This window comes from Vipera berus (assembly GCF_964194415.1).
Source record: "Vipera berus genome assembly, chromosome: 1".
Lineage (NCBI taxonomy): Eukaryota > Metazoa > Chordata > Lepidosauria > Squamata > Viperidae > Vipera > Vipera berus.
Window position 1 is genome coordinate 339,421,931 of NC_138202.1, and position 288,358 is coordinate 339,710,288.

The 288,358-nt window shown below is 42.0% G+C and overlaps 3 protein-coding genes across 4 annotated transcripts in view; 1 reads left to right on the forward strand and 2 right to left on the reverse strand.

Moving 5' to 3' along the window:
• The window catches only part of SEPTIN4 (septin 4), a 24,899-nt gene extending 7,595 nt beyond the window's left edge, over positions 1-17,304 (forward strand). The window contains exons 5-11 of the mRNA XM_081314694.1: positions 443-577; positions 1,760-1,877; positions 3,047-3,148; positions 5,385-5,481; positions 7,116-7,278; positions 11,200-11,299; positions 12,787-17,304. Of these exons, the coding sequence (XP_081170820.1) occupies positions 443-577; positions 1,760-1,877; positions 3,047-3,148; positions 5,385-5,481; positions 7,116-7,278; positions 11,200-11,299; positions 12,787-12,843 (772 nt within the window). The 3' untranslated portion in view covers positions 12,844-17,304. The remainder of the gene's footprint in view (positions 1-442; positions 578-1,759; positions 1,878-3,046; positions 3,149-5,384; positions 5,482-7,115; positions 7,279-11,199; positions 11,300-12,786) is intronic.
• Positions 17,305-23,532: 6,228 nt separating this feature from the next.
• On the reverse strand, positions 23,533-78,721 carry LIMK1 (LIM domain kinase 1; the record flags this gene model as incomplete). 2 transcript variants are annotated; one of them, XM_081312492.1, is made up of 16 exons in its annotated part: positions 23,533-24,367; positions 25,123-25,280; positions 28,145-28,200; positions 28,539-28,686; positions 32,130-32,195; positions 38,098-38,157; positions 38,972-39,103; positions 39,544-39,630; positions 41,447-41,630; positions 44,316-44,482; positions 44,605-44,710; positions 45,578-45,769; positions 46,729-46,838; positions 53,313-53,451; positions 76,753-76,849; positions 78,664-78,721. In XM_081312492.1, 16 exons carry the CDS (start codon positions 78,719-78,721, stop codon positions 24,205-24,207), a joined length of 1,923 nt encoding a protein of 640 aa, XP_081168618.1. In that variant the 3' UTR covers positions 23,533-24,204. The 2 variants fall into 2 exon arrangements, with proteins under 2 accessions (XP_081168618.1, XP_081168619.1); XM_081312493.1 differs by lacking the exons at positions 76,753-76,849; positions 78,664-78,721 and adding an exon at positions 71,026-71,190.
• A 6,541-nt stretch (positions 78,722-85,262) lies between these two features.
• ELN (elastin) lies at positions 85,263-171,973 on the reverse strand. Its single transcript, XM_081313768.1, has 32 exons — positions 171,833-171,973; positions 133,053-133,100; positions 131,687-131,728; positions 128,746-128,778; positions 126,583-126,654; positions 124,848-125,069; positions 122,398-122,433; positions 118,100-118,147; positions 117,689-117,760; positions 116,728-116,760; positions 116,476-116,550; positions 115,962-116,006; positions 114,518-114,580; positions 113,920-113,964; positions 113,208-113,306; positions 112,084-112,149; positions 105,722-105,874; positions 102,405-102,455; positions 100,127-100,306; positions 99,961-100,023; positions 99,724-99,876; positions 97,968-98,021; positions 96,394-96,621; positions 94,835-94,876; positions 93,582-93,740; positions 92,610-92,657; positions 91,711-91,749; positions 90,465-90,533; positions 87,753-87,791; positions 87,062-87,085; positions 86,865-86,912; positions 85,263-86,064 (listed from the first exon to the last, which is right to left on the reverse strand). The coding sequence occupies exons 1-32, from the start codon at positions 171,912-171,914 to the stop codon at positions 86,039-86,041; spliced, it is 2,457 nt and encodes an 818-aa protein (XP_081169894.1). The 5' UTR covers positions 171,915-171,973; the 3' UTR covers positions 85,263-86,038.
• Positions 171,974-288,358: the final 116,385 nt, after the last annotated feature.

A 288,358-nucleotide genomic window follows, 5' to 3' on the forward strand; every position in this document is an offset into this window, starting at 1 on the left:
ACTGAACTACTCTAAGCAGCCCCTCCTTCCCCCTACATGCTGGCATGAATGTGCTGCTTATGGATGATCTGTGGGCAAGTGTGTGACTCACTCAAGAACTTACATTGAGACTGGCAGAGGTGGGATTCAAATGAAAAAAAGAATGTAACCTACCATATTAGTTAATTGTGGATTGCCAGAAAATAGATCTGCATATAGATCCTTGGATGATTTGCAAAAAATTGTCAGGGATTTCCTAATTGTCAGTAATAATACCTGTCCCAGCTCTGTACTATATTTCTGGTATGAAAAACCGTTTAGGATAACCAGTTCTGCAATCCCAAATTCCTTGACTCAGCATTTTTAAAATTCTGTGTGATATTTACAGTTTTGATTGTGCAAACATGATGGCTGCCTTCCTTTCAACCCACCAATTCTAAACTATGTTCTCTTTCTTTCCCAGTTGGAAGCCTGTGGCTGATTACATAGATCAGCAGTTTGAGCAGTATTTCCGGGATGAAAGTGGCCTTAACCGGAAAAATATCCAAGACAACCGTGTCCATTGCTGCCTCTACTTCATTTCTCCTTTTGGTCACGGGTATGAACTAAACCAACCTACTCATGATCCTGGAACATGCTTTTTCTTTTCTTTTTTTTAAAAAAAAGTTGACTAAAGACTTGGTGACTGCCTTGCTTCCTAAAAAAACTCGTAGCAGTTTTTTTTTCTGGCCTAGCCCTTTTAACCTCATGGTCTCCAATATGCAATCCCTGGTTTTCCAGCCTGGAAGTTATATATGGTTAGACTGCTCCACAACCAGTAAAGGCTATGTGCAATTAATATCGTATCTATTCACATAGAAGCCAATTCACAGATAAGCCAATCCTTGATTCTTTTAACCAAAATACCATGAAAAACACACCACCTGTGGATAAGTTCGCCTTTATTTTTCATAATATTTTGGTTACAAATTTGAGGGTCTACATGTCTGCAGATGGGCTTATCTTTGGATAGATATATGGGAAATATGGGTACTTTTTAAAAGTACAGCATTATTGTATATACTTGAAGATAAGCCCATCCATGGATAAACAGAAACTGATTTTTAGATGGATTTTAGCACTTAAAATTCTCAGCTTATCCAGGACAAAATGGTATATTTGATTTTACATCATGAGATCATGATATGGCTTTCCTCACAGGATGCTGGTCATTGAGGGTTAAAAGAGAAGAATTCTCTGATAGGGTCTTTGCTCCATAGAGTTCAAATTCTTGAAGTCCTTTAGATTGATAAACCCAATTAGGATCTAGAATAAAGGGTTAAAGTAATTGGAAAAGACTCCCCGAAGTTGTTAGAAAACAGCAAAAGCCTTCAATATAAGTAACTCTAAAATGTGTGATCCAAATGGTATAATGCTTAAACAATTTGAATGGAAGGCCATACTTCTTTTAATGTTGCCTCCTCCTGGAAGTTGGAGTATCATTTGTTCTGCAGATGTTACTACATGAAATAAGGATGTCACATCTTTGCCAAAAACATAGATTTTTCAGTCAGGATGTGCTACATAACCCAGTTCTGCCTATCTCTTTAATGTTTCCTTATATAATTAATTGAAATACCGTAGTTATTTTTGTGGAGTATCATTGATTGCCGCCAAATAATTGGTACAGATTCTAGCATAAGTTAGACACCCCACTTTTTTGCTTATTGGCCAAAAAAGAAGCAACCTCTTCCCACAGTTCCCAGGTATTCTATAGTGAACTCTTGTCTGCTCTTGGCAGTTTGCGACCTCTGGATGTTGAATTCATGAAAGCTCTCCATCAGCGGGTGAACATTGTCCCTGTCTTAGCCAAGGCTGACACTCTCATGCCCTCCGAGGTGGAACGAATGAAGTGCAAGGTAAAAAAGGAGATTGGGGCAAATGTGGGGACACTCACTTCCATGAACAATGTACAAACACATCAGAATGCATTGAGATAGATAGAGTAGTAACCTAAGCAAGACTAATTGAAAAAGGAAAACAAAAAAGTAAAGGAAATGTGGAACAACCTGCCTCCAGAAGCTATGGGTGCTCCAACACTGGAAGTTTTTAAGAAGAGACTGGACAGCCATTGTCTGAAATGGTATAGGGTTTCCTGCCTGAGCAAGAGGTTAGACTAGATGACCTCCAAGGTCCCTTCCAACATCATCATCATCATCATCATCATCATCATCTTCATCATCATCATTATTATTAATTCCAACATTTTGAAATTGTTTCTTAAGTATAAAGATATTAAGTACAGGTAGTCCTCATTTTATGACCACAAAAGAGACCAAGGAAATTCATTGCTAAGCAGTGCGGTTGTCAAGTGACCCATCATGTGACCTCAACTGGCAGTCTTCCTTTCTGGCTTCCCCATTGACTTTCCTTGTCAGAAGCTGGCTGGGAAGATTTCATGATTGTAGGATACTGTGACAGTCATACATGCACAATGGTTGCCAAGCGCCTGAATCATGATCATGACTGTGGGGACACTGGTTGTGTGAGTGCCATCATAACTTTAAATGGGTGATTGTAACTCCAGAGCTACCTGTATATATTTACACAAATATATAAATATAAATTCAGATTTTAAATGCTGAGTTAAATGTAGGCCATAAAGAATCATAACATCAAGTGCTTCAATTTGAGATTCTTCTGTTACACCCCCTCTTCCTCACATTGACTTTGTCGTGTGTTCCAGCTCAATCCTCCCTCCCTCTCCCAATTCCCCATTCCCCAAAATCCAGTGACATTGTGAAATCTGTATTCTTTTTCAAATTAACATACAGATGACTTTCAGTCTCTCCCTCCAAGTGACCACATGTATTTTATGAGAAACTCAGGATAAAGAATTGGGGGTATGGTACTGATTAAATGCTGAGTTCTTCATTCCACTGTTTGATTTCTGGAACGCCCTGATTGGCTCATGAAGAATTCTGGGAGTGGCAGTGGGTGCCCACATTCATGCATTTGGTCTATAGAATATAAGGAATCAAACCTATGATTGAACTTCATCGGCTGCTGGCATGTTCCTCTGTTCTAGATTCGTGACGAAATTGATCGTTTTGGGATCCGGATCTACCAGTTTCCTGATTGTGATTCAGATGAAGATGAGGAATTCAAACTGCAGGATGAAGCACTCAAAGTGAGGGATTACCAAGAGTGGACATTGGGATCCATTGATTCTGCTAGATGTACCTGATTGTGTTAGAACAAATTCAGAAGAAAGCCTAGTTTTCCCCACTCATATTCCACATATCCTGATGCTTTGACTGTAAAGGAGCTTTTCCTAATATTTGAAAACAGTATGTTTCATATTTGCTTGCCTTTTTAAAATTAAGGCATGTGTTCCAAGCCAGGCATGTATCTCTAATTCTAGTTAAGACATATTAAAGAGAGGCAGCTAGGCTTGGATTAAACTCTTAGCCTAAGGGCACTATCTAACAAAATGAAATTCAATGGTGAAAAAAGTAAGGTTCTACATTTAGGCAAGAAAAACCAAATGAACAGGTATAGTATAGGTCAGGGGTAGGCAACCTCTTTTATTACTCGTGGACTTCAACTCCCAGAATTCCTAAGCCAGCCATGCTGAGGGGAAAAGGAGAGGTTTCCAAGGTGAGCCATAGTGGCTCAGGAATTCTGGGAGTTGAAGTCCATGAGTAATAAAAGAGCCAAGGTTGCCTACCCCTGGTATAGGTGGTATCTTGCTCAATAGTAGTAACTGTGAGAGGGATCTTCCAGTCCTAGTTGACAATCACTTAAATATGAACCAGCAGTGTGCTGCAGTTGCCAAAAAAGCCAACACAGTGCTAGGCTGCATTAACAGAGAGATAGAATCAAGATCACGTGAAGTGTTAATACCACTTTACAATGCCTTGGTAAGGCCATACTTGGAATACTGCATCCAGTTTTGGTCACCACAATGTAAAAATGATTTTGAGACTCTAGAAAGAGTACAGAGAAGAGCAACAAAGATGATTAAGAGACTGGAGGCTAAAACATATAAGGAATGGTTGCTGATATTGGGTATGTCTAGTTTAATGAAGAGAAGGGTGAGGGTTGACATCGGTTGACTATCGGGTAGGAGATAATAGGAGTATAGCCAGCCGCACCAACAGGCTGAAAAACACCTTTTATCCGTGGGCTGTTAGGCTTTTGAAAGAGAAATAACTTTTGTGAATTTTATGCAGAATTGACTTGGGAGGCTGGTGTGTGGTGTAGTTGGTTCACATGGTGTAGTAAGATGGAGGGTTTGTTGTCACTGTGTGTTGGGGGGTGGGAGCACAAAGGGAGGCTCAGCTAATCTCAATGTATACATAGTTGTACTTTGACAATAAAGATTCATTCGATAGCAGTGTTCCAATATCTCAAGGGTTGCCACAAAGAAGAGGGAGTCAAGCTATTCTCCAAAGCACCTGAAGGCAAGACAAGAAACAATGAATGGAAACTAGTCAAGGAGAGAAGCAACCTGGAACTAAGGAGAAACTTCCTGACAGAACAATTAATCAGTGTAACAACCTGCTTCTAGAAGCTGTGAATGTCCCAACACTGAAAGTTTTTAAGAAGAGACTGGACAGCCATTTGTCTGAAATGGTATAGGGCAGGGGTAGGCAGCCTTGGTTCTTTTATGAGCCAAGGTTGCCTATCCCTGGTATAGGGTTTCCTGCCTGAGCAGCGGGCTGGACTAGATGACCTCGAAAGTCTTGTCCAACTATTATTATTATTATTATTTAAAAATCAGCCTTCTCTCATCCCAGATAGTGATGCTCATGATTTAATGTAGCTTTCCCCAGCCTGGTGTCCTCCAGATGTGTTTGGACTGCAGAATATCAGCCAGGATGCATCTAGAGACAGAGAGCAGGCTGGGTGACAAGCTCGTTTAAAACTGCTACAGTCCTTACAAATAGGTCCACAGTTTGGAAACCATGAGCCATTTTTTTAAATCACTTTTTTCTATTATATTGTTGTAGGCCACCCAGAGTAGTGAGATGGGCAGCAATAATAAATTTAACAAATAAAATTTAACAAATATTAAATTGTACTTTTTTTTGATGCCTGGCCTGAATCACTTAAAAAAGAAGAATCCCTTAATTTAAACAAATAAATGAAAGAGAATTGGTGGGTTGCAAAGCACTCATGCATCATATGTATTTACTGCACAACAGGGATCAGCTCTTTTCCAAGCCACCTCCTTTTTTTTGAAGCCCTCAGACTCTGCTCCCTCTTATGCTGACAAATTTGGTGGTGCAGTTGATGACGAGGCAGTTTCCTTGTATCTTTTTGAGGAATGCTGTCTCTCGTCACTAAATATATGTGAAGTAGTGAAGATTGGGGAAGGTCCCTGCCATCCTGTCTGACTCCTAATTGTCACTGTTCTGCAGGACAGCATCCCCTTCGCTGTGATTGGCAGTAACACCATTGTGGAGACGAAAGGCAAGCGGATCCGGGGGAGGCTGTACCCTTGGGGAATTGTTGAAGGTAACCTATAGCTCCATGTGGCAGTGTGGCTCAATAAACTGGGGACTACAGCTAATGGGCTGACATTGGTTCAATACAGAATTCGGCAAAAATGTTCCATGCTCCCCTAGTTTGAATTGACATCCAATTACTGATGCTCTTGTGGGATGGAAATACAAAATATTGACTTTGGCAGCATAATGTCTTAGCTTTGGCAGTAGAAATCAATAAAAGCTTCCTGTCCCCAAGCATTAAATTAGTCATTTTGTGGGAAGCGTGGCTTGAGCATGGTATTTTTGCACCACGTGCCCCCATATCTTGTTGGAAAAATCAGGAGGTGGGGATAAGGGAGAATATTGACAAGATGCCACCTCTTGGTAATCCCAGTTTTTTATTACAGGGGCATTCCCATAGATTGTCAAAAGAGTCAGGATGGTGGGCACAACTACCCAATCAAAGCCAGATGCCTTTTTAAAAATGCATTTCATGCACTTGACAACACAGTGGGGCTTCAGTTGTGTAGTTGTGCCCTTCTTGGCCCTTCTTATCACTGCTGCAGATGTCCTCAGTGTAGATGTGGGAGGCAAAGAACAAGATGGCGTCTCTCCTATCGCATCCAAAACCCAAATGGACTGGTTGTTGAATTGTTCTTCTGTGTTACAAATAAGATTGCCTCCTTTACAGACAAAGCAGGCTGTGCAGCAAACATCCTTTCCTTCCTGCTGTGCCCTGGCACCTGCTGTCTGAGGTGGCTGCTTCAGTCTGTTCCAGGGTAGAGCCAAACCTGGTCCCATCCCATCCTTTTATCCCTGTTGGTCTTGAAACATCCAGTTTTAAAGCTTGGATTTGAAGTACACTGAATTTCAAGATTTGTTGTATGCCTGAAAAATAAATTGGTGTCAAACATAGCTTGAGAGAGCCAATAGGTAGGTGAGTAGGGAATGAGAGGGAGAGAGATTGAGAAAATATATAATCTTTCTTGATATTAATACTATAGATGAGACCACTCAAAAAAGCTAAACTGCCTAAAATGCTGATGAATCAAGGTGCTGAATCTAACAACTGCTTTAAAATGTTCTCCAGTTTATTACAGAGGAGGGCCTGTCCACAAACCCTACTGGCAGCATAGAGAGAGGACCTTTGGCAAATCAGCTTTAGGAAAACTAAAACAATAATTGCAATGTTTGTTATAAGGAGGTACTTTTTTGTATTTTTGTAATAAGGAAAAAGGGGAGAGGTGGCATTAACAAATCCCAGCAAAATCACTTGAAGCTGATCATTGCGTATACACATATGAAAATATTTCCTCCAAATGTGTGGCTGGGAGTTGCGTACTCTTCAGGCTCACTTTGTAAGTCTTATCTTGAACTGGCCTGGTCTCTCTGGAGTGCAGACTCCTGGGAACGTAAGAGGAACCAAAAGGCTACAAGCAAAATAGGAAACAAAAAGCTTTCTTTCGTGTTTTGCCTGCCTGCCTGCCTGGACATTCAGCCATTCCCCAGACAGGCTCCATTTCACTTTAGTTGCTAAAAGCCATCGATAGGCTTTTCATCTTCCATGGATTTGTTTCCAGTTTTGAGATTGTTGAGCTAGAGACCGTCACTGCACTACGCGGTCTCAAATTACACTCACTCAACTCTGCATTCTTTTGTCAGTGGAGAACCCTATGCACTGTGACTTTATCAAGCTACGCACCATGCTGGTAAGGACCCATATGCAGGATCTGAAGGATGTGACTCGGGAGACTCACTATGAAAACTACCGGGCTCAGTGCATTCAGAGCATGACTCGCATGGTGGTGAAAGAGCGGAATCGCAAGTAAGTTAGGGGGTGCTGTGAAGAAGGAGGTGGAACTGGGGAGGAGGGAAGCTGTGCAAATGGCTGGGAAGAATGAAGGAGATACGAAAGGTGGGACCCCACTTTCAGTAACCTTGTCGTAACCTCCTCTCCAACAGGTATGAGGAGGAAAGACAGGCAAAGCGGCCTTAAAAATTCTCAGGTGGAAAGAATCTGATGGAGGCAGTTCATCAAGGAAAATTAATGCTGGCTTAAATTCACAGATTTTCTTTTAATGATGATTTGGGCAGATATTTATTATAACAACAGATGGATAGCGCTCTATTGCAAGCAGAATAAATTGTGTACATTGAAATCCATTTTCCTGGTTTGTGCAATTTTGTGCTAGGACAGGTATCTGTAGAAAAGTGATGCAGTATAAATATGAATGCAAGCAATATCTTATGTTTTCCGTTTTAAACTCAGAAAGTGGCTGATGGGTTGCATGACCAAGGTGGCATCAGATAGAAAACTCACCAAAGTGAATGCAGAGAAATTTTATTCCTTTTTTTCAGTGAATTGTCCTATTAGCAGAAACACATGTACATAAGTCTGGTTGCTTAACTTTTCCCATTTTCCCCCAAATCTGTTAACTTTCAGAAATGTGGTTCTCATTTTTCCCAGTTTCCCAGTTGACACAATCATTGGATATGGTGGGTGTAAAAAATGGGAGGTGTTCTACAGTATGGCTAGGAAAACCAAAATCTTAAGATAAAGTACAATACCTTGTAGCCTCTTGATTTTCTTGTAAGCCTTCTTCAGCTCACCATCTTGGTGATCTATCAAGGAAAGTCTTCGATAAACCTTTCCTGAGACTCTGTTTCTCTTAACTTATCTTTTCTGTTGTTCAGTTTCCCCCAGATCTTGCATGTTTTCTCATACTTTCTTGAAATCTGCCCTGCTAACTCATTGACTCTGTTCTTCTACAAAGCTTGACTGTTAGGTCTTATTGTGTCTCTTACTCCTTTTGCCACTATACCTCTCTGTCCAGCTGTGGCCAGCTAGAAAAGATATTTCATTTTACTGATAAAAGCTTGTTTTAGTTTGAGCCGCCAGAATGTTTCCCAATGTGCCAGGTGCAGAATTAAGAAATAAGCGTGGGGCATTGTTTTACCTTACAAAATAATTGAGCAATAATAATCCCTGGATATTCTGCTGTATTCATTGGAGGAGAGGTGGGTTAGTCCAATGTTTTCAACCTTGGTAACTTTTAAGATGAAATACTGGTTTAGTCTCTATTGGCAAAACTTCAGAAGAAAATCTGTTAGTCCCTTTTCTGGCTAATATGTGTTATTAGAAGGTATAAGCTTTTGTGACTTTTCATCTAATTTCATCAGATGCAAAGAGTGGCTTGGAAGATGGAGGATTTAAATTGGGATTAAAGTTGAGGAAGGAGGGTAAGACAGGTTGATTGTGCAGATTATATGTGAGACAGATTACAAGTACCTTTAAATCCTACATTTTATGAAATGTGCTAATCTGCTTGGGGGGTCCTTGAGTAGTACTAAGTATCTTGGAGCTTAACCAGTTGAATGCACTAACCTGATGATCCTCTGTAACTCTTCCATTGCTGCAGTTTGCAATCTGCATGCTAGAAGGGACTTAGTAAGAAAGCAAAGGGCAATAAGCTTGGGTGGGAAGGAATACAGGTAGAAAAAGAAGAAAAAAGAAATCTTAGTAAGGATATTGCTAAGCTTGTAAGCCGCCCTGAGTCTTCGGAGAAGGGCGGGATATAAATGGAATTAAAATAAATAAAATAAATAAATATTGAGGAGGTAGCATATTCAAGAAATTATTATGTATTGCTACTGTTTTGCATTGGTTTGTGTGAAACTGCAGGGTAGGCCATTCTATGTGTGGTAAGTACTGGCAGTGGTTAGACTTATCAAACTATTTGGGGGCAGCTCTGTGTATTATATATGAAGGATGAAATCTATACATCCATGTCTGTTAGATATGAATTATTATTTCAGCAGCTCTGACTGAAAGTTACCGTTTTCTGAAGAAAGCAAATTAGACAATATGTGACTGAGGGAGAAACAGTGTATAATAGAGCAGTGTTTCTCAACCCCAGCAACTCGTATGGACTTCAACTTCCAAAATTCTCTGGGAGCCTTGGCTGAGGAACTCTGACAGTTGAAGCACACACATATTAAAATTGCTGAGATTGAGAAACACTGGTACAGAGAACTTTGAAGAAACTGTCCTCCTTTTTATTGTATCCTGGATCCTTATTCAGCATTTTGCCCATATTTACCACGATTTTTGTCCTCTATAAATGGAGAGTAGCCTATATTTATATTGCATATTTGAGGAATTCATTATGTGCCACCAAGTTGTTTTCAACTCCTAGTTACCACATAAATGTTCACCACTAGGCAGTCTTTTTTTTTGCACATTTCAACTCTCTAACAATAACCCTCTGAAACACATACTTTCACATCCCCTTTTCCTCTCTACCTGAGAGAGAGGATTATTTTCTAGGCAACCCCTAGGCAACCAAGAATCTGTGGTTTCAGAGGCTTTGCTTCCATCTCTCTGGCTTTTCAGTTGTGGTTCCACCACTGGCAGATTTGGTCCATGATGCCTGAACTAGGGCACAGATCAACCATCTAAGCCAGGGATGTCAAACTTTCAACGTCACGTGACGTGTTGTGACGTATCGCGCCTTTTTTTCCATTGCCGGCAATGCAGTTTTGCCATGACGCTTCTGGCCCATGGGGCAGCAGTTTGACACCCCTGTTTTAAGCCAAGGGAAAATCTGGAAAGGGAGGGGTGAGTCTTGGAGGAAAGCTTCTTCCCTGCCCTGCCTTCCCATGGTCAATTTAAGCTGGGGGTATCCAGTCCCCTCTTCTGCTTGCCATTCTGTTTAGAGGGAAAAGAGATGTCCCCCTCTTTGAGATTCTGCTGCAGCAACTGTTTCTTGGGGTGAACAACTGAACCCCCCTTTCCAGTTCTGCTGTTGGACTGCAGTAAGCTTGTAATTGCTGAGGACTTGTATAGCCAGGCTGGAATTAATGCCTGACACTTTCCTCCAGAGCTGCATCTATCTGGCTTTCATGTATTTCCTATAAAAGTTCTATAAAATTTTGATGGGTGCTTGGAAGTCAGAACACCGTCTGTATGCATGTAAGATGCTTAACCTTATTGCTGGATTTACGCAATCTACTAACCTTTACCAGAGTTACTAGTAAGCACTGTTACTGGTAAAAAAAACCCTGTGTGAACACAAACACCAGGCTTTTATTTGACCTGGTTAAGTATATCATATGAAGATGAAGATTTGGGGCAAAGATTGTTAATTGGGAAAGGCTTAAACTTCAGATTTGAATCCACATTCTTGGTTCAGTATGATCATTAGGTTTTTTTCCAATTTGCAGTCTGTAATCTACTTTCCATAATGATCTCCTGATTTGTGAAATGACAACAGGGAAGATGAGTTAGGAAGCATCTTGATTCATGACTTGCCAACCCAAGTCCTTCCCCCCCCCACCAAAAAAGTCAACTAGACTTTCTTTGTTTTTGCTTGAAGATGTTTCATTTCTCATCCAAGAAGCTTTTTCAGTTCTGTCTTCCACTTCCTCTTTTGATAATTGGTTCCACCATCAACCATTCTTGCCATCAGGAAGTTTTCCTCAAAATGAATGTGAAACAATTGTCTTTGCAAGATAACCTCGAAACATCTGGGGGAAGCCAGACTGGAATTAAATCATGGAATAAATAACAAAAGGAGTTTGAGGGAAACCAAATACAGCACTTTGATGGGAGGCAAATGGGATATTTTGTGGGCTTGCACACCCAAGCATTTTTTGTCACCTGTTCTCTGAGAATGCTTTAATGTATTTCCTCCACTTTTACTTCTTCCCTGGTTTTGTTTTTTGAAAAAAAAAACACCACAAACAGCAAGTTAACGCGAGAAAGTGGGACTGATTTCCCCATCCCAACTACACCCACGGTGCCAGATTCAGAGACAGAAAAACTGATCCGAGAGAAGGATGAGGAGGTAAATAATGGGGTACTGTTTTGGGGGAGATTGCTGGTGCTTGAAAGTTGTATTGTATAACATCAGGGTTTTGCCCAGTACAAGCCAGATTCACACATCAAGATGACCAGTTTCTTTAACAGCAGGCTCACATAATGTGTCTATGGAGATTCTCAGTCATCCAGGTCATGATTGTCCCAAAGGTGCTTTTTCAAGAGGCACCTGGACTTTCTTGTTTTTCTTTGAAGATGTTTCCCTTCTCATCCAAGAAGCTTCTTCGGCTCTGACTGGATGGTGGGGAATGGAAGGATTTATATTCCTAGCAGACAGCTGGTCATTTGCATTCTTCTAGTGAGTCGTTGAGACCACTTGGAGGTTTGTTTGTGTCCTCAAGGTCACCTGAGTAGTACATCTGCACATTGGTATATCATACCCATTCACACGTTTCTTCTGCTTCCTCAATACATTCAGGTGTTATGTATGCAGGCACCTGCATAGCAACAGCCACCAGGGGGAGTTGGTCTGAACGGTTTCGGCAGGAAACCCAGTTTCGGCGGGAAACCTAGGGCCAACCCCATTGGCTGTCCGTTTACCTGGCCGGGTACTTAAGGAGGCCAGGTAACCCTCACTCCCCAGTTCACTACCCCCTCCAATAAAGAGCTGAACTCACACTCTGGCTGGTGGTGGTTCTGACCACTTGCATAATAATTACATTAAAAAAGCTAGTTTACCTTGTTTAATGTAGGTGCTGGGTAATTTTGCAAATTGAAGTCCACCCAACTTAAAGTTGCTGAGACTGAAGAACCCTGCTCTAAGAAATATCTGGTATCCCATGAGTCTTTTTATCAGGAGAGTATGAGCAAGCCCTTGTGACATCATTGGTCCTTTTCTAGGGGTTAAGATTATGACTATCATTATCAATTACATTTATATGCTTCCGACTTTCAGGAACTCTGTGTAGTTAATCAATTGAGGGTTGGACTGGAAGACTTCCAAGGTCCCTTCCAACTCTGCTATTCTTTTGTCCTTCTGATTTAATCAGTGTTTTGAGTTTGCATAACACATTATTCTGTAACTGAATGATATGGGTTCTTATTATATGCTAAGCCAGGGTGGGGGTGGAGACTAACCGTAGTCATTGGATATGAATCTGTGGTAGCAACTGTCAACTTGGACCTCAGCTCCCAGAATTCTGAGAGCAGAATTGGCACCTCTTAAAGTTGCTTGAGAAAGATGGATTTATGGCAAAGAGGACACAGCCCATTGCTTAACTCTCAGCAGTGAAACCTTCTAAGCTGCATTTGACCTTTAGAAGACATGTTTAAGTATCTCTCTTTTAGACAGGACTTTATAAATCAGAATATTGGTTTATGTTGTAAAGTATATGTTTTGGTACTTTCAATTTTGTATTTTTAGGGGGAAGTATTTATTTTGTAAGGTGCTTTGGGCTTTCAGTTTGCACAGAAAAATTAAGCAGATAAATTCTTGGCTTATTTTTCCCCTTTCAGTTACGAAGACTGCAGGAAAGATTGCAGAAAATCCAACAGCAGATGGAAAATTCATAGTAATCATAAATTGCCCCACCCCAGCACATATTTTTTGTCCCTGCTGGCTGGCATCCTTCCAAAGCAGAAAATGTTTACATCCCTCTGAATTTCATCCCATCTCCAGTACTTGGTCCTTGACAAACATATATTGCTGCAATGATCGCCTTAAAACCAAAGTTCTACAATTACTTACTCATCTAAGAAATGAGAAACTGAGAAAGGCTTCAAGATGCTACTGCAATCTAACACATGGGAATTGTTCCTTTTTCCATCCAGTCTGGCTACTGATCATCATTGTAGTGATGTTTCTGTAGAGACCAGAGATGAACTATTCTGCAGTCACAGCACTGAAAGGAAACTTAACTCTCATCTGACAGCAGACTATGATAATTTGTACCAACAACTGTGCTTGACAAGATTCTGTCCAGATTCCTTTCTAACCCAGTCATAAAAAAGATGCAAGTGTGAAAAAGCAGGCATACACAAACACTAGTAAGATATTCTCTCCAAGTCCGTCTTAAAATTATTGGCAAAAGTATATGTACACAAGAGATGAAATGACAAAATGCTGATCTGTAAGATGGTAAAATGGAGAGCTTTCAGACTCACATCAGATGTTGGGAATGCTTTAAAAAAATTCTTCTGGAAAATCTGAAGGGCATCAGCAGTAGCCAGCAATTAAATTTCCTAATTATAAGTCCCCTTGAAATGAATGGGAACTGCCAGAATCTTGCACTGAGGAAATTTTGACTGGATTAAATACAAGAGCACTCCCTTTGCAAAAAAACTCTGTTTTGTTCTTTTTTATATTTATCTCCTCATAAGTGAGAGTCAAAACATGGAGTTAATATAGTTTTTGCAAGCTAATATTATTAATTTTATTTAAGTTCTTCAAGCTATTTATCAAATTAAGATAAAAAGAAATTTACTGTCCTGTGCACAGCCATGCATACCCAGCTGCTGGTGGATGTGGAAAGCAACCACGCTTCTTGCAAGGAATATTCAGTTTCATTAGAAATTGTTCCTTCCCATGTGTCTTAAAGTGACTGTGTCTCTTTTGTGAATATGTATCAGCTCATACTCTCAATCAAGAATACCTAAATTAGGACTATTCAGCAAGTGGCTCTTTTAATGTGTGGCTTATTCCAAATGGAAATTTTCCTAAAAGTCTGGGGGGAAAAATGCCTGGCGTTCTCCCCTCTCTGGAGGGTCAAGTCCTTAAAATCTGCATGCTGCTGCTTTTGTGGGAGCCAATCTTCTGAATCTGCTAAAATTCCCATCTCTGCTGATCATGCACGCTGCAGTTACGCTTTGAAAGAAGATCCCAGAGAACAAAGCTACACATCTTTCTCAAACCAGCTGATTGGTTGCTCACAGAAAAGGTTAGTGAAGTTCAAAAGAAGAGAAACAGCCAACCCATTCACTCTTCTAGGTCTCCCCTCACTTCAAGGCTGTTCAGAAGGACCAACAGAAACCCAAGATTATGGCAGCAAGGCATTTTCCTCTTTTAAGGGATGGTGCCCTTGTTGGAAAGTGCCCTGAGAAAACCACGGTGATCTCACTGGAGATATGGGTGCAACCCCATGAAAGCCACCTGCTCTTCCAGTTTGAAGCTGAAGTATGGTTGGCTTCTCATTAAACAGGCCTTTTCTCCCTGTAGGCTCCACAATGGAAGAGAAGCAAAGGATTGGCAGAGGATGGAGTTCAAAGTGCATGTGGGTAGCACAGGACATGAACCTTTTGGAGCAAAAAGATGATGCTTCTGAATAAAGCTAACAGTCTTTCATTTGTAGCCCAGTGCAGCATGTCAGCATGCTGGATCAGACCGAGGCTCTCATGTTAGTAGCAATGGTGATTAGTGGTATATTTCCTCTAGCCATGGAGACTCTATAGGAGTCAACTCTTGATAGATACCTGTTACTACTCACCCTTCTGTCTCATTCTCTTTTCTGACCAGCTGCCTGTCATAATAGCTGTCACAATGTCAATGAATCCAGATCCAAGCAGACTTGTAAGCTGGGCCAAGAAAAGCAGAATGTGGGTTATTTTCTCTAGAAGTTTCAGAACCCACTGGGTATCATAGAACCATCTCTGTAGCAACTATTATAATATCACCTGCAGAAACCTCTGAATAAAGAAAGGCCCCAAAATTGCAGGTGTGGAAATAAGAAATCCTTACACTTTAGCCAGTCCTTTCCATCTAGCTCTAAATGAAATAGGATTGCCAACTGACCAGAGTGGGGGGAAAAGCCTAGCCTTAGCCTAGCATAACCTGGCCTGCTTCTGTGCTTTAAAGATACCTTGATATATATAAACATGTTTTTCATTGCATGGAAGAAACACTACTTGCTAGTATCGGTAGAGCAAACTGCTATTACAGAGGCTGACCCCATATTCTCGGCTTCAATATTTATAGAGGTGCTTCCAAATAAGGCTTTTCTTGTGCAATTAACCTGGTTTGTTCATGCAATATTACTGGGGGGCTGAGAATGTCATTTTCACTAGTAAACACCCTGTATTCTTCCATTTTTCCCCTTTAATGTGAAGAAAAAATCTGAACGGGGAAGCTTTTGATTGGTACTGTTAAACAGTCCTCTATCTGAAACTGTAATTGTTTTCTTCCTATCGTAATATTGTGATGCTGTCATTTGATATGCTTATTCTTAATTACTGATTTACTTTTTATTATTAATTTATCCTCTAGGACACATAGGGGGCATTTGCACTTCTAAATTGTTTACACAGATGAAGGCAAATACCTACTCTAAAATACCACTATTTATAACCTTATTTAAGCATCATTTAGTTATTTCCTATAGAGCAGGGGTGTCAAACTCGCAATGTCACGTGACATGTCGCGACATATCGTGACTTTTTTTCCATTGCCGGCAATGGGGTGAGCGCAGTTTTGGCATGACGCATTGGGCCCATGGGCCGGCCGTTTGACACCGCTGCTATAGAGCAGGGCTTTTCAACCTTTTCACCCATTGTACCACTTTTAGGATATGGCAACATCCGAGTACCACCAGTCGCCTAGCAAGGTGTCAAAAACTTATAACCAAAAAAAAAAGGAAAAAAGTGATGAAGTACAGGTATTCCTCGACTTACAATAGTTCGCTTAGTGACTGTTCGAATTTACAATAGCACTGAAAAAAGTGCCCCCCCCAAGCCACAGCCGAGCAAAACACCTGTCTGCCCGCCCAGAGACGCTCTTCCTCCTGTCCGAGGTTTTCATTGTTATGAGCATTTCGGTTGAGGATTGGCAGCGGGGGTGGGGGGTGGGTGTTTGGTTTTTAGTCCCCCCCTCTGCTGGGTGGTTGCAGCAGGTTTTGGTCCCTTCACATGACCCTGGGACACTGTGACCGTCATAAATATGAATCAGTTGCCAAGCATCTGAATGTAAATCACAAGACCCTGGGGATGCTGCAACATTCCAGCTGATCGGCGCTTCTTCTGGGCTCAGCAGAAGCACCGGGATCAGCGCTGAGCTCCAGCTGGAGACTGGCGCTGAGCATGGTGCTTCCGCTGAGCCCTGACAGCCCTGCAGCTCCAGTTGTCTCTCGCTCAGGCTTGTGTGGTGCTGCCACCGGTTCAGCTTATTCCCCTCCCCCACTACCACTTTTCTAGGATGGTCGTGTACCACCTGCCAGGTGCCAATGTACCACAGGTGGTACCCGTACCACTGGTTGAAAATCCCTGCTATAGAGGCATAGTGAAAGCTGAAGTAGCAGTCCACAAAGATTCCCATTAGCACATTCAGACAAGTGATTCCCCCCTTTGCTTCAGTCCAACTTCCTTGTTGCATACAAGGAGGGCTGTTCTTGTGCCATAACTGAATGTGCAAAAAACTAAAAGAAGTAGCCCCAAATTATCTTTTATTTTTTTTAAAAAAAAGTTTCTAACCTTCATGAGATGAAGATAGGCACTGTGGTTAGATGCTAAGCATAAAACGTGGCTATTAAACGTAGTGCTGGGATTCTGGAATGCATACAGTGGTATGGGAGAAGGTTTTAATACATTAATATATTCCGGAGGGTGTTTGCAACTACCGTATATGTTGAAAATCCTGCCACCTTTTAAGTGGATTGCATCACAACATGTGTAAAAAAAGGGACAGGGCTTTGAACACACAATTGTGGAGTTCATTTTTTAACTCTTTTCCCTCTTCTCTCCCATCCTGTGGATGCTTCTGAATGCATAGTATTGTGTGCTCTTAACAATGCTTCCAAAACATTGTGTTCCTTTATTCTCACTGCCTTAATTGCTGGGTTAGTCCCAGGAGTAATAAAAGATGAGTATGTGTGAGAGAGTTGTAGGATGTTTAGGAACCCCCAAACAGTATTTCTGCTTTTATTCATTCATTTTTCAAATCTTGATATTTTCCTAAAAAAAGAGAGAAAAATTCTGTCTGTTGTCTGGGGCTGGGAAATATTTATTGAAAGTAGTTTATTTTTTAATCCCACCAATAAAAGTAGCTAATTTCAATGAGCCTGAGATGAGTTTTTAAAAAAATATTGAGCCAACACAATGGTTTTTCCCAAGTGTGATGTATGAAAGTCTTCTTTGATTTAATGGTGGGTCCCCCCTTCCCTCCCTCTCCCTCTCCCTCTCCCTCTCCCTCTCCCTCCCCCCCCTCTCTCTCTCTCTCTCTCACACACACACACACACACACACACACACACTACTGCTGGTGATAATATGTCATAGTGCATTGCATCAAAACAGTGAGATCTCCCATTCATGAAAGAGACCCACATCTCTACAGAATGTATGTTGTGGGTTGGAAAATACTTTTCCTACAGTGGGGAAATGAAAGAATAGAATTGGCCCTCTACAGCAGAGGTCCCCAACCTTTTGGGCACCAGGGACCGGTTCTGTGGAGAGAGATTTTTCTGCGGACTGGAAGGTGCATGATATTGTGTGCTGCCTGCATCCTATGGATGGGGCTTTGCTCGTTTGTGCGGACCAGTTTCTGGCATGCCACGGTGTGGTACCGGTCCACAGACTGGGGTTTAGGGGACCCTGCTCTACAGTATTTGGTAGAGAAGATGCTTTTGGAACAGTCACCAGCCAAGTCAATGAAACAGCATGTTCACCAACAAGGGTTTATGTTGCCAGGGAAATTCATTGCTCAAGTCAGTGCACAGAAAGACATTCCAATACAAAGATGCTTATTCCTAGACTTAAGGCAATCCCATTTGTACAGAAAGATCTAAGCCAACTCTGAGTGAAAACTCCACCTCATCAGTGGTGCCATTACAGACTTATGTTGCATCTCTGCTCTAGGCTGGGCTGGACTAGACTGGGCTGGAGGTGGCATCATGAGAACATGCCCCTTTCAACATGCCCTGGCATGCTACACAGAATGATTGGGAGTGGCTATTCCCGCTGATATTTGATGCTATGTGGTAGGGAAAAGGAAGCTGAGGAATCCAAAGATTGCTACTCTGCACCAAAGGAGTGCTTCACTTCCCTGTCTTATTATTGAAGAGAAGTAAAACATGGAGTACAAATTATTCTGATGGTCTTCTTTCCCAGCTCAAGAACAGGAGGAGCTCATGTTAATGCAGCTGTGAGAATGTGCCCCTGCTACCTGGTTGAAGGCAAACAGGGATGGAGTTTCCAAAGCAATGGTTCTCAATCTTAGCAACTATGTGGGCTTCAATACCCAGAATTATCCAGCCAGTCCACACGTTTTAAAGTTGACAAGGTTGAGAAAGTTTGTTCTAAGAATAGAGCAAGGAAGACCAATAGGCCTTCCAAGGGATATACAAAAGGATGTCCAAGGGATAATATCCAAAGAAAATTAAGGAAAATACTTGTTGACACTGAACTCCCAATCCTAAATTGTCAATTTATGTCACGGGTGTGAAACCCGCCGCATCACGTGATGTGTCGCGATGTATCACGACTTATTTCACATTGCCGGAGCTGGGGTGGGCACGGCTTTTGCATGATGCAACCGGCCTGTGGGCCGGCAGTTTGACATCCCTGATTTATGTTATTCTATGGTAATACACTAATAATCACGTTGCATTTTGCCTGCTCATATCACTGCTTGTAGATTAACCAGAACTTTATGAATAGGCTTGAGGAAACCAATAACCTTGTAACCAGTCAGGATGGAGAAACTTGGGTTTGATTCTGGCTTGGCCTCTACTGTAACCTACTTTTTAAGAATGCTGAGAAGAGGATGTGCACTCTTTAGTTGCCCAAAAAAAAAACAACACATTTGGATTTCAATTAATATATTTTATACAAAGCATCCTTAGTATCCTGCAGTATATAGCAAAATACAGTAGGTTCTAGGATGTTGGAAATTCAGATTTGAAGGGAAACACAAACTGAAATGAGGCCCAGCATAAAAGCTTTGAGGTAAAGGTATATAAGTTTCCAGACCATTTGAGGCAATTCCAATATTTCATCTGCATTATTACCTTGCAAACCAACTGATACTATTATTGTTGACGTAAGCCAGGAAATGGCTTGTTAATAGAATATCAATAGAATATTAGGAATGAGGCGAGAGTTGACAAGGGACCTTGGCAAGTCCTTCATTCCACATCTATTATTTTGACTTTGGCTTCCTGGACAAAGACAGTACAGGGGTCATGTTTAAGATTTGTCCAGTTCTTAAGGATGGAAGGATGAAGTTGTGATCCAAATCAATAAGCGTAGCTCTGTGTAGCTGTCCTTCTGAATGCCAGCAAAGGGATCTCAAAAACTTTCAAACACCCTCCACAAAAATGTCATCAAGAAAATCATAGATGGCTAGAACAAGGGAGTGGAAAGACTTTTATTACTTCCATGTAAATTAATTTTACATCACGGTTTGTGAATTCTGATCATTGTCATCAGAGAGGGCATCACATTTTATTTTCAGGTCAAAGTGCGTATAAATGTTTCACAGTCTTTTGTCTAATTCATGTTCCTTTCCTTACACTTCTAAAGACAACTGAGGCAGACTGATAATATGATAAACTCCCCAAATCACCAAATTTGACTGAGTGAACAAATAATACAAACTCTTTTCTTCAGCTATGTTATAGAGCAATGGTCCTGAGTGCAGGAGTGACAGGGAGTACATAACCCCAAGTGTGCCAGAGTCATGTGAAAAAGCTGCCTGTCTCAGGAAAACTGCTCACATGCTGGCTGCAACCTGCAGCACCTGAAGAGTTTAAAAGAAGTAGTGGAACAGAATGGGAAACCCATGGAGGATGGAAATCAGACTCCCTAAAAGGGAGCAGGAAAAGGAAATGAGCGAGTTGACTGTCTATGACATGATAGTGTCAAGCATGGTCTAAAACCAAGATTGCAGGCATGAATTCAGAAGTCAAAACTTCTAAATGGCTTTTAGGCATGCCCAAATCCTCTTCTCCCTCTTGGGCCTGGGGGAAACAGATTCCTCTTTCACCCTCTACTGCAGACCTCCAGCCTCACTTGCTTCTGTGTAGAACCACCAGGTCTTCTGTGTGAGAAAAGTGTCTCTTACACAAAGCCATAGTTGGGAGAGACCACATCAGACTCAGGAGTGCCATGGTCCTCACAGAAGTAGAAATGCAACATCCACACTCTGGGGCACAGTTTCAAGTGGCTGTCAAAATTCTTCAAGGAAAAACAATTTCTGTAGTGGTACATAGAAGTGCCAATGGAGCAGAGATATTTTGCCTACATTTCCCTCTGAAGATCATTCATAAAATGCACAAGGTCTGTCATCTTTTGCATTGAACACAAAATGCATTTTCACAAAAATATGAGCATTAGCCTTTTCTAACAGATGTTCATAAAATGTTGATGAATCAGTCCAGAAGCTTCAAAGATACGCAAAATCAAAATATAAAAAACGTTTTTCTCCAAATCACACAGAGGTGAGATACACTACTCTTAAAAAGGGAGTCTTCATTTAGTCTCAACTCTTTAAAGAATGAACTTAGATACAGGGCAGACTTTATCAATAAAAGCCAGAAAGATTTAAAATTTCACAAATCTGAGCTTTGTGCTGTTTCCCCAAAATCTTAAAATCATACAGTGAAGTTATACATACTTTCAGTTTGCGACAGGGAAGCAAGAAGAGAATAAATATGGAACTACATGGACCTTTTCCCCCAAATTCATTTTAGATTTTAGACCATATATGTGATTCATATAATAATCCAGAGGCACCCCACCCTACTGTAACAACTGCTTCCAATTCCACATATTTCAGAACTTAGAAGCTGCATAGTTACACATGCACCATGGATTAAGAACTGCTTCCTACTATAACCTTCTGAATTTGCAGAACTTCAGACCACCATTGTTAGTTTCCTTATTTCTAAGCAAGAACATCCAGGAAATTCACCCTTTTTTTTAGCCAAGATGTCTGTATGCAAGTTTGGCACATAGGACTCAACAAAGCTGGATCACAAGTCTATGGAGGGAATTCATTTTGAGATTGCAAAGAACTGTTTTCTTTCTCCATATTTCCCTTCTTCTAAAAAAACCCAGCTATAACTATAACATGGCCTTCAATTAAAATAAAAAAGATGCTGGTGTTCCCTTGAAAAGAACAGGAGCCCACTGGTAAGAGTGTAAGAAGATCCGTGTTGTCTCCCTCAGCAGCTAACCAGATAACCAGAAGCCCAGAAACTGCTGCTTAGTCCTGACCTTTCTTACCAGCACTAACAATTAGAGGTAGGTTGTCCCCAGGGATTTCCTAGCTGGCATGGCTAAACTCCTTCAAGTCTTCCTGCCTGACCCTCTTGTACTTTGGTTACACAACCAATGTTTGTCCTGGGTGCTAGAATGCCAGGAGGAGAGAGAATTGTCTATTTTTTCCCAATGGCCACAGATACTGTTAGTATTGAAACCCAGGAAGTTTTTCATGGTTCAGGCTCTTACAAATGCACTCAGAGGAATTGAAAAGGCTCCATTTTTTTCCTTCTAAAGACTGTTAAGCCAGTCTCCTCGTGTTGCACTGAATGATACAGGAATGTGCCTTTTTCCACGTAACAGGTCTGAGGGGCTGCTTCATGTCCACAAAAAGCTTGTGAGGTAAGGAAAAAGCAGGGTCTTCTCTCTTCGCCTATGACACAGGTCTGCAACCCGCGGCTCCGGAGCCGCATGCGGCTCTTTCAGCCATCTCCTGTGGCTCCCAGTCCTCTGCCATGTGCAGTCCAAAAAAAAAAAGTGGGACTAAAAAAGTTCAACCAATCAATTCAAATATGCAGGGTAGGTGCATATCTCGCCTTGGCTCCACTCTTCAGTCAAACCCTGTTCTGCGCATGCGTGCATGTACGCGCATGTGCACACATTTTTTGCGGCTCCCAGGTTTTCCTTTTGTGAGGGAACCGGTTCCGAGTGGCTCTTTCACTGTTTCAGGTTGCTGACCCCTGGCCTATGACATACAAAGTTTTAATACGCAGGGGTGGTGTTTTTTTGGCACAAGAGGTCATTTAGTCATGTAGCCCCACAACCCACAAGGGCAGGGGTAGGCAACCTCGGCTCTTTTATGACTCATGGACTTCAACTCCCAGAATTCCTGAGTCAGCATAGCTGACTCAGCATAGCTGACTCAGGAATTCTGGGAGTTGAAGTCCATGAGTTATAAAAGAGCCGAGGTTGCACAAGGGGAAGTCAAAAATATGCCTCTAGGTTGTGAGGATCCTTGGATAAGATGAATTCAGCTGGTCTCCCTTGTGAAGGCTCCTTTCTACTATGCTGATCACCCAGGTGGAAAACACCTGCTGCCCATTTCCTGATAAGGGTCCAATAATGCTTATTCTTATTCCTGACCTGGTGCATAGATTAGCTCATCCTTCTCCAGTCTAAAACTTTCCAGATGGGTTGGAACTGCAATTCCCAGAATTCCCTTGTTCGCATGGCCTCTAGATCACTGGCTAAGAATTCTGGGAGTTGTACAGTGCTGAAGGCCATGTTGCCTAAGGAGTACTGAGAATTGTAGTGAAAATAAATCTGCAGGGCAGCAGTCCGAGGAAGGCTGGGGTGAGTGTACATCGTATCCTGAACCTGGAAAGAGTGGGCTGGATTTTCAAGCTAGGCACAAAGATCTCCCTTTAAAAGGGTGACTTAGATGTTTCCTCCTCTTTCTCTCCTTCTAGAAATCCAGACTGCCTTTTTGAGGGCCTAACAGCACATGGGTGTATGCATGTGCACACATACATTATATCCTGTTACAAAAATCTTAATACACATTTGGATCTCCAGAGTGGGCAAGCAGTTTAAAGGGGGTGGTAATTTGGAGCAGAGAAGGGTTAAGAGGAGACGGTTACAACTCTATCTTACAGCTTCTCTCTGGGGCAAACTGCCTGCTTAGGAAATTCACCCAAAAAAGCAGCCTTGGCCTTTATGTATTTCTGCCAAACATGGTCGGAACCGAAGGAAGGAAGGAAGGAAGGAAGGAAGGAAGGAAGGAAGGAAGGAAGGAAGGAGCTATGGTGTGCACACAGTGAAACATGCACACAGCACACATATGAGTACTGACAGAGCTACATTCACATAACACATTTCACCTAGTTACCAAATTGAGCTTTTTGTGTGTGTGTGTGTGTGGATATGCACAATATATCAACTTCAAATGAATCAAATAGGCTGGGTTTGCATAACATGCTAAGCTATATAAAAAGTAAAATACTAACCAAGGTTAAGAGTAACAATAAGCTCAGTATGTTGTGCAAATACAACCACTAAATCTTCAACTGACTGGGCAAAATGTGTTGTGTGAATGTCATCAGACGCGGGCTCCAGGGAGCACGCAGACCAAACATCTGCACAGATCTCTCAGTCTCGCAATTTCCAAGGAAAGGCTAAGCACAAGCTAAGCACACGCATAGACCCCCATGGCCTCTTCGCAGAACAACAAAGTGGGGCTCGAGCATCCAAGTATGCAAGTCCACCTAAACCCAAGGCACCACTTTATAGGACAAAAGTTTTAGACAGGATCCGTAGAGGTGTATTGGGGGACAGGATAGCAGCCCCCATCCCAATGCCAGCTTGTGAGCAACTGCCAGCTGATGACAGAAGCTTATGTGCTCAGCGGGGCGTGCAAAGCTTTTTGCAACCACAGAGCGTACAAGGAGAAAGTCAAGGATCCCTCACTTCCCCTCCACTTTGCGGGATGCACATGAGGAGAAGGACGTATTCACAAGTAGTATTTACAAGAACCCGGGCTGCCCAGACCATCTCTGTGCAAGCCAGGCACAGAACTCATCCCCCAAGGAAGGAAGCAGGGAGAACCAGCTCCCAGTGGTTTTCCCAAAACCAGCTCTAGCTGATGAGCTGCGTGCAGCTGGTGGCAGGACTCAGCAGGAGAAGCTTTTCTTCAGCCCAGCTCATACAGAGACATGCAGGCTTGGGGCTGCTTGCCTGCCCCTGCTGTACTCATTCAGACACTTCAGCATGTGCACACAGTCCACTCTCAGCTCGCCGGTGTGTCTCCCAGAAGACCCGGTCCAATTGCTCCAGCTGTGGACTCAGGGGAAGTTGCATAGCCAGATGCATGCGGAGAGCTTCTAGCCACTGCTCCAACCGACTGAAGGAAGGCCTGGAGAGAAAGAGCAGAAGAACGTGAGGAGTTTTGCTCGATCAGGCTAAAAGTCCCAAACAGCCTAAAGCAGCACACACCCCCCAAACTTTTGGGCACCAGAGACCGGTTCCATGGAGAGCGTTTTTTTCTGCGGAGCGGGGGAGATGTGGTTTTGCTTGCTGCCTGGATCCTGCATATGTGCGGATGGGGCTTCACTCGCTTGTGCGGCCTGGTGTGCTGAGAACTGGTGCCAGTCTGTGGCCTGAGGATTGGAGACCCCTGGATTAGAGGGCCCTACGCAGAGCCTGAAGTCGGTACTCCACTACCACACTATTTTTTAACCTTGGCAGGTTGAAGATGTATGGACTTCCCAGAATTCCCAGTGTGTGTGTTTGTGTGTATTTTCCCTCCACTGAATATACTGAAAGAGGACAAGAATCACGATCACCAGGATTCAAAAACAACTTGATAGCACATAATTCCTCAAAAATACGAGCATAGGCTACTCTCCATTTAAAGAGTACAAGAATCATGGTAAATATAGGGGTGATGATAAATATGGATCAGGATCTAATAAGGAGGAGAAGAGTTTCATCCAAGTTCTCTATCCTAGTTTTTTCTCAACCTCAGTGAGGTTGAGTGAGAAGCACTGGCTTAATTTGTCCTTCCAGGCTCTACTATCTGCCCTACTATCTCTTTCTCCAAGCCACATATCCTCTCATCCCCATATCTAGGGGCTTCTCTGACTCTCTCATCTGTTTCCTCTTGCTCACCGTTTCTCGGGATCTAAATCACAGCAACAAACAGCAATAGGAAAGAAGCTGGGAGGACAACTGGGAGGACAGTAGCGGTCCAGGAAGCCTCGCACATTGAGGCCAAAATCGAAGGTTCGAGGCAGGTAGTCAGGGTCAGCACTGACTCTTCCAATGATCTGTGCAAAATAAAAAAGGAGTTGTTAGAAGTTTATCTCGACTGATCTAGGATTGGTTAGCAATCTAGAACAATGGCTCCCAACCTTTTGGGCACCAGGGACTGGTTCTGTGGAGAAAGGTTTTCCTGCGGACTGGAAGAAGTGTGGTTTTGCGTGCTGCCTGCATCCCGCGGATGGGGCTTTGCTTGTTTGTACGGATTGACTGCTGGCATGCTGTGGACCTGTCGGTCCATGGTCCACGGTTGAGGACCCCGATCTATTTTATTTTTATTTATTTATTTAATTAGTTTTCTATACTGCCCTATTCCCGAAGGACTCAGGGCGGTTTACAGGGCAGCGTATAAAAGACAATATAAAAAGATAATATAAAATTAAAATGAATTAAATTATTATTATTATTATTATTATTATTATTATTATTATTAATTAATTAATTAATTAAATTTTTATACCGCCCTTCTCCCGAAGGTGGTGTACAGGGCAATAAATATCAAAATATAAATACAAAAGTTAAAAAGAAGTTAAAAAGGATTAAATAATTATGCCCAATATAATACAATAATAAAACTGTGTTAAAACTAGATCCAACCCCAAACCCATCAGACCAGGCCAACAATTAATTAAAGCCCAACAATTAAAACAATATTAAAAAGCTAAAACCCCTTCAGTCCAGTCTAGAACAAGTCTCCAAAGATGGTCCTTTGGAGATAAACTGAGTCACATAGAAGAGCCAAGTAGAATACTGGCTGGCCTATGCCAGATGCCTCAAGGGTTTTCAAAAGTCCGTGTACAGCATTTGTATGTTTCATTTCAGTATCTCTGATAGAAATATGCAGAAATATGCCTGTGTATTCTTTACAATAATGCTAACTTTATGAGGCTAGTATTATCATTCTCACTTTACATGTAGGAAGCTAAGGTGGGGGTATAAGGGGTGGTCTTCAACTTACAACAGTTCACTTAGTGACCATTCAAAGTTACGACAACACTAAAAAAGTGACTTATGGTCATTTTTCACACTTATGACTGTTGCCACATCCCCATGGTCATGTGATCAAAATTCAGACGCTTGGTAACTGACTCATATTTATGACAGTTGTAGTGTTCCAGGGTTGTGTGATCACCTTTTGTGAGTTTCTTATAAGCAAAGTCAATGGGGAAACCAGATTGACTTAACAACTGTGTTATTAACTTAACAACTGAAGTGATTCACTTAACAATTGTGGCAAGAAAATGGGACAAATTCATTTAACAAATGTTTCACTTAGCAATAGAAATGTTGGGCTCAATTATGGTCATAAGTCAAGGACTACCTGTATATGCCTGAAATAGCTTAGTGAGAAATCCCAAGCAGGTGAAAATCTCCCTTAAGCTGAGGGTGAGGTTGAGCCAAAAGATAGCAACTGCTTCAAAATAACCAAGTGAGCTTTCACTACTGACAGTGAACCTGTAGCTGAATTTCCCCAGTCCTAGTCCGATACTAAGTTTAGCACTTACTAAAGCAGGCCAAACACCCAGATGACCCTTAGGTGGCAGTTTTAAAATGTTCTTAAATGATCAGCATCTCTCTGCTGCCATCTAGTAGTGATTGTCTAAATCAGTGTTTCTCCAACTCAGCCACTTTAAAATGTGTGGATTTCAACTCCCAGGGGAATTTTGAGAATTGGTCCACAGATCTTGAAGGATGAGAAACACTGGTGTGGTAGCCCTGATCTACATACCACATCAGGTATTGATCATAACCAAAGGCTCTCCTATTTTTTTTCAACCGAGAACGATATCAATTTTGATGTAATTTACCAGAGTTGCATGTAGATGCATTTAAAACTCAAAACAAGAGAAACAGAATCATCCCTTTTCCTTCTTTTTTTTGCCATTCCATTTTTTGCTCTTGCTTCTCAAGAGCAACAGCCCTTCCTTTAAAAGATGCAAGAACAAGGATAGAGAATGCTGGCTTCAGGTGTCTGCCAGAACCGCTCTCTGGAAATGTTCCTCTAGATCAGGGCTTTTCAACTTTTTCACAGGTTGTACCACTTTTAGGACATGACAATATTCAAGTACCACCAGTGCTTAGCAAGGTGTCAAAACCTTGATGACTAAAAAAAAAGGGAGGGGGATTTTGGGCTTTACTGGTTAGATTTATTTGTTGTTATAGAAATGGTTAGTTTATAATATTATGGAAAAGTAAAAAGTTGAGATTCAATGTTAATGCTTCATTCTACTGCAACAGAGGAGGTCAGAAGTCAATGGCTTTTCTTTTCCTCCTCTCCCCCTCTCTTTTCCCTTTTTCTCTCATCCTTTGTTCACAAAAGCCCCTTAGTCACTCACTCACTCGCTCTTTGCTTGCAAAAGCCCCTCGCTCGCTCTTTCACTCTTTGCTCGCAAAAGCCCCTTGCTCTCACTCACTTTGCTCACAAAAGCCCCTTGCTCTCGCTCTCTTCGCTCGCAAAGGCTGCTCTCTCTCTCCTCACAGCTTCTCTAACAAAAGCCTCTTCTCTTTCTTTCTCTTTTTTTTCTCCCTGTCTCGCCAAAATCTCCTTTTATAGCTTCTCTTCTCTCTGCCCCCCTCCTCCTTTTCTCTTCCAGGTGCGCCAGAAGCTCCAACCAGCATGTAGCCACGTGTGCAGGTCCTGGGGCTTCCGCCGAGCCCTGCAGCTCCAGCTGATCTCCTCCAAGCCTGTGTGGCACTGCTTTAGCTTGTTCCCCGCTACACTTGGCTAGGGGTCACGTACCACCTGAAAGGTGCTAAAGTACTACTGGTGGTATGTGTACCACTGGTTGAAAAGCCCTGCTCTAGATTTCTCAACTGCACCATCTAGCGACCCTTCCTTCTTCACTGAATGCTTTATGTTCCTGGGACCTACCTCACAAAGGATGATGCCGAAAGAGAACACATCCACTTTCTCATCATAACTTCTCCCTGCAAAAAGATGACAAAAGACAAAAGAACATATTTAGCCATCAGTCCCAGACGTCCTAGCCAGGGGTGAACTATTGTTCGGAGTTGGTGAGTTCATTTAGAATTTGTAAAGCAGCTCATTGGCCCTCTCACAAAATGGCTTCCTTAAGGGCCGATGAGCTCTCATGATAATCTGTCCCAAAGTAGCTGTAAAGTGAAATTGCCCCTTTCTCTTGCTGCCCATTTTATCTTAGTTTCAATGTGCCCAGAAAAAATCCTCTTGTTCCTCAGGGTTATTCCTTCAGCTCATTACACAAAGATGACTTCCCGGACAGCTTCCCAAACCCTGCCCCACTCACCATTGATCATCTCAGGAGCCATCCAGTAAGGATTGCCCACCACGGTGTACCGTTTCCTTCGGTCAGGCTTCTTCAGGTTTGCTAGCTGGTTCTTCTCGTCCACCATCAGCCGAGCAAGGCCAAAATCAGCCACCACCACATTTTTGTTCTGTGTAAAGGACAGAAATAATCTTTCCTCCCCTTTCTTTTAATTATTCAGTGGATTTAACACTTTCAGTTTACAATGCTTTAATGTTGTTGGCCAACAAGACAGTATTTAAGAAAAGAGGAAATACCATTTTTGTTGCTCTCAGTGTCAGCTTCAAAAGATGTGGCTTGTTTTTGAAGCAAAACAAATATCAGCCGAACCTGATTATTTTAAATATTATGTTATCGAATGTTATTTTGAAATGAACTTATTTCATACTCAGTTTATCTACTATTACATTACATTATTTACATTCATGTATTATTATTTCAATGTATGGCAGTGAAAGTTGGACCATAAGAAAGGCCGAGCGCCAAAGAATTGAGGCCTTTGAACTATGGTGCTGGAGAAGACTCCTGCGAGTCCCTTGGACTGCAAGGCGATCAAACCGGTCAGTCCTAGAGGAGATCAACCCTGACTGCTCTTTAGAAGGCCAGATCCTGAAGCTAAAACTCAAATACTTTGGCCACCTAATGAGAAGGAAGGACTCACTGGAGAAGAGCCTAATGCTGGGAAAGATTGAGGGCAATAGAAGAAGGGGACGACAGAGAATGAGGTGCTGGATGGAGTCACTGAAGCAGTAGGCGTGAGCTTAAATGGACTCCAGAAGATGGTACAAGACAGGAAGGCCTGGAGGAACATTGTCCATAGGGTCGCGATGGGTCGGACACGACTTCGCAGCTAACAACAAAAATTATTATTTCAGTAAAAGTGTCACTATAGTTTTAAAATTAGCTTTGTTTTCTTTCATGGATGGTAGGGTTAATTCAACTGAAAAAGACAAAATTCTTATTATCTGCAGTATGTTGACAACTAACGTCTACTGATCATGTGACAAACTATTATCAGAAATTGGAGAGTTCCAGGGTTTGGCTTGGCATTTTTTATAAATATTTGTCTCTAGCATCTCCACTGGTGAAGTAGGTGGTAGTATACCTACAGTTTTTGGAACAGCTAAAGAAGTGTCCATGTTGGTGAACGTCAGCATTTTTAATCTATTTGAAATTTCCATCCTTTCAAAACAGAAAATGATTTTGTGGGATAATAGTTGTAACGCTAAAAATGTCCACTGAGTATAGATAAAAGTCAAGAAAGTATTATCACTGATATATCTGATACTTTTATAAGTATTTTTTAAATACATACCAATCACACTATTCCCTTTTGGAGTAAGTAAAATTGGGCAAATAGTATGCCAAAGGAATTTCAAAAATGAGATGAGAAAAAGAGAGGGAAATAAGTCTAATTTACACTTTCTGAGAACTTCATAAATCTCTCCAACCACAATTCGGTCTTTCTGATCCTTTTGACTCCTCCACTTATTCTCTGCTGTTTTTGTTTTGACATTCAGTCCTCCTTCATTCTCTCCATATGGCTAACCGCCCTCAACAAATTCCTTTCCCACTGAAATTCACTGTTGCATTCAGTCCATATGCAATCAGGACCCCCCCCCTTTTTTTTTACTGGTTCTCTATTTTTACTGTTTTCAACTTTCTCCTTACATAGCCAGTTCTCCTTTCCATGTAACAAAGTGAAAAGAAGTGCAGTGACTTATTTTTACTTCTTTTTTTTCAAACATTCATTTCTTGAAACGGGCCTCTGTTTCTGTCATTACTTTCTAGTTTGTAGGGGGCTCTCTTTCTATCAGCATTGAACATTTCTCCATCCATTGTTTGTTAACAGAAAAGACTGAATTCAGGTTATTATTTATCAGAAACACTAGTCCCTGAGAATCTGAAGCCAAATAAAATAAAATGACACCTGGGAATGTCATGCATTAGATAATAATGTAATTATTAAAATACATGACAAGTATTTTGTCCAATCCCTATCCCAATGAATTTTTTAGTTTTACTTATGAGATAGGAGTTGCACAATTATTCTTTTGGGAGGCTGAAAAATTTGTAAAATTTGAGAATCCTGATATGAAGTGTTAAGCACTGGGAAAATCAGGAGATTCAGGCAGTTCAAATTAGTATAAAGATTTATTGCAAGTTTAAGCTCTCTACAAAAATCTGAACTACTAACAGTCAAGGGAAATGAGGGGGAATAAGAAGGCATTCAAGATGGGCTGGACTTAGATCTCTTGTGGGCATGCAGGGACTCATGACTTATGACACATTTGACCCCTCCCTCGGGCTCAGCCTGGTCATCTCCTACAACAAGGGTAAGCAATATCCTAAATGGGTACCTGGATTATCCCCAAAGCTGATTATTAAATTACTGTAATACACTTTTCTAAATTTGTGGAATACAATTGAAGCATAAACTAACCAACCCAGCTGAATTTATAGAATATATTAAGCCTCCAGACTACAACAACAAAGCTCACCACAATAACATTTCATCAAGTTTAGCATGTGATGCACATACAGCCACTAAAATTTTAAATGATTTAGCAGTATGTGCACATCTTATACATATCCAACCATTTTATTTAGCCTTGAGAAAAGCCAAATCAAGGGAAATGTAATGATACTGAATGGATATCACACTGAAAGTAAAGAGTTATTCATAATCATTCCAGAGTACAGAAAATGGGATGATGGGGCAAATTCTCATTTAAATGTTACAAAAAGTTTTTTTTAATATTAAGAGAAGTTTGATAGTGGATGCAATTAATGAAAAGAGCAGTAGATTTTTTTTTACTGAATGCGTTCAAGCAAGATTGGACAGCCATCTTTCTGAAATACTTTAATATGGATTCTAGCAGTGGGCATGGATTTAGGCTGAATAGGGTTGAATAGCCTAAATTGGTTAGGCTATTGGGATTTCTCAACCTTGGTTCTTTGGTACTGGCTGGAGAACTCCGGGAGTTGAAATCCATATACCTTAAAGTTGCCAAAGTTGAAAAACAATAGCTTAAAATGGCTTTTTCCAACTCTATGATACTGTAATTTTATATATAATTCACTCTTTCAGTTTTCAGGAAAATAAACAACAAATCAATCTTGGATTAACTTCTGCCTACCCCTGAGAAAACTACCTGTTAATTTGTTAAAAGTGTAGGAGACAATAGAGGGAAACAAACCTGAACTTGGCTACTAGTTCCAAGTTCTCACTTTCTATTCACACAGTAATCTGAAACAAAGCAGAGATTTGGAACAAAGTACAATCTGAAAACAGAGGCAGGTTTCTACGATCCTGCATCTTAAAATGTTATATATTTTCACAAATCAGAGATTGTTACATTCAAGACCTATAATAATCCTTTCCTTCATTTGTTGTTTTTAAGATGTTCTTAAAAATTAAGAATACTCTTCATAACTTACCTTCTCAAAACGCAATATTTTCTCCTTGCTTTTAAAATTATTATTTTTAAATAAAAAGACTTAGCAAAGCACATAATATAAATAAACCTTAAATGAATGAATGAATTAAAAATTTGATCAGTGCTAGCTTACTTCTCGCACAAGGCAGTTATGTGTATTGAGGTCCCTGTGAATGATATTCATAGAATGGAGATAAGCCTATAAAAAGAAATGAGAACAGAAGAGTTAGAATTTTTGTTATTCTTCCATAACTCTTTCCTTTTTAAAAAGGATATGGTTAAATATGAGCCAGCAGTGTGCTGCAGCTGCCAAAAAAGCCAACACAGTGCTAGGCTGCATTAACAGAGGGATAGAATCAAGATCAAGTGAAGTACTAATACCACTTTACAATGCTTTGGTAAGGCCACACCTGGAATACTGCATCCAGTTTTGGTCACCACGATGTAAAAAAGATGTCGAGACTCTAGAAAGGGTACAGAGAAGAGCAACAAAGATGATTGGGGGACTGGAGGCTAAAACATATAGGGAACGGTTGCTGGAATTGGGTATGTGTAGTTTAATGAAGAGAAGGGTGAGGGGTGACATGATAGCAGTGTTCCAATATCTCAGGGGCTGCCACAAAGAAGAGGGAGTCAAGCTATTCTCAAAAGCACCTGAAAGCAGGACAAGAAGCAATGGATGGAAACTAGTCAAGGAGAGAAGCAACCTGGAACTAAGGAGAAACTTCCTGACAGTTAGAACAATTAACCAGTGGAACAACCTGCCTCCAGAAGTGGTGAATGCTCCAACACTGGAAGCTTTTAAGAAGAGACTGGACAGCCATTTGCCTGAAATGGTATAGGGTTTCCTGCCTGAGCAGGGGGTTGGACTAGATGACCTCCAAGGTCCCTTCCAACAACAACAACAACTTCTTCTTCTTCTTCTTCTTCTTCTTCTTCTTCTTCTTCTTCTTCTTCTTCTTCTTCTTCTTCTTCTTCTTCTTCTTCTTCTTATTATTATTATTATTATTATTATTATTATTATTATTATTATTATTATTATTATTATTATTATTATTTTATTGAAAAGTTTTAAAATACAGTTTTCCTTTAAGAATCCCCCCTTCCCCCTCCCTCCTCCCCCCTCCCTACCTCCCCCCCTCCCCCCCTCCCCCCCCCGACTTCCCAGAGCTAAATACAAGGTATATATATAAAAAGCAATCATAAATAATCATATACTAACAATTATAAACTCTAAAATCCATCACTCTCTAGCTTATATAAGATAAAACAAATAATAATAATATTGAATATATATAAAAAAAACTAAGATAATAAAGAAAAAAAAAAGAACGAAAGAAGACTTATTCAAATGTTACATAAAACTTCTTAACCCTATACTTGTTCTGGATAAAATCAATCCATTTTCTCCATTCCATAATATAGCGTTCTTGCGAATGATCTTTCAAATAGGCCGAAATCTTCGCCATCTCTGCCAGGTCGGAAACCTTTAAAGTCCACTCCTCTATGGTCGGCAATTCCTCTTTCTTCCAATATTGGCCTATCAAAAGTCTTGCCGCCGTAATTAAATTCAACATCAACTTGGTGTCCACAACTGTGGCATCTGTAATTATTCCCAACAAAAAAAATTGCGGACAAAACTTTATCCTCTGTTTAAAAATCTTCTGCATGTTCCACCAGACTTTTATCCAAAAAGCCTTAACCTTTTTACAAGTCCACCATATGTGAAAATATGTTGCATCTTCATCACCGCACCTCCAACATTTAGGCTGATAATTCGGATACATACTTGCAAGCTTTTTGGGATCTAAATGCCATCTATAAAACATTTTGTAAAAATTCTCTCTTAAATTTTGAGCTTGTGTAAATTTTACGTTCCTCACCCAAATCTTTTCCCACGTGTCCATTGTGATAACTTCCTGGATATTTTGGGCCCATTTTATCATACAATCCTTAACAAGCTCTGTTTCTGAGTCAATCTCTATCAATGCAAGATATATCCGTTTGATATGTGCTGGTCCCTGATTCCTGATTTGCTTTATCAAATTTTCATCAGTCATTGTAAATCCATTTTTCTGGTCTTCTTTCCACCTGGCCCGTAACTGAGTATATTGAAACCAATTTTGAACAACCTTCTCTTCTCGCAAGAGGCTATATGATTTCAAACACCAAACATTTCTTTCCAAACTGAGAATCTCCTTGTACGTAGTCAAATCATGTTTGAAGCCAGCATGTATATTTTCTATTGCGTGTTTTGGAATTGCCCACAATGGTATCTTGCAACTTAACTTATGTCTGTACTTCTTCCAAACTCTCAGCAGTGCCTGTCTTAAAATATGCACCCTAAACACGTTGTCTACCTTCTTATCATACAACAAATATGCATGCCAGCCAAACAACAAATCGTGGCCCTCAAGATTTAATAACCTCCCTTGCGTCAAATTAATCCAGTCACTTATTCCTACTAATGCAGCAGCTTCATAATATAATTTAAAATTAGGCAATTTAAGGCCACCTCTCTCACGAATATCCTGCATAATCTTAAGTTTAACTCGTGGTTTTTTCCCTGCCCACACAAATTTATTGATACCTCGCTGCCATTCCTCCAGATTAGAATCTTTCTTAAGAATCGGTATCATTTGAAATAAAAATAAAAATTTAGGCAGGACATTCATTTTTACTGCTGCAATCCGTCCCAACAAAGACAATTGCAATTTTTTCCAACTCTCCAATTCTTTTTGAATTTTCCCCCATAATTTTTCATAATTATTTTTATAGAGCTTTGTATTAGAGGGCGACAAAATCACCCCCAAATATTTAACCCTTTTAACACTCTCAAATCCAGTTAATCCTTCTAAAAGGGCCTTTTGCGATGTTGTCATATTTTTGGCCATAATTTTTGTTTTTTGTACATTAACCTTAAATCCAGAAACCTTCCCATATTGTGTTATTATCTCCATCAGGTCCACAACAGAGTTCTCTGGCTGGGTCACTGTAACAACCAGATCGTCTGCGAATGCTCTCAATCTGTAGTCCTGATCTCCAATTTGAATCCCCTTAATTTTTTCCAAATTCCGAATTTTAACCAATAATATCTCTAATGTTAACACAAATAACAAGGGCGATAACGGACACCCTTGCCTTGTGCCCTTCTCAATATTACATGCTTCTGTCAAGCTATTATTAACTATAATTCGGGCAGTTTGTTTTTGATATAATGCCCTGATCGGTTGTAAAAAATTTTCCCCAAAATCCATTTTATCTAAAACTTTCAACAAAAATTTCCAATTCAGTTGATCAAAAGCTTTTTCAGCATCTAAAAAAATTAGCACCGCAGCAATCTGGTTGTTCCTTTCCAAAAACTCTAACACATCAACTATATGCCTCACATTATTTTTCATTTGCCTACCACTAATAAACCCTGTTTGATCCCCATGAATCACCTGTTGCAGAACCCTCATCAGTCTATTAGCCAAAACCTTAGCAAATATCTTGTAATCTGTGTTTAAAAGCGATATCGGTCTATAATTTTTAACTTGAGTAACATCTTGGTCTTCCTTCGGAATCAAAGAGATAAAAGCTGTTCTCCAAGACGGTGGCACCTTTCCCCCCCTCTGGATTGTCTGGAACAGTTATTATTATTATTATTATTATTATTATTATTATTATTATTATTATTATTATTATTATTATTATTATTATTATTATTATTATTATTATTATTATTATTATTATTATCATCATCATCATCATCCAGCACTGCTAGATGCTCCTACCCTTAATGAACATAATAAGACTGTTCCCATTTCATAGGAGGTTGATATTTGAAATGAAACTTGATCTATCATGTAGCATACAGGCAGTCCTTGAGTTATGGCCGGTCACTTAGCAGCAGTTCAAAGTTACAACAAATTCAATTTACTTTGGGGGTACTTATGACCCAGATTTAAAATTCCAGTGATCATATGATCAAACATCAGATACTTGGCAACATGACCACATTTACATCCGTTTGTAGCACATGATTACATTTTATAAAAGTTTTGCTGAAAATTGGCACTTCCAGTTTTTGGCAAAACTGCTCCCATAGTGAACCATTGGTTTGCTTAATGATGTTAATCGGCATTCATTCAACAGCCTCAGATTCACATAACAACCGATGCAAAAAAGTTTGTAAAATTAGATTGGTCAAGTGAACGACCTCTTTTATAACAGTCATGACTTATGACCATGACAGAATAGAATAACAGACTTGGAAGGGACCTTGGAGGTCTTCTAGCTCTACCCCCTGTTCAGGCAGGAAACCCTATACCATTTCAGACAAATGGTTATCCAATCTCTTTTTTAAAACTTCCAGTGTCAGAGCATCCACAACTTCTGGAAGCAAGTTGCTCCACTGATTAATTGTTCTGTCAGGAAATTTCTCCTTAGTTCTAGGTTGCTTCTCTCTAATTATTTTCCATCCGTTGCTTCTCCTGCCTTCAGGTGCTTTGGAGGATAGCTTGACTCCCTCTTCTTTCTGGCAACCCCTGAGACATTGGAACACTGCTATCAGGTCACCCCTAGTCCTTCTTTTCATTAACTAGACATACCCAATTCCATCAACTGTTCCTTATATGTTTTAGCCTCTGGTCCCCTGATAATCTTTCTTACTCTTTTCTGCACTCTTTCTAGAGTCTCAACATCTTTTTTACATTGTGGTGACCAAAACTGGATGCAGTATTCCAAGTGTGGCCTTATGAAGGCATTGTAAAGGGGTGTTAACACTTCACGTGATCTTGATTCTATGCTGGGTGATATTTAAGTGATTGTCCACTAGGACTCCAAGATCCTTCTCACAGTTACTACTACTGAGCCAGGTACAACCTATACCAGACATGTCAAACTCGCAATGTCACGTGACGTCGTGCAACGTATCGGAGCTTTTCCCTCATTGCCGGAAATGGGGTGGGTGCAGTTTTCTCATGACGCGTCCAGCCCATAGGCCGGCAGTTTGACACCCCTGACCTATACTGTATCTGTGCATTTGATTTTTCTTGCCTACATATAGAACTTTACTTTTTTCACTACTGGATTTTATTTTGTTAGATAGAGCCCAATGTTCAAGTCTGTCTAGATCAGTGGTGGGATTCAGTCGGTTCGCACCAATTCGGCAGCTAATTTTTTTTGCCCAGGCCCAGAATGAACTTCCAGAAGCAGCATCCACATAGAGAACCGATTGTTCACATATTTGAATCCCACCACTGGTCAAGATCCTTCTGTATCTTAAGCCTATCTTCTGGAGTGTTAGCTATTCCTGCCAGCTTGGTGCCATCTTCAAATCTGATGAATTCCCCATCTATCCCCCCATCCAAATCATTGATGAAGATGTTGAAAAGTACTGGGCCTAAAACAGAGCCTTGTGGTACCCCACTGCATACTTCCCTCCATGTAGATGAGTCCCATTGAAGACTACACGTTGAATGTGGTTGGTCGGACAGTTATGAATCCATCTGGTCATGATGCTGCATAACCCACATTTTTCTATCTTATCAAGTAGTAGGTTATGGTCTACTTTATCAAATGTCTTACTGAAAGCATTTGGGCAAGTTCCATTATAGTTGTAAGACAAGGGTTGCCTGCACATGAAACCCCCTGCCTCAATTTGCAGAGATTGTTTCTGGACATTTATGGTTAAAGGGGGGTGGATCTTCACATTCTCTTTTTAAATGTTGCTGTGGAAATTTTAAACTAGGAGCAAAGCACAGGAAACAGATTGTGAGCATATTTTTTATTTTAACCAAATCTGTGTCACCCACCCTTGTTCATAAGCGAGTAAGAATGAACCCAACTGAATCAGATTCAAAAAATCCACACAATCTAGCATTGTGCTTACAAGACTGGCCAGTAAGTTATTCTGGAAAGCTCACAAGTAACATGATTTGTTGCCTCAAGTTATGGAGGCTTCATTTGGTGAACACCCTTCATGAATTGAACACATACTTTTTAAAGGGTAGTGAATAAGAAAGAAAGGAAATTTTAATATGATTCCTGCAAGATCTTTTCTTAATGCCCCACAGAAATGCTAGCTTAATCCACTGCAAATTCATGCTCACACTCACCATCCCTGAAGCGATATCTTTTGCAAAACTGACCCGCTGGCTCCAAGGATACTGACTATCCTGGAAGAAAAATGTTGGTGAGTGAAACATCTGGAAAAGTTGGGGTGAAACCCATCTGGGCAAAAGACCTGGAGCATCTCACTTCTATCAGGATATGGAGAGAGTTGCAGGAAAGAAACTTCACCTCCTTTTCATGACTAAAATCATAAAACATACTGTAGCTGGTTACTACATGTTTCTACAATACTTTGAATCAAAACCCTAAAAGAGTATTGTTAACCAAACAGAGTATTATTAACTAAGCTTAGTAGATTGTTCACATGCAATTGTGAGATCTTCGCTGTTAATTAAGAACATTCAGTTCAGTTCAGTTTAGACCTGGGGAATAGTATTGTGAGAATATTGGTCACACTTGATTATGACCATCCCTATTGTACCTGATTCCTTGGTGGAAAAGTAGTTCTCTTCCTTTTTATATGGATGGGTCTAGTTGGTCTTGACAGTGGAGAAGGAACAGGCTTTGTCTTAAACCTGAACACATACTTGAGTGGTGTGGATATTTGGATCTCCTGATTGTGGAGTGATTCACAATCTTTGATCCTGCATAGGAATGCATTTCTCTTTGGGTTTGGTGGGCAACTTGATACTCTCTAGAATTCAGTTTGTGCTCTAGCAGCAGTGTTTTAACATGTAGTGTCAATTACGCCATGATGTTAAGTCACAATACAGTTACTTGGACACAACATCTATTGTGTTTTATTAATCCTGGCTTACTGTGGTGTGTGAACCCAGCCAGACTGTCTCTTCAGCTCTCCCTCCTGCTCAGATGCTCAATATTCTCACATTAGATCTGATGTAGGTTCTATGCCCTCACCATGCTTTTAATGAGCCCACGAAGTGTGCCTCCCTTGATGTACTCTGTGATGAAGTTCAGCCTCTTGTCTTTGTAGAGGACTCCAATGAACCTCAGCACATTGGGGTGTTCCAGGCAGCGCATTACCTTCACCTAAGGAACAAAAACACAAGACAGTTAATCCTGCATTTCTCAAAATCTCTTGGTGTTGACAGGAAACCAGAGGGCATACAACATCAGGAAAAGTTTGGCAATTTTATAGCATATTGGGCTACTACCTGTTTGTCCGTAAGCCCTGTAGCAACTACTTAAACTTCGGGGACATCACAGAATGAAAGATTGTGGCAAATATTATGAAGGAAAAGCTTGTCCTAGAACAGCATATGCTCTAAATGAGACATAAAGAAATCAGAAATCCTTGCTTGCTGTCTCAAAACACTAGGGATTACCATACAGATTAAAGAAGAGATACACAGATTTAAATTAAGCAACATTTCATGTGGGGAGTAAAGAACAAAAATGTAAATGATACTAGTAGAAAATCAACAGAAAGGAAAGTTCTATAGACACTGGACTAAGCTGGGGTAACTAACCTCTTTAAGAAACGTCCTTTGGGTCTCCTCATCAAAACGGATAAGTTCCTTCATGACCATCACTTCTCCAGTCTCCCGGTGTGTCACCTGATAAAGAAAGCAGATGGCATTTAGGAAACATTTGGAATCATACAGTTACAAGGGATCCTAGGGGTCACTATAATGTACTCTAAAAATAATCTTGAGAGACAGGAAGAAGAGCTGCAGTGGTCTGATAGATGAAATACAAGTCCAATGGAGGAATGGAATGTGAAGAAGTGTCACAGAATTGACCTGCCCTAGTTGTCTCTAAGATAAAGGCAGAGAGGAGAGGCACAGTGAGGATTACCTTAGAAGACACTAGCATTTTGTTTATGCATAGATCAAATTTCATTTTCAATTTTCTAGGAGAAGCTAAAAGGTAAAGGTAAAGGTTTCCCCGCACATGTGTGCTAGTCGTTTCCAACCCTGGGGGGCGGTGCTCAACTCCGTTTCAAAGCCAAAGAGCCAGTGCTTGTCCGAGGATGTCTCTGTGGTCATGTGGCTGGCATGACTAGACGCCAAAGGCGCATGGAACGCTGTTACCTTCCCACTGTAGTGGTCCCTATTTTTCTACTTGCATTTTTACGTGCTTTCGAACTTCTAGGTTGGCAGAAGCTGGGACGAGTAACAGGCGCTCACTCTGTTATGCGGCACTCAGGATTCGACCCGCCAAACTGCCAACCTTCTGATCGACAAGCTCAGCGTCCTAACCCACTGAGCCACTGCGTCCCGAGGAGAAGCTAAAATAATGCAATAGGGTAGGCCATGCCCACCCTGGCCATACCCACCCGGCCCCCTGTGGCCCTCAATGAAATTGAGTTTGACACCCCTGTGCTAGTCCAATGTCCTCCTCAGTCAGATGTTTAGAGTCTTAGCCACTGAACAATGAATGTGCAACATAGAACGTCCATCAGCAGGCTGGCTGGGTCAAGCCATAATCTAGATCCAGCTGATAGAAAGGGGCACAAGGTATCATAACAATTTTAACACTTACAATTCTATACAGGTAGTCTTCAACTTACAACCAATCATTTAATGACCATTAAAAATTACAACAGCACTGAAAAAAGTTATTTATGACCTGTCCTCACACTTACAACTGTTGCAGCATCTCACATAAATCGAGGACTACCCACATATAGTTATCAATGTACTGTATGCAATTATTAAGGAAATCAATCCTGACTGTTCTTTGGGAGGACACATGCTGAAGCTAAAGCCCAAATACTCATTGGAAAAGACCCTGATGCTTGGTAAGACTGAAGGCCAAAGGAGAAGGGGTCAGCAGAGGATGAGATGGTTAGATAGTGTCATTGACGCAATGAACATGAATTTGGGCAAACTCCGGGAGACAGTGGAGAACAGGGGAGCCTGGAGTGCTGTGGTCCACGGGGTCATGAAGAGTTGGACATGACTTAATGAACAACAATGCAATTATTATTCAAAAATATATACATTTCTAATATGTATCTATAACTATATATTTAAACTTGTTGTATTTAGTTTAAATGAGTTTCATATTTTATTATATTTGTCCATTTGTAGGCAATCCGCTCTTAGGTGGCAAGTGTAATCTGTCCTCAATCCATTGAGTAAATGGAACTATATGTTTCTCTTTCCAGTGTCCAAATATCAGTCTTTTGGCCATAGTAAGGACACAGGGAATCCATTTACATTGTCCACTTGCCATATTCCAAGTACTTGGCATGCGCTGTAATTCAAAAGAATATAATTGTCTGAACATTTTATCTTTTGTCACACAATCATATTTACAGTATAAAGTCTACTACTTTCCCCCAAAACTTTGTAAGTAAAGGGCCTTGTACAAAATGTAGCCTTATTACATTCCCAATAAAATGCTGTTCTGATACCATGCTTGTACCTTAATGGCCTGCCCGAAGCAGCCCTTGCCCAACACCTCGCCATGAATGAGATCCGAGGGGCGGAAGATGCGATGAAGACGGGAGACAACACGCAGTGATTCTGAGCGACCAATATCTTTCCTCTGGGAGGAGGGGGAGCCCAGAGAGCTAGAACAAGGTGATTTATCAATGCTACAGCTCCTCCTGTATGGAAGAAGAGAAATGTTCTTCTCAAGTACACATCAGGCATGCTCTTTTCACAAAAGAACAATATAGCAGTGTTCCAAAATCTAAGGGGCTGCCACAAAGAAGAGGGAGTCAAGCTATTCTCCAAAGCGCCCGAAGGCAGGACAAGAAGCAATGGATGGAAACTAATCAAGGAGAGAAGCAACCTAGAATTAAGGAGAAACTTCCTGACAGTTAGAATAATTCATCAGTGGGACAACTTGCTTCCAGAACTTGTGAATGCTCCAACACTGGAAGTTTTAAAGAAGAGATTGGACAACCATTTGTCTGAAATGTTATAGAGCTTTCCGCCTGAGCAGGGGTTTGGACTAGAAGACCTCCAAGGACCCATCCAACTCTGTTATTCTGTTACTTTCTCTAGGTTCAGGAGGAAACTGAAACTTTCTTCTTGAACAACTTCCTGTTTGCCCTTAATTCCAGTTTAATTAGGATAACACAGCTTGCAATGTACCCTCATCTTTTTTGGATTAGTAAAAGATTACAAAATGGCCATTTTCATAGGAGTAGAATCTGTGTCTCTATTAAGGATGCTCTGCTCTTGTTGTTCAGGAACCTTATTCCTGATGTTCTGTTACTCAAGAGGTCTTGACAAGGCACACACCTCTTGGACTCACAGGTTCCCTCATTTCTTCCAGCATGGAATCAGATTTACCTTATGTAAAGAAACCAGTTTGTTGCATGGTCCAAACCATAATAAACTGCAGGATCCAATCTGGTTCGATCACTGGGACCAGAGGTTTAGTCTTCCGAGCTTTTGGACTCATGCTGGAGCCCATCGTCAAGGAACTTCTCGATCCAGATTGGATCCTGCAACATTATCCTGGGACATGTATATTTCCCTTCATTCGCATAATAAACTGGTTACCATCCAGAAGAATTGGTTGCCACCAACAATAGAAGCCAGTTGACTTCTTTCCAATTACCAGAATTAAATTTAGATCAATTTATTAAATTTAGCTAGAATTATTTCAAGATAAACACTTCTACCACAAGTGTTTAACAGACGCTCAAGGGAGCCTCTTGGATCCAACAGTCGGTTGGGAGGCAGAGGCAGAATGGCAACGCTTCTGTGCCAGACACGGGGCAGTGTTATGGAATATGTTGCAATGAAAATAAAAAAGAAATTGCAACTTAGAAAAAAAAGACTCCAGTCTTTTGACAGTTACAAATGTTCCTCTCCTTGCCTTGAGGAGAACACTGGTTACAACTGCACACCAACACATAGTGGCCACTTAAAGCGACAGTCTAGTCCAGGGGTAGGCAACCTTGGTTCTTTTACGACTCGTGGACTAAGTCAGGAATTCTGGGAGTTGAAGTCCACGAGTCATAAAAGAGCCAAGGTTGCCTAAAACTGGTTTAGTCCAACCCCCTGCTCAGGCAGGAAACCCTAAACCCTATATTCTCTTGTACTCTTGAGATCTGTTGACCTCTGCTAAGATATAACTATAACTATATAACAAATGTAAAATATCTTTACTAAAGTTTCTCTTTGCTCAAAATATCTTTACTCAAAATATATTCAAGGATCCTAGAAAATGCATGCATGCAAAGGAGCTTACAAGGAGGAACCTGACATACGTTGGAAAAACACATTTCCTAGAGTGTGTTTCTCACAAACAGATGGAATTGTAAATTATTAAGCAGAGGCGGACAGTGCATGAATAATACACTTATCCAGTTCTCTAAGCAGTTGTATCAGAAATACACTAAATTCAGTTAATCTTGGTAGGGCTTTTTATGGCATAAAGTGTTATACACCCCAAGTCCATTTAATTCCTTTCAGTCTGGTGTATTGTATTAGCCCAGGAAATAACTTAATTCAGTAAGTATATAAAGGGCAATGTGTAAATAAAACCAGCATGAGGCTGGAAAAATAGAAATGGAAGTTGGCCAAGAAGGCACCATCTTTGGGTTTGCCAGAGATTCTGTTTATAGTGGCTCCTTTTCTACTTGCCTCTACATTTACAATTGCATGGTGGCCTTTCTCAACCTGATACCTTGTAGGCGGCCAATTGCCAACCTGGCTGGGAACTTTGTGAACTCTAAGCCAGGGCTTTTCAACCTTTTCACCCATTGTACCACTTTTAGGATATGGCAACATCCGAGTACCACCAGTCTCCAAGCAACTTGATGACAAAAAAAAGGAAAAAAGTGATGAAGTACAGGTAGTCCTCAACTTACAACAGTTTGCTTAGTGACTGAAAAAAGTGCCCCCCAAGCCACAGCCGAGCAAGACACCTGCCTTCTGGGCTCAGAAGTGCCAGGATCAGTGCCAAGCTTCAACTGGAGCCTGGCGCTGATCCTGGCGCTTCCGCTGAGCCCTGACAGCCCTGCAGCTCCAGCCGTCTCTCCGTCTTCTGTGGTACTGCCAATGGTTCAGCTCATTCCCCTCCCCCACTACCAATTTTCTAGGATGGTCGCGTACCACTTGCCAGGTGTCAATGTACCACAGGTGGTACCTGTACCACTGGTTGAAAAGCTCTGCTCTAAGCCCCTTCCCAACACAATCTTCAGGGCACTAGACTAGGGGAAGAGCACACCAGCTCTTTTCTAGTTGCATTTCTATAGCATGAGAGCAAAAACTCTTCTCTGGAGGAGGGGGGGGAATCAACTTCAGAGAGCCATCTTCTACTCAATCCTTACATGACAGAGCGTTGGCGAATGGCTGAAGGGTCTGGGCAAGGTGTGTGGCTGGGCGAATGGAGGGGACTGCGCAGCTCTGAAAGAGGGCTGCTTTCGATTATCTCATGAGGGTCGTGTTCAATGGTGAGCTGCAGCAGGCGACTGGTCTCTTGGATCAGAAGATCGATCTGTAGAGATAGAGAAGGCAGGCTGAGAAGAGACGCGCTACATCCTGACAGGCACGGGGCCACATTGTGGAAACAAAAAATGAGAAGAGGATGATTGATTCACTACTGACAAAAAATATCACCTCATCCAGTGGGACATGACGGATCGGTGTGCCATTAATTTCCAGAATGCGGTCACCAACATGGATGGAATTCTTCATATCGGGGCTTATGCAGCCTGGGTCTAATCTAAGGATACAGAAGAGGGCAGCAAAGGAGTCTTAAGTTACTCTGTCCTGGCATAAATCTCCCAAACTAAGCCTCAGGAAAGCAATAGCATGCTAGAGCTTTCTCTGAAAACTAGAGGAGAGGGATCAAAGCACTTGGATTCCATCACCCTCCTCTTACAATCAATCAACATGGTGTAGACCCACATTCTTCAGCCAGATGTCTTCCAGATGTGTTGGGCTGCAACTCCTAAGCCATTCAATTTGAGACTTCTAGGCATTGCAGTCAACACATATGGAAAAGGATTTGTGAAATGAACAGAACTTATTAAACAGTTTCTCCAACTCCACAGTTTTTTACTGTGTCAGTTGCCCTTCCTTTCTGAATTCCACACTCATATTCTCATGATATTCCGCAGATAGTTTGATTACATCAAATATCACCACATATTCCCTGAAAACATACAATTATCCTATATTAATAGTAGAAAATTGCATTTGACAAATAATTCAATGATTCCTTATTTCTCAGTTATTTCCATCTAACATACTTTTCATGGTATTGGATAGACACCTTGCAAACGTATGACTTGTATTATAGACTGATTGGTAACATACAATGGTAACTGATATTTGATATCTGATAGTTTAGGACAATTCTTATTTAAAGCCTCTCCCAACTAAAAATATGATAATAAGACTCAGAATAGGTAGATGTAAAAAAGAAATGCCTGTCAAATTTCAGATGTCAAAATATTAAAAATCTAGATTTACAATGCCAAACTGTTGTAAATATTCTCTATCATTGAGAACATTCCAGAAGCCTGATATGGAAGGCTACAATTTCTGAAGGAACAACATTTCCTAATGGCTGGCAGTCTGTACTCACTCACGAACGCGCACAGTATGTGGGTGCTCAGAACTTCCATGCTTGTCAATGGAGACAGAAAACCCCCGCTTGCTTTCGGAACATGCTGGAATAGACACCAGGGTGACAGTGTGTGGAATCCGGGTGCCAGGAGATTCTGGAAGCAGCTGATCCATCACGGGGGTCACCACCATCTGGTAATAACAGTGCCCACTGCAGCAGGGAAGAAAAGGTACCACATAGGACATCCATGGCAAATCTAGACAGCACACTAAAAAGCAGAGACATCACCCTGTCAACAAAAGTGCGTATAGTCAAGGCTATGGTCTTCCCAGTTGCAATGTATGGCACTGAAAGTTGGACCATAAGAAAGGCTGAGCACCAAAGGATTGAGGCCTTTGAACTATGGTGCTGGAGAAGACTCCTGCGAGTCCCTTGGACTGCAAGGCGATCAAACCGGTCAGTCCTAGAGGAGATCAATCCCGACTGCTCTTTAGAAGGCCAGATCCTGAAGCTAAAACTCAAATACTTTGGCCACCTAATGAGAAGGAAGGACTCACTGGAGAAGAGCCTAAGGTTGGGGGCAATAGAAGAAGGGGACGACAGAGAATGAGGTGGCTGGATGGAGTTGCTGAAGCAGTAGGTGTGAGCTTAAATGGACTCCAGAAGATGGTAGACGACAGGAAGGCCTGGAGGAATGTTGTCCATTGGGTCGCGATGGGTCGGACACGACTTCGCAGCTAACAACAACAACAAAGGACATCCATTTCCAAAACCCAAGGCTACCACTGGAAACTGACTGAAGAATGTTTTAAAAGCTTGCTGGGAAGCACCAATATGTCTCCTCTGAAGGAGGCAACCCTCCCCCCAAAAAAAGAAAGAAAGAAAAGAAAGCAAAAATGAATAAGAATAATTATTTTTCTCTTTTTCTTTCTTTTCTCTTTTTCTGTATACTGTTTATTCTTTTTTTTTCTTTACTACCCCTTCTTTCTGTGTTTAGTTTCTTTATAATTATTGTTATTAGAACTTTCAAAGTGAGCAAACTGAGGCCTCTCTCTCTCTCCCTCTCCCTCCCCCTCCCCATGTGTGTCCAATCTAATTTAAGGGCCTTTGTTGTGAATTTAAAATTAGGGAAGATCCCAGTGACCTGGTTCAGCCAAATTCTCACTCACCAATAAAGCTTGGATCGCTCCACCAGTGCGTAAGTATCTCCATCGCCAATGAACACCTGACAGTTCAGGCAGCTGAAGCATTCAGGGTGATATTTTTGTTCCCCAGCCACCTGGAACAGGAACAGATAGACATGAGCTCTTGTCTCTCTCCCAGTACACACTTCTCAATCACCATTTTTCAGGTGGTCCTTCCCACTATCCAGCAGTGTCATAGAGCTCCTGTTCAAAGGAAGAGTGAGTGGAAAGATGCCTAAGATTATTCAGTCCCGAAACTCAACATAACCAGGCTCAGGCAATGAAATGCAGATCCAGGCACTTCACACTGCCAGAGAAAGAAATTTCTGGAAATCATTGAGAGGATGATGAAAGGATCATATCTCAAAGAAAGACACGCAGTTCGGACTTCAGGCCCATGTAAGAGCAGAAGAGACTGGAGAGAAGAGGCAGACTGACAATCATCCCTGAATCAAAAAAAATATTTGGGTAATCCATTAATTAGCGAAACATTCGGTTGGCACAAACGAAACAAACTTGCCCGAACTTGGCCAGTGGGTTGGACTAGAAGACCTCCAAGGTCCCTTCCAGCTCTAGGATTTTATGAACAGATTCAACCAGGTTACTGATTAATCCTTTTTGAGTTCACACAGCGCATGGATTTATTCATTAACTATTTTAATACAACACAAGACCTCTAGAGACTCCTGGTGGTTTATAGAATAAAAATACAAAAAAATCAAATAAAATCTGCCTTGTGCCACCAAATTCCAGCATTCTCCTCCTCCTCCTTCAAACTTTTTAAAGTGTTCAGCCTTTTGGAAAATGGTCGGGGAAAATACCAAACAAACCTCGGGAGGAAAAGTGTTGTGAAGCATATGCTAAGCAGCAGTGAGTTCTTCCTCCTTTCTTTCCTCTTGCTTCTTTTTGGGAGTGAGAGTTTTAGCAACCCTTTTTAGGCTGAATGAATCAGAGGAGTCAGTTCTGTTTGGTGTTTGTGGTGCTTCAGATACTCTGGTGCCAAACCATGAAGATGTTTTAGCTTACAATCAGCAGTTTGAATTGTTGTTGGAAGCCAATGCAGAATTCCCAGTACCATTGGGCTCTGGTAAAAGCTCTGATGCTGGGAAAGGTAGAAGGAAAGAGAAGAAGAGGGCAACCAGCCGCACGGTGGCTAGACCCAGTTATGGCACTGACAGTGCACCATTGGAAGATCTGAAGGGCTACATTAGGGACAGATTGTTATGGAGAAAATCTATGTGGTCGCTAAGAGTCAACACCAACTTAATGGCACATAAGCAATCAATAAGCCAAATTAATGTGATGATGGCGTCAGCCATCACTCCTGATGTACCAGTTCTAAGTCAAGATTATCCATACTCCAGGTTCCTTCCTCAACGCTCAGAGCTTTTGTTTGATTAGAATTCTACCTGAAGTCACCTTCTCTGCAAGAGTCCCTTGCACTTGCATAATTGTCCATTTACTGCCTCATGCTATCAGCAGCTGTTTCACTCCTGGGTAAGTCACTGCATCTCCAAGCTTTCTTGGGTAATAGCTCTGCACTCCATGATGGAGCAACAGCTCCGCTATCTTCCAGACTGCCCTTTTCTTCTCTAATTTTTCTTTATAGAAGTCTCAAGACATCCATAAGACCAAGCTCTTAAACTGCATTGGACTTATTGCCTCCTTCCTCTCCAACTTGGGCTTCTCTGATTCTAGCTTCCCAACTCATAGATCTTCAGATACAATAGTGAGGCATTTGGGGAAGGTAGCACTATTTCAGCATTGCTGAGTTGAATCGAAGAATATCTCTCTCTCTCTCTCTCTCTCTCTCTCTCTCTCTCTCTCTCTCTCTCTCTCTCTCTCTCTCTCTCTCTCTCTCTCTCTCTCTCTCTCTGTGTGTGTGTGTGTGTGTGTGTGTGTGTGTGTGTGTGTGTGTGAATTGAATAGCTGCTATACATTGAATCCAACTAACAGCATTACAGACACGTGTAATTTTTAACCTTTTCAGCTTTTGGCAACCCAGACAGCTGTGCCTGGTGAAAACTAAGTAGGCTCTTTAGGTATCTCCAGATAAGAATAAGATGGAATAAGATCCATACTGTATTTAAAATTACTATTGTACTTTCCATATTGAATTTCCTCAGAATTTACTTCTCATTCCCTCATTATCCACAGACAAAATTACTACCATGCCGTAATTCATTCTCCCATGTTTAAATCTATATCCATATGCTCCAAATGCTAAATGCCACGGTTGGGTTCACAATTAATGTCAACTTGTTGATTTCCTTCTCTGCCTTTTCTAAAAGGCTTTCTGTCAGTTTCTCCATATTTTCCATTAGTTCATTCCACAGCTGCTGTTTTCTGTGTTACTCAAAAACATTCAATCTCTTCCTCATTTCTGCAGACACCTCTGACCATAGGACACTCACATAATATGCTCATTCTGGGGTTGACCAATAGTGAAGTTTCCCTTTTAGGTTGCTGGTTTCCCAGAAGTCTCATGATGATCTCTTTAAACATTTAAAGATAAGTGCTTCCTTTTACCACAGAAACACTTCTTTATTGTACAACCCTCTTTAGGTTCTATCTAAATTTCTTAAATTTCTGTTATATTCTCATAACCTTATAGCAGACCTCTGAAGGATAGAGTGGATGCTCACATTGAACAAAAAAGCTCTGGCACCAATTTAAGGGGTTTTGTTTGTTTTCTTGTCAAGTAGTTACTTCCCTTTTGGGGATTCCTTTGAAACATAAATCAACAATTATGTCAAGCACTGGCCACAATTATATGATTTTTGCATGGCCAGAAATGCTAAAAATAAATATACACACATATTTTTTAAATGGCCAAATTCTCATCTCTTGCCAATTTGACCTTCTGCTGGGATTTCAGCCATTTAAATTTATTATTTTAAAATGTTATCCTAATAACTACCACTACTATTCTTATTTGTATTATGGCCATTTTTAATTAGATGCCCTTTAAAAATATGTGTGTGTATTTTTTCGTAGACCTACACACACACACACACACATATACAGTACACACACTATCTATCTATCTATCTATCTATCTATCTATCTATCTATCTATCTATCTATCTATCTATCTATCTATCTATCTATCTCAAAAAAAATAAAGGGAACACAAGATAAGACATCCTACTCTTAAATACAGTACATTGTGTTGTTTAAGTGTTCCCTTTATTTTTTGATATATATATATATAAAGTGTTTGTTAAGTATTTAGAATACCTTGCTAGGCCCCAAACACAGGACAAATCTTATTTCCTGTTTCAGCCTAACCCAAGGCCATCCACAGGCAGTAGTCACAGCACTGACAGCTCATATTTATCTCAGAAGGGTATGGCTGACTGATGAGAACAAATAAGTTTGAAATGATCATATCAGTTTCCCTTTAATTCTTTGTTAGCAATCCAAAAAAAATTATATATATATAATATATATATATATAATTATATATATATAATATCTGTCCAGTGCGCTCCCACAGAGAGGGCCTCCTCAGGGTGCCTCCGATCAAAGAATGCCGATTGGTGGCCCCCAGGGGGAGAGCGTTCTCTGTGGGCGCGCCAGACCTATGGAACCGCTTGCCGGTTGAGCTCCGGATGGCCCCCGACCTTCGCTCCTTCCGGCGCGATCTAAAAACGTATCTATTTGAGCAATCTGACCTGGTCTGATGGGTTAGGGTTGGGGTTTTAATACATCTTAATTATTGTTTTAACCTTGGGCATTTATTTAATCGCTTTTAACTTTTGTATCCTGTTTTGTATTTATTGCCCTGTGCACCGCCCTGAGTCCTTCAGGAGAAGGGCGGTATAAAAATATAATAAATAAATAAATAAATAAAATACACACACACACACATATACATACATACATACATACATACATACATACATATATATATATATATATATATATAATTTAAATTCCATTTATATCCCGCCCTTCTCCGAAGACTCAGGGCGGCTTACAAGCTTAGCAGTAGCCTTCATTCTATGTATATGCCTGCTTATTAGGGCTTTCACACACCCCCAAGCGGCATTATTACAAAGTCAGCTTAATTGCCCCCAACAATCTGGGTCCTCATTTTACCTACCTCGGAAGGATGGAAGGCTGAGTCAACCTTGAGCCTGGTGGGATGCGAACCTGCACTAATTGCAGGCAGCTGGTGTTACTTAAGGAGGCATTAGCCCACTGCTCCACCAAGGCTCTTTTCTTTATATATATATAAAATTTCTGACCATGCAAAAATCACATGATTATGGCCACTGCTTGATTATGCTATTTATGATCACCATCATTATTTTAGAGCTCAGCCAGTTGTTATGATGCTTATGTGTGCTAGCAAGATCCAATTTAAACTGTTCAGTTAAGATTTCAATTTTCTGCTTTTTCTGTATTACAGGTATGAGCTAGAATGTTGCTTTAACTTAGAAAAAAAAGCTATGTGTATATTTGTGCATTTTGCTGAAAAATTAGGTCACTGGAGTACATATTTATTTATTTATTTGATTTATTTTATTACGTTATAAATAACTCGGCAGTGAAGATACCTACTATTTCTTTCCCTTCCTATTTTCTTCACAACGATAAACATGTAAAGTGAGTTGGGCCCGAGAGAGTGATTAGCCCAAAGTCACTTAGCCAATTTTTCCTGCCTAAGGCAGGACTCAAACTCATCATCCCCTGGTTTCTAGGCCACCACACAAACTAGCTCTTCCCAGAAAAAGACAGTCGAGTGGACTTTGCATTTATAATAGCTGGGTTTGGACTCTGGTGCTGCCTTTCCTATATTACTCTTATAAAAATGAATATTTTCCAAAGCAACTGTTGTTTCCTTTGGATATGCCAACCTGTCCATGAAGGTAATGCTTTGTGAGCTGGTTTGGCAATTAAACTTGAGTGTAATTAGCAATACAAATACCATTTTGTAGTAAGAGTTAAGTAATAAATGCACAATAAGAAATGAAAGACAACCAAGAAACTATAGTGAAAATATGTGGAAAGAGTGCCTTGATCTTATTAAAAACAATGAGAATAAAGCTTGATTAAAAGCAGCAATGCTAGCTGGTGCTGCAACTTGCTGTTGGGGAACAGGGCTTAATGCTCTCCTCTGTGCCATTTTCCAAGATTCTCACCTGCAAAGATGCTATAGGCTCTGAAGAGGGGGGAAAAGGGCATATCTTGTTCACCATCATCTTCCACCTACATGACTTAGATGGCTATGATGTTGGTGCCAAGGATAGTCTACTTTCCCTTCCAATTCATGTCTCTTTTTTCCACTGCTGTATTTAAGTAACCAAATACCAAATAAAAGGATTTAAGGAGATTGTGGCTCAGTGGGTTAGGACGCTGAGTTTGTCAATCAGATGGTCAGCAGTTTGGCGGGTCAAATCCCGAGTGCCGCATAACAGAGTGAGCGCCTGTTACTCGTCCCAGCTTCTGCCAACCTAGCAGTTTGAAAGCACGTAATAATGCAAGTAGAAAAATAGGGACCACTACGGTGGGAAGGTAACAGAGTTCCGTGCACCTTTGGCGTCTAGTCATGCCGGCCACATGATCACGGAGACATCCTCGGACAAGCGCTGGCTCTTCGGCTTTCAAACGGAGATGAGCACCGGCCCCTAGAGTCGGAAACAACTAGCATGCATATGCGGGGGAACCTTTACCTTTACCTTTATGCTCAGGCGGTAGCCTACCATACATTTTTTTTGACTTACTCTTGATTCAAGCTGAGGTTGACACCCCCCCTCTGAAAATACTGGTTGCTCCACATCTGTTCTTCTTCCTCCTCCTCCTCCTCCTCCTCCTCCTCCTCCTCCTCCTCCTCCTCCTCCTCCGTTAAGTCCTCTTCACTCTTTTTTCCCATTTCCCAAAAGAAGAGCTGAAAACCAGTGGAAGGACCTTTAGATTGAAGGCGGACCTGTCCCTACCCCCTTTGCAATGGCCCCACAGTATTTCTGAAGTAGCAGCATCCAGCCCCCCCCAAAAAAAGTTTATGATTTGGTTACATGCAGTTCTGAATCCAGTTCCAAAGGAGCATTTCTTGCCCACTATTTCCACATCAGCCAGAGGAAAAATACGCCTAACAGCCCTAGAAATCGGAGATGCACAATCACTTCATCACAATGTACAATCTCTTAACAATCCATAGCCCTTTAAAGATGACCTCTGAATTGTCTGACAAAAGGACATTATTAAATACAGGAAACAATAACCACTGGAATTGTATTTCATGAAATCAGTGTTACATTTTCCATTTAAATTAAATAATTTAAACTAGGGCCATGGCCCTAGCTCAGGGGTAGGCAACCTCGGCTCTTTTATGACTCATAGACTTCAACTCCCAGAATTTCTGAGTCAGTTGACTCAGAAATTCTGGGAGTTGAAGTCCATGAGTCATAAAAGAGCCGAGGTTGCGCTGCTTCTTTTTTCTGTCCCACTTGCTTTTTGGATTGTGATCACTTGCACTGTTGCCCCCTGCCCCCCAAAAAACTTATGTATGGTAAACCAAGTTACGTCATCCAGTAATGCTCTCCGTGGATGTCCTCTCTTACCATGACAAGCCCTTTGGTGATCTGCTCCGAACAGCCATGGCATAGTTCCCCAAAGTGGGTCCAGTAATCCTTTTTGCAGTAAAGGCGACCATCCTTCTCGTAGTACTGATGGGAAAGCAAAGCCCCACATTCGCAGCACCTGCAGGGACAATAAGAAAATAGGTCTTCAGCCTCAGGACTTTTAATGGAGACCTACTGTATGCAAAGCTTCCAAAACCAGAGCTTGAAGGAGGCATAACGCGACAGGTTCAGATGGGTTGTGTTTGCCCAGCATGCTTATTTTAGACTGCTACTAATTTAGTCAGACCAAATTATTCTTAGATTTGGCAGCACATGCTTGTTAGGATAAGAGCCACCAATTTGGAAAAAAGAGAAACCTTGTTTAGTTCCTCTGGCACTGCCTTGTTCCTGTGCAACCCAGCATCTGAAGTCCTTGTGTTGTCTTACTTCAGTGGCCATTTCTATATTGCTTATACAGGGATCAATGAGTGCATCTTGGATTATTTAGCCAATTATTGCTTAGGAGGGTTGTTCTACGGCTGCCAAGCCTTAGCACTAAGATTTTTTAAAAAACTGGAATATCCTTTTTCCCCACCACTATCTATTTCTACAATACTGTGCTTCCTTGGAAGACCAGTGGGCAGTGCAGGAAGACTAGTCTAGAAGTGTGACCCCAGAAATGCGTGATATATCGTGTGCGATATATTGTGTGAACCCAGATATCTATTTCTGGGTTCACACAATATATCCTGACTAGGGGAAGCTGCTTTGGCTAAGGATTTTTTCCAGAATACATTGGAACAAGAATGGTCTCCCAGATCTTAACAGTTTTGGGGTTCAACCAACAAGCTGGTCTTGAAATGACCCAGTAAATGACATTTACTTTGTCAATGTAGTCCCAAATGCAATATTTTATGTCATATCATAATATCCTCTGCAGGCTAAGGGGGACCAAATTTAAATGGCTAAACCATTTGACCATACTTCCCTGGGTGAGGGGCAGTGTGAATTTAGCCATTATGAGATGATTAAGCCCAATCTTTCCTTTTGTGAATTGCTATAGTTCTGTTTTCTTGGACTTTTTAATAATCCAGCTGGGACACCCTGAGGACTGCATACTGATACAATCCTGATCAAATTAAGAAGTATGGTAACTCTACACATAGGAGGCCCTGGTACAATGAAGGTATTTATCTAGGATGGAGATATTTTCTTGGTTGACTTTTCCTTTCAGCTCAGTGAAGGTATCCATGCCAAAAAAGAAAGAAGGAACTTTATTCTTCTCTGAATCCTTTTCTGAAAATGACCTCTCAGTGCCCCCATGAAGCAGAGGATATGACGGCAGAGTTGAGACTGACAATAGAAAATATTTCTTCACTCATTACTATAATTAATTCATGGCCACAAATTACAGGGAGGGACTCTAGATGTCTTAATATGGGATTTGGAGAAGTTAATGGAGATCAACCCAACATAAGTTCTTGTGGACTAAAGGAACCTCAATTTCTACAAAATAAATATATAAAGACTGGGAGTGTTCAGAAGTAACCTCTATTTCCATTCTTTTGCTGAGTATTTTATATGGTAGGGCCCAGACAGGCATAGCTGCTGGGAATTTCCCCTGAAGAGAAGAGAAATGACACAGAAGATTCACTTCCTATTTAGATCTGGCAGGTTGCAAAATCACTATTTTTTTCTTTTCATATCATGTGATGCACTGTAAGAATCCCAATAAGACCAAAGCAGTTGTGGGCAATTCCATTTCTGCCACACTTCTCTGTGCATTAATGATTCACCTGTGGAGATGGTTACAAGCATCAAATTCCTGGGTGTGCAGTTAACAAGAAGGCTGGCTTGGTCGCTCAACAGTGAGACACTGGTGAAGCGGGCACATAACACTTGCATTTTCTGCGTCGCATGAGAAAAGCACATTTTCCTTCCCCTGTCCTGACCACTTTCTACAGAGGGACGATTGAGAGCATCCTGTCATACAGCATCACAGTCTGGTTTAGAAGCATCACTACTTCAGACAGGAAGGCAGTGCAGTGTGTGGTGAGGATGGCTGAAAAGATCATTGGCAGTGCCCTCCCTTCCATCCAGGACATAGCACAGAAGCATTGCTTGAGCAGGGTCCGCAAGATTGTCTGGGTCACTACACATACTCTTCACAACCTGTTTTCCTTGTTACCTTCTGGGAGGAGGCTCCGTGGTATCCAAAGCAGAACATCCAGATTCAGTCACAGCTTTGTTCAATACAGTATTAACCTTGTGAACTCTAAAGCTTCCTCCTTCCGTTATGTATTCAAGATGGACAGTGATTAATATTTATATGTTACTTATATGTAAGGGTGTAGGTCTATACATATGTTGTATATAGTATGTTTAAATATGTGTTATGTATGTGTACACTTTGAGACGAAGCAACTAAATTTCATTTTTAATGTGTGCCATTGTGCCCACAGGAAAAAATGACAATAAAGTTAATCTAATCTAATCTAATCTAATCTAATCTAATCTAATCTAATCTAATCTAATCTAATCTAATCTAATCTAATCTAAGATGCTCTGTATACTGAGGTAAGATTAAGGTTACAACCAGAAACTCTTCCAAAAATGCAAAAGAGACCATCTTCTCCATCCGTTGAACCACTGCACCCATTTATAAAACTCCCAGGAATATTTGGGCCCGAAAATGGCAAAGTGGTTCATGGGCACCAAACTACCCAGGGAATATATGCTGGTCTATGACCATAATATTGTTTTGTTTTGCTTTACCTGAGATAACCTGGGACGTATTGCAGTCTTTAGACTCCCCCTCCATTATTTTTTGTAAACCATCTGAAATCCCAAGGTGGTTTTTCAAAAGGCAACTGGACTTTCTTCATTTTTCTTTGAAGACCTTTCGCTTCTCATCTAAGAAGCCTCTTCAGTTCGGACTGAAGAAACTTCTTCAATGGGAAGTGAAATGTCTGAAACCAGCTGGAATCTTGTAGGACTACTAAAACTTGAAGAGGTTCAGTGTACTTGTGTGATATATTACATTTCAACCAAAAATCCAAAATATTTCAATATTCTCTCATAGGACTGTTGAAGTTCTCAGAGATTTATGATCTAGCTTTTGGCAATACACAAATACAGAACCTATGACACAAAAAGACATATACATGCATATGTGCACATGAATGAATCTATTACTAAGGTGTAAAACCATATGAGTTCTGGGAAATCCACTTTGCCAAATTTTATAGAAGCCATGTAGCTTTCTGAAGATTATTAGTACCACAGTATCTGAGGGATTGTCAGTCATTTCTCCAAAACTGCTGTTCTTGATTAAAATAGAAGAGAATGTAGAAAATCCCAACCCTGGTTAAGTAGCTTGGATTCCTGCTGAATCATAGCAATAGCAATAGCGTTTAGATTTATATACCAATTCATACTGCTTTACAGCAAGCAGTCAGAAGAATAGCAATAGTACTTAGACTTATATACAGCTTCACAGTGCTTTACAGCCCTCTCTAAGCAGTTTACAGAGTGAGCATATTGCCCCCAACAATCTGGGTCCTCATTTTACCGACCTCAGAAGGATGGAAGGCTAAGTCAACCTTGACTCATTTGGGGAACAATCCCCAAGGATGCTGATTCTTGTGTAGGAGTTAGCAGTACTGCTCTCAATAGACATTCCTTGAACAGTAGCACAACCTCAAGATAAGGACAGTTATCATAGTGACCAAATAGCATTTTGACATCTTGGTTGAGAAGCAAGCTAGGATTTGTCAGTGTCGGCTGCCTTGTGACTTGCTACCCTTTCCAGCAATGAGGGACGCGTTAGTTGTGAGGTAGCTCTTGCCATGTGCACATTCCCTTGCAGTCTTATCTTAGCTTCTGTGGTCGTTTTGTGTATTTTTGTGTGTTTTTTCTTCATCAGTACGTGTAAAGTGAAGCTTTTTATTTTATTTAACCTAGGTATTTATTAATTTTTAGGTTTATTTCTCATGTAAAGTTATGACATACAATCCTATTTTTTTACACCTTGCCTTAAAAATGTGCATTGTCTTTGGTTTGGAAATGCATTAAATTTATTTACATTATTCCTTATGGCCAAACTGTTTGGTACTCATGGGTTTTGATACACTTTATGCCTCTCGGAACCAATTAACGACGATTATCCAGGTACCACTGTACTTGCTTCTGAATTTCCAGTGAAAAATTCTCTGCTCATTTGAAGGCATCCCCCCTACCCCCCTTGGCTTTATTTTTTCCCCCAGCCCTTGACTTTATGCTTAATTTGGAAATGAAACTGGAAATAAGAGGAAACGTCTCAAATATCTTTCATATTGCTGTTCTCAGCTCTGTCTCCTTTGTCCTTGAATTCTCTGTTTAAGCTCTGGAATCAAATGACAAACTCGAATCTCTCTCTTCTCCCCCACCCACAATATTTCCTGCTTCCAGCAGTTCCCAAAAAACCAAGAGAATAGATCTGGGGCCTCATCAGTCTGCTTAATGTGGTTTGTTTCATTTTGGCTCAGCATGCTGTAGGAATCCAGTGACTGTGGCTTGCAAAGAGGCACACATCTTTTTTATCTTTGAAAGCCTGTCTTTTATTAAAAATAATTTTAAACCTTAACAGAAGTCACAGTAGTAGCCAATGGTGACATTTCCGGAAGGGGTGGCAATGGTATTTCATTCTGCCCCCAACCCCCCGCAAAAAAGTTTGAGAGGTGAATAAAATAGGTACATTATGGCTTCAATTTGATTTAGCCTCCCCTGAAAAGTATGCAGTTGCATTATGATTTACTCACTGAATTTTGATGACAGTGCCTAGGAGTTTCTATGTGTGGATTCACCCAACTTATTTATTGACTCATTTAGAGTAAACTGAAGCCTAAATGAACCAAATGCCTGGATTTGTCCAACACAATAAGCTACAAAAAGAATTTAAAAGGTTAACATTAACCAAGCCAAACCATCTTGTATGAATGCATCTGCTGGGATTACATTTGAATTGGTTAAGTGTATTATATGGATCCTGCCAATTGGGGTGGCGCTGGTGAAGTGATTAAGGTACTGGACTTGGAATGGGGAAATCCAGCTCCTGGGCCACCCTCAGCCACAGAAGCTCACACTCTGAACTTGGGCCAATCACTCTCTGCCCAACCCACCTCACAGGGTTGCTGTTACTACTACTACTACTACTACTACTACTACTACTAATAATAATAATAATAATAATAATAATAATAATAGAGTTGGAAGGGCTCTTGGAGGTCTTATAGCCCAACTCCCTGCTCAAGCAGGAAAGCCTATACCTATACTATTTCAGACAAATGGTTGTTCAGTCCCTTCTTAAAAACTTTGTTCTGGGGCAAAATAGGAAGGAAAAATAGGAAGGAAAAATGTGCTGCTTTGAGTTCCTGAATGAAAAAGCTAAGTCAGAGTGTGGAGCACCTGGTGTGGTCAGGTGTGGTGGGGGCGGGTGTCTGGGGTTAAGGGTGGGGGTTACCTGGGAGACTTACCTTGTTGAGAGCAGCATGCTGGAGAGGGGGAAGGCGGACTAACGCACACAGAGATGCAAAAGAAACTGAAGGGGAGGGGAACCGCTTATGTAGCTGTATGGGCGGATGTTGGTTTGTGGTGTGGGGGTGGAGCTTTTGTGTCTGCTGGCTATTTATATGTGTTGGGAGCAATGTGCTGCCAACGCTGACTTTGTTTCCCTTTGGAGCTGAATAAAACGACCTTTGGTTTGTCCCCCGTTCTTGCTGGCTGTTGTGTGCTTCTACCCGCGTATGTGGTCTTGACAGTATGTTTATGACGAGAAAAAGGCTTTCGTCTTTCATGATCTGGTTTTGCATGTTAGCCTAAAAATCACACAAGAAGATTTGGCCTTGGAAGTACAGAAAGCTCACTCCTGGTTTATGGATTCACACAACATAATGACTAAGTCACTGTGGCTTATTCAATAAAACAAAATAACATTTGTAAGTGATAAACTCTCCCAAGGTCAAGGGGCTACTCATCTGAAGAACATTTTTCTTCCTTTCAGCAGAAGGTTTGCAGCAGTGGTGGGAGTGGGGTGTTGATATTCTCTTTTAATGCACATTACAATGCAGCTTAAAAAGGGGTGAGGTTTCAATCACAGTCATCAACTTTTCTAACACTACCCACCCCTCATGTATCTAACAGTTTAGCTTTGAGGCCAAATGGGATTACTTTATAAACAGGTTTTCCTTAGCTAGGCAAACCACCCATGAATGTGGTTATAGGAACAGCTACACAATTTCCCCAAAGGTGTGCCCAACACAAGGCATCCATCCTCAAGACTGGGTTCAAGAAGCAGTGTTCCAATATTTAAGGGGCTGCCACAAAGAAGAAGGCAGAACAAAAAGTGATGGATGGAAACTAATTAAGGAGAGAATCAACCTAGAAATAAGGAGAAATTTCCTGACAGCGAGAACAATTAATCAGCAGAACGGCTTGCCTTCAGAAGTTGTGGGTGCTCCATTACTGGAGGTTTTTAAGAAGTGATTGGACAACCACTTGTCTGAAATTTCTTTGGCCCAGCATTTCAGATCAAATATTTCCCATGCAATCCCTATTTAAATAGGAGCTGTTGCCATCTGGACTTGTAGTCTTAATGGTGGAGACTCCCCTTCATTAGACAAAGGGACCTTCTAGGAATCTACGATGTTTCAAAGGATTAAACCTGTTTCCCTCTAAGTTGGCCCTTTAAGAAGATGTTTAGAGGCTGATGCCAGAAAGATTGGCTTTTATTTTATTGTTATATTAGCATTATACAGTTCAAAGCTACAACGGCACTGAAAAAGTGACCTATGACTGTTTATCATACTTATGACCACTGTAGCATCACATGATCAAAATTTGGACACTTGGCAACTGACTCATATTTATTACAGTCGCAGTGTTTCAAGGTCATGTGAACCTTGCAACCTTCCAACAAAGTTGCAACCTTCTTGCAACCTTCCAACAAAGTCAATGGGGGAAATAAGATTCATTTAACAATCGTGTTACTAACTTAACAACTGCAGTGATTCACTTAACGACTTTTGCAAGAAATGTCATAAAAGGGGGCAAAACGCACATAAGAGATTTCTCACTTAGCAACATAAAATTGGGGCTCAATTGTGGCTGTAAGGAGGATTACCTGTATATTGGGTTTTTATGTTTTACATTTGTATATCATTTTTACCATTTGGCATTGTACACATTTGTATACCACCTCTTGGAATTGAAGTAGTTGATAAATCTTAGAAGTAAATAAATAAAAAAGAAAGTCTCACGTACTTGTTATGCACATTCCCTTTATCTACTAATAGTAATTTTTGTTTCAGTAAATATGTTGATAAAGGTTTCTCTTCTGACCAGGTTTCTAGCCTGGTGCCTTAACTACTAGACCAAACCAGCTCACATATTTCTCTAGACGTTTGTGGAACATAGAAGAATGTAAGTGTGGGGATGAAAAAAATAGGCCTTCCATTGGCTTCCCACTTCCATTTTCATTTTTATTTTTAGAAAAAAATGGGGCCAACATTCAATCTTTCAAAGATCCTAGAGCACCGAGGAACTACCAGAGGACTGGAAAAGAGCTGATGTAGTTCCTATCTTCAAAAAGGGGAACAAAAAAGACTATTTGCAACAGAGAGATACTACGGAGCAAATATGGGACTAAAAAGTATTATTTTGTATTTGAATAATTATTGATATGATATATATACGTTTGGAGTTTATCTATATGAGTTAAAGTGTGATAGTTTAAATAGTTTAGGATTGTTTGCATAAGTTAGATTATGATTGTTTGTATTTTTATACCCTGTACTCAGCTCTGGGAAGTGGGGGGGGGGAGGGGAAAGGGAGGGAGGGGTTGGGGAGGGTTGGGGAGTGGGAAGAGGGTGGGAGGGGAGGGGGTTGGGAGGGGTTTTGTTTTGCTAAAGATAAAATGTATTGTAAAACTTTTCAATAAAAAAGGGGGGGAAATAGGAAACTACAGACCTATCAGCCTCAATACCTGGGAAGATTCTGGAAAAGGTAATCAAGCAACAAATCAGTGAACACCTAGAGGCAAACAAAGTCATAACCAAAACCCAACATGGGTTTGTCAAAAACAGTTCATGCCAGACAAATCTTATTGCATTCTTTGACCAAGTGACAAAATTAGTGCACCAGAGGAATGCTGTGGATATAATTTATTTGGACTTCAGTAAGGAATTTGCCACCTAATGAGAAGGAAGGACTCACTGGAGAAGAGCCTCATGCTGGGAAAGATTGAGGGCAATAGAAGAAGGGGACGACAGAGAATGAGGTGGCTGGATGGAGTCACTGAAGCAGTAGGCGTGAGCTTAAATGGACTTCAGAAGATGGTAGAGGACAGGAAGGCCTGGAGGAACATTGTCCATAGGGTCGCGATGGGTCGGACACGACTTCGCAACTAACAACAACAACAACAAAGGAATTTGATAAAATGGACCACAACCTACTACTTGATAAGACAGAAAAATGTGGCTTAGACAGCATCATCACTAGATGGATTCGTAACTGCACTCAACCTGTAGTCCTCAATGGAATTGCATCTACATGGAGGGAAGTATGCAGTGGGGTACCCCAAGGCTCTGTTTTAGGCCCAGTACTCTTCAACATCTTCATCAATGATTTGGCTGAAGTGTGCTGCAGCTGCCAAAAAAGCCAACACAGTTCTAGGCTGCATTAACAGAGGGATAGAACCAAGATCATGTGAAGTGTTGATACCACTTTATAATGCTTTGGTAAGCCCACACTTGGAATACTGCATCCAGTTTTGCTCGCCATGCTGTAAAAAAAAGATGTTGAGACTCTAGAAAGAATATAGAGAAGGGCAACAAAGATGATTAGGGGACTGGAGGCGAAAACAATCAGTGGAACAAACTAGCTCCAAAAGTTGTGAATGCTCCAACACAGGAAGTTTTTAAGAAGAGATTGGACAGCCATTTGTCTGAAATAGTATAAGGTTTCCTGCTTGAGCAGGGGGTTGGACTAGATGACCTCCAAGGTACCTTCCAACTCTGTTACTCTATTCTATTCTAACCATTTTTGTTCACAAAAACCTGAGGTCTTGGGGGATGGGGTGTGGTGAACGTAGCTCTGAACCACTTACTCCTTTTTTTATATGATCCTATCATGGATCAGAATCTTGTCTGGAGAAGAGATGAGTGCAATTCACAGCAGCTAACTTTTATAGTCTTGCCCTTACTTTGTTTAGATCAGGGCACCAGGGACTGGTTCCATGGAGAGAGGCTTTTTCCGTGGACCGGAGGGTCCATGGTTTTGTGTGCTGCCTGCATCTCATGGATCTTTGCTAGTTTGTGTGGACTGGTTGCTGGCATGCCGTGGCCCGGTACTGGTCCATGGACCAGGGGCTGGGGACCTCTGGTATAGATGAATTAACATATGAGAGCAAAAAATTTACAATCTTCTATCTAATGGAAATATATAAAGCTCCTTTCTCTTTGTTTCAATTTTTAATTCTTCTACAGGTCTATTCACCTGGCCTTCTGTTTTCTAACAACTGGGCTTATCTCATTCTGGAATGCAAATTCCATAGGATTAAACCAGAAATTCAGCAGGCTTTCAAGGGCTTTCAAAGGCTTGACCTCACTGACTCTTTCTAACTTGTCAGTATGTCATGAGAAAAAGGAGGTGAGAAGTGTAAAATGTATTATCCAACCCCATCGGTATTTCATGAGAAAAAGGAGGTAAGAAATGTAAAATATGTTGGGCCAGTCTGAGGTTGATCGTGCATAATAATATCATTTCCCTTTAACCGATCTCCCACAAAAGGCAGCAAAGTGATCCACCTTCACTAGAAAGATTTAGCAATATTTACAACAACAACAACACGCCCATTAACAGAGGTCACAGGAGAGTTTGCCACAGATACTTCAAAATCTTCTGGCAGTGATGTCCACCCTTTCTATGAAACATGCAGCATGTGGAACTAAGGAAATTGATTTCCTTGATAACACTTGTAAAGAACTTTACATACTCAAATGGGTATTTAATTGCCAAGGGTTTCAATGTAATGTTTAATTCTTATTTTTTTTGGTACTCCTTGACTTACGAATGGTCATTTATGACCGTTCAAAGTTACAATCTATCTCCCAAAAGGCAGAATAGAATAGAATAGAATAGAATAGAATAGAATAGAATAGAATAGAATAGAATAATAGAATAGAATAGAATAGAATAGAATAGAATAGAATAGAATAGAATAGAATAGAATAGAATAGAATAGAATAGAATAGAATAGAATAGAAATGGCTGTCCAGTCTCTTCTTAAAAACTACCATTATTGGAGCATTCACAACCTCTGGAGGCAGGTTGTTCCACTGATTAATTGTTCTAACTGTCAGAAAATTTCTCCTTAGTTCTAGATTGTTTCTCTCTGGTTAGTTTCCATCTGTTGCTTCTTGTCCTGCCTTCAGGTGCTTTGGAGAATAGCTTGACTCCCTCTTCTTTATTTATTTATTTTTATTTATTTTAATCCCACTTATATCCCGCCCTTCTCCGAAGACTCAGGGCGGCTTACAATCTAAAGCACAAATCAATGTGCTTAGCAATAGCCTTCATTCTATGTATATGCCTGCTTATTAGGGCTTTCGCCCCCCCCCAAGCGGCATTATTACAAAGTCAGCTTAATTGCCCCCAACAATCTGGGTCCTCATTTTACCTACCTCGGAAGGATGGAAGGCTGAGTCAACCTTGAGCCTGGTGGGATGCGAACCTGCACTAATTGCAGGCAGCTGGTGTTACTTAAGGAGGCATTAGCCCACTGCTCCACCAAGGCTCTTTGTGGCAGCCCCTGAGATATTGGAACACTGCTATCAGGTCACCCCTTGTCCTTCTCTTCATTAAACTAGACATACCCAATTCCAGCAACTGTTCCTTATATGTTTTAGTTTTAGGTACTTATGACCCAGATTCAAAGTACTGATGACCAAGCTCCTCCATGGTCACATGACTGCATTTTGGGTGCTCAGCAACTGGCCTGCATTTAGGGCTGTTTGCAATGTCCCACAGTCATCTGACTGTGATTTACACTGTTTTTACAAGAAGCTGACATTTGCTTCCAGTTTCCGGCAAAGAATGTTGGTTGCAGACAATGGATTTAGTTAACGACTGCAGTGTTGGGTTAACGACCACAATGTTTGCTTTACCATCACTGAAAAAAAAAGTCATGAAATCTGGCATGGTCGTGTGATGACACACTTATGGACTGGCACGACTTATGATCGCAACCCCGAGCTCAATTATGGTCATAAATTGAGAATTACCGTAGTCATTTCCAGTGTTGTGTATCACTTGGTGCCATGTTATTATCTTCCTCAAAGCCATCCATAAAAGGTCAAAAAAATCAAGGTGGTGATTGTGAATTGCAATCAAAGCTCTGCCCCTTTCTACGTATTTATGCATGTGTTCAGTTGCACAGTCATCCGTTTTGGTTTTTAAAAAAAACAACAACCCTTCCCTCATCCCCCAATGCCCCTATTGTTTTTTCAAATATTTTAGGATTTAGCATCTCAATCTTCTAAAGAAGTTTAATGCTTTCACTGGAATAACCACTTTTATTTTCTTGCACTGATTGCCATTGGATTTCAGTTTTGAATTTAGGATGTTAGCATGTTCATTTCACGCTTTTTATATAATATGCTCAAGTAACTTTTTTTTCCAGGCAGAGTCAAAATTTAGACCTGTGCCCTGAAAAGGATCTTTCTTTCATTTAGTGGTCCCCAACCTTTCTGGCTTTGCAGCCCAGCCGGGGGAGGGGGGACAGAGGAGATGGTTCCGTGCACAAATGGAGCTGCCTGTGCGCACTCACCCGCTGCTTCTCTGGCCCAGTTCCGAATGGGCCACAGTCTGGTACTGGGTCATGGCCAAGGTGGTATTGGGAATCCCTGCTTTAGATGTTTCACAAAACATGTTTCTGGTGCTGCTGCTCTGAATGTGGCAGAACTGCACCACATCAGGAGAGATGCACTGCTGTTTCTAAAGGTCTTCGGTGCACGCATTTCTTTTGAAGCAAAAGTTTACCTTCATGTTTTGTTCGGCAATATTGAGGCCTAATGCCTTGATTTTCTACTTCTTTGCAGTGTTTCTCAACCTCAGAAACTATAATATATGTGGACTGCAAGTACCAGAGTTCCCCATCCAGCAAGATAGGTGCTCTAATGGTTTAAATCATAATTGTTCTGCAAAAATGCCACTTTGAATGATCTTATTAAACATGTAACAACTAAAAGAAGTATATCTTGAAAACCTTGCTTGTAAGCAAGCTCTGGTTTTCAGTGGGGTTCCTTTTCCAATAAAGGAATGCATCATTATGAAATCTTAAACCATCATCCACTGAACACAGGAAAAAAGTCCTTCTGCAAGCTTAAATGCAGGATTCAATGAAAATGAAAATGTGCCAGACAAACACTAGATGCCCCCAATCCATGGTTGGCAAATCCCAAGGTTTAAACTGAAAGTTTCCTAGAAATCTCTAGAGGAAGAAGGGAATCCTTCAAATTAGCCCCAGCATTGGCTTCCAGTTGTCTTCCGGGTGAGATTCAAGGTGCTGGTGATGACCTATAAAGCCCTAAATGGCATGGGCCTGGATTATTTATGGGAATACCTTTTGCCGGCGTTAACTTCCCATCGTCCTGTGTGCTCCCATAGAGAGGGCCTCCTCAGGGTGCCGTTGGTCAGGGAATGTCAACTGGCAGCCCCCAGGGGGAGAGCATTCTCTGTGGGCGCGCCTGCCCTCTGGAACCAGCTTCCTGTTGAGCTCCGGATGGCTCCCGACCTTTGCTCTTTTCGCCGCGACCTGAAGACTTGGCTATTTGAACTTGCCGGCCTGGACTGAGGGATTGGCGTTTTAGATTTTAAATTCCATTTTTTAAATTTTAGAATGTGTTTTATTGCTTAGGGTTACTTGGTTTAATTTATTTTAATTTTTGTATATTATGTGCTGTATATTGTGTTTTAATTGCCCTGTACACCGCCCCGAGTCCTTCGGGAGAGGGGCGGTATATAAATCCAATAAATAATAATAATAATAATAATCTGAAGGAGCAGCTGGCTGGGTCTTCTAACTCCCTCTATTGCCTTGTTTTTCCATTTCTGGGCACATCACCTGGAGCAGCCAGGATCCCCCTTGTCTCAGTCTGCCTCCCACATTTGCCTGCTGGCCGATCAAAACAAAACCCTGGGAAAACAGCTTGCATGCTGCTGTGCAAAGGTACCCGCTCCTCTGCATTGAGTTGAAAGCCTCCATTCTTTCTGCTGCAACAGACTTGCATAGCTTCTAACAAATTGCTCCTCCCCTTCCTTCCTGCGCACTCCAGGTAGCCAACTGCAATGATAGTCTCAAGGGACAAGGATTATCTTGTGCCACAACGCTTGTGATGACGGACAGTTGCAGGAATTGGGTATGGCCTTTCTAGAGAAAAGGACTAGGGGTGACATGATACTGTAGCAGTATTCCAGTATTTGAGAGTCTGCCACAAAGAAGAGGGGGGTCAACTTATTTTCCAAAGCAATAGAAAGCAAGACAAGAAACAATGGATGGAAACTAATCAAAGAGAGAAGCAACCAGGAATTAAGGAGAAACTTCCTAACAGTGAAGACAATTAACTAGTGGAACAGCTTGCTTTCAGAAGGTGTAGGTGCTTCATTGCTGGAGGTTTTTAAGAAAAGAGTGGGCAGCTATCTCTCTGAAATGGTATAAGGTCTCCTGCTTGAGTTGGGGGTTGGACTAGAAGACCTCCAAGGTCCTTTTACACTCTATACAGATTGACTCTGGTTTTAACTGCAAACCCAAATGCAGAACATGGGAGAGAGTCATCTAACAGGCACCCAGGGAGTTGTGATTTGTCTAGATCTCTTGCCCAGGGACTACTGGGCATTTTCTCAGCTAAGCTGGTCTCAGAAGCAGTCTGCATTGTGTGAATATGTATATTCCAACCGGTTAAGAATACAGTCCTAAAATCTTGCTATTCAGGCATTCCATTATTTTCGTATAGTCCAAAACTTGTTTTGTGGCAAGTTCAAGCTGGAAGCATTCAAAGAGAGATGAGATAATGAAAGGATTAGTAGATTCACAAGAAATGGAACTGACTGATGAGGGCAAAAGAATATGAAGCTTAGCTGGTACAGGTAACTGCTGCTCCTTGTGATCTCAACTCCATAAAGAAGGATACTAGGGTGTTTCGTACAAGTGAAGCACTCTAGGATCTATATGGATCAGCTTGCATCCTGGCTTGGATAAATACCAAAAAGTTTTAGGATTTAAGTAGCTGTAGGTAGAGTGATTATAGCATAGCCTTTACAGTAGCCTGGAAATCTGGATTAGACAGGATCGTTCAGAGGGTCTGAAGTAACATGCAGACTAAATGGTGGTGCGCAAGAACCCTGCCATGGCAATGTGTAAGTAAGCCTATCACAACCATAATGCTACTTTCTTTATGAGGCTTTCTTGAGCAGCAGCAAAATGTCCCCCTATAGCTCTGCGTCAGCAATAGAAAAAACAACACAAGACTGGAGTCTTGTGTTGGACCTCCCACTAAATTATTAAACATTTTAGCACAGCCTAAAGCTTTCTAAAGATACTCAACTGTAGCGTGCTTTCATTTGTTACTCACTCCCCTCCTCTTTTTTTGCCCACCCACCTTTCTCGAATCAGGCGGAGAATGTCAAGTAGCAATGACATCACTCGGGGGCCACCCCATTACATCACCCTTGCAGAACTTCCCAAACTCTAGAGAGAAGACGACTAACCAATCCAGAAGCTCGCTGGTTTAACCCTTGCACAGCTGCTATCCTCTCAAGCATGCTGCTTCCCAATCTTCTCAGCTTCCCAATCTTCTCAGCTCCCCTTAGTATTTGGCAGGACCACATTCTTTGTAGGCAAGGACAGCACAGTGGAGCAATTAAGGCCCTGGGAGGGATTTGAAGAGAGAGAACTTACAGAGAAGATCTATCCTGTATGTTGGATGTGTTTCCACAACACCCTTAAACAGTCAAATGAAGACTAAAAAGGTGCATTTGCATAACACACGAGCTTTTTCAAAAGGCAACTTGACTGGTTTTTTTTCCCTTGAGGAAGAAGAAGACGATATTTCACTTCTCATCCAAGAAGCTTCATCGGTTCTGGGAGAATGGTGGGGGCTGTGGAGGGATTTGTTCTGATGGGAAGGGGGGGCTTGGAAGAGCTTCAATGGAAATTTTTTCCCATTGAAATTTTTCCATTAACATACAATGGAGAAAAAAAGGTTGAAATGGCTTCAAGAGCTCTCAGGGGGAGCTCTATATTTTACAGGTTTACTGTATATTTTAATTATTACCATGGGGGGAGCCTTAGAATACTGCATAAGCCCCCTTTATCTGTTTATGTTTTTGTTGTTTATGTTTCTTATTGTGAGAACCTCTGAATATTAAGTTGTTGAATGACCTTGTTAAAGTGTGCTGGGTGAACATAGCAATGGGATAGATTACTGATTACACAGTCAGTCAATTTTTGTTTCCTAACAGCCACAACCAAGCCCAGATGCAAGAACTACACAATCCTGACTAGTTCACATGAGCACAGAAGGAAATTGCAAGACCACAAGGAAACAACAACAGAACCACATCCGTTCAATGCTTTAGCCCAGCATTCTGTTTCTAATGAAAGAAAGCCAAATATCTGTGGACAATTGTGCTAATCTCTTGAACCAAGACATCTTTCCACCCAACAGCCCCAGAAAAGCCCACAAGTAGAACTCAGGCAACAGCCCTCCTCAGCTCCTCCCAGTAAAAAATATATATTAATCTTTGAAGTTGCATTTTTTTTCCTAATCATCATGGCTATAACAGCAGTTCTACTGAATAATCCTGATCCTGCTTCCCAAATCTGAAGTGTAGGGAAGGAAGGCAAGACACGCTCCCTGCATTGCTCCTCAGCTAACGAATAATGTCACACAACTATCTCTGGAGCCCAGCTGCTGACTCTGCCCTCTCCCACACTCATGTACCCTGCTTCTCTGGGTGGTAGCCTCCCCACCCCATCCTGGGAAAGAAAATCCAAGGCCAGATCAAGAATAATATGCCAGCTCAAGGTGGACTCAGCCTTCCGGGTGATCTGAGGACTCAGTCTCAGATCATTGAGGGCCATATGCTGACTCTGTAAACCACTTAGAGAGGGCTATAAAGCACTACAAAGCAGTTTATAAATCTAAGTGCTATTGCTATTGCTATAATTATTGCAGCTTTAACTAGAATTAAGACAGAGAGCAGTATTTAGATTTTTTTTTAATCCTGTATTTTTATAAAAAAACTCAAGGTAACGAACAAACCTAATACTCCTTCCTCCTTCTATTTTCCCCATAACAACCCTGTGAGGCAGACTGGGTTGACAGAATGACTGACCCAAAGTCACCCAGCTGGCTTTCATGACTTATTTTTATTTATTTATTTATTTTAATTCCATTTATATCCCGCCCTTCTCCGAAGACTCAGGGCGGCTTACAAGCTTAGCAGTAGCCTTCATTCTATGTATATGCCTGCTTATTAGGGCTTTCACACACACACACCCCAAGCGGCATTATTACAAAGTCAGCTTAATTGCCCCCAACAATCTGGGTCCTCATTTTACCTACCTCGGAAGGATGGGAGGCTGAGTCAACCTTGAGCCTGGTGGGACTTGAACCTGCACTAATTGCAGGCAGCTGGTGTTACTTAAGGAGGCATTAGCCCACTGCTCCACCAAGACTTAGGCAGGACTAGAACTCACGGTCTCCTGTTTCTAGTCTGATGCCTCCACCATAAGGTTAAAAGGATTCCACCAAGAGGATCTAATTAGATCCTGACTGCTAAGCAGAAAGTTTGTGTCACTGCTTGCGGAAACACACAAGGCATCCCAATTGATCTTTACGCACCATTTTTTTTGTAATAACAACTTCTTCCCTCTTAAAAAAATATATAAATGATACCAGAAACCATGGCTGAGTCACAAGCAAGTCATGCATTTTGTGAGAGATATGGAGATATGGAGAATGTTGTTTTTGCAAGTGTTTTTTCGCTCCTATTTCAAATAAAGACTTGGTTCCTATAAAGCTCTCTTCTTCGGTCTTTTATTCTTGGCTGTATCTAAAGTTAAAATTAAGTACAGGTCATTGCAGTCATTTGCTGTGGCCACCCTTTCATCTTTTCGACTCTCCCATTTTGCTCACTGTTGAATGTAATTTGTAAGATCCTTGGGGCAGAAACCTGTAGATTTGATTAATGAGCTTCTTGAGCAAAAAATTATGCACAACACAAAGCACATAATACAAAGCAGCATTGACACAAGGGATCTAGCCCTCCCTTCATTGTGGGGGTAATAAAATATGGCCTTCCCTTGCACACGGATGTGAACTTTTGCTGTCCTTCAGCTGCGGGCTGGAAACTTCATCATCAACTGCAAAACCGCTTTGATCCGCCAAGCATCTAACAGAGCACTGGGAGCATCAGAGCAAATGATCAGAACAGAACTGAAAGTCATTGCACACCCCAACTCTTCGCTGACATGCTTTATCCTACTTTAATTTTTAAAAAACCTGCTGAAACTGGTTTATTCACTCTGATTTCCGAACCTTATAAAACCTTTTTGCTTATACAACTCAGCCACTCAGAGATTTATCAGAAAGTACAAATGCCAAATGAAACTTACTTGGCTCTCGCCATCCGGAGGCGATTGCGTTTCAGCACAGTAGCCAGCATGGCTGGTAGAGTTTCCTTCTTGTCACTTGTCCACTGATGGCACTTAAAGGGCGACCAGAGGCATGTTGGTCCTTGCCTTCAGAGGGTCTCTGGAGTCTGCCCAGACTCTGCAGTATCCTTTGTACTCTGCCAATTGTCCACTCACTCCAAAGAGGCAGGGGAGTGACCAACAGGGGCACTGTCCCCTTGATCGGCACCCACTGCTGTGACTCAGGCGTCTGTTCTGCTATCTAACTACCAGTAGTGAGGAAGCTGTCTTGTAATCACCCAGTGGGACAGAACTTCCTTTGCGTGCATGCCTTCTCTGTACAACTTTTCCTCTGAACGCCAGCCCTCCAATGCAGTGGAGCAGTCCCGGTCTGGCTGCTGGAACCTCATTGACAGATGCACAGCTGAATCCATGTGACTTCCATGGAACTCTGCCCAAGCAGCCCAAGATGCTTGTCTATCGATCAACAACTCTACTATTTTGGCATCCTTGGTGCCTTATCAACCATCAAACCAGCAGTCTGGAATAGGGGAATATCACCAGCACATCGACACATAATGTTATTCATCCACAGCACTTGCTCAGCTTCTCCACCCCCACCCTCGTCCTCCCTTGAGCTGTGTTCTCCTGAGTGGGGGTGTGAGAGAGTGGTTGTTTTATTTCCGGCCGGATGACAGAAAGGAGACAGGCCTCAGGCAGATTAGCTTGGGACTCTGGGACTCAGCTTAGTGCTGAACAACCAAAGAATGGCAAGCCAGAGGACACAGGAGGTCTTCCAGCTAATGCATAGCAGGCAAGCCAACTCTTTGTGTTAACCAGCTGCTGCTATTGCTATTAGTAGTTGCTCAGCCCCAGCCATGTGAAAGAGGAAGGAGTGATTGGGTGGGGGATGCAAAACCAAGAACAGAGAGCAGGAATCAAGAAACAGAAGAAGAGTACAGGTCTCTACATCCTAGTCTCCTCCCCCCACCCCACCCCCCAACAAGGAAACACAATTACTTATTTTAAATATTTATAGCCCAGATCTTATGGCAGGTTATAATCCATTTAAAGGCAAGATTAAAATAAATAAGAACTTCATTTACAACACACAGTAACCTTCCTAATGATATCACTAAGTTATATTCAGAAAACATCCTTATCTAACTGAACCTGTTCAAGATCTAATGCCTTGCTTAGTTTTTACCACGGGCTAATACATTATAGCAGGGGTGTCAAACTCAATTTCATTGAGGGCCGCATCAGCATTGCAGTTGCCCTCAGGGGGCTGGGTGGGTATGGTCTGGGTGAGCGTGGCCTGCTGGATGGGCGTGGCTAGAGTGCGTATGGCCTACTGGGTGGGCGTGGCCAGCTCTCCATCGTTTGCATCAAGGGTACCTATGGGGGCCTGGGCACATCTGAGGGTCTCTGGCAGAAGGAGGGTCTCTGGGCCAGACACATCTGAGGGTCTCTGGCAGAAGGAGGGTCTCTGGGCCAGGGCCAAGGCAGTGGGGGCCGTTCCAGGATGGCTTCGCGGGCCGCATAAAACCACTTCGTGGGCCGGATCTGGCCCCCGGGCCTTGTGTTTGACATGTCTGCATTATAGTAACCCAAGCTATGAGACTTTATGAGTCAGTGAACTGCACGCACCCTCGAAATGAGTGACTTGAGTAAGCAGGCCGAGATATCATGTGAATGAAGCCATAGGGAGCACTTAAGGGACAAAAGGCAAAGTTAAACTGTAGATGTTAGACTCTGAACAGGACAGTCAAAAGGCAGAAGCTCCTTTCATGCTGGAAAGTTGAGAAAGACAGCCCTGGTGTGGCCTGCAAAGGTAGCCAGAGCAATCCAAGGCCATCTCCTGCATCCCAACGTGCCTCTCCCAACCTTGGAGCACTGAGGGGAGCCCCTCTGTAGATTTCAGGGTTGGTAGGCTTTCCTGGAGAGGTGCTCTCTCTCAACTGCTGAGCTCCTAAAGCATGAAAGCTCTTCTCCAAAGCTTGGAGTTTGCCAACTGCATACAGCAGCCAGCACAATTCTTTTATACAGGCAGCAGAATATAGAAAGGAACCTCTCCTTCTTCGGTGGTGGTTCTTCTATCTGTTCATCTCCACTACCTGTGATACAGTTTACTTGTATTTGGAGTCTACTGATTCGAATGAACTTCACACATCAGCCTTTTGGGGGCAAAAAACTTCTCCTCTTGTTCGATATTATTCAAAATCTCATCCCATTTTGAAAGGCTGGTTAAAGGGAGACGTAATGGAAGGGTTCAGAATTTTAAAAGGGACTATCCCTTAGTTGCGATGGAGAATATCTTTCCCCTAAATCATTTTACATGCCGCAGGAAGCAAAAGTGTTCCTGGTTCAGATCTCCACAATTGAAAACATAGTTCCTGCTTTAAAACTAACCAGTTCCTCCGATTAATCTACAGACACTTCAGTTCATAGTTTAAACAGAGGGTATCTGCAAATCAATTCCATTGAAACCTAAGGTATACTTCTGAGTAAAAGGGATTCTGTTATGTGACTCAGTGATGCATTCACACTACACATTTAACCTGGTCAATTTCCTGCAGGGGGCATTCACACAAGTCATTGACCGTGAACAAACAGGCTGGGTTTGCACAATATACACTGGAGGTCCAACACTGGAGGTTTTTAAGAAGAGACTGGACAGCCATTTGCCTGAAATGGTATAGGGTTTCCTGCCTGAGCAGGGGGTTGGACTAGATGACCTCCAAGGTCCCTTCCAACTACTTCTTCTTCTTCTTCTTCTTCTTCTTCTTCTTCTTCTTCTTCTTCTTCTTCTTCTTCTTCTTCTTCTTCTTCTATTATTATTATTATTATTATTATTATTATTATTATTATTATTATTATTATTATTATTATTATTATTATTATTATTATTTGACCAGGGAAAAAAACCCCGATTCTGTATGCATAAAAGAGCAGATTGAGCCTGCTACTGCTTCTGCTTGCAGGAAAGTGATCTACCTCAGGGCTTTTCAACCAGTGGTACGGGTACCACCTGTGGTACATTGGCACCTGGCAGGTGGTACATGACCATCCTAGAGAAGTGGTAGCAGGGGAGGGGAATGAGCTGAACCAGTGGCAGCACCACACAAGCCTGAGGGAGAGATGAATGGAGTTGCAGGGCTGTCAGGCCTCAGCAGAAGTGTCAAGATCAGCGCTTCTTCAGGGCTGTCAGGGCTCAGTGGAAGTGCCAGGATCAGCGACAGGCTCCAGCTGGAGCTCGGCGCTGATGCTGGAGCTTCTGCTGAGCCCAGAAGAAGCGGCGATCAGCTGGAATGTGATTTACATTCAGATGCTTGGCAACTGATTCATATTTATGATGGTCACAGTGTCCCAGGTTCATGTGAAGTGACCAAAACCTGTTGCAACCACCCAGCAGATGGGGGGAATAAAAACCAAACAACCCCCAGCCCACCCCTGCTGCCAATCCTCAACAGAAATGATCTCAACAATGAAAACCTTGGACAGGAGAAAGAGCACCACCGGGCGGGCAGGCAGGTGTCTTGCTCGGCTGTGGCTTGGGGGGCACTTTTTTCAGTGCCATTGTAACTTCGAACCAGTAACTAAGCGAAGTGTTGTAAGTCGAGGACTACCTGTACTTCACCACTTTTTTCCTTTTTTTTGGTCATCAAGTTTTTGACTGGTGGTACTCGGATGTTGCCATATCCTAAAAATGGTACAATGGGTGAAAAGATTACAAAGGCCTGATCTACCTGATGATCCAATGGCAGATGATGAATGAAAACAGCAACTTCTTCAATGCAAGAGGAAGCAGCCATCTTGGCTGGCATCCCAGGCTCCTGAGCATCTGTAACTCTCTTTTTTAGCTACATCTTTTTTAGCTACAAAAAAAAATCCCAGAGTGATAAATCAGGGCTGAAGCCAGCAGGGGATGGCAAACTTTGCCCTTAGGAGGAAAAAGAAAGGAAACTTGAAAAAAATAGCCCAGTTTCCTGACTGCTTTTCAATTTCTATGTCCCAAGGTCAAAAGGGAGATTCAGCTTAGGGCTATCAGAACAGGGATGCAAACGCAAAGATGACCACTGTGGAAGGCAACAAACAAATAAGACTGTCTTGACTGTCATCTAGTGGTCAATCAGATTTTGTCGCTCTATTTAATTCTCTGTTCTTCATTTGCACAACAGGAATCTGATTCAAGGTAAGGTTTATATGAAGGTATTTATTTTGGGCTTGATTCTGATCCAGAAATATTTGCACAACACTCTAAAATAACCAGTTAAACATGTCATGCAGATGTCACCAGTCATTCACAAAAGTGGGAGCACTCTGACCTCCTTGTTCAGATGGAGCCATGGTGCATGGAAGTTACTTTTTTGTAAGAGTAGGATGAAGGCTACTTTCTAATTCAAATCTATTGGCACCCTTCCAGAAGCTGGCCCTATGGGGTGTCTGCTACTGCAGCGAGCAATGCAAAAGCCTGCCAGCATAGCTGGCAAAGTTGCACAACGCAAACCCAAATACTATCTGCTTGTTATTTCTTGTCTCTTCTTCCTAACTTAAGTTTAATATTATAAAATAATTCGAGGTGCCTTTTGCAATAAGTCACATCCAACAAAGGAACATCCAGGGCATACCAGTAAGGGTTAAATACCATTGCATTTTTTTCAGATTTTGAACATAGGGTATAACTGGACAGTCTCTTTAACATGCAGGCTTTAAAATTCAGCGTTTAACATGACAAAAGCATCTTTCTCCCAGGCAAAAGGCCTGAAGTAGCAGCTGTGCTTGTTTGAAATGCAGTTCAGTTTGGGCAAAGCATTGATTGGCTGATACCTAGGATGTCATGAATATACTTTCCCTTCTTATTTCCCAGAAAAAGGCAGAATTGCACTTTTTCTGCTAAAATATATCAAGGCTAATATTTCATCCAGGATTGGATTAAACATTGTTGGGACTGTAATTCTAACTGAGCAATCATGAACACAACTCAGATCACGAGTACTGATCACTAGAAACTGCTACAAGAAATGATGGTGATCATTGATTTAGAATGGCTTTAACAGATATTAGGCTCATTTATAGAGACTATACCAGTTAACATACTAAGGACAATTGCTTGCTTGCTTGTAGTTTAGCACAAGCAGCCTATTTGGCTCACTGGTGTTATAATAGTAGTAGTTTGACTAAGACCTGGGGAATCAGATTCATCTTTGATCAGTTGCTTCACTGGATGGATCTGGCCCAGCTGCTATCTGTCAGCGCAACCTTATTTCAAATGAAATAAAATGAGAGATCCCCCTCTTCCCTGTAAATCAGTTGGAGCTCTTAGAGCTGACAAATAAAGGAGAACTTCTATTACTCAGGACCCATGCAATCTATCAATCTGTGTGCTTTTGCTCACTTTACACAATCACATTGTGGATGACATAGAATGATCCAGGTGGGCAATTCTGACCTTAGTATGGATCTCTACGTGCCCCGTTCCTTTGTTCTCACAGACAAGGAGGTGAGCCTCTGTAGCAAAAACTTCCCTCTAGACCAGGCATGTCAAACTCGCGATGTCATGTGACATCGTGCGACGTATCGGAACTTTTTCCCATTGCCGAAAATGGGATGGGTGCGGTTTCTCCGTGATGCTCCGGCCCGCGGGCCGGCAGTTTGACACCCCTGCTCTAGACCCTGCAAGCCACAGCCATCCCAAAGACCCCCTACCTGAAACAGCTGGCATGCCAATCGGCGTTCAGGGCTTGCAAGTACTGACCATCGTAGATGCTGTGGCTGCAACTGGCACATATTGGCAGGTCACTTCCTGGGGAACACAAAAGAAGTAATAGAGGTAACTGCTGCAGCCTACAGAGACAACTCAACTGGAGTGGTAAAACTCTGGATTCTGGCAACAGACTTAGCTATTAAGATTTAAAAAGTGCAAGTTTTGGTCCTTTCAACTTCCCAGGCTCCTGGGTTATCCCTAAGATTCAATTCTTTTGAGACAGTCCTTGCCAAAATATAGAATGGAAATCTAATGCAAAGCAGTGTCTCTGAGAACATGCAAAATGTTTTATCTCTCAAAAAACTTGAGCTGAGTATGCAGCTTCAAGCTTCTTAGTGTATTTTCCTCCAAAGCAGAGCCATGATTATCCTCCCCCTCCCTTTAAGAAGAAAAGTGCAGAAAGGAGAAGTTGTTATAACTTGTTGTAAGCCACCCAGAATCTCTTGTTCTGTAAAATGAGATGATGGATGGATGGATGGATAGATAGATAGTCCTTGTTTCTTTACTGATGAAACGAGAGCAGTTGCCTGCCAGAGGGGAGAGTTAATTTTGCCAGTCCCAAAGGGTTTCACAGCCACAACCTTGTGCAGAAGGTGCTTTTTTGACTTTTGGATCAATGTCTGGTGGAAAAGGATTGATTTTCCATTTCTGTAATTACAGCATTATCCCCTACGTTACCCTCTGGCACGGGAAGGTGAAGGACAGCTGCCAAGAAACAAAGGGGCCTCTATGAATATTTGTCTCTTCCAGTCACATAAATGGGAAATAAAACTTCCAAAAGTGCACCTGGTGGTGGATCTAATCATCTACCTCAAGAGGTAAAGTATCTTGAAGCATGGACAGAGTTACTTCTCCTTGCTTCACTTCATATAAATGGCATTCATTCCCGCCCCAAATTCTCTATTTTAGCATGGAGTCACTAGGATGGGAGGAATGAAGAAGGACCGAAGGGAAAAAACCAGCCCTGCTGTAGATCTGCATCTTATTCAAGGTATCATTTTAAACCAGCTCTTATGTTACAGGATAAGTTACAGTACACAGTACTAGGAAAAATGTCTGAAAGGGGAGAATTATTTCCAAAGTTATAATACCAGTTAAAGCATGCAATAAAAGATTAGGGGTGAGAATTGATCCCATAATCCAGGTCGTTCAAGGATTCCCCCCCCCCCCCGGCCCTTGTTTAACTAGGGGTCATTTGTTCTTGGTAGGGAAATGGCATCCGGAGATTAAGATCAGGCAGCACCCTGGACAGCAGCCACGCGATGATGGGGAATTTGAAATAGATTTTTTTTTATTTTGTCACCTTTGTCCTCATATATTGCCTTTTTTTTGAGTTGGAAAGTATCCGAAGTAGGAATTCCGTGGCTGAACGAGAGAAGAAAACGCATTCTATACGTGCTCGCAGGGACCCCTACATTTTTTTTTTTAGTTTTGTCACTAAAAGTAGTTTCGAGACGGCGAACCGGGGTACAAATTAAATTGAGAGATGAGTGTGGGGAGGCGGTAGGGGAAGAAACGGAGGTGGTGAGGGGGATTGCGTCAAGGTCCCCTTTCGACGTGCCAAGGGCATCTCTCCGTCATGGGCCTGCCAAGTCCCCATTTCCCCTCCCCCCCAACCCGCAAGGCACAGCGGGAGTGGGGGGGAAAAAGCGCATCGAGATCGCTAGTGGTTTCACGTGCGAATGCCTGCTGGCGCGCGTCTTGCGTGTAATGCAGCAAGGGTCAGGCAGCCCAGCTCCCGGCGGGACTCAAGGTCACCTGCGGAGGATGCAGTGGTCAAGAGATCGCTCCCCCACCCCGAGGAAGCAGGCCGGTGGTTGAGGTAGGAGGCGCAGGGGAATCTCCCGACCCACCTTCGTCCTCTCCCATGGGCTCGTCCCTCCAAGTGCAGCACAGCAGCATCAACCTCATGCAACCGCCCCCGCCTGGCCCGGACAGGCAGTAGCAGTAGCAGCACGGCTGCGGCGGCAGCGGGCAGCGGGCAGCGTCTCCACCTCCGGCCCGGCGGCGCAACGGAGGGGGCAGGGCGGGCGACCGGGCTGACTACGCCGGCTGCAGACTCACCCGGGCCGACTACGAGGCAGCGCTGGGAAAAATGGGGTGGGGGGAGGGAGGCGGGTCTAAATCGGAGAGCGAGCAAGCCAGCAGACAGCCCCCCTTCCCTTCCAGCCAATGCAGAGCGCCAGGCGAGCCAATGCCTGGAGGCCTGGCCCCTCCCCGCTCGCCGGCTGCGGGAGCTCGTGGCTGGGGGAGGGGAGTGATGTCCCGGGCTTGCGGCCAGTCGGCGGTCGGAGCCACGCGCCGCGCTCGGCCTTGGCGGAGGAACAAGGTACGAGGATCCGGGGATCAGTCCGCCGAGTAGGGCTGCGGAGCGCCTAGACTAGAGGCACGTCTATCTAGATCAGGGGTCTTCAAACTTGGCTCTTTTATGACTCGTGGACTTCAACTCCCAGAATTCCTCAGCCAGGCACGCTGGCTGAGGAATTCTGGGAGTTGAAGTCCACAAGTCATGAAAGGGCCAAGTTTGAAGACCCCTGATCTAGATTCTAGAACAGGGGTCTTCAAACTTGGCCCTTTTATGACTTGTGGACTTCAACTCCCAGAATTCCTCAGCCAGCTTTGCAAAGCTGGCTGAGGAATTCTGGGAGTTGAAGTCCACAAGTCATAAAAGGGCCAAGTTTGAAGACCCCTGTAATCTAGAAGATAGAAAAACTCGTTGGGATGGAAGGGGGTGGGGAAAATCGATTTCCTCCGAGCTACAAAAGCAAGTTAGCGCTACTTTCACGGGGGAAGCCCGGATCGCCCAGGGCTAATCCCCGAAGGCCTGCTTGGCTTCGCTGAATCCAGGAGAACTCCTGGGTTGCGTGGAACAAAAGCTCTGCGGACGGTTTCAGGGTAAGGGGTGTGTGCATTTGGGGAAAGGTTTTCGTTTTCCCCTCTAGCAGTTGTCAGTTCCACTCTCACCCCCCCCCATATAGGTAGTCCTCGATTTACAATAGTTCATTTAGTTGACCGTTCAAAGTTACAACAACACTGAAAAAGTGACTTATGAGTGTTTTTCACACTTTACGACCATTGCAGCATCCCCATGGTCAAGTGATCAAAATTGGGATGCTTGGCAACTGGTTCATATTTATGATGGTTGCGGTATCCAGGGTCGTGTGATCAGTTTTTGCAACTGATTTCAAGGCTCTGGTTCAGCTCCCAAATCTTAACAACCGCGTTACTAACTTAATAACTACAGTGATTCACTTAACAATTGTGGCAAGAAAGGTCATAAAATGGGGCAAAATTCACTTAAAAAATGTTTCACTTAAGGTAAAGGTAAAGGTGCTAGTCGTTTCCAACTCTAGGGGCCGGTGCTCATCTCCGTTTCAAAGCCGAAGAGCCAGCGCTTGTCCGAGGACGTCTCCGTGGTCATGTGGCCGGCATGACTAGACGCCAAAGGCGCACGGAACGCTGTTACCTTCCCACCGTAGTGGTCCCTATTTTTCTACTTGCATTTTTACGTGCTTTCGAACTGCTAGGTTGGCAGAAGCTGGGACGAGTAACAGGCGCTCACTCTGTTACACGGCACTCGGGATTTGACCCGCCAAACTGCCGACCTTCTGGTTGATAAGCTCAGCGTCCTAACCCACTGAGCCACCGCGTTTCACTTAGCAATAGAAATTTTGGGCTCAGTTGTGGTTGTAAGTAGAGAACTACCTGTAATCTGTACTAATAGGGTGTTCCCCTTTTGCACCTTCACAACAATCCTTCCAGGTAGGTTAAACTAAAAGAAATACATGACATTCAACTTCACACAGCATGCTTATTTGTAATACGGGTAGTCCTCTACTTACAACCATTTGTTTAGTAATGGTTTGAAGTTACAACAACACTGACAAAAATGACTTAGGACCATTTTTCACACGACCATTGTAGCATCCCTACCATCGCATGATCCAAATTTGGATCCTTGGTAACTGGCATGTATTACGTGACAGCTGCACTGCCCTAAGGTCATGTGATCACCATTTGTAACCTTCCCAGCTGGCTTCTGACATGCAAGTCAGATTTCCTTAATGACCACATGGTTCATTAAAATAACTGCAGTACATTGATTAACAACTATGGCAAGAAAGGTCAAATGTCAAAGCTCACTTAACAACTGCCTTGCTTAGCAATGGAAACTGTGGTCGTAAGTCAAGGACTACCTGTATATAATTTGACTTAGCTAGGCTGAATTTATTATTTAGAGTTAACTGCAGTTAAATTTCCTGCGTAGTTCCTGGTGTAGTGAGTGGCTATGGAAAGTAAGTACAGTAAGTCCCAGGTACACCCTCAGAACTGGGGATGGTCCCAGAATTACGAAGAAGCAGGACCATCAAAGATTTAAGCCACATGTAGGCTGAGCTCACAAAGTTCATTTACAGTGTCAAGTAAAGGCTTAGTAACTTTACTTACATAATATGAAAACTTTGATAGGTTTTTTTGTAGGTTTTTTTGTGGTTATTTCAGTTAATTACATACATCCATAAAAAGTCTGAATTCAAGAATCTGATCTACTGTGCTCTGTGTCACTGTTGTAAAATGCTTACATTTCTACTCTAGTGTAGAACCCAAAACTTTTCAAATTACACATATTCAGAAAGCCATATTAGCAATTCACAGTTCCTTTATCTGGGAATGGAAAATCGTGCTTTTCTGTACACAATGTGGCATGGATTCATCTTTCTTGTGCACAGGTAGTCCTCAGCTTATGGCTACAATTAGGACCAGAATTTCTGTTGTTAAGCAAGGTGCTTGTTTAATGAGTGGCACCCAATTTTGTGACCTTTTTTTGTCATGGTTGTTAAGTGTATCACTGCAGTTTTAAAGTGAATTATACCGTCATTAAGTGAGTCTGGCTTCCCCCATTGACTTTGCTTTTCAGAAGCTGGCTGGGAAGGTTTCAAATGGCAATCATATAATCCTGGGATTCTACAGCTGTTGAAAATACATGCCAGTTACCAAACACCTAAATTTTGATCATGGGACAGTGAGGATACTGCACTGGTCCTAAGCGCAAGAACCATTTGTAAGTCACTTTTTTCAGGGCCAATATAACTTTGAATAGTTGCTAAACGAATAGTAGTTGTAAGCTGAAAATATGCTGGTATCTCAGTTGTGCAATGTGGTTTGGGGTGATTTGTGTAATAATTGCTGACATCAAAAAGACACAGATAGGTGATGTGAGCTGCAACTTATGAAACTATACTGTATGCCTTTTAATATATTTTGTTACTTAGAAAAGGAAATTACCCAGAAATTACCAGACTCCTAGTACATTCAAGTTCAACTTTCCTCTTTACAGTTTCTGCAGAGAAGTCTTTTTCTCTTTTTCATGATATAAACTGTAGATTGCTCCATCATCTATTATATATTAACTCTTTCTTAACTATGAGTGGATGCCTTTTACCAGCAATGTCTTCTGTTGTCTGTGCTATTCCCAGTTGCTCTAAAATTTAAATATTCTGCTAGTCTGAAGTTTTATTTCAAAAGATTTTTTAGCACATTTTATATACTGCCTTTTCATATAAAGGATCCAACTGATAGCATGATACATTTTTACCGTGTTCTTATCTAATCCAGAATTCTACTTCCAATCATGACCAACCAGAAACTTCAGGAAAATCCATAAGATAAAAAATGTTTATCAGTTCCCAGCATCAAATATTCAGATATGTTGCCTTAAAACGTGTGATTCCAATTACTTATAATGCCTATTAGTCACTATAAATGCTCCGCTTCACATGTACATTTGTTTTTAAAAAAATCTTTTTTAAAAGATAAGAAATTCATGAGCCATGGCTAGATTTGCATTAAAAGACCAATTTACTGAACACGTAACATTCATTGGAGAAATTTATATCCCCTCCCCTTGAATACTGCAATTCTGGGTGGTATACAATAAACAAGATACAAAAATGAAATAATATGGGTTAAGATCAATGAACAACCAGTGATTGGTGATTAAGGAATGACATTTATTATGATCCTGCAGGCACGAACTCATTCTGGCCCCAACACCTGAGCCAAAAATAGAATAGAATAGAATAACAGAGTTGAAAGGGACCTTGGAGGTCTTCCAGTCCAACCCCTTGTTAAGGCAGGAAACTCTATACCATTTCAGCAAATGGTTGTCCAATCTCTTCTTAAAAACTTCCAGTGTTGGAGCATTTATAACTGCTGGAGGCAAGTTGTTCCACTGATTAATTGTTCTAACTGTCAGGAAATTTCTCCTTAGTACTAGGTTGCTTCTCTCCTTGATTAATTTCCATCCATTGCTTCTTGTCCTGCCTTCAGGTGCTTTGAAGAATAGCTTGACTCCCTCTTCTTTGTGGCAGCCCCTGAGATATTGGAACACTGCTATCATGTCACCCCTCACCCTTCTCTTCGTTAAACTACATATACCCAATTCCAGCAACCGTTCCCTATATGTTTTAGCCTCCAGTCCCCCAATCATCTTTGTTGCTCTTCTCTGTACCCTTTCTAGAGTCTCAACATCTTTTTTACATCGTGGTGACCAAAACTGGATGCAGTATTCCAGGTGTGGTCTTACCAAAGCATTGTAAAGTGGTATTAGTACTTCACTTGATCTTGATCATTTCAGCAAATGGTTGTCCAATCTCTTCTTAAAAACTTCCAGTGTTGGAGCATTTATAACTGCTGGAGGCAAGTTGTTCCACTGATTAATTGTTGTAACTGTCAGGAAATTTCTCCTTAGTACTAGGTTGCTTCTCTCCTTGATTAATTTCCATCCATTGCTTCTTGTCCTGCCTTCAGGTGCTTTGAAGAATAGCTTGACCCCCTCTTCTTTGTGGCAACCCCTGAGATACTGGAAGCCTCCAGCAATCATCTTTGTTGCTCTTTCCTGCACTCTTTATAGAGTCCCAATATCTTTTTTAGATGGTGATGACCAAAACTCAATGCAGTATTCCAAGTGTGGCCTTACCAAGGCATTATAAAGTGGTATTAATGCTTCATGTGATCTTGATTCTATCCCTCTGTTAATGCAGCCTAGAACTGTGTTGGCTTTTTTGGCAGCTGCAGCACACTACTGGCTCATATTTAAGTGATTGTCCACTAGGACTCCATGATCCCTGTCACAGTTACTACTATTAAGCAAGGTACCACCTATGCTATATCTGTTAGATAGCGCCCAATGTTCAAGCCTGTCAAGATCCTCCTTTATCTTAAGCATGTCTTCTGGAGTGTTGGCTATTCCTGCCAAGTTGGTGTCATCTGCAGATCTGATGAGTTTACCATCTATCCCCTCATCCAAATCGTTGATGAAGATGTTGAAGGGCACTGGGCCTAGAACAGAGCCCTGGGGCAGCCCACTACACACTTCCCTCCATGTAGATGCAGTTCCATTGAGGACCACATGCTGAGTACGGCCGGTCAGCCAGTTACGAATCCATCTGGTGGTGATGCTGTCTAACCCACATTTTTCTATCTTATCAAGTAGTAGGTTGTGATCTACTTTATCAAATGCCTTACTGAAGTCCAAGTAAATTATATCCACAGCATTCCTATGGTCCAGTAATTTTGTCACTTGGTCAAAGAATGCAATAAGAAGTATATGCTGTGTATATCCTGCCTGTTTGTTTAGGTTTTGGCCCAGTATATTCTGCTAACCCAGAAAATGCATTGTTTGATAATCAGGCTAAACATGTTCTAACACATTTAGAGTAATTTATTCTAATAAGAAGGGCTCAGATATTAATAAAATTAAAATCTTAATTCTATTAAGATATTAATTAATTCTGTTAATTAACTGAAGTATAAGGTGAAACCTGGAATTGATATTTCCAATAGAAGCTGTAATCTTGAATATAATTTATAAAGTCAACAATAACAGATAAATATATTCACATTAGGTGGGTGGTTTTTGCTTTGTTTAAGACCAAGGACAACACATAGCCTCAGAGTTGCTGGAGCTAAGCAACTATATTCTGCTATCAAGGCTATTGGGAAATTAAGTCCAGATCTGATCAGGTAAGTCAATACAGATAGTCCTCAACTTACGACTGAAACTAAAATTTCCATTGCTAAGCAAGGTGGTTGTTGTGCCTGATTTTACTACCTTTTTTCTCACAGTTGTTAAGTGAATCATCTGGTTGTTAAATGAATGTGACTACCCCCATTGACTTTGCTTGTTGGAAGCTGGGTAGAGAAATTGCAAATAGCAACCATATGATGTGTTGGATGTTGCAACCATTGTAAATACATCCAGGTTGCCAAGCACCCACATTTTGATCACATGACCCTGGGGATGCTACTATGGTTGCAAGGATGAGGACTGAGTGTAAGTAACTTTTTTGAATGTTGTTTGAACAGTCACTAAACATATGGATGTAAGTCAAGGACGACTATCTTTTCTGAAAATAACAAGTGAAATAAAGAGAGAGAGAGAGATTACCTTTAAAACATTATTTATTAGTCAGGTTTTATTTATTTTATTTTTTGGAAAGCAGTTACTGTTCTTCTTTATAAAAAGTGTCCCATCCCAGTTACATCAAAGTGATTAAACATGAAGATGTGGAGCAGGTTGGCTGGTCATGTACAGGGGTCCCTGGCCAGCCCGTTCATTGGGAGCTGGACGATGTCATGCCGGCGCCCACATTAGGTATGGTATGGATGCTGTGGCCTGGCCGTGCTAATCCACCCAGGCCTGGCAGCCAGCAGAAGCTCCAGGATTAAGGCTAATCCCATTGGCACTGACAGCTTGGCCTGAGCTGCTCCCCTCCAAACGGGGGCAGTGTGTTCAGGGGGAAGGGAAGAATGGCCTGGCAAGGGGCTCACGGCAAAACTAGGGGCGTCCCCCCCACACACTTAGATCCAAAGAGGAGCCAGCAGAGAGAGACCAGGAAAGAAGCAGGCCAGCTGGCCGATGGCTCCTGTCCCCCCACTTGTGGGCGTGGAGCTCAGGAGTGGGTTAAAGTGCTCAGGCTGCCCCCTCTGAAAGCAGCCCTCCTAGGCTGCAGCACCAAAAGGCCCCAGGGAGCAGAAGGCAGGGACGCTCCCTGTGGGATGGTTGTAGCACCAGTGAGAGGGAGGGGGGCCAGCCGGGGGTGGCAAGGCATGGGGCTGTGTTGGCAGCGGCGGTGGTGGAATCTCTGCTTTTCTCAGGGGGGTGGGGGGGTACATTCGAGACCAGGCAGTAGCACCAAAGTTCATGAGGTGAATGGTAGGCTGTCTGCGCTACTTCCTCTTCCGGCCGACTCCTCCTGAAATCAGAAGAGAGAGACAGAATGACCAAGCAATCCAGCAGGTGGCTGACAGGGGCCAACCCAGAAATGGGCCTGGGGATTCTGACCTTGGCTGGGTGGATGCAATGTTCTTAACTGGTTCGTTGAAGACTTAGTTGTTTTATTTGGACATGTTCAACTTCCAGCAGAAGAAAAATATGTGCAGCTCAAGGCTGAACTGTGGCCTTCTTGGTGCTCTCTGAATTTGGTTATTTGTTTGCAGGTATTTCCTTACTAAGTAGCTTCATCAGTGCCATAACCAAGCAACCAACCAAGCTAAGAGCACCAAGAACTCCATGCATTCAGCTTGAATAACCTTAATGTTCTTTGTTGTGTTTGTGGGTTAGTGTGATTTATTTAACTGATGATTCTGGAATTTAAATAGCAAAACCGTTAGGCACAAATAAGAAGTTTGGATTTTGGTATTGAAACCTATAGTAGACAGCTTTTATGGCATGCAATAGTACCTAGTAGAATCTATTCTGGACTTGGAAACTAAGCAGGGTCAAACTCCCACCAGCTACTCCTAGATCTCTCCTGAGGATCCCTAACAACTGCCTTCACTGGTTCAGAAGACGATTACTGATGAACAGGGTGTCAGAGGTGCTCAGGCATTCTCCAGCTAACTGGAGCACCAAGTCCACCCTGCTAGAATCAGATCAGCCAATCAGTTGCCCTGTCATCTTATTTCTGACTATCTCTGAGCATGGCGGTTTTGGAAATAAAAAGAAATAGCAGCTCTCAAACAAGTTATCGGTCCAAGCTGTGGTGCCACTTACTTTTGTAGCCAAGTGCCCCCAGGACTCCATAAGGCTTGGGAGGTTTACCTACAGGGAGAGAGAGAGAGAGAGAGAGAGAGAGAGAGAGAGAGAGAGAGAGAGGGAGAGAGAAGGGGGAGGGGTCATTCAAGGCTAGTTAACCAGTTAATTTCTGGACTATCCTTTGCACTTTCCTCCCCCTAAAGTACTGCCCTTACCTCCATAGCCAGGTGCAACTCCACCTGTGAATCCCAAATGAGAGAGAAAACCTTGTTAGCATTGCTGTTACCCCTTTTTAGTTACACCCCCCTTCCCACTATGCCAAGAATCCCTCAGAAAAATAAGCTCATCTAAAGCACTTCTTTGTCAGTGGCTGGATTCATGCATTGCAGTAAGCCATCCTTACTGCCATCCTGCAGTAAGCCATGATGTAAACACAAATGGCTGGTTCCATACAACATGCAAAGCTAAAATCGGAGAAACTGCAACATATACTCAATGAAAATGAAGTAGTTTCTGGCTCTGTGAATTGTGGGAATGCAGCCAACGTGGGTTGAACTAGCCATGGGTTTGAGAGCACATGATATGAATACGGCAATTGTCTCATTAACTCAGGTTTAATAGATTATGAGAAACCTGGCCATTATGCTTTGAGTGTTGTATCAACTGGGCCAGTCTATTTTCTTTATTAATAACTCCTGCAAAGGGTTTTGAATGGGCATTGCTTTGTTAATAAAAAAAAAATTAATGTTACTGAGGTAGTATGGTCACTGGGTGAAAAGCACCATTTGCTAATCATTGCCCTCAGGTCACAGGTTGGCTACTCTGGCCTGTCAGGGATTAGTCAGCCCAAAGCCCCTTCCTGCATTTGGGTCTGCCAGGACCTGAGTCCTTCCCTTGACAACGTACCTGGGTAAATAGGAGATAATCCAAAGCCAGGGCCAGTTGCTGCAATAGAGGGGAACAGGTGGGAGAAAGCATTTTGAAGGGACAAGCATAGAGGACACTTGATTCACATAGTTAAATGAAGTATTGGAGAACTGAGGCAGCCAAAGATTTTGCACACTTGTAAAGAGGACTCTTGCAGTTAGAGTACCAAAAGCAGTGTTTCAAACAACGTACTGAAAGCTAGCCAACTGCGTTTCAGCATTGTATGCTGGTTGTATCCTTCCATGTGGTCAGGTTATGCTACAGTTGTTTAGTGTGATTCCAAAAGCTTGGATTAGCTGAATAGATTGTGGTTAAGCTAAGCTATAGACAAGCACATGCAAACTCAGCTGGTGTGCCTCCTGACATCATTGTGGAGTTTTTCAGCCCACTCAGCATCACACAAGTGCAGCTGTGGGCCTGTGAAAGCTTCAGATCCCACTATCTAACTAACATGTTATCTTTTGGTAGAACATTGACTCTTGAATTCCATTCCAATTTACAGCTCTCTGGCATATTATTTTACATAAACTTGGATATTTTTTTCTCCCTCTAGTTAAAAGGAAGAAAGAGAAATGCAGGAATTTGTTTGTCCTTACACAAGATAATCCACTATGTTGGAACAAATGTGGGAAGATGGGAAGAATCTGTAGAGTCTCTGAACGTGCTCAATCTTTCTATCACCATGGCTGAGAGTCAGAAGAAAGGTAAGATGTTGTTCAATCATAGGAAAGAATGGTACTTTTCTCCACTGACTCAACAGCAATTAGAACACCAGCACTGGAACCCGCAGAAACAATAAAATAGCTCTTTAGAAGGGCAATCTCATTGCCCTTATATCATTGATATAACTTAAATCAAAGTTTCTCAACCTTGACAACTTTTAAGATGGGTGGACTTCCACTTCTATAATCCACCAGCTAGCAATCTTTAAGATGGGTGGGCTTCAGCTGCCAGAATTTCCCAGCCCCCATGCTTTAAGATGAGCGGACTTCAGCTCTCAGAATTCGTTCCTGGCTGGGAGAACTGAAGTCCACACAGCTTAAAGCATGTGGCTAGGAAATCCTGGGAGTTGAAAGCCATCCATCTGAAAATGGCTAAGGTTGAGAAATATTGGCTTAAATAAGTACGTTTCCAACTACCCATGCATGGTAGAATGATTTATCCAGTTATAAAAGTGTGGACTGAGGATAAATAGGAATGAGATATTCTTGCAAAATCTCACATCTTTTGTGAACTTTGAACATGGTCAACTTCTTCTATGAGAAAAAAGTCCTTTGTGAGGATCTTTCATTTCCCATTCTTGGAGATTTGGGTGTTACTTGAACTCTGAGCCTCCTTTCCCATCTGCCATCTATGCTTCCTCCCCTGTTGGTAGAAATCCTATTTTCTTAATATCTGGTTTGGGACTTCACCATCCTCTGGATACTGCAGTCTTGTGCAAAAGAATGAGAGTTGCAGGAATTGGGTATGTCTAGTAATTTAATGAAAAGAAGGATGAGGGGGGACATGATAGCAGTGTTCCAATATCTCAGGGGTTGCCACAAAGACGAGGGAGTCAAGCTATCCTCCAAAGCACCTGAGGGCAGGACAAGAAGCAATGGATGGAAACTAATCAGAGAGAGAATGACCTAGAAATAAGGAGAAATTTCCTGACAGAACAATTATTCAGTGGAATGGCTTGCCTTCAGAAGTTGTGGGTGCTGCATCACTGGAAGCTTTCAAGAGACTGGACAGACAGAGTTCTGCTTGAGCAGGGGGTTGGACTAGAAGACCTCCAAGATCCCTTCCAACTCTGTTATTCTGATATTTAGTTTTATCATGTTTGTATTTGTTTTATTCTATCCCAGATGTTTGTAGTCTGAATGAGTTCTATTTAAGCCTCCGAGAGCCTTTTAGGATTGCAGTGTCATAGAAATATGTTAAATAAATAAAGATATTGTCACTTGAGGCTGGAGGCAGAGGTGAGCTCTACCTATGAGTGTAATAAGGTTAAAAGGTGATAGGGAGAAATTGGTTGTAAACCAATTCTGATTTGACTGATCTTGGAAGCTGGTTAGTATGTGGATGGCAATTACTTGTTAATACCAAAGCTAGTCACTAGACTGGAATTATTTTTTTTTTAAAAAGCAGCCGTAGAGAAGGCTGGCAAAACCATTTTACTATACTGCTAAGAAAACTGCATGGATATAATCAGTAAGAACTGGACTTTTTTTTTTAAAAAAAGAAAACTTTGAATTGGTTTATAGGTGCATTAAGGTTAAAGGGGAAAAATTTATAGCCTATTGTGGTCACTCGGGTTTCCTTCCTACATCATGAATGAATATTCTTCTATTTTGCATTGCGAGAAGCAAAGTTTGACATTGCTCAAGGATAAATCTAAGCTTACAATGACTAAAATAGATAGCAGTATTTAAAATATAGGGCATGCTAGCTGGGGAAGTCCACACATTTTAAAATGATCAAGGTTGAGAAACACTGATCTCTAGAGTATTTCTACAAATCCCTATTTATTTTTTTAAAAAATGGTGCATTCTCACATTTAACAGGTGCATTCTCACATTTCCAGTTTTGAAAAGATTTCAAAAGATTTCACTGAGTTTCAGGATGACACAGATGTGGCTATAATTCCCACCCTGAATTGCCCTCCCCCTGCATCCCATCAGAAGCATCTTTGCCCACTGGGGATCAGACCTCCAGCTCCGGCACCACCTCCGTAACCGGTTCCTCCCAGTCCAGGGACTCCGAATCCTCCTCCAACGCCTGTTTTTTTTTCCAAAAAAAAAAATCTCCATCAGAAACAAACCATATATCTAGTTGAAATGCAGTAGGGAATATTTGTGTTTTGGACTGATTGCACTTGAATCTACCAGGAAGGATCTTGGAAGAGAAGTAATGCTAATTTTTTTATGTGTAAAAAAGGATAGTGAATTTAAATTACATTAAGAATTGCCAAACACTTGGTTTAAATCTTGGTGAATTAATCCAGACCTGAACATACTCTGTTTAGTATTAATATGAGTTGAAGAAGCCCACTAGAGGCTACGGTCCTAGTAATATAAAAGGCAGAAATTTTCCTGACCCTTTAGATGATTTGGATTTAAATTCCCATGTATCCCTTCCAGCAGAGCCAATAGCAAGGACATGTGAATGTTGTAGTCCAAAATATCAAAGAGTTCTGGGCTAGGGCCTTCTGTGGTCAGCATAATATTAGAAGCTAATGGTGTGAAATGATAATTATCAAAGCCCTATAGAAATCCTGAACGTGCCCTACCCAATAGTTGCTAGTTCTGAACATCCTAAAATTCAGTTGCCGTTCAAGCACATCTAACAGAGGCCTCTTTTGGCCTTGGTTAATCCTAATTTAGATAGCAGAGTACTGGGCCAACTGTTCTAAAAGGACCTATGGGATCCACTTGGTGATCCATTCTAGGAGAACTGAGAAGAGTTACGGGTTAGTCTAAGAAAGAACGGGTAACTAATGGTATGAACAGAAATGTTGGCAATCACAATAGGAGAAGATGAAGTCAAAGTCAGGGAGGTGATCAACATTCATGGTGGCCATTTGAGAACCAAAGCAGGACATTTGGCACTGCCTCTATTCTGGGAATCTGATCCTCCAATTAAAGAACAGACTTCCGGGACAGTTTGATGTGGCCTGGGGAATAACATTGGGCCTTGCAGGTCAGCTGGCTGACAGCTCAGCCGGGCTAGAGAACATTCTTCAAGTTTATAAGCAACAGAATCTGTGTGACAGAGCCTAACTGCTTTCATTCATCACACCCTGCCAAACATATTGTGTTGCATCCTTTTCTCGTATTAAGACAACTCTGCATATTCTGGAGTCAGGAAGAATCCAGGCTCAGCCCCTATAGCTAAAGACAGAGCCATAATACCTAAGCCAGTTCCAGCAGTTCCATACTCTGGACAACCATCTTACCTGCCACGCCAGTTCCACCCAATCCAGTACCTGGGATACCTGTCAAAGACGGGGAGAAAGTCTCAGTGGTGAATCCATAGCAATTCTTTTTTCTCCTGAAGGCTGGAGGCTTCCCAGATGGCAGCTACATCCACTTTTCCATTTTTTTCACCCAAGAGATGTTTTGTCTAGAGCTTGCTTTTCCTAATGCAGTTTTTCTTAACTGTGGCAACTTTAAGCTGTGTGGACTTCAACTCCCAGAGTTCTCTGGGAGCCCTGGCTAGGGAATTCTGGGAGTTGGAAGTCCATACAGGTTAAAGTTGCCAAGATGAGAAACTCTGTCCTAATGGTTGTTCTGAGCTAGTACAAGAAATCAGAGAGCAACCATTTGGGAAGACAAAGTTTTTGGCCTTTTGGAGTTGTCTCCAGATACATAAGGGAAAAAAAGCTGTGCAAGAACAGAAGGGATCCCTGTTAATGGCATCCATTTGTTTTGGTAGGGCCTGAGCAGGACAGCTTCCTGCTAGAATGTATCCAGATGAATATGTCGGTGGCTAAGAAGTGCCATTTGGGATCAGTCCTACACAGTTAATGTATGCAGAAATTGCATAAACCAAAAGTGACTTTATTCTAATCTAGTTCTGAGTAACAGCAAAAAAACCCATTTATTTTGCATCATCCTCTCACCCATTATGCTCCTTGGCCTTCTCAAAGCTAATGTGCTACTCACTGCCAAAAGGTTGTTTCTCCTGTTCTCAGCTGATTTTTTTTTCTTTTGTCCTCCTTCCCTCCCTCCCTCTCATTCTCTCTCTTTTTCTCTCTTTCACTTTCTCTTCCTTTCATAGACATATTGGTCTGTACCTATTTCGAGGAGTTAACATGATGAATTACAAGCATTTTTTTTCATTCTGCAGAGATACCGTATTTAGGTGGTTTGACTCCTGTTTGTCCTCCAATTATGGGAATGCCTGTGAGATAAGAAGAAATAATTCCCATCAGAACCCTTTGCCAGAGATAATTTTTGCCTGTCAAAATGGGAAATTGTGAGCTAGGCTGATTCTCTAGGAAATTTCTCCTGCCTCAGGAAAATCTGCATATTACTGGTAGTCCTTGATTTACGACCATTTTTTAACAACGATTCAAAATTGCAATGGTCTAGAACAGGGGTGTCAAACTGCTGGCCTGCGGGCCGGATGCGTCATCCAGAAGCCGCGCCCACCCCATTGCCGGCAATGGCAAAACTGTCCCGATACGATGCGTGACATCACGTGACGTCACGAGTTTGACTTGTCTGGTCTAGGAAAAAGTGACTTACAACCGATTCTCAAAGATATGATTTTCCCACTATTCCTGCATTCATATAATTATAACTTGGGTATATGGCAACTGACTCAAATTTCCAAAGGTTTCAGCTTCTTGTGATCACGTCATCCTGCTGTGAACTTTTCAAAGAGCTTCTGACAAGCAAAGTCAATTGGGGAAGCCACATTTGCTTAATGACCTTGTCGTTCACTTAATGACTTTGTCGTTCGCTTAAGAACTGTGATAAAAATGGTCATAAACTTGGGTTTGGTCACATGATGACATTTCATAACTGCATCACTTAGCCACTGAAATTCCAATCCCAATTGTGGTCAGAGCCATGGTGGCACAGTGGTTAGAATGCAGTATTGCAGGATGACTCTGCCGACTGCTAGGAGTTCGATTCTGACTAGCTCAAGGTGGACTCCATCCTTCCAATGTCATAAAATGAAGACCCAGATTGCTGGGGGCCATATGCTGACTTCATAAATTGCTTAGAGAGGGCTGTAAAGCCGCACTGTGAAGCAGTATATAAGTCTAAGTGCTATTGCTATAAGTTAAGGACAACTTGTACTCAGTGAAACACAGACCTGCACCAGGAAGTCTGCCCCCAGGTACGCCACCACCTCCAGGTACGCCACCACCTCCAGGTACGCCGCCACCTCCAGGAAGGACGCCACCTCCCGGAAGGACGCCACCTCCCGGAAGGACACCACCTCCAGGAAGGACACCACCACCTGGCACGACACCTGTTGTACCATGTATAATGAGTTTGATTTTTTGTTTTAATTGAGGTACAGACAGTATTAAATAAGAGGAAAAGAAAAAAGACAAGATCAAATGTTTCCCATTCTGGCCTTTCATCTCCACTGTTAGGTTTAGATGGCTTCACATAGGTCAGGCATGTTAAACTCCTGGCCCGTGGGCCGGATGCGTCACGCCGAAACTGTGCCCACGCCATTGCCGGCAATGGGGGAAAAAGTCCCAATATGTCGCACGACATCACATGATGTCACAAGTTTGACATGCCTGACATAGTGTTCTACTCCTGTTATATTCCAGCTTAATAAGGAGTGTTTTTAAGAATCCTAAAATGGCAGCATATCCCCTTTGCTCTTGCTTTTAATTTCTTTGTGCTTTATACTTCCGTGTAACTGATTCATTCATGAATACTGATTCTGTGTTAAAAAGCTGTACTTTTTATGCAGTCATATATCTGAAAGTTTTCTTTGTGTTGCCTCATCTCCTTCTGACCCAGACAGGCTGTCACTTGACACTGTCATTATCAGTTGGTTTGGTGCTTGTGTAAGCCAAGTTTTCTCACCTCATTCCCCGCCAATGAAATAATGACCAACAAGAACCTTTCTGACTGATGTGACAGAGCTATCCCAATCCTAAGATACTCAAGGGCAAAATGTACAAAGGAGTGACTCCATGCAAAAATTAAATTAAATTTATATTTAATTTCAATAAGATAACATAAATTGATTGCCATCACAATTAATAATGTTCCCTGCCAGTCACTTCCAAAAGTGATAATTCAGTTGCAAATTTTAGATGGTTCTGGGAACCCCATTCAAAGCTTTCAGAAGCCACATGCAGCCCTAATAGCCTTAAGGTGTGCACTTTCCCTATATATGGTATCAAAATAAATTCCTAATTTCTGCCCTTGGCCCAACTCAGAAATGGCATTGTGGAATAGAGGAACTCATAATTGATCTTGTCAATTTGGCATTTATTCTGAAAAGGTGCAGAGCCTTTTGTTAAATGGGTTACAAAGAGAGAAAATTATATTTCCCAAGAAAAGCTAGCTTAAGTAAGGATGGGTGCAGACGAAACTCACCATATTTGGCTGCTTTGGCGGCTGCTTTCGCTGCTGCTGCAGCTATTCAAGTTATTAGGAGAAAGAAGAACAGAAGAATTAAGCAGTCAGAATGCGAGCAAAGTTCAAGTCTCTAATATCTCATTAAAGCACTGCTTCTCAACCTTGGCAACTTTATGATGTGTGGACTTCAACTCCCAGAATTCCCCAGACAGCAGCCAGGTGGATGGACTTACAGTCTATGGAGATTCTCAGTCATTCAGGTCATGGTTGTCCCAAAGGTGCTTTTTCAAGAGGCAACTGGACTTTCTTGTTTTTCTTTGAAGATGTTTCGCTTCTCATCCAAGAAGCTTCTTCAGCTCTGACTGGATGGTGGGGAATGGAAGGATTTATATTCGTTGCAGACAGCTGGTCATTTGCATTCTTTTAGAGAGCCGTTGAGGCCACTTGGAGGTTATCTGTATCCTCAAGGTCACCTGTAGTGCAAATGGGTGTGGAGACTTCTTGGAACTGCTGAAAGGACTGTTGTAGACTGGAGATAGATGATGTCGTATCCCACCCCCTCTTTGAGAGAAGGTGTTCAGTTTTGACATAGATGGCCTCTTTGACTCCTCTTTCAAACGAGAGGCCCTCTCTGTCCAAAATGTGGACTTTGATGTATTCGAAAGAGTGGCCTTTGTCTTTTAAATGCAGATGGACTCTGAATCTTGTCCTGATGGGTTTGTTCTCCTTTGTTGTGCACATGTCCATTGTCTTGTCTTTTGTTTTGTCTTGGCTTGATTTGGTAAGGTTTGATTTTTGCTTTGTTTTGCTTTGGATTTCATTTGGTTTGGTTTTGATTTGGTTTGATTTTGATTTTGTCAGGCAGATCTACCAATCTTTTGAAACACCACTGAGCATGTGTTTAATAACAACAATGAAAAGGCTAAAACAGTATACAAACCATATTTCTTTGTCACGGTTTTCACTGGTGGATCCCTGATTTTGTTCTATAAACCAGTGTTTCTAATCTCAACAACTCTAAGAGATGCAAACTTCAAACTGGATTTCTGGCTGGGAATGTCTGGAAGTTGAAGCCCATGTATTTTAAAATTGCTGAGATTGCGGCTATAAACAATCCCGCCTTTTCCTGGATTTCCTGCAAGAGTATTTGAAAATCAAAAACTCAAAGGTAATACAGAATAACACTGCTTTGACTTGCAATACAGCTTGTCAAATACCTGAATAGAATTTGCATTTCAGCATTTCTAAATAGGAAAATAGAAACAATCTTGGAGGTGCCTTAGTTATGGAAATCTTCGCTCTTAAAGGCTTCCTTGATCCTCTCCTACTAGGTCTGAGGAGGGTAGGGAAATGTTTGCTATTGCCAGAAGTATTTATGCTGCTGGGGAACTTGTTGTTTTGTTCCTTACCATTGTTAATTAAATTTGTAAGGGCATTTCAATGATTTAGCTTAGTTGCCTTGTATTATGAACTGATCAGAAATTCTGCTATGTTCCCAAACAAATACTAATTAATGTGTCTGGGAATAATAAAATGAATATAGCTGGCAATAAGTGTTGGCATATAGAATTACTTACCTCCAGCTCCTGGGATTCCTCCAATGCCAGGCACAAGTCCACCACCAGCACCAGGAACCAGGCCGCCAACTCCACCAGCACCAGGATACAGGCCTCCAACACCACCAGCACCAGGATACAGGCCTCCAACACCACCAGCACCAGGAACCAGGCCGCCAACACCACCAGCACCAGGAACTAGGCCGCCAGCCCCTCTTCCAGGCACAAGTCCTCTTGTCCCACCAGCTCCTGCTAAGGCAAAGCAAACACTGTTAAGAAAGAGACAGTTTTCTGTTCCATTGTCTAAGACTAGTTTTAAAGTTCTCCAAGGACGATATTTAGTTCAAAACATGAAGCCTGTGTGCTTTGTACTTTCTCCTACACCACCATCTTTTTTTCAGCATGCTTGCAGGCGGCTACTTGTATTCTTATTATAGTGGTTTTTTCTTTGCAAAATTAGGCTGCTCAATGATGCAGCACTTTTCTGCAATTGTTTGTGCCCCCCCCCCGAATTGTACTGCTAAATGATGCAGTGATATTCTCATGGGGAATTGCAGATTTTTGTATTGGACTAGGATTTTACCCTTCTGCTATCATACCATCTTATGCAATTTCTCCAGCTCCAAAGAAATGCCAGATCAAAGGTTGGGCATCTCAGCTACTCCCCACACAATGCTTATGAGCCTCACATTTATAAATCTATTATCTGTCACTTAGATCAGTTGTACTGTATTCCTGAAAATTCTAGAGTGTAGGCATAAAGCTTTTCATTTATAGCAGAAGTAAGCAAGTGTAGTGATGAAGGTTTTGGGCTAGGACTGGGGAGATTCAGGTTCAATTCCACGAACAGCCATGGGTGATATTGCTCTAGTGACTCAGACTAACCCTCTTCAGCAGCTGTTATTACAGCAATAAAATAAAGGGAGATTCTCATGTAAGCATCCTTGAGCATTTGGAGGAAAGTGGGATAAGCTTACTGGTTCTACAAGTAATAATAACAAGCATCAACATATTTGCTGGTTTCATCATCCTGCTTTTTTCTCATGGTAAATACGTAACCTTTGAGAATGGTCTGGTGAATGTAGCTTGTATGGCTGTATTGACACACGGGCATATTTTATTTTTAAAGTCCGTGGTTCTGCATGATATGTTGAGCCACCAATGATCAATTATTAAACGATGAATAAAGAGAACCAAGGCCATGGATGGTGAGAGACAAAAAAATCTGAAGCACCTTTTCTGACTCACACAGTTTATTAGCAGGTACAAGCTTTTGTGAGCTGCATCACAGGCTCTGTGCCTCTGATAAAGTGCATTGCAGTTTATTAACAGCCTATGCCTGTTAATAAACGTATTCAGAAGAGGTGCTACCATATTCATCCTGATTTTTTTCACATAAACTAACATTCATACAATGTGTATAACAGGAGATAAGAGAGGGATCTAGGACAGAGTCCTCTTCAGATGCTATGTTCTCTCCAAAGGACACGGTCTCCTTGGAGCACAGCGCTGAGTGGTCCCTTTGTCCCAGTACTTCTAACTCAGTGAACAGATTTTCCTAAATTGTTGCCTGTGCTGGGCTGAAGTGACCTTACCATATTTTGCTGCCTTGGCAGCTGCTTTTAGAGCAGCTGCAGAACTTCCCGGAACTGCAAATACAAGAAAAAAAAAGATGAGGTCTTCATCAGCACCTATTCTGCATAGTTCCCCAGTTCATCGCAGGTTTGGGAATTACCCCAATGGAAGCCTAACTTCAGCTGAATAACCATGAAACCATGATTGCAAACTGTATATGAGTCAGCAGAGTGTTGTGGTTTCCAAAAAGGCAAACACAATTTTAGGCTTCATTAGTAAACATAGTGTCCAATCTATGGGAATATTCAGCTGAAGTATTGTACCAACTGTAGGCACCAAATGTTAAGGAATCAGAGGATTCAGAATAGTTTCAGAAAAGGTCAACAAAGATAATAACCTGAAACAAACAGAGATTGTTGTTAGACACGTTTAAGCTTTGAGAAAAAGAGTCTGGAGAGAAATATGGTAGCATGCTTCAAATATTTAAAAAGCAACCACATAGAAGAAAATCAGTATCATTACAGAATGCAGGGACATGGAATAATGGATTTAAGTTAAAGGAAGGCCATTTCCAATTGAATGTTGGAAAAACTTCCCAAGGGTAAGAACAAGTGAAGTGTGAAATGCTGGTAGTCTTCTCTTCCCTGGATATGTTCATCCAGAAACTGGATGCCACCTTTTAAGAGATGCTTTAACTTGGATTCTTGCAGTGAGCAAGGACTTATTTATTTAATTCATTTATGGAACAAACTTACATAGCTGCTCATTTGCCAGAAGCAATTCTGGGTGGCAAACAGGTTACAATACAATTCCAACTCACCTCCAACTTGACCTAAATGTTGATATGATCTAACAGGTTAGAACAACGGCTTATGACCCTCTTTTACTGGTCTAACTGTACAGAGCGTCCTCTCGTATGGTATTGTGGTTTGGTATGCTGGTCTGACAGCCACGGACAGGAAAGTATTACAGAGGGTAGTGAGCACAGCACAAGACATTGTGGGCTGTCCCCTGACACCACTGGATGACATCGCCAGGGCTCGTTGCCTTGGAAGAGTAAGGAAGATTCTCAGGGATGACTCACAACCTAGACGGTATCTCTTTACTCTCTTACCATCCGGTAGGAGATATAGGAGTATAGCCAGCAGTACCAACAGGCTGAAAAATAGCTTTTATCCATGGGCTGTTAGGCTTTTGAATGGGATATAATCTCTGTGAACTTATGCAGAATTGACTTGGGAGGCCGGTGTGTGGTGTAGTTGGTTCACATGGTGTGGTAGGATGGAGGGTTTGTTGTCACTGTGTGTTGGGGGAAGGGAGCACGGGGGGAGGCTCAGCTAATCTCAATGTACGCATGTGGTACTTTGACAATAAAGGTTTATTATTATTTATTATTATTACTTGCATCCAGAAATCCACCACCCTAGTTCCATCAGATCGGAGCTCCAAAGCCTAGGGGAAAAGCCAGGTCTTCACTGCTTTCCTGAAGACCAACAAAGTCTGTACTGTACAGGCATCGTGACAGAGAAGGCTTACTTCCAAATTCCCCCCAAGTGACACTATTTCAGTCCAGAGCTGGACTGAATGACCTAAATATACAGAAATTTCCCCCTGTTGAATTAAACTGCTAACCACTCATTCTAGAGTTGACACAAAATGGTTGGTTGTGCTTGGTTGTATGCCACCTAGAATTGACTCTTAGCAAGGTGGGTAGCATAAAAATAACATTGGAAGTAAGGCTGTGCTTTTATATTTCCTATATGCATAACAACTTACCTAGTCCCACTCCACCAGGTCCCACTCCGCCAGGCCCAACTCCTCCAGGCACAACCCCGCCAGGTACAACTCCACCAGGTACGACCCCGCCAGGCACGATCCCGCCAGGCCCAACTCCGCCAGGCACGACCCCGCCAGGCCTAACCCCAATTCCTGAGAAAAAAATATTGAAAAAATAGTCTGATTATATGGACCAATTTGTGTTGCAATGAGAAAAGAAACATGTTGTCTATTTACCATATGCTGCTGCTTTTGCTGCTGCCTTAGCTGCTGCCGCTGCTGCTCCTGCTGTTCCAGCTCCTAATGTGCATAGAAACACAGTTAGGTTACAGGACAGAATCCATACAGGCATGGAGCTCCCCTGCATCGGGGACTGCTGGCACCCCAAGAACTCCACCAATACCTGGGATGCCAATGCCACCAGGGATGACACCACCAGGGCCAACGCCACCAGGGATGATGCCACCAGGGCCAACGCCACCAGGGCCGACGCCACCAGGGCCGACGCCACCAGGGATGACGCCACCAGGGCCAACGCCACCGGGGATGATGCCACCAGGGCCAACGCCACCTGGAACCCGTCCTAGGGAAAGAAATTATGAAATTGGAGTGGAAACCCAGCAGAAACTCAATTGGAGTGGAACTTGGTGGGAACTCAAAGAAGATTCACCAAAGTACTTGCCTGCCAGCCATACGTATTCAGAAAACCCATGCAACACCAATGCTGCTAATCATCAGGGCAGACTCAGGAGAGAATTGCCTGCATGCTACTATCTAACGATCATATTAGAGCAAAACGAGTCTATATCAGATTGTGGTTCCCAAAGCACTAATCTCTCCATGCTCATTCTGTAATCCCACCACATACAGGATTCTATTCATGTATATGTTTCCTCATGCAGGCAGTGACACAAAGTTTGAGGGAGATTTCACAGGCTGTTTGTTGGCTCATCACTCTGGTCCCTCAGATTTGTGGGATGCACAGGCACAGTGCCTCTGTTTGGGGAACAGGGATTGGTGGGATGCACAGGCTTATCCTTTTTATGGATGACCTTCTATATGAGGAATTCTCTTCTGTGACAATTCTGCTCAGTGTCTTTTTTGGGGGGGATTTCACTGATTCAAAAGATGTGTTTTATTCCTCAATATTTTCATTAATCTCATTGCTACCCTTCCAGTGGTGGGATTCAGCCAGTTCACACCACTTCGGCAGAACCGGTAGCTAATTTTTTGTTGCCCAGGCCCAGAATGGACTTCCGGAAGTGGCATCCACACAGAGAACCAGTTGTTCACCTATTTGAATCCCACTACTGTGCCCTTCCATATATTGTATGTGTCAGTTTAATGTATGGGTCTGTTTGATATAGTGGTTTAAGGCACCAGGCTAGAAATCAGGATACCATGACTTCTAATCCCATCGTAAGCACACAGTTAACTGGGACTCCTTGAACCAATCACGCTCTCTCTCTCTGTCCTGGAGAGGTGATTGTGGAGGTTCCTAGATAAAAATCCACATAATGCCCCTCCCCTCCTCCCCAGATCACAGAAGTATCACTGCATATAGCCACTACTTCCTGTATAAGTAGACACAGGATATATCTGGGCATTCAAGCAATCTACGTTCTGCCTGGAAAGCCTGAATCTTGCAACTTGCACACGTTAAGAAAATCAATTTGATTTTCTAAATTTTTATTTTGCATAATTTATGGTTAGAGGGGGAAAATTCAAAGTATAATTTCTAGTTTTGTTTTGGCTAGATAACTAGGGAAAGTGTTAAGAAATATGTAATCAATTGAAACCTTTCCTGATTTCAAACATACTCTAGGGCAACAGGCATGCTGCATTAAATCTTACTGCTGTCAGAAAGCAGAAACTCAAAATCTCCTAGTTTTCCCCACAAAAATATTTCTCTGTTCTCCACTGCGCTGCACAGATTGACGTTTCTCAACCTTGCAATCTAAAAGAGCCTTGGTGGAGCAGTGGGCTAATGCCTCCTTAAGTAACACCAGCTGCCTGCAATTAGTGCAGGTTCGAGTCCCACCAGGCTCAAGGTTGACTCAGCCTTCCATCCTTCCGAGGTAGGTAAAAATTTTTTTTTATTTTAATTCCATTTATATCCTGCCCTTCTCCGAAGACTCAGGGCGGCTTACAAGCTTAGCAGTGAGGACCCAGATTGTTGGGGGCAATAAGCTGACTTTGTAATAATGCCGCTTGGGGGAGGGCGAAAGCCCTAATAAGCAGGCATATACATAGAATGAAGGCTATTGCTAAGCACATTGATTTGTGCTTCTTAGATTGTAAGCTGCCCTGAGTCTTCAGAGAAGGGTGGGATATAAATGGGATTTTTTAAAAAAAAGATGCATGGACTTCAACTGTCTATTTGACAACATTGCAGCATCTTGTTTGCAGTAGTAGTTGTAACTTCATGCTGGATTTACCTACTTGCCCTCTAGTTTGTGAGATGTCACTAAGGTGGCACACTTACTAAGTGCAAGTTTGCCCATCTCAGGAACTACTTTAATGGTGAGAGAAAGAGAGGGGGGGGAGGGAGAGAGGGAGAGGGAGAGCAGAATGGAGGGCCCAATCCTACAATGTGCACTGCGGTGATATCTGCCTGCCTTGAGTTTGCTACAGCGACCCTCCCCCTCAATAAAGAGATCTGAAATGATTGCGAGACATACCGTATTTTGCTGCTTTAGCGGCAGCAGCTGCTGCTGCTGCTGGACTCACTCCTTGCAGATTCAAGCAAGAGAAAAAACAGGAGGTATAGCTTAATAATAGAAACGTAATGCATTTCAAATATAGTCTTCCACCTTGCTGTGATAATAATGCAAAACTGACATTACCCTCATTTTAATCTTGCGCTAATTTTAAGAAATACTGTATTGGAAATGTACCTTAGGGGCCAAAGGGAAGGAGATGAAACAATTTATTCGAAATTTTTGCTGGCATCAGCAAAAGCTTAGCTGGTGCTGGGCAGTTAAACCAGCCTGGCTTGGTTAAAACTGGAAACGGTCCAGTTGTGTAAGGGAGATGAGACCTTCCCAGCCACCACTTCTGCTTTTGTCAAACTTTACTTCGTGTCCAGAAGCTCCCTTTAACAGACACCCAGGTAGGGAGTGAAGAGAAGGGGGTGGCAGTAGAGGAAGATGAGTTCCCTTGCTCATTTTGGCTCTGGCCACTCGTAACCTGAGCACTGGAGAGGAAAAGTCCCAGACGCACTTTAATTAAAATACAGGATTGTAGTAAGGTGAGCTTTTTACTGGTATCCTATTATTCTCTTTATTGGCCATGGAATACAAGTAGTCCTAAACTTACAAGAGTTCATTTAGTGACCGAAGTTACAATGTCACTGAAAAAAGTGACTTATGGCCATTTTTCACACTTATGACTATTGTAACATCACCATGGTCATGTGATCAAAATTTGGATGCTTGGCAACTGACTCATATTTATGACGGCTGCAGTGTCCTGGGTCATGTGATCCCCTTTTGCGACCTTCTGACAAGCAAAGTCAATGGGGAAGCCAGATTCACTTCATAACTGTGTGACTTAATTTAACAACTGCAGTGATTCACTTAACAACTGTGGCAAGGAAGGTCATAAAATGGGGCAAAACTCACTTAACAAATGTCTCACTTAGCAAAAGAAATTTTGGGCTCAGTTGTGGTTGTAAGTCGAGGACTATCGGTATATAAATTCTCAAAACGTAGTTATTTTATTCATGTGCGATTGCATTCTTTCCTAGGAAATCACTGCTTCATGCATGCATTCTTTACACTGTGGTATTCAACGAACGTGATCGTTCCAAAACGTGGTTTTTCATTTCCTCCTTTCCCCTGATTCATTTGCTGTTACCTTGCATGGGGACTTAGGTAAAGGTATCTTTCGTGTCCTTGTGTGTGAGTGTATACGCTTATAACAAAGGACAGACACCAGCAGGAAGCGAATCAGACACTAATCTTAAAATGTGGGGTGCTGCTGGTGCTGTACTGCATTGCAAGGAAATGGAGTAATACAGAAAGCGGGTGGGATGTAATTTTAACATTAAAAGAACCTACAGGGACAGAAGGCCTTCCCGTTCAATTCATCATCTCAAAACGTTTTTAATTCCAGTCAACCTCATTTTCTGCCACCCCAGAACTGGATTCAGAGGAAGCTCTTCTCACGCTGTCTGCTTGTGTTTGCATGCTGAGCCAATTAATTTCACACTCAGCCGCAGCACACTTCAAAGCATTAGATCTAACTAGACTTTTGTTTTGCAGCCCATTTTTAAAGTACGAGTGGCAGGTTGTCCGATTGGTGAAACTCTTCGTCTCACCTTGCCTTCCCATTCAGGAGCTAGAGTCAATATAGCTTTCTATTTGCAGGTTGTGTTTTTTTTTTAAGTAGCTACATTTCAGGTCCCTCTGATACTGTAGTTCTTCAACTGGGCACATCCTGCGGTTTATGGAGCAATTTGCTTGTTTCTAAGTTAAAGACTCAGTTTGGGAAACTACTGCCTACATGTTTGCATAAAATATAGTCTCTGTTTTTTTGGGAGCGGGGGCGATGACACTATTTGAGACTGGGAAAAACTGGTAATTGGGTCAAACAGCTTAAGAACACTGCTCTTGTATCTACTGCTCAAGTATTTTTGCATAAAGTCGGGCAAAGACACACAATCTCTGATGATCCTATTGTCAAATACAGCCTGAACTGATTGCGTTGTTCCAATTAGAGGTGGGCAGTATTTGTATAGTATCTACAGCAGAAAATGTGTGATGATACTTTGTACCATTACTGTATTAGTTAAAGTAGTATTTCTTAAATTATTTTCATATAATTAACGTTCAGGAGTCAATAAACAATCTGAAATTTCACAAAGGGGTCAATGAGCTGAAGAATTTGGGGAACCCCCCCCCCAGATTACACAGTGGCTGCATTTGAGTGAAGGAGTTGAGGATGTCTTGATTTTTCAGCTTTGGATTGAAAGACTGCACACCACTACCTCTCATTGCTTTCAATTCTTACCTGCCTTATAACAATTCAGGAAAAGGAAGTAAACATGATTAAGAGTTTGACTGTTTTGCTTTGTTTTCTGTTCCACTCAGTGGGTTCCTGGGCAAGACAGAGTCTAATAATTGTTTCTTTTTCCCTTTTTCAAGGCATGGGGATGTGGGAAGGGACTTTTATAACTCCAGCATCTGTGGCATTGTGAAGCCGAACAATGTTCTTTGCACTCTCTTACTCAGTACCTGGAGAGAGTACCCAGATGGCTCATAAGCTTTTCTGCTCCTTCTCAGCTTTTTAAGATCAGCTGATAGACAACAATCCCAAACTGCTTTTGAAAAGATGAGGAGCATGGACTGAAGCAGCATGAAAGTGTCTTTGGTGTCAGGATGGAGGAAGAATAAATAAGGGGTGGGTAGGTTCAGCTCTGCTTCTTGTGTGGATGTTAAAATTAGGTTTCTGCTTCAGTTACTAGGATCAGAATGACTGTGATTACTGGTGTTGTTTGAGATTGATACTGCTATTTGAGCAGGTATCCCCTGCCCTCTGTTCACATATGCAACACAGTATGTGTGTGTCTGGAAGTATTCTAGGTTTTGTGGTGGTGCAATGGTTAGAATGCAGTATTGCAGGCTAACTGAGCTCACTGCCAGGAGTTCGATCCTGACCAGCTCAAGGTTGACTCAGTTTTCCATTCTTCCGAGGTCAGTAAAATGAGGACCCAGATTGTTGGGGGCAATATGCTGACTCTTTAAATTGCTTAGATAGGGCTGTAAAGCACTATGAAGCCGTGTATAAGTCTAAGTGCTATTGCTACTGCACTTCTGCCCATTGGACCCCTACTTGGTGATATAACCTAAAAGCAGTGAATAGATAATATGTTTGAAGCCAGTGAACAAGTTTATAAATGAGAGCTGTTGGACTAAATGGGATTGACTATTTGGGATATAGAAGCAAACTCCGGTTTCATCTCTTCCTCCTCTTTCTCTTCCCCTAAACAACTTACCTCCCACACCAACTCCTCCTGGGCCTACTCCAACTCCAGGAAGTCCACCAACTCCAGGAAGGCCAACACCACCACCACCAACTCCAGTTCCAGGGACTCCTGGAAGACCAATGCCGGTACCACCCACTCCAGTTCCAGGGACAGGTCTGCCACCTGCAAAGAGAAAGAAAGCCATAAAGGGTACAAGCAAAACAGGCTGGAATTGGGAGAAGGGAGTCATGAATCTCTTGAATGTTGACCAATATTGGTTAGTTAGTGACCAATAATTAGCATTAATTTATTAGAACAGCAGAGGAGAAAAGAAAACGTTAACTGCAGAAAAATGCTTTTTTCAGAAACTTCCATTGATGGACAATAAAGAAATAAGTACACACAAACATACACAATCAGCCATTAAAGGCTGTTGGGTGAAATGATAGTAAAGGTAAAGGTTCCCCCACACATGCGTGCTAGTCGTTTCCGACTCTAGGGGCCGGTGCTCATCTCCGTTTCAAAGCCAAAGAGCCAACGCTTGTCCGAGGATGTCTCTGTGGTCATGTGGCCGGCATGACTAGACGCCAAAGGCGCACGGAACGCTGTTACCTTCCCACCGTAGTGGTCCCTATTTTTCTACTTGCATTTTTACGTGCTTTAGAACTGCTAGGTGGGCAGAAGCTGGGACGAGTAACAGTTGCTCACTCTGTTATGTGGCACTCGGGGTTCGACCCGCCAAACTGCCGACCTTCTGATCGACAAGCTCAGTGTCCTAACCCACTGAGCCACCGTGTCCCTGAAATGGTAGTATGGTAATGGTAATCTCCATGGGTATTTTACTAGCTTTGCAATCCTCAAACCACAAAGAAATGGAAGGATTTGCGGGTGGAAGGCTAGAATAGCACAATGGTTAGGATAGTAACCTGTGATTTGGGAAATTTCCAGATCACTTAAATCCAGAACTTTAGCCACTTGTTTATTAGGTCAGTCTTCCTGAGGATGACACCGTAATATACGTACGTATAACTTTTAGAAAGAGTATAATTCCATTCATCCATAGCTGACATGCTTACTATTAGCTGGGTTAATAGGAATTATACTCCAGCATAGTTGGACTGCATCAAGTTAACAAAGGCTAAGCAAAAAGGAAAAAGAGTTTTACAGATAGTCCTTCACTTATAACCACAACTGGGACTAAAATTTCCACTGCTAAGCAAGGCAGTTGTTAAATGAGTCACGGTGCCCAATTTTAGGACTTTTGCCATGGTTGTTATGTGAATCACTGCAGTTGTTCAGTGAATTGTGTGTCATCAAGCAGATCTGGTTTACGCAGTGGACTTTGCTTGTGGGAGGCCCCTGGGAAAGTCAGAAATGATGATCACATATCCCTTGGATGCTGCAACCAGTGTAAATGGTTGCCAGTTGTCAAGCTCTCAGATTTTGATCACATGACCCTGGGGATGCTGCAATGTTGTAAGTGTGATGACCAATAGCAAGTCACTTTTTTCAATAGCACTGTAATTTCAAATGGTTGTAAGTCAAGGAGTATCTCCAGTATAGTAATTTGTAGTATATTGCATTTAATAAAACTATATGGTACTTCCCAATGTTACACATTTAATGCATTTTACAGTCAGTAATAAAAATACCAGTACTAACCATAACTAAGTTTATAATAATATTTAATTTTGAAGTATGGGAAAGAACAAAAATGACATCAAAACTTTTCTTACAGCAGCCATTTAAAGGAGCTCCAAGGGAGGAACTAAGAATCTAACAGGGACATCCTACTGTAGGAATTATGTCTCTCTCTCCCCCCCACCCTGTGCATTATTTTGTTTATGTGCCATTAAATCAATGTCAACTCTGGCCAGATTTTCTCCAGGTGAATCTGTCCCTAACCTCGTCCTTCAGGTCTTCCAAAGATTGCATTATAGTAATTTAAACGTGTGAGGACACCAGAACATGAACTACTGTAACTAAGTTGTTTGTGTCCAGAAAAGGGTTAAAAGGTGCTGATTGGTGCTTCTAACTAGAGAGGTTATTATCATCACTATCCATGACAAAAGGGACGCAGTGGCTCAGTGGGTTAGGACGCTGAGCTTGTCGATCAGAAGGTCGGCAGTTTGGCGGGTCGAATCCCGAGTGCCGCGTAGCAGAGTGAGCGCCTGTTACTCGTCCCAGCTTCTGCCCACCTAGCAGTTCAAAAGCACGTAAAAATGCAAGTAGAAAAATAGGCACCACTCCGGTGGGAAGGTAACAGCGTTCCGTGCGCCTTTGGCGTCTAGTCATGCCGGCCACATGACCACGGAGACGTCCTTGGACAAGCGCTGGCTCTTCGGCTTTGACCGGCCCCTAGAGTCGGAAACGACTAGCATGCATGTGCGGGGGAACCTTTACCTTTACCTTTTTATCCATGACAAGGATGCTGCCAAGAAGAATTTGAAACTGTGACTTGTTTTTCTGGAGAATAGCAACTTTACAGTTCATGCAAACTCTTTAAGTCCTATACCACAGAACCATCCATCTGCAATGCTATAATTATTGTAATAGTAATTATAATAATATATTATGAGAGAGAAAGTATGCTTTCAGCTGAGCTTGACTTTTAATAATGTCATAGTTAAATTTTCTTGGCAGTTATCCGGAAGTGGTCACTATCTTTGTCGTCATACAGGAAAACTTTTTTTTTTTAGCTTCACATTCTAACCACAGTCCTGGGATTTCCCATGTCAGTGCCAACCACAGCCTGCTTCAGTTTCTGACTTCAAGAGCCACTAAGTGCTGCTGCCTAGGTAGAACTCCTCTTGTTATAAATAGAATCCTATTAATTTAATAATTATTTTATTTACTGCTGCATAAGCTGTGATTTCAGCTTTTGCGACTACTTAATTCAGGGATGGTGAGGATGTAATCATAAAATAAACATAATATTTCCTGAATATTTAGTGCTGCTGCTGAATCCCCATAGGTACAGAGATGAAAACCTCTTGCTTCAGAGAAGGTCTGTCAAAATGGGAAGTTACTGATTATTAAAAGCTTACGGTTTTTAATACAATTTGTTGGTTGGAAAAGATAGCAATAGCAATAGTATTTGGACTCATATACCACTTCACAGTGCTTTACAGCCCTCTTTAAGTGGTTTACAGAGTCAGCATATTGCCCCCAACAATCTGAGTCCTCATTTTACCCACCTCGGAAGGATGGAAGGCTGAGTCATCAACCTTGAGCAGGTGAGGATCGAACCCCTGGCAGTCAGTAGAATCAGCCTGCAATACTGCATTCTAACCACTACACCACCCCATGATGCTCTTTCTACCTGTTATCTCAATAGTTCTTGACACACGAATCGTTGTAGATCATTGTACCCTCAAGCTACCCTGTGACCACCACAAGCCTATTCTTCTATTTTCTTCTATTTTACTAGGAGGAGCTGCCACAAAGAAGAGGGGTGTGTGTGTCAATCTATTTTCCAAAGCACCAAAAGGCAGGATAAGAAACAACAAATGGAAACTAATCAAGAAGAGAAACTACCTAGAACCAAGGAGAAATTTCCTAACATTGAGAACAATTAACTAGTGGAATGGCTTGCCTTCAGAGGTTATGGGTGCTCCATCACTGGAGGCTTTTAAAAAGAGTCTGGAAAGCCACTTGTCTGGAATTGTATAGGGTTTCCTGCTTGAGCAGGGGGTTGGACTGGCCCTAGAAGGCCTCCAAGTCCCTTTCAACTCTGTATTCTAGGTCTAGGAAGTTCAAAACCTTGCATGGAATGACATGCATGTTGTAGCCAGAATGATCCACTAGATGGCAGCCTCTTTCCTGGATGGCTCTGACGGGCTGAATCATAGACATGGAAAAGGAAAGAGTGATGCTCAAGGTGACTCTGCTTTCAACACATTTGAATTCCACCCACGCCTCACCTCCACTTCTGAGGAGAAATAAAGACTGCCCATAGAAATCAATGGAAAAATCCAGACTTTCACCGCAACTACCACTGACTAATACATTGAATGGTTTCAAAAAAGTCTTTCCCATTCTTTCCGACACTGCTCAGTTCATGTGTAAACAAAATGAAAAACATTAATAAATGCAGTGAAGCTGTGTGTAAGATAATGGAACAAAAGATGAGCACTATTTTATTCTTCCATTGGAAATTATGTTTCTGCCTTTCTTGTAAAAATGAAAATGATGTCTCAAAATCCAATGGAGAAATCAAGCTGCTATCATAACTAGGCAGCAGGACCTATGTAGCAACAACCCTCTCACTTAAAATCTTTCTTCTTTCTCCCACTATGTAACTAAAGCCCATATTCTTTCACTTCCTTCCGTTATATATTCAAGATGGACAGTATTTAATATGTATTTGTTATGTATATGTAGGGGTGTGGGTCTATACATATATGTATATAGTATTGTTAGGTATGTGTCATGTATGTATTCCACTTTGAGAGCGGGCAACTAAATTTCATTTTTGATGTGTGCCGTTGTGCTCACAGTTAAAAAAAAAAGACAATAAAGGTTATCTTATCTTATCCTTTCCCAAAGGGTAGACTATAGAAAGAAGGAAGTTATATTGTAAGCTAGTAACCTAACCTAAAAACTAGAATTAGAAGCCACTTCTTTATCACTCTTTTCTTTGCACCCTTTCCATTTATTGATTGCTTCTCTATCTTGCAAAATGAAATATTGTTTTATTCTGTTCAACATTTAATAAAAAATTTATATATAGTTAAAAAAAGAATAGGGAAGATAGAACATCACTGTGCCTGGAACATCCAGCTTGTACATCTAATCAAACCTAGATAATTCATCCTTTGTAAAAATGGCAACTGCAGAGGCAGTAAAAAAAGGGAAGGGAAGGAAGGCTTTCTGGGCTGAAGTGTTGGATTTCAAGATAGCTCAGAGCCCATGTTACACATTTGTTTCTGGATTTTACTTTGAGCCCAAAAGCCACCGATGAGGCGCACCAAAGGAAAAACACATCAGAGCTGATGCTCCTGCCCCTTGATTTTAATGCAGGATAGACATTTGGGCAGAACTTCAGGGACTGGAAAATAGCGCACAGTCTCACTATCTTGCTTGGTGAAACCAGACGGTGCTGTGGTTTCCTTAAATCCCTTCAACTGCTTGACTCCCCATTGCCAACTCACTTCTTCAATAAAAAACAGATGACAGGCTGACGACAGTCCAGGAAAAAGTGGTAGAAAGCAGTATTCTACAATTCCTAAAGCTCTCTGGAGAGCAGATCAGGTGCACCTAGGAAAGATGCAGTATTTAGTACCTAAAGAGGAGGTGCTCAAAATCCATCCTGTTTGATCCTACACTTCTTTATTTGAAGCTATCCATGTGACCGTCCTCCATATCTCAGATTCTTTTTTTTTTTTTTGAAGAACACAAGAATCAACCATCAAGCTTAGCATCCTGGTCCCATAAAGACAAGAATAAAAATTGCCACCCCAAACTCAACAATCATATCAGATCACTCCAAGAGAGAGAGAGACAGATTAACTAGCTGTTACGTCTAGGTCAGGGGTAGGCAACCTCGGCTCTTTTATGACTCATGGACTTCAACTCCCAGAATTCCTGAGTCAGCATAGCTGACTCAGGAATTCTGGGAGTTGAAGTCCATGAGTCATAAAAGAGTCGAGGTTGCCTACCCCTGGTCTAGGTAGAAAGTCTGGAAGAGTTAACATGGTTTGTCCAGTAGCTAAAAAAAGGAGAAGAGAGGTACATTTTTGAGGACAGAAGAAAGGGCTGAAGGCGGAGGAAGGATTCCTTCTTCCTGTGCCTAGTTCCTCCATGCATGGAGGCATGATTGTTACAGTCAATTCACAAAGCATCAGGTGAAAAGACCCCAAAGGAGCAGCAACAAGTGGAGAAGAATCAGGCATCTCCCCATATTTCCTCTCTCCAAACCGCACCTTTCTGCCAGTTTTTGTTAAAGCAGATGGCAACATTTGGTTGACCTCAGCAGATCTCAAATAGGGTTGGGCCTGATAAGAACTTAGATGGCCCATCACCAGGAAATCCCGAAGTTGAAGATTGCACTAGGAAGTAAAAAGTCTCTCTTTGAGGGAGACGGGCTGCTCAGAAATGTGAAAAATAAATAAAGAAAAAGAAAAAAGAAAAAAAATGCCACTGGAAGATAAATGATATACCATTTTCATCCTGTTTCCAAGAAAACAACATGGATGTGTCAGTGAAGTCAAAATTAAGCTCAAAGCAAGAGAATTTCCTTTTTCTCTGCCAATTCTAAGTTATTCCACAGAAGATTCTTGGTGCCTTATTTAATTTAGTCTGTACATTCTTTATCCTCCTAAATTTACTTCAGCTTCAGTTCCAGCTTCAATTCTACTTCAAGCTCATCTAAAGAAGATGAACCAACTCACCGTAAGCTGCTGCTTTAGCAGCTACTTTGGCAGCTACGGCTGCTGCTACTGCTGGTCCACCGGCACCTGAAGGAAAGAAAAAGGTGAGAGAAGGATACTTTTCTTACTACCTTTGGGGTGCTGATGTCAACAAGAAAAGATGTTCCTACTCTATCTGGATCATGGACGGGTGGATTTCAGAAAGTCATGGCTGTGATGGCGGAGGTAGCATGGTTGTGGAGAGCACATTTAGTTGGGCTAAATGAGCTTTACACCTGCATATATTCCCATAGCCATCTAAAACAGAGAGATGCCTAAAGTCTTGTTGGACCTCCAAATCCAATGGCATAGGCTCTTCAGCGCTTCATACCCTACTGACCATAAGGGGCATAGGATATAGAGGGAGAGTTAATGTTTAATGTGTCCCCCTCTTTGCTGATGTGTCACCTCCTCTTTGTTAATCTGCAGTCATTTCCATCTAGCTTTTCTCTCAGGGACACATACACAGACATTATCTTGGACTTCCTTCCTAGTAGGATGTAGCTAGCTAGGGGCTAGGCTTGGCCTATCCCTATTGTACTTCCTGTATATACATCTCCATTATGTTTTAGTTATAATACCTGCTTCACTAATCATTGATCACATCAATGTGGGTCTCAGGAATGCCCACGTGCACTCACAGAATGCTTCAACCTCCACAAGGTTTATGAGTCCAGGGTCTTTCTGCTGAGCTCTGACTTCCAAATATGGCTGGGCTTATCCACTTCTGTGATGGAACTTCAAGGCAAGGTGAGGATGACTCCTCATGACCAGCTAGTTCTGGATCAGTTCAGATGCACTCTACTTTTTTAGGTGAGGGAGAGAGAAGCAATGGGCCTCCAATTTTGCTGGACATGCATCAGCCCTAGCCAAGGTGCCAAGGATAATGAAAGTTGGACATGGCCATCTTCTTCATAGCTGACTTATAATATCTGGGAGTGACTAGGCCTCCAGTAGGTAGGGGCAGAATTTGGGCAATATAGATCTTAATGTTATTCATCGTAGTTTTATTGATATCATGGTAGCCCATAATGAACTGTCCTTATTCTCAGGCAGTCATCCAGCAAGATATATTTGATATATCTTTCCAATATATAGGAAATTACCTATTCCTCCTGGAACACCACCAGCACCAGGCAACAACCCTCCTCCACCAAGGGTCCCAATTCCAGGGATGGTGCCTGCTCCAGGCAGAAGTCCAGCACCTTGTGAGAGAAAAGGAGGGATGCATATTGGCCAAAGTTCCTAGTACTTTGACTCCCAGCAGAATGGAGGGCAAATATTTCTTATCCCGGCATAATCCATCTAAGACATTTGACCTCCATGTCTCCCAACCTCGAGTTACTGTGGATCTCAAGGTCTGAAAAGAGAGGTTCTCTGCAGGATTGAATTCCATAGAAGGAACATCTCCTTTTTTTATAGCCAAGAAAGTACTATTAAGGCACTTTGTTCCAAAAATTTTAAAAATTAGAGCAAATATTTTTTAGGTGATGGAAGTTCAGTGACTTGTTTAGGCAGTGGATACTCTTGTATGACGTTGTAGGTTCAAGAAAGTATGAACAAACAAGAATAAAAAATAAAGATAATTTAAAAATGGCTAAAGTCTCATGAGGTTTCATGGGATAATCCACAGATATTTGAGATTTAGCCACGTTTTTTAAAGTTGTAATTTAACAGTTATGATTAGGAGCCCTAGGGACCACAGAGGCTGCATAGGTTCTAAAACATTAAATATTTATTCACCCTGGAAATCCTGCAGGGTGAATTTTGAGTACGTACTGCAAAAATGCTGGTGGTTCTTTTTGGTTTGTTACTTACCATATTTTGCGGCTGCCTTAGCAGCGGCAGCCTGAGCTCCTACACCTGCAGAAGAAAGCAGACGAACCTCAGACATTTTTGTGGGGGTTTGCTTTCATTTTTTATTCTAGTGGCTTGCCCTGTCTGGTGCCCTGTCACTAGGGTATAAAATGAGAGAAAGCCCCACTTCCTACTAGTATTGATGCCTTACCAGTTTGGTAATGAAACATCTGCAAGAAAACAATCGAGCTTAGAGAACACCCAGGACCCCTCAGTTCCTCTCTGTCCTATATTCTGATGAACAAAATCAAGACAGAGTCATCTGAGTTTTATTTTTTTTCTTCTGCTGGCTTCAATCTCTTGACTCTGTGATTGCTTCACCATGTCCATCCTTAAATATTCTTTCATACCTTCCAAGGTCATCTCTAAATTCCTTTACAGATACAATGCCAAACACCATCAATCAGCAAAATCTGGAGCGCCACAGGCTCCTCACACCCCTGGCATCCTCTGACTATGTCACAATGCCATATTTGCCCTGAGCTGTAAGACAATAAGACAGGAAGGGCTTCGCTAACACTCTTGTCTGACCTTTAGCCAAACACACAAAGACATTTACCTGTACCCGTTGGATAGCCAGGTTTCCCTCCAATTCCTCCAGCATATGCACCAGCTCCCCCACCTAAAACCACAGAGAGAAGGCAGATCTTCTTGAAAATAGGTATTAATATTTTTGTCTAATACAAAATATAAAGAAAATTGGAGGGAAAAGAAGACACTGGGGCTCTTCTTGATAAAAACACCTCCCACATATTGATAAGTGGGATTATGTCTCCTTCAACTCATCCCTGTTGTCTTAGAGAGACAGAGATCTCTTAGTTCCTAATATTTGTATACCTTCCCCAACCCGGTCCTTCCCAAATGTATTAGACCTCTACAACCATAATCCCAAGGCAGCTGGAAGGTACAGGATGGGGGAAAGGCTGTTCTGCATCTAATTACGGAACTAGATCTAATTTCATTCCACTCTTATGCTTGTCATTCTGTAGGCAGCAGGCTCAGAAGATTTGCAGATAATTTTCATTTCTGCCTCCTATCCAAAACCACAATTCCAATCAAAGCCATGAGACCTAGAACTAGATTCAAACCAAATGACATAAATTGGTAAGGAAAACTTGCTCACATTCTTAGGCTTACTATGAAGCCTGATGCCAAGCTTCCTTTTAAATGGATGGCTTACCTGGTCCATTATTAATTCCTTATTTAAAACAGTTATATAGCTGCCCGTTTTAAAAACAGATCTGGGTGGCTTACAACTGACAAAACAATATATAAAACAGTAACAAATTAACGGAAACAAAACCAGACACAGAAAAACTGCTCTGATGCACCCACATTATTGTCCCATCTTGACCTCACCCTATTCCAAAGCCTCTTCCTGAGGGAAGAATCAGGTTTTAATGCTCTCTAGGGGGCCCATCAGTTCTTAAGGCAGAGGCTGCAAGGAAAAGGCACAGTTCCTAGGTCCCATAAGATGGCAATGTTTAAGGGAAGAAAACTGAAGTGTGCCCAATGCATCAACTCTAGTGGGATGGACACATATCTTCAGAGAGGCAAATAACCTGGTCCCACACCATGTAGGGCTTTAAAAGTAATAACCAGCACCTTAGACAGCACCCTAAAAAAAAAACTGGGAGCCAACACAGCTTCTGCAACAGGGGTGTAATATGAGTGAAACTGGGGACAACTCAATACAGTATGCATTGCTGCATTTTGGACCCTTCGTAACTTTTGGGTGGACTTCATGAGTAGCCCCATTTAGAGCATGCATCAGTAATCCAAATTGGAAGTGACCAAAGTGTGAATGACTATGAGCAAGGCCTCCTGATCTAGGAAAGAGCACAACTGGTATACAAGACAGAGTTGTGCAATGTGGAATCCAGTTGATAATTTAGTTGATTTAAGGTCTCAAGCAGTGCCCATTTCTATCAAGCCCCAGACATTACTTGCTGCACAACCTCTGAGTAAAGGATTTAGAATGGAAGAATGTCAAGAGGACTCACCGAAAGTCGGCTTGCCAGCACCATAAGGCTTACCATAGTAACTACCTGGAAAGAGAACCATTTGATCAGAACATGCATACAGGAAGCTGGTCCCTTACTGAGATAGACTATTGCTCCAATTAGGATAGAATACAGTTTTGTGGGCTACTAGGAGTGTTTCTCAACCTTGCAACTCAAAAATTGTGGACTTCAACTCTCAGAATGCCACAGTCAGTCATGGCTGGCCGAGGAATTCTAGAAGTTGATGTTCGTACATTTTAGAGTTGCTCATTACCGGTATATTAGGCCAAACCTATAATTTACAAGCCACAACTGTTTCACACAACAGACTTTATTTTGGGCTTGCAATGTTATGTAAAGAGAGAGAGAGAGAGAAAGAGAAAGAGAGAGAGAGAGAAAGAGAGAGAGAGAGAGAGAGAGATCTCCTTCTAATGTAGTCAATATATATAGATTATTTGGACAAATGTTTCAGAGATGTGTAAAGCAATTTGCTAAATTCTGGATTAAGAATCACCTGGGAGTTTTGGTGCCTTGATGGGATAACCCAGAGGTAGGCCTGGTTGCTGTCCACCTCCAATTCCTCCAAGTCCTGTAACATGAAGAAGAGGGCTGACAGGAGAAAGGTCACAAACTAACAATGACCTAATACATTTTCCTCCTGCACTTTGTAGCCAGGAACCAGAATAGATTGGTCTCTTCCTCAGCTACCACAGAACCAGGGTATATATGTGGTGCAGCCCTATTTTTTTAAAAAAATACAACCTACCAGGGATTCCAGCAAAGGCTCCTGTTCCAGCTCCTGAAAGAGGAGAAGGGGAAAGCATGTTAGAAATTGGACATAGCAGTATGAATGTGCCAAAAGAAAAGGAGGGGAAAAAACCCCCAGTACTGTAGCTAGAGTGTAGGATATTTCAAAACGTATCTGAGTTATAAAGGATTTTAAGATATATGATATTTTTCTATTCATTCTACATACTGTATACAGGTACTGTAGTCGTTGGTTAATGATGGCAATTGGGAAGGAATTTCTGTCATTATGATCATTAAGCAAGGACATTGTGTGGTTACCACTTGAGACCTCCTGTCAGCTTCCTTATGGATTTTGCTGGGGGGGGGGGGTCATCAAAGAAGGTTGCAAATGGTGATCAGATGACCAAGGGGTGTTGCAACATCATAACTGCAAGCTGGGTGTACAGTGCACAGTCACGTGACGTGGGGATGCTGCAGCCAATGATTGGTCGTAACTGCTAGTCATTCAGCACTCTCATAAGCTTGAACACTCATTGGCATGGTCATTAAATAAGGTTCACCTGTAATGTGATTGGTTTTGGTCTTTTCAGAAATCAGGTGTTTGCAGATATTATGTTGTGCTCTTACAAGTGCATCTATGCACATGCACATACATTGAGGCACACACATCTATGCACACACAGAGACAGAGCTAAGTAAATCACACTATGAATTAGAAGGGCAGTTCTTAAAGAGTGGTCTAGGGAACCCTGTGTCAAGTCAAAGGAATAAATATTTTACAACTCTTCTGTTTTATTTTCTAATACAGTAAATATCAAGAGATACAGTCCACATAAACCAAAACTCTTCGGAGTCCTCAATCAATTTTAAGACCATAAAGGGGTCCTGAGACCAAAATGTTTGAGAATCACTGAATTATAAGATCCTAACAAAACCTTGTTATAAACAATAACGTTTGGAGTAGAAATGCCACTTACCTGGGACTTTCTGTTTGACACCTGTTCCAGTTGGCACTCCTGGCAAGACTCCTAAACCAGGATAGCGGAATCCTGAGATTTACAGAAACAGCAGCTTTACGGTTTTATTTAACAAAGTAACAGAGTTGGAAGGGACCTTGGAGGTCTTCTAGTCCAACAGACAAATGGTAGTCCAATTGCTTCTTAAAAACCTCCAGTGTTGGAGCACCCACAACTTCTGGTGGCAAGTGGTTCCACTGATTAATTGTTCTAACTGTCAGGAAATTTGAGGCTCCTTGTCTCACATAGTAAATTGCAAACATTCCATCATTATTCTTTGGTTTGTTGAAATGTGCTAAATTTGCACCTATGCATTCAACATCATGTTGCTGAAAGAAGGGAGGGAATGGCCCTTACACAGGCCAAACTCACCTGTGCCAGGAAGTACACCTCCAGGGAAGACTCCTGGAATTCCAACACCTGTCAAACATAGAAAAAAGTTGGTACCATTCTTCCTTCCATGACCTTCTCCCACTGGGGCATTATATTTAGTTCAAATGCCTTAGCTAGAAGAATTCTCTGACTCCTTCTTGGAGTCTCCATCTGCTGAGACCATTTTAATGGTCTCAGCAGGTGGCAGCACAAAACTGATCTTAGAAGCTAAGTAGGATCAGCCTTGGTTTGGTTAATACTTTACTTGGATCAAGAACCACCTGCTAATTTGGAACGTTGCCTTGGGAAGCTGAAATAACATCCCAGAAGAACGTAGCAAACTTCTTCAGTAATGCTAAGAGGCTTTATGAGTTAAAAAGTTCTGGGCAAGAATTTTAACTAGGTGAGAGTCAAAGTCATTAGGTCAACTAGTTTCTACTAAGTCAAAAACACTTGCTAAATTGATTTTAGCCTTCTTTCTTGAACACTTTCATTTTTATTTATCTGTTGTACAGAATTATAAACCTTCCAAGCAAGTCCTAAAGCAGTCTTAATAGGCATTTTCTCTTTAAATTATCCATTAGCTAGTTCCTCTGTTTCTCTCTAAGATAGCAGGTCAAGACCATTTATGACAATTTTTGTGCAGGGGCTTCAATTTCCAGAATTCTCAGTGTTTGTGCTACTTAGGAATTCTGCAAAATGTAAACACATCTGGAGAGCATCAAATCAATGAAGGCTGATGTTAAATTTATTTATGCATTTAATCAACTTGAATATCTAGATGAACAATAACAGTAAAAAAAATGTAAAAACATCTGATGATCACTGAGACCAAGCCCAATTACACCCAATAACATCTCATCTACCTGCCTTGCCCTCCATGTCCTGGAGCACCTCCAGGTCTTCAGCACTTTCCCTAAGGTCAGCATTGCAATAGAATGGGTCCCATTAGCTGACATTCTTTAATTGAGGGAACCCAAACTGTTTCCTCTTGGATCAAATGGGATGGGTAGAAACATTGGGGAAGATAGCTGTGCAAATACAGTAACCTGTTTCCATGTCTTGAAGTCATCTATAGGTGACAATAAGCACCTTGAATTGATCCAAACACTGGGAGTCAATACAGGTTGTGGAGTAGAGGTGTAGCATGAATATACCGAAATGTGCTCCTAACAGTTCATGTTGCTGCATTCTGAAACATTTGCATTGTGGTAATTCAATTGGGAGATAACTGTGAAAGTGATTTTGAGCAGTGCCTCCTGGCCCAGGAAAGCAACAAGTGGCATACAAATAAAGTTGTACAAAACTTTTCCTTGCCAAGGTTGTTATCTGCTCTTCAAGCAGGAGATCCAGGAGAACTCCAGATTGCATTGCAGTTCCGTTTGGAGTAGTGCAACCCCATGCAGAAGTAAAGATAGAAAAATACCAGAGCCAGAGGCCCTAAAATGTGACTAGGGGGGCCTTCGCCCAGGTTCACCTGGTGCACCAGTTGTGGCCCTATCTAGACCGGGATGCCTTGCGTACGGTCACTCACGCACTCGTGACCTCTCGTTTGGACTACTGCAACGCTCTCTACATGGGGCTGCCCTTGAGGACCACTCAGAGGCTCCAACTGGTACAGAATGCAGCCGCGAGAGTTGTGTTGGGAGTTTCCCGATACTCCCATGTTACACCCCTGCTCCGCGAGCTGCATTGGCTCCCAGTTGTCTTCCGGGTGAGATTCAAGGTCCTGGTAATGACCTACAAAGCCCTTCATGGCATGGGTCCGGAATACCTCAGGGAGCACCTGCGGCTGGCATCAACTTCCCTCCGCCCAGTGCGCTCCCACAGAGAGGGCCTCCTCAGGGTGTCACTGGTCAAAGAATGTCGACTGGTGGCCCCCAGGGGAGGGCATTCTCTGTGGGTGCACCGGATTTATGGAACCATCTTCCGGTTGAGCTCCGGATGGCGCCCGACCTTCGCTCCTTCCGGCGCAATCTAAAGACCTACCTGTTCGAACAAGCCGGCCTGGCCTGATGGGTGATGTGTTTGGGTTTTATTGTTTTTATGTATTTTAACTTATTGTTATAGTTTTTGGGCATCTTGTTTAATCTTTTTTAACTTTTGTATTCTTGTTTTTTAACATGTATTGCCCTGTTCACCGCCCTGAGTCCTTCGGGAGAAGGGCGGTATACAAATATAATAAAATAAAATAATAAATAAAATAAATAAAACCCAAGCCACTCAGACTTATTAGATTGGGCAGACGCTTAAATTGCACAATACCCTTAATCAAGTCAGTTCATGAGTAATTTTACTGTGCCTTGATATGTTTGATATGACCCAGTCTGTTTAGCTAGTTTATAGCTCAGTATATTATGCAAACCCTAGAAAATGGTTAAATTCAGGTTAAATATATAGTAGTAGGAAGCCAGCTACTTAGCAATAAGGGCCACAAAACTGAGTGAGACCACCTTTTAACCTTTTAAATTCAAGAGGATTGTTTCTGATCCACTGAAGATTGTTGATTGTTGATTGCTGTTCTATTTAGAATTTGTCCTTTTGACCTCTTTTTACTATTTTTGATGGGGAAAAAAGATTCTGCCCAAAAAACCTCACATGTAAAAAAAAGGATAAATCAAGATATCCTTAATGGTATCGTTTTACACCAAAGCACTATTCTGTTATTTTCATAACGATGTGAGTTTCTTCTGTCTGTTGGAAATGACCATTAGCTTCCCACATGGACATGGGGTGGAAGTAATGTTTTAAATGAAAGACAAAATGTTGTTTGTCTAGAGCCCACTGTGATTATCCACCTAATCCTATAAGTCAGAGAGGAAAAGATGAACCTAAGCTATGCCTTCGGTTTTCATAGCCCACTTAGTCTCCCAGCTAATTAATGTGTTATTAAAATTCTGAACACTCATCCTTATTTGAGCTGAAGTTTCTTGGAGCAACTGGTGATCTCTGGAGGGCGCGGGATAGGGGACACTCCTCTGTCCTAGTCCTATTAGACCTCTCAGCGGCTTTCGATACCATCGACCATGGTATCTTGCTGCGGCGTCTCAGGGGATTGGGAGTGGGAGGCACAGTTCTTCAGTGGTTCTCCTCCTATCTCCTGGGACGCTCGGAGTCGGTGTTGGCAGGGGGGCAGAGATCGGCCCCTAGGTCTCTCGTTTGTGGAGTTCCTCAGGGGTCGGTTCTCTCGCCTCTCCTGTTCAACATCTATATGAAACCGCTGGGTGAGATCATTCGTGGTTTTGGAGTTGGGTATCATCAGTATGCCGATGATACCCAACTTTTCTTTTCGACCCCAAACCACCCCAGTGATGCCCTCGCCGTGATGTCCCGTTGCCTGGAGGCGGTTCGGGTCTGGATGGGGAGGAACAGACTTCAGCTCAACCCTGACAAGACTGAGTGGCTGTGCATTCCGGCATCCCGGGACATTCCAAATGTTCCATCTCTTTCTATGGGGGGTGAGCTCTTACCCCCCGTGGATAGGGCTCGCAACTTGGGAGTCCTTCTAGATTCACGGCTTACTTTGGAAGAGCATATAGTGGCCGTGACTAGGGGGGCTTTCGCCCAGGTTCGCCTGGTGCGCCAGTTGCGGCCCTATCTGAACCGGGATGCCCTGTGTACAGTCACTCATGCGCTCGTGACCTCTCGCCTTGACTACTGTAATGCTCTCTACATGGGGCTTCCCTTGAAGACCACTCGGAGGCTCCAACTGGTACAGAATGCGGCCGCGAGAGTTGTCTTGGGAGTTTCCCGGTACTCCCATGTTACACCTTTGCTCCGCGAGCTGCATTGGTTACCAGTTGTCTTTCGGGTGAGGTTCAAGGTGTTGGTCACGATCTTTAAGGCCCTACATGGCATGGGTCCGGGTTACCTCAGGGACCACCTGCTGCCGGCATCGACTCCCCTCCGCCCTGTGCGTTCCCACAGAGAGGGCCTCCTCAGGGTGCCGCCAGTCAGGGAATGTCGACTGGTGGCCCCCAGGGGGAGGGCCTTCTCTGTGGGGGCTCCGGCTTTATGGAATCAATTGCCGGTGGAGCTCCGGATGGCACCAGACCTTCGAACTTTCCGTCGGGGCCTGAAGACCCATCTGTTCGAATTAGCTGGTCTGGCCTGATGGGGGATTATGGGCTTTTAATTGTTTTTAATCTGTACTTCTGTTTTAATTGGGCATGGATTTAATTCTTTTTAATTTTTGTATAGTGTTTCTTATGTATGCCCTGTGAACCGCCCTGAGTCCCACCAAGGAGAAGGGCGGTATATAAATCAAATAAACTATAAACTATAAACTATAAACCTACCAGGGATTTTCCCAGGTTTGGCTCCAGTACCAGCACCTGTGGGAGCAAAACAGACCAGTTGATGTAGTGCAAAAGCCTTAGTCCAGCATAAATATTTGTCCATTTTTTTTGCTCTGGTCCAAAAAACAGATTCAAAAAGGATGTATTGTTAAGTAGTAGTGCAAAGGTGCTTTCTGTTGGATCATGCAATCTTTGTGAGATTGTGCAAGTCAAAATCAGCAAATGTATTTCAAGAGTTAGATTGTTGTTGTTGTTAGTTGCAAAGTCATGTCCGACCCTTTGCGACCCCATGGACAACGTTCCTCCAGGCCTTCCTGTCCTCTACCATCTTCCGGAGTCCATTTAAGCTCACGCCTACTGCTTCAGTGACTCCATCCAGCCACCTCATTCTCTGTCGTCCCCTTCTTCTCTTGCCCTCAATCTTTCCCAGCATTAGGCTCTTCTCCAGTGAGTCCTTCCTTCTCATTAGGTGGCCAAAGTATTTGAGTTTCAAATTCAGGATCTGGCCTTCTAAAGAGCAGTCAGGGTTAATCTCCTCTAGGACTGACTGGTTTGATTGCCTTGCAGTCCAGGGGAAAGAGTTAGATAGAAAGGACTAATTTATTTTGGACCAAACAAATTAAAACATGGTGGGCTAGAGAGCAGAATTTAACAGGCCATGATTTCAATGGGCAATTTTATTTCATTTTATTTCTTTATTAAATTTAGATACTGCCCATGTCATTCTGAAAAGTGACCTTTGATGCTTACAGTTAAATCATAAATACAGTATTAAAACATTAAATACAACTCTAAATACAAAGGTAAGAAGCAAAAAGGGCAAAATTAATATGCTTCTCGGTTAATCCACCAACCAGTTCCAATGAAGAATGGCTCCCCAATGCTATTGTTCTTTTATTATTAAACTCTTAAGATGAGTTTACAATAAAAAATAATTGCAGTTTGCATAAACCTATTAAACAACTTTGTGCTTGGTCATCTGCCAGACAGGGAGGAACAAGAGATGAAAATTGCAATCCTTGCGACATGCATTTACATCCAAGGTTAAGCCAAAAGTTTGAAAGGTCAGACTCTGCACCATGACATAGCAAATCACTTTTCAATTTTATTTTTTTTTTGCCCTTAAAGTCTGTAGCGGATGCCTGTCTCTTTGTGGAGTTTAAATGAGCAACTGCTCCAATCAGTGTTATGAGAGAACTTTGTGGACAGCTCAGCATATATACCAACTACAGTAATAGGATATCGCTGTCATCTTATTACTCTTCATTCAAGGGGAAACTTTTACGGTTGGATTGGGTTTCATGTCTCAAAAGTTTAAAAGTGATTCTCCCCTCGTCAGAGTATGCTTAAGCCACTTCCTTTCGCTCAATAATCAGTTTGGCATTTGCAAATCATACTGTCGGTTGTGTGAATGTAGCTTGTTTATGATGCCAAGTGTTCTGTGAATTCAAAACAATGTAAAACATGTTATATAAATACAACCAAGGCATCAGGAATGCATTCTATTCCCAGCTGAACAAATGTAAGGTTGATAGGCTGAGATGGATGGGAAGAATTCAGGAACATGATATGAAGATTGCCATCATGATGGCCTCATCTGTAATCACTGATTATTGGATTTCTGAAATCCTTTTTTTTTAAAAAAAGCACTCTAAAAATGGCATATTAACATCACACTGGTGATGCTAATATGCCATATGTCTTCTGTCTATTCACCCCATTGGCAGATGAGAAGTTTCAAAGGAGTCAGCACTTAACATCAATCCAATTGATACCACAGAAAAGCCGCCCATCTCCAATTACAGTACTTCTTTTAAAAGAAGTAATTGGAGATAGATGGCTTTTCTGGGTTATCGTGATTATTTACATATAAAAGCTAGCTTCAAATAACATGCTTAACAAGTCATTTTAAGTCCTAATGGCAGCTTAGATAGCATCTACTTTCATAAGTTCTTTGCTATTTAGTGTGTTTTGTGAAGCCAGACCTTTTGGTTAGCCTATAACTTAATGTATTGTTATATTGTGGAAAGGTCCTTTATTTAAATGGTCATTTTCCCCACATCAGCACAAAATAAAAAAATGGGAAATTCAGTGACTAGGTTTATAGAGGCATCTGTTGGAAACCACCACAAATGCCACAATGTCATTGCACAATGACCCCAAATAATGCAAGTAGATGATGCACACAATACCACTTGCTCTCCTTGCCCATGACCAAGACAGGTATGCGGGGGAATGGAGAATTTTTGTTTCATTGTTTCCACCACACCATAAACTGCTTCTCTAACCTGATAAGCAAAATCGAGAGTCCCTCCAACTTTCTCCTAGTTTGAAACATGTAACTAGAAGAAGTTGACCTTGGATTTACTGAAGAACAGTTCTTATTCAGAGCTAAGATTTTTGGCTACAGAAAGGTTGATAATATAATTACTCCATGTTAATACACCTACCAGGTAATCCGCCCACACCACCTCCAGGTAGTCCACCGATGCCGCCTCCAGGTAGACCGCCTATTCCACCACCAGGTAGTCCACCTACGCCACCACCAGGTAGTCCACCTACGCCGCCTCCAGGTAGTCCACCTAGTCCACCTCCAGGTAGTCCGCCTACTCCACCTCCAGGTAGTCTGCCTATGCCACCTCCAAGTAATCCACCTGCACCACCACCAAGTCCTGAAGATGATAAAACACATACCTATTGAGGTTTGAGGACTAGTTTGGTGTTGGGATGAAATGGATGATTCCCTTATATCTAGACTTCTTATATCTAAGAGGGGTGATATAGTTTAGAAATAGGAACTATAAATCAATAAAATATAAATATAAATAAAATAAAAAATGTATTTTGGATGACAGAAAATAGAATTTGCTGCTCCCACAGGAGCACTCTTCTCACTGTTTGCCCACTCACACAAAGACAAAGAAGAGTTATGTCAGAAGGGACAAAGAAAAAAATGAAAAATCAAGTTGTAGGGCATTATTTGAAGGACATCAAGATCGTTAGAAGTAAAAGGGAGGAATATAAAGTTGGTTTATTTGATCAAGGCTAAAATAGATATGCTGTATGTGGACCTTTAATGGAATTTTGCTGGCATCAGGATTGAAATGATGAGGTTTTAATGGATTTGTTTATAGATAAGAAATGGGATATGGGAAGAAGAGATCATTTGTTGTATTTTAAGAGAAGGTGATAAGTTATTAAAATTGTTTATACATGTTAGTCAGTTCTTTATATATTTTTTCTTTTAATTGTATGGTAATTTTTCTTTCCTTTTTATTTCTCTTTCTAGATTTACCTTTACTGCATCTTCTATTTTTTGTATTAGTTTTTTATTATAAATTATCATCTTTAATAAAATAATTTATTAAAAACAAGAATAAGAGGAGGAGGAGAAGGAAGAGGAAGAGGAGGAAGGAGGAGGAGGAGGAGAAGAAGAAGAAGAGGAAGAGGAAGAAGAAGAGGAAGAAGAAGAAGAGACACCATTCATGGAGACCAATCATAGGAAGTCTCCTCTAAGGGCAGGAAACACAATGCAATGACTTCCATAGAGATAGTCCTTCACTTATGACCATAATGGAGCTTGCCCAGTACAGCTCATGACAGTCATAAAGTGGGTCATCACATGAATGGAGCCAATCACTTTTGTAGCAGTTGCTAAGCAAATGACACAATTGTTAAGCAAACCCATTATTTACTATGGGGCATTTTTGCTGAAAACTGCAAATATAGTCTGTTTTTGGCAAAATTGTCATAATCCTGGTCATGTGACCGCAGGATTTGGCAAGTGGCCATAAGCAGAGGCCAGTTGCCAAGCACCCAAAATGTATTTATGTGACGAGGGGGGAGTTTGGAACCAGATCGAAAGTACCTTCTGGGGGGGGTGTCTGTCACAACTTCAACCAGTTGCTAAGTGACTGTTCATAAATTGAGGATTAATTATATCAGGAATCACTAAGAGTTACTTACCATCTATAAGCCAAGATGGGCAAAAAGCAAGTAAAGGGATGACCTTATAAGAACGAGAGAGTGATATAGGACTTGGCATCAAGTACCAAGAAAGCCAGTAAAGGCAAAGAGGAGTTGAATAGACCTTGACTTCATCCATGATTTTTATCCAAATGGCAAGTTGGAATAGAATCAGAATACTGTACATGAGGTCAACTGGTAACAGCAACTTTGACTCACCGGCTTTAGCGGCGGCTTTATAGGCTGCAGCTACAGATCCAGCAGGATAGATACCTCCTGGATATAGACCACCTGTAAAAAAATGCACCATTCATTTCTGATGGAAACAATTGGGTGTCATTTGTTAAATGGGAAGCCACAGTTGAGTTGCAATGCTATATAAGCTATGCATTATTTAACTGGAGCTTACTGAATAAACCCACAATGGCTAAATTCCTATCACAAGTTAAACCCAAAATAATTGCACTGTGTCTTGACAAAATACACAAACACAGACTTGAGTACAGGCAGTCCTCGATTTACGACCACAATTGAGCCCAAAATTTCTGTTATTAAGTGACTCATTTGTTAAGTGAGTTTTGTCTCATTTTACGACCTTTCTTGCCCTAGTTGTTAAGTGAATTATTGCAGTGGATAAGTTAATAACCCACTTAAGGGACTCCGTTGACTTTGCTTGTCAAAAGGTTGAAAAAGGGGATCACATGACCTGGGACACAGCAACGGTCATAAATATGAACCAGTTGCCAAGTGTCTGAAATTTGGTCACATAATCATGGGGATGCTGCAAAGGTTGTAACTTTGAAAAATGGTTATGTTACATTTTTATTGTCGTTGTAACTTTGGTCACTGAATGAACTGTTGTAAGTTGAGGACTACCTGTATGCAGTATCTTCTTTGTGCCCTATTGTGAACGATTCACACAACTAATATAATATGACAGGGAGAGACAAATCCTCAATGGTCTTTCTTCTCAGAAGTAACATAAAATTTTCCCGGAATCCAGCAATAAAATGCCAGAAACTACAAAAAAATGCTGCAAATAGCCTGTCACATGACCACAGGTCAGTGCTGCAACTGGTTGTAAAGGTGAGTGCGTTGTCAAGGGTGATGATGGCACATTTTACAACAGCCAGAAGTACTTTATAGGCTATAAAGCACATGTTCCAGGCACACTGTAATTTTAAACAGTTGTTAAGCAACTAGTCATAAGCTGAGAACTACCTGTAAAGGAGTTTTCATCTGCTCTGCATTAAAACTACCTCATGTAATGATAATACAGCCCTCAAAAGGGTAATTTTGAAGTGTGGGTACCATATATATACATTATATATAATACTAGACATTCTGTGACCAGTTGGGTCATCGTTTCAAAGATATTTCCTTACCAGATTCCTCTATGCCTTCAGTAATGGCAGAGCTTCTAATGTAGTTGAAAAATTCTTAAAAATTCAGGGCGATATTCAAAGATGTATTTGCTTTGAAAATAGCCCATGTTGAACTGTATAGCTTAGTCAAACATCAGCAGCTGAGCACAAAAGATGTTTTATGATGTTTCGTATTATAAAATGTTTTATCATTTTTATGTCACGTTTTGTAAAATTTGCCCAAATTTCAATTCCATGGCAGTCATGGGTCCCAGGTCCTGGGCACTTTCTGTAAGTTAGTTATTTGAGGTACTTTGGTTAAAAACATTTTGTCCTGTGATGTACCATTTCATCTAGTTAAAGGTTATGGGAACTGTAAAGGCCAGGGGTAGGCAACCTCGGCTCTTTTATGACTCATGGACTTCAACTCCCAGAATTCCTGAGTCAGCTATGCTGACTCAGGAATTCTGGGAGTTGAAGTCCATGAGTCATAAAAGAGCCGAGGTTGCCTACCCCTGGTATAGGTAATATAATACAATATAATGCATATGTACATATAAACAATATACTATATACAGTATATTATATGCAGTTTGTGGTATATCAATAGAATTTTACACAAAATAAATTAATTCCCCACAATATTGTTCTTTTGATAGACGCCGGCTGTTGAAGGAGAAGAACCCTACTGGAATCTACAGAAGCTGGAAATTCTGGAAGTTGTAATCACAATACACTTACAGATTGTGGTAGGTGAAGATAGATAAAAATCTCTTTCATAGTGGTTTGACTCTGGTAGAATTCATATCTGTGTCTTTTCTTGCAACACAATAAAATCAATTTGTTTTTGCCTTTTTTAGAATAGGTTTTCAACTTCCTGATTTAATCTACAGCCCTGTTGATTTCTGCTTAGCTGTTTGAGTTCAGCTACAGTTGAACTAGATGCCACCTGGTTTGATGCAGGCTGAGCAACCTTCTGCCTTGAGGTGAAGCCTAGTTAGTTGAGACAATGACTCACCTGCTCCTCCAGGTCCACCTCCAATGCCAGTTCCTATGGAAGAACATCAAAAAGAGAAGCAATTTTTCCAGATACATTGTGTACCCAGAAATGTGACACTTCTTGTGAGTTAATTAGATAGATTTTCATTTTGTAATGTCAGTTTAGAAGGAAGAATATCATTTAAGGGTTTCCCCCCCAGCAGATTGGCTATATGGTGAAGGGAGAATAGGGAGGCAACAGTTTCTGCATTCATAAAACAATGGAATGAATACAGTACTGCATAATAGGACTTAGCTCAGGTTTGCAAACTGCCTAGTTCCCTATGATGAACCAGAGTTGTGCAGAGAAAAACCCAAGGACTAATTCTGATGACTAGGTGCATGCAAAATAAATAGGCAAGCAGACATTGTTCCTGGTTTGGTGTTAGGTAAGCAGGACTGACTTGCATTCACATCCATCTGACAGCCCTGCAAGGCTCCAATTGGCCAATTACTTTGGTTGCCAGAGAGAATAGAGCCTTCCCTGGGAATTATTTTTTTTTCAATGGGGAGAATATCAACTTAATCTGTAAGGCTTTTACAAGATTGATATTGTCACTTATGCTCTCAACAAAATCTCAAGAGGGCAGCTGCACTCAACACAGTTCCCAACTGGCAGCTCCCTTGGCAGTAGGTCTTAGAACATCATCAGAGTTGGAAAGGACATTGGAGGTCTTCAAGTGCAACCCTCTGCTCAAGCAGGAGACCCTTTATTGTTTCAGACAAATGGTTGTCCAGTCTCTTCTTAAAAGCCTCCAGTGATGGAGTATCCACAACTTCTGAAGGCAAGCTGTTCCATTGGTTTATTCTCACTGTCAGGAAATTTCTCCTCACTTCTAGTTGGCTCTCTCCTGGTTAGTTTCCACCCATTGTTTCTTGTCCTGCCTTCTGGTGCTTTGGAAAATAGGTTGATTCCCCTCTTCTTTCTGGCAACCCTTGAGATATTGGAACACCGCTATCATGTCACCCCTAGTCTTTCTTTTCGCCAGACTAGACATACCCAATTCCTGCCACAGTTCTTCATATGTTTTAGCCTCCAACCCCCTAATCATCTTTGTTGCTCTTCTCTGTGCTCTTTCCAAAGTCTCAACATCTTTTTTATATTGTGGTGACCAAAACTGGATGTATGATTTCAAGTGTGGTCTTCTGCTTGTATAAAGCTGAACAGGTAATGCCCTCATGTCCCTTCAGGAAGACCAAGGCCTTTATGGCAGGTTCCTCAGGATGCACACCACTCTGGAAGACCACAGCCTGATGAGGATAGCCCTTGTGTGAGAGAAGCATCTCTGCTGACCTTATCTCAGCAATACTGCAGAAGGAATGCTCGGATAGCAGCAGTTACCCCAGTGACAAACTTTCTTCTCTCGCATATAAACATGTGCATTCACATGCAACACATGGATAGAAATCCTTTTTTAAAAAAAAAAACATTTGTCCATTCCAGGAACCACCTGCAACTCTGGAAAATACTAAATTAGGCTGAGGAACTTTGCCTGGGAGTATTTCCATAATACTGTATTTCCACTCCCCCATTTCTTCAAAAGCCAACTTAAAAAATGTCTGCAACCCCCTTTGTGACTGCCCAGTTCACAAGGAGAAGAGCCAAAACTACTTCTCTGCCCTGAATTGCCTTAGAATTAGATCCTTAGATACTCTCATCTCCCTTGTATTTACAGTACTGTACAAAAGAATCTGGCAATTTCACTTCTCCTTTTCCTCAGGTTACTGAGGTGAGATACAAAGCAGGAAAACTAGCATTCCTCTTACGAGATCTTTTAGATGGCTGAAGCTCAGAGCTTGGAGAAGGGATGAAGCAAGAGCTCCCTCCAATCACAGGGATACGGAAGTGATTCAGAAGTGGTGCAAACTCTTTATCACAGATTTATTTATTTATTTATTTATTTATTTATTTATTTATTTATTTATTTCCTTGACTATGCCTTCTTCCTCCTATTTTCTCCACAACAACCCTGTGAGGTGGCTTGGCTGAGAGAGAATGCCTGACCCAAGGTCACCTTGTTGGTTTTCTTGCCTAAGGCAGGACTATATGAGGTCTAGTCCTGCCTTAGGCAAGAAAACATGTGCATGTCTCCTGGTTTCTAGCCTGGTGCCTTAACGACTAGACCAAACTGACTCATTTCCAAGCAGGCGTCTTATAAGCCAACTAGAAAACTGCTGACTTGTGCAGCTTTTTGGAAATGCCACCTAGACAAGCAGTTAGGCATCACCATTTGATCACTATCTGTCCATTGTAATAGAACTATGGAGTTGGGAAGATGCCCAAGGATTACTTAGGTCAACCCATGCAATTTGTAGGAAAATTAATTTAACCATCTGTGAGAGGTGACTCTCCAGCTTCTTCTCCATGGGTAGATTGTTCCACGATTGTACAGATCTTACCATCAGGAGATTTTTTTTTCTTTATATGATATGGTTTTCTTTCCATTTCTTAGATATGCACATTTCACTGGATATCTCCAAATTCTACCCTTATGAGGGAGGAAGAAGAGATCTTCATTTGCACCACTCTAGGTCATCGTCATCATCATCATCATCATCATTTTAGCCATTTTCTATCCATTGCAAGATGAAAGCCTTTTCTGCATGTTTCCAACCAATATGGTCCTGAGCTTTCTTTTGGCCCACAGTACTTGCTGATGCCGTTGATCCATCTTGTTTTAGGTCTCTTTCAGGCCTTTCTATCTTGTCTTGCAATGCCAAGCATGTATCTTTCCATGGCTCTGTTCCGCCTTGGCACGGAGAGCCGTTGGTCATGGGAGTGGAGCGCGGCCAGAAAGGTGCTGCCACTTGCCCGCAGTGAAGTGCACGTTCCGGCCCGCTCTATGTATTATTTTTCAAAACAGCATTATTTTATAACAAAACCCAGTAAAGAATCTTGTTCTATTCCACTAGGGACTTACCTGTGCCGCCAAGTCCCCCTAGGCCTCCGATGCCAGCTCCTCCTGCAGAGATCAACAAATTCTCAGGCAGTGCAGAAAGCAAGGATTGTTAACAATTCTTAGTCATTTCAATAAAGCATATAAAACACTAGTCCCAATCTTGATATCATATTAGTTGTTTTTCCCCCCAGGTAGGAGTTCTGAGCCAAGTATATTCATATCTATATTGTGCACTTGCCACTTAGGGGAGTTTGACAAAGCACTCTGAACAATGCTTTTTTAATGAAATGGGCATACATAGATTCATTTAGCCACTAATAACATCCCTAATTTTGTGAAGAAAAGAAATAGCACAAGTGGGTAATAACTAAGGCAAGGAAGGAAATGAACTTGCAGATGGTTTTTGGATAAAACGATAAGTGGAAACAAATTGCCAATGAAAGCAAAATAAGATCACACAGTGATTTTCATTTTTTAACGTTCCCCAATAATCTTTTCAAACTCTCCTAAGCAAAGAAATAAGAAGACAGAATCTATCTGGATAGAAGATCATGACAGATTCCACACCCCCACCCCATGTGAAATACCAATGTTGTTATGAAGGGCAAAAGAAAAAAGAAAAATCAACCTATTTTATAAATGCATATTTGGTGCTAAGTGAAGATTTTAATCTATCTATGAAATAACCCCTATATTCTAAGGTGGATATGGAAAAAGGCATCCCTGAAACATTGCAGAATGCCACAATTTAAAGTGGATCCATCTAGATCAGTGTTTCTCAACCTTGGCAGCTTTCAGATGTGTGGACTTCAACTCCCAGAATTCCCTAGCAAGTGATGTTAGCTCAAGAACTCTGGGAGCTGAAGTCCACGCATCAGAAAGCTGCCAAGGCTGAGAAACATTGATCAAGAGGATAGACCATGCCCTCTGAAAGCACCAGTCCCCACACTGAGCTACGTGATGTATTGAGTGCTCAGTGGGGGAAAAAGAGTCTTTTATAATACTGGAAAATGCTTGAGATATTATAATTTGTTTTGGTATCAGCCGCAACATGTAGAAATATACTATTCTAAAATTTCCATCCAGTTTTCTTGTAGTAGGAAACTAAGAAAAATAGTTGCATTAATCATGTTATAAGTATAAAGCACTCATGCAAATTAACATTTCCCCCATTCATAGGGAAGAAAAAACTCTGAATATTCCATTCTCACCGCCCTCAAATAATGTTATTATGCAGAATAATAACATTCTCCCTGGCTGCTTCTTTTCTAGCCTAAGGTTTGAGTTTGATTGAAATTAGTATCATGAGCAGGCACACACAATGCATCATTAATGTTGCACAACCATAGCATATCTAACACTTAGTTGGGAGGGTGCTAATTCTTACCTGGGTAATACCCTGCTCCTGGAACTCCTGCTCCAGCACCTGGAACCCCTGTCAATAAAATAATAGAGAGAAAAAACTCATTTTTGGATTGCATGGAGAACAAAGATGGAAACCAGTCTAGTCATGTTCCTTAAGTTCATTTCAGTTACCAACCAAAAGATTAAACAGCTTTGGGACAAAGCCTGCCTGCCTTCCCCTTTCCTGCGGGCTGCTTTCTCCCTGCCTTTTCCTTGTTCATGGGTGTTGACAGAGAAGGGGCAAAAAAGTCAAGATGGTGATTGCAAATAAGTAATCAAAGGCGCAGAATTCAAGATGGTGGCCACAACCATGCAGCTGAAGCCTTGCTCTTTTTTAAATGTATTGTCATGTGCCATCTATCCTTTCCTGGCTATGATAAGGTAAATGAATGGTTTGGATTCACTCAACATGCTAAGCCACTAAACAGAACAAAACAAAACAACAATCTATTCATGTTGTACACTACCCAGAGGACACTTATATACAAAGTGAGCAGCTATGTACAATTGACAAGTAAAAAAACAACACCCCAAACAAGATGAAAATGAAGCAAGTTTATTAGGTCTTATAAATGCCATTTATAAGTTTATTAGGTCTTATAAATGCCATTTAACTTAAAGTCTTGTGCAAACATAACTAGTAAGTTCAATAGGATTAAGACGAATATTTTAATTTATAAACACACACACATATTCACGCATGTTATCTCATCCTTCATTCAAAACCAATGTAAAACTGTTACCAAAGTCACCTGCTTAATGGCAGAAATGCAGATGGCATAAATGATGTTTCAATTTCAAGAATCGTAAATGTATGATCATCATTTAAATACATCCCCATAGGTGAGTATATGCACACATAAATTCAACACTTGTTATTCAACTCTAAGGATTGGTGTTAATTCTTTCCAATAAAATGTCAGCTTCTTTTAGCCACCTGTGCTCTTTGCAAGGCAGAACCTAATACAATCCATGCTTGTTACCACATGTTCTCCAGCCTCTCCTTTCTCTTACTGACACTGTGACCTTATGGCTTCTTTCCCCTTAAATAAACACTTGTGTTTGTGTGTTTGAATGCAGCATATTCAAACAATGGGCTGACGTCTTTCAACCAAGAGAATGCCATAATGGCAGAAGCAGCTTTTATGGTCAAAGAACAATTAGTGTGTGTTTAGGTGTGCAGGCACACATTAGAACTACGCAAATATTCAGATGATGACTAGATGCAGCAAACACATGCTTTAAATTCTTTTTGCCACCATCTACTGGGACTTTCAGATGTTTCCAGCTCAGCTTCAGTAGCCTTCACACACACACATGGTAGCAGATTTTTATGGGGAAGGGGGGGAAAAGGAAGGCTCAGCAGAAAATGTAATCATCAATAGGAATTGGGTTGACTAAAGGCAGCGTTTTCATTCAACTCAGCATTACACAACTTCAGGCCCAGAATATTTTTCTGGTGCCCAATGCAGCTTCAGGAAATATGAAGTAAATATATGATTCCAAGCACATGCAGAGTGCATTTGTCTTCTAAGCATAAAACCAGAGGCATGCATCAAATTATAAATGTAACTTCAGAACCACTGGCACTTCACATTCTGCAAATGAGAAAAGCCAATTTCTGGAACTGTTAAAGCAGAGTAGGGGGGAAGATGTTATTTGGGGGTTGGAAACACATCTGAATGCAGCCAAAGAGTAACATCCTTGTTTCCGTGATAGGACAGGGCTAGCGGGACACAGAAAGCTTGTGCAGAGAATCCCAAAGATGCTTTTTCAAAAGGCAACTAGTCTTTGTTTTTCTTTGAAGAGGTTTTGCTTCTCATCCAAGAAGCTTCTTCAGTTCTGGCTGAATGGTGGCGGATGGATAAAAAGAAGCCTCTTTAGTGAGAAACGAAATGTCTTCAAGGAACAACAAAGTCCTGTTGCTTTTTGGAAAAGCACCTTTGAGACAACCATGAGCTGGATGACGGAGAACCTCCATAGACACCTATGCAGAGAAATTCTTCTGACACCCCACAGCGACAAAAAGGATAGGCACCACTCCCTTTCTCACATCAAAGGGTGTCCCATATTTGCCACCACCACTTATATTACATATCACTAGAAAGTCTCCTCCATCGGACACAAAAGACATTTTTTTATTATTATTATTTTAATTCCATTTATATCCCGCCCTTCTCTGAAGACTCAGGGCGGCTTACAAGCTTAGCAGTAGCCTCCATTCTATGTATATGCCTGCTTATTAGGGCTTTCACACACACCCCAAGTGGCATTATTACAAAGTCAGCTTAATTGCCCCCAACAATCCCAACAATTTACTCATGTCCTTGACAGAGCGTTAGTCAACTGTAGCTAACAGTTATAGAGCAACAATTGCTGAGAATCTTTTTTAAAAAATTATCTAATCCAGATCTAGTTACTTACAGCACAGCAATGACTCAGCCACATTTGCTCTCTTGATAAGTGGTTATGGCAAGTTTCCTCAAACCTGCCATCCTCCTGCTGTCTTGGATTACAAAGCACTTTACTTCCAACCAGCGTGGCCAATGGCTGGGTTGATAGGAGCTACAATCCAGCACATCTGGACAATGTCAGGATGGGAAAGACTGGCTCCTAGAATGAGACTGAGGGACAAGAAAGGAAACTAGCACAGCGCACTAACATTTAACATCTACGCATGTGCATCGAAAGCCATGTGGAAGACAAGCTGAATATCCTCACAAGGCAAAACAGAAACTATGCTTTATCCAGGGGCAGTTGGAGAAATTTGATTGTAGGCAGCTCCTGAAGAGGTTAAAGCAGGATGTTTGTTAGTCAAAAAGCCCCGGTAACTGGTTATTGACACCGTACTAAATCATGTTATGTTAAATCATAACTAAAGCACAATTGTTTTGAGTTTGCACATCATAGTAAAGTTGATTCTTTTTTTAATCACACAAACCCAGCCTGCTTGTTTAGCCTAACCCTAGCAAACCTAGCAATTTAGTATGTTGTAGAAATGTGTTCAAAGAAAAATCCTGGGGATGGCTTATGTTCAATTCTCTTCTTGGGAACTGGACAGAATGTTGTAAAAAAAAATTAAATCAATGATTTAGCAACCTCAAAGGAGCCCAAGTTCATGAGACAAAGTTCAATACACAACACACCCTCTGAATATTTAACAAAGAGCACCATCTTTCTGACTGCCGTTAATCTACAAATTGGCCTTCTTCAATCTAGGCCTCTGCATGTCTATTAAATTACAATTTCCATGATTCCTACTTGCTGAGGGGCTGGCAGCAAATCAATCAGGGGTATTGCAGTTTAACATATGTGGAAGGCCTCTTATTGACGAGAGCTATTTAGCAGTTCAAACGTATTTGGCGGCAAATATTTACTATCTGGATAAACAGTGAGAAGAGTGGAAGAGGAGTTGACATCTGCAGCTTGTGCATGCTCATGAACAGATGTGCAGGATGTACATGTCACCCTATCCCAGCAATTCAAGGTCAAGAAAATAAGGTCTGAGATGGCTGATGAAGCATCTCCATTATAGGGCATTAGCTCAGCAATGCATATTTATTTGTTTAAAGCTCTCCCAAACAACCCTCTTAACTGAGAGTAGTGTAAGTACTGTAGGATCAAGCATGACAAAGTGGGTTGCTCCTTATCTGGAGATAAAAGCATATTTTTTTTCTCCCCCAGGCAGCCCATTACTTTGCACCTAATTCCAGTGTTGAGGCACCTGTTTCTAGCTGACTGTCTTTACATTCTTTCCTTAACCTGTGCGTGCACTGTGCACATTCAAGATTGGATACATACCCAGCTCTCTCACTGCTCGGGGGACAGCCAAACAATGACAGAAGTTGCCATGACATCACAGAGACACTCCAGATCTGTGTTTCTCAACCTCAGCAACTTTAATCTTTTTGGAAGCTGAAATCCATACATTTTAAATTTGCTGAGGCTGAGAAACACTGCTCAAGATAGTTACATCCAGGAACTTCTCTGGATTGCAGGAAGGAAGGAAGGAAGGAAGGAAGGAAGGAAGGAAGGAAGGAAGGAAGCAAGCAAGCAAGCAAGCAAGGTATTGTGACAATTGCTGTTACTGTTCTGAATTGGGGATGCAGAGAAGGATCTGAGAGCTTAGGTGGGGAAAAAGGAGACAAGGTCTTACAGGGTCTTGGAAAAACTGGGCAGCGAAGATACCAAAATTAAAGAAACCACAAAGGCAATGCAGTGAGTGAAGTAAGTTAGAAGTGGTGTACTCCCTAGAATGCATAGAGAACCCCACTATTTACACCCACCAACATTCCCTTCTCTATATTCATAGTTCCCTATTTCCTGCGAGCACCAGTAGTTTCAATTGGCCCTTAACACAGTTTGTGGCTTTTTTTAACCAGCCCAAATTCTTCTGTCTCTTGTGGCTTCAAAATGTCAGCAAGGCTCCAGAAGGGACGTTTCCCCTGAGCAGCAGGAACAGGTTTGGGATTACTATCTGCTGAGCAAGGATTTAAACCAGAAAGGTATGCCCTTCCTTTGTAGTCTCTGTCTGCAGAGAATTGCCCACTGATAGAAAAAGTTGTGCCTGCCACCTGTTTCCCATCTGTTCCCCTTTCCCCCTGCTTAAGTTATGTGTGAGAACAAGGCCAGATTAAATATTACCACCTGAAAAGAGAGATAGGGCCAAACTGGAGAATACCTTTTTCTTTAAGCAAGCTGGAAGGCAATGAAAGAAAGAGACAGCTGATCTCCAGATCAGTAAAATGGCCCAGTTGGTATTTTTCAACCAGCTTAGCGTCCTCCCAAGAGGGATTTAAAACTGGTTTAAACTCCAGCATTCCAGCTTAATTAGTGATGGATGGCAGCCAAAGTTACTGTAAGTCAACACAAGACAGAAACCCCCAGACAAATGAGCCAGAGCAGACTGAAAAACTAACTGGATGGTTAGTGGAAGCAGACTGAGAAACACAATGAAAAATAAGGAATGATATAATAAACACAGACACAATGCAGAGGGTGGGAGGGGCAGAAGAGACAGGCGATCATGGATTCCCGGGGCAGGGCTGGAAGATTGTCCAAACTGATCCCTTGTAAAACCAGATATGTAAACTTTCATAAGTCAAGCCAACATTAGCTATGAAAAGAAAGGAAACTACTAAGCAGCTGTGTATCAAAGAGCAGCCAAAAACCAAGAAGTCCACTAATAATATAGAATTAAGATACTCAAACAATACTAATTTACTTTATTTATCTGGCCAAGTGTGGTTAGACACACAAGGAATTTGTCTCCAGTACAGAAGCACTCTGTACTTGCAAAACAACCAAATATAATAATCATATTTGATAAACCACCCGGAGTTACTCTATAGTGAAATGAGCAGCATGTAAATTTAATGAATAAAATAAATATTTTGGGTTCACATGATATCCTAACTCTGATCCTAGATTAAGAAAATACAATTGCTGTGTTAAAATAACATGTGCCTAAATAAACCAACTCAAGGGATGATCTGGTTCATACAACAAAAGTTGGATTTTCACAGCATGCTACCTCACAATTTACCTAACATGTTGTACGGACTCAGCTAATACATTTAAAAAAATAATTTTCCTATATACTACACAAAAGACATTCAAATATATAAACTCAAGGTTCTGTAGAGTGATGTTTAGTTTTAAGATATTTAGACTTCAACTCCCATAATTCCCCAGAATATTCCCCCCCCTCCCCCGGTCACAGGAGAAACACTCCCATAGAGCAACATTAAAATGCAGACAAAGTAACAGCAATAACTCATCAAAGTTATGAATCTGTTATTCTCTTGGCTCCCCCTCTCTCTCTGGGGTTTTAGCAGGCTGAAGTAAAGGATGGGCTGTTTGGCTCAGAGAACGTGGTGGAACCTTGGCTGTCATTTTAAACAGGGTTAAGCAGTTGGAGATGGAGATAGCATTGGATGAGGCTGCATCATATGTTTGAGCATGCCTTGAATCTTCCTTTTATTTTATTTTTTTGGCCAAGGAAGGAAAGCTTTTTTAAAAGCTTATTTTATTTATTTAATTTTTTTATCCTGACTTTATTATTTTTTATAAATAACTTAAGGCAGCGAACATAATACTCCTTCCTCCTCCTCCTCCTCCTCCTCCTATTTTTCTTACAACAACCCTGTGAGGTTGGGCTGAGAGCAAGTGATTGGCCCAAAGTCACCCACCTACCTTTCATACCTAAGGCGAGAGAAGAACTCACAGTCTCTTGGTTTATAGTCTGGTGCTTTAACCCAGGGGTTCCTAAGCCCCTGGACCGGCACAGGGCTGCACAAACAAGAAAAACTCCATCCGCGGGATGCAGGCAGCATGCAAAACCACGCCCCCACCGGTCCGTGGAAAAAGCTTTCTCTGTGGACCCCATCCCTGGTGCCCAAAAAGTTGGAAGCCGCTGCTTTAACCCAATAAATCAAATTGGCTCTCATCATTTTTTTTCTACATATCCTACCTCAAAATTCTGGCGAACCATACCACTGATTTGGGATATTGGTTGTCAATCAGAGCTCTTGAAAGATTATAAAAAGGAGAGTGCCAATTTTTCATATAGGAGAATCTTTCCCTATTTACACCTAAGCTCTGCAAAAATACGTCTTGGCCACATGTTTCCTGCAGTATATTAATGCCTTTGTCTTCATTATGTCCCTAATTCTTAAGGAGAGATTTAATTCATCCTTCCATCTATCAATGTAAAATTAGGACTTTCCCATTCTTTTGGTATCATCCAAAGGCAAGGTGACTAAAAGCTCTTAGGACTGTTACTTATGATGCTGGAGAAGAGTCGAAAGTCTGTAGTGATTTGTGGGAAAGACTTTGATTCAACAGTAGGAAAAGGCCTTAAGACAGTGATGGTAAATCTACGCCAGGCCTCTAGACCTTCTGGGAGAAGGCCTTGCTCTCGCACAGCTTCTGAGGCGCCAAAAATTGCACAAGCATTCTTTGAGGCTCCAAGGGATCCTCATGATTTCCAGAAAGGAGAGTCAGGAGGAGAGGAAAGTCCAAAGAAAAGGTCTACAGAGGTTTCTTTTATCTGGAGGTGGGGAGAGGTGACATGCCAGCAGAGTCATTTTCACTGCCTTAAGATTTTGATTTGGGGCTCCGAAATATAATCTGAAATGCTTGCAGGCCATCAGTGGAGACAAGACGATGATCTTGTTGTGGTCAGAAGTTTCAATTCCAATCCAAACAAAGCTGGAATCGTGGGGGAAGAAGCTCGATTCTCACTCAGAACCATTTTGATTTGAACCAGTGGAAGCGAGAAAGAAATCACCAGTAAGAAATGGTTGTGAAGCACAGCTGCATATTACTTTTCTTTAGCCTGTGGGGAGCCAGGGCTTTTTGTTGTTGTTGTTTTTGAGATGGAGGCCCTCATATGTTTCCCAGATTTCAGATAAAGGGGCACATTTGACAAATTTAAACAAACTGGGATATTACCCTTGAGAACATTTTCTTTTAGAATGTGCATAAGATGTGCTAGTCATGAGTATACTATTGGGAGACTTGAAAGAACATGTTAGGAACAGATAGTCATGGAGAATATCTATGTTGTTGCTGAATGACTTGATGGTGCATATTTTTTAAAAAAAAAATCTTTCAGAAAAGCCCAATCTGCTGAGCCTCTACATGATTCGGTGTTCCTCCTGTTTCAAAAGAGGAAAATCTAGAGACCCAGACCATGAAAGCAGGTACTTATCCTTGATGCAAGCCAAACCTGTATTTGCACTGGGAGTGACTCAATACAACAATGACACTTGACTAACAGACATTAAGAATTGGGTGGTGCATTGTATCCAATGTATCATTGAAGCAAGTAACACTGATCACAAAGAATAACAGAATAACAGAGTCGGAAGGGACCTTGGAGGCCTTCTTGTCCAACCCCCTGCTCAAGCAGGAGAACCTATACCATTTCAGAGAAATGGTTGTCCAATCTCTTCTTAAAAACCTCCAGTGTTGGAGCACCCACAATTTCTGGAGGCAAGTTATTCCACCGATTAATTATTCTAACTGTCAGGAAATTTCTCCTTAGTTCTAGGTTGGTTTTCTCATTGATTCCATCCATTGCTTCTTGTCCTGCCTTCAGGTGCTTTGGAGAACAGGCTGGATCCCTCTTCTCTGTGACAGTCCTTCAGATATTGGAACATTGCCCTTCTTTTCATTAAACTAGACATACCCAATTCCTGTAACTATTCTTCCTATGTTTAGCCTCCAGTCCCCTAGCCATCTTTGTTGCTCTTCTCTACACTCTTTCTAAAGTCTCAACATTTTTTTTATTGTGGCAACCAAAACAGGATGCAGTATTCCAAATGTATGGCCTTACCAAAGCCTTATAAAGTGGTACTAACACTTCACGTTATCTTAATTCCATCCCTCTGTTAATGCAGCCTAGGACTGTGTTGGCTTTTTTTGGCAGCTGCAATACACTGCTGGCTCATATTTAACTGATTGTCCACTAGGACTCCAAGATCCTTCTTGCAGTTACCACTGTTGAACCAGGTATCATCTATTCTGTACCTGTGCATTTGTTTTTTCTTGCCTAAATGTAGACTTACTTTTCTCACCATTGAATTACATTTTTTTAGATAGGGTCCACTGTTCCAGTCTGTCAAACTCCTTCTCCACAAAGATTTAGGGGACCTTCTCTTTCAAAGTAGATCTTAAGATTCAAGAGTTTTACATGAGTTAATGTACTTGTTTTTCACACTAATATCCCCTGATTAAAATCTAGATTTACGAAGCACAGTGATGCCAAGCACCGGACTGTCTGCCTCCCAAGAAAAACTTTTAGAGGTCATGGCGGTTATTGGTTCCTAATGCAAATCTTACTGGGAGACAGCCAAATGTTATAAAACAAACAAAAACAATGGAACCAAAAGAAAACACAGAGCTGTATAAAGTTAAGATTGGGTAAACTTTGTCAGCAAAGCTCACAATGAAATTTGACTTGAGAAATTCCAGCCCAGCCCTGATCCAGCAGCTGTTTCCCAACCAGCCTTAATGTTGGATGCAGGCAGCTTGAGCTAGAAATTCAGCTTCCTGGCATTCGACTGCATGTAGTTTGTCCAGCAGAGGGTGCTGTGGCACCAGTCTGGCCAGGAACAGCTTTAGAGCATAGCTCTTTCTGGCCTTTATGGAGAGTACTTTGTAAAGAACAAAAAGTTTCTTCCCTTTCTAAACTGGAGGGTGGCCCTAGGCCTGCCTCTCTTCCAGTCCTTGTCTTGGATCAGAACAAGCCTCTTCCTGGGCTGCAGAGGCGGCAAGGATGGAAGCAGCTTAAAATTCAGCACAGCTTGAGAGGTGTTCATTTAATCAAGGGCCCTATGATGATTCTTAACTTAGCCATCAGAACTGATTTTTCAGCATAAGTGCAGCTCAAACCTGAAGAGAAAGCTTGAGCATGCGTGTGGGAAAAATACTCTTTTTTTGGTCCAAGCAAGACTCACAGGATAAAGCATAGACTTGCAAAGTTCAAATTATATACAGGTGAAACTCGAAAAATTAGAATATCGTGCAAAAGTTCATTTATTTCAGTAATGCAACTGAAAAGGGGAAACTAATATATGAGATAGACTCATTACATGCAAAGCAAGATAGTTCAAGCCGTGATTTGTCATAATTGTGATGATTATGGCATACAGCTCATGAAAACCCCAAATCCACAATCTCAGAAAATTAGAATATTACATGCAATCAATAAAACAAGGAGTGAACATAGAACAATATCGGACCTCTGAAAAGTATAAGCATGCATATGTACTCAGTACTTGGTTTGGGCCCCTTTTGCAGCAATTACTGCCTCAATGCGGCGTGGCATGGAAGCTATCAGCCTGTGGCATTGCTGAGGTGTTATGGAAGACCAGGATACTTCAATAGCAGCCTTCAGCTCTTCTGCATTGTTCGGTCTCATGTCTCTCATCTTTCTCTTGGCAATGCCCCATAGATTCTCTATGGGGTTCAGGTCAGGCGAGTTTGCTGGCCAATCAAGCACAGTAATCCCACGGTCATTGAACCAGGTTTTGGTGCTTTTGGCAGTGTGGGCAGGTGCCAAGTCCTGCTGGAAAATGAAGTCAGCATCCCCATAAAGCTCGTCTGCGGAAGGAAGCATGAAGTGCTCCAAAACCTCCTGGTAGACGGCTGCATTGACCCTGGACTTAATGAAGCACAGTGGACCAGCAGATGACATGGCTCCCCAAATCAACACAGACTGTGGAAACTTCACACTGGACTTCAAGCATCTTGCAGTGTGTGCCTCTCCATTCTTCCTCCAGACTCTGGGTCCTTGGTTTCCAAATGAGATGCAAAAGTTGCTCTCATCAGAAAAGAGGACTTTGGACCACTGAGCAACAGACCAGGTCTGTTTTTCTTTAGCACAGGTAAGATGCTTCTGACGTTGTTTGTTCAGGAGTGGCTTGACAAGAGGAATACGACATTTGAAGCCCATGTCCAGGATCCGTCTGTGTGTGGTGGCTCTTGATGCATTGACTCCAGCCTCAGTCCACTCCTTGTGAAAGTCCCCAACACTTTTGAAAATGGCCTTTTCCTGACAATCCTCTCCAGGCTGCGGTCATCCCTGCTGCTTGTGCACCTTTTTCTTCCACACTTTTCCCTTCCACATAACACTCTATTAATGTGCTTTGATACAGCACTTTGGGAACATCCAACTTCTTTTGCAATTACCTTTTAAGGCTTTCCTTCCTTATGGAGGGTGTCAATGATGGTTTTCTGCACAACTGTCAGGTCAGCAGTCTTCCCCATGATTGTGATTCCTACTGAACCAGACTGAGAGACCATTTAAAGGCTCAGGAACCCTTTGCAGGTGTTATGGCTTAATTAGCTGATTAGAGTGGGACACTTTGAGCCTAGAATATTGCATCTTTTCACAATATTCTAATTTTCTGAGATTGTGGATTTGGTGTTTTCATGAGCTATAAGCCATAATCATCACAATTATGACAAATCACGGCTTGAACTATCTTGCTTTGCATGTAATGAGTCTATCTCATATATTAGTTTCCCCTTTTAAGTTGCATTACTGAAATAAATGAACTTTTGCACGATATTCTAATTTTTCGAGTTTCACCTGTAGTATTCTCATGCTCATGTGCAATGTGCATTTGCACCACCAAAGAGTAATCCAGTTGGACCGATACTGCTGTAATGAAAGACATAGCCTAGAGCAGTGCATTTTAACCTGAGCCACTGCAAGATGTGTGAATTTAAACTCTATATTGCACTCAGCAGTGACTCTGGCTGATTACAGTTTGACTGAATTCTTGCAGAATAACAGATTGGAAGGGACCTTGGAGGTCTTCTAGTCCAGGGCTTTTCAACCGGTAGTATGCGTACCACTGGTGGTACTTCGGCATCCGGCAGGTGAAGTGGCAGCTGTGCTGCACAAGCCTGGGAGAGAGTCAGCTGGAGCTGCGGTGTTGCCGGGGCTCTGCTGAGGGCCTAGGCACATGAATATTGTCATGTCCTAAAAGTGGTACAATCTGTGAAAAGGTTGAAAAGCCCTCTTCTAGTCCAACCGCTGCTCAGGCAGGACACCTATACCATTTCAGACAAATGGTTGTCCAATCTCTTTTGAAAAACTTCCAGCGTTGGAGCATCCACAACTTCTGAAAGTAAGCTGTCAGGAAATTTCACCTTAGTTCTAGGTTGTTTCTCTCTTTGATTAGTTTCCATCCATTGCTTCTTGTCCTGCCTTCAGGTGATACTCAGCTGCAATACAGGTAGTCCTCAACTTATGAATACAATTGGTACTGGAATTGATATAGCTAAGTGATGCGCTCATTAATGAGTAATCACATGAGCAGACTTGATTTTATGATCATTTTTACTGTGGTCATTAAGCAAATCACATGATCATTAAGTGAATTGCACAATGGTTAAGCGAAGCCAACTTCCCCAATTGACTTTGTCGGAAGTGGATTGGGAAGATCACAAATTGCCATCCCATGATTGGAAGATGCTACGATTGTCATGAGATGGGTGGCAGATAAATTTAATAAATAAATAAAGCAAATAAATAAATCATAAATGCAGGCTGGTTGCCAAGCACCTGAATTGTGATCATGTGACTGCAGAGGTAATGCAATGGTTGTAATTTTGAGAATAGTTGGAAATCACTTTTTCCGAGGTTGTTGTAAGTTTGAAACATCAGTAAATGAATGATTGTAAGTTGAGGGCTATCTGTACAATTAATTATCCTATTTTCTGGATTCACATCATGCCCTGAACCAAACCCTAAACCTAGGGTTTGCAGAACACACAAAACCTTGGGGAAAAAACCCCTCAAAGTAAGCAATGCTGATTTAGCTTAGCCTGTTCTGTAAACTGCAGATAACTTTGAAACTGACCTAGTTAAACATGATGTCTGAAGATGACCTCTGTCAGAGTTTACAGCCAGCTTCATTCTAATCCTTTAGCATCAGCAACTCATTCTAAGTCAAGACCAAACAATCCATAAAGTTATGTTTTAGCAAATATGGGAACCAACCAATGACAAGTCTTCGTTGTGCTCTGTCCTCTAAATCAAAGAAACCAATGACAGAAAAAATATGAAATTACTGCATTGCATCCATAAGCAGTCAGTGGCAGCTGGAAAGGAGGAAGTAAAATGACTTAAAAAATTTGACATTAGCCATTTATGCCATGGTGGCACAGTGGTTAGAATGCAATATTGCTGGCAAACTCTGCCCATAGCCAGATGTTCGATCCTGACCAGCTCAAGGTTGACTCAGCCTTCCATCCATACAAGGTTGGTAAAACGAGGACCCAGATTGATGGAGGCAATATGCTGACTCTGTGAACAGCTTAGGGAGTGCTGTAAAGCACTATGAAGCGGTATATAAGTCTAAATGCTATTGCTATTGCTATTTAGTAGTAGTAGTAGTAGTAGTAATGAAAGAAATTGTACATCTTTAGATAAATCAATATGGTACTTCTGAATTCCTCCTGTCAGTAGCTCTATGTCAGACATGTCAAACACAAGGCCCGGGGGGCAGATCCGGCCCGCGAAGTGGTTTCATGTGGCCCGCAAAGCCATCCTGGAAACAGTGAGGGAACGGCCCCCACTGCCTTGGCCCTGGCCCAGAGACCCTCCTTCTGCCAGAGACCCTCAGATCTGTTCCACTCCTGCTCAGGCCCCCATAGGCACCCTTGATGTGAACGATGTAGAGCTGGCCACGCCCACCCAGTAGGCCGTGCCCACCCTGGCCATACCCACCTGGCCCCCTGAGGGCAACCGCAATGCTGATGCGGCCCTCAATGAAATTGAGTTTGACACCCCTGCTCTATGTGGACATTCCCCTACCAGGTAGCATTGGGTAAGATTAAGCAATCTGCCACTCTAAAAAAAGGGGGGGTATAATTCCCACAATCTGTTGCCATTGGCCCTATTGGCTTGAGCTGAGGGGAATCTGCAGTCTGACCTCTTTGACAATAGCTTTCTTCTGGCACAGTCCAAATCAAGGAATCACTAAAAGGAAAGGTGGGCTTCAAAGTTAGCACCTGGAGAGCAGGTAAAGCCACCTTCTTGCTAAGCAAGCATGTGCTAGACTGCAGACTTACAACATTATGGTATCTGAGGCCTGATTTTGGGGGGACATTATTAGTCCCTCTGTATTTGTTATGACCTGTCCCTAAGTATGCATTCACAGATCTGTGGATCAAGATTTTTATAGGCTAAATAAACTTTCAGACATTTGCTTTACCACGTATGTTTTAATAATTTAACGTTATCATCCTTCAACCAGATGTTTTGCAAATGAGTTGGATTTTAACTCTCATATTCCCCAGCCAGCATGCACAGCCAAAAGCTGGCTGGGGATTATGGGACTTGACATTTAATTTGCCTGAAAGTCACCAGCCTAGGGAACTTTCTTGCTTTAATATAGTCATTTTTATTTCAGTTTCCTGGCAAGGGGTCTGTGGTTTGGACTGTTACTGTCACTATAACTAACTACTGATCTCAGTTTTAACTTTGTGGGGAGATGCCAAAGAAGAGAGGGAAGCAGGCAGCTCATGTCCACCCCAAAGCAGGAATCAATTCTATCCTCTCTCTCATATGGAAAGGAAGAAAGGGAGAGGAAAGCAAGATGGATGGGTGATATTTTCAGCAGGAAATTTTTTAAATATTACCATCTGCTTGCACCTCTTGTTGCTATCCCCCAAGAATCATTTGGGACTTCAGAGCCAAACATTTGAGATCTTTTACTGTCTCATCTAATTATACATAGGTCTTTACCATTCACAATTTGCTGACAGCATCAAGAGCTAATTCCTTGGTTTGAATAAGATCGCCCCTCCCCCTTTAAAATTCTGATCGGGAGAGAAAGGCAAATGAGCATTTTTGCTAGATGAGATCCAGGATCAGACAGAGAGTTGAGACAAAAAGGAACGAGGCCAGATGTGGCAAGGGAAGATTCAGATGCACAGGCATTAGATTTTAAAGGTATCTGAGCAGCCATTGTAACTGGAAGCAGATTCCTAGAGAATTTCATGATCTTTTCAGCCCTGGAATTGAAAAAAAATGACAACTCAGACAAGCAAAGAAAGTAAGCAGGCCTGTTGGTAAGGGCATGTAGAAATGGTAAAGTTACAACACATGGACACAAACACAGACCCACATTTTAGTGACTCAAGAATGGGCAGCCAAAAAGTGCAATTCCAGGAAGCAAGGAAACTTCAAGTGGGGGACTTGGCAAAGTTGGATGTAACCGTCTCCTAATTCTAATTTATTGCTCAGTTTGTATCTTGCTTTTCGGCTGAAACCATCTACAAGAGCTTTGTTTGGCCTCACGAATCAACAGTTCAGTACTATAAGGGGTGTTTCCATTTTATAATATAATTCTTCTACCTTGTTCATGGAATTAGTTGAGGGAAGAAAGAATTCTTTAGAGATGAACTATGGAACTACTTGTAGGGAAGTAAGAAGTGGGGTACCTCAAGGTTCCGTCTTGGCCCAATACTCTTCAACATCTTCATAAATTATCTAGATGAGAAGATAGAAGGGGAACTCATCAGATCTGCAGATGACACCAAGCTGGGGGGAATTGCTAACAATTTGGAAGATAGGCTCAAGATACAGAAGGGCCTTGTCAGATGAACCCTGGGCTTCAAGTAACAATATGTAGTTCAGTGGTAAGGAAAGATTTTGGGTCAGTCACTCGCTCTCAGCCTAACTCACCTCACAAATTTGTTGCTGTGGGGAAAATAGGGGGAGGAAGTAGTATTATGGAAGTTTGCCACTTTGAATCTCTTATAAAGTAATAAAGATGGGGAAAATGTAATAAATAAATAAGGGTGGGCAGACTTTCGCAAGAAGAGCGTGCCAGTGACAATGAATGACTTGACACAGGATGCACTCTGAATTACAGGAGAATCTTTTAATGAAGAAGCCCACATGACCCAGAGGCTTCAGCCTTTGGTTTAAAGGCTTTGGGATTCAGGTGGCAGAACTGGGAAAGATTTCATCTTCCTGAAATCCTGGAGTACTCAGAAAGACAAACAGTAGGGAGATGCCTCAGTTTAATTTATCAATTTATCAATTTCAACTTTATTGTCAAAGTACAACATGTGTACAACAAGATTAGCTGAGCCTCCCTTCGTGCACCCCCCCCACCTCAACCCACAGTGACAACAAACCCACCATTTTTTTACACCATGTGAACTTATTGCACAATGCGCCGGCCCTGCAGGTCTATCATACATGGAGTTATTTCACGTTCAGGAGTCTGAGAGCCCATGAATAGAAACTGTTCTCCAGCCTGTTGGTGCGGCTGGCTATGCTTCTATATCTGCCTACCCGATGGTAGGAGAGTAAAGAAGTGCTGACCAGGGTGTGAGTCGTCCCTGAGGATTTTCCTCACTCTTCTAATGCAGCGGGCCCTAGCGATCTCATCTAGTGGTATCAGGGGACAGCCCACAATGTTTTCTGCTGTGCTCACTACCCTCTGTAGTATCTTTTTATCTGCGGCTGTCAAGCCAGCATACCAGACCACAATACAGTGTGAGAGGATGCTTTCTATAGTAGACCGGTAAAAGAAGGTCATCAGTCGTTGTTCCACTTTGTTCTTTTGCAAGACCCTGAGGAAATGGAGTCTCTGTTGGGCCTTTCTGGCCACCTGGGTTGTGCTGATTTTCCAGGTAAGGTCTTCACTGAGGTAGACTCCCAGAAATTTAAAGGAGGAAACTCTCTCCACACAGCCTCCCCCAACGTAAAGTGGGGTGGGTTCCTTTCTTTTCTTCTGGAAATCTAACACCATCTCCTTTGTCTTGCCAATGTTTGAGTGCAAGTTGTTTTCTGGACACCATGAGGATGGTTTTTGTATCTCCCCCCCCTGTACGCTGTTTCGTCTCTGCCTGTAATAAGACCCACTATGGTGGTATCATCTGTGAACTTAATGATCACAGTGGATGGGTCAAATGATACACAATCATGTGTGTACAGTGAATACAGGTAGGGACTAAGCACACAGCCCTGAGGCGAGCCAGTGCTAAGCTTCAGGGAGGTGGATATGACAGACCAGACCCTCACTGTTTGTAACTGGTCCCTCGGAAAGTCTTTAATCCAACCACAGATGGACTTTTTTGCAAATCAGCCAAACCAATCACATGATTTCCAAGTCATGGTTTCTCTTCTTCCATGGCTTCTCTCTGGTATCAAGAAAAATACTCTGCATGTGATCAGAGAGGTACTTCTGATGTAATCTAGAATCTGTGGGCTATAACAGAAACTACAACCCAAACCTTGATTAAACCTTTTCCTTTTCTTTGCATTAACAAGGGGTAGTCGGAGAGATACATAGCCACTTGATTGCATTGTTGCAATATTAGTAATTCCCAGAAAAATAAATCAACTTTTGGAAAACTTTCCCTCCCCAATCTCCACCCCCACTTTCCACGATTTGCCATGGAAAACAAAGAGGTGATGTGGAAAAAAAAAACCTCTTTCCTAAACACAAGAATTCTCCAGGGCTTTGCTACAAATATGACTGTTTTTTTTTTCTGGATGCAAAATAACATTGTTTTTGCCCATTATTTTCATCCCAAAGGGTAAGAACAAACTTGGGAGAGAACAGAAAACCAACAGTGGAGTTGAAAAACTTCACCACTTTTTTTTCAATGTTTACACAACTTCCCTTTGTTGAAGGAAAGATTTTTCTTCCACCAGAAATGTCATGGCTGGAGACAGACTAACAAAGAATTGATCAGAAATGTTATGCATAACCAAAGACGCCTCAATTTGTTTTTGAAATTTTTCATCAGCAACAAGATACCAACTTTTGTAACTAAGAACCAATATCAGGATCAAGCTATAAATAAAACAATCCAACATACAATCACACCAGGTAAAAACCCTGCAGATACAATTGTACAACATGCTAAACTTGGTTAGTGTTAGCCATAGTGTTTTTCCCCGCTGACTTATCTTCTTGTATGAAGTAGCTGTGTGCACCCAGAAAAAAATCAATTAATTCAGTAACCATTGTAAGTGTGTCATGTGAACGCAGCCATAGAAATCAAATGAAGCCCTGAGGCAGTTACAGGGTAGAATTGGCTCAGTTTTATCCACCCATAAATATTGTACCTTCCTTTGCTGAATTCTGGGAATTGCTGGCTTAGTTTGTATACCTTAAAAATAGTTAACTTCCTCCTTTTACACAACTTTAGCTCCCAGGGCACTTGTATGATGAGACAGAATAAATATGAACCAGATTAAGTTTGTAGCCAGGATAAATAAGAACAGAATAAACTCACTGTTGGCTTCCCGTCATTCTATCTAATCTAGCACTTGGTATCCATAGTGACCAAGTGGATGCTTCCAAGAAGCTCAGTCAGGGCAACAGCATTTTTGTTTGCACTACCCCAGCAGCGAAGCTCCTGGTCATGGAGATTCTGTTCAGCTCATTTTCATGCCATGTGTGTGCTATATATTATTTGGATGTCCTATGTGGGCATATGCACCTGTATAAGGGTCTGCATGTATAAAAAGGTCATAGTACCTGATGCAACTGAAGAACTCTTGCCAGACTCATCCCTGGCGTGGACTTATCTTCCCAGAATGATCTCCTTGGCAGTCTGTTTATGAGTTGTCTGCAGGCCCTATTTGCCAGGGCTTAAAAGGGGTCAGGATGGGTGGGCTGTCTGGGACACTGGAGCTATGGGTTGTGTGTTGCAGCCTCCTTGGGGAACTGAAAGCGCCTGTCTGCTGGCTGGCTGCAACTCATCAGGAGAGGGGGGAGCTGCATCTTCCCTGGTGTTTCCCCCCACCCAGCAGAGCTTCAGAGATATGCAGTGCCCTGTTGACTGAACACAGCTTTCCCCAAACCTCCAGAGGAACTGATTCAGCATCCAGACAAAAAGGAGGCAGGAGAACTGGAGCTCTTCTGCTGGGAATGTGCTTTATTCCATGTCGCCTGCTAATCTTGATTGGGTTTCAGGATGGCAGATCCCCCCCACCTTGAAATGTCACTTAGAGAAAGTGGCAATTCCAGCCTCAGTAACAGAGACTCTGGTTAAAGTCATCCATCGTGCTACGTCTGAGTCAACCAACCTTCAATCAAATCTGGGGCATGTAATGGGAAGCAAAAGGCATTCAGCACATGCTTTGAAACTTGCTTTCAATTAATGCAAGCTATCACATTCCAGGGTGAATCCAACATTTGGAGGAGTCCCTGGGGGCTTACTCATACAAGCAGAGGAAAGGTGGAGAATTGTTTATTGCCAAATTACTGTTAGCACATCTCAAAGATGGAGGATGCTTGGATGCTCAAGCAAGCGAGGTAAAAACCTAGCAGATACATTTGTCAGCAGGCTAAACTTGGGTAGTGTTAAAGTGGGTTACTTTTCTGTGATTTATTGTATACACACTTCTCATTCACTTATGATTCAAATATTATGCAAACTCAGAAATGAGTAAATTCAGTAGCCAGATTAAAGAGGTTGTCTGAATGTAGCCACAGAACTGGATTATTGGGTCCAATCGCCATCACCACCCATTTTTATAAGTTTCAACAACAATTAGAGTCCAATCAAAATAATATTTACTCAGAATTAAATGTCCATCACATTCCTGCTTTAGATTTTTCACTCCTTGCATCAGTTTTACTTTCCACTCTCTCTGGACTGCTGGGGAATTCTGGAAGTTAAAATTCGCACATCTTAAAATGGCCAAGGTAGAGAATTCTGGGTTGGCCAAGGTTGAGAGTTCTGGGAACTGAAGTCCACCCATTTTATAGTGGTTGAAGATAATAATAATAATAATAATAATAATAATAATAATAATAATAATAATAATAATAATAATAATAATAATAATAATAATAATAATAATAATGTTGGAAGGGACCTTGGAGGTCATCTAGTCCAACCCCCCTGCTCAGGCAGGAAATCCTATACCATTTCAGACAAATGGCTGTCCAATCTCTTCTTAAAGACTTCCAGTGTTGGAATATTCACAGCTTCTAGAAGCAGGTTGTTCCACTGATTAATTGTTCTAACTGTCAAGAAGTTTCTCCTTAGTTCTAGGTTGCTTCTCTCCTTGACTAGTTTCCATCCGTTGCTTCTTGTCCTGCTTTCAGGTGCTCTGGAGAACAGCCTGGCTCCCTCTTCTTTGTGGCAACCCCTGAGATATTGGAACACTGCTTTCATGTCCCCCCTCATCCTTCTCTTCATTAAACTACACATACCCAATTCCAGCAACCGTTCCTTGTATGTTTTAGCCTCCAGTCCCCTAATCATCTTTGTTGCTCTTCTCTGTACTCGTTTCTAGTGTCTCAACATCTTTTTTACATCATGGTGATGACCAAAACTGGATGCAGTATTCCAAGCGTGGCCTTACCAAGGCATTGTAAAGTGGTATTAGTACTTCACGTGATCTTGATTCTATCCCTCTGTTAATGCAGCCTAGCACTGTGTTGGCTTTTTTGGCAACTGCAGCACACTGCTGGCTCATATTGAAGTGATTGTCTACTAAGACTCCAAGATCCCTCTCACAGTTACTATTATTGAGCAAGGTACCTCCTATACTATACCTGTGCATTTGGTTTTTTCTTGCCTAAATGTAGAACCTTACTTTTTTCACCACTGAATTTCATTTTGTTAGATAGCGCCCAGTGTTCGAGTCTGTCAAGATCCTTCTGTAGCTTAAGCCTGTCTTCTGGAGAGTTAGCTATTCCAGCCAGCTTGGTGTTGTCTGCAAATTTGATGAGTTCCCCATCTATTCCCTTGTCCAAATTGTTGATGAAGTTGTTGAAGAGCACTGGGCCCAGGATAGAGCCCTGGGGCACCCCTCTACTCACTTCCCTCCATGTAGATGCAGTTCCATTGAGGACCACACGCTGAGTACGGCCTGTTAGCCAGCTATAAATCCATCTGGTGGTGGATGCTGACTAACCCACATTTTTCTATCTTATCAAGTAGTAGGTTGTGATCTACTTTATCAAATGCCTTACTGAAGTCCAAATAAATTATATCCACAACATTCCTCTGGTCCACTAATTTTGTCACTTGATCAAAGAAAGAGATAAGATTTGTCTGATATGATCTGTTTTTGACAAACCCATATTGGCTTTTGGTAATGACTTTGTTTCCTTCTAGGTGTTTGCTGATTCGTTGTTTGATTATCTTTTCCAGAATCATCCCAGGTATTAAGGTCAGGCTGATAGGTCTGTAATTTCCTGGACCCATTTTTTCCCTTTTCCAGTCCTCTGGTAGTTCCCCAGTGCTCCAGGATCTTTGAAAAATATAGTTCAGTGGTTCTGAGATCACATCTGCCAGTTCCTTGAGAACCTTGGGGTGTACTCTATCTGGTCCTGGTGATTTGAACTCGTCTAGTCTGGACAGGTGCTCACTTACCATTTTCTTGCTTATTTTAATTTGTGTTTCTAATCTGTTTTTTTTAAAATTCCATTTATATCCCGCCCTTCTCCGAAGACTCAGGGCGGCTTACAAGCTTAGCAGTAGCCTTCATTCTATGTATATGCCTGCTTATTAGGGCTTTCACACACACACACACACACCAAGCGGCATTATTACAAAGTCAGCTTAATTGCCCCCAACAATCTGGGTCCTCATTTTACCTACCTCGGAAGGATGGAAGGCTGAGTCAACCTTGAGCCTGGTGGGACTTGAACCTGCACTAATCGCAGGCAGCTGGTGTTACTTAAGGAGGCATTAGCCCACTGCTCCACCAAGGCTCTTTTGAGTGTTTTGAGAAACACTGTCTAAAACTCTTTCTAAAAGTCCAGGAATACTCACTTTGCTGTGATTGCTGCTTTGTAAACTACTACACAGTGTAGCCAGGGTAAGTCCCATATGACTGGCCACAGCCTTCTATCAGAAATGATGAATAGGTCGCGCACATGGAGGCTGAATAAATCAGATGGCGAGATTATCGCAAATGATTTATGAAGGCAAAGAATACAGCATTCTGGGCCAGGATATTAATTTGTCTAGTGCTTCTGGAGAAGGGCCAGAATTCTTCACATATATTACATCTTTGCAACCTTGCGTAAGGTGCTCCAGGAATTCATTATGATCACCATATGGCTGAACTTTGTTTTGGAGAAAGGGAGGATACTAAGCCTGATAGATTGCAGCTTAGCTGTTGGTGTGTCTGTGAGAGAGTTGAACTGGGGTCTTCCTGGCACTGCACTCACACACTTGCAGGCGTTTGGCTGTCAGAATGTGAGGAGGGAAGCTGCTCTGGCACATGAATGCTAGTATGATTGATGGTGCACAGCACACTTTAGAAGTGGAGTGCAGATGGTGCCTAGATGCACATAACTACTTGTGCATGGTGTGTGCCAAGTGTGTAGATGTGCAAGAGAGGCTCCAGGGTGAAATGGCAAATGAGAGATGGTGGTATGTATAGCTTCTGTTCATCTGAATGAATGACTGAGGGCCAACTAAGATCATATTTTCTGTCATACTGTTGGGCTGAATTTACACAACATACCAGAACTGGGTTAAAATGGAATTGTGTAGTTTTGGGAGCCCAGCCATGATCTGGGTTGTGTGTGAACCAGACCATAACTTTAAGCCATAATACGAATTCTTCATTTGGGCATACCATGCAAACAGCAAAAGTGTTTTTTAATCCAAATTCAGCATGTTTTGTAATCCAAGTTAGGTGCTTAATCATCAAAGTAATGGGAGGAAGATGGTGTTACTTTACGAAGACTCACTGATATGTTTATCTTGTCACTGACTAAAGGACTTTTTTTTTTAATTTTGAAAGTTTTCAGCCAAGCTGAATTTAATGGCTTTTCATATGCATTGAGATACTCCAAGCTTTAGGACAGTATTTCTCAAGTTCAGAAACTTAAGATGTGCAGACTTCAACTCCCAGAATTCCCCAGCCAACCATGCTCAGGATTCCATGTGTGACCCTTTTCTGTGATCCTTGAAATCCCTCTGATCACTGCTGGTAGAAATCAGATACTGTTTTTTCTATCATTTTGAGACAGGAAAAAAATATAGTTTTAGTAATAAACTATGGGCTTTACCCCATCATGGCTCTTCTCTACTATGTACTCCTGGTGGACTAAACTCCTTCCTGCATTTCTGAAGTTGAACTGGACCTCATGGTCCACCTATTCTGCCTCCTTTGTTGGAAGATGAACCTCATGTTTTGTCTCCTGCATTCTTCTTAGCCACAGCTGGACATCAAATCTGTCTTGGTTAGTGTGACTAGAGTCTTTATTGGGAGAGGCAAGAGAACATGTCAGAGGTGGAACATTTTATGTGTGCAGGCACACCCCGTAGCCTCATGGGACAAAGCTCTTTGGAGGCAAATGGAGGAAGAAGGACACCCTACACTCACCTCCCGATTCCAGGAAATAGATACACTGCTATTTTTACATTTATAATCCTTCCTGCCCCCTCTAAGAGATGACTATGCCCCTCTGCTGCCTGGCTCCTAATTATTTCCACATTTTTGAGGCCATCCTATGTTAATTTGGGTTCTTCCAACTCAATGACATTGCAGATCTCAAGTGAAAGAGTGTTGGTGATGACAGGAAGCAGACATGGAGCTGGGGCCGATGGATCAGATTGGGGTTGAGTAATTTGGCTAACCTATAACTAATGGATAGTTGAAGAAACAGAATATTTCCTCACTGTGCAGTTTCCACCTATCTCTGTGGCCAGAAACTATCTTCACATGCAATATGCTACCCTCATTGCCTCTGTCTCCCTCTCTCCCTCTCGCCCCCCCTCCCCTGCCATTCCTGGTCATTATAGTCCCTGAAAGCCTCCCACCAGGTTATGAGTGACATCCAACAGATTTTACCCACCGTAAGACTGCCATTGGATGGTGTCAGAATATGTGGGGGCATATTATATTGATATGGCAAAGGCTGACTGAAGATAGCTTTACTCATGAGCTAGGGATAGCAAGATGAAAGCAAAGGAACAGAGGATTGGTCAAAGAAAGTTGTTGATAGCCAGAGTATATGGAAGTATTGTGGCCCCCATCTTTTCTTTTTTTATTCCCTCCCAGTGGTCACCCGCTACTGTAAGCTAAATATGTTTTTATCCAAGTGAATTCTAGGGAAGCAGGTTTTAATGATGTTGAGAAAACCATACTAGATTACTTGTCGGGTCAGAAAAAATATCCCCTATTGCCACACTTCTCCCCATTCCAAAGATGCAAAACGGATGTTTAGAAAATATTTGTGGATGATCAATACACTAACTTTTTAAGGCAGACGTTAATGAAGTTTTATTCGACTTGGTAAAGATATCAAAGCCTGGAAAACGTGCATTCTTTTTTTCCCCTTTGTGTTCCAAAACTTTAGTATATGGATTCCAGACAATTTTCACACCATCTTCAAGCTTTGGGTCTTCAGTTTGCAGCATGTAAATCAAAGGAATGATCAGTAAGTGCTTAGGAAATTAGGCATTTCCCCTCTCAAAACTGGCCTGGGGTTTTTGATTTCATCATTTCATAGTTGCTAGAGCCTATTGCTGGTATCCAGATTTCAGGGGGGGGGGGAAGGGGGGAGGAGGAATCAACAATACCATATTTCTTAGCCCACTGGATGGAAGACACTCCTGGAAAGTTTACTTTTCAGGCAACTTATTAAAGCTCCACAAAAGCACTTGCAGAGTGTGGATGTAGTGCTCTTGTTTCATTTTCATTGGTTTTTTCCCCCAGAATCCTTTTTCTTCTAAGACTAAAACTGCCAAACAGGCCATAAATCTGTAATCCAGTTTCCTCCAACCTGGTAACCACATTAGTTTCAGCTCTTATAACCTCCAGACTGAAAGCAGATTTATAACTGCTGTCTGCTGCCCCATATACTGCCCTGAGTCTTTTTTTTAATTTAGTGGTGTTCTAAATCTAAATTATAATAATGAAGTAAAGATTTGCAAATAGAAGTAGAATAACTGTGGCAAAATAAAGTACCAATAATGATAGGTGCCTTGGGTGCATTTCCAAAACATCTGGAGCTTGAGTACCACTGGCCTTGGCAAAATCACCATCAGTCAATAGGATAAGGCAGCTTTACTTGGAACAGGTTATATCCTGCAAAGATACCCTTAGTATTATTAAATAACAACATCTGCCTATCCCAGATCCTTGGGTAGGACTCAATAGGTAGACAAACGTGACAAAATCAGTCTAAACATCTGGATGACTGTGTGATAAACCATAATACTGTAATATCCAAATAATATTAACATAATAATAATTTTTAAAAAGATTTGGAGGCCCCATGTGCCACCAAAGGAAACAGCTGGAATTTATTTATTTATTTATTTGTCAAATTTATATGCAGTCCATCTCCCCAACTCTGGGAGGCTTACAAATTGTAGAAACATATATAGGAAAACAATTAAAAAACTAAAACTATGCAAAAATCCAGAACCATGGGGACAGACAGCATGGGAATGAGGTCTTCTTACCCTGTCAACCAACTCCAGTGGTGAGCTGGAATTAAAAAAAAGTCACTGACATCCTTTCCTCCAATTACCTCCCAGCTTTAGGGTGTCTTTCTTTTACCCACCCTTCTGTTCCAAGCCAGATGTTCTCAAGAGCATTAAAAAATATGACAGCCATAGATCTTCTTCATTCTATGCACTTGTCATCCTATGTACTTCTGTAGTAAAAGCAATTTGGATTTGAGGACCAATCAAGACAAAAATGCAGAAGAATATTTGTCAGTGAATTCTACTTTAAAAAAAACACAAAACAAGCCAAAGCATGGGGGTGGGGGGGAAATGACCACATGTGTCTTTTTGGTCAGGAGCCTGTTGTGTCTGTTAAACAGATTCCCCCATTTTCTTGGAAGCGGTCAATTTTGGACCGAAGAGAAATGTTTAAAATTGCCTCCTAAACTACTTATGTCATGGAGTGCTCTGTCTTGAAATGTACTATTGGTAAGAATCCAAGCTTTGTATGCAGAAACACTGGTCCGAAAATACATTTATATGACACCATTTGTTCAATGATAACTAGCAAAATTGTGTGTTTTTGGATCACACCGAGCATACAAATAAAAATAAAAAATCATCTGATTTTTTCTGATTTTTTTTCCAGTAAAAAATCTTTTGAGAAACATTATTTTACAATTCAGCACTGTGGGTTTGCAAGATTAACAGACTGAGGCTTACCCTTAAGCAAGATGGTGCGATTAGCCACCCTGTCATCCAAAGACAATCAAGTTATTTATCCTGACAACAGTGACTGCCTAACCATAGAACTGCAATATTCCAGTAAACTTTGTGCTGACTGGCATTTCTTTAAGATCCACAACAGTAAGAATGCTCATAGCTTTCAAGGCAGCTTGTGACTCAGTGGTGATTGGAACCACTAATCCTTACACCGGCAAATTTATTTTAAAAAGAAGTATCTATGCATCTATGAAGGATAAAAAAAACCAAAATAGGAACAGAAGAGAAGAAGCAAGAGCGGCCTTAATTTTTGTTCGTTTGATTGTTTGTTCCATTATCCCTGGTGATATCATATAATTTCAAGATGTTCTCCTATTCTTAGACATAGAATTTTTAAAAGAGTGGCCTTGTTCAATTTCAATGCAATTTCAGCCCTTGGGGTTCTTGTATAATATGTAAGCCTGAGTTTCTTGCCAGTGCACACAAGGATTCACAGACACAACTGAAGGAGTTCTAGATAGGGCTATTTTCCTGCCCAAGCAAATCATTGTTGTTTTTCCCCATTCCATACTCAAAATGGATAACAAAGGATTCTTCTGATATCTTCGTATCCTATGAATTTATACTGAGAATGTCCTTCTGCCTTGCTTGCTTACTATCACTGTGGAAGAATGATAACGGAGGTACATGGAAATTAAGGAATCACATTGTTCTTTCCCATTTTTCTTCTCTATATTTTTCCCCCTGATTTTGCCAAAATGAGCCCAAAGTTCTTTTTAAATACATGATGTTCTCTACTTATTCTTTTTCTTTTTGCAGTTGACTGGAGAAAAAAAAGGAGATACTTTGCAGAATTTTCTTGAAATATGTGGCAACTGTCATTTTTCCTACAATATCCACCAACAAAATAAAATTGAGAGCGTTCTGGAGAAGGATGGGCTGCAAATGATAGAGGGGAGTGGGGCAAAAAATATTTGGGAAATAATTAACAAACCATGTTCCTTTAAGGCAGGCATGTCAAACTGTCGGTCCACGGGCCGGATGCATCACGCTGAAACCGCACCCACCCCATTGCCGGCAATAGGGGAAAAGTCCCGATATGTCGTGCGACGTCATGTAACATTGCAAGTTTCACATGCCTGCTTTGATGGGGAGGCCTATCCCTGAGAAACAAAATGAGCCTTCATTTCCTCTGCTTGTAATAAGGAGAATTTTAAAAGTCTATATGGGAGAACTCTGCATGCTGAATGAAAAGTTGATTCTTTATTTCAATTGTGTGAAGCAAGCTTTCCCTTCTTGTCATTTTGGGAGCCTGTAATCTCTCAGAATCTAACCTTTTGCCAAGGACTTTTGATGATGCCAGGTCCCAAGATCTGCCTGAGGGAAATGTCTAAAGAAATAGATCATCTCCGATTTCCTAGTTGTAGTTTTGCAGCCTCTAGGTTTGAGGGATGCAAAGAGGCCCTATGACTATCTGGGATATTGCTGTTTCAAATCCACCAATGAGAAAAGCCAAAGAGGAGTAATCCATCCCATGAAACATCTTCTTCTATCTTGGCCTTCTGATAGGTCCATTCATGTGCCATACATAAGTGTAGAACCCTCATGTAGAAACTCAGCGTTTGTAGCCCATAATAGCCTTTGCCCAGTCTACAGGTAGTCCTCTCAACTGTTTATTTAACAGTTTATTTATTTAATAGTTTGAAGTTATGACATCCTCAGAAAAAATGACTTACAACTGGTCCCTGAAGTTACAGCATGGTTCACTTAATGATCACATGATTTACTTAATGACCATGTGATTTGCTTAAAGGCCATGGTAAAAATGGTTCTAAAATCAGATCTCGTCACATGATGATTCACTTAATGACTACATCACTTAGAAATTGAAATTGTAGTCCCAATTCTAGTCCAAAGTCAAGGACTACCTGAAATGCTGTTTAGATGCTGTACAATTATGCAGCTGTTATCTAGCCAGAAGGGAGAGTTAGAGAGATTCCCTGGGGGGGGGGGGAAATTAGAAGGCCTTCCCCTATTACCTGTGATCTGAGAATATCCCTGCATAGGGAGGGTGGCTTCAGTAGGTAATATTTTTTGGAATTAAGGGTACAATGCAAAGACATTCCATCATTTACACTACCTACCAATATTCTTATTCATTTGATGGACACTTTAGGACTTTTTTCTCCAACACCCACCCTCAATGGTGATGTGCTTCTTTCTGGACCTGCAGTCTGGAGCAGAATGTGCAGGCACAAGTAATTTGCCCCCAGTGTGTGTGCTTAATGCACAGTCAGAAGAGGGCCATACTGAGATGGTATTGAAAATGGATTTATAACTGACAGGCCAAGAGAATGACTTAGAAAAGGATGTCTCACTGGAGACAAAGGAAAAGGTAACTGGCTGAGGTTGTAAATTTTAAAGAGAAATACAAATGACAAACCAAGAGAGTGACCAGATTTTTCTTTTTGTTAGATTTACAAAAGAGACTTGTTAAGTCCTTGATGAATGTGATTGGACACAGAAGAAATTAAGAGGAATAAAATCCTTTGATAATATTCGAATGAAATAATGATTAAGACTGTTAGAAGTAAAAGGAAGGAATATAAAGTTGGCTTATTATTTGATCAAGGTTAAAACAAGATATGTTGTTACTTCTGGGCACCCTTTATGGACTTTGACCCATTGGGTAATTGTTTCAAAGAGATTTTCTTACCTAAACAGAAATGAAATTACCACAGGTGGTCAAAAAAGCAGGTGGGAGTGACTTCCAACTTCTGTTGGCTTCCCCAGGGAGTGTTGTATAAAGGACAATCGCATGACTGTGGCTGACTAGAACAGTGTGGCACACAGCATCATTGAAGTGATGACAGCTTGGTCAAATCATAGGTCTCAGATTTTGGACTCATTATGTAAGTTAGCCCAATGGTTGGAAACTAACCAAAGAGAGAAGCAACCTGGAATTAAGGAGAAACTTTCCAACAGTGAGGACAATTAACCAGTGGAACAGCTTGCCTCCAGAAATCATGGGCGCTCCATCACTGGAGGTTTTTAAGAAAAGACTAGACAGTCATTTGTCTGAGATGGTATAGGTTATCCTGCTTGAGCAGGATGCTGGACTAGAAGACCTCCAAAGTCCTATTCTATTCTATTCTATTCTATTCTATTCTATTCTATTCTATTCTATTCTATTCCATTCCATTCCATTCCATTCCATTCCATTCCATTCCATTCCATTCCATTCCATTCCATTCCATTCTATTCTATTCTATTCTATTCTATTCTATTCTATTCTATTCTATTCTATTCTACAGTATTCTATTCTATTCTATTCTATTCTATTCCATTCCATTCCATTCCATTCCATTCCATTCCATTCCATTCCATTCCATTCCATTCCATTCCATTCTATTCTATTCTATTCTATTCTATTCTATTCTATTCTATTCTATTCTATTCTATTCTATTCTATTCTATTTTCTATTTTCTATATTCTGTATTCTAAAGATTGTTGCCCTATGATGTACCATTTTGCCCAATTGAATGTTACAAAGAAATAATCAAACAGACATGAGAGTTTTAGTAGTATAGATTCAAATGAAGTGGAGAAGCTTTGCTTTCCAGTAGCAATGTGAGCAGTAATCCATCGAAAGAACAGCTCAGTGAAGATAATGCTATTTCAATAAGTAGCATTAATCTCACTAAATCTAGGTATAGGATAGGAAGTGAATGAGAAGCTCTTGAACCTTGACAGTGTTAAGGTTTCCCAAAAAAGCTCAGAAAGTCTACCTGCCCATTCCCATCTTGTTATATATGGGAAGCGCTCAAATTACAATGGGTCACTTAATGACTGTCCGAAGTTATGACAGACTCCCCCACTCCAAAAGGCACTTACAACATAATTCCGAAGTTCCAATGGCTGGTTACCTGATGAGGTCATGTGACTGTATTTTGGGCACTCAGTAACTGGCCTGCATTTACAGCTATTTCATTCCGCAGTCACATGACCATGATTTATGATATTTTGCTAAAAAACAGCATTTATTTCCAGTTTCTGGCAAAAACGCCCCATGGGTTTGCTTAACAACCATGGAATTTGCTTAATGACTGCTCCAAAAAAGGTCATAAAATTGGGTCAGTCATGCAATGACCCATTTTTACAACCTTCATGATTTATGACCATAATGGGCAGGCTACATTATGGTTGTAAGTAGAGAACTACCTATATAACATTATACAATATCATCCCTCTACAGAACTACAAAATACTCTGTTGCACTTGCACACATACATGCATAGAAGCACAATTCTTCACACACCTTTGTATCCCTCCCATGCTTTCATTATGCAGAATTTGTCTCTTAAAATAGCCATCACTAATTTCCAAAGGTAAAATCACCACATTGGCTTTCCATGAAAACTGCATACAGGATACAGCTGAAGTGGTGGTTTCATTGGAGTTGCTGGACAAGTCAAGTACATGTTCTAACACTCTAACTATAGTCCTACATGAATCTACTTCATAGGATTTGCTTCAAAATAAGTGAAATAGTCCAAGAAAAAGCTGGAAACAGAGGATAACTTTTTCAGGTTGTCCATTTCTGAAAAACTCAAATAATTTTTACTTGGACAGGTCAGACCTCAGCACTTGCTTAGAGGCACGATTATAGGCTTCAGCCAGAATTAAACACCGCCTATGCCTTACCACTTTGCAGCCATATGTGGGCACCCGAATCATTAGTGGTCTGGCAGTAGAATTCTGTCCCAATAACAATGTGGTTGGACTGACTTTTTTTTCATACAGCGGCAACCAGTCTTGAGTCCAAAGTTCAGATCACGGAGAAGGGCAGAAGTTGAAAATTCTGATGAATGCTGGCAGCTTATGCCTAGCCTGAAAAAAGCATCCAGAGCTGCAAAGCTAATCAGCTAATCAGCTTAATGCTGAGATGCTGTGAGGCACCAGGCTGAGACAGGGAAGAAAACAAAAACTACACCTTCAAAGGAAGTGGGCTTCATATCCGCTAGGTAGTGACAGACTCTAGGCAGAAGGAACGAATGATTTAAAAAATAAAATAAAATGGAGAGAAGCAGAAGTGCTTCTGGATATTGTATGAAATACCTGTATTTGATTATGACCATTCAAACTTCCAACAGACCTACTATGGTTCTACTTGCAACCCGGATTCAAAGTTTTGACAGTTAGGCTCCCTTCAAGTGCTCAGCAACAAGGCCCCATTTATGGCTGTTTACAGCATCCTGTGATCATGTTACTCTGTTTTACAATGGTTTTGCCATTTACTGGCAGTTACTTCTGGTTTTCAGTAAAACTAGACCCATTGGTTCAATTAACATCCATGGCATATCTTAGCCGGGATGATTTGTGCACGGTCACTCATGCGCTCGTGTCCTCTCGTCTGGACTACTGCAACGCTCTCTACATGGGGCTGCCCTTGAGGACCACCCGGAAGCTCCAACTGGTACAGAATGCAGCCGCGAGAGTTGTGTTGGGAGTCTCCCGATACTCCCACGTTACACCTCTGCTCCGTGAGCTGCATTGGTTGCCAGTTGTCTTCCGGGTGAGATTCAAGGTACTGGTAACGGTGTTTAAAGCCCTCCATGGCATGGGGCCGGAGTACCTTAGGGAACATCTGCTGCCGGCATCAAGCTCCCTGCGCCCTGTGCGTTCCCACAGAGAGGGCCTCCTCAGGGTGCCACCGATCAGAGAATGTCGATTGGTGGCCCCCAGGGGGAGATCCTTCTCTGTGGGCGCTCCGGAGCTGTGGAATCAGCTACCGGTAGAGCTCCGGATGGCGCCCGATCTTCGCTCCTTTCGTCGCGATCTCAAGACGTTTTTGTTTGTACAAGCCGGCCTAGCCTGATGGGGATCGGTGGGGTTGTTTTATCGTTGGTCTCTTAATTTTATCTTGGGGTTTTTAGAATTGTACTTCTATTGTTTTAACTAGGGCAACTGTTTAATCTTTTTTTTAATGTTTGTATTTGGTATTTTATTCTGCCCTGTGAACCGCCCTGAGTCCTCAGGGAGAAGGGCGGTATATAAATGTTATTAAATTAAATTAAATTTTAGCCATGGAAGTCAACCAGCTAATTTTGGGCCAATCATGCTTTCTCAGCAAAACTGTTGTTGTAGTGAAAATAGGAGGAGGAAGCTGTGTTGGATATATTCGCTGCCTTGAGCGATTTGTAAAAATAATAACGGCAGGATTCAAACACACACCCAAATAATGCGTAAACCCAATTAGTGCATAAATGCCTCTAATCTAAAGTTGCTGTGGAGCAATGGTTAAAATGCAGTATTATAGGCTAACTCTGCCCACAGCCAGGAGTTTGATCCTGAGCGGCTCAGGATTGACTCAGCCTTCCATCCTTCTGAGATTGGTAAAATGAAGACCCAGATATAAGAGCCTTGGTGGAGCAGTGGGCTAATGCCTCCTTAAGTAACACCAGCTGCCTGCAATTAGTGCAGGTTCGCATCCCACCAGGCTCAAGGTTGACTCAGCCTTCCATCCTTCCGAGGTAGGTAAAATGAGGACCCAGATTGTTGGGGGCAATTAAGCTTTGTAATAATGCCGCTTGGGGTGTGTGTGAAAGCCCTAACAAGCAGGCATATACATAGAATGAAGGCTACTGCTAAGCTTGTAAGCCGCCCTGAGTCTTCGGAGAAGGGCGGGATATAAATGGAATTTTTTAAAAAAAGATTGTTTGGGGGCAATAAGCTGAGCCTGTAAACTGCTTAGAGAGTGCTGTAAAGCACTATGAAGTGGTATATACGTTTAAGCACTATTGCTAATCTTTGCAAACAAACAAACAAACAAAAAAAGATTAAAAGTAGAGGAAATTAATGGAGTACCTGAGAACCAATTGGCCTATTCCTCTATTCGCCTGACTTAGTTTCTCACTTTGAAGAAAGGGACAATGTGATTTAGCAGCTTTAAGCATAGCTCTGCCAACTCTGAAACACACCAAGCTTCTACATACCATTATCTCTATAGAATCCAGGAAGGGTGGGGGGGTTGTCTTCCCCCCCCCACCCCCCCCACCCCGTCCATGCAAGCCTCAGGTTTCTCCACTTTATATTTTCAGGTCTCTCCATTTTATACTTTATAGAACGAAGAACAAGAATAAACCACAGCAGAAAGTGTAATCTTATCTCACAGGCCTATTTTAACAAAGAGGTTTCACAAGGACACAGTTCAAAAAGAAAATGAAAAGAACACTCGATCAAGTAGAAAGCCAAACATCTTTGCTAATTTGCCCCAGCTTAGTTCCAAGAGCTGCTCAGTCTCTGGCCCCCTTTGGAAGGGACTGGGTTGCAACGAGAAAGCAACTGTTGGAGTTGCCAGGTTTATGAAATTATGAGGTTGGCATGGACTGAGGAACATTTTTCTTTTTCTCTCCTGCTCTGTCCAGCATCCTGTTTTCCACTTATGTGCCTCGAAAAAACCCCAAGCAGCAAGGGGGTCTGCAGTGGAGCGGGAATCAGAAACTCTCTATAGGGCAGTATGTGATTAAAGCCATGTTCTTTTTTTACACGCATTGTATCTAAAGGCCACTGCTCTTCTCTGGGGATTGTCCCCCGAATCTGGCTCTCAAACATAGACTGCATCCATACAAAGATTTCTCTTCTTAGACTCCCTGGTAAATTGGGGATCTAGCAAACATGTGGGCATGTTTTTAAGCTTCCTCCTTCTCAGTCTGATTGTCACTATTTGCGCTGTTCATTCTCTGCACTGTTCTCTCCATCCCATTCATTTTTTTAAAAAAAAAGATAGCAAAAATGCCCAACAGAAAATTTGGTGAGGTTGCTTGGCATAAGATGTTGTTTAAGCTGAAGTCATCATATGGTTTCTTTGGTTTAACTTGATGCATAGCCTTGGAAGTTGGAGGAATTGCAGGCTGTGATCTATGGTTTCTGGTAAGGGTGTGCAATTAACACCTCCATGCACCCTCCATACCCTTTTCCCCCTGACCCCAAATTCTTCAGGACTGTACTACAGTTGTACAATGTTCCAGTTTTGAATGAGAAAATAAGCAGTAAAATAAGTGCAGCTTCTAGCGTGCTACACACTTGTAAATTATTATTAATAATAACTAATAGAAAGCAATTCTCTGGGCTGCTGAGATTCAGGTTTAAAAGAAGGGCTCCCTCAAGTGGCAGAAAGGTTGCTCAGCTGGTCTTTCCGGGTAGGACAGGGGTAGGCAACCTCGGCTCTTTTATGACTCATGGACTTCAACTCCCAGAATCCCTGAGTCAGCTATGCTGACTCAGGAATTCTGGGAGTTGAAGTCCATGAGTCATAAAAGAGCCGAGGGTGCCTACCCCTGGGGTAGGATAATGTGTGAACATTGTGTTTTATTTGGCAAACAATCAGATCCCCCCCATGTAAAAAAAAGGGGGGGTGAGGCTTCAATCATGCAGTCCTGGCTGCCCTCTTAATTTCTTTCTCCCACCCCACCCCACCCCCCCACCCCCATCCATGCACACTCCTGCAATCAATAATTGAAACTTACAACTTAAACAGAATATGTGAGCCCAGCCAATATTTTGCTGAGATAAAAGCAAACACCGGGACAAAGAAAACTGGGGTTTCTTCTCCTTCTATTTATCCTCCTTGTCTTTCTATTTGACCTTCTCTTTCTCCTATTCGTCACTCAGTAGATATAGTCTGAATTCTTTTTTTACATTCTTATAAGTCTTTGCCAGCATATGATTTCCCAAGATGTTTGTATTTCAGCAATATTAAGCACTGAGAAGTTAACAGAGCATCTGGCCAAATATTCAACATTCATTCCTAAAATTTGAAATTCCAGCATTTTGCAAAAAAAAAAAAAAAGGCTTTAAAGCACAATATTGTGTTGAGGATGAAACTAGACTTCCAGAAAAAGCAAGTTCCAACACAGGAAAAAAAACAGAATTAAAAAAAACACACCTTCTGAAGCCTTCCCCTTCTGTCACTTTCTCCCCATAAGCCTTCCTTTTTGGATCTACCTTTCTACATCTTCTGAACGTGCCTCCAGAAAACCAACGAGAAAAAAACAACCTGGATAAGTGGGATCAAGTGATTTCTTCAAAGAAACCATGAATGGATAGAGATGAAGCAACAACTCCTGATTTCTGCCTCTATTAATTTCCCCCTAGCACACACACACAAACACTCCTAACTACTTTGTAGCTTGTTAGCCTGAAAGCAGACCTATTGCATTCCAAGTTTTGTGCATGGTTTATGTCACAACAGATGCTACCACCTGGATGACTTGGCTCATCTTGAAAAAGCTAACCTCAGTTGAACCTGGCTACTCTTTGAATATGAGACCACCAGAAATTTGCAGAGAGGTAGTTGGATTGCAAAGACCTGTTCTAGAAGAAAGTGACACCAAGGCATTTCTCTACTATCGCCAACAAAATTGCATTGATGTGTCCATAGAGCCAGCAAGAATTTTGCTCCTCTTGAGGGAGATTTTTCTTTCTCTTACAGGTCCTACATTTGAGATACTTTAACAATAATGTAATAATTGTATTCTTTGGAATCCTGGGTAACTAGACCCAAATTTGAAGGGCTGCCAAATATGGTATGCATCCTGTTATTCTACAACCATTCTCTGCAATCTGTTGCATGGTTACTTGGGAGTAAGTCCAATTTAACCAAGTGGGAGTTGTTTCCAGGGACATACAAAAAAAACCTGGCTTGCAAGGGTTTGCTTTTTAAGGGAATTTTTCAAGCAAGGGTACCTGCAGATTTACACACTGTTCTTCTATTACATTCTTTTTTACAAACACAAACCATCAGGGATCCCTGTCCAGACTGCATTGCTACTCTACAACACAGTGGAGTGTTAACAGAAATGCAAAAATGCTTTGATGGGATAGGAAAAGTGTGTTTGTGTGTGTGTGTTTGCATATAAATCCAGTTTCTTTATGTGTTATTGCTACAACCTGAAAATACAATTTAGGTATAAATTCCCAGCTCCCTCTGCAACTTTCCCTTTCAAGGGTAGTCTAAATTAATCCACAAATAGCACGAAAACTGTCCTGTGTTAGTTCTTAGCAAAGAATTTACAAGCCTCTTAGGAATTCATGGCACTTGGGCACAGTCAAAGAAGAAAAAAGTCAGCTCTGCTCTGGTCAGTCAGAGCAGAATAGAAGTCTAAGCAGAGGGATTGAGATAGTGAGTTCTGGTTGTCTGAAGCCAGTTTTGGTGTCAGCAAAAGAGTATTTACAACAGGTGGCTTTACCCAGCTGAACTTGAAAAAGCCAGGGTCAGATCTGATTAGTACCTGAATGGGAGACCACCAGAGTTATTGAGCTGAGAGGAAAGTGGAAAAGTCTTCGGTAAGAAGGCAATTTCAAACTAATTCATATTATTGCCAAGAAAACTACATAGTCATATATATGTAGACACCAGTAAAATTCAGGAGAAATTTTATCTTCTCGTTTACTATGATTCTCTCCTTCCAAAATGTCAAAACTCCCAGACAGCCCCCCCCCCAATCTCTTGGGACATTTTTTCCTACATAGTATACAGTTTGTAGAAGGAAATAACTCATATATAATTCTTCAGAATATGCTCTCAAACCTGGACAGAACTTGGGGGACATATTTCTGTGGATTTCTGACTTCCTTGTCTCCTCTAATAAATGTTTCTTGAAAAAAATTCTTGGCCAATGTTCTTGTATTCCAGCAAGAGTGATACCCTGTATTTCTTTTCTTTTCTTTATTTTTTTTACTTCTGTTGCAGCTTAGCCAAGAATAAGCCATACTGAACTGATCTTGAATATTCATAGCTCTTGTGCCTAAACCTGTTGTATACACATAGCTATGTCCACAATATAGTTTGAAAGCCCAAGGTGGAAAGGATATTACTCACCCAGACATTCTCCCGAAGTAACCCCATTACAATGTGTACAAGACGCCAACAAGCCAGTTTCCCTGCTCTCTCAGTTACAACAGCGAGATGGACACTGCCTATTCCCCCAAAGTTGAAAGCAATGAAGAGAAATAATTCTTTATCAAAGGTATGCTTTAGGGTCATTCACGTCTCCCTTTTATCATGCAAAGAGTTGGCAAGATGAAAAAGAAAGGATCTGAATTTTAGATCAGACTTTCCAAAGCAATGGAGGATGAGGATGGATGAGAGTGGGATGGATACACTACAGCATGGATTAGACAACATTAAAAAAAATTACACCAAGTTATGGGTGGGGTAGGGAGGATTATCAACAGGCATGAGCTATGATGCCTAAGTGGAACCTGCCAGCTTGGTGCAGTGTACTTCTGGGTGCTAAGAACAGACAAGTAGAGATGCAGCCCTTGTGCACTGCTTGTAGGTTTTCTGAAAGCGTTTCATTGGCCACTGCTGAACACAGGAGCAGTCAACCGAATACTAGAGGGATCATTGCTGGAATGATCCAACAGACTTTTTTTTTTTAAAAGAACTCATACCAGACTAAAGGGATTATAGAGACAAATTGATCTGCTCAAAAAACAGAAGGTGTCATCCTCACACTGCAGCTTACTAGGTGTACCAACAACTCCCTTTGTGAAGATGCAGAAGAGATGTTGGATCAGTGTGTTGCCCTCAGAATCCTTCAGGGCAGCAATTCAAGAGATCTTGGGTGTGCCTCTCAAGTTGGGTAACACAGCTTATAAAAGGGATCCAGGCAGGCCTCTGCTGTAGGTGCCATAAAGCATCATTCACTGCCTACCTAGGCAACTTTTTCATGAAGCTGAAAAGAACAAGCTATATCAAATGCTAAGTCTTCCCACTGGAGTCTATAGCTAACTTTCTAGGAGAATTGCTTGTCATCATACCTACGGTAGTTCCAAACCCATCCAGCAGATTTTCCCTATACAGTAAAGCTGTGTGTGTGTGTGTGTGTGTGTGTGTGTGTTAAAAAAAATACAAAAAGTCTTTTGACTTTCAGATCACTACATATTCTATCTGGAGTGCCGACAATTCCAAAGAAAACAGGTTGGGCACAGAGGAGAGAGAAGGAAAAATATCTCTTAGGGGGGCATGCGTATAGAAAAATCTCAAGGTTTACTTCATCATCAGCATCACCAGCTACATCCTAAATCTATGGAACTGATTTGTCCAAGAGAAGCAGATCAGTTACAAGGAGTCAGAATATTCAGCAGGAGAGTGAGGTTCCTAAACAAGGGGAATGTCATTAAGAGGGCGGATGGTTTGCCAAACGGCCCCATGGTGGGATGTAAAATCCAAGAGGTGGAGTTGGGTTGGCACAAGATGACTCTCTGTATCCTGTACAGCCAACATTTGTCTTTGTCCCTGAAATGGGGCAATGGGATAATCTTTCTGTGTTCCTACATGGAGAGTGATAAAGAATTTTGGCTGTCATTTATACTGAGAGGGACCCACATGCCTTGCATGAGCCCTGCAGGTGAGGCTTCCTACCAGTGAATGAGACCTTGTAATTCCACTCTACCATAAAAGGAGCCGAAGAAATGCTGGGGTTCACAATGAACCCTCCAACTGGGTCTGCAGATTCTGTGTCTGCTTCAGGAATCTGCCACACCTTCAGAGATGCTCTGATTCTCTTTCAGAACCTGCTTACAGGATCCGGAGTTGAGTGCAGCATTTGGAAACACTTTTAGGGATCCACGTGAGCATTGGTTGTCCTAAAGCACTCTGGATTTGTGTCTTCACATCCCACCTTCCTCCCCACCTACGCCCTTCCTTCCAGATCATCCTGGTTCACGCAGCAGAAGTCTTGGCTTTTTATTTTTGAAAATGCAACATCAGCGCCTCTCTTGGAAGCCCTGGAGACCCCAGAGTCAGACCAGGAAAGGGGGCTCAGAAGACACCCACCCTGCTCTCTCCTGCCAATGGTAACCTGCAGCAGCGGGGTCCTCGCCCCTTCCCTTCTACAAAAGGAGTGGAGAAGCTTTGCCTAGAGTGGGGCGGGGAAGGAGAGCCCAGGGCTTCTCGGAGCTCCCCAAAGCTGGAGCTGGACGGAGGCGACGAGAAGGCTCCGCAGCCAGGGGGCAGACGGCCGAGCCCGGCTTTCAGGAGGAAAGCACCTCAGCGGCGGCTGGACAGAGCTGAAGCCGGCGCAGCCTGCCCGAGGTGCTTCTCTTACCTCCTTGCCACGAAGCCGGGAGGCTGGAAAGCAGGAGAACGAGGACTCCCGGGAGGAGGCACGAAGTCCGCAGCCTGGCCATCTCTCGATGCAATGCCCTAGTCCGCTGGCAGCCCGAGCGTTTTATCCCAGCGGTGCTGCTTAATTGTGGCTTCCAAAGATGCAAGGGGAAAGGCGGGGGGGGTGGCGGGGAGGGGAGGGGAAGGGCTCAGGACACTACGTCATTGGGAAAGGGCAAAGCCACGAGTCTCTCTCCAACTGCTCGGGCTGGCTTCCCTTTGCAATTTTTCTCTCGCGCTGCTCCGCTCCAGATCGGCGCATCCCTTGCCAACAGCGAGCGCGGCTGCCAAGGAGACTTTAGCGAAGAGGAAAGAGCGGGACTGAACTTCCTCCAGCTTGGTAGAGCAACGCACCCCTCGGGTCCCGCGCCCCACCCCGAGGCCGGAGAAGAGACCCCCGAGGCCGGAGGTCAGGTGTCGGGCGGGGGCGGCCGGTCGCTGGGCGGGAGGGCTCCTTCGGCTTGGGACGCGGTGGCCGCTTCCACTCCGCAGGCCCTGGGGGAGAGAGAGCAGGAACAGGCGAGCGGGGCTGGGGGTCCCCACTAAGAGACAAAGAAAGAAAGGGGGGGCGCCGGGGAGATGAAGCGGGAGAGTCCCGATCATTTATCTGCAAAGAGTTTGTTCCCTGGAGCCAACTGGCCAGATTTGGTTCTGTTCAGACACAGTGACACCTGGTCCCCGGTGCTCAGCCAGACAGGAGGCAGGATTCCAGATAGGTCAAGGTCCTGCAGCCTCTTTTAGAAGGGAGAACCCATATGCCCTTTGCAAACCAGCCATGGTGAGGCCCTGGGATCCAGAAGTTTCAGTTTGGAGACTTCTGACCTGTCCCACTCAACACATTGGTCTGGCCAATCCACCCAAGGCCTCTGTTGCCCAGATATAAATAACATTCTTCCACCCTCTGACCAAGTTGCTGGAAAGAGCATAAAAGAAAAATGGCCATACTGTATGCCTGTGTTGTTGTTGATTTTTAATAAATGTGACGATTGAGCACAACTCTTATTAAAATAGATCCCTGCCTTGTGCAGCTTATGATTTAATGATGGGAAAGAATTATTCTGGTTCTCAGATGTGTAAATTCAAGCTTTGGGGGATTCGGCTGAAAACTAAGGTGTTGACTTCTCAGAAAAGAAGTCAGCAAAGTAGATGCTGCTGAAAAAGGACCAAACAGTCCTGAACTTCTAAAGGAAAACAATACAAAATTCAGTTTCAAAATACCGGTATGTATATAATGAAACCATTGAAGCCCTCCGTAGAGCTTTAACGTTCTGAGCAACCACTGGGAGTAAAAAGGTTCCCTGAAAGTAAAAAGTGGTTAAAAGCTGTCATAAAAGTTTTTAAGGAGATGGTAGGACTACTAGGGAGATCCTGATATATGAGACTCACTAGGTGACTGAAATATATTTTGCATATTCTCAGAAGAACACGTTAAAAAGGAGCATCCCTACAAGTTCTAAAAAGTAGGTAAGACATATTCGTAACACTTGTGGTGACTGAAATGTGTTTGTATGCATTCTTAGCATAAATTGACACATTTGCTAGTCTGCTTTGTTAAAGAAAACCTGGGCCAAACGAAGGTTAGGCAGAGAAGTCCACAATCTGGATGCCATCACCATCTGGGTTTTGCTTCTTCTCATATCACCCAATGTTCTCTGCATAGTGGAGGCACCTAGGACAACAGCCAAAAATATCTACCTTGTTCTTGACAAAATAGATACTGTATGTTGGGAGGAAGACATGGTGCATTTGAGGATTTTAGGAGCCCTCCTTTCCAAGGATATGGACTTCCTTCCCTACCACCTAAGAAGCCCTTTGTTTTATTGACTTCTGATGCCAGAAAGCGATGCCTTTTCCAGCACTGGCAGCAAATTCACTGGCCCACTGCCATTGTTTTCCGAAGGAATGTCAACGTTTGGAAGGCACTAAGCAAATCTGTTTGATTAGATCAAAAAATATTCAGTCTGGTGCCATAAACAAGAAAAAATTGAGCTTTGCTGCCAAAGAAGGGCATTTAGAGTGTACTCCCCCAACCCAGAAGATGAAGGGAGGGAGAACTTCCAAATTAATGGGGAACACAATATTATGATGTCTCTTGGAGGAAAGCAGTGCCGGCATCAGAATTCTGTGTGAATTGACAGAAATGAAGAGATAATAATTTAGTAGAACTTAATTTATATCACAGTGTTGAGAAGATGACATCTTAAATGCTTTCTAAAAGGGAATTTGCTGATGTGGCTTCTTTGCCTGGGAAGCCAAGTTGGTTCATATTGACTATAGTCCAATGATTAAGCATATGTTTTGAATGCAAGAGATCACAAGTTCCCAAGGTCATCGTTTTCTCTTTGTGAAGGATTCTATTTGGAACCTAGCGTCACAAGATCCAGTGTTGATTGCTTGCTTAGAAAAAGGGGACTGAGCCAATTTATGGAGGAAGACAAGATTATGTATGGACATACATAATGAAATTCCATGATTATGGGCAGCATTGTTTCTGGGCATCCAGCTGAGAAGAAGCTGAGTATCCAGCAATAGAAAGTTCTAATGAGGGTCTTCCTGGAGGCATCAGATCGATGACTGTGAGAAATATAGTCTCTAGAAATATATCCCTGGTCCAACAGGGGTCTTCTGAGATTTTGATAATAGATCTCAAGGGGCAGTACAAAATATTGTAGACCAGTGTTTTCCATATCTTTTGGGACCAAATGTTTTCCATATTTTTTGGGACCAAAATATTGTAGATATACACTGTATTGCCCCTGAGATCTATTATCAAAATCTCAGGAGATCCCTGTTGGACCAGGGATATATTTCTAGAGACTATGGGCACATTTGGAATTTTGGAGGTGTTACAAGCACTCTCACAAAAATGTTGCCCTGGAGAGCGTGACTGATTCCTGGGTCCTCAAAGTACCCACGAAATCTTTCTTGCACTGTGGGGTTCCATGCCCCACCTGCTGGTAGCGTCCATTGCTATTATTCCTTGCAGGTAAGGTGATCCATTGATCACGCATGGGTTCTCCAGACTCCAAAGCCAGCTCTTCCACCCCTCCCTACTTTTTCAAGTGAAGGTTATTTCATGGGGACTTTTCAGGATGCCACCAGAAACCCAGAACAGTGTTTCAAGGACGTTGACAAACACTTTCAACATTTCCCACACAAATCGTTGTGTGTACCACAATACTGTTTTGACAAGACCTTGTTCAACACAGATAGTACCTGCCAGGTATGTCCTCAGTTTATGATAAAAATAAAGTCAAGATGGTAACCACATATGTTACATGCAGCACCCACACAAATGGCAGAATTTTTATCAAAGTGTCGTGGCTGCCATCTTGATTTTTTAAATATTTTTTTTACCATACCCTTGTTATCTGCCTGCTCCTTCTTTTTTCTGGCTCTTGGCCTGCCTGTTTCCAAGCTGTCTGGTACAAAGCAATCTGACTTGGTTTCCCCAGTTTTCTAACATGGGCTGAGTTTAGAAAAGCTAAATGGGTTTATTTGCTAGGAAAAAGGAATGATGCCAAAAGCTATACAGAAGGAAACAATAATTATGTATGCTATTAGAATGGGGTAAAAATCTTTTCTGTTCATACTGGGTTACAGGGGGAAAAGGACATATTGAAGAAGCTTCTAATCCTAAGGGCGTGTTATTATTTGCTTGTTTGTTTGTTTTGGCAGCCAACAGAATTCACATTAGCCAAGAAGTCTCACAATAGCTGGATTAGGGAGAAGCTCAGTTGATCTGAATGAATGCCAGAGCACATAACTCTGGTTAAAAAAAAACAAGAAAAAAATGGCAGCACTGATGATTGAGAAATTGCCTCTGAGCATGTACAGGGACTATGTTTTTCTTTTCTGCTCAATCTAAGCCAATTTCAGCCATGCTGCAAGATGTCAAAGCCACAACATGGTTCCAGCACATCAAAACCTCTTGCATTTAAATTTCTTCAACTTTTCTCTGGGAGCTCAAGACAGCTCATTGGGGGTTTTCTCCTGATTCTGTCTCCTCGAAGTGACCCATAATCCAGTGGGGGGGCCCTAGCTGAATCTCCCCAATGTCAAAATTGCAGAAGGAATGGCATTTTAGTTTATGTGGTGGAATAAAAATCAGGAGGATGGTAGCACCTTTTCCAACCAACACATTTTTATAAAAGGCATATGCATTTGTGAACATGGTATAGAAACAAAAGAATAAAATGCATGATGTCTTCAGAAGAAACAGTATAATGCCAGGATTAAAATATTAGACTAGGAGAGATAGATCTAAATTCAAGTCAACCAATAGAAATTCATTGGATTTCTTATTCTCTCTTAGTCCAATAGGAGCATCTGCAGGAAGAGTCAAAACACTTAGGATTATAACTATGATTGTGCAATTGAAGTCCAACTTTTATATATATATATGATCCCACCTTTTAGATTTCCTGGCCCAGCCTACTCTTCAAAACTGTTGGGAGGATAAAGTGAGAGAAGAGCCCCATGGAAGTTATTCTGGGCTCCAGGACAAAATGCAGAATATATACCTGGCAAATAAACTTATAAATACACCTGATGTCCTGCCTCACCCACAAATAATAGCTGATTTCCCACAACATGTTAAACTTCAATTTAGCCTAGACTAATGTATAATGTATAGATATGGGACGTGGTGGCTCAGTGGGTTAGGACACTGAGCTTGTCGATCAGAAGGTCGGCAGTTTGGCAGGTCGAATCCTGAGTGCCGCGTAGCAGAGTGAGCGCCTGTTACTCGTCCCAGCTTCTGCCAACTTAGCAGTTCGAAAGCACGTAAAAATGCAAGTAGAAAAATAGGGACCACTCCGGTGGGAAGGTAACAGCGTTCCGTGCGCCTTTGGCGCCTAGTCATGCCGGCCACATGACCACGGAGACGTCCTGGGACAAGTGCTGGCTCTTCGGCTTTGAAACGGAGATGAGCACCGGCCCCTAGAGTTGGAAACGACTAGCACGCATGTGCGGGGGAACCTTTACCTTTACCTTTAATGTATTATATGAACTTAACTCACCTTTCTCTCAACTCAAAAGCTCCTTTGTCTAAAACAGTGTTTTTAAAACTTCGCAACTTTAAGATGTATGGACATCAATCCCCAGAATTCCTTAGCCAGCATGCTCACCAGGGAATTCTGGGAGTTGAAGTTCAAACATCTTAAGATGCCAGGTTTTACTGATCTAAAAAGCTACCCAAGACAGAAACTGGAACTCTTCAACCAATGCAGTCTTTTAACTCTGGTTTTCCTACACCAGACATGTCAAACACAAGGCCCGGGGGCCAGATCCGGCCCGCGAAGTGGTTTCATGTGGCCCGCGAAGCCATCCTGGAAACAGTGAGGGAACGGCCCCCACTGCCTTGGCCCTGGCCCAGAGACCCTCCTTCTGCCAGAGACCCTCAGATCTGTCCCACTCCTGCCCAGGCCCCCATAGGCACCCTTGATGCAAACGATGTGGAGTTGGCCACGCCCACCCAGTAGGCCATACGCACTCTAGCCACGCCCACCCAGTAGGCCATGCCCACCCTGGCCATACCCACCTGGCCCCCCGAGGGCAACCGCAATGCTGATGTGGCCCTCAATGAAATTGAGTTTGACACCCCTGTCCTACACATTGCAGAGGGTTGAACAGGAAGATCTTAGGGGTCCCTTCTTACTCTACAATTGTATGATTCCATTATTTAGACCAGTGTTTTTCAACCTTGGCAATTTTAAGATGGATAGGCTTCAACTCATGCTGGCTGAAAATTCTGGGAGTTGAAGTCCACACACTTTTAAGTTGCCATGGTGAGAAACACTGGTATAAGCTGTCCTTCCTTACTTCCAATACTTGCACTCTGAAATTGTCAGAAAGAGGGAAATTGCATCTTAAACATTAGGCTTCTTATCTGTAAGATAAGCAAACATGTTCACAATGAATGCAATGCAGGCGGCTACAATTCTATCTGCTCATATTTTTATTTTTTATTTTTATTAAATTTATATACCGCCCTTTCCCGTAGGACTCAGGACGGTTTACAGGGCATAAAAAACGTCAATACAAAATTAAGAACAATTAAAAAGATTAAACTAAATCCCTGAAAAAATATAAAACATATAAAACCCCAGTTAAAACCCCAATTAAAACTCAGCCTGGGCCGGAAAGCTCGAAGAGCCAGGTCTTCAGGTCCTGGCGAAATGATCGAAGGTCGGGGGCAGTCCTAAGCTCCACGGGCAGCTGGTTCCAGAGGGCAGGCGCACCCACTGAGAAGGCCCTCCCCCTGGGTGTTATCTGCCGGCAATCTTTTACCGGCGACACCCTGAGAAGGCCCTCCCTGTGGGAGCGCACAGGACGAAGGGAACTTGATGCCGGCAGCAGGTGTTCCCTCATGTGCTTTGGAATTGCAACCCTTGCTATCAAATGGTCTGATACTTTTCTGCACCACAGCCATGTGATGTGGGTGGGGAGCATGATTGAGTGACGGACTGCATTGGGAAAAATACTATAGGAGACTCCCCTCTCCTCCACGCTCATATACACACTTCCAGTCATTCCTATTACAGCTGAGCCTCATAACTGTTGTAGGAATGATACACTTTCGCGTACAAAAAGTAAAGAAACTGTAGTAGGAGCTTTCAGATGTTTTTCCAGCAAGAATTTGGCTGCTAGAAAGACAAGACACTTGACATCCTCATTTAGGAATCTGCACACTTCATTCCTTCCAAAGCAGCCTAATTTTCAAAGTGTAATTAATCAGCTTTCAGTCAGAAATGGCACCACTGTTGACAAAGGCTCTAACAACTGGGTGGCACTTGAAACTTTGCCATTGCACAATATGGTTAAGCAGATCAGTTAAAAGCCTAGTGGTTATATGTACAAACATGCAAAGAATGGCTACTTTTCATCTTGGTTTCCTTATTTAGGGTGTCATGCAAACCAACCCGTTTGGTTAATTTAGGAGCTAATGGTTTGTGAAAACTCAGAAAAGGGGTAAATTTATTGGGTTGTACGAATGCAGTAGTAGAGATGGATGGTTGGGAAACTGTTTTCAAGCAATCTCAAAAGTTTGCATCTTTCTGATAAGAAACCAGAAGACAGGGGACAGGAGATTTTGCTCTCTAGTTCCTGCTAATTGTTCCAGTTTTTTTTTCCCTTGGCAGATTAGAAAAATCATTCCTATACTTGTGCCTGGAGAAGGTTCGAACAAACAATGGGAAGGTTTGTTGAACTGAAAAGAAAAAGGAGATTATACAGGTGGAGATTCATTTCATAGCAACAGAATGGTTGCGTTTGCCATTGTATTCCGGTTTTATTTTAAAAAAAATTCCTTGTCTACTTAGAACCTTAGGATTTCTTAGTGGCACTCTATTCAAATACTAACCAAGTTTGCATAGTTTTTTTTTTCCTTCTGAGATCAGCTAAGGTTGGTTTGATGCTGCCATCTGCTGTTACAAAGGAAGCAGCTCCTTAGGTGGGGCTGCTTCAAAAAATTGCAGACAGGTACAGTATTATGTTCATGCTACTGTGTTCTCTAAAGCAGTGTTTGTCAAGCTTGGCACCCTTAAGATGCGTGGACTTCAACTCCCAGAATTTCCCTGCCATCATTAGCCACCCCTCCCAGATGGTGTCATCTATAAAGTTTTTCAGTGTCTGTTCAAGTTCCTCATTCAGGTCATTGATTTAAAAAGCACAAAGCTTTTTAAAGTATCTTATCTGTAGTTTATCCAGATCATATATATCTCAATCCAGTATATCCAGACCATCTTGCCTTGAATAAGGTCATCCCCTTCTCCAGAGCAATACTCCACATTTTCCCTATCTTTTGATGTGAAACCTGTGCTCACAGAGATCCAACAGTGAGTGTTTCAATCTTGGCAACTTTAAGATGTGTAGACTTCAACTCCCCAAACTCCCCAGCCAGCTCAATACTGGGAGTTGAAGTCCACACCGCTTAAAGTTGCCAAAGTTGAGAAACACTATTCTAAAGCACCTTTTTGAAATCAGATCTGAAATCCTACACGCATACCTACTGCACCTTTGCAAAATTTTCTACACTGGACTGGCCTCCTTGTAATGTACCTGGGAGCAATTCTACTATTTCTGCAACAGAATAGAATAAATTCTTTATCGGCCAAATGTGATTGGATATACAAGGAATTTGTCTCTGGTGCATAAGCTCTCAGTTTACATACAAGCAACATGTGATAAATCATGGTCATAATCATAATACAACCATCACAAATCATAAGATACAACACAGTGATTGTCATAAGATACTAAATAAAAGCAATCAAAATAAATTATAAGATACAAAGAACAAGTGATGGTAAGATGCTAAAGGAATACAGTGAGGGGGAAAAGTATTTGATCCCCTGGTGCTTTTGTATGTTTGCCCACTGACAAAGAAATGATCAGTCTATAATTTTAATGGTAGGTTTATTTTAACACTGAGAGGCAGAATAACAACAAAAAAATCAAGAAAAACACATTTCAAAAAAGTTATAAATTGATTTGCATTTTAAGGAGTGAAATAAGTATTTGCCCCCTTTGCAAAACATGACTTAGTACTTTGTGGCAAAACCCTTGTTGGCAATCACAGTTCAACATGTTATGAGAAGTTTTCCAGCTTTACTTGCACCTTTCTATAGGCTGAGTATAAAATTGAGCAGGGGTGCCTCACCTTTAACAATCCAACAATTCCTACTCCCTGAATAAGATCATTAGAAGGAACTCATGTTCTTATGCTTTAGGACAGGGGTCCGCAACCCCTATTCCGTGGACCAGTACCGGGCTACAGCATACCAGCAACTGGTCTGCACAAACAAGCAAAGCCCCATTCACGAGATGCAGGCAGCACACAAAACCACGCACCCTCTGGTCCATGGAAAAACCTCTCTCCATAGAACCAGTCCCTGGTGCCCCAAAGGTTGGGGACCTCTGCTTTAGGACTTTCTACAAAGGGAAGTCCTCTATCTTCTTTTCAGACCCATTCCAGTAGTGACTTCAACAGTGGGGACGTGGCCTTCCATTTACCAATCTAGAGACAGCCAGGCTGAACTTGACCAGTCCTCTTAAACTTCTCTTCATAAATGCAGGTTCAGTTTAAGGCTTTCTTATCACCTGTTCCCACAAGACAACTACTAAATCACATCAACTAGACCTAAGAGCCACATCCATATAACAGCCCAAGCTTGAATGGTTTTTATAATGCCTTTATAATTCTTTGGTTAGACCACACTTGGAATACTCATCCAATTTTGGTCACCACAATATAAAAAAGATATCGAGTCTCTGGAAAGAGTGAAGAAAAGAGTGCAAAGAGGATTGGGGGGGGGGGGCTGAAGGCTAAAACATATGAAGAACGGCTGCAGGAATTGGGTTTGTCTCATCTAATGAAAAGAAGGACGAGGGGTGACATGATAGCAGTGTTCCAATATTTGAAGAGCTGCCACAAAAAAGAGGGAGTCAAGCTATCCTCCAAAGCACCAGAAGGCAAGATAAAAAGCAATGGATGGAAACTGAACAAAGAAAGAAGCAAGAACTAAGGAGAAATTTCCTGATGATAAGAACAATCAATCAGCGGAACAACCTGCCTTCAGAGGTTTTGTGTGCTCCAACATTGGAGGCTTTTAAGAAGGGATCGGATAACCATTTGTTGAGAATAGTATAGAGCAGGGGTAGGCAACCTTGGCTCTTTTATGAGTCTTGGACTTCAACTCCCAGAATTCCTGAGTCAGCTGACTCAGGAATTCTGGGAGTTGAAGTCCATGACTCATAAAAGAGCCGAGGTTGCCTACCCCTGGCATAGAGTATAGAGTCTCCTGCTTGAGCAGATGGCTGGACTCTCCAAGGTGCCTTCCAATTCTGTTATTCTGCTATTCTGTTATGTGTGTAAACTCAACCAAGAATGCTGGTTTATTTGGTAGCTGGTACAGTTTGTGGTTTAGTAGCAATGTGAAAATCTAACCAAAGGCAGAACCGATTCCATGGTTTTGGGAGCCCTAAGGAGGATGGTAAAGGGATGCGGTGGCTCAGTGGGTTAGGACGCTGAGCTTGTCGATCAGAAGGTTGGCAGTTTGGTGGGTCGAATCCCGAGTGCCATGTAACAGAGTGAGCGCCTGTTACTCATCCCAGCTTCTGCCAACCTAGCAGTTCGAAAGCACGTAAAAATGCAAGTAGAAAAATAGGGACCACTACGGTGGGAAGGTAACAGCGTTCCGTGCGCCTTTGGCATCTAGTCATGCCGGCCACATGACCACGGAGACGTCCTCGGACAAGTGCTGGCTCTTCGGCTTTGAAATTGAGATGAGCATCGGCCCCTAGAGTTGGAAATGACTAGCACACATGTGCGGGGGAACCTTTACCTTTACCTTTAAGAAGGATGGTAAAAATAAAGCTTGGCCAACTTTTCCTTACCCCATTTCCTAGCCCATATGGAGGGGGGCAGGCACCTTTTCTGTGGTCTCTGGAGAGCAGGGATGTCTTTAGGGCGGGGTCAAAAGAGTCAAGATGGTGAGCTTACCAATGCAATACAGCTTTCCGCCCACTTTTTGTGTGGACCCTGTTGGAACCTCTTGAAAATAGGGTAGCATATTTTCTTGCCATTTCTAGATAGGAAACATAGTAAAGCTGCACTGCACAGGATTAATACAGTTTTTCAAAGAAAGATATTTCTCTTTCTGGGGAAGAAAGGAAAAGAGAATCTGCCCGCCTGCCTGCATAAAGATAGTCCATCCATTTTGCATCAGAACTCCGCCATCTTGAATGCATCCCCAGTATTAAGGGCAGTCCTGTTATAGGTAGTGCTCAGCGTAGCTTAGCAACCATTTGAAGTTACGATGGATCTCTCCGGGTTTGCATAGGACCCAGTTCTGAAGTTTCAACAGCTGGTCACATGGCCGCATTTCACAAGCTTGGCAACCAGTCCACATTTCTGGCCATTTGCAGCATTATGCGGTCACGACTGCATTTTTTATGTTTTTGCCAAAAATTGGCATTTGGTTTTTTTTTAAATTCCATTTATATCCTGCCCTTCTCCGAAGACTCAGGGCGGCTTACAAGCTTAGCAGTAGCCTTCATTCTATGTATATGCCTGCTTATTAGGGCTTTCACACACACCCCAAGTGGCATTATTACAAAGTCAGCTTAATTGCCCCCAACAATCTGGGTCCTCATTTTACCTACCTCGGAAGGATGGAAGGCTGAGTCAACCTTGAGCCTGGTGGGATGCGAACCTGCACTAATTGCAGGCAGCTGGTGTTACTTAAGGAGGCATTAGCCCACTGCTCCACCAAGGCTCTTTTGAGCAAAACTGACCCAATCGAACAATTGATTTGGCCTTCTCTTAATGATTGCATTGTTCTCTTAACTACCCTTGCAAAGAAAAATCATAAAAATGGGTGAGTCAGGTGGAAAACCTATTTTATGATTGTTACAACTTACAATTATAATGGGCAGGCTCTATTATGGTTGCAAGTTGAGTACTATCTGTATAAAAACTTCAGTTCTAATGGGATGTTCACACCACAGATTTAACCAGCATAGGTAAAGTTTAGCTGATGCATTCATACAACATGCTAAATGTTAACTTTGGTTGGCTTTTTTGTGGGCTCAGTACAAATTCAACTTCTTGGATTAGTTTATTGTTAATGTATTGTGTGCACGCATGTTGTGTGAATGCAGCCAATATCTCTCATAGCAATACTCCATCCCTTCTTGTTCTTATAATGTCACTCAGCTTGCTTCATGATTAATTTGCCTAATATTTGCCTTCTTTTAATGGATTGGCTTTGATTTTGTGTTATTGTTTTTATATTGCTATAAAGTATTTTCAGCTGATATAGATAAGACATGAAACATCTGACTTTTGTTCAGTAAATAGTAGATAATAGGTGCTGCTTTCTTGATAATCATTGTCCCCTCTTTTTTGCTTTTATTTCCATGCAGTCCTAGTAAGGCAACCTTGTAGGGTTGTCGTTAGGAAAATCTGAGTTCATGACTGGCTTCAGCCTTGTAACCGAGGGGGATCAGAACAAATCTTGGACTGTAATAGGCAAAGGAAGGTGAAATTATTGTAAAATTAACATTTCAGCAGCAAAACTTCACAATATATTATTCTCTGACAAGACAGCTTACATTTTGGAAACAATTTACTTCTAAGCATTGTATGAAGGGAAGAAATAATAGAATATATATTGCCTCTGGGCCCTGTCTAGAAAATATCTAATCCACCAGCTAATGCCACTGGAGACAGAAGGCAGACCTAGAGAGATTTTTGGGTTAGCTAAATGAAGCCTCCATGTTTAGAGGCAATATACCTCTGAAAACCAACAGATGGGGGGACCACCTACAGAGCAAAACTTCATGCCTTCATAAGTTGTTTGTGGGCTTCCTGGAGGCATCTGGCTTGCAGCTGTTGGAAACAGGATGTCGGATTAGATGGACCTTGGTTTGATCCAAGAAGACATGCCAGCTCTTCTCTGGGTTTCAGGAAAAGTCTCTACTACAAGAGCTATTTTGGTACTCCTCCTAGCATTATGAGAGGAAAGCTCTTCTATATTGTGCATATTATAAATATAAGCCATCTTGGATTCTAGAAAGAAATTAAACTATAAATATCAATAAATAAAATGTTGAATTCTTTTTTCAATTTGTTGTAATCTTGGCAAAAAGAGTGAACACAAAAAACTTAAAAAGCAGAATAAAAGGTCTTTTTATTGCATAAAAGTCTGGTTTATGTGTGTCCATGTTTTATTTGCTTTTTATTTATTTGATTCGGTATGTTTTCTATTTTGGTTTTATTACAACACATATATAAATCAGAGAATAAAATCCACACAAAAATTGTGAAATTAAGACAGCAATTTTTTTAAAAAAAAATTAAAGATCATTTGGTGCCATTTTTAATGGAGGTGACCTGGGCATTAAGAAGGAGCCTTTTCCATTAGCTATTAAGCTGTTCCTGGTATCCTTGAAACGATGGAACACCAGAGTGGCCAGGCCATCTAACAAGGAAACTCTTGTAGGAACAGACGCTACTGCAGGTTAGAAGTTAACATGAATGCAATTACGAAAGGAAAGAGATGAAAATGCCACCAGAATGACAAAACCCTGTCCAGCAGTGGAGTGATTTACTGTACTCAGTGAGTAGTCCTCAATGGTACTACATCCACATGGAGAGAAATAAGCAGTGTGGTACCACAAGGCTCCATCTTAGGCCCAGTACTCTTTAATAACTTCATAAATGACTTAGATAAGGGAATAGAAGAGGAACTCATCAAATTTGCAGATGACACTAAACTGGCAGGAATAGCCAACACCCCAAAAGACAAGCTCAGGATCCAAAAAGATCTTGACAAACTTGAACAATGTGCCCTATCCAACAGCATGAATTGTAATGTGGAGAAGAGCAAAGTTTTATATTTAGGCAGGAAAAATCAAGGGTATAAGTACAGATTAGGCAAGACCTGGCTCAAAAACAGTAACTGTGAGAGGGACCTTGGAGTCCTAGTGGACGATCACTTGACTATGATCCAGCAGTGTGCAGCAGCAGCCAAAAAAGCTAATACAGTCATGGGTTGTATAAACAGAGGCATAGAATCAAGATCACACGAAGTATTAGTACCGGTTTATAGAACCCTAGTAAGACTACATCTGGTATACTATAACCATACTACAAAAAAGATGTTGAAACTTTGGAAAAAGTTCAAAGAAGAGCAACCAAAATGATCAAAGGCCTGGAGACTAAAACATATGAAAAACGGCTGCAGGACTTGGGTTTGCTAGTCTAAAGAAAAAAAGAAACGGGTGACATGATAGCATTATTCCAGTATTTGAGGGGCTGCCATAAAGAAGAGGGCATCACACTATTCTCCAAAGCACCAGAGGACAGGACAAGAAACAATGGTTGGAAACTGACCAAAGAGAGAAGCAACCTACAATTAAGGAGAAACTTCTTAACAGTGAGGACAATTAACCAGTGGAACAACTTGTCTTCAGAAATCGTGGGTGCTCCATCACTGGAAGTTTTTAAGAAGAGACTAGACAGTCACTTGTCTGAAATGATATAGGTTCTCCTGCTTGAGCAGGGGGCTGGACTAGAAGACCTCCAAGGTCCCTTCCAGCTCTATTCTATTCTAAGGTTGTTCAGTCAGCCATTTCCTGCTGACCCCAATCCTGGTGGCTGGAGAATTCTGGGAGATGAAGTCCACGCATCTTCAAGTTTCCAAGGTTGAGAAACATTACTTTAATCCAGGGGTTCCCAGACGTTATTCCAGGGGGTGCAAAAACTTGGGTTTTTCAAAACTATAACATATATGCATAATTCATTGCCATTATTTCGAACTTTTGTAAGGGGTGTGAGAATGTATCAGAAGCGTTCTAGGGATGAGGGATATAAAAAAGGTTGGGAGCTGCTGCTTTAATTCATTGTTCTAAGCTGCCATTTGAGACTATAGGCTCCAGTTTTTTGTTCATATATTGAAAATTACCCTCATATTTCCCCTTAGTCATCATTTAAGGAGGCTAACATGTACCTGAATTCTGTAATGATTCCTCATAAGGCGTGGTTTTAGAACTTGTTCCAATTTATCACTTTCCTTTCTAAACTGGAATGCTGAAAACAGGATTCTAAATGGGGTCTGATGAGGACAGAGTTACTTCCCCTGAACTAGACACTCTGCTTTTGTTAATGCAATCCAAGGTACGTTTTAGCTGCTGCATGATGTTGCTGGCTCGTACTTAATTTGTGATTGACAAATCTCTTTCACATTTCCTATTGCCAAGCCATCCTTTACTTGTGCCTTACATTTTATGCTACCCAGATGTACAAACATACATTTCTCCCTGTTAAATTCCACCCGACTCATTTCATATCACAATTAGAGCTTGCTTACATCTTTGTGAATCTTCCCGGTTTCATTCTAAAGCAATGATTCCCAACTTTGGCAACTTTGAAGATGTGTGGACTTCAACTCCCAGAAGTCCCCAGCCACAATTAGCTATCCCTCCCAGTAAGTGTCATCTACAAACTTTTTCAATGCCTCTTTAACTTCCTCACTCAGGTCATTGATAAAAACAGCACAAAGCCCAGGACTTAACTCTGTGGCACTCAAGTTGAGACTCTTAGCAATGTGAAAACAACATTGAGTGACATGTTCCTAATGCCTTTGTTGCCTTTCAAAAATCACTGCGGGAGTTATGTCAAATATTTGTTTTGCTCCATCGTTGAATCATCGTAAAAACAAACAGTCTTTTTTTGTGTGTGAAAGCAATCATCAAATAGAAAGCTGCTGGGGTGGCTGATGAGGACAGAGAAGGCTGGATGAACAGGGAAAACAGAGTGTTATTATCTTTTTGGACCAGTGAGCAGAGCTAGAATTTGGAAAACATGGCAAAGGTGGTGCCATCAAATGGGTGTCATGAGAGGTTTGCTTATTCACAAAATGGTGGTGCCAGTTGCCAGTAAAAAAAATGCTCAAGAAGGCAATATCACTAGTTTATTTTTTGTTTGCTTGCCCCACATACAGTATTCAACTTGATTATTGAGTTAGCTATTATCTGGGTTTGCCCATAGTATTGAAACATAAACTAATAAAAAAAGCTGGGTTTGAGCAATCTTTTGGGAATCTTTTGGGAAGGGGTTGCGTCAATACAACATAGGTAATCCTCAAATTACAAACATTCATTTAGCAACTGTTACAATGATACAATGGTATTCAACAAAGTGACCTATGACCAGTCCTCACACTTACGACTATTGCAGCATCTCTACAGTCATATAATCAAAATTTGGGTGTTTGGCAACTGGCATGTATACGTGATAGTTGCAGTGTCCTAGGGTTACATGACTGCCATTTACAACCTTCCCAGTCGGCTTCTGACAAGCAAAGTGAATGGGAAAAGCTGCATTCACTTAACGACCACATGATTCACTTAACAACTGCATTGATTTACGTGGGGAAAAAGGTGGTAAAATTGGGTGTGACTCACTTAATAACTGCCTTGTTTAGCAATGGAAATTCTGGTCCCAAGTGTGGTTATAAGTCGAGGACTATCTGTACAGACCTCACCCGTTTTGCATATGCATATCCCAAAGGGGTGAATTCAGTGGTGGGATTCAGCCAATTCACACCAGTTCGGCAGAACTGGTAGCTAATTTTTTGTTGCCCAGGCCCAGAATGGACTTCCGTAAGTGGCATCCACACAGAGAACCAGTTGTTCACATATTTGAATCCCACCACTGGGTGGATTTTGTGGCACGATGGACAGTGCATCGGTGCATTGATGCACAGGAGCATCAAACAGCAGAAGCTTTGGGTGACCATGCTGGGTTCATATAACAGGCTGAGCTACTGTCCCCAAAGTCAAGAAGGCATTTGTGACCATGTGATTGAAGCCGTGTCTCCCCTGTTGCATTTCAAAAGGGCTGGATCTTTGATTGCATTGTTAAGCTGTCATCTTGACTCTTGTGATCTCCTGCGTGCGCGTGCACGCACGCACGCACGCGCGCACACACACACGCACAATAAGCTAAACCTAACTGAGCACAGCATGTTACAGTATATGAACACAGCCATAAATGTGCTTTGCAAATCTAAGGCAAGCTTTCAGCCTCCTGCCATTTTACCTTTCCTATGTTTTTTTCTGTGAGGCCTGCCTATAATGAATATGCTGCTGCTACAGACCGATAGCTCTCTTTGTAAAGTGCCACCTTCCCTTTTTTTTAAGAGATGTCAAAAATGGAGGATGTTTCCATTTTCAAGTGGGGAATGAAGCTTGGCACGCCACAAAAGATGTGCCAAAATCATTTTGAGTCCCTGTGTTTTCTTATTTGAACATTTTGTGACCCTGGCAGGGGCCTAGGCCTTTTGGCTTCCCAGCACAGGCCCTGTAATGGAAAATGGCTGCCACACATTGACACACCATACATGCAAATTGTCCTGAAAGGTTTCCTTCCTTCCACCTCTAGGAATGAGATACTGTCTACACCCATGCAGACCTTTACAAGTTTTGAAAGGGCAAGGCAAAAGCAAACAATGATTGAAAAGGAAAATACTGTACAAAGCATGTTGGCTTGCTCCGTCAATAATGTACAGCTTGATGGCGCACCATCTCTGAAGAGGCCAGACTGTGAGAGACCTCAGCCAGATGTTTGAACATCCAGCTGTTATATGCCTGGCAGAACTCCTCAGGTCACTGACCAAAAAGCAACTGAAGTGCCCTCAATTAGAGGCGGCCCTGCCTTTTGTGGGCCCAGCTTCAGCGGTCTCCATTTTGCTTTTCTGTCTCTCAAGTGGGTTTCTTTCTTTTTCCATTTGGCTCTGGATAGCTCCAGATGGCCTGTCTGGACGGATGTGAATTCGGCTTCTGAATGAACAGAGCCTTTCCCTCCACCCGCCACCCCCACCCCTTTTCTTCTTTCGGTTCTTCTGCAGCTGCGGGACAGAATTGCAAAACATGGCAAAACGAGCATGCCGGGATGTGAGACAGGTTGAGCAGAGCCTGCGAGCGGCTGCACAAGAGGAACCACACAAGTTGCACACGATCTTGCTTTCCTCTTGGGGATGGGGTGGGGGTGCGAGGGAGGAATTGGCCCAACCAGCACAGTGGAATTTGTGGGGTGTCGAGACAGCAGGAGGCCATTTCAGGAGGAGACGGGAGTGGCTGGCAACCAGTGAGTTTTGACAGGGCAAGAAAAGGGTAACTCCGCTTCCCAGAAACTGTGTCATGTCCATTGCTGCAAAAGATATCAATGAGAAAGGAATATAGATAGTCTCTGTTTAGTGATCACAACTGTGACCAGCAACTCGGTTGTTAAGTGAAGCTGTCGCTAAGAGAAACCATAACTGCTTACAATCTTACTTCAGCTTTTCTTTGTTTTATAGTCCTGCAAAGGTCATAAATGCAAGGATTGGTTTTAAAGTGACTTTTTCATCACTGCCATAACTGCAAATGTTGCTATACAAGTCAGTCGTTAAATGAGGAGTACCTATATCTTCCATTTGCCTTATGGGAAATGCAAAAAAAAACCTCCCACCCCACCCAGTCAGCCAATAACATGCTCCTCTTGGTTTCATAGCAAGGGGGGGGAAGGAAAAACTTAATTTGATCTTTTCGAGAGCAGAGTTATAAACTCGGGCCTTGGGAGACTGAGGAAGATGAGATGGTAGATGGTGGAAAGGCATTTGCTGCAGGAGCAGGAGGGAAATTGCAGGGGGCAGCATAAGTTGGAGTTCATGCTATTGGGGTACCACCCACTCACAATTCCAGAGAAAATGTTGCCAAGCTGTGTTCACAGGCCTTGAGTTTAAATGTTGTTGGCAGAGCTTTCCAAAGCATCATACCACAGCGTTACAGAGAAATGGGGATGGCACTGACCTGAGATTGGCATAGGTCTTGCCTCTGGATGATTGTTGTTGTTTGCAGGAGTTTACAAATGTGGACAGTATTAGATTTCAGAATCATCTACTTGTCAGCTGCCAGGTATCTGCTACTGAACTTGGACAGATGAATAACAGCATGACATTAACATGTATTGGCAAGACTCGACTGATTGAGATGAGAACATTTAGAAAAGGTGCCACCTGAGGCTTTATAAACCAGGAACAGGTAATTCAGAGTTCATGGGCCACCTGCAACCTCCAGCATCTCTTCCCCCTCAGCAGCCTAGAATGCATGTGACCTACTTTACACTTATTTTGCCATGCTGGAAAGGAAACATGCTTCCTTTGTTTCTTGTTTTGTTTAAGAAATGAAATGTGCTCCTTAACCTTTGTAGGGATTTACTATTACACCTCTTTAAATGTTCATAAGCTCCTACTGAATTACAGCAATTTTTCTTATTTTGGGAGAGTTTTAAGGGAGCATCTAATGTACTCTTTTAATTCTGCCTCACAAAATAGGATGGAAATATTCTCCAGAGGCACTGTGAGATCACCATCCATACCCTCAGCATGATGGAATCCTGGGAGTTAACAGTCACACATTTTAAAGTTGTCAAGTTCAAAAAACGCTGATCTAAGTTAAACATATGCCCCCCCCAGTAAGTTGCTGATCTGTTATAAACAAAAGGTAACCAATCAAATTAGATCAGGTCTCATGATACTTTCATCATATCATATAGCAGTTTGGTGGAGCAGTGGGCTAATGCCTCCTTAAGTAACACCAGCTGCCTGCAATTAGTGCAGGTTCGCATCCCACCAGGCTCAAGGTTGACTCAGCCTTCCATCCTTCCGAGGTAGGTAAAATGAGGACCCAGATTGTTGGGGGCAATTAAGCTGACTTTGTAATAATGCCGCTTGGGGGGTGTATGAAAGCCCCAATAAGCAGGCATATACATAGAATGAAGGCTACTGCTAAGCTTGTAAGCCGCCCTGAGTCTTCGGAGAAGGGCGGGATATAAATGGAATTAAAATAAAAATAAAATAAAAAAAGTTTGTCCAGTTCACTACTATCATTTTCCAGATGCTCATCACCCAAAACAAGAAGGATATTCCGTTAATCAGAGTGACTTTGGGTGGGACACACTCTCTCCCTCTTCTTACTGAGGAAAATAGGAAGCAGGAATATTAAGTATGTTCCCTGCCTTGAGGTGATCAAAATATGGTTAAAAGATGGGATAAAAATATCATCATCATCCCAACACTGTTTTAATCCTATAAAGCTAGTTGCGGATAATTCATGTCGCTATAATTAAATGTTTATTTTAATATATTTTATTTATAGTGTTTATAGAAGACTTCTTTGACATAAGACTCTTTTTATTCACACAAATCAGAATTTTAAAAAACTTCAGTCATTTGGAAATAGTTTCAATTATTTTCAGGGACAGAATGAGAAACTTTAAAATTTGTGGACTTCACCTCCCAGAATTCCCCTGGCAACGCAATTTCCCTTTAGTCTTCACTTTCTCCCTTCCATTGGCAGAGGCTGCTAGACTGTCCAGTTCAAATTCTTTTTAGTTCTTTGTTCACAATCCCCCAACACTGATGTGTATGTGTGTGTGTGAGTGGTGTTAATTAATAAGACTGAAGCATTGATCTGCCCAACACTTCCAGGGTTGGGAAGACATAAACCGAGGCCACTATAGTATAAATTCTTGGCATAACCTCTTGAGCAAAATTGTCCTTTTATTAAGCAATGAAACTAAATATTTCACTGATTATTTTTCACCTTATATGAAAAACTGAATTCTGTTTTCTGCAAAGATGCAGCCTCCTTGTTCATCTCTTAAACTTCTTGATTGTTTGATCTTCTTTTACAGCCCCTTTCACAAATTTCCTGATGATTCCATTCTACTTCAGCCAAAGAAATTGCAATAGCCAAATTCATGATCACCAATGTTAAATAGCGGGTTCTTTGATGCAGGAATGAAGACGTGGAACAGAGTACAGGATAACTCATTGTTTATTTCGTGCTGGAACTGTACTGGGAAAATGTCTGCAACAAGCCACAATACATAGTCTAGCCCCTAGGTGGCAGCCAATAGGTTTGAATCAACCATTGCCGCCTGGAGATAGCCAATTGCAGCACAGGAGACTTAAAGTCTGGGTTGCTGGAGAGCCATTAGCTGCTCCAGCAACCCACGTGGTGTATAACAAGAGCCCAGTACATAACAACCATCTTGTCCTTTTTCCAAACATCCCCATTGCCCCTAAGCAATGGAACTGTTTATTGTGAATTCACACAGCCAAATGTGGTTTGTTTGATCTTGGCTTAATCTGTTAGGTTTGTATTCACCCAGCCATGGTTAATCTCACTACATTTAATTTGTTTTAATGTTTCCTTAGTAATCAAATACTATCTTTAAAATATGCTCAGATGCTCAATCAGGTTATTTTTATATATAGTTTCTCAGCTTTCTGTGCCAAAAAGGATTTCAGAGTGTAACATCTCTTTTCTATTTTTTTTATAGATATTGTAGGCGAAGGATTGCATTGCTATATATGATAGGCCGAAATCAGAAGACATATGGATGTACCTTTTCAGACTAACACATTTTATATACCTTTTAGTAAAATGTGTTAGTCTGAAAAGTGCAACCATACTCCTGATTTTTCTTCTTTTGCTGGGGTGAAGATGACTTGATAACTTGCTCTTCTACAGACCTAAGTTAATGTCTCTCATCAGACAGTATTAAATCTCTGGCAGGGGCAGAAGAAAAAGAAGATAGAGCATCTGTCATTGTGCACATGTAGACCAATCCATATGTCTAACCACTAAGCTGATAAGCAACCCACAATCTTTCACCCACCACACTTGACGGCATATGTTTTGAACTGCAGATAACACACTGCAGGAAGCTCACATTTCTCAACCTCGGCAATGTTAAGATCTGTTGACTTCAATTCCCAGTGTTCCCCACCAACATGCTGGCTGAGGAATTCTGGGAATTGAAAACCATAGATCTTAATGTTGCCAAGATTGTGAAACAAAAGGGGTGGAACTAGAGCTGAATGAATCGAGCCACTGAGAAAAGCAGAATATTCAGTTTTGTAATTATCAATGTGGGTAGGGCAACTATTGTTATTCAGAATTGTGTACTAGAAGCAGGGCACTAAAGGTTTCCCCCCCCCCCCACACACAAAACTTTATTCAATTTCAAAAGAACATAAAATACAAAAGAACAACCCACAAATATTTCTGGGGCCAATTCACAATCCTATTTCTCCAAACATTCTCCACTTTTCAAAGCACCTGAAGGCAGAACAAGAAGCAATAGATGGAATCTAATCAAGGAGAGAACTTAGAACTAAAAGGGAAATTTTCCGACAGAACAATTAATCAGTGGAACTACTTGCCTCCAGAAGTTGTAAATGCTTTAACACTGGAAGTTTTAAAGAAAAGATTGGACAACTATTTCTTTGAAACAGTATAAAACAGAGGGGTGGACTTCCAGCTCTGTTATTCTGTTAAAGTGGTAAAGCAACTGGAGAGCACTTTCCTTTAAGAATGATAAACTCTGGAAAGTTTGTGAATAGTCTGTGTCATCACAATAGCTCACCTATGTTGGTTAGTAACTGCTTGTCTTTTCAAAAACTTGTAGGATGATATTCATTTAAGTTAATTCTGTTTTTAGTCAAAGACACAAGGATGGCCTAGGGAATCAACCTGAGATTTGCCAAGGCCGTGTGTTCAAGCCCGGTGGAGCGCCGAGTGTCTGTTCTGTGAGTCACCCTTTACTATGTTTAGAAGCTTCACAGGACACATTTTGCTCAGAGTCCAAAAACATCTTTCCTTGCTGAAGTCAGGGCTCCAATAAAAAAGGGCGAAGATGAAAGACTGGCTAATTCCAAGAGCTGTTCATGCTGGGACCGGCAGGCGACCGGAGTTTTGTTGACCTTGGCTCTTTGCAGGCTTGGCATGTTCTTGCCTCACTTGGCATCACTTTCAGAACTGATCTCCATCTCCAACTAATCTCAACTTGCTTCCCCCCTCCCCCCCACCATGAAAAAAAGTGAGCAGCAGGAGAACCTTGTGATGACTTCCCAAGAAATGGTAGGGCCCAAGCCTAAAAGTGGGGGTGAGTCTATCCAACATCCTTGCAGGGGAGCAAAGCCTCCAGCTAATCAGGACTGGAGCCAGAGGCACGAGACGCCTGTCCCAACCCCAAAGCAAATGGAACTTCTAGTGAAACTGAGAAGAGAACATTTAGAGCACTCGGAGGAAAACGCCTCTTTGCACAGTGCAATTAGCTTATGGAACATACCGTAGCAAGATGTAGAAAAAAAAACCCCCACTGGCTTAAATGACCTTTAAGGAAAGATTTATTTGAGGAAGATGGGATGTAAATTATCATGGCTACATGGAACCTCCAGATCCAGCAGCAGGCTACCTCTGAAAATAAGTTGAAGGAAATAATACAGCTGAAATGTTGGATCTTCATGCCCTGTGCAGAAGCTTCCCTTCTGCTTGTAGGATTCATGTGTAAGAACAGGAGTGTAGACTAGATTGCTTATTGTTCTGAGAACCAGGACCCCTTTTGATGCTATTACTATAACAGTCTGACTTGAGAAAAGAAGAATTCTGTCATAAAGAATTCCATCGTAAAAGAAGAATAAGCATCTTCAATAGCTAAATGACCAAGTTGTTCTATCTTTCCTTCTTTCCCTCCATATACAGTATTCCCATTTCTGCCCATGGAAGGAGTTAGATATTTTCCTTGAAAGAAGAACAGGATGTGCCTCAATCCTACAAGCCTGATATTTTTAGAGGTATTAAGCAAGGTACTCTGTGATCAGATACTAAAATATGGAAATGCTGTGATTCGATTTTTAATGGCTGTACAGTTACATGTCTCTGCTGTAACACACATAGGGTTCTCTCTTGAAAAATGAGTATGATTTCCATAATTTTGGCATTGATGCTGGAGGAGAAGTGAATCTGGGTCTTTTTCTTTGGCTGGCTGGATCCTCCCTCTCCGTGTAAGATATCTCTCAGAATTGACTTGTAATCTTTTTCTGAGGAACATAACTTTTGCAGACTTACTTAATTAACTTCTGGAACTCTTTGTTAGAAGATGCATAGATAATGGTTGCTCGCTCCATTGGCTTTAAAAGGAGACAAGACAAACGCGTGGAGAATGAAAGATCTGTCAATAGACATTAGACATGTTAAGGTTAAGTACTACCAGACTGAAAGGATACATATTGTAGCTATTTGCCCAAAGACAAATCTTGTCCTCAGGTCAAGACTTCTCATCCATTCTCTCTCTCCCTCCCTCTCTCCACCCCCCTCCCTTTCAAAACGAAGCATTCAGAAATCAAGATCACCAGAAGAAGTAAACATTTGACTATTGGTACAAAGAATGCATGTTATGTAGTTCAAGAAAATAAAACAATATTATTATTGTAGTTGTTTCTTTTTAGCCCAATTTTTAGTACAATACTCAAGATAGTTTATAATTTAAAATAACATAGCAACACATGGAACAAAAACGAGTGCATTAAAACTCAAATAATAGCAACAGGGACCTAAAATGGCCCAGCTTTGCAGAATTTCTAAAGGCAGAGACAATCAAATGCAATCCCCAAAGAAACACACTATTATTTAAAAACCCTTTGCCATTATGCATAATTTCGTTTGGGGGTCTTATCAATCACTGAATGTACAGAATTCCACCAGCCAGGGATTGGAAATCTCTTTCAGACATCATTTTGGCTTCTGGAACTAAATTATTCAATCACACAATTCCATACTTATCTTCATAGCTATGAAAATACGGAACTTGTTTACTTTTAAAACAGAAGGCATCATTTCGTACCATGTACCAAAGCTTGATTCTCACGGTATCTCAGCACATGTATAGCTCTTTATGTAAATAGTTTTATCATCCAAATTAGCAGCATTTTAAAAAGAGCCTGTCAGCCCCCTACAGTTTTGCTGGAGAAGGCCTTGGAATCTCCTGGTCCTCAAAAGATGAGAAAACCAGAGAGGAGCCAAAGGGAGGCTTGAATGCAGCAGAAGTCCTTGTTAGGGGATGTGCTCTTGAGCATATGCAGAGTTCTAAAAGAACAGCACGCTCTTCTTTGTCTTCATCTGGCTGCTTGCCCTTGGGCTTAAAAGCTCATAGATGTAATCTCCAACGCAAGGTTTGCACACTGCATTTAACAGTGGATTAGTATAGAAACTACAATAGGTCTCACCATAGGTTAAGCCATAGCCGTGATTTGCAAGCCACAGTGGCTGGGTTTGCCTATCACATTCAACCAAAGCCAAGCAACCCACGGTACATCACAGCTTAATGTGGTATCTTTTCAATCTTAGCAACTTTAACTCCAACTCCTAGAATTCCTCAGCCAGCCAGTTCTGGGAGTTGAAATGCGTATTTCTTAAAGTTTCCAAAGTTGGAAAACACTAGCTTGGGGGCAACCTGAGAACTTGGTGAATATCTTCCCAGTCTAATTGTATGGGTGGCTGCTCCTCTTCTACTGTCTCGACCTTTTCATAAAATGGATTAAGTACAATCCATTAAAGAAATGTCTTTGGAGGAGCATCCAGGCCCCCCTGAAGTGCTGTGCTTTTGATGATGCTTTTATTCGCACGCTTCTACCCTTCCTGCTTCCTACATGCCAAGAGCCTGCCATTCTGGATTAGGCCTTGGCAGTCTCCAACGGTGACATAAGGCACAGATTTGTTCATGAATAGCCTCTATATTTACCTCCAGGTGCTGCATTCCAGACACTCATGGCTCTCCACAGCAAGACAAAGAGGCTTAGAAAATGGCTGGCACAGCATATAGCCTCTTTCTCCAGAAACAGCATAAAAAGGGTGAGAGAAGCACTAGGTATGCTTGCAAAGAAAATGGGGGATAAATGTATCCAGCTGATCAAAGAAAGCCCATGCACAACATTGGGAAGGAGAGCCACTGGGCAAAGTGACCATATCTAGCGGGAAGAGATTGTCCCACAGCTGATAGCAGCCCCAGAATACCCACCCCACCATTACTGGACTAAAGTAGAGGTTCGCTTGGTCAGAAACAGCTGCAAGTGTTTTGATATCCTGGCATTAAGAACAACTTAATGACCAAGGCTTTTGACTACATTTCTTAAAGAACAAACTGCCAGATTTGACTTAAGCCAGAGGTCAGCCTCTGACCCATGAGTTCAGACGTGGACTTTGTTTTCATGATGCTGGAAAAATTACAGCTATGATGACCAAGGCGAGGTGGTTTCTGAGCTCATGCAGAGTATATCTTCATTTTCTGGCATGTTCTCCCTAGAAAAGCATACCAGGGAAGGACTGTCTTTGTTTAGAAGACAGACTAAAACGTTCCTTTCCAGTTGGGCCTTTGGGGGATTACAGACAATGGGTTGGTCCTCAAGAAAAATAGGACTTTGGATCTGGCTGTGTTTCAGATGTTTGTACGTTTTCAGGGAAGGGGCCATGCCTGGGAGTAGCCAAAGGCACCACTGTTTTAATCAAGTCCAAAATTGTACTCTTTTCTAAAAGAACAGACAATTCACAGAGAATTAGAGGGCTTGATAACCAAAGGAATCAACCAAAATGTCACACACAATACATTTGTAGTTTATCCAGACCATATATATCTGGATCCAGTATATCAAGACCATCTTGATGGGTGAGGCTTCTCCTTCCCCAGAGCAGTGCCCCACAAGCATTTCTCCTATTCTTTGATGTGAGATCTGTGTTCACAATTACTCCAGCATTTTGTTTCTCAACCTTGGCAACTTGAAGAGGGGTGGACTTCAACTCCCAGCATTCCCATTCCCCAGCCAGCAGAAGCACAACCGAGCCTTTTTTTAGCTGCTCTGTGCTTCCTGAGCAGAAGAGATATGGGGTAGCTGAGAGCGGGGTCTACGAAACTGTTTGCCAGAATAGCAAAAAGGCCCCCTCATCTTCAGAATATCCCTGTGAAGAACAGACAGCTAGGGCAAATTATAAGAAAGAACTTTTTTCTTCAACCCGTTTGCAGCTTTGCCTGGAAGCATCTGGCTAGCCTCTCCTAGTTGGAATCAAGATGTTTGGTAGGATGGAACTTGGTTAAGCTAGTGAAGCTGTTCTTATGATAGGAGGGGGGGGGTTGTTTGTTTTTAAAGCAGGAGACAGATTTACTCTGCTTTTCACAGTGAGCAGTGGCTTTTGTCTTGATTTTTTTTATAAAAAAGTCCCTAATTTGTTGCATATGGTCTCCAAAGTAGATATTTCACAATAAGACACAACTTATCCATTAATATAAGAAAATAGCCTTGTGGCATTCGGGAGATGTTAGAGAAATACATCACGGCCGTGGATGGATTCCAGCCTTCTATGCAAACTGGGAGTGGATTCTACTTTTAAACTAAACAAGAAACAACAACAAACCCATCAGAATGGTGTGGGTGGAAAAACCTCAAATTTCACCAGAAGAAAGAGCTCTCTCCACTCTCCTTTTTCCCCTTTTATGTTTAGAATCAGTTGCTTAACATATATTTAGGGAACCATTTAAATAGCTCAGATTTTGGTTGAAATATTTGGTAAAGGGGCCTCTCTTACAAATAAGAGAAAGTGGGAGGCCTGGGACTGGATGCTGGGAAGGCTGTTGGTGCAAACAGCTTAAGGTTCTTCACCATGCAGCTTCACCAAGGATGATTCAGCCATGCTTTGCTATGATCTTCTGGGATGTTCATTGATTTTCTGGTCTAGCCTATAACCCTGTTATTTAGGAGTCAAGCTGCATTTGCAAAAGTCTTTACCATGTGAAAGGACTTTGTCCTTTTCTGCGATCCAGAGTATGTCCACTCTGTATCCAGAGTGTGACACTTTCACTCTCAAATGCTTTGAGTTATCGCTGGCAAATCTTTGCACAGAATGGGTCACTATGAGGTGACAGCCACCAGAGGGAGCCCTTCTAAAAAGCCTTCCTGAGCCCCTGGCTTTTGTATTTGCCTGTCAATTGACAAGAGCAGAATTGGGTAACGCAGTGCATGATGGCAGATTTTGCTCTGACTATTGATGTCCCCGGGAAGAGCACATCAGGACTGTTTGCTCCAGTCACCTGACCCCAGTTAACACCCATAGTTTGGAAAATGCCCCATAAAAATTCATCATTCCTTAAGGATGATGCCCAAGGCACTGCAGGAATCAATTCCAGGGATGCTTAAGAATTGTCCCTTGAAAGGTTGGTTGTTTGCAAACTGCTGGATTACAGCAAGACTGCATAAGCTTGCAGGGGAGGCCTGGACTGATTCATAATGCCTTCAAGAGTCACTCCGGGACAATTAGTGTCACCAGAAGTGACAAATCTAATTAAAGCTGATGCTGAATTTCCTTCCCGAGACTGCATTCCCTGGCCTCTAATTCAAACCAATTCCACTTGGGTTGCGTTTTCTCAGCTTGATCTTGAGCCCGAGGTGACTTTTTAGGAAAGTTGGAGAGACAAATAGAGTGGTTGTTTTATAGGTTATGCGCGTGCGCACGCGGACATGCATGGAACACACCGTCCAGAGAGAGAGAGAGAGAGACTGAGACTCAGTCTGCCCAGCTGGGCTGGAACATGTCGAACTTAGCTGCTGGCTTGCTTTGCAGTGTGTGCTCCAACCCCTTGGTGCAGGTCAAGGAAATTGCCTCCCTCTTTTTAGAATGGGCCCTCTCCAAGAAGAGAATGAGAAAAAAACCAAATATTCTAATTTTGTAAAAACACCAGCAAGATGTTTTGTTCTTCAGCTAAACAGATATATGAATGAGGGGCCTCTAGTTCAACCACGGTGTTGGTGACTTTGAACCCCTTTCTGAAGTGTTAAGGCTGTGTTTCTCTCCACCTGCCCTTGATTCACTGTTTCCTGAACACAACCCATTGGCAGAATTTATTTGATCACTGAAGTTAATTAAATTTTGCTGCCTTATCTTCAAGGCTGCTGTGATTGACAGTTACTTTTCAAGGGAAACAGAAGTTATTCCAGCAAGTGCTACCTCAGATCTTCTATTTCAGAGGCTGGTGACGTTTTTGAGGAGTGGGTGCCACTACAAGATGAGGCCAATGCCCCAAAAGATTTTAAAAATTAACATTTGCCAAAGTCTTATAGGATACCACAGTTCCTGAAGGCTCCAAGAACACTGAAACATCATGAGATTTCAGCCATAGTTAATTTATATATGTAAAGTAAGTTCCATGGGCACCACTAGTGTTCATCTGCACATCCTTCTTGTCTTTAGATACCCACTGATTTATAAAGGTCATGTCCTCACACACTGCCTGTATCTTATTGCTATCACACTGCTAAATCAGACAGACTTTAGGTATTCTGGGATGAAGCTGGGTTTTTATCCCATTACAAATCCTTGAGTTATGACTGTAATGGAGCCTTATGGTTATAAGTCGTAACTGTTATAAAATGGGCCGGTCACATGACCGACTCAATTTTATGATTTTCTTTTTGCAGCAATCATAAAACGAACGCTGCAGTTGTTAAAATGAACACCCTGGTCATTTAGCAAACCAATTGTTCATCAGGGGAGTCATTTTCCCCCAAACCAGAAGTAACTGCCAGTTTTCAGCCAAACCGTTGAAAATTGGGGTCATGCTACCTAGTGGCTATAAATGCAGTCGTGATGACAAGTGCTCAAAGTGCAGACACGTGACTGCTGCAGAACTTTGGATTCAGGTTATAAATCTGTTTTTTCAGGCTGTTTGTAACTTTGAATGGTCGCTAAGTAATTGGTCAGAAATCAAAGACTACAGTAGACAATTTAGTATGGATTATTTAGCATGGATTATTTTCCAAAGCACCAGAAGGCAAGACAAGAGACAATGGATAGAAACTAATCAAGGAGAGAAGCGCCCTGGAATTACAGAGAAACTTCCTAACAGTGAGGAAATTAATCAGTGGAACAGTTTGCCTTCAGAAGTTGTGGGTGCTCCGTCACAAGAGGTTTCTAAGAAGAGACTGGTCAGCCACCTATCTGAAAGGATATAGATCTTTTGCTTGAGCAGGGGGCCTGACTAGAAGACCCCCAAGAAGGTCCCTTCCAGCTCTATTCTGAATTGAGGAAGAGACTGCTCCCCACCATGCAGTCCTTGGGCACTGTGCCTCCGTGGGCATTTTGGCTTCAGCTATGAAGGAGACTTGATGCCTCAGGTGGGTATCCAATTCAACTTTGAGGGGAGTGGGGACTGGACACAGGAACATCCGTTCAGTACAAGACCAGATGCAGCTCTTCCAGGAGACTGATATCCCCATAAGAAAACAAAAATTAATCAGAAAAGTCTTTGTCCCTTAAAAGGCTCCAATCTTTTCCAGATTGAGAGATGGATGTTTTAAAAATGATTCCATAGTTTCCAAGCCGCTGAGTCTGGATTAAAGCACTACAGATAAACAAAAACAACAACAAAAAGTATTTAAAATCAACACTAATTGCTCATACATTCTTTTAGGGAAGGGTAGTGAGTTCTCTGATATATGGATATCTTTTTCTCTGACAGGACTATTGATCTCAACAGACTGATAGTCTTATGAAATATTTTCAGAGATACTCCAATCCAGAGGTCATCTCTGATCTCTAATACGGATTCTAATCTCTAATTCCAACCTGTAAAGATCCAGATGATCTCTGTGTCAGCGGCCCCAAACCATTTTTGCAACAGGGACCAGTTTCGTGGAAGGCAATTTTTTCACGGACGGGGGGAGAAGGAGGAGCACGCAACCTAGATCAGACAAATGTATAGTTTACAGTAGGTTTGCTCGCCCACCGCTCATCTTGAAACGTGTGGCCCAGTTCCTAATAGACCATGGACTGGTACTGGTCTGTGGCCCAGGGGTAGGGGACCGCTAGTCTACATAACAGCATCTATGAAAACACTTCACAGGAACACAACATGCTTCAATGTTATATTTTATCTCTTAGCTTCTCTGGTATAATTTTTGTAAAAATGCTGTTGTAGGTTGATAGGTTGTTAATGAGGCAAAAAGCTAGAAGACATTTGATCGGGAGGTGTGCCCAGAGTACACAAGCACCACTACAAGCACTGTTATAGTCACACATCCTATGTAGCAGTTGGCTGCAATTTCCCCCATAGCTGATGATGTCGGACAGACTGGAATTTCATTCAGATGAAAAAATTGAATGCTAGATTCTGCATACACATTACAGGCATGGGTGGGGGGTGTAATTTATGGTGACCAAATCCCTCCTGGTTTCAAGATGGGAGGAAAGTATGGCAAAGTGTCTGTGTGGTTGAGCCTTTAGAGATGTTGCAGACAATGTGGTGTTCTCAGGGACCATGATGTCAAAGTTGCTTTATGTGAAGATGCTAGTAATTAAATTTCAGACATTCTGCATGCAGACTAGAGCAGGGGTGTAATATTTCATGTGTTTAGCATAAACAAAAGGCACATGCCTTCTAGCTGTGGGAAAATAGGAAGGGCTAAAGAGATCACAAGTTTTTGATAACAATGAGCTTATAGATTCAAGTCATATATATATATATATATATATATATATATATATATATATATATATATATATATATATATATATATATATATATATATATATATATATATATATATATATATATATATACGGTATAAAGGTAAAGGTAAAGGTTCCCCCGCACATGCATGCTAGTCGTTTCCGACTCTAGGGGCCGGTGCTCATCTCCGTTTCAAAGCCGAAGAGCCAGCGCTTGTCCGAGGACGTCTCCGTGGTCATGTGGCCGGCATGACTAGACGCCAAAGGCGCACGGAACGCTGTTACCTTCCCACCATAGTGGTCCCTATTTTTCTACTTGCATTTTTATGTGCTTTCGAACTGCTAGGTTGGCAGAAGCTGGGACGAGTAACAGGCGCTCACTCTGTTACGCGGCACTCGGGATTCAACCCGCCAAACTGCCGACCTTCCGATCGACAAGCTCAGCGTCCTAACCCACTGAGCCACCGCATCCCTTTACCATCCTTCTTAGGGCTCCCAAAACCATGGAATCGGAGCGCTGTTACCTTCCCACCGTAGTGGTCCCTATTTTTCTACTTGCGTTTTTACGTGCTTTCGAACTGCTAGGTGGGCAGAAGCTGGGACAAGTAACAGGCGCTCACTCTGCTACGCGGCACTCAGGATTCGACCCGCCAAACTGCCAACCTTCTGATCAACAAGCTCAGCGTCCTAACCCACTGAGCCACCGCGTCCCATATATATATATATATATATATATATATATATATATATATATATATATATATATATATATATATGTGTGTGTGTGTGTGTGTGTGTGTGTGTGTGTGTGTGTATATGTATATGTATATGTATATGTATATGTATATGTATATGTATATGTATGTATGTATATATATATGATCATATATGGACAGTACAATATTAAATTAAGATAAACCATAATAAAATCACCATAATATGGGCCATAGAATTGCAATAGGATGAATATTATAATTCAAAATCTAAGGAAGCTATCTAACTCAGTGGTTTTCAGCCTGTGATCCATGGACCCCTGGGTAGCCACGGTGTCATCACAGGGGGTCCATGAAGGCTTGAATAAATGTTATGATTTAAATCTTGCATTACGTCTTGTGGGGGGTCCGTGGGCATGGCCAGAAAAGGAATTTAAAGGGAGTCTGTGGTGAAGAAACGGTTGAGAGCCACTGATCTAATTGTTTCTGGTGTGGCAGTGATGAGATCAACCCAGATGCCTTGAAATTTCCCAAGGAGACATTCCTGAACTATATAGGTTATAGCTTGTTCCAGAGCACCATAGTTGCATTGCAGGCTCTCGGCCATTCCCTACTTAAAGAGCGTTGCCTTAGTTCTGGCATGGTCTGTCCTGATTCTATTCAGGTGGCTCTTTATTTTTCGGGACAACTGCTTTCCTGGAAGTGGTTTTGTTGGATCTGCTTGGTTGTGGTTATTAAGTCACCCATATTAATCACTATTCATCATCTAGATCATAGGGCTGTGTATGTTATTCCAAATTGGTTTCCTAGACTTAAGCCTGGAGAGAGGTAGAGAGTCTAATATTTTATGTATTGAAAGATCTCTTGGAGTTGATGGCATGTTTATTTTATACTACCCTTGGACAGTCTGTTGCTGTCGCCTGAAATCAGGAGAGGAGCTGTGAGAACAGTGTAGATTTAAGGGTTCCAGATATTATTCTCATTGGGTCATTAAGGTGAACCAACGTACTTGTTGGTATGACAATTTCTTCCACATACAGGTGCGCAGTATTCAGCAGCAGAGTATACTAATGAGTACACCGCTATACACAAAGGTTTTGCTTGTGCTTCCCAGCCTGTTCCTGTGATTCTCCTAATCAATTTCTTCCTGGTTTCAAATTTTTGTCCAATTACTTCGAGGTGTTTTCCAAATATAAGGGATTGGTCAAGGATTATTCGGAGATATTTTGGATGGCAATTGTGTTTTATCCTCTTTCCACAAAAGATACATTCATCTCTTTTTTTGCTATATGATTGCTTAGATGGAAGATGCATACTTCAGTTTTATTTGTGTTAAGGCAGAGCCTCCACTTCTCAGAATATCAGTTTAGTGACTTCAGATCCTTAATAAGAATGTATTTTGCTTCCTCAAAATCCTTGGTTTGGATAACTATTGGTAAATCATTGGTATAGGAAATTTTTCAGATTTAATTTCTGTTAAACCACTAGTATATAGTTTAAATGGGAGTGGGACTAGAACCGATCCCTGTGGCAAGCCATTCTTAATGGAAAAGGATTTTCCTGGTGCCTCCTACAGTGACCTTGAAGGCTTGTTACTTTTAGACACAGAATAATTTTCTTCAATTTGAGCGTCAAACCACCAAGCCACATCATGTCATAAGCTGCAGTCAAATCAATAAAAGCCATAGTTTTTAGTTCTTTTTCGAACCGGCTTTAATAAATGAAGTGAGAGTCAGAAGTTGCTCACTGTGAACAAGTTCTAAGGAACTACGAACATTGATGAATAGTTGAGTTGACCATTAGTTAGATGTGAAGTTGTGTGGGAATTCACAGAAGTCAAATTTCTCACCTACAACAGTTCATTTAGTGACCACTCAAAGTTACAACGGCACTGAAAACAGTGGTGTATGACTGTTTTTCAGATTTACCACCATTGTAGTATCCCCATAGCCACCTGATCAAAATTTGGATGCTCAGCGACTGTTCATGTTTATGATAGTTGCAGTGTCCTGGGGTCATTTGATCATCATTTGCAACCCTCTGACAAGCAAAGCCAGATTCACTGAACAACCATGTTACTAACTTAACTGCAATGATTCACTTAATTGTAGCAAGAAAAGCTGTAAAATGGAGCAAAACTCACTTAGCAACATAAACTTTGAGCTCAATCCTGGTAGTAAGTCGAGGGCTGCCTGTGTTCAAGAGCAACAGTCACATAAATAATTTAAAGTGGTTTTCTTCTGACATTTATGCACTGTGACTTTGATGAGGGTGAAGGCTTGTTCTCCCATCTTGTGGAGAACGAGCTTTCTAGCTTTCATTACCAGCTAGGTAGCATCTTCAGCGGAATTTAATGGATGTCAGTGTCAGAGTTCTTCTGTTTGTAAAGGTTACGTGTGGCTAGTAGGTCTTGTGATGGGCCTTGTGATGGGTCAGGTGGGAGTCATCAGTCTTGTGATGGGTTTTGTGATGGGGAGATTACCTCAGGTCAGGGTCATAGGGAAGTGAAATGATGGTGGAGAGCTTGCGTGGGTTGGTTGAGGGTCGATGCTGTCTCTGGTTGGCTGTGTGGTTGATTTGAATTCTGACAGGTTCATAGGCTGTTTGTAGGTCAATGTGTCTGTTGATGGAATTGCTTGTGGAGTTCTAGGCTTTGATGAGCTCATGAGCATGGCAGGTAATAGTGTGGCCAATGATTTTTGTGTTGTTCCAATCGAACCGGTTTGGTGTCAGTGTGAGTAGAGATTAAGAATGTGGGATTATGCCATTTGACTGCCAGCCAGTGTTCTTGAATCCTGTTTTTAATTGACATGATGTTCATCCCACCTAGAATTGGTTGCAAGGGTTACAGTTGATTTTGTAGATTACATTGTTTCCTTCTGTATCTTATCTTTGGTTCTGGATAATTCCTGGTGGAGTGTGGCTGTGGGTTTGTGGGCTATTGCTATTCCTAGGGGTTGGAGAATTCTGGCTGTGATTTCTGACACCCCTTTTGTGTATGGTAGGGCTAGTTTTTGCATGGTGGTTGGCTGTGCAGTGTGTTGTGGTTTGGGTGTATCAGAATATGAAGTTTTTGGGATAGCCATTAGGGAGAAAGATGTCAAGTAGCTGTTTCTCTTCTGCTTTTCTTAGTGTTGTGGTGCTGCAGTGTGTCTTGGCCCTTCTGAAGAGAGTCTAGACACAGCTTCTTTTGTGTGCAGTGGGGTGGTTGCTTGCAAAGCTGAGGATCTGGTCTGTGTGCGTGGGTTTGCAGTAGATGTAGGTTTCCAGTTCTCTGTTATCTAGTCTCCTTCTGTCGATGTCGAGGAATGGGAATCTGTTGTCTGTTTCCTCTTCATGTGTGGATTTGATCCCAGAGAATATGTTGTTGAGTAGGTGGTGTGTTTCTTCAATTTGGGAATGTTTGATGATGACGAAGGTGTCATCGACTTTGAGCCAATCTCCCTCTCTCAGTCCTAGGAGGAAGGCAATGGTAAACCACTTTTGCAAATGATGATAAGAAAAGTTCAAGTAGTTGTCCAAGCAATTGACAGAAATCACAAACACAGACTCACATGAACATATATAAAATTGGCTTGACCTGGGAAGCTGATTTGAGCCAGGTCTTGTCAGTTAATGGGTAAAAGCAAATAAACAGACTTCCAAAGGTAGGGTCTAAATTGGTGTTTCTCAACCTTGGTAATTTTAAGATTGGGAGACTTCAATTTTCATGTTGGCTGGGGAATTCTGGAAGTTGAAGTGTTGAGAAACACTGGTCTAAATGGAGACCTAAGTTTTATAGATCGCATGCAGACTATCTTTGCCTCAGTCTACGTATTTGTAAAGCAACCTGAGCAAGAATGGATGGACAGATAGAAACTTGTAACATCTCAATGCTTACTCTGACATTTTCTTTTGAAACTCATTCCCAATATAGTTTTGAATACTTTATTGAATTAAGTTGTGTGACCTGGGACATTTTGGCCTTCCTCCTCCCCTACCATCACCCAGTTTTAATATATTTAGCAGTTTGGCACAAATCTTGTCCTGCTTGTGCTTTGAGATAAAATGCCTCCATCTCCTTCCCCCGGTAGCTGAATTCATGAAACCATGTTTAAGCTGTACTCCTATGTATTTACAGTGGGTCTTACTGAACGCTAAAGGAATGTATCCTATTGTGTTGTGCTTTTTAAAGATATAAAACAAAGCCAAGAATAGGGGCAGAGATTCGTGAAAGGCAGAGGTCAGCAACCTGGGAGTGTCCCTCACAAACCTGGATGGTTGGAGCACATGAGAGTGAAGACAGATTTGTTGCTTTACCGTCTGCCTCTTGACATTCGGGGGACTTCGCTCCTGCCAACACCTGGGCTAAGAACCCAGAAGGGCTGCTTGAGCTTGGTGCCAGTATGTCCTTAGGACCTTATCCAGAGGAAGTGGTGTTTCCTTTGGCTGGCCAACCTCATTTCCCCTGGTGACTCACCTCAGCCACTTTCCTCTTAATGCCACATTGGCACCTTCGAGGCCTCTGATTCGGTGCCCTCTCCCTTCCTTGGCACAGAAGGGAGCAAAATGCCCATCTTATCATCATCCGGCCATTCCCAGGTCCCTGCTCTTGGAGCCAATCCTCACACCTTCTTCGCCTTGCTGCTGACCCAGACATGCACTTAAACTGAGCGGTTGGGTGTGAGCAGGAGGTTTAGGGTTCAGAGACAGGCTAAATTTCTCCAGGCCTTTTGGAGTGGCCTCACTGGGGCTTGGCTCCTGGACGTGCAGAGCAGCCACCTGTGGGCGGTCCAGCTCTGCTTTTCCTTGAAGAACTGGCAGGCCTGTTAAATATTATTCTGCTGTGCATGCAACTGCATGCTGATCTCTTTTCCCCTATCGCTGGAGCTTAAACTTAAAACATACCGAACTTCATGTTTAACTTATATGAGCTTGCATTCATGCAAGCATGTGCATGCAAAGACATAAGAGAAAAGCATCTGGCTTCTTTTCTAACCTCACTTTCTGATGCCTACGCAATAGTAAGCAAGGCTGGACTGCATTCATACCGCCTGACAACTTAGGGATGGCAGCAAGGAGACTGGCAGAGGACTGGGAGGGACTTGATGCAGCAGAAGAAAGTGGGAAAATCACAAAAGTGGAAGGAAGAAGCTAGGAGAGGAGAGAAAACCTGGAAATGGAAGGCCTGTGGGAATAATGAGGGAGCAAAGAGAAGGAAACGACAAGATTAAAATTAGAGACATAGGTATCTGCTCTATAATCAGTCAAGATCAGTCAATATAGTGGGGGGGAAAGTAAGGGAGGGAAAAAAACTGAGAAAAAGTGCTTTTTAATTCCCTTTTGGCGAAAGGCAGGCTGGCTGCAGGTGACCTACTTGTGGACCATAATTGGCGATTTCCAAATGAAAACCAACTGAATGGGATAACTGCTCCGTTGTTTTGAAGGAGGTGTGTTTTCCTGACATCTGGGCACGTTAACCCAGAAAGAAGTAAAACTAGGAGTACTTGCTCTAGCTTTATTCTTAGTTAATATTAATAGAATCTTTCAAGACTGGAAGAATTTCTCCTCTCTTTTCTTTTTACTCTTTGGAAAACTTTGAAAGATCTTTCTGAAAGCTTCCCACATCCTCTGTCCTTCTGTGGACTGAGATACCGTTTTATATACCCAGCTGTCCATTCTGAGGCTGTTTGTCCTGTCTCCAAGGTCTCCTTGTCTGTAATGGAATATGCGAGTGACCTTGGGGGACAAGGGAGAGAGACGCTATCTAAGAAATGATCAAACAAGAGAGAGGAGAGGTCAATTAGGACCTACCCTAATTGATCAGACAGTTAAAAAATGGTGGTGGGAAGTTTGTACCTTCAGACTTGCAAGACTGATATCAGCCCTCCTGGGTAAACCAGGCAGGAAACATGACTAAATAAGCTAAATCTATTTTATTGCAAGGCTACATTAATAAAACCTTGCAAATCTGCCCAGTTCAGCTCATAGTGGCATGATGATACAGGTATGTAAGGAAGGGTTTGTTGACTCACACCACTGCAGAACAAATGTCTTTGGTGCAATCAGATGCTTTAGGTTAACCTCACAATTTCAACTCCCTGTGAAATTAGGTAGTATGTGATTGATTGTACTCACCATGACCATGCTTTTATGTATTGCCACTCCCAAGATAGCCATTTATGATCTCAAATATATTTCAAATTTCAAATATACCTCTTAGTTTCCATCCCATTGGGGGAACCCTAATCTAAGGCCTACTGATCAGAAAGGCACTAGCTGAGTTCACACAACATGCTTAATCAGCCTGAGCATTTGCACAACATTCTAAGCTTAAGTTTTAACCTTGCTTTGATTTTTTTTTCTAAAAAAATCTCAAAGACCATCTACCTTCTCTGCTCTCCTTCAGGCAAGGGTCCAGATGGAATAGAAGAGGGCAATGTGCAGAAGAGGAGGGCACACAGGGACCACTATTCTGTATCTTTCAAAAGCTCTGCCCTGGTTATAGCTGGTAGTTTGATGCTCCTTGTTTGGAACGAAGAGAGGAAGATATATAGAAGCACATAATTTCAAGATATGCTACTTGAGCGAAGCACAGTGGGGGGTGGGGGGAAACATGGAGCATGCAGCCTTTTTCACGTTGAACTATTTAACAACAACAATACAGACCAACTAATTCAAAAGCAAAGAAAAACAGTAACTTAATTATGTTTTATGCAATTGCCTTAATGTACTTTAAGGTCAGTTGTGAATCACAAACCTTTTGCAATCTCTTGCTGCCATGAATGATATGGCAACTTTGCTTCAAACGTTTGTTGCATAGCTCCTGGGAATTGCTCTGTTTCTCCTAAAATAGAACCCAGAGCCCAAGCAGGAAAGGTCTTCAGGCTCTTAAGGGGCTTTGGCAACTCTGGGATAAATCCAGAGTCCCCTGGAAGGCCTAGATTCCAAAAATTGCAACCAGTTGGAGTAGCAACATTGAGCTAGATGTGCTAAGGGTCCGATTCAGTGCTGCAATCAGGAAGGGATTGGCTCATTTGCAGCTTAGCATGTTATGTGTACCCAGCCAACTGCAGTTTATCCAGTAAAGTGTTAGTTAAACACTTTATGAATTAGCATGATATCTAAACCTATTTAAATAATCATATGGAACCATGTAGTTCCCAACTTTTCTATTCCTGATAGTCAGTTTATAGGACTAGTGGAATTGCCATCAATAGTGTAGGAGTTGTGATCAATACTAAACTAAAGAGCACTGTATGAGAAAATAAGTCTAGAACTGGTATTTTCCAAAGCACCTGAAGGCAAGGCAAGAAACAATGGATGGAAACTAATCAAGGAGAGAAGCAACCTAGAACTAAGGAGAAATTTCCTGACAGTGAGAACAATTAACCAGTGAAATACCTTGCCTTCAGAAGTTGTGGGTGCTCCATCACTACAGGCTTTTAAGAAGAGACTGGACAGCCATTTATCTGGAATGGTATACAGTCTCCTGCTTGAGCAGGGGGTTGGACTAGAAGACCTCAAAGGTCCCTTCCAACTTTATTATTCTGACTTCTGATTCTGATTTGGTTCAAGGTTGAACTCTTTTTTAACAGGCTGAATTGTTCTGAGTAAAAAGCACTCTTTTGAGGGTTTACTGTTAGTTGTACCTAGACTAGGACCCACCAGATGCATTAGTCTACAGTTTTCATCGTGAGGGAGTCAAGGTATTCAGGCATTGATATAATGTAGCTTGTAATTATGGTAGAAGACGAGGTTGTCAGAATACAAACTAACTTGAGGGCTAATCCACATGGAGCCTCATTTCCATCTGTCCTGTTTGCCATCGTTCACTCCCTAGAGACTAAAATGGACAATGTGAAATTTGAGCGGGCCCCGAACAAGGAGTATATATCGGAGGTGGTGACCCTTTGAGAGCTGTATGCAACGAAATTTCATTTTGATGTATGCCGATTGGTGTACATTCAAAGTGACAATAAAGTTATCATTATCATTATCATTAGTGGGTAACGTGTGTCTCCAGACCCCTTTCTTTTGCCTGTAGAAATTTCTGACTGATCTGTGTAACATAACAACAACAACAACAACAAGAACAACAACAACAAAGTTGGAAGGGACCTTGGAGGTCATCTGGTCCAACCCCCTGCTCAGGCAGGAAACCCTATACCATTTCGGACAAATGGCTGTTCAGTCTCTTCTTAAAAACTTCCAGTATTGGAGCATTCACAGCTTCTGCAGGCAGGTTGTTCCACTGATTAATTGTTCTAACTGTCAGGAAGTTTCTCCTTAGTTCTAGGTTGCTTCTCTCCTTGATTAGTTTTCATCCATTGCTTCTTGTCCTGCCTTTAGGCACTTTGGAGAATAGCTTGACTCCCTCTTCTTTGTGGCAGCCCCTGAGATATTGGAACACTGCTGTTATGTCCCCCCTCGTCCTTCTCTTCATTAAACTAGACATACCCAATTCCAGCAGCTGTTCCTTATACGTTTTAGTCTCCAGTCCCCTAATCATCTTCGTTGCTCTGATTGATGACAATCATTATGAGATGGGAAGCATGAAAAGTTGCATAATCCCTAAAGTAAATTTAAGTCTATTTTCAGAAGTGAAGAATTCTCCTAAACCCCACTTCCAAAAATTCGGGGGGGGGGGGGAAATGGAAAATCCCAGTACAGATGTGTGACATTGGCACACATCTATATGCCCACCTTATATCATGGACTTTCGGAGTTGTTCCCTGCAGATGTTCAGTGAGCCCCCAAAGGTTCACCACCCCTGATGTATCCACCTTTAGGAATGAAGAAATGTGATGGACCAATTCTTAGAGGTCATAACAATTAAAGGCTATTAGCCTCTGAAGGCCCAATCTAGTTGGTCTGGCTTATGTTCTTACATTATGCATTTATGTGGTATCATCAGCACAAATGCTGGGCTTGTTTAACATAGTGAATCTGGATGCTTAATTAATCTATTTGCTGCATATGCCCAACATACTGCATCATACAGAACAAACCAAGGTTAAAAGTAACCAAGATTAGCATTTTGCATGCTGACCTGATTAAACATGTTGAGTGAATGCAGCCATGATTGCTAATTGGCTGGAATTTAAATTATCTTCTTTAAACTGATAATTTAAAACCAAAAGAAAATGACGCTTAAGGACCTATTCAAGGGGCCAAGCAACAGATTTCCCCTCACTGAAAATAATTTTTATCTGCTAAAGGCACTCCTTAAAAACCTTTCCCCCTCCCAGTTCACACCACACTGACTTTGAATTCCAGGGTTATGTTTGGGTGGGCCTGTTTGTGACTGAGTAGCAAAGTTATGGAGAAAGACATAGTTTATTAATTATTTATCTGGGCTGCATAAATCCAGATGGTCACAAGATGGGCAGAAAAGCAAAGGAGAAAATGCTCTTTGCCCCCATCTGGTGATAATCCAAAATGTTGCTGGCCGCTTATGGCAGGCCTACTCTTGATGGATGACCTGGAGAAACGTCTTATCAAATCCGAAGTGAGAATGCCTTTCAGGGCAGGTTGTAACACTTCTAGATTGAGGCTTGTTTGATGAGAGAGTCAGTAAGATAATAAATCCAGTTTGTTGGTTTTGAAACAATCAACATGACTGAACTTAAATATTTCATCTATGGTCTTGTTGCGGCAGGAAATTTGATGTAAAATTCCCAGATCAATTTCTCAGAATAAATAGATAACCCCAAAGACAATTCAGCTTGTTTATCATATTTTGAGATACATGAACTAATACACCTATTAACAGCTAAGGGGCCTCTTTCTTCACACAACTGTTAACAGAACATATATTTTAACCTGTTGGTTAAAAACAACAACTCTTGCTCCCATCTCTCATTCCTGGGAATCAGTTTGGTTTTGAAGGTTTTGCATTTATCTATCTCCATAGAATAGGGGATGGGTTCACATGACATGCTATACCACACATACACACACACACACACACACACACACAGAGAGAGAGAGAGAGAGAGAGAGAGAGAGACAGAGAGAGAGAGACAGAGAGAGAGACAGAGAGAGACAGAGACAGAGACAGAGACAGAGACAGAGACAGAGACAGAGACAGAGAGAGACAGAGAGAGACAGAGAGAGACAGAGAGAGACAGAGAGAGAGACAGAGAGAGACAGAGACAGAGAGAGACAGAGAGACAGAGAGACAGAGAGACAGAGAGAGAGAAACCAAGGTTAGTACTAACCAGGTTTAGCATATGGGGTGAATGAACTACTAGGTCTGACCTGGTTAATAGTTTTGTAGAATGTACTTGTAGAATGCCTCCTTAAGTAACACCAGCTGCCTGCAATTAGTGCAGGTTCGCATCCCACCAGGCTCAAGGTTGACTCAGCCTTCCATCCTTCCGAGGTAGGTAAAATGAGGACCCAGATTGTTGGGGGCAATTAAGCTGACTTTGTAATAATGCCACTTGGGGTGTGTGTGTGAAAGCCCTAATAAGCAGACATATACATAGAATGAAGGCTACTGCTAAGCTTGTAAGCCGCCCTGAGTCTTCGGAGAAGGGCGGGATATAAATGGAATAAAAATAAAAATAAAATAAATAAGTGAGCCCTGGGGGTGCAGTGGTCAGAATGCAATATAACTGGCTACTTCTGCTGATTGCCGGCTGCCTGAAGTTTGCAGTTCGATTCTCACTGGTTCAAAGTTGACTCAGCCTTCCATCCTTCTGAGGTGGGTAAAATGACGACCCAGATTGTTGAGGGCAATATGCTGACTCTGTAAACTGCTTAGAGAGGGCTGTAAAGCACTGTGAAGCGATATATAAGTCTGAGTGCTATTTATTTATTTATTTATTTATTTATTTATTTATTTATTTATTTATTTATTTATTTATTTATTAGTTTTTATAAACCGCCCTTCTCCCGAGGGACTCGGGGCGGTGTACAGAGGAAGGAAGGTCTACAGATGAACAATAAAAAGTAATAAAAACAATATTGAAAACAAACTGGGACCCCAATTAACGCTATCATGCCAGGCCGGACTGCTATTGCTATTGCTAAGTTTCTTTTTGGATTGGGGAATGAAGGAAATACTGTAAAGAGGAGGATAACCAAACCAAAATCAAATATGAATGACTGATGTTTATGTGAAGATGTAGAAGCTGAGGCAAGACTGCCATTTCTGGGATGCAAACAAGCAAATGCCCCCTTGATGGCAGCAAAGAGAGTTTTCAGTATTTCCTTACTGTCCTCTAGTGGTTGTCTGTGTGCGAGCGTGGGGGAGGGCAGGGAAGGAGGCCGCTATTGGGTGCAAGCGAGAGAAGGGGAAGGAGGGAACGGTGCATGGGAGTGAAGAAAGGCCAGCAAGGCTGAGAGGGAGAGACTTAGCCAATCAACTTGGGACCTTCCCTGCCGACTTCCTCCTTGACTTCGCTTGTGGGAAGAGAAGATCAGAATGGCAATCACGTGACCCTGGTGAGCTGGTTGCCAAGTGCCCAAATTTTGTTCACATGACTACAGGGGCACTGGAACGTGAAGGACCTGTTTGTTCAGTGCCATTGTAACTTAAAACGGTCACCGAATGAAAAGTCATAACTCAAGGACTACCTGTAGTTTATCCATCTCAGGAAGATCTGTCAGTTTCACCAACCATTGTGGGTAATATCAAATCTTTTCATCTCATTGCAGTAAGAAGGCATCCACTTACTTCCAGGTCAGTTATAGAGATTAGGCACAATGTGCCTTTGAGGTGAATTCTATGCATACCGTTCCTTTTTCAGTAAAGAAGGAAAGCCAAATTTTTCTCATGTTGCATTGCAGAACGGCTAACAAGCCTGGCTAGATTGGGATAATGGTCCATGTAGTCCAACAGGCCATATAATAGAGTGTCCAACCACTTATATATCTATGAAGCCTACCCAAATGTGGACAGAAGGCCTCTTCCACTGTTACTTTCTAGAACAGGCGTGTCAAACTCGCAACTTCACGTGACGTCGCGCGACGTATTGCGACTTTTTCCCCATTGCCGGCAATGGGGAGGGCGCGGTTTCATTGTGATGCATCCGGCCCTGTTCTAGAAGGAGCTAGAATATCTATGATTTATATAACCACAAGGACTAATATCCCAAAGCCATTGATAGCCAATTTAAAGTCCTCTTTAAAACTGTGTAAATCAGTGTTTCTTGACCTCAGCAACTTTAAGATGTGTGGATTTCAACTCCCAGAATTCTCCAGATGAATTCTGGACTTGAAGTCCAGACATCTTAAAATTGCTGAGGTTGAGAAACTCTGATATAAATCCAGCGATATCATCATCTCTGATTGCAGTTATTTATTTATTTATTTATTTATTTATTTATTTATTTATTTATTTATTTATTTATTTATTTATCATATAGTGATGTTACATTAGCTAGGTAACTACAGTGCTATTGGAAAGCAGTTGTTTGGCTATCAATATTGCCAGTCTATTCTGTTCACACTTATGAGCTATCCAGAGTGCACCACAGGGGGTGGACTACCTCCACACTCATAATGCTTGATGGTGTTCTGCAATGTCATCTGGGGCTTTTCCCATCATCAATGTCACCTTGCATTTGGGCATTGCATTCGGGCAAGCCTGGCACTGGTTGAATTCATATTGCTGCTCAAAATGTCATTTCCCCACCACCACCACAGTGGTACCTATTTATCTACTTGCATGTAGCATGCTTTCAAACTGTTAGGTTGGCAGAAGCTGAGGCAAGTGACAGGTGCTCACTCTGTCACATGATGCTAGGGCTCAAACTGCTGGAGCACAGGCTTTTTCCAGCACCTTTAAGCCACTGAGCTACCGTACCTCCTCCCTGATAGCAGTCAATTCAATGGTTTGACTGTGTGTTGTAAAAAAAAAAGGTCTTCCATTTATAGGTCCCGAATCAATTCACAAACTTTCTCTGCCTGCATTTCCTATACCATGCACGATTGTCTGTACCCTCCCACCTTACTTCTTCTTTCTCCATGAAACAGTGCCAATGGGTGTAGTTTCTCCATATAGAAGTGCTGTTGTTCTATTTTCCTAACCTTTTTGATTGGACATTCTCCCCAACATTTTGCATTGCAGAGTGACATAGCCAGTGCTTTTTTTGTAAGAAAAAAAGGTGCCGGAACTCACACATGTCATACAACCCGCCTTGCCTACCCTACAAGGTTCCATCCAAAAAAGGTGCCGGAACTCCGTTCTGGGCGTTCTATGACAAAAAAAGCCCTGGACATAGCAATGTCTTAGTACATCTTACTTCGTGTGTAGGTAAACTGAAATTGTTTTGGAAGAAGACTTCCCAGAAGAACAGAATTAAGTTACTTCTGCTCAAAATGTATTACACTGCTGCTGCTGTTGTTATTTTAAAGCATCCCCTCACTAAGAGCAATTACTTTTCATCTTGCCTTTGTTCTAACATCAAATGACTTTGAACTGATCCAAGGCAAACCTTATGGCATGCTTCCCCAGCTTTGGCCCCATGGTAGACAATATCGCTTGGCACCCAGTTTTCACACACTGGCTTTGACATGTTCATTAACATTCATGTTGGGGCCCCAAGATCATGCAGAAGAGATTTACACTCAGGCAAAACATCTGAGGAATTTCAAGGGAAGCCAAACAAGAAAGAGGAAGGGGCACTTGCAATTTCTCAAGCGAAGGTCCATATATCCCCAGCATCCTTTTGCAGGCTCAGAAGTGCTAGGGCTTGCCAGGAACCAATGCACAGCTGAAGCCAAGGGGCGGAGTCAGGCAGAATGGGTGGCGTCCTTGTTTGTGCTGTTTCCCTTTTTGGTCTCCATCTCTTTTGTTCCAATGTTGGTTTTTGGTTTGGGGGGGGGGGTTGGTTTTTTTTTTTTTGCCTGTCAGCCTTCCAAATCTTCTTGTTCTATCTCTTCTCCCCCCGCCTTCCCGTCCCACCCCCTGGTGTCACAGAGCAAGCTGTTTGCTCCTGTTGGCAAGACTTGCCTGTCTTATGGTGTTGACCTTGGCTAGTTCTTGCTGCGGCTGGAGTGGGATTATACCATAAATTCCTGTCTTCTAGGAATCTAGCCTGGGAAAGCAAGGAGAGTATTTGATTAAAATGCTTGACATCTTACCACATAACAGAGCCATTTGGCACGGAGACCTGAGCCCTGGGAAGGGGTCTGTGTACAAGCCAAGGTGGATAGGGGAGCAGCCGGGGAGGAGTAGTGGTGAGGAAAGCATTGTTGACCCATGCACAACTGGGCACTGGTGGAATCAGAGTGCTTAAGAGGCCTGGAGTTCAAAGATGGGAAAGCGGAACATAGCAAATGTTTGCATGCTGAGGCAATCCATGTCTGCTTGTGGCTAGAAGCAACCTTATAACCCCCAAACTATCAAGGAAGGTCTCTGCCTGCCAGGACCTTGCAGTCAAATGTTCAAGCTGGGCAGTGGAAGAAATAAAAGGGAGGCAGAGAAACAAAGGGCCATGGGAACCGATTAGTCTGAGCTATTCTGGACTGGAATCTATCTACTGTCTTGGGAGCAAACTCTCTTCAACTAACTAGGAAATCTTTCTTGCTTGACATTCCCTTTTTCTCCAAAGAAAATTTCATTGGGTTGGGTTCACATGACATGCTTAGATGAGATGAAAATGGGGTTAGATACAAATTCCTGGCTCATCTTGTTGGGGAAACCCAGCCCTTGTCTTAATCAAACATTATACCAACCATGGCATTATCTATTTCTTTTCCTGGGCATAAGATGTTATCAATTATGGGTTGCTAATCCAGACTGAGGATTTAAGAAACTGTGTCAACCCAGCTACTGTATTAAATAAGGCTTTGTCCTTGGAATGTGGAAAGAACAGTCCTTGCGGTTGTTTCTGTGTAGGGCTTGAATCCAGCTGTGATGCAGATGTTTCAGCTTTCATTCCACCTGTATCTCAGTAGCCAGTCCTGACAGCAAAGAAGGCTGAACTCAGAAAAAGGAAAGGGCTGAATGCTGTGATGAAGTTCATCTCATTGAAATGTGCTGTGCTGGAGAGAAGTGTGAAATAGGCATGGTTTTGACTGGGAGGGAAATTTTATTGCTGTTATTTTCTCATCAAGAATGGTCATTAGCTGGCATGTCATCAGTAGACTGGACTATATGTGTAATATACTAAAGATTGTCTTAGAGGAGATATCCTGAAAGATAACATATTTGCATATACTGTACATTATGTCTGTGGAGATTCTCAGTCATCCAGGGCATAGTTATCCCAAAGATGTTTTTTCACAAGGCAACTGGACTTTCTTGTTTGTCTTTGAAGACGTTTCGCTTCTCATCCAAAAAGCTTCTTCAGCTGTTCACTACATCAGAGCTGAAGAGGCTTCTTGGATGAGAAGCAAAATGTCTTCAAAGAAAAACAAGAAAGTCCATTTGCCTCTTGAAAAAGCATCTTTGGGATAGCATGTCCATTATATACAGGTAGATGGGTATGGCATGCATTTAAACAGTCATACCCAGGCCATATGTACTGTATGCATTTCTCTTATTCTGCAAAGCTTTTTCAGTCCAGTTGGGAATGGATCAAAAAAATACGAGAAGGAAAGTGTATTGGATATGTTTATTGCCTTGAGTTATTTGTAAGCATAATAAAGGTCGGATATAAACAAATAAATAAATTGTGAACCACATCAGAAGAAGCCATCTGAGCTACATCAAGGTGTCACTTGGGACTTTGGGAGAGGGTGAGGGAAATGTGATTGCAAGAAAGTTGGAGCACCTGTTGAGTCCCAAATGACCTGTGGAGTTTGGAGCCTCCATCAGTTGGCAAGGAAGACAAAGAAAAGAGGGAACAAATTTGTGGCCACATAGAAAAAGTACTGTGGGCCATGAAGGAAACTTTCACATTAAGCATTCCATCATTTCAACACTTCCCTTGCCTAACAAGCAGTCTTAGAATGCTCTGTGATTATTCTTACCCAGTCATTCCAAGGACTTTAACTGAATCAATTATCCTTTCAATCATAAATGGAGTTCATGGAGCACAGGAAGGAAACATACTCCACCTCTGCCTTATCTCCCCGTGCTTTGCTACCTAAAGTTATTTCTTCCCAGTTTGGTGCTGATATCAGACATGAGGCTGATTGCGAAGTAACGGCTCCCTGTAGAAGTGTACAAAAAGCTAAAGTAGGCTCAGGGACTGATTTTCCATTGGAACATAGAACGGGAAGGAAAACCTCTATGAATTTTCTCCTCTTCTTTCAAAATAAAGTAAGGAGTGTTCTGCTGGATCAAATCAAAGGACTGTCTAGTCCAGTCTTTTGTTTTTACAATAGTCTCAGAGAAGTCATGAAAGCACCCTACCTTTGATTTTGAAAGTATTATATATTTGCCATGAGTAACATACTGATCCTCTCCTCCATCACATCCTGGTGTTTGAAGGAATAATAATATCTGGCATTCGCAATACCAGTAGATGGCACCCACTTCCCTCCCCTAATTTGGAAATAAAAGTAAAAATGGCTGAAGTCTGACCAAATTCCATAAGTTCTCTTTATTGTTCCATAAGAATCCATGCGATATCAATCAGCTTTTTTTAAATGAAAAAAGACAGGGCATGCAATTTCATCCAAAATCACACCATCTGCTTGAAAAGATTAATAAGCCCCAGTTTATGCCATATTCTGAATTGTTTTAAAACATGTGTTCCAATTTGTCTAATTGCCATGAAGTGTTCATCCTTCACACATTGTTGATGTTTTAACTAGCTGCAAAAAATTACCTTATAATAAAACTTAGCAGGACCTTTTCCCTGATCCATTTCTTTTGTCTTCTCAAAAGAATTGGCATTGCATGTAGAATGCCAATGTCTATGGTCAACTGGGCAAGCTTTCACTGGCTGGGGTTGGGAAGTGTTGATGACATAAAAAGAATGGGATATTCAAGTGAGCACCTGTCCAGCCTAGACGAGTTCAAATCACCAGGACCAGATGGATTACACCCCAAGGTTCTCAAGGAACTGGCAGACGTGATCTCAGAACCACTGAACTATATTTTTCAAAGATCCTGGAGCACTGGGGAACTACCAGAGGACTGGAAGAGAGCTGATGTAGTTCCCATCTTCAAAAAAGGGGAAAAATAGATCCAGGAAACTACAGACCTATCAGCCTGACCTCAATACCTGGGAAGATTCTGGAAAAGATAATCAAACAACAAATCAGCGAACACCTTGATGCGAACAAAGTTATCACTAAAAGCCAACATGGGTTTGTCAAAAACAGATTGTGCCAGACAAACCTTATTGCATTCTTTGACCAAGTGACAAAACTAGTGGACCAGAGGAATGCTGTAGATATAATTTACTTGGATTTCAGTAAGGCATTTGATAAAGTAGATCACAACCTACTACTTGACAAGATAGAAAAATGTGGGTTAGATAGCATCACCACCAGATGGATTTGTAGCTGGCTGACAGGCCGTACTCAGCATGTGGTCCTCAATGGAACTGCATCTACATGGAAGGAAGTGTGTAGTGGGGTGCCCCAGGGCTCTGTTCTGGGCCCAGTGCTCTTCAACATCTTCATCAATGATTTGGATGAGGGGATAGATGGGGAACTCATCAAATTTGCAGATGACACCAAGCTGGCAGGAATAGCCAATACTCCAGCAGATAGGCTTAAGATACAGGAGGATCTGGACAGACTCGAACACTGGGCACTATCTAACAAAATGAAATTCAATTGTGAAAAAAGTAAGGTTCTGCATTTAGGCAGGAAAAATCAAATGCACAGGTATAGTATAGGTGGTACCTTGCTCGATAGTAGTAACTGTGAGAGGGATCTCGGAGTCCTAGTGGACAATCACTTAAATATGAGCCAGCAGTGTGCTGCAGCTGCCAAAAAAGCCAACACAGTGCTAGGCTGCATTAACAGAGGGATAGAATCAAGATCATGTGAAGTGCTAATACCACTTTACAATGCCTTGGTAAGGCCACACCTGGAATACTGCATCCAGTTTTGGTCACCACGATGTAAAAAAGATGTCGAGACTCTAGAAAGAGTACAGAGAAGAGCAACAAAGATGATTGGGGGACTGGAGGCTAAAACATATAGGGAACGGTTGCTGGAATTGGGTATGTGTAGTTTAATGAAGAGAAGGGTGAGGGGTGACATGATAGTAGTGTTCCAATATCTCAGGGGCTACCACAAAGAAGAGGGAGCCAGGCTGTTCTCCAGAGCACCTGAGAGCAGGACAAGAAGCAATGGATGGAAACTAGTCAAGGAGAGAAGCAACCTAGAACTAAGGAGAAATTTCCTGACAGTTAGAACAATTAATCAGTGGAACAACCTGCCTCCAGAAGTGGTGAATGCTCCAACACTGGAAGTTTTTAAGAAGAGACTGGACAGCCATTTGTCTGAAATGGTATAGGGTTTCCTGCCTGAGCAGGGGGTTGGACCAGATGACCTCCAAGGTCCCTTCCAACTACTTCTTCTTCTTCTTCTTCTTCTTCTTCTTCTTCTTCTTCTTCTTCTTCTTCTTCTTCTTCTTCTTCTTCTTCTTCTTCTTCTTCTTCTTCTTCTTCTTCTTCTTATTCTTATTATTATTATTATTATTATTATTATTATTATTATTATTATTATTATTAAAGTGGTTTCATTTTTTAAAAGGAAGGTTGTTTTTAAAAGACAGAGTTAAGCCTATTTTTGAGTTTCTTGGTGTTTTCTTCCTTAAAATGAAAGGAAACTGCACTACACTTATATCAGCAATAAGGTAATTCAGCAGCCCAATTCAAAGAGGAATTTCAGAGGTATTAGGATCCCATTCATGTTTTTTCTCTTCATGAGGTTCATTTCTATGTTCTTTCTAATATTTCTGGAGCATCTAAACCTGATGGCTTAGAATTTTGGGAATTTTAATCACAAGGGGGTTGGAAGGCACGGGGTCAGGAAAGCAGATCTAAGTTGCCAAATCATTCTTTGCACTTACAAATGCATGTCACCTTGTCACCTTGTAGGCCTTTTAAATCGAGATCTGACCAAACAATAGGAGATTCTGCTAGGTTTTAGTCTGCCTAAACCAATTAAGACAGGGAAAAGGCCTATCTGATATTACAGTGTGCTTTACAAATGAAAGCCAAAGCAGATCCCTGTTCCATTTTCAGGTAGTCCTCGAATTACAATCACAACTGAGCCTGGAATTTTGGTTGTAAGTCATTGTAGTCGTAAGTCTACAAAAAATCCTGCAAAAAAAACCCCAAGTCTTTGAGACTTTACACTTAAGTAAGCAAGTAAGCCGTTTACATAAGGTTTTCACTTAGGCAAGAAAAACTAAAATGTACAGGTTCAAATTAGATGAAACATGGCTCAATAGCAGTAACTGCGAGAGGGATCTTAGAATCTTGCTGGGCAATCAGTTAAATATGAGCCAGCAGTGTGCCACAGCTGCCAAAAAAACCAACACAGTCCTAAACTGCATTAATAAAGAGATAGAATCAAAAGCACATGAAGTACTAGTATAGCTTTACAATGCCTTGGTAAGACCACACTTGGAATACTGCATCCAGCTTGGTTGCCACAATATAAAAAATATGTTGAGATCCTGGAAAGAGTGCAGAGAAGAGTAACAAAGATAATTAGGGAGCCGGAGGCTAAAACACATGAAGAACAGTTGCAAGAATTGGTTATGGCTAGTCTAGAGAAAAGAAGGACTAGGGGTGACATGATAGCAGTATTCCAATATTTGAGGAGCTGCCACAAAGAAGAGGGAGTCAACTTATTTTTCAAAGCACCTGAAGGCAAAACAAGAAGCTGGAAACTAATCAGCTAGAAAATCAACCTAGAACTAAGGAGAAATTTCCTGACAGTGAGAACAATAAACCAGTAGAACGGCTTGCCTTCAGAAGTTGTGAATGCTCCATCACTAGAGGCTTTTGAAAAGAGACTGGACAACCATTTGTCCTTCCGAGGTAGGTAAAATGAGGACCCAGATTGTTGGGGGCAATTAAGCTGACTTTGTAATAATGCCGCTTGGGGTGTGTGTGAAAGCCCTAATAAGCAGGCATATACATAGAATGAAGGCTACTGCTAAGCTTGTAAGCCGCCCTGATTCTTCGGAGAAGGGCGGGATATAAATGGAATTAAAATAAATAAATAAATAAATAAAATAATGGTATAGGGTCTCCTACTTGAGCAGAGGGTTGGACTAGAAGGCCTCCAAGGTCCCTTCCAACTTTGTTATCTGTTTGGGGCATCCCAAGTTAAAGGGTCTTGAGAATCAATGTTGCGGCAAATAGTTTAATAATTTTATTTTATTTTATTTTATTTTATCACATTTGTATACCGCCCTTTCCCTGAGGACTCAGGGCGGTTTACAGGGAATTAAAAATCAAAACATACAAAAGTTAAAAACCAGTTAAAAAATATTAAATTCACCCTGTACACTTAAAAACCCCAGTTAAAATTTTCTCCTCAGCCTGGGCCCGGGAGCTCAAAGAGCCAGGTCTTCAGGCCCCGGCGGAATGATCGGAGGTCGGGGGCAGTCCTCAGCTCCACCGGCAGCTGGTTACAGAGGGCAGGCGCTCCCACTGAGAAGGCCCTATCCCTGGGTGTCACCCGCCGGCAATCTCTCACCGGCGGAACCCTGAGCAGACCCTCCCTGTGGGAGCGCACTGGGCGAAGGGCGTTTGATGCCGGCAGCAGGTGTTCCCTCAAATAACCCGGACCCAGGCCATGTAGGGCTTTATAGGTGATAACCAGCACCTTGAATTTCACCCGGAGGGCAACCGGAAGCCAATGCAGCTCGCGGAGTAGAGGTGTTACATGGGAGTATCGGGAAACCCCCATTACAACTCGCGCGGCCGCATTCTGCACCAGTTGAAGCCTCCGAGTGGTCTTCAAGGGCAGCCCCATGTAGAGAGCGTTACAGTAGTCCAAACGGGAGGTCACAAGCGCATGAGTGACTGTGCGTAGGGCGTCTCGGTCCAGATAGGGACGCAACTGGCGCACCAGGCGAACCTGTGCAAAAGCCCCCCTGGTCACGGCTCCTATGTGATCTTCAAAATTGAGCCGTGAATCCAGGAGGACGCCCAAGTTGCGAGCCCTATCAACGGGGGGTAACACCTCACCCCCCATCGTTAGAGGTGGAATAACTTGGTTAACCCGAGACGCCGATATGCACAGCCACTCAGTCTTGGCGGGATTGAGACGAAGCCTGTTTCTCCCCATCCAGACCTGAACCGCCTCCAGACACCGGGACATCACGGAGAGGGCATCACTGGGTTGGTTCGGGGTGGAAAGAAAAAGTTGGGTATCATCAGCGTACTGGTGATACCCCACCCCAAAACCACGAATGATCTCGCCCAGCGGCTTCATGTAGATGTTGAACAGGAGAGGCGAGAGAACCGACCCCTGAGGAACTCCACAAATGAGAGACCTCGGGGCGTATCTCTGCCCTCCTGTCAACACCGACTGCGAGCGGCCCTGGAGGTAGGAGGAGAACCACCGTAGAACGGTGCCTCCCACTCCCAACCCCCTGAGACGCCGCAGCAGGATACCATGGTCGATGGTATCGAAAGCCGCTGAGAGATCTAATAGGACCAGGACAGAGGAGCAACCCCTGTCCCTAGCCCTCCAGAGATCATTCACCAGCGCGACCAATGCCGTCTCCGTGCTGTGTCCGGGCCTGAAGCCCGATTGGTACGGGTCCAGATAATCAGTTTCCTCCAGGAACAGAGGGACCTGATGCGCCACCACACTCTCAACAACCTTCGCCAGAAAGCGAAGGTTGGAGACTGGACGGTAGTTGTCTAAAGCAGCCGGGTCCAAAGCAGGCTTCTTGAGAAGGGGTCTCACCACCGCCTCCTTCAAGGCGGCAGGGAAGACACCCTCCTTCAGAGAAGCAGTTATTACTGCATGGAACCAGCCTCGTGTTCCCTCCCGAGCCGCATAAGCTAGCCAGGAGGGGCACGGATCCAACAAACAGGTGGTGGAGCTCAGTCTCCCCATGATCCTGTCCACATCATCAGGGGAAACAGGGTCGAACTCAGTCCAGATAACATGCTCAAGACCGCCTGATTCCTCCACATCAGACTCTGCCCAGTCAGAGTCCAGGCTGGTCCGGATCCGAGCGATTTTGTCCGCCAGATGATGACTAAACTCCTCGGCTCATCCCTGCAAGGGATCCTCTCTCACCTCCTGGTTAAGGAGGGAGCGAGTCACCCTAAACAGGGCGGCCGGGCGATTATCTGCGGACGCGATAAGGGCGGCAAAGTAGTTAGACTTCGCCGTCCTTATCGCCGCAAGATAAGACCTTATAAAGGTTCTTAACTGCAATCGGTCGGATTCGGATCGGCTGGACCTCCAACCGCTCTCTAGACCTCGTCTCCGACGCTTCATCTCCCGGAGCTCCACAGAGAACCATGGGGCCCAGCGGGATCTGCGCCGAGTCAGAGGTCGCATGGGTACAACGCAGTCGAGTGCCCTGGTGGCAGCCGTTTCCCAGGCCTCCACCAGAGCATCGACTGGGCTGTGGGTAAGGGTGATAGGTATCGGCCCAAGCGCCCTCTGGAACCGGTCCGGGTCCATTAGGCGCCTGGGGCGGAACCACCTGGTCGGTTCCGCCGCCCAGCGGCGGGGATGGCATGACGGAAAACCAGCCTCAGGAGATGATGATCTGACCATGACAGAGGGGTAATGGACGGAGAACCCCCTCCCAGATCATCCAACCACTGTCCAGACAGGAACACCAGGTCGAGAGTATGATCCCCCTCATGAGTAGGGCCCTCAATAACCTGGGTCAGGCCCATGGCTGTCATGGAAGCCATGAACTCCCGAGCTAACTCCGACGACCCCCCCAGTGATGGCAGGTTGAAGTCACCCAGGACTATAAGCCTGGGGAACTCCACCGCCAACCCTGAGAGGGTGTCGAGCAGCTCAGGCAGGGCTGTTGCCACACAGCTGGGCGCCAGGTATGTGAGCAACAAGCCCAACTGAACCCGAGGACCACATCTCAAGAGGAGGGATTCACTCCCGGCCATCTGGACAATGGTGGCCTCCCGGGGACACAAAGTCTCCCGAATAACCACTGCCACCCCACCACCCCTGCCCTGAGCCCGTGGCTGGTGCAGCACCCGGAAACCTGGCGGGCATAACTCGGTGAGAGGCACCCCTCCCTCCGAACCCAACCAAGTTTCCGTGATGCACGCTAGATCCGCACATTCCTCCTCGATCAGATCACGGATGAGGGGAGCTTTGTTAACTACAGATCTAGCGTTAAAATAGACCAACCTGAGCTCAGGGGCCTGATCACCCTCATCCCCGGGTAAGAGGGTGCTAACCGGAGGGTCGGAGCGCGCCACCGCTCGGAGATAGCGGGGGCGCGATCCCAGATGTTGATATGGCCCTCCGCGCAAACACCTGCTGCCATTCCCTATCGCCGTGGGGATTTGAAGCCCCACCCCCACATTCCCAGAACCAGCAGCCACCTCCCCCGACCCCGTCCCGTCAGGACCTCTAACAGGACCAGACTGAGTGCCGGTTAAAGATTCCCTCCCTCCCCCCCCCTCCCTCCCCCTCCCTAACCTCTTAAAATAACCGGCTAAAAATTTTATCAGGGGCCTCTTAGCATGTCTTGACTCGAGACCCCTATCTAAGCCCAGCCACCTCTCGGAATCCCAAAGCTTGGGATCGTCATTAAGGGGAGTATGGAAACAGGCGACAGGTCGCGCCCATGAGGCAGGAACTGCCCTAAGGGCATACAAGTCCGCTCCGGAGTAATGATAAATCATACTGCGCTGGGATAGTCTTTTAGGGCAGATGTTATGAATATGTCCAAAGGAACGCTCAATGATGGTGTATAGATGGTAAAAAAGTCCAGTAGGCATATCTCCTAGTCTGCAAAGCCATCTCAGCTCTCACCTGAGATGGAAATCCAAGGGACAACCTCAGTCGTCCTCTCACTCCAGCTGAGGAGTCCAATCAGGAGCAGAGAGAGAAAAGGGAATCCTGAGCCAGGGCCACCCCAACTGGTCTCTCACACCAGTGAGGTGGTCGCTGACCAGTCCAAAACCGTCCTCCCACCACGGTCCGGTCCCAGCCACACTGGACTATCAATAGGAGGGATCTTAATTCCCATCAGGCATGGAGCTAGCCAAATGCCTGCCTGTCAACAGGGAAAGTAAGAGCAGGCAGGCCAGGCCTCTGTCGATCCTCGCATCTCCGGCCAGCGCCACCAGTCCGGGGGGGGGAGGAAGAACAGAAGCATTCTTTCCCAAACGCCCGTCCGCCAGTCCAGGCAATCTTCCAACGGCGGAGAGAGGCAATCCCAGCAGATGTATTAAGTCCGGGAATTCGCCAACATGTCCGCCGAGGCCGATGACCAGGCCCACCGTCTGCAGCCACCATCCGGGAGGAGAAAAAGGCTCCGCGCCGCCAAAAACGGCGCCAGCCAGCTGATGATCGTAAAAAGATCTCTGACCGGTGGGATCGTCGCCGCTGCCCCTCCGACAAGCAGAGGGTATTCACGGCGAGCAGGCAGAAGAGGGAAGGCAGGGCAAGGCGTCCCGGACTTCTCGGCGCCATAGCGGAGAGCAGCAGGTCGGCAGGCGGGCAGATTCTCAAAATTTGATTTATCATAGGATAATACCTTAGAACAGTGGTGGCAAACCTATGGCATGCGTGCCAGAGGTGGCACTCAGAGCCCTCTCTGTTGGCACGCGCACCACCATCACCAGCAGCAGGTCCATCAGGCCGCCACCACCGCCCGGAGCAGGAGCTCCGCCCAGCACAAAGGAGGTGAAGCGGCCGACTAACAAGCTCAAGTAGAGGTGGTAGAGCAGAGGTCACCAACCACTGTTGATTGGTGGACTGGAAGAAAAGGGAGGGGGAATCATTTCACGCACGGGGCCGTGAGCATGCACATGCTGCAAATGGGGTGGGGCTAATGCCTGCGTGATACTCACTAGCCCTGCCCCGTTCTTCCATGGTGCACTGCCTTGTATCTGCACCCTGCGGCGTGGCAGCAGCCATTTTTGTGCCTTGCAGCACGGTGGCCCATTTTTGTGCCCCCGGTTTTTGCGTGCCAGAGGTGGGACTCAGAAGTGCCTCCCTGCCCCCCCCCCCGGGCACCACAATGCTGATATGGCCCTGGCACTTGGCGATAAATAAGTGAGTTTTGGGTTGCGGTTTGGGCACTCAGTCTCTAAAAGGGTCGCCATCACTGCCTTAGAAGAATATCTGCTTTGCTTATAAATTTGCTCAAGCATTGGTACCTGGCATCTCTATTTGAAAGGAACACATCAGGTATCTTGGAGAGTTGCTTTCTATCAGAATAAGTAATGTTGCATCACGTGTACCAGGAGATTGACAAAGGGTCGGGGGCACTGGACATTACACTCCTGGCCCAAGAAGGCAGCAAATAATGCTGCTGCACTCTCTTGGTCAGAGAGCATGGAGCTTTTTACTAGCAACATCCCATCCAAACAATAACCCAAAGCAAGGAAAACTGCATTAAATACTTGCCCCTGCATCTGAGATTTGGGATTTCAAATGTGTAACTGCTAGGCAGACTTGAGGCTTGGCAGCACTCATAAAAGAACTGAAGAGCTGGGGGCTCACTGATAGAATTCATCCAGTCCCACACTCCATCCAAAGCTGATCTTAGAGACTTGGAGCTGAGCCCAGGTGACTGCCAGCTTGAATTAATTCAAAAGAAAAAGCTGAAGGCCTGAAGAACAGGCCTGGGAAGAGACTGAGCTGGCATGAAATTGATATACAGACCACTTGGCCTGCTAGAGAGAGAAGTGATACTGAATAGTCTTTGTTAGTATTGACTCCCATGAGGATCTGACAATTAAGGCTCTGGGCTGGGATTAATGATCTGGTGACCTTTGGCAGCTTTTGAAATAGACTGTGAAAATGGTTGTTGAAATGTCCCTCTTTGGGCCTTTCTTCCAGGCCTGTGGAAATACTGTCTCCAATGGATGTCAACAGGTCCAGCTTGTGGCAGTTGGCAACTGTGCCCAAATCCAGAGCTGAACTCTGATGCCAAGGGTTTGTTGCAACATGAAGTGGGCCACGAAGAATTGGTCCCTGGTTAGCCAAAATGAGGCAGGCTGGGCTCTACTTCTTTATCTCAGGCTTCTATAATCCAAAAGCTGTAGGCTTTTCCCTTCCCTGCTGATATTTCCAAGTGGCTCATTAGCTCATTGCAACCGTGATGATCCAGGAACATTCATCAGTCAAGTGTCAGATTATGCTGGGAACATCCATCAATGCTCTCTCAAAGAGCTTTCGGAGGTTTCCACCGATGGCTGGGAATTCAGGGAGTTAGGACACTGTAGGAAGTAGAATATACATTGAAAACCAATGTGGTGTAATGGTAAAGGCAGTGAGTTAGGAGTAGGGAAGCCCGAGTCCTTCATTAGGCATGGAAACCAACTGGTTGATTTTGGGTCAGGAACTATCAGTTCTGGGAAGAAGGGCAAACCATGTTTGAAGAGTTTTCCAAAACAACACATGGATTTGTGAAGCCTAACTTGAAGGGACCCCACATCCAAAGAATGTATTTTAAATAGATGTGTATTGCAGAGACCTAATTTTATAAGAAAGCCAAGATTAAGAAAACCAAGATCATGGCATCCGGCCCTCTCAATTCCTGGCAAATAGATGGGGAAGAAATGGAGGTAGTGACAGATTTTATTTTCCTGCGCTCCAAGATCACTGCAGATGGGGACTGCAGCCAAGAAATTAAAAGACGCTTGCTCCTCGGGAGGAAAGCCATGGCAAATCTAGACAGCACACTAAAAAGCAGACATTACCCTGCCAACAAAAGTGCATATAGTCAAGGCTATGGTCTTCCCAGTTGCAATGTATGGCTGTGAAAGTTGGACCATAAGAAAGGCTGAGCGCCAAAGAATTGAAGCCTTTGAACTATGGTGCTGGAGAAGACTCCTGCGAGTCCCTTGGACTGCAAGGCGATCAAACCGGTCAGTCCTAGAGGAGATGAACCCTGACTGCTCTTTAGAAGGCCAGATCCTGAAGCTAAAACTCAAATACTTTGGCCACCTAATGAGAAGGAAGGACTCACTGAAGAAGAGCCTAATGCTGGGAAAGATTGAGGGCAAGAGAAGAAGGGGTCGACAGAGAATGAGGTGGCTGGATGGAGTCACTGAAGCAATAGGTGTGAGCCTAAATGGACTCCAGAAGATGGTAGAGGACAGGAAGGCCTGGAGGAACGTTGTCCATGGGGTCGCGATGGGTTGGACACGACTTCGCAACTAACAACAACAATTTTATAAGCCAGTTGACTACCAGTTTTTTTTACTCAAGCCCGTCATAAGTTGAAAGTCATGGAGTGTGACTTTTGTGAATCTTCTGTGTATTTTCTGACCACATCGTAAAATATATGTTTCTTTCTTGGCGATAAAATCAAATACCTTTTGAGCATGTGTAGAATATCTTTTTATTCATTGTATTCATATTTCACAATCCTTTCAGCAAAGGCTTGGGCCTAAATTTTATTTTTCAGGCGTGAAGTATATATAATAATAACAAGGTTGAAGACCAGCAAGATCAGCAGAGCCTTTATCACTGAGCAAACACAATTCGACCACAACTAACTGGAAATTAAAAAAAAAAAGAGAAGCCCTTTTCGGCCACATCAAACTTGAGTACTTTGATGAGGAAGAAACAGAAGATGAAGAGGAGAGGGGTCCTTGGTGCTCTCTGAGCTTGATTTTTTTTTTTTGCAGACATTTCGTTACCCAAACTAGGTAATATCATCAGTGCTAGCAGTGCTGATGATGTTACCACATTGCTAAGAAAACAACCAAACTCAGAGAGCTCCAAGGACCCCTCATTTCAACCCTGAGCTACAAATATTCTCCTTTAGAGGAAGATAAGAAGTAGCAGGAGCAGCAGGTTTGGGGGGGGGAACGACAATCTTCTGTTACTTCCAATTGCATTCAGTACAATTAGAGACATTGGTGGAGCAGTGGGCTAATGCTTCCTTAAGTAACACCAGCTGCCTGCAATTAGTGCAGGTTCGAGTCCCACCAGGCTCAAGGTTGACTCAGCCTTCCATCCTTCCGAGGTAGGTAAAATGAGGACCCAGATTGTTGGGGGCAATTAAGCTGACTTTGTAATAATGCCTCTTGGGGGTGTGTGAAAGCCCTAATAAGCAGGCATATACATAGAATGAAGGCTACTGCTAAGCTTGTAAGCCACCCTGAGTCTTCGGAGAAGGGCGGGATATAAATGGAATTAAAATAAAATAAATAAATAAATTAGGTGTTTCCAATGGTCATGGCTAGCTTAACAGTGTAGCACTCACAAGGATTATGAATGCAGCAAAGAAATGAAACATGTTATAACTAAGGACGATTTAGTGGATTAGAGGGCTGGTTGGATGAAAGCAGCACTCCTAATGAAGACAGGGTGGGTTGCTTCCTATCCAAGTTTGTCTGCCAGAACCTTTCCAGTATATTGGGGTTTCTAATTATGCCATTTTGTTTTGTCTCACCCTTCCCAGAAACCGTATCTCTAGCTGATATTAGTTGAGCGTGCAGGACAACTCACCAAAGGATGCAAGGCACAAGAGAAAACAACTTCCCTAACTCTCTAGAGTCCACTTAAAAAGTGGAACAATGTGGGGACGCTGTGTTATCAATTTTACAACCCAGCCCTCACCAAAGGACTGGTATGCATAGATGGATGTTAATTGGAACCAGAAAGGCTGGATCCAGGCAGACAAAATACGGGACTGAGTCAAAGCAAAGAAGACCCAGCCAGCTCCTGGTTGACAAGTCCAGTTGGATCATGGCTCACTGCAGTCAGGGGAGGGGCTTGTCCTCCAGATCCCCACCTGCTTTCTATGCAAGCTGAGCCAAGGGCTGACTTTCTGCAGGAACCCAGTTGTTGCTGATATGTGCAATTAGTTCTTAGAATGCTGAGCTGGGGGTTTTAAACCTGAGAGTCTGCTTCTTTCCCCCTAGATCAGGGGTCTTCAAACTTGGCCCTTTTATGACTTGTGGACTTCAACTCCCAGAATTCCTCAGCCAGCGTGCCTGGCTGAGGAATTCTGGGAGTTGAAGTCCACAAGTCATAAAAGGGCCAAGTTTGAAGACCCCTGCCCTAGATGCAATAATGCAGAACTCGAAGACAGCCTGATCACCACCACTGAAGAATCTTCTCAATCCATGATTTATGCAACCGTTAGAAATAACTCTACACGTTAAGTTTGTGACTGTATCCTTCTGTCAAAGAGGTTGACTATCATGGGCTTGGATAAAGTTTCCAGTGAATCTAAATTAACCCTGCCGATTCAACCTATGCATGAGGCTAAAGCTTGCCTTGGCTTTTTTCCAATCAGTCTCCCTGGGACAGGTAATTCTTCAGGATCTCCAAATTGATCCACATCCAGTATAGAGATAAGGCAGCATAAAGCTGACCACACACACACACACACAAAAATGAAGGCCAGAACTGGAAATCATACAGAAACCTAACAGGGAACTTCATCTGAAGATGGATAATTCTGTTTCTACTGCTGAGGTGCGAATGGCTGCAGCGTGTGCAATGAATTACCACACCCAACACAATTACAGAATAGAACAGCTTGCCTTTATAGGAGGCTGTCTGTGGAATTTTAACAGGAGACTGAAACTTGTTCCAAATCGGAAATGGACAAAGAGTTTCTAATTTTAATTCACAAAGAACATGTTCTTGATGATCAGAGTTTAGGCAAACATTATTAATAAACTCAGAGATCCTGGGCCTGGCTGCTTCACCATGTTCCTTGCACCTTGATGCAATTCACTCTGCACACAGCATGGCTCTCAGCCTACAAACCTCAGTAGGGTTTGTTTTTCTGCGAAGCAAATGCTCCATCTCCATGTTTTTTGACACCTTTGACCTGGCACTCTCGTGGCCTTGACTCTCTTTTCCACTTGCACATACGTTTTCCTAGCCCAGGCAAAAGGGCCTGGCAGGTGCACCACGGCTTGTCTCTGATGGCCAGACCTTGTCCATGGAGTTGCATTCCTGTGGGTGGAGGCAGCTCCCCGCTGCTTGGCTGCTGGAGCACTTGCTGTGCAAAAGCAACTTGTGCCAGGGCCAAAATCTTCCAGAGAAATAAAATAAACACAGTTCTAAATGGAGGCAGGAATGAATGAAGTAACATGGAAGGTATGATGCTGTTCCACCCCACTTGGCCCCGCCTCCCCCCCCCAGCAGCTTCATCCAAAGTCCACAGACATTCTCCCAAGAGGGGGTTTCAGGGGAGAGGGCAGGGGAGAGGGGAAGGGAAGATTGTCAGGGTAAATCAGGGTGGCTTGGCCTTTTTTTTCAGAAATGGCATCTCTTAAAAATGTCATTTGTGGAAGGGTAGTGTATGAATTGGTGCCAATATGTGAGACTGTTCTAGACAGGAAGGTCCAGGCTGACTGTGAGAGTTCTTTGACTCTTAAGCCACTGGGGACTCCTACCTCACTTGTCTGATTGTTTCTTAGGATCTGAAAGTCATCCACATATTCCATTACAGATCAGGATGTCTCTGGCGAAATGTCATATGTCATTTTATGCTGAAAGCATCCCATCTACATCCCCAGGACGACTCATAGCCCTGGGATTTTGTTGTCATTTTATGGCAAAAATGAGTGGTACACCATCCCACCATTTTGGAGTGAAGTAGACCTAGTCTGATCCAGCAGTGTTCTCATTAGCATGAGTTAGAAGTGAAAATGTAATGCACTGAGACAGTCTTCTGCAAAGTATCAAACCCAGGAAAGCAAAAACAAGCAGAGAGCTATTATTTTCATGGCCTGTTTGTGAGTTGTCCAGAGGCCTCTGGATGACTTCTATAGGAACACAGATGATAGATTTGATGGACCTTTGGTCTCCTCCACCAGGATTCTTCTTAAACTTTTATACCATAATTCCGTCCAAGCCAACAGAAAGAATGAGACATTGGCGTAAAAATAGGACTTCACAAGTCCCAATGAGTGTCAACAGTTTGTGAAACCTGAGAGGAACAGTGATTAATTCCAGAAACCAGACTTGTGAACTATTTTATAGTTTGCCTAAAGGAAGCAACACCATCAAAGTTGGCTATCCCAGTTTTCTCTCTCAAGCATTAGACATGATTGCACTTCCCTCTTCCACAGCTCTTCACTTTGGATGGTGGCATCCAGAACCTCTCCTTAGGGACTCAATCCGTATTTAAACTCCTCTACTGATATCAAGCCTCCTATGTGCCAGGCTTCTTGTCCAAGCTGTCTCCTATACTTCCCTTCCCATCCTTGTTCAAGGGACAAATTTGGCATCTTTTTCTTTGTCCAAATTCTGCCTAAGCAACATCCTGCTTGGGTGAAGGAAACTCCTTAGCTTCTTACCACTGATTCAACTCACAATCCATGATCAAATTCTGAATTACCCAATTTCACATCTCCATTTGGCTTCTTTTCATGTCTCTTCTATATAGCTTGAACGAATAATTTCTGTCATATACCAATGTAGCCTAATAATCAGTAATTTGCAAGGCAAAAATGTTTTAGAATTTCCATACATTTCATATTGTGAGATGATGAGGTGTATGCATAAAAACTGTAATTATTAATGAAGAGAGTAATTAGTAGCATCCAAATTCTGCCTAAGCAACATCCTGCTTGGGTGAAGGAAATTCCTTAGCTTCTTACCACTGATGCAACTCACAGTCCATGATCTCATTCTGAATTACCCAAGTTCATGTCTCCATACCTCTAGAACTCTCTCAGATGATTTGTGAGTGGTAATATTTCCCCCTTTAAATTCTTCCTTAAAATGTACAACCCCTTGAATTTTGTCAAGAAAATGAAACTAACCCCAAAGATGTGGCATTGTTCCTGCACATATGTATCCCTTTCTTCATCCCTTATTTTCCTCTTCTCTCTTTTCTGATATGGGTTAGCAGCTGCAGATCCTTGGGCCAAATCCAGCCTTCGAAGGAGACTTTGGGAACAGAATTTAATTCACTGGCAGATCACTTTAAATACCTTTCCCTATTATTTAAATGGTAATATAGATCCCTTGGAAAAGTAGATTAAACTATAATAAACAATGTTTTCATATCCTTTTATGCTTGTATGTATACTTTACTTTACTTTCCAATAACTAAGCCCTAAGTGGCTCAATGAACAATTTAATTGTATCATTAAATCATTACCAGTCATTTAAAAATCCAAGCCAAATTGAATATAAAAAGATTCAAGAGCTAGGAAAATTTAACCAATTAAATTAAGAAATATAATACAACTATTCCGAACATTCAATTAAATCTTAAAGTACAAATGTTTGTATTATTAATGAAATAATAAACCATTAAGATCCTGTGAAATGGCAGGGGAAAAAATCAAATCACAGCATTATGGTGCGAAGAACTGTCAAGACAAAATATAGCTTAAAGGAAGATAAAGAGTGACCTTGGAAAATACAACATAGCTTACCCTCTACAACCTGAAAGTGTTTCTCAGTCTCAGCAACTTAATGTGTAGATTTCAGCTCTCAGAATTCCATACATCTTAAAAGTTGCTGAGATTGGGAAACATTGGCTTAAGCTAAAGGAGAGAGCCAAATTGCTGGAAGGCAGGTATTGGTGAGATTTTCCCAGCCTCTGTGAAACTCCAAGCCCTCCAATTACACACCAGGAGCTTTGGGTACAAGCATGTGAATCCAAGGGAGGCAATCTCCCTGAAGGAATGGTGCCAGGACCATGTGAAAAAAGTGCTCTAAATATTCCAAACCTGGCATGAGCACAGACGGCGCCATTCCTTCCAAAGAGGAAGTTTGCCAATGCTAGTGGCATCCTATTGCCCTACCATTATTTTTGACACGATATAGGAACATTTGTTTCCCATATTCTGGGGTTGATATTTCTGTCCTCTATGAGTCCTTCCTTCCCACTGCCTCAAAAGGGTATTGTTTGCTTTCCCTGGATCTCCTCCAAGGGGATGAGGAAGAATGAGGGGTCATTGACTCTACACCATTGCCTTTGGGTACACTACATACAACTCTTCCCAAATAAATAATCTTAATTTACACTCGGGGCTTTCTCTCAGTAATTGCTTGAGTCCTCTTTTAGCTCTTGGGAGAAAGTTCTCAATCTACCTCATTCCTCCTGCATGGCAAGTGTAAAGCTCATCAACATTCCAGTGTAATAAAGATTTGGACGGTAAAGGGGGCAGGAAGGTACAGCAAGTACTTATGTAGTTGGGAAAACTGCTTCACTGGAACTGAATGCCAGTAGAAAACTTTGACAAACCTTTTTTGTTAAACCAGCTGCAGGCAGAGCAGAGTTCTGGATCCCCGTGATGCGTCCAGATGGGGCACTTGCTGGCAATTCCCCCTTGGTCTCTTGGCCAAGTTACCATGTTGGGATTTTTGTACATGCCTAATCAACACTCATGCATGAGAGTTGATTTTTGTAATGCTTTCATGCTCCCTGAGCAGAACAATGTTTCTGAATCTAGATTCTCTTGATGAGAGAGTGCAACCTCTAATAACACTCTAATAAGTATATATGCAGTACTAGACATAGTGTATGGGTTGATCTCTTTGTTTATTATATTTAGATCCTATGAATTCTAGTTGTGCTCATGTTGTTCTCCAATCTAATTTTTTTTTACTCCTACTTCATGTAAGGTAAGTTTCGACATGAAAATAATTGGCTGAAGGTCATCCAGCAAACTTCAAGTCCTGGTGCAGTCTTGAACCACAATCTCCTTGGAGGATCCAGAATCTGGCTGTGTGCTAGGCACAAAGCAGAGCTCTCTACCTCTATGGTCTGTGTTGTTGCTGCCCTGTAGACTAGCAGAAAGAACATCACAGCATAATAATGTACTGAAAATTTAGGAATGGAGTGAATTGATTTTCTAATACTCTAAATCTATTCTTTTATTTGTTTTGCAAAACCTTAGTGGGTTTTATTGTAAAGTATTCCATATCTATCTATCTATCTATCTATCTATCTATCTATCTATCTATCTATCTATCTATCTATCTATCTATCTATCTATCTATCTATCTCTGTCTACCTCTCTATCTCTCCATTCATCCATCCCTTTTCCCTTCCAATCTTTTTGCACGTTCTGTTTTTTTCTTGTTTATATTTTATTTATTTGTGTTCATTTTTTGTCTTTATAATTTTAAACTTCAATAAAAATATTATTTTTTAAAAAAACAGAAAAGGATTCCATGGCAGACAGGGGGAAAAAACAGTTTACTTTTAAATGCAGGGAATTTTATACCATAAGAGCTGTGGTTCCCAATCTGAGCACCACGCTACTACGGGGTGCAGTAGATGACGCACAGGAGTGCTACAGGATATTTTAAATTGGGACCTAACTACTTCATAAATAGAACAATGATCTATTTCTTTTGGCCTAAAGGCATTATGAAAAAATTACTGAGACACAAAGAGCACTGTGAATTGAGAAAGTCTGGGCATTTTTGCAATAGATCTTTGTTTCTCTAACAGAGTTTTTGAGACTTTTTTTAAAAAACGAACAGATTCTGCAGCATGAAATAATGTAACGATCCTACTTTAAATAAAGACCAATTGAACAAAACTAACTCAGACTCTTAAATTAATACTGCAAACACCTGACAAAGGGCATATTCATTAGCTTAAATGTTTCTTCCATCTTTAGCCTAATTCTAGAAAAACTGGTGATATGAACATCTTCATCTCTTGGAGCTATTTGGAAAAAAAAGTGTGGCAAATAGAATTCACCATTACCAGTTTTCATCATGGTGCTGAATGTTTGTAGGCCTTGCCAACCCTGAGGAATCTATGGTCTAGAGATGAAAATAGGCACAGAAAATTGGCATGCCAATGAGAAAGGGCTGAACATAATCTTTTGTCCTATTTGTTTTCAAACTACAAGGAGAAGACCAACCTAAGGAGAAATTTCCTGACAGTGAGAACAATAAACCAGTGGAACGGCTTCACTCCAGAAGTTGTGGGTGCTCCATCATTAGAGGTTTTCAAGAAGAGATTGGACAGCCAATTCTCCAGAATACTATAGGGTCTCCTGCCTGAGCAGGGGGTTGGACTAGAAGACTTCCAACTCTGTTATTCCGTTATTCTGCTTCTATGTGAACAAGCTTCAGATCACTAATATGCATTCTTCCCAGCCTGCACTCATGAGTGATATAGTCCAGATACTTTGTTCTGACTGAGACCTGATTAAACCTTGTAAACCTGAAGGTAGGTCTGAGGAGTTATGGGTGTAACAGGACTTTGTTGAAGGACATACATTTGTTTATTTAACATATGCTATTGAAGTACATTGATTTATCATTCTCTCTCTCTCTCTCTTTCTCTCTCTCTCTCTTTATATATATATATATATATATATATATATATATATATATATATATATATATATATATATATATATATATATATATATATATATATATATATATATATATAATCTCTCTCTCATCTATCTATATCTATCTAATCTCTTTCTCATATCTATCTATCTATCTATCTATCTATCATCTATCTATCTATCTATCTATCTATCTATCTATCTATCTATCTATCTAATCTCTCTCTCTTTCATTTTATATGCTGCCCATCTCACTCTAGACATAATCCTTTACCCCTCTTGCCAGCAATTTAAGCAGATTAGGCCTTCTTTGGAATACAATATTAACATATATCTTTGGAGCAGGGATAGGATTCATTTCATACTGAGTCAAAGATCTGGAGATGAGGTCAGTAATACCACTAAAAAGCCCAAAACAAGAAGAAGAAGACATTCCTGTGAGAAGCAGATGATTCTGGTTCCCTTATTTTGTCTCTTGTGATTACAAGACATGCTCTGACTCTCTATGCGTTGGAGCACGAGAGAGCCAACGGTTAGTTCCAATGGAATGTTGGTTTTAATTTGAAGATTTAACCAGAAGAACATGGGGAGCCTTTTGTAGGGGGCAATTGACTCAGCCCCCCCCCCACATAAAGCAGCAGCATCCAAGAATGTTTTAGTATTTGAAATACTCAGATGGATCTAGATTTTTAATTCAAAGCTTCGAAAATGAATCAGTGGAAATATGATCACAAGCATTATTTCAGCATGTTGTGATTCCTTCCATACTCCCATTTACTGGACCATTGACTTCAATAGGCAAAACATCATGGGAAAGGGAAAAAATCCACTGGCCTAGATTGCAATGAGAAGGAGGCCTGCAAATTACAAAAAGAATCTGCTCAATTCCCCTCCAGACATCTCAGAATTTTAAAAAGTCCCATATTGAAAGTTTGATCATAATTAAAAATCAGCAGGAAAACCCTGTTATCCAAAGTATTGGGACACAAAATATAAAATAGATTTGCAAATACTCATGGAGTTAGCTAACTCTTTGTAATGCAACCACTTTTTTATGTTTGTATGTCAAGCAAGCAAGAATATGATTCTTCAGTGTTTCTTTTCTGCTTCCAGTTCACACATTTAGAGTGTTATGTTTAGCCATTGTGTTTATGTTGTGTTTTACTTGATTTTAAAAGCTGCAGAGTTAAATCACTGAGTCTTCAGGGGCAAAGTTGCTTTTGTCTAAGAGCTTTAATGGCCTTTCCTTCTCAAAAATATTCCAGAAATTGCTATATGTAAAATAGTTATTTTTAAAAAAAAATCTAACAAGGGAGCAATACCAAAAACTAACAAACAGCTAAGAAGCGGACGGCAAAGAAAATAAGCAGGGAAATTCAAAACTGGCACTCCCTCTTTTCCTGTCAAAAGTGCTTAGAAGCAAAATGGTTTTTGAACCTTTCTCCAAAAATAAGAATGAGAAGAAGTTGGATGAGCCTCTTCAGGGAAGGGAGTCATAAACTTTGGGTACCAGCCTTGCAGAAAAGCAAACCGTGAAGAGGAGAGCTACAAGCGAAGTGGGGAGAACACATTCTTAAGTGTTAGCCACACATTTATACCAATATACTAGTTAAAATAATGGACTAATCTTTTTGATTCTTTCCAACCCAAAAACAAGTTGGAAAGAAATTATATAAAGGGACTCAGGACTCTAATTCTCACAGTCCATTTACTACACCATAAAGGGACGCGGTGGCTCAGTGGGTTAGCGCTGAGCTTGTCGATCAGAAAGTCAGCAGTTTGGCGGGTCAAATCCCGAGTGCCGCGTAACAGAGTGAGCGCCTGTTACTCGTCCCAGCTTCTGCCAACCTAGCAGTTTGAAAGCATGTAAAAATGCAAGTAGAAAAATAGGGACCACTACGGTGGGAAGGTAACAGCGTTCCGTCCGCCTTTGGCGTCTAGTCATGCCGGCCACATGACCACGGAGATGTCCTCGGACAAGCGCTGGCTCTTCGGCTGTGAAACGGAGATGAGCACCGGCCCCTAGAGTTGGAAACGACTAGCACACATGTGTGGGGGAACCTTTACCTTTAAAGGCATTTTAGCTGTTTTTAAGATTCCAAAGGTGCTTTTTCAAAAGGCAACTGGACTTTCTTTGTTTTTCCTTGAAGATATTTTGCTTCTTATCCAAGAACTGAAGAAGCTTCTTGGAGGAGAAGCGAAACATCTTCAAGGAAAAATAAGAAAGTCCAGTTATCTTTTGAAAAACCACCTTTGGGACAACCATGACCTGAATAACTGAGACTCTCCATAGACTATTTTTGAGATGTAACTTCATGAGGTTACTCCATGCTTCTCCAAACTGCTGCTAAAGCACCTAGAACCATATTGAAGTAAGCATGAGAAAGAAACTCAACTAACCCTGCCTTGATAAGATAGGACAGTGAAACGTGGAGAGGCTTTTGATATTATAATATCCTACATCAATAAAGTTGCATTCCTGGAATCCCCCTGCTGGGTCTGTTCCTTGACCTGGCCTGCCTTGAAGGACTAACACATTTGGACTGAATCATATCTGGGAACCAGTAGTTCCCAAGCCGCAAGTAAAAAGCCGAGCCGGCCGACATTTGACAGTTGACAGCTGTCAAATGGCCGCCCGAAGCAACGACGCACGCGCACTGCCCAGCCGGCCGCCATTCCCGTTGACAGCTGTCAAAAGGGCTGCCGGGGGCCAACGCGCATGCGCCAGATTTGACAGTTCTCGGAACTGTCAAATCTGGAAGTCTTCAACCCGGTCCTCCGAGCTGAGCTAAGCGCTCAGCTGAGAGGAATTCCCTGACAGCCGCGGAGCTGTCAGAGTGCTGTTATTTGATTGGCCGTTCTCCGAACGGCGGGGAAATACCGCTACCTGATTGGCTACGCTGTTTGACAGTTCCCTATATAAACCCGGATTGTTTTGACAGTCAGCTGCTGGGAGCTGAACCCAATAAACGAGTTAACCTTGCCTACGGTCTCTCGCCTGTCTTTGTAAAGACAATTTACCTGGCGACGAAGGTGGGATACCGGTGCCACAGAGCTGCCTGCTGAGTTAGCCTCAGCGAAGGAGTTCCGATCCCTCTCGCTGAAAGTCACTGCTGAAGCCACATCGAGGGCAAAGGAACCCTTCGGCAGTTTGTACAACACCGTGGATCCGGACCATGGCAAATTTAGGCCACGTCAGAGAGTTTGACGTCCGCCATCCCGAGGGATGGGAATCGCACTGGGGACAAGTTGAAGGCTACCTCGTAGTCAACAAGATTACGGAGGATCGCCACAAGGCTGCCGCCCTCCTGTGTCTCAGCGGGCCTGCCGTCTATGACATCGCCGTAGGGCTCTGCAGCCCAGACCCCATCGCGACCGTCCCTTACGCCGTACTAACCGACCGCCTCAGCAAGCACTTCATGCCCCGGCGGTCCGAGTTGTACTGGCGCCTCCATTTCGCCCGCCGCCGACAGCAACCGGGCGAAACGACCACAGCCTTCATCGCTGGGGTACGTCACGCTGCCCGCAAATGCCAATTCCCCGACCTGGAAGACCGAATCAGAGATCAGGTCATCGTCGGTCTCTCCAACGAGCGGCTCCAGCGGAAATTGGTAGCCAGACCCACGTTAGACCTCGCCCAACTCACATTAGAGATCATGGCCTACGAGGATAGCCACCGTGAAGGCTCCCCGACATTCAGAAGCAGCCCGGCCGGGAAAGTCCACTACGCCGGGGAACCGGACGACGAGCAGCCCGAAACCTTCACCGGCGTCGACGACATCATGTCCCGTTTCAGCAAAATGGGCACCGACCCCGGAAAGAACCGCAGGCTATTCAGGCCAGCCGCCCCCGGCCCAAGACCCACCTCCGCGGGCCAAAAACCTAAGTGTGCCAGCTGCGGCGGGGCACACGCCAGAACTACATGTCGTTTCAGAAATGCCAGGTGCCACGGATGCGGGAAGACCAGGCACATTCGCTCCGCGTGTCGCAGCTCGAACCTGGAAACCCTCCATGAGCTTGAGGAGATTCCGGCAGGTAGGACCAGGGTTCCCCTTTCTGCCAGGGAAATTCCCCAGCCCTCAGTTTTGTCCATTCGGGCCCAACAAAAAATTTCGCCCATCCACCATTTACAGCCCAAAATTAAGATCTGGGTCAAAATTCAAGGAGTGCCCTGTGAAATGGAGGTCGACTCCGGCTCCTCTGTTTCAATAATGTCCTGGGACACTCTCAAAAAGATTGGGTTTAAAATCAGACGCCGCATCCCCCTGCAGCCCTCCAAAATACTCCTTGCAGACTTCCAGGGGGCCGCCATCCACTTAAAGGGACAGGCACAAGTAAGGGTAGAATACAAAAAATTCCAGGGGCAATTAACAATCCAAATCACTGAGGCTCCCAGGACCACCCTCATCGGGTTAGACTGGTTCGAGGCTCTAGGCATCCACCTGGAGGGCACCAACCGCATACAATCCCGAACATTAGAGCAGGTCTGCCAGGCGTTCGCGGACGTTTTCGACGGAACACTTGGCAAATATACAGGTCCCCCCATAGACCTCAAATTAAAACCTGAGGTAGGTCCCATCCGCATCAAGGCAAGAAGGGTCCCCTTTGCTCTAAAACAAAAAATCGAAGCAGAATTAGACCGTCTAGTCAGCCTGGGAGTCCTAGAACCAACAGACGGGGGAACCTGGGAAACCCCCATAGTGACACCAGTTAAACCAAACGGTGACGTGAGAATATGCGCGGACTATAAAGCAACAGTCAACCGCGCATTAAATCCCCACGCATACCCAGTGCCTGCTGTCAGGGACGTGTTGTCAGAAATAGGGTCCGGCTCAATATTCGCCAAACTCGACCTAGCGCATGCCTTTCTTCAGCTACCGGTCACCCGGGAAACAGCTGAAGCACAAACCATCGTCACTCACCGCGGCGCTTTCAAAGTAAACCGCCTCCAATTCGGCATCTCTGTAGCCCCTGGCATTTTCCAGGAGGTCATGGAAAAAACCTTAAAAGGAATCCCAGGTGTCTGCCCCTATTTCGATGACATACTCATCGCTGGGGAATCGGAAAACAATTTAGCAGACAGACTACAGGAAGTACTATTAAGATTTAGAAAAGCAGGGCTCAAATTAAAACGCGAAAAATGTTCTATAGGCGTCCCGTCAGCAGATTTCTTAGGCTACAAGATCGACTCGCAAGGAATTCACCCCACAAACTCAAAAATCCTTGCTATCAAGGCCGCCCCTACCCCAAAAAATAAAAACGAGCTCCAAGCCTTCCTTGGACTTTTAAATTTTTATCACGCCTTCCTACCAGGGAAGGCAACTATCGCAGAACCCCTCCACAGACTGCTCGATAAAGGGGCAGCCTGGCAGTGGACTACAGCCCACGAAAACAGTTTCAGGTCACTTAAACAAATGCTTTCCAGCAACGCAACTATTTCCCACTACCAGGAGGACAAACCCCTATGCATAGCCTGCGATGCATCCCCATATGGGATCGGAGCAGTTTTAAGCCAATTAGACAACGATGGCACCCAATCCCCAGTGGCATATTATTCCAGAACTCTTTCCAAAACGGAAAGAAACTATGCCCAAATAGATAAAGAAGCCCTGGCAATTGTGGCGGGAATTAAAAAATTTCATGATTACCTTTACAGTCGCCCTTTCGTGATTTACACGGATCACAAACCATTGTTAGGACTTTTCACTTGGGACCGTCAGACCCCCCAAATCTTATCTCCCAGGATGTTGCGCTGGACAACATTCCTCACAGCATACTCCTACCAATTAATATATAAGCCAGGACACCAAATGTGTCACGCTGACGGCCTCAGCAGATTACCCCTACCCCACACAGAGCCTGACCCAGCCCCAGCAGGCAACATCTTAGCTATTCAAGAGCTCCCAGAATGCCCACTGACAGCAAAAGATATCGCTACTGCAACTTCGTCAGACAAAACACTTAGCAGAGTGCTAGCATGGGTACACACAGGCTGGCAGACCTCTTGCCCAGGCACAGAGTTTCAGCCCTATTTCTCCAGGCAAAATGAACTGACGTCACACTTAGGATGTTTACTCTGGGGGTGCAGGGTAATCGTGCCCACCAAACATAGGCCAAAAGTACTGGACACCTTACATGAGGGCCACCCTGGCATCGTAAAAACAAAATCTTTGGCCCGCAGCTACGTCTGGTGGCCAGGAATAGACCAGGACATAGAAAAGTACATTGCTGGCTGCTACCTATGCCAAGAATCCCGCCCACTCCAACCCATAAATGGGAACTCCAACCCATAAATGGGAACTCCAACCCATAAATGGGAACTCCAACCCATAAATGGGAACTCACAAAAAACCCCTGGTCCCGCATCCACATTGATTATGCCGGGCCCTTCCAAGGACAGGTCTTCCTCATAGTTGTAGATAGTTATTCCAAATGGCTGGAGGTTCTCCCGGTTCACAGCACAACGTCTGCCGCAACCATTCAAGCCCTCAGGGGAATCTTCGCAACACACGGTCTCCCCGACGTCATTATTTCAGACAATGGCCCTCAATTTACTTCTCATGACTTTCAGATCTTCACGAGGAGAAATTGTATTAGGCATTCAACATCGGCTCCCTTCCACCCATCGTCCAACGGCCTTGCAGAGGTTATGGTGAGGACCACCAAAGACGCCCTCAAAAGAATCATCTCAGGAAACTGGCACCGACGCTTGTCACAATTTCTCTTAGCCCACCATTCTACTCCCTGCACAACCACCGGCAAGAGCCCGGCCGAACTTCGATGGGGCCGCCGCCTGGTGACACGGCTCGACAGACTCCACCCCGACAGACTGGCAGCCGAAATGACGCCAAGCTCCCAGCCAAAAACATTCTCCAAAGGACAAAACGTTTGGTCCCGAGATTATGGGGGAAGGGATAAGTGGGTTCAGGGGGTTATCCTGGACCAAACTGGACCATTATCATACACAGTGGACACTGGGACAGGACTCATACAACGCAGACACACGGATCAGCTCCGACCCAGGTCACTACCCAACCCCTCTCTGCAACCAACTCTGGGTGAGCCTACGCCAGCCGACACCCCCGGTCCCGATGAATTCCTCCCCCAGGACCCTCAACCATCTGCTGAGCCCCACCTAGAAACGTCCCCTCCAGACACGCAACCCGAAGAGAGCACCCCCTGTCCCCGACGGTCCAGCTGAGCCAGGAAACCCCCCGCATACCTCGCGGACTTTGAATGGAAGGGAAACCCACCATCTGTTAAAGAACCTGTTAACCATACTGTTTTAAAATGTTCAACTGTTGTTATGCATAACATACCTGTTCAGGGGGGGGGAAAGGGGGTGAATCATATCTGGGAACCAGTAGTTCCCAAGCCGCAAGTAAAAAGCCGAGCCGGCCGACATTTGACAGTTGACAGCTGTCAAATGGCCGCCCGAAGCAACGACGCACGCGCACTGCCCAGCCGGCCGCCATTCCCGTTGACAGCTGTCAAAAGGGCTGCCGGGGGCCAACGCGCACGCGCCAGATTTGACAGTTCTCGGAACTGTCAAATCTGGAAGTCTTCAACCCGGTCCTCCGAGCTGAGCTAAGCGCTCAGCTGAGAGGAATTCCCTGACAGCCGCGGAGCTGTCAGAGTGCTGTTATTTGATTGGCCGTTCTCCGAACGGCGGGGAAATACCGCTACCTGATTGGCTACGCTGTTTGACAGTTCCCTATATAAACCCGGATTGTTTTGACAGTCAGCTGCCGGGAGCTGAACCCAATAAACGAGTTAACCTTGCCTACGGTCTCTCGCCTGTCTTTGTAAAGACAATTTATGGACAATCTCTGGCAAAGAAGAGTGATGCAATCAACTATAGCAATCTGTCCAGTTGAAACAGCAAGCCTGCAGGAATGCCCCATCATTTTCCAATTGTTGGGCCCGCGTTCCTATAGGTTTTAGTTTTGGCTGCAAGAAAACATTAAGACCTCTTTCCAGTTTAAATTAGAATATTGAGCTCCCAGGAGAGAAAAAACTTATTTCTGAAAAAGTGCCATTTGGTGTGTGGATATATAGAATGTATGCAGGAGACATTTTTTTAAAGCAGGGAGACCACATCATACACACACAACACAACACAACAAAACAATGTGAGTGGGAGATAGGAGAGAGAAGCAGTTCTTTGCCTGACCAAAAGAATAATTCATAGAGAAGTTGGCTCCAGGAAGGACAAAGCAGAGAGACAGAGAGATGCAATAGTCCTGAGAATGCTGGTTAGGACTTCTCCCAATAACCTATACGGCTGCTGCTCCTAGGAAAATACAAAGGATCCCCAACCTCCTCCTAATAAAAGTCAAGAAGTACAGTGGGGGGAAAAAAGACTACAATTAAATATAAAGAAGACCAAAGTAATAACAACAGCCAGGCTTAGAACAGACAATGAAGATACTGAAGTATCTTTCTTTATTCCATATTCCAATATTTGAAGGGCTGACACAAAGAAGAGGGCTTCAACCAGTGGTGGGATTCAGCCAGTTCGCAGCAGTTTGGCAGAACTGGTAGCTACTTTTTTGTTGCCCAGGCCCAGAACCGACTTCCGGAAGTGGCATCTACATAGAGAACCAGTTGTTCACATATTTGAATCCCACCACTGGGCTCAACCTATTTTCCAAAGCACTAGAAGGCAGGACCAGAAACAATGGATGGAAACTAATTAAGGAGAGAAGCAACCTAGAATTAAGGAAAAAATTCCTGATAGTGAGAACAATTAACCAGTAGAACAGCTTGCCTTCAGTAGTTGTGGATGCTCCAACACTGGAGGCTTTTAAGAAGAGACTGGACAGCCACTTGTCTGGAATGGTAAGATGAAGTTAGGAAAGCAAAAGCTCAGAATGAACAAAGACTTGCAACAAAAGTCAAAGTTAATTAAAAAGAAGTTTTTTTTCAACAAGAAAAAAGTCAAGGAAACAGTCGGTTCACTAGAGAAGATGGCAAGGAAGTAACAGATGTAGCCAACACCCCAGAAGACTAGCTGAGGTTCCAAAAAGATCTTGACAGACTTGAACAATGGGCCGTATCCAACAGCATGAAATTTAATGTGGAGAAAAGCAAGGTTTTACACCTAGGCAGGAAAAACCAAAGGTACAAGTACATGTTAGGTGAAACTTGGCTCAAAACAGTAATTGTGAGAGTAACTTGAGTCCTGGTGGACGATCGTTTAATTATGAGCCAGTAGTATGCAGCAGTAGCCAAAAAAGCTAATATAATCCATGGGTTGTATAAACAGAGGCATAGAATCAAAATCACATGAAGTACTAGTACTGATTTATAAATCATTAGTAAGACCACACCTGGAATACTGCATCCATTTTCGGTCACCACATTAAAAATAGATGTTGAGCCTTTTGAAAAAGTGCGAAGAAGAGCAATTAAGATGACTAAAGGCCTGGAGACAAAAACATATGAAGAACGGTTGCAGGAATTGGGTAGGGCTAATCTAGAGAAAAGAAGGACTAGGGGTGACACGATAGCAGTATTCCAGTACCTGAGGACAGGTGGAAAGAAAGAGAAGAGAACAACCAGCAGCAAGGTAAAGGTTAGTGATGGCTTCCCTGATTAAAGATCTGAAAGACTTGGGTTAGGAATTGGCTATCATGGAGAAAATCTATCTGTGTAGTTACTAAGAGTTAACACTAACCTAATGGCACATAATCAGTATTTCAATGATTCTGGCAGACTGTTTTGAAGGGTAAGAAGAACTATTTGGCCAAAGAATATTAATCTTCTATTTCTCTGGCCAGACGAATTAAAAGATTTCACAGATGCTGCTATCTAGAGATTATGTAGATTAGTACAAATTGTATACAGATTAATTCCTGCCTCCAACTCAGTAAATAATACAAATTAAAGCCAAATAATTAAATAATAAAGTTGAACCACCATCCATGTTCAGAAGATCGCATTTGCTGGCTGGCCTACTAATAGATAATACTAGGTGGGAAGGGAAATGACAAGATGGAGTACATTAATTGCTGTTCTTTTTTTTTATTAAAAAGTTTTACAATACATTTTATGTTTAACAAACCAAAAAAAAGAAAAAAAACCCCAACCCCTTCCCCCCCACCCTCTTCCCCCTCCCCAACCCTCCCCAACCCCTCCCTCCCTTCCCCCCCCCCTGCTTCCCAGAGCAAAATACAGGGTATAAAAATACAAACAATCATAATCTAACTTACGCAAACAATCCTAAACTATTTAAACTACCGAACTTTAACTCATATAAGAAAACTCCAAACATATATATATATATATATCATATCAATAATTATACAAATACAGAATAATACTTTCCAATCTAATACCAAAACACAGGGTATAAAAATACAAACAATCATGATCTAACTTACGCAAACAATCCTAAACTATTCAAACTATCAAACTTTAACTCATATAGGTAAATTCCAAACATTGCTGTTCTGAAACCACCATCTATGAAATTGTGTGAGGGCAACAACACTGCCCAGTGTCACTGGTGAGAAACGGTAAAGCTACATTGTGAGAGCAGTATAATTTATGTTGATATAATTTCCTCCTAATTCAAGAATGGGAAAAGAAAACATTAATCTAAGTGTGGGAAAGAACCCCCTGTCTGTTTTTCTGTTTGTCTGCAGGATAACTCTTCAAAAACTGTTCAGAAAAGCACTGAACTCAGTGTGAGACGTAGAGTTTAAAAATGGTCTGGAGCAGGCTGGGTGTTGTGGAGAAAAACATTTCAGGAAAAAATACCCCAATGCATCCCAATGGAAGATGCAGTCGGCAGTATTGTGGAGTGCAACCAACTCCTTTATTTTAAACCCCCTCCCTCCTTCTTTCTGATCGTAGGATCTATGGTGGAGTATATGCAACTAGCCTCATGCTTCCTAGTGCACACACATATGCAAACATGCAAAGATGCAACCTGACAGGAAAGGGAAACACACCATTGTGCCTACTCATATACTTCTACCAAGATTAGACTCTCTCACACACAATCAGTCCGTAAAGATACACACATTTTGATCATTCTTGGGGGGAAAAATATACACATATATACAGATGCAACAGAATAAAAAACAGACACTTCCAATGACCACTGCTGGTAAAGGTGTAGGAAGAAATTCCAAAAGCCATGGTGTCCCTTGCTTGTTTTTTTTTTAAACTGATTTAACTATTTGGTCACAATCACTTTAATAATATTAAGAATCTCTGGAGTGTAGTTGATTATTGATGACTCAGCTATGTAGAAGTTGCCAATCATGGAAAATAACCTTTCTGAAGCTCAGAGAAACTAAAATCCATAGTTTTATCACATAACAAATCAGCAAAGTCTCTTTACTTTTTGGCAACAAAAGTGACTTTAAGTTACATAGTAAGACCAGCTCACTGGACATAACTGGAGTCCAGATCTTTGTGAAAATAATCTCTAAAGGTCTATAAAATCTGTACTGAGACTTAACCTAACTTCTCAAGGAGAATTTATGGCTCAGTGAATACATACATGAAGGGAAAAGTAGCCTCCATATGAACACTTAATTTTAAACCTGCTACATCCCAAGTCAAATCACTACATCATCTTCTCTATTGTTAGGTTTGAATTGGCAATGACTTTCCAAGGCTTCAGATACCATTTTTCACAAAATTCCTGGGAGAAATTGTTGTCAGGCCTCAGACCTGGTTACTGGAACATTACATTGGGTTATGCCACTATCACCATCATCTTCAACTCAGAAAACATGTCATATATTTTTGTTGGTGCCTCATGACAAATATTATCTTCTGGCATTGATTGTATTCACTGCTTCTCTGAAAAGATAGGAATGGAGTGGCATAAAAATTCCATAATTTAATAAAACGAATAGAACGAACGAATGAAATACTATGTCATGTTAAGCATCCACCTGTTGTGACTTGTTATTTCTTCAGAGGCTCAGGGCCTAAACACATCGCATTCTGGTAAAGGTATTTGGTTTTCTCAACAATGCTGCACAAAATTTAACTATAAAATACTGCAATCTAAAACAGAAGATTAGTGTTGATAGAAATTTTTAAAAATGTGTATGTTCTTCTACACTGCATTCCTAGTACATAGTATTTATGAAGAGTTATGAATCCTTTGAGCACAGAATGTTGGTAACAGAATGAATATACAATACTATTTGATATGAAACCTTTTAGTTGGATTTGTACCAATTTGGGTTTTTATGTGTTGGAACTTGGGAAGGGTGGTGACACAAAACTACAAAAGAAAAGCTTTCAGTCCGATCAACTTGAGTTGTTTAGTCTGACAAAGATAGTTGTGTTTGACAGAGGAAATGAAGCGAACAATTATACGTCATACATAAATGATGAAAAGTTTGAGCAAGTAGATGAATTTCTATACTTGGGTAGAAGGTTTACTAAAATGTGAAAATGGATGGAAACATTTTAAGCGTTGAAACGCTTGTAGAAAGGTAGTAAGCAGTCACGTGGTCTGTGGTAAGGAACGAAAGAAGCCACAATGGCTACGTGGGAGTGTGCTGCTGCCCACTTTGCTATGTAGAAATGAGAGTTGGGAGTGTAAAGAAAAACACAGAAGTAAATGAAATATAGTGTGGTAAAACAAAAAGGGATAAGGGCAAAAAAGAGCAGTGCTGATGGACTGAACACAACAATGAATTACTAGAAAGAAGCATGTTGAAGTGATTTGCTTATTCAGAAAACAGAATTGTAGGATAAATATGTAAAAGAAGACTAGATGGGTCGAGAAGGAAGACTAAGAATATTGTGGTTGGGAAGGAGCTGATGAGGGGGCTCAAAAGGAGAGAGGTGAACAAAAAATAGTCCATGACTCACTGAATGGATGCAGTAGAAACTGCATGCTATCATGGTATTCTTCTGATATGAACTAGCGGTAAAAAAAGAAGCAGAGCAGCTCAGCTGATGAATGGAAAGACATCTACAATTATTCGCTCACAAAAATTCTCTCACTGTGTTTTATTAGCTTAATCAAAAAGATTGGGCAGCTCCAAGTGGAAATCTTGGGGTGATCTCAAGAATATTGACTGCTTCTAAAGTCTTGCAGAAGCTACAGACAAACCCATTTTCTGTGTATTCCTATTGTAAAAGGGTGCAAACAGCTTCATCCAGCTTGTACCTCAAAGGATTTTGCAGATTTACACCACCATATCACATTAGAGTGTCATCCCATTAAGGAAGAAGTCCACTGGCAATATTCCTGTTTTTATTTCAAGAATTTGTGGAAATTTCTGCGAACTTCTGAAGTCAATTGTTTTCCTTGTATAAAAAGTACCTTTGGAAGATGTTTGAGCCACAAGGGGCATCTCTCTCTCTCTCTCTCTCTCTCTCTCTCTCTCTCTCTCTCTCTCTCTCTCTCTCTCTCTCTCTCTCTCTCTCTCCTCTCCCCCCACCCCGTCTCTCTCTCACACACAATCCTCTTAGCCATTTCCATTTCCATTCTCAACTGTTAGTTTTAGTTAACAAAAGTTCTTCCTGTCACCATAATTAATAACACGCCCTTCTCTATCAGCCACTTCCATAGAACCATTCAATTCTATTAGCCAATAAAACCTAGTAGGGAATATGTGATTTGGAATGTTTCTAGGTGTTATGTACTGGGCTCTTGTGTTACACCACAAGGGTTGCTGGAGCAGCTAACGGCTCTCCAGCAACCCAGACTGTCTCCTGTCCTGCAATTGGCTAGCCCCAGGTGGCAATGGTTGGTTCAAACCTATTGGCTGCTGCCTAAGGAGCTAGACTATATACTGCGGCTGGTTGCAGCCCTTGCTTCAGTACAGTTCCAGCAAGAAATAAAAGTATGAGTTATCCTGTACTCAGCCTCGCCTCGTCATTCCTGCACCCAAGAACCCACTATTGAACACTAGGCATCAGTATTTGCAGCTTTATCCTCCATCTCATATTGAGAGGACCACTACTGAACACACCAAGAATCCTTCTGCTTCAAGAATCCATTCTTATGAGTTCTAGTTAATTCCTGAAAACTAATAAGCAGAGGATGAATTCTGTTTCTACTTAATTTCAGCCTCTTAAATTTAAAAAGCAGATTACCCCCTTCTTTAAGGCTGCATTAGAATCTTGCAGCATTTATTATTTCAATTTTTGGCCCCAATGTTTCCAAAACTGCTTTTAGATCAATAAATAAGGATGCCCTTAGGTTACCATCTAAAAAAACAAAATAGAAAGGTGGGTGGAACTGTTCAGGAGGGAAAAGGCAAATTCTGATTTATTTCTAGGAAACTTTATTGGTAGACATTTTCATTTCTGCAAGGTGGAAAGAAGAAAGGTTGGTAAACCCTTAAGGCTTAATTTTTTTTAAAAAAATGTTCAGGTTCTTCTCTTTAAGCGAGGGAACAATTGCCATTTCCTCATATGAAAATGTACCACTGAGAGAGAAATGTAATACACACCACAATATTTCAAGGAGAGGGTAAGACCCAGATGGAATAAAAATAGTAACTGGAACAAGAAAATAATACAATATGTGGAAGGAAGGAAGGAAGGAAGGAAGGAAGGAAGGAAGGAAGGAAGGAAGGAAGGAAGGAAGGAAGGAAGGAAGGAAACATGTCTGGTGGAGAAGAGATTTGTATGAGTATTTCATATTACAGTATTAATATAATAGTGATAAAGGGAGATTACTATAAATCCTAGATATATGCAGAATGTCTTTTTTTTTCTTTAGGGGAGAATTTTTAGAGCAATGGAGACCACAACATCCTAAGCAGGTTGCTAAGTAGGTCCTGTACTCCTTTGAAAAATTAAATATTCTTCAGTCAACTGAAAAAGACAGGGAATCTTACTAAGCCCCAAATCTTAACCCTGAAAGGACTCAGGGGATCAATATATCTGCAGCTGAACATGACCCTCCTAGGTTTACCATATACATGCATGCATACATGCATATAATCTTTCCTTCTCCAATTGTTTCATCAAAAATTCCACTGCTCCATCAGCACAGAATTACCCTTGCTTTCCGTCCCCACCTCTTCCCCCTAAGCTATTTATGAGTACATTTTTATACTAGACAGGACACACTGGGACTAAGAAAGAAGAAAGGAAAGAAATCTTAAACATGACACAAGAGCAGTATCATTTTTCTAAACATTTTACAAATATTTCAGAGCCCAAAGGGCTTGCAAATGTTTTAAAGACACACTAAATTCCACACTGAAAGACAATGTTTCAAAATATTCTTCCTCTCAAAAACACATTTCCAAATGCACTTCTCTCAAAATAATGAATCTCACAGGGCTGTTGCTGGGGGATATTGTCGCAGGAGGAATCCTGTGTCTGCTCTCTTGATCTCTTACAGGTAGTCCTCAGTTAACGATGATTATCGGGATCAGAATTTCTGTTGCTAGAGATATGGTTGTGAAGCACAATGTCACATGACTGGACCACTTTGCAATGGCAGTTCAGGCAGTTCATTGTTAAGCAAATCCCACACTATTGTTAAGCACAAAGTCATGTGGTCACCATTTGCGACTTCCTGCCAGGTTCCCCATTGTCTTGCTTGTCAGAAATCAGCAGTGAAGATCTCAAATGACAATCATGTGACTGTGGGACACTTATGACATCATAATTGCAAGATGGTCACTGAATCCCTGGACTGAGATCATGTGACTGGGGGAATATTGTGATAGCCGCAACTGTGAGGACTATTCATAAATACCACTCATTTGTCACCATTTTAAAACTCAATGGTTGCTGAATGAGTGATTTTTAAGTGAAGACTACTATACCCATATTAGGGGAAAAAATAGAAGTAATGTATCTGGTTGGTTCATGTCAGAATTCAGAAATTTTCATTTTACAAAGCTCCTATAATATCTGGTCCAAGGATTTTGCGTCTGTTGAACCCAGGATATTAAACAAAATAGAAGTGATTGAGAAGCAGATATATACACCGATAGTCAAAGGAGACCTTGCTAGCTCTATCAAGTACAAGAGATAATGTTCCACTCCAGCAGGGCTGAATTTACATTAGATTCCTAATACTGCAAAAAGAGACCGGACAATCTCAGAAGAGATCTTTCCTTGTTCTATAAAATATTGCTAGTTTATTAAAATATGTATTTATTTGCATTTATGTCCAGTCCTTCTGTACCAAGTACCCATGGCATCTAATAGAAAATAGATGATAACATAATAAAATGCTTGGCAATTAGTAGTAGCTACTTGGGTATAGAGTCCAATGGCTACATTTGCGCAATACATGTAACACACATTTTTAATTAATCTGTTTTCTGGATTTGCATTCTACATGTAACAGAAAAACAGGCTGGATTAATATAATGTACCAAGGTACAAAAACATATGTACCTGCTAGGTATACACCTCATCTAGTTGACAGTGTTGTGTGAACATAGCTTACAGGAAAAAGTGCATAAAAAGTATATAATTATTATATTATCCAATGACAACTTTCCATACTGTTATATTTGTACATTGGTTAAATATTCCTATTCTATCTTTCTTCCAAAGGGTTGGGGTAGATGACAGACAGGAAGATTTCTTGGGAAGAGATCAACCACAATTACTTATGTCAGGATAACACTTACAGTAGTTACTATACAGTAGTATAGTAGTTTTGCAAAACACCGTGCACCGTGCACCTTGAAGACTATTCTAGCAATATAACTGATTCAATATATTATTAACTGGCAAAATGCCACTCAAAATGTTTTTGCTATTGTTCAGACAATTTACATCATTTCTAGTAAATCTCTGTTTTACAAAATTCTACTAGGAAAAAACCTAGCTGAAATTTCAGACCCAAGATGTGCAACTTGGCTGCACAATGTTTGGAACAATACACCTCAATATTATTGTATTATTAACACATGGAAGTGGAGAGAAGATATAGGTGCTCAGAGCTAGGGGACTTTGTCATATTGTTTTTTTCCCCTTCTTTCCTTCCTGATGCTGAACTACAGGAAGATGTTGCACTCTCGGTCTTTCTCAAGCGTGACACCTTTAAGAGGTGTGGACTTCAACTCCTAGAATTCTCCAACATGTTGGCTGGGGAATTCTGGGAGTTGAAGTCCACACCTCTTAAAGTTCTTGAAGTTGAGAAACATGGTCTAGGTACGAATGGCACATGGCATCAGTGGCGTAGCGTGGGGGGTGCAGGGGGGGCCGGCCACACCGGGCGCAACATCTGGGGGGGCGCGCTCGCACTCGCAGCTCTCTGCCCCTGCCTGGCTCACTCACTCTCTCTCACTGCAGTGCTGGCTGTGCGAATCCGATCCGAGCCGCCGGGTCGCCGCCCACTGTGGAGGGGGGGTGCCAGGCGTGCGGTGCGGTGCGGAGAGAGAGCGAGGGACTATCTGGGGGAGGGACAGTGCAGCGGCCGCCCAGCGCAGCGCTGAGCGCGGGAGAGAACCACACCAGACCAGACCAGGCTTGTATTTAGATGCATTTTACTTTAATTACATCAGTATTTTCATAACAAACAATACATGTGCTTAGGGGGTAAGGGTTTCTTTAACTAATCTAGTGGAAGAGACTCGAGTGCTAAAATCCACGGGTTAGGGGGCGCAAATTACTTGCCTTGCCCCGGGTGCTGACAACCCACGCTACGCCACTGCATGGCATTCCTGGATTGTGGAAACCTTTCTTTTATTTATTCTGAAAATACTTAATCAACTCACACAACTGGAAAATGTTTGGGATGAGGAGGGGAACCTGATTCTAATGGAGGAATTCAACCCAATGAACTTCTTTTATTCATATGCTTTTGCTGGTTCTTCAACAGTGTTTTGAATGCATCAAGTCATTCCAGAAGTATGACATGTTCTTTTTATGGAGGAGGAAGTGACTTCACATCTGACTAGAAGTAGCCATTGTCTGCTTGGAAAACACTTTTGGGTCAGAGGCTTCCTGGGGACTTAGATTGTTTCCAGGGCACTTAACTTCTTTTCCTCAACAAGATTGAAGCACATAGAAAATCTCCCCATTCTTTCTTTCTCGCTCGCTCTCTTTCCAAAAAGAGATGAAGATGTTCTTGATTAAAAGAGTTAGCGTGAAATTAGCTCTAAATGGTTCAGTGTGTTGGAATGGACAGAATGCTGGCAACAGCGAAGGACAACCACCCCTTCCCATTGTTCTCGTGCATGGTTCCTTTGTCCAGTGCCTTCAAGGCATCTCTCAAGGCTGGATGGGAGCTGGCACATGTACTTACCTCTGGTTACCTCTCTGCAAGTTTTCCTCTAAGTTGTCATCAATTGGAGACATCTGTACACCAGGAAGCTCTGCAGACGGCATCAAAGCATGCCTTGTCTGTCATTTGATTGCCAAGAAGATCGAGCCAATCTTGTTCCTGGATCTTATCTCATATGTGAGCAAGTTATGGATTGTTAAGGGTCGTGCAGGCATTTGTATCTTTCCTGCCGCATATATAAACTGGAAAACAAATGAAAAGGCCACACACGTGGGCACAAATATGCATGGAGGAAAGGACTGGAGCTTTCAATCTCTGTTTCTGCATTGTTGCAACCAAGACTGTGCCCTGGAACCTATTCAAAAGAACATGGTGTAGATCAGAACATGTGCGACATGAATAAAGAAATGAAGAAAATATTGGATCTAACCACTGGACTGAAATAATATAGTCTTGATCCAATAACTGGATCATTCAAATATGCATACACGGTCACTACTGTGGATATATTGCCCTAGACTTCAGTGTGGGACTCTGTGTGTGTGTGTGTGTGTGTGTGTGTGTGTGTGTGTGTGAGAGAGAGAGAGAGAGAGAGAGAGAGAGAGAGAGAGAGAGAGAGAGAGAGAGAGAGAGAGAGAGAGAGAGAGAGAGAATAAATGTAGCTTCTATTGCTTCAAGGAATGGGGAGATGAACCCCAAAGCACGATGTCCTTGCACTTCATTGTCCTTAAATCTGGACAGAACCAGTTATTTTCTAGGGAGCAGAAAACAAGGGCAGTTGGAACATATGAGAACCTGTTACAAAGCTGGAGGGAGAGATGTTATGAATGTAAATTTGTTTTAATGAGAAATAAGAAGCAATAGGTGGTTAGAAGTGGAATGAGATTGGGGAACACAAGGTGAAGGCAGGTGAAAGTAAAGGAAGATGCTGTTCCATAGCTGAGGTATTTGGCTAGTTGTAGCTTTTGCTGTCACATCAACATTGTGACTTGGCAACCTTAAGTGGGTCAAGGAGGGCCAAGAAGACGGGTTGGAATATGTGTATTGATTCAAACCAACTCTCCCATTCTTTGGCTATAGATTTTTGTTTAACTCAGATAGAATATAATTAGGATCCTAACTTAATTCCAAACCACAAAAGAAGAAGGAAATTCTTGAAAACATAAAAATAAAGCTTTGTGAAATCTTCTTAGAATCATAGATTTGGAAGAGACCATTTAGGTTGAGTCCAACCTTCAGCTCTATGTAGAAATCCAAATTAAAGCATCTCTGAAAAATGTCTATAAATCCTTGGGAGTTTATATCTTTTATGATGTTGTTCCTTTCATATAGCCAAATCTTATTCCAATACTTCCAATACTTCATATCCACTGGGATATGCTTCCTTTGTTTAATGATGCAACAAACCAGTTGTACCTATGAGATAGCAACAGAATAAGAACATTAAGAATGACGTGGATGGGTCCATTCAAAAGCCCACCGAGCCCCCAGCCTGCTTCTCTCAATGGCCAACCAGATGCCCTCCAGGGCTGCTCCAAGCAACACTTTTCGATTGTTGCTTTCTGAACATAGAGATTATATTTATTTTATCCTTGCTCTTGGCTGCTGACAGCCCTCCTCTCCTCCAGAAATCCATTTAATCCTTTCTATAATAACATCAGAGGAGCCATGATGAGATAGATCAAAGGGGAATCCAGCAATCTACTTCCTATGGCAGTCAGCCAGATACCTCTGCAATATCTACAACTACTTCAGGAAAGCAATAATCCTATCCCGCTGTTCATTATCCACAAAAGATAAATGTGAAGCACTTTAATGCTTTCAAACACCATACAGATATAAATGCTTATTACTAATAATAAACATTACTCTGCCTTGATTATTTCTCTGAAAGTTGTCCCAGTTCTAGACAGATCTTCATGCTTGATTAAGAACCTGTAAAGTAAGGTGCTGGCCAACTCCCATAATTTTCAGAAATGGTCATCTGCCTGGAGAATTCTGGGATTTGAAGCAGTCCACACATCTGGAAGTTGCCAAGATTTGAAAATATTGTCCAAGGCCCACACAAATTTTTTGCCTTAATTTCAAAAGCTCTTTGCAAGTGAATAATTCAAGCCATCCTGCACAGGACACCTGTCATGTGAGGAGAACATTATGTCAGCTAAAAACAGAATGACACCCCACCTATTTTTGGATTTCACGTCATCCCACCCCACTACCATTGAAAAGTGATGCAACTTAAACAGATTACTTCTGCAAACATCTTTGATGGGGAAAAATGTTGCATGTGCCTGCTGTAGTCTACTTCTCGTGTAACACTTGAATCTTTGTCTACATGGATACCAGGTTGCATATGGCTCTTACAGAATCCAATTACACACCTTTGTTCCTTGCAGAGGCATCAGGTCATCCAATTACTGAAGGACATGGGTTGCCCTTTTTCAGATATATTCCAGAACAGTCACCTATTGGGGACACTTTAACCTGGACTGTATTCAATACTGAAGATGTTGATGTTTTCACTGCTTAAGTTACCCAGTTGGGAACTAAATGTCTGCAAGCAAACAACCAAGATTAAAGAGCACCAAAGACCTTTGTTTTACTTACTAGCCTAAATTAGTCTTTCTCAATCTCAGCAACTTTAAGAGGTATGGATTTTAGTTCCCAGCATGCTGACTGGGAGAATTCTGGGAGGTGAAGTCCACACATCTTAAAGATGTTGAAGTTGGTAACTACGGACCTAAAAGCCACCTTCCAAATCTGGGATTCTATGAACTCCCACTTCTACCATCAAGGTGAATGACTTGTTCAAAGGTTAAGGGGAGGAATGTAGTCTAGAGTCATAGGAGGGAGGGTCCTTTCCCAGACAGCAAGGAGGCAAGGAAGCTTGGAGTCTTTGGTTATGCAGGAAAAGGGTCAAGGCAGACCCTTCCTAGCAATTCATTTTGCTTGATTGTTGTTAGTCTGGCAAAATTTGTTGTTAGTCTGGCAAAATTTCCATCAATAGGTGAATACAATAAAGAAACTACTCAGAAGTAACTCCAGATGCTGGATTTGGGGTTCCTTGAGTTACATTGCTTTTGAAAGAGCAGTTGAGATTCTTCTTCTCTGAACAGAAGCTGAATTAGGAGCACTATACCCCAAAAAGGAGAGGGAGAGAGAGAGAAGAGAAGAAGAGAAGAAGAGAAGATCTATAAGAATGGGAAAGAGGATTGGCAGGTCTACAGTGTTGAAAATAGAATTTTGTCAGGCTGGACAAAATTCAAAAAATTACCATGAAGAGCAGACATATTGGAGTTATATAAATAAGGAAAAAAGACCAGCTACCAAGCAGGAATTGGTGGAGAAGACTTTTGGGCCAATCCCAAATACATAACGAATGGGGTTTATTATTTTGTCTTATTTTATTTCTACCAGTGAGGACAAAATTATGGAAGGGAGCCACAGTCCACAAAGCATGCAATGGCTCTGTCTGTCTATTTCAGATTCACAGCTCCTCCTGTCCTTTTATCAGAACAGGTAACAGAAACAGATATTTTTTATTAAAAGTAAATTATCCCATTAAAAAGCTATTAAAATTCATGGGAAGCTGATTCATTCTGGACTGGGAACAAGCCTAAATGATTAATCTTAATTTGTGTGCTTTCACATAATTTTTTTGTTAAGCACTTCATTTGGGTGACATGTTCTTTACTACACATGATCCCTGTTTGCTGATATTCTGTGTTGAATTGGCTTAAGCAACACATTTGGTGTTGTTGACAAGGAGAGGCGGCTTTAGGAACACCAGCGGCAGAGAGCATGTTTTACCATGAAAATAATGCTGGGAAAGAACCTGGCTGAAAGCCTGAATCTTCCTTTGATACTGAGATGGGAATTATGGAGATGGGAGTCTAACCTATCTGGAGGGAATCATATTCAGGAAGGCTGGTAGGAATGTCATAGAGCATGGGATGGACTAAGTTCTGATGACAATAACTTCCTAGGATGTGGGATATCGCAGAGGTAACAGCCAAATATTAACAAGAGGCGGAAATGGAAAAACCTAACTCTTTCCCAATTCCACAAACATTCCTTTGATTCTCTTTCTTAATTTCAACCACTACTAAAGGGGGGATAAAAATATTGGCATCATTGCTAAGCCATGGTGGCAATGGAAGGAAAGACCAACAAAAGGAAGAAAATAGCATGTGGTGCCCCAACAACACATGGGGAAGCATTACTCAACCAAACAAGACAGATGTGCTGCATGTTTGGCTGTTTGTTTTTGTGGTCTTCCCTGGAATGGATGACTTTTCAAGAAACATCAACTCTACCCATCTTGGGCACAGGGTCATGGAAGTATAGAGGATCTATTTTGATTCAAGATGCTACAGGAAATCTGGATGGTATAATCACAACACAGCTCTGAGCCAGCCTGTTTCTCAAACACACACACACGCACACCCCAGATGTTTGAGGCAAGCCTTTGCATCCCATGGTTTGCATCTCGAATAATGCACAGGACCACACTGCCCAAGAGATTGTCTGGGTGGGGCTGTAAATTGAGTGGGGGGGGAGTTGCCAGAGGCAAATGAACTCATATCCTTTGGAAAAAATGAACAGACAACAGCTGTTTACTCATTTGCTTAAGGCAATGGACATGAGGGCACTCATAGCTAACTAATTGCAGATTTTGAATGAACAAAAGGAACTGGATCTCTTTCTGTTACCACAATTGGCTTGTAGAACATTTTTTTCTCTTCCCCCCCCAAGCAGTGACCTGCTGAGAATGTTGAATTCTAGAGAGAAAGAGAGAAAGACAGACAGATTTCCTGAATTGTTTGCGTGTCTGTGAAGTCCCAGATTCAAATCTTCATAAGAATTGCCTTAAAAGAATGATCTATCTTGCCCAGCCCTGTGCTTGTGAAGGCAACCTGGTGACTACAGACACCAATGTTCCTGTACATACCTCTCTTAGTGCCCAATAGAGTCCCCTTTCATTTAAAGTAGAAAAGGGCCTGCCTAGGGGCCATGCAACAATGGCTGAGATTGTGCATACAAACAGCTTCATAAATTCTTTGCAGCAAGATATGTTGCTGCAAAGAGAGAGAGAGAGAGAGAGAGAGAGAGAGAGAGAGAGAGAGAGAGAGAGAGAGAGAGAGAGAGAGAGAGAGAGAGAGAGAGAGAGAGAGAGAGACAGAGAGAGAGAGAGAGAGAGAGAGAGAGAGAGAGAGAGAGAGAGAGAGATCTTGGAACTCTTGTTCTGTTAAACCAGTATTTTTTAAACTTGGCAATTTTAAGATGCGTGGACTCCAACTCCCAGAATTCCCAGGGCAATTCGCAGGACAGAATTTTCAATTCCCAGAATTCCCAGGGCAGCATTAATCAAAAAAGGAATAAGCTCCATTCCAAGTGTTTTGGGTAGGGCAGTGTTCCTCATGCTGGCTGGGGAATTCTGGGGGTTGAAGTCCTTATATCTTAAAGTTGCCAAGTATGAAAAACACTCTGTTGAACAAAGGAAGAGCTTCATTGTATTATTCTCCCCAAATCTCTGAACAGGAGGACATTCCAGGGACAGCTCCTATAGGCTTCATTGCCTTGAAAGGGTAACATATTGCAAGAGTCATGACATCCATGTCTAGGGATGTATTCTTTAAAAAAAATATTCCCCCCCCCCCCTTACAAATAAAACACTTGGATGTTTGGGAAGGAAAGCAGACCGTGCAGACTTCCCATCAGTTCCTCTCTAAAACAAATTTTTCCTCTCTAAAGCCCATTGTGCAAAAGAAGATGGTAGGATTTTGCAGCTATCCCACTATGAACACAGGTGGGATTTCCCCCATATTTTCGAATGCAGTTAGCACAGCTACAGAGTTACTCTTGGAGGTCAACATTTATAGCAGGGGTTTTCAAACTTGGCCCTTTTATGACTTGTGGACTTCAACTCCCAGAATTCCTCAGACAGCCTTGCTAGCTGAGGAATTCTGGGAGTTGAAGTCTACAAGTCATAAAAAGGCCAAGTTTGAAGACCCCTGACTTATAGCTTGTCGCTATTTTGATCACCCAAAGAAGTATTCAAATAAGTATGCTCCCTCCTTTGAAATCCGAAATCAGCTCCACTGACTCTGCAGCATGACTGATCAGGTAAGTCACAAGCCTAATAACGGTTTGCACAACATGGTAAACCTTCATTTTCTTAAACTGGGTTAGGTTAATTTATGGTTCAATGTACTATGCAAATTCAGAAAATGGATTAATTCGTAACAAAGTTAAACATGTTTATAAAAATATTTCTTACCTTTTCATATTGAGTAAATATGTGAATTTGCTTTTCAGAGATATTTGCAGCAGAAAGAAATATGTATAGTGGTGTATATGGGATCCATGTATTTAGATTACTGTTTCTCAGCTTGAGCAACTTTAAGATGTTCAAGTTGAGAAGACTTGAACATCTTAAGACCTCTGGCTGGGGGATTCTGGAAGTCCATACAAAATCGCCAAGGTTGATTTAGACAAACAAATGGCAGTCTCCTTGGAATCCTGACTAGAAGTCATTCTTGTGTGCTGATGATTTGTGAGAAAGATTTTGGCATAAGGGACCACACAGAAGTGATCTAGTCTAGCTCTAGTCAAAAATGGTACTGTCCAACCTACTACCTCAGCCATCCTGCTTCCATCTTTTGCCAGGTGTTGTCCAAAATGGAAGAGCTTTTGTTCTTCCTCCTAAAAGAAGCCAGACGGGCCTAAGCTCTAGTTTGGAAGTGGGCCCTCTGAGCTTGAGTCTCCTCATTGCTTCTCCACGTAGCTATTCTGGCTGGTGGTGTATCATCCATCTCAAGTCTTGGCTCTCTTTCCTTCCAGATTCACCCAGCCAAGGTTAATCCGCAACGAATGAGTGAGTGAGTGCTTGGGCTGTGCGTATGTTGTACATTGCACATGCCAGGAATGTCTCACATACTTTTGAGGGACTGCAGCAACTTAGAGCAGTATATGAGTCATGCCATCCTGTGCCAGAAACCGTTTCCATGCAGAGCTGGGAAGCAGTAGATCATAGAAAAACTAAAGGTCCACCTAACTCAATATCCAGGAGTGGCCAACTACAGGTAGTCCTTGACTTATGACCACAACTGAGATGGGAACATCCATCCCTAAGCAATTTGCTCATTAAATGAGCCATCATGTGACTGTATCTGATTTTTACAACGTTTTTGCTGTGGTCATTAAATGAATCTGTCTTCCTCCCATTGACTTTGCTTGTTGGAAGGTAACTGGAAGATCACAAATGGCAGTCATGTGACCCGGGGATGCTGCAACTCTTGTAAATGCATGCCAGTGCCAAGTGCCTGAACCACCATTATGTGACTGCGGGGATGCTATCAGTGTGAAGACCAGTCGTAAGCAGCATTTCCAGCACTGTTGTAACTTCAAGTGGTTGGTAATGAATGGTTATAAATGGAGGTTACTTGTATGTGCATCTAGGAGGCCAATCAACCTGGCATATCCCAAGGCTTTATTTTCAATTTTTGCTATATTTTAAAATAAAATACCTGACCCTGGAAATTGAATTATCAATAATGTATCCTTATCCTAATACATTCATTCCAAAATTTGTATCTGTAAGATAAGAGATATTATTTCTTGTGGCAGCAAGTTATACATGCTGGCTGTGTTGAAAGAAGATGCTTAAGCAGGTCAGCTAAAGACCGAACAGAATCATTTGTATATACCATGCTGTCCTTCATTATTGTTAATACCAGCAACCTATTTTGGTAACGGTATGTGGAATGACCTGGGGGGAAGGAAGAGATGCTGCTTAGGGAATGGTCACATAAGGCACAGCATATTCTACAACTGCATAATATCCAAGAAAAAGGCCCAGAAGGTCCCCATACGCACCAGTTCTCAGGCTATAAAGAAACCGGCGGGAGATTTGTACTTTCAGATTTGCAAAATTCTCTTAATGTAGCCTTGTAATAAAGTAGAATTAGATCATCTGGTCTTGTTTCCTGTCTGGTCTACCTGGGAAGGCTGACAATTTTCTTGTATTGTTTATTGTAGAAACCCAACCCATCTTATTAGCTTTTGGATGAATGTTTTAGGCAAATCTAGAAAATGGGATAATGCCATCAGAAAGCTTAGCATGCTATGTGAATGTAACCCTTATGCATCAGAACTTTAAAACTTTCAGAAATTTCTTGAGGAGTTGTTGGAGAATTAGGTAAGGAGTTCAAATCCCATCTGCATGAGACCAAAGACATGCAGCAAGTTTTTCTTCTCTGAACAGAAGACTCTTTATAAATCAATTATCCAGTCATATCTCTTGCCAGCTTGTCCAGAGGGAAACCATGAGCTAATTCTGGTAATAGTGATCCTATAACTGCTCAACAATCCCAGATTTTGACCCATTTAAATATACACAATGGGGCTATCATGCTGTGCTTCATTACAATTACTCATCCTTTTTTTGTTGCTGCTCTTGCATTTTCCTTCCTTTCTTAAACCCACTTCAATGCCTCAATCCTCACTGCCACAAAGCCCAAGTAAACAGAACCGCAGATCTCCCAGATCAAGGCTTTAACAATCCAGTCAACCATTAGAGGGCAGCAAAGAGATAGTTTTCCTGTATGTCTTTGCTGCCATCTAGTGGGATCAAGGTAGTTGTAGCTCAACTCTTACAGCCCTACATAGAAATAGCTGGTCAAGTTTTATCTTTATTGAATTTGGTAAAGGAAGAACAGCAATATTTGCATTTAATAATGGGATTAAAATTACAGTAAAAAAGTTGAGTATTTAGGAATATATCTGACAAAAATAATAAAGATTGATTTAAAAATGTATCAAGCTGGAAAAGATGAATAACAGATATTTCTAAATGGAAAAAACTAAAACTGTCATGGTTAAGAAGTACTTCAGCCATTAAAATCATTTTTTTACCAAGACTTAATTTTGTTTTTCAAACAATTCCAGCATATATTGGCAGAAAGGTATTAAGTGACAGGAATAAACAAGTAATGAACTATGTATAGTCCAATAAAAGATCAAGGGTTATATTCCAATTTTTTTCAAGATTTGAAACACAAAAGTACATTAGCAATTGGAAACCTTGAACTGTATTACTATATGAATTATTTAACATGGATCTCATAATGAATTACGGTAAGTCTCCTTATGGCTCAGCTACTTTAGAAAAAGGGCTACTTTAGAAAAAGCTGATACAACAGGAGAAAAATTATAAGAAATGATACAATCATAAGTAATCTCTTAGACATCTGCGATAAATATAGAAAATGAGTAAGTCCAGATTTTTCCCATCTTCTTTATTAAATGACTACTTCCATGAAGAGGAAAGAACTACAAAATTTGATCAGTGGAAAATTAACTGGCTACATTACAAAAATTAATTATCAGTAAGATAAAGATAAAATCTTTTGAGACACTTATTTTGTGATGATCCAATTTACCTAATTTCAATAATTTCAAATAAATACTACCAAACTAAAGGAATTGCAGGAATAATGAAAGACTTGACTGGATTCAAAATTTTTATAGTATAAGATAAGATAACCTTTATTGCCATTTTTTACTGTGGGCGCACACACGGCACACATTAAAAATGAAATTCTGTTGCCTGTTGTCAAAAGTGTACATATGCATAACTCACATGTAGACATGCTATATAATGTAAATACATAGAAACATTACTCATTGCCTATCTTGAATACATAGCATAGTGTGAGGTTTGGAACTGATTTTGCAACTTTTGGTGACATAGAACTTAGAATCTGAACAAGTCAAAAGATTCCATGATTAAATGGATGCAGAACAGAATGCAGTAATAGAGATGTAACAATGGAAGCTTCAATGGAAGAAGAATACTGTGTTAAATTTGCTTTAAATATAATTGTTAGAGAAAATTGGTACAAGATTTTTAATGACATATCACTTTATTCTTAATTGCTAAAATGAATAATTAATTGTCTAAAATATTACTGGAAATGTAATGAGTAAGTCAGTTCATTTGTATTTGGTAGTAAAACTCAGCAGTTCTGGAAGATGAAACTACTGTAGAATGAAATTAATGTTTAAAATTGAACATCAATCTGCAATATTGTTATTAAACCCTGATAAACCATATATTCTTTATAAAATATACTGAACTAGCTTTATATACAGTATATATTTATATGTTAACTGCTGCAAGGATATTATTATTTTTACTAGAAAACTAATCTGATTCCCTCTTTGGACAAATTTTTAACCAAGTTGTAGGAGCATGCTTCAATGTCCACAGTAATTCTTTACTTTAAAAACACATTTAAAACAACATGCAACTCAAAATGGAAATTATTTCTGCAATCTGCAATGTATTTCTTGACTGTTTGTTCCTTTACTGTTGATAAAGGTAAAGGTAAAGGTTCCCCCGCACACGCATGCTAGTCGTTTCCAACTCTAGGGGCCGGTGCTCATCTCCATTTCAAAGCCAAAGAGCCAGCGTTCGTCCGAGGACATCTCTGTGGTCATGTGGCCGGCATGACTAGATGCCAAAGGCGCACGGAACGCTGTTACCTTCCCACGGTAGTGGTCCCTATTTTTCTACTTGCATTTTTTACGTGCTTTCAAACTGCTAGGTTGGCAGAAGCTGGGATGAGTAACAGGCGCTCACTCTGCTACGCAGCACTCAGGATTCGACCCGCCAAACTGCCGATCTTCTGATCGACAAGCTCAGCATCCTAACCCACTGGACGCGGTGGCTCAGTGGGTTAGGATGCTGAGCTTGTCAATCAGAAGATCAGCAGTTTGGCGGGTCGAATCCTGAGTGCCACGTAACAAAGTGAGCGCCTGTTACTCATCCCAGCTTCTGCCAACCTAGCAGTTCGAAAGCACATAAAAATGCAAGTAGAAAAATAGGGACCACTATGGTGGGAAGGTAACAGCATTCTGTGCGCCTTTGGCATCTAGTCATGCCAGCCACATGACCACGGAGACGTCCTCGGACAAGCACTGGCTCTTCGGCTTTGAAAGCACCGGCCCCTAGAGTTGGAAACGACTAGCACACATGTGCGGGGGAACCTTTACCTTTACTGTTGATAGTTAATCTAAAAAGCAATGTTACCTACCTCTTCAATATCTTCATGGTCAGGCAGGTTGTTGTATGTGTTTTCATTCATGTAGTAGCCTTCTTTATCTTAATCCCATTTTTTCACCACATTCCTTGACTTTTATTACTAGAGCTTGCAGATCCTTTCCATTTTTGGCTATCAGACTAGTGTCATCCGAACAGCATACATTATTGATCTTTCTTCCTATAATTTTGAAACCACACTCCTCTTCCTCCAATTACTTCCTTCAACATTTATTCAGAATATGAGTTGAATAAATAAGGAGAGTGTATGCAGCCTTGTCTCATTCCTTTGCCAATTTGAACCCAGTTTGTTTCTTCACAAGCACATTCCATAGTTTGCCATGATTGGTACAAAGGCCTTTCTACAATAAAGAAACACATACTGTCTTCTTTTTAGTATTCTTTGGCTTTCTCAGTTATCCAGCTAGCATCAGCAATAATTGTACGTTCTTTTCCTTTTTCAAAACATCTCTTCTTTGTAGAGTGCTAAACTTGAATGATCCTAACCAAACTGGCAAGAGTAGCCAACACCCTAGAAGACAAACTCAGGATTCAAAAAGATCTTGACAAACTTGAACAATGGGCCCCATCCAACAAAATAAATTTCAGTGTGGAGAAAAGCAAAGTTTTACATTTAGGCAGGAAAAATCAAAGGTATAAGTACAGACTGGGTGAAACCTGGATTAAAAGCAGCAATTGTGAGAGGGACCTTTGAATCCTAGTGGACAATCACTTAACCATGAGCCAGCAGTGTGCAGCAGCAGACAAAAAAGCTAATACAATCCTGGGTTGTATAAACAGAGTCATAGAATCAAGATCACGCAAAGTATTTGTTGTGTACTGGGTTCGCTGCACAGGAATGAAGATGAGGCGAGTGAGTTCAGCAATGATCATGTTTATTTGCTTGCAGGATCTGAACTGGAGAACTGGGCTGCAGCTGCAGCAATTTATAGCCTGGCCCCTAGGCGGCAGCCAATAGGTTTAAAGCAACCTATTGCTGCCTAGGGGCAGCCAATAGCAGCACTGGAGACAGAGTGTCTGAGGTGCTGGGAGCTGTTAGCTACCTCCAGCTTACCACGTGGTGTTACAATCAAGCCCAATACATTACAGTATTATTACTGCTTTATAAAACCCTAGTAAGACAACACCTGGAATACTGCAGCCAATTTTGGTCACCATATCACAAAAAAGATGTTGAGAGTTTGGAAAAAATTCAGAGAAGAGGAACTAAGATGATCAAAGGCCTGGAGACTAAAGCAAACAAAGAACAGCAGCAGGACTTGGGTTTGGCTAGTCTAAAGAAAAGAAAAAACAGGGGTGACATGATAGCAGTATTCCAGTATTTGAGGGGCTGCCATAAAGAAGAGAGGGTCACGTTATTCACCAAAGCACCAGAGGGAAGGACGAGAAACAATGGTTTGAAACTGATCAAAGAGAGAAGCAACCTAGAATTAAGGAGAAACTTCCTGACAGTGAGGACAATTAACCAGTGGAACAGCTTGCCTCCAAAAATTGTGGGAGCTCCATCACTGGAGATTTTTAAGAAGAGGCTAGCTAGACAGTCACTTGTCTGAGATGACATAGGTTCTCCTGCTTAAGTGGGGGGCTGGATTAGAAGACCTCCAAGTTCTATTCTATTCTATTCTATTCTATTCTATTCTATTCTATTCTATTCTATTCTATTCTATTCTATTCTATTCTATTCTATTCTATTCTATTCTATTCTTGACATCTCTATCGTACAGTATTTCAGTATACTCCTTCCATGTTTGTTTGAATTGCTTTCTGTCTGTCCATAGGAATCCTTTAAGACACAAATTTGAAATTGGAACCTCCTTCTGTATTCAGAGATTTTTTGGAATTTCCTTTTTTCTATGCATTTTTCCATTTTCAGTGTATTTACAAATGTCTTTGTAATACTGCTTCTTGCCTCTTCTAACAGTTCTTTGAAATTCTTGTACACTGAAAAATCCTTAGCTTCTCCTCAGTAGTATGTTGATTGCCACCTATCTTGAGGGCCACATCATTAGAATTTCTACTGCCCAATATAAGTGTCTGCTTGTTGTACAATTGGGATGACTGTCAGGCCTTGAGTCACCCTGCTGGGATTACATACTCTAGGCCACAGGTCTGCAACCCGCGGCTCCGGAGCCGCATGCGGCTCTTTCAGCCGTCTCCTGCTGCTCCCAGTCCTCTGCCATGTGCAGTCCCCCCCAAAAAAGTGGGACTAAAAAAGTTCAACCAATCAATTCAAATATGCAGGGTAGGTGCATATCTTGCCTTGTCTCCACTCTTCAGTCAAACCCTGTTCTGCGCATGCGCGCATGTACGCACATGTGCACATATTTTTTGCGGCTCCCAGTTTTTCCTTTTGTGAGGGAACCGGTTCTGAGTGGCTCTTTCACTGTTTCAGGTTGCTGACCCCTGCTCTAGGCATATACTCCCAGTGCTCTTTGCTCATCTCTTCCGGGAACGCTTCTCTGCCACTTTGGGGCAGCATAGCAGAACTTTGGGATATGGGGAATTCATATATGTACAATCAAAATTTAGCTCTTAAGGAAGGACCTGCTCTTTTGGAATGCCTTGTTGTTTAGCTATATCATGACTGTTGTATATTAAGCTATAGCCAACCAGTTTGCACAACTTGCTAAGCTACAAAAACATTAATCGAGATTGACATTAACCAAACTGAATATATTATGCCAATGCATCTGTTCAATTTTCCCTTGAACTTAATCAATAGCTAAGTTTCCATAACCTGACTGAGGGATATTTGTGATTAAATTCTATCCTCTCTGCTTCCAATGCTGACTGTGTTTAGCTGTCTGCACAGAATGCACAGCTTCTTCTTCTCTTGATCCAGTTAAGTGTGTCATGGAAACCAAACCATAAGGTCAAAAATGGATTGAGAATTATTGCCTATTGTGCATAATCTTCTCTCATTGCCATGCCCAACCAACACTTGTAATACTTTTAAAGCAAAGTGGAATCTTGGATTGCTTTTTGTAGGTCTACCCTGTAATGTTCAAGGTTGGAGAAGGAGGACTGAGTAAAATCTAGGCCAAGGCTCCAGCTGAGAGCATTCTGTTTTATATTTATCTGTGTATATATTTATGTTTGTGTGTGCATGATCTGTGTGTGGGAGAGAGGGAGGGATGGAGAGAGAGAGAGAGAGAGAGAGAGAGAGAGAGAGAGAGAGAGAGAGAGAGAGAGAGAGAGATTTTAATTTGAAGTTTCTGTCAAGTTTTTGCCACCTTTCCTCCCATCCTTTTGCTTTAATTGGCCTACTAACCTTCATCTGCTTTCCCCATACAGGACCCAGGCTGCCCCTTCACAGCTTATGAAGGCATTCCTGTTGTTTCCAACATTTCAGGATAACCTTGTATGACAAAGTTCGCATGTGTTGCTCCAGGTTTCTTGGAGGAAAGACAGCTTGTCATATAAAATATGTGGAGATCTATGAAAATGTCACTGACGTTCTCCAGGCATATCTTTTAAAAAGTTGGAGAAATCAGGATCTTCATAATCACCTCATGCAAACTAGCAATGTGTTAGAGAAGGATTGCTTTCTACTCATGTTATTTATTATATCATCATTGTTGTTGTTAGCATAAACATGAATAGATTTACACTGCTTTACTTCAGTTCAAAGGCCTCCAAGAATGACTTCCAATAAAATAAAGCAAAAGTGATTTCTGACTGTAGATTTATAGCCTATATGTCTGGCTGGCTTCGACATAAAGATGGCCCACTTACCACTTTGGGAAGACAGAAACGCACATTGTTATCCTTAACCCACCCCTAACTTGCTGGCAACTCCCCCTGTTTTTTTCTTGCTGACTATCAAAAATTGTGTTTTTCAACCTCTGCCAGTGCAAGAGGGGCTGAGTGATTCTGTCTGCTATACTTCATCCTGGGCAAATCCCTCCACTCCAATTGGCTGCTCTATGCTGTTGTGGGCATACCCCACAAACCTCTAGGCCAGACATGTCAAACACAAGGCCCGGGGGCCGGACCTGGCCCGCGAAGTGGTTTCATGCGGCCCGCGAAGCCATCCTGGAAACAGGGAACGGCCCCCACTGCCTTGGCCCTGGCCCAGAGACCCTCCTTCTGCCAGAGACCCTCAGATCTGTCCCACTCCTGTCTAGGCCCCCATAGGCACCCTTGATGCGAACGATGTAGAGCTGACCATGCCCACCCAGTAGGCCATACGCGCACTAGCCACGCCCACCCAGTAGGCCACGCCTACCCAGGCCACACCCACCCGGCCCCCTGAGGGCAACCGCAATGCTGATGCGGCCCTCAATGAAATTGAGTTTGACACCCCTGCTCTAGGCACTGGACACTGCCCAGGCTGAGAGCACTTTGGATCTGTGATAAGCTGGTCAAAAGGATCAGTAAACTGGTGGACACATTCACACCGGCAGTCTGCTCACATTCTGGCAGAACTGTAGAATGGTAAACTTTCCCTTTTTAAATTTCCCTTTCCCCCTTTCCTTTCCTTCTCTTTTCCCTTCCCTTCCCTTTTTTGTCTTTTCTTTTTCCCCTTACCTTTTCCTTTTCCTTTCCTTCTCTTTTTCTTTCCCCCCCTTTCCTTTCTTTTTACCTTGTCCTATTATTTTTCCTTTTCCTTCCCTTCCCTTTCTTTTTTCGTTCCCTTTTTCTTTTCTTTGGGGTGATATTGACAAGAATCCCCCCCCCCCATTCTAGCTCATGCGACAGTAACAATGGGAAAACTCTACATATTTTCTGTAAGACTGGTAAACCGCTATCTAAAATGGTGAGGGAGCCATGGAAAAGGTCCATCAATGTCCTCAGAGACCCACCCACAGAAAGGAAGATGATTGGTGCTTGTTTTTCTGATACAGATGGGAAGGGGTGGAAGCAGCAAAGGCCAAGACAACTATTGTCTGGACAGATAACTTGGCTGACATCATTGCCAAAGCCGTGAAACAGATTGAACAAATGGGACAGCAGTGTTTTAAGCCAACTTCTTCTCCAGCCAGGTATGACATGGGATACCAACAGCTAAAAGCTAGGACAGAAAAGTAACAAAGAAAGTCAAGCCAGAAGAGGAGGGGGAAGAGGCGAAAGAAAAAGAAAAAGTCTAGGACTCCGCGTTGCAAAGTTAAATATTGTAGTAATTCATGGTAGGAGCTCTTAGAATTATTCAATTTATGAAAAGATGTATACGTTACTTTTCAAAACAGAAGCTTTCTTAAGGTGACTTACCATGGAGTGTTTGAATAAAAAACATTAAATCAAACATGCCACATTTTTGCTTATATTGTCTCAGTCCAGGCTATGTCTACTTTATAGTTTGAAGAATAATACAGAATTAGAAAAATATTTGAATTAAACGTAATTAAGCATATTGTGTAAAACAGCAAATGGTTTAACCAATTCTGATAAAGGCCCAGTAAAGCATGCAAATCTTGGTTAGCATGACCCATGATGAGGTTTTTTTCTGCGGATTAGCATGTTGTGAAAGGCCAGTCTGTTCAGTTAATTTATGGTTCTTTGTATTCTATGAACCCAGAAGATGAGTTAGGTTAAATATGCTGTTGCATACAACCACTGAGTTGAGCTAATGCAATGATGGTGTCTATGGAGATTCTCAATCATCCAACTCATGGTTATCCAAAAGGTGTTTTTTTTTCTAAAAGGCAACTGGACTTCCTTGGTTTTTAGAACAGAAGAAGCTTCTTGGATGAAAAGCGAACTGTTTTCAAAGGAAAAAACGAAGGAAGTCCAGTTGCTTTTTGGAAAAAGCACCTTTGGAAACCAATGATGGTGGTCTTTCAGCCCTGCTGATTAAGCTCACTTTCCTTCTTGATGGTTTAGTGTGTTGCACAAACCCAGTCCATTTAACAAATTTAAATTTGATAAATTTAAAGTTCAATATATTATGGCCATCCAGAAAGTGGGTTAAATTAGAACCAAGTTATGTACCTAGTCTGAATAAAGACTACATCTGCTCCTATTGGAACTGGTGGTACTCACTGTTAATGGATAGAAGAGGAGAGGAGAACACATGAAGATTGCACTGTGTATTTACTGTACACATTTGCATTTATGAACATAACTGAGAGCCAATGGGTCCATCATATTCAGAATCCTAATTTTCAATCAGAAAGAAACTGACAGAAAATCCCCCTAGCTAGCAAAATGAATATCCATGGACTATCTATCCAGATGGCGATCACTATATCTTAGAGCAGTGGATTCTATCAATATTATGTTGCCCACCAGAGACACAGCAGCTCTCTATCCCCACCTGCTAAGATTTCACTCCTGGAAAACCATGAAATATTCCACTTGGAACATTTTTAACCAGGAACATAGCCGTTTTCTGAGCAGAACAGAGACAGCATTCAATCAGCATGTAACCACTGCAAAGAGTCTGAATAAGGATTATGGAGTTGAAATGGAGAAGTGTTTCAGAAGTGATTTAATAATGTGGTTATCATGACTCAAGAGGACTTAATTTATCCACCTAATTCTTGGACCATATCTTGGGAACCTTTAATTTGTGCTTTTTGCCCAGCTTTCTTCATCTCCAAGGGATCTGCAAGGCGGGTTAGTTTCCCCCCCCCCAATATTTCCTACTGCAAAGCCTCACACAACAGGTTCACCACACTTCTCCACATCTCTTGTCAGCTCTGTGTGTTCCACTTACGCCTTCATGGTCTGTAACATTTCCTTGGCAGACTTTGCTCCCTTCGCTTCAAACATTATTTGTTTTCTGTCTTCAGCTATTTGTTCCTCAAATTCCTTCTTGGCCTGCATCACTACACTCTTACTTGCCAAAATTCACACCCTCTTTTTTTCCCCTTCAAGGATACCTTTGCTATTTGTAATAGCTGCTCATCACTAAAGTTTAGCCAGTGTGGTTCTTAATGCTATAATCTCCTTATAATTACAGTCTCCTGCTCAACTTATGGTTTGTTAGGCAGACACTTCCTGAATGACCTGAAGTTGGGAAATTGAAGGCCAAAGTCACAGCTTCTACCCACAAGCTCATCCCATTGCCATAGCCAGTACCTTTCCTTTGCCTCCAGATTAATAAAGGTGGGGAAGGGAGTTCTTGACCATATTTCAGGGCCAGTTTCAGTACTGAGGCTCCTAGTTGCTGACCCCTCATTTTATTTTGAATACTCCAAGTACATGAATAGATTTCTTTTCTTGTAGAATCAGATCAATTCTTTTTTTTTACTCAGTACTTTCAATTCAGAAGAAATTTGTTATAATTTAATACAATGTTTAATATTTAAAAAAAATGGAAGCTTGAATGCTTAGGCTAAAAAGTATTTCTGCAAATATCAGGATGAGTGATGCCATCTTTGAGACAACTTTTATCGGATGTGTTTGGTTTTGCATGAGAAGGCATGGGGGAGGGTAAAACAGTCACCATTTTGCCTTTTTTACCTGCCCTCTGTAGATGAATCCCTATGGAGGCACCAAAGTGCTCGATAGGGTCTGCAGGTTATTTTTCATAGTGTTTTACCATATGGTTTTACAAAGGTTCCTAGGCTGTATCCTTCACAGTGAATGCAAATTCCTTGTCACCCTTCAAATTACTATTACTCAGAGTCTCCATTGACCATGTTTGAGTGGTCAGAAATGCTCTGAACAGTGAACAGACCATTTCAGAAATGGGCAATATATATAAGGGCAGCAGAGCTTTGATTGTATGGCTACAGCTACAATTACTAACTGTTGCCTAGTTATCTACTCATCTACTCCCTAAAATAAAAATGATATAGAATATCCTAGTCATGGTGATGTCTAGAGGACACCAGTTTGTTTTCTGGAAAATGGTCCCTGCCTAGGCAGGTATTTGGAAATAATCAAGTTCTCATCTGCATGGCCAAACTATTGAGAGAGAGAGAGAGCGACTACAGCAAAAATAACAGCTCTCAAAAGAAACCAGCATGGCTGCATAAAGAACTCTCTGATAAATTGAAAGACAAAGAGGTCAGGTATAAAAAGTGGAAAGAGGGGCACATAACAAAGGCAGAATATCAGCAAATAACCTGAGCCTGTAAAGATGAAGTGAGGAAAGCTAAGGCTCAAAATGAACAAAGGCTTGTGACAAAAGTCAAAAATAACCAAAAAAAAGTTTCTTTCAACATATAAAAAGAAGAAAAAAATGTCAAGGAAATGATTGGTCCATTAGTGGGAGAAAATGGCAAGAAGGTGACAAGCAACAGGGAGAAAGAACAACTTAACTCATTTTTTGCATCTATCTTTACACAAAGAAAAAAAAACAGTCCAATCTATCAAAAACAGTATTGTAAAAAACAGATTAGAAACACAAGTTAAAATAGGCAAGGAAATGTTGAGCACCTATCCACCGTAGACGAATTCGTATTGCCAAGACCAGATGGATTACATCCCAATGTTCTGAAGGAACTGCCAGACGTGATCTCCGAACCAATGAACTATATCTTTCAAAGATCCTGGAGCATCTCCAAAAAAGGAAAAAAATAGATCCAGGAAACTACAGACCTATCAGCCTGGACATCGATGCATCTACATGGAGGGAAGTATGCAGGGTTGTACCCCAAGGCTCTCTTTTAGGCTCAGTACTCTTCAACATCTTCGTCAATGATTGGATGATGGGATAGACGGGTAACTCATTAAATTTGCAGACGAGACCAAGCTGGCAGAAATAGCCAACACTCCCAAAGAGAGGCTTAAGATACAGAAGGATCTTGACAGACTTGAACATTGGGTGTTATCTAACAAAATGTGTTATGTATTGGGCTCAATGGTAACACCACATAGTAAGCTGGAGCAGCTAATGGCTCTCCAGCAACCCAGACTCCAGGTCTCCAGGGCTGCTATTGGCTGCCCCTAAGCGGCAATGGGTTGCTTTAAAACTATTAGCTGCCGCTTAGGGGGCAGGCTATAAATTGCTGCAAGCTGCAGCCCAAAGTTCAGTTCAGATCCTGCAAGCAATAAACCATGAGCTTTGCTAAACTCACTTGCCTCGTCTCCTTTCCTGCGCGAAGAACTCACTACACAACAAAATGAAAATGGTGAAAAAGTAAGGTTCTACATTTAGGCAAGAAAAGCCAAATGCACAGGTATAGTATAGCAAGTAGCTGGCTCAATAGTAGTAACTATGAGAGGGATCTCAGATTCCTAGTGGACATTCACATAAATATGAGCCAGCAGTGTGCTGCAGCTGCCAAAAAAGCCTACACAGTTCTAGGCTGCATTAACAGAGGGATAGAATCAAGATCACATGAAGTGTCAGTACCACTTTATAATGCCTTGGTAAGGCCACTCTTGGAATACTGCATCCAGTTTTGGTCACCGCGATGTAAAAAGATGTTGAGACTCTAGAAATAATGCAGGGAGAGCAACAAAGATGAGCAGGGGACTGGAGGCTAAAACATATAAAAAATGATTTCCGGAATTGGGTATGTCTAGTTTAATAAAAAGAAGGACTATGTTTGATATGATAGCAGTGTTCCAATATCTCAGGGGTTGCCACAAAGAAGAGGAAGTAAGTTATTTTCCAAAGCACCTGAAGGCAGGAGACAAAGCAATGGATGGAAACTAAACAAGGAGCAAAGTAACCTAGAACTAAGGAGAAATTTCCTGACAGTTAGAGCAATTAACCAATGGAACAACCTGCCTCCAGAAGTTATGAATGCTCCAACACAGGTTTTTAAGAAGAGACAGGACAACCATTTGTCTGAAATGATATAGGGTTTCCTGCCCGAGCAGGGGATTGGACTAGAAGACCTCCAAAGTCCCTTCCAACTCTCTATTCTATTCTATTCTATTCTATTCTATTCTATTCTATTCTATTCTATTCTATTCTATTCTATTCTATTCTATTCTATTCTATTCTATTCTATTCTATTCTATTCTATTCTATTCTATTCTATTCTATTCTACAATCTTCCTTCTACACTTGCCCTCTGTTGCTTCTGATCACTATTGTGTCATATACCTTCTCTGTCTCCCAATTTATATGGCTATCCATCTCATTTAAGCAACTCTGAGTAGATAGGAAAAGAAAAGAAGGAAGGAAGGAAGGAAGGAAGGAAGGAAGGAAGGAAGGAAGGAAAAAAGTAAATCTAAAAAGATTAGTAAATCTTTTTCACTGGATTCTCTAGCAACCTTTTGGATGTTCCTATAATGGCTCTGCAGATCCATGTAGAGCATTTGTCAGTTCTGATTGGTTGATTGATTTGGTATACAGTATTTTCTGTGTTTTCTCCAAGAGCTCAAGGGTCCTGATTGGATCTCATTTCATTTTATCCCCACAACAGCAACCCTAGATTGAATACTAGACTGAATTAAGACAAGGCAACTTCCCCTTGACTACCCAAGTTTCAATTTGCAGCTTCCAGTCCTAGTCCAACAGATCACATTTATTGTAAACTGCAGGATGGTAGAGGAGAATCTAAAATTTGGCTAGGCTAGAACCCGCACACCTGGAATGAGATTTCCCATGCTATATTCCTTTGAGTATCCTATAGAATTCTCCTGCTTCTCAAAGGAGAATTGTTCTGCTATTATGGAAGCCCTTCATGAAGCTTGCTTAAGTGGGACAGCTGGACAGAAGCTGGATCCTTTCATTTGCTCAAGCAGGCAAAAGAATATAGTTGAGTCAATTGTACATTTGAAGATGAAGAGGTTAAATCTAAGGCATCTTGAATAAGATGGGGAATAAAAAGGGATTTGAAAGAGGTGAAATCAAGTGTCAGGGTCTCCAAGGGACAATGGGTTGAGTCAATTGAGGGAGCAGGAGATCAAAAGTTTGGGATGATTTTCCCGCATTTTAAATCCACCCCCTTCCTTCTCTGCAGATGCTTGACTCCTGATTTATGGTCTGCAGATGCTTGACTCTTGATTCACTGGATTCCATAGAATCCAACAATTGGTTCATCTTGTTGAATGCTGCCTTCTCAGATGAATAGCACCCCCTCCATAGATTCAGAATATCTTTTTTAACTTTGCTACTTAAAATGTTTTAATTGAAGATACTGAGACAAGGACTTGGGGATCTTTGGCATGCCAAGGTGGTATAGATTTTTCTTCTGTTTTAAAACAATGTTCCCTGACTTTGTATCCTGTAGATGAGTGAATCTCAGCAACCTTAAGAGGTGTGGATTTCAGCTCCCAGAATCCCCCCAGCCAGCATGAAGTTCACACCTTAAAGTTGCTAAGATTGAGAAACACTGATCTACATGGATTGAGACTGCAACTTCCCAAGTTTCTAGCTGCTGGTAATATACAGTTGCAATCGCAGCATAACTGGAGTTTGCAGGTCAGAGATTCTTGATCTCTATTGTGCACTCTTGCAAGCTGATGGAATAAGGCAGAATCCCTAAAGGTTAACTGAGGGTATCTTCAACAGGCTTGAGATTCCAGTGTACTACTACTACTAAGTAAGTGGGCAAGAGAGCATGTGCCTGTGTTTATATAAAGATATATAGGTATATTACTTTTGAGACACTACTATCCCTTGCCTCTGTTCCAACTTTGGACTGTAAACAGGATGGAATAAGCAAAAACTCTCTGTGTACGTTGCATGGAGACAGTGAGGAACAGAACATTAAGAAACTAAACAGTCAAGATATTTAATCAAGGTGTCTCATGGACCAAGGACCCGTTTATATTTGCATTGTACATTGGGTACAAAAGTTCAGGAGGCTAATTGGCATGGGTTAGTCATTCATAGGGAGCATCTACACTGAAATGAAGTTTACTTTTCATACAGTAAAATATTAATGGGTTGGGAGGAAAGAACCAGAAACCCATTAATTTTAAGTTAGAAAGCTCTCATGACAAGAAGAGTGAGGACTGGAACATATTAAAGTGCAGAAGGAATGGATGGAGTGGAACATGGATCTTTTGGAAAGACAGAAAATAGTCTCTGCATTGGCCAGATATTGGAAAAGTATTAGTAGTCAGCTTGCAGATTTAGAACATTTCCACACCATTTCTACTCCACATTCTCCCAGGAGCTTATTCTTATTAACTATCATCTTCATTTCTGCTGACCTGATCACTGCTCTGCCCTAAATTACAACCTCAATGGCCTATCCCATGCGAACAGAAATTTTTTAAAAATGTTCTGCTTCCTTCCTCCAGTCCGCATAATTATTTCATGTCTGTTTCTCTAGTCATATATTTAAAAAATATCCAAGCAATGTCCAGGAATGGAGCTGCAAAGCTGTCAAGCCATCATTCCCTTGAAAGGCTCACTAGGATACCGGATGGCTGGAAGCCAGAGGTCTATGTGAAGTGAGCACTCCATCAGATTGGGTAACGAATTATTTAGGCATGCCAGGGAATTGCAATCTTTTGAAGAAAAGATTAGTTTCCTTGGGCTTTCCAGCCAGAGATAAATTGCTTCAGATGCCAAACAAAAATGGTGACCAAACAAAATCATTACAGGTATAGAGATGACTTTGGAGTGGGAGAAAATCTCCATGCAGATGTCTGATTAGGAGAAGAGATTCTCCTGACTCCTTTTTGGAATCCAAATGAACTTCAAAGGCTCATGACTGGGCTTATATTTATTTTAATCATTCATTAGATTTTTATCTCACCTTTATTACTTTATAAGTAACTGAAGGCAGTGAATGTACATAATATTCTTTCTTCCTTCTCTTTTCCCCATGACAACAACCCTGTGAGGTGGGTTGGTCTGTGAAAGAGAGTAACTGGCCTAAAGTCACCCAGCTGGTTTTCATGCCTAAGATAGGACTAGAACTGGTTTTTAGGCCAGCACCTTAACCACTGCATCAAACTGTCTCTTTTGCATTATGCTCTGTTGTAACTTGCTTAACGCTGATTTCAGAATTGACTGGATTCAAGTAATACACTGAATAAGAGCCCAATGAATGAATCCCATCTCTGGAAATGACTGCTTCCAGTTGCATCCACAAATTTCCTATCCTATTTCTCTCCCAATTGCCTTTGGGAAGTCCACAGCATGATTTTTACCAGGAAATGAAAACTGGAGGCAAGTTGCCCTTGAAATGGGATTCTGAGCTGAATGATTGCCCATCAGACATAGATCCGGTGGCTACCTTCCATGATTTGTTCAGGCTGCATTGTAAACAAGGCAGCATTCCAAGTCTATTGCTGGCTAGGGAATTCTGGGAGTTGAGGTCCCCACATCTTAAAGCTGCCAAGATTGAGAAACACTGGGATAGGAAGTACCTAGCTGCTGACATATACATGCATACATACATACATACATACATACATACATACATACATACATAGGTAAAGGTAAAGGTTCCCCCGCACATGCATGCTAGTCGTTTCCAACTCTAGGGGCTGGTGCTCATCTCCGTTTCAAAGCCGAAGAGCCAGCGCTTGTCCGAGGACGTCTCCATGGTCATGTGGCCGGCATGACTAGACGCCAAAGGCGCACAGAACGCTGTTACCTTCCCACCGTAGTGGTCCCTATTTTTCTACTTGCATTTTTTTTTACGTGCTTTCGAACTGCTAGGTTGGCAGAAGCTGGGACGAGTAAAAGGCGCTCACTCACATACATACATACATACATACATACATACATACATACATACATATATATAATTTCTTTTCAGTCTTGAATATCCCCCTTTGGCAAAGGAACACATGTCCTCTTGCTCTGTAAAGTGTAAAAGGATGAAGCAGGTCTTAATGTGGAAAGATGTGATTCTGCATAGATGGCCCATGTGGCTATTTCTCTCATTGTGTACATATTAATAACCCATTCAGAGAGCCAAAAAATCAGAGGGATCAAAGGAGTTTTAACTGATAAATATCTAAGATTTTGCTTGCATAATAAGCTTCTCAATCCTCCCTTGGAGGCTTCACCTGGTCTTAATTTACTTCTTGGTTACCAAGGCGCTTGTTTGTTGATGAAACTGGGACCAGAACTTGGCCTAGAAGTCTCCAAAGATCTGAATGATTCCTTGGATGGGCAGTTTGGGGGTGGGGAATGAGGTGCCAAGAGAGACACCTGCAATGAAAAAATGTTTTTTTTTCTTTCACAAAGGATCAGCAGTAAATTTGCGTAAAGGTTTCTCCCACTGGCCTTTCCTTCTCGTAATTTTCTCTTTGAAAAGAATTGCTTGCCAAAAAGTATCTACTTTCACAGAGAGAGAGAGAGAGAAACTATTGGGAATGGCATATTGAGGTCACGGTGATGGGAAAGGCAGGGAGAGGAATATAAAAATATAAAAAATATTACTGTACAGCTAGAAACTGAGAGAGAGGTTAAAAGTGGTAATTTAAATGTGGAATATTACCATCTCCAAATCTCTTATCAACTAACCCCAGGGTCAACAATAATTAGATGGCACCTATTGTCCTTTAACAATTTTTAAAAGTTTTATTTTTAGAAATATGGCTTTTTCTAAATGGCCAAAGAGACTCATAAGATAGTCAAAGATTCCAAGATTTCAGCAGCAGTTTTACAACTGACATCTAATAAAGGATACAAGGCTGAAAAGTTGGAATCTGGGACTCTTGTAGAACTTGTTTACTTGGAAAAATAAATCTGGATTACTGAGAATTGTGTGCACGCCATTCAGGATATGTTCAGAAGAACTCTTATTAGAAACCCTGCACTGTCTAAATAAAATAAATAAATACTGCGGTTTACACTGAAGTGCTCTATTTTATGACTGTGTTAAGAAAGGAGATCGTTGTGCTGAAAAATTGAACTATTTGACTCTTTAAGGGTTTCAGCTCACATTCCATTACCTAAAAAGCAAAACACGCTTCACAGATGATTGAAAGACTGACCGTAGTAAAGTCTTCCTAGGCAGAAGAAGATAGAATTACTAGGTAGGTAGGTTTAGGAGAAGATCTGACTGAGAACTCAAGGTCCCTTTGTGGAGAGGGCAGTCCTAATGCCAGACAGATATAAAGCAGAACAGTTACAGCTAAAAATTCAAAGCCAGAAATAAGGTTTACAACTTGGCATTTCTTCTTTCTGTATAATGAGAATTAATGTGTTGGGTTTAGATAATGGGGATGGAGGAAAAGGCAGAGGTGAAATTCCTGTTTACTTTTGAACCTCATTAAATGAAACTGAACCAGCAATTGCTGCAGAGACCAAGCAATCTCAAAGGGTTGTGAAGACTTGGGGGGGGGGTGAAAGAATGCCCCTGTGTTCATCACTCCAAGAATATTGAAGGACAAATGAGTCTACAGTATAATTAATAAACACCAAAGCATTTTGGATTCTTCTGCTTGGAACAATCTTTGCTTTACAAAACTCCACCAAAAAGGAAAGGAAAAAAAAAGACCAGCTGAAATTCTGGAGTGAAGATGCGCAATAGGGCTGCACAATATTTTTAACAATACAACTCAATATTGCTCTGCTGTTAACATGAGAAAGTGGAGATGTTCTCATTTAATATCTCAGAACAAGGGAACTTTGTCATATTGCTTTTTCCCTTCCTTTCATCCTGATGCTGAATTACTGTACAGGTTGATGTCGTCCATCTCAGTGTTTCTCAACCTTGACAACTTTAAGAGGTGTAGACTTCAACTCCCAGCATTCTCCAACATTCTCCAACCTCCTAAAGTTGTCAAGGTTGAGAAATATTGCTCTACAGTATTTACTGGGTTCCCCCTCCCTGCAATGGGGGCTTCTGGCAAGAATGTGAAAAACTATTGAGAGGTGATAGAGATAGGGCTGCAAAAATGCCAAGAAACCCAAGTAAGAGTAAATAATCTTGGAAAGGAAGGAAGGAAGGAAGGAAGGAAGGAAGGAAGGAAGGAAGGAAGGAAGGAAGGAAGGAAGGAAGGAAGGAAGGAAGGAAGGAAAATGGTAAATTTACCTCAATGGTAAATAGAGGCAGTTTGGTCTAGTGGTTAAGGCATAGGGAGACTGTGAGTTCTAATCCCACTTTAGGCATGAGAACCATTGGCGTTGATTGACTTTGAGCCAATCCTTCTTTTCTCAACCCAAATCACCAAATTGTTGTGGGAAATTGGAGAAGGAAGAAATATGAGGCATGTTCACCATCATATATTTATTAAAATAATAAAGGTGGGATTAAAAAAATCTTTAAAAAATTACATTTCTGTTCAATTAAGGCATTTAACAAAACAAAAAATAAAAAGCCTGAACAAAATCATTACTGTTGAATTGTCCCTCAAGTGATTGTCTCTGTGTGTGTGTGTGTGTGTGTGCACGCGCGTGTGTGTGCATGTGCATGTGCAAACATAACAGTATGTTTTTTAAAAACATCTATCAGACCCCATATTTAAAGGTTGATTTTAATATTGTCCTGGAATGTTGAGCCTGTGTAAAACTTTTCACTCACAGGAAATTCTATTCCAAAGCCAATGATATTTGCAAAGCTCATTACTTACTCACTCAAAATGGGTCTATTCCTGGAGTCTGTCTGCTTAGCCCCTTAATGAGACTTCTTTAAAAATAACACTGCATTATCGCATAATTTTTGCCTAAAGCAAAATGTAAGACATATTTGAATGGATGAAAGAGCTTTGGGAGAGAAAAAGAAAATGATTCCAATAACATTAGCAAGATTTCCTGGGGTGGCTCTAGTTTTAAGAGAAAACCCTTTATATTTCAGGCAGAAGAAAAAGTACATATTGGAAAATCTTATTGTTTAGATGATTAGCTCTGGCGTGGGGAAAACAGAGAGAATGTTTTCTCCCTTTCTCATTTAAGCCAAATTTGGGATTACTCAGTAAAACTGACTAATAGTAGATTCTGGAGAGACAAGAGGAAATACCTCATACACTGCATAATACAAAATTTGTTAACAAGAAATGTAGAAGTGACCCTGGCCTAGCATATTCACAGAAGAGGAGGGGAGAAGTCTATTAATGGTAACAGTTAGTCATTATACCTAAATGAAACTTCCCCGGATCAATGGCAGTCTACATTTCAATTTCAATGTTTATGGAGAGAAGAGAGAAGCAAACATCTCAGGGGCATTTGGTGGATACCTGGGGAAGCAGGCTGTTGAAACAAATCTTTGGTGGGCCTCTCTCTCTCTCTCTCTCTCTCTCTCTCTCTCTCTCTCTCTCTCTCTCTCTCTCTCTCTGTGTGTGTGTGTGTGTGTGTACCTTCAAATCAATGTTAACTCCTAGTAACAAGTCAGCACAGTTATTCTTGGCAACATTTTCAGAAGCAGTTTGCCGTTGCCTACTTGCTAGGGCCAAGAGACAGAGAGAGTGTCCAAGGTCACCTAGCTGGCTTTATGCCTAAGGCAAGACTAGAAATCACAGTCTCCTGTCAGCCTTCCCAGGTACACCAGACAGGAAGCATGACCACATGAGCTATTTTATTATAAGGCTACATTTACAGAATCTTGTAAGTTTGAAAGTACAGATCTTCCACCATCTCCATTACAGCCTGAGAAGCTAGGGTCTCTTTTTTCCATCCATTAAGCAGATGTAGGCTATGCCCTGTCTTATTTGACCATTCTCTAAGAAGGCTTTCTTTGCCCCATCTCTCAAGGACTTTCTCAAATCTTGCATCTCTCTTCTAGCCTGGTGCCCTTAACCACTACACCACACTGTCCAGCTCAACGTATAGTTGTATATTTCTTGGGTTGGTTCAACATGCCACAGTCAATATGACCATCTATCACTGCCATCATGTGGCCCTGGCTTACACTCATATTATAGTCCAATCAAAAAGATGTCCTGTTATACACTTTTTAAAGGCTGCGATTAGCTCATGATCCAGAACACATAAAAATACAAAAAAATCAACATGAAAATCGATTAGGGGTACAGAAGTCACTGTTTATAAAATTAAAAGATGACTGAGATTTTATTCCACGTGACTTAAAATTTCTTAGGTTAACTTTCTAAAGCCATCAGACAACTCTTCAAAGATGGGGAATTTGTCATCCAGACTCAGCGTAGCTCCTTCTTTTCCCTGTCATTAGCAGAACATTTGTACAGTAATTTATCTCATACCTTCCTGAACCCAGAACCCTTCCAGATCTGTTGTCATCAACATCCAGTAATGGGGAATTCTGGAAATCCATATGTCTGAAGGTCATCTAGATTGGTGATAGTTTAAAATATAGAGCAACTATTGAAATTCCATAAATTCTTGTTGGTACCCTGAGAGAAAATATAATTTAATGGACAAAAAATGTTTTTCATATTTTTCACAATTTCTGTGATTTTTTTCTTGGTTTTCAGAACTTTCTTTAAGATGAATATCCCATTTCTTCATTCAAGGCTAATCTCTCCTAGGGCTACTAAATCTGGGCTGCAAAACACAGGGTGAGCACAAGATGGCAGCAAAGCATTAGATTTTAATCTACTTCTTTGCTGCCATCTGGTGGATATTTGGATTTTTGCAAACTGGGTTTACTGTTCTTAATTTCCCCAGAAGTCTTTATAGTAGGCTCTCGGGCATTGTAAATAAATTTTCTGATTAGGAAGCAAAGAAGGGTAGGAAAATGATGGAATCGTGTGTAATGGGCAAAAAAACTGCAACAGAAACAATGCTCTCTGCCCCCTTGCTGCAATTAACATAAAACAATCAATAGAAAATTTAAATACCTTAAGAATAACATGGAAAATCAAAGCCTCAAAGCAGAAAAAGAAAATAAGCCAAATATGGCACCATGTTAGCTCGGCCTTCTCAGGTCACTTAAAAACTTAGTGGCTATCTTCACACATATTAAGCTTCGTTGGTTATAACATGGTTTGGGTTATTTATTTTATATGTTAGTTTCCTATTCTGCCTTTTCTTCAGGAAATTAGGTAAGTTTGTATGGGACTTCAGTATGTCCCAAAAACAATAACCCTGTAAAATGGATGTACTGAAAGAATGCAAAAACCATGTTCCAAGCTTTCTTCTCCCAGTGAATTACCAGTTACATCTTTCTACTTGCCAGGACTAGAGCCTGGCCCACACAACTATATAGTAACACTTCACCAACCTTTTTGTAGCTAACAAAAAGAAATCTGCTGATCATAACATGGATCAGTTTAAACCAATGTGTTGATTGGGCACTCTTTTTGAAATGATTATCAGTAATGTATGAAAACAGCTCCTCAGGATGAGACCACAGAGAATCTGACTTCTCCATTCTGCTCTTTCCAAGTGTGACTAAATAGGTCTAAATGGGAGCCTAGGAGCATCCAAAGGGGAGGGAAAGAAGGTCAAAAAAATCAAAGTGGCATACAGCCACCACCATATAAACTATTTTCCTTCAACTTTCTACTCTTTCTCCCCACTTTTTATTTTCAATCTGAAAATATAAACTGAGATTTGAGTAGAAATTTATTTTGTATACACAGACATAGAAATCTGTGTACTATATTTCAGTGTTCTTGGCAAACCCAAGAGAAGAAATCATAGTGATATATAAGACATTCAATCAAAATTTGCTGGGCCAGCATTTATTGCATGGGCTTGCAAGATATACCAAGTCAGACCCAAATAAAGCAAATTTTTTGAAGCAGGTAAAATTTGAGCATGCAGATGCAGTGGTACAGTTGTTATCCCTTGATTTGAAAAAGGATGGATTGAGGCCACAGCTGGGTAGACATGCTTATCTTTCAGATTTGTGGACTGTGGAGAAATACACTGAATCTGAAAACAATAGGAATGGGATTTCCATGGCTGGGGTAAGGCTCTTTTTGATTACCCTGAAATGTTCTTTGTCTTCTTCACCTCCTATGACTGAAAAAAGTCAGCTGAATTAGCCATACCCACACAAATATGCTTAGGTTTACTATTCTCAGAATCAGGAGCATCCACAAGGCATGGTCAAAAACGTCAAGATGGGAGCTGTTGCAGTGGAATTGAAGCTCCATTTAATTTTTAGGTGCATACCAGACAGGCCTTCAATTGCACTGTAGAAGCCTTTTTTTTTTTGACTACCTGAAGACAGCCCTGCCCAGAATCCTGCTCTTTAAGAGCCATGGTGAAACAGTGTTTAGAATGCAGTATTGCAGGCTAACTCTGCTGACTGCCAGCAGTTTGATCCTGACCTGTTTAAGGTTGATTCAGCCTTCCATCCTTTCGAGACTGGTAAAATGAGGAGCCAGATTGTTGGGGCCAAAATGCTGACTCTGTAAACCATTTAGAGAGGGCTGTAAATCACTATGAAGTGATATATAAGTCTAAGTGCTATTGATATTGCTTTTTGCAGAATGTTAATCCATTTGAGCACTGATTACCCACAATTCTAGAAAGGGGGTGCAAAATGTTACAACTGAAACCCTCCTGTGAGTCCTGGAGGAAAGGCTCTCCTTGTAGGGCTGAAGTGGATTGTGCAAA

Bases quoted from the DNA above. Each gene is read 5' to 3' on its own strand.
- ELN (XM_081313768.1), bottom strand. From the start codon at position 171,914: ATGGCCAGGCTGCGGACTTCGTGCCTCCTCCCGGGAGTCCTCGTTCTC. The intron at 99,877-99,960 runs GTAAATAGACAA...TTTTTTTCTCAG, and splicing joins AGCAAAAGCAGCAGCATATG to GAATTGGGGTTAGGCCTGGC. The intron at 91,750-92,609 runs GTATCTCTGCAG...CGTCTTTGACAG, and splicing joins AGTCAAACCACCTAAATACG to GTATCCCAGGTACTGGATTG.